The following is a 288358-nucleotide window of genomic DNA, read 5'->3' as shown; positions in this document are numbered from 1 at the left end:
CGTGGGGCTCAGAACCTTTACTCCAGTAGGTGGACTTTTGTGGTATAAGTGTTCTCCAGTCTGTGAGTCACCCACCCAACAGTTACGGGATTTGATTTTATTGTGATTGCCCCTCCTACCATCTCAGTGTGGCTTCTTCTTTGTCTTTGGTTGTGGGGTATCCTTTTTGGTGAGTTCCAGTGTCTTCCTGTCGATGATTGTTCAGCAGTTAGTTGTGATTCTGGTGTTCTCGCAAGAGGGAATGAGAGCACGTCCTTCTACTCTGCCATCTTGAACCAATCCCACAACAGAATATTAAGAGTGGCCATTTTTGATGGATACACTCAGAGGTGACTTTTTTTCTTCTATTTTTCCAAAATTTCTATAATGAGTTGTTACTTTATATAAAGAAATTGAATAACCATAGCCTTACTTTTGTGTTATATGTGCTTTTCCACCTTACAGTTGGTTCTGTTCTTAGACACAGAGCTTTCTGGTGAAAGGGAATGTCATGATTATATTAGTCTCTTTTTCCTCTATCAATCTTAGAAAGGAAATTAGGATCACAGGTAATTTGCCTTCCTAGCATTATTGGAGTTACTCTTTTGAGCTAAGCCATTGTGCTAATAAGCCGTGTTGTGGGTTTACCTTTCTGTTATTTCCTGTCTGAGGACAAGAGAACCATATTAACTTATGAGTTTTTGCTTGTTTGTTTGTTTGTTTTTGCCCAGTACTTCCTGATACTCCAGACCTTTCTCCCTGCTTTTAGCAGTAGCTAGGGCATTCTATGCTGACTGCCTCAGAGAAAGGACAATATAGCAGAACATAGGCATCAATTCTTTTTTTAACATCTTTATTGGAGTATAATTGCTTTACAATGGTGTGTTAGTTTCTGCTAATGTGAATCAGCTATACATATACATATATTCCCATATCCCCTCCCCCTTGTGTCTCCCTCCCACCCTCCCTATCCCACCCCTTTAGGTGGTCACAAAGCACGGAGCTGATCTCCCTGTGCTATGTGGCTGCTTCCCACTAGCTATCTATTTTACATTTGGTAGTGTATATGTCAATGCTACTGTCTCACTTCGTCCCAGCTTACCCTTCCCCCTCCCCGTGTCCTCAAGTCCATTCTCTACGTCTGCATCTTTATTCCTGTCCTGCCCTTAGGTTCTTCAGAACCTTTTTTTTTTTTTTAGATTCCATATATATGTGTTAGCATATGGTATTTGTTTTTCTCTTTCTGACTTACTACATTCTGTAAGACTTTATGTCCATCCACCTCACTACAAATAACTCAATTTCATTTCCTTTTATGACTGAGTAATATTCCATTGTATATATGTGCTACATCTTCTTTATCCATTCATCTGTTGATGGACACTTAGGTCGCTTCCATGTCCTATTGTAAATAGTGCTGCAATGAACATTGTGGTACATGACTCTTTTTGAATTATGGTTTTCTCAGGGTATGTGCCCAGTAGTGGGATTGCTGAATCATATGATAGTTCTATTTTTAGTTTAAGGAACCTCCATACTGTTCTCTGTAGTTGCTGTATCAATTTACATTCCCTTTTCTCCACACCCTCTCCAGCATTTATTGTTTGTAGACTTTCTGATGATGACACAGGCATCAATTCTTAGCTTATGACTTTTGAATGATAAGATCAGATCAGAGGAGATAAGGAAGAGCAAAGTTTCACCACTTCTCCCCCAGTAGTTCCACAGTCTGTGAAGGAGGGACGGTGAAGTTTAAGAGAACTGGGAGAGCTTAGATGTTAACACAGGGGTTTCCTAGATAAGGTTGCTCTGTACCCCCAAATCTCAGGGAGGTTTGAGGGATCTGAGAGCATAGGAAACCCATGTTTCACTTCTTGGGTAGAAACAGGGCAAGCAGCAGGAAACGAGAGTTCTCTAAGCCTTATGTGGTATGGAAAAAGTGAGAATATTTCCCAGGAGCACAAAAGTCATGATGACATGAAAAGAAAGGTGACCAGATGTGATTTTAGTCTTCAAGTTCACTCTTTATTATGCCAACTGCAAGCTGCTGGAAGTTTTAGTTTTAGAATTTCCATTTAGTTCTTTTTTATAGTTTCCACTTCTTTACCAAGATTCTCTACCTGCCCACTCACAATTTCCTGTAGTGTTGTGAACAAACTTTGTAGTTGGTTTCTATTGACTGCTTTTTCTGTTTGTTTTTGACCCTTTGGTTGACTTTTTGCTACCACTTTCACCGCCTGGTGATGATAGTGTCAGAACTGAGTTAAGCAACAACGCTAACACATACCAAGAGTCTGTTGTCCAAGCAAATCACTTCAAGTGGGGCAGGGCACCATCTCATTAGAAAGGGTGCCTAATGTGTGATGATTTCTGATCTTCAAATAAGGACAGTTACAGAAGCCTTGTGAAAACTGTAAGGATAGCATCTCCAGTCTTCTTGATCAGTCTCAAGAAACCAACAAGACTTTCCCGCTCATTAAGGAGTAGAACTGGAAGAGAACTGAAAACATTAGCATTTAACCCCCTGCCTTCTACCAAGTAGAAAAGAGTCCTCCAATGATTAATTTTTTTCCAAGTAAAAAGCAGCTTCCTTGCATTTCCTGATATAAAGATAATACATACTTGTAGAAAAATCCACCAAGACAGAAAGACATAAAGAATAAAGTACTACCAGAGAAATTACCATTAATATTTTGCTGAACATCCTTCCAGATGCTGCTCTGTGCAAATACTTATGCATATAATTTTATTTATGAATGGAATAATATACATACTTTTAACTCAAGTGGTAGAGATCATTATCAGTAAATACAGATACACATCTTCCTTTTTAATGACTGTATACTGTGTTATATAGGTGTACCAAAATTTATTAAACCAGTCCTCAATGGTAGGACATTTAGTTCTAGATTCTTGCAATGATGAACATTATTTCTGCTTTCTCTGTGTATGTGTAACATCTTTGTGTACTTGTCAGATTATGTCTCCTTGAGGCAGTATATTTCTATAACACTATTTCTGGGCTGAAGCATATTCAACCGACTTGACTCCTGGACCTACGGGGCAGTGTGGTGACTTTGTAGTATGTCAACTCAGCTAAGCAGGATTTATCTTCCAGAATCTTGCATGGTTTCAGTGTTGCATGAGCTCTGGAAGGCAACAGTGAGGCAGTGGCCATGGTTTTCACGCTCTGAAGGACTGTGCAGGGCTCCAGGTGTGGTGGTAACTCTAGCACATTGTAGCTGATCTGCTGGCTCCCCTTGCTGGCATGAGGCAGCACCCAGCTCCTGCCAGATCTTCAGCTCCTCCAGGTCCTAAGCCAAGTGCATGTGCAGATCCATGAAGGGTGCCAGCTTCTCCTGCAGTATATCTGCATCATCAAAGTTGGAAGTAATGAGAGACACACGCAGGTGCAGTCTGTCTTTGAAGATTACGGTTGTTCGTGAATTCCAGTTTGTCCCCACAAGTTTTAAGTCTGTTCTTGCTCTCATCATGTCCAGCTTTCTATCCTGACTGCCTCTGGCTGATCTATGGTGATTTCAGGTTCAACACTAGAACCAGAGACAGCAAACAGCCTTGCATAGACTCCCCCACCTTCTCCCTCCAACATGTAAGGTCCAAAGCAGCCCTGTCCAATAGAACTTCTGTGATGAGGTGGTTCTGTTTCTCTGGTTGAATCCTGCTGACCAGTGGGGAACAGAATGTAGACAGAAAGCCAGCATGCTTGGAATGGCAGGCCGGAGGAACGAGTCCTGGAGGTACACCAGCCTGCCACCACTGACATTCTTACATGAGGAAAATAAACCCCCTGTGAGCTTGCGCTGTTGGGAATCCCATCCCCAACCTAATTCCCAAGCCAGAATCATCAAAGGGAGCTAAAATAGTCGTAGACTGCAAGCAGGCTGCAGGAAGGGGTGCTCTTCAGCAGGCAATCCCTTCTGAAGGCAATCCTCTCAGAGGATGACTTCCCACACCCCCTTTCCAGTTCCCTTTGCAGATCCTTCCCCAAGTGAGTATGACCTTCCTTACAAAATATAAGTACCCATGTTGTCTGTCAAACTGGGTTTTTTGTTTTAAACATCAGCCCATTTTCATGACTCTGCATATGTGACAATGGGTAGTAAGAAACCATTTTTGTCAGCTCCAGTCTCTGAAACTGGCCACTTACCAATTCAACTTTACCAGGAACGGTTCTTTCCAGATGGGTCCTGAACGGTTAACTGAACATGAAAAACATGTATGGCTGAACATTTTCTTTGGCGGCTGAGCTAGAGTAGAGAACAATGTGCAGTGGTTTCAAGCTGTGCCCACAAACACAATTCTACACAATCACAAGGAACATTTCTTTTTTTTTTTTAATGGTTTTTTAAACAAGTGGTTATCCGTTATGGTGTTGACATAAGAAAAGGCGAAATGCTGGGAACCGAATCAAAACGACAGTGCAACAGGCAGCTTGGTGTGAGCGTGTTTTGGTTCCTTGAATGCACAGGCTTGCTTTTCACTTCCTCCTAACTCTGGACCCGCCTTCTTGGTGTGTTTTCCTGAAAATGCTTTTAAAAAGAAAAGAAAAAGAACATATCGGTCTTACTGCAAGCCGTCTTTGGTGTCTGTTGTTCCCTTCTTTTTCACGTCTCACGGAACTGGGTCCTCCTAACTTCTCTACTGTTTAGTGAGTCGCTTAGCTCTCCCTGGCGTTGCCCGCCTTCTGTAAATCCTGCGCAGACCCCGCCAGTGCCCCGCACTCCCTCCCAGCCCTCTACCAGGGCTAAACTCTTCCCAGCGGTGGTCAGGCAGCCTGCGGACATCCAGCAAGCCGAGCAGCGGAGAACGAGGACCGCTGCTCCCACCGTCCACCCTCTCGCCTCGCCCAGCGCGCACTCCGCCCCCGCGCTCCGGAGAGACTTGCAGTGTGACGCGCCCACCTCCCGGCGGCTCGCGGGCTCTCGCTCTGGGACAGCCGCCACCCCCGGGAGACGTGGAAGCGGCGGCGGCGGCGGCGGCGGCTCCCTGGGCGCGAGCCGGCCCAGGAGAGTGGAGCGCCGCATGGATGCGGCAGCAGAGCGGCTTCTCCGCGAGCCTTGGGAGACCCGGGCAGAGCCCGCCCTCTATGCGCACTGGGGGCCGGCAGGGGGCTCTGGATTTCGGTCCCTCCCCTTTCCCTGGGTGTCTCGGAGCACTCCGGCTCTCAGACCCTCCTCCAGCCAGGTGCAGGCCGGCGGGAGAGGAGGACGCATCTCTTCTTCCGGCGCCCCACCATGGGCAATACCTCCAATGACTCCTGGCCAGAGAACTGCGATACTCGACAGTGGCTCCCCTCCGGCGAAAGCCCAGCCATCAGCTCCGTGATGTTCTCGGCCGGGGTGCTGGGGAACCTCATCGCGCTGGCGCTGCTGGTGCGCCGCTGGCTGGGGGACTCGGGGCGCAGCGCCGGCCGCGGGAACTCCATCTCGCTGTTCCACGTGCTGGTGACAGAGTTGGTGTTCACCGATCTGCTCGGGACCTGCCTCATCAGCCCTGTGGTGCTGGCTTCGTATGCGCGGAACCAGACCCTGGTGGCCCTGGAGCCCCAGAGGCGCGTGTGCACCTACTTTGCCTTCTCCATGACCTTCTTCAGCCTGGCCACCATGCTCATGCTCTTCGCCATGGCCCTGGAGCGCTACCTAGCCATCGGACACCCCTACTTCTACCAGCGCTGGGTCACATGCCGTGGTGGCCTGGCTGTGCTGCCCGCCATCTACACAGTCTCCCTGCTCTTTTGCTCCCTGCCGCTGCTGGACCACCGGCAGTACGCCCAGTACTGCCCTGGGACGTGGTGCTTCATCGGGCATGAGCAGACCACGTACCTGAGGCTTTACGCCACCTTGCTGCTACTGCTCATCATCGCAGTGCTCGCCTGCAACTTCAGTGTCATCCTCAACCTCATCCACATGCATCGCCGGGGCAGGAGAAGCCGCTCCGGACCCTCCTTGGGCAGCAGCCGGGGCGGCCCTGGCAGCCACAGGAAAGGGGAAAGGGTATCCATGGCGGAGGAGACGGACCATCTCATTCTCCTGGCTATCATGACCATCACCTTCGCCGTCTGCTCCTTGCCTTTCACGGTGAGTCGCTCCCTTCATTTCCACAGAGGAACCGGGCAGCCTTCTCACACTCTCCCCTCTTACTCCCACCCTTTCCACCACCACACACATTTTCAACTTGTAAAATTATGGCCTCATTTGTAAAGGGTCTATAGCCTTCCCCTCTCACTTCTCACCTTTGCCCCACTTCCTACTTCCCTAACCCCAGCAAACGGGCATCTCTATGCTACTGCTTCTCATTTACCAACACAGTCCCCCTGAAAGGGAGTCCTGGCTCTCCACTAAGCCAGCGCAGACTGACACCCTAGAGCCCGAAGCCACTGTACAAGGCCAGTCTGGCTTAGTTCCTGATGAAGAAGCAGCCCCTTCCACCTTTGGGTAGTTGTCAGTTACAACCTGACTTGCCTGACCTGTAGTTCGCCTCCCAGTGCCCCTCATCCACTGGTGCTAGTCCTCCAGGCTCTGCCTTCTGTTTCTCCCAGAGCAAAATGTAATACTCAACCCATAGCCTTCCATTGAGAATGGTCCCAGGTGAGAAGGGTCCATGTTGCCAGAAGTCCAGAGCATTCATTGTCTTAAAAGTTCAACAAAACCTAGCTTACAGATTTCCCAAACTACATATTGGGAGTATAACTCTTTGTTGCCATGAAAATTCATATGTTCATAATGATAATTAGAGGAAAGGCTGCTTGCTTGGAGGAACCCCTTGCCTAGGTTCTGGGCTGGGTGCTGCCCTGGTTGGGGGCAACATCAGTGGTTAGTTCCATGATGCTGTGAGTTTGAGCCTCCTAAGGTGTAATGTGGGTAGCAGAGCCTGGGATGTATCCGAGCATGTGCTGGCCTCTTACAGAGAAATGAGAGCTCAGTTTTAGCAGCTCCGCTTCCTAATCTTCAGAAGCACAAGACTGACCCTACGGGGAATAAACAGTTGGCAGTGACTGTCACCGGACACAGTCTTGGAGAAAAGAAAAAGATAAATGATGCTGCCATTGGTCAGTGTGACCTGTAGAAGTCACTTTATCCTACTTCCCGCCTCCCTCACTGCTTTAGATTATCTTCATAAACTCATCCATAGGGGTGGGAGAGGACACAGGATCCTAAAAGCCTAGATATGACCCTCCCACATACACAAATTAACTCCCTTTCTTACCTATGTTCTCTCCTGCCTGGTCCCCACTGTCTTCACACTTCTGCCCCATCTTCTGTCAGGGTAGAAGCTGCTCTGAATCAATAAGTTACACTTTGAGAATGAGATGGAGTACGTAAAAGATGCCCTTTTATAAAATGAAGTAGGATGTGGGAGGCTGCATCTCCCATTCACCCTGAGCTGGGGAGTTTGCAACAGAAATGCTGTGAGGTAGAAACCAACATGGCTTCCACAAGTTTGTTTTGTTTTACTGGTAGAACTGGTAGAACTACGTTAGGAGCTAAATTAACTTTTTGGCGTTGGGACTAGGATGCAGAACATACATGTATCTGTGAGAGAAAGCATTTCAAGTTCCACTAAACAACTTAGAATTTAACATGAGAGACATAAACCATTTCTGAATTGGGGGGGTACCTGTTTTGGACTGGTGGGAATCAGGATGTCAGTCCTTAGAGTTTTATCTATCATTTGTGAGTGTGTACGTATAAAAATACCTTCCACTCTCAGCTACTTAAAATAGCTTGGGAACAGGCTCAGAGGTGACCACACACTTGTGAAAAGGATTGTTATTCCCTTTGAGGAGGAGAGCAGGAGGAAAAGGTCTCCCCCTTGATCATGACTGACCCGCAGCATAAACTGTATTTTTTTAAATAAAGGCAGTTGATTTTCGATAGGTTCCCCAGTTTTCAAGTAAATTTGCCTTTTGCCATGAGAATTCCATCATTGCCATATGTTGATTTTCAGATACACACACGCAAACACACACACTCGTTTCCTTTACTATTAAGCCAGGGGCAACTCCGGAGTTGCCAAATGGAAGAACTAGAAGTCTGGTTAGAAAGGGTGGGGACGTAGGAAGTTTGCTTTGAAGCTGAGTTTTTATCTGAGTGCCTGTTTATGGCTTTGGGGGGCCAGATGTAGATTATGAGGAGGCTTAGCTCCTTCAAGCCACTCCTTGGCATTGACAGCATCAGCAAATAGTATCTAGGGTCTCTTCTGCGTGTATGCATGGCAAAGAGTCCCAGACAAAGAGTGGGAAAAATGCCTAGTGTTAATGTAATCTAGAAAGTGGGCTACGCTGACTTCTTGCCTTGGGGCTAACATGACACATTTTCCAGATGAACTACAGATAACCCAGTAGGTGCAAAACAGATATTTGAACTGTACCCTAAATGGGAAGTGCCAAGTCATCTCTCAATAGGGAAATTTACTTTGACCATTGACTAATTTTATTTTATCACTAGATTATTGATACTTGTCAGTATCTTTCATTTACACGGCACTTTAAGCATTATGAAATGCTACACTATCCAGAATTTAGTTACTTCTTGGAAGGCTTATCTGACAATTCAAATCTCAAAGCTACTGAATGGTGCATTACATTCTGCTATTTCAGAATGCTTGGCATGTGTCCCTGGGGGGTGCTTTTCCCCCATGTCCTTTTATTCTACTTGGCCCACACTAAAATTGTGGTCAGAAATGGCCTACACCAATCTCCCGCCCAAGGCAGGAATCATTTCCACATATCCTAACCCGGGCTCTGATAGAAAAGGCAAGGGCTTCTGGTTGCCTTCAGAAATTCTCCTGTTCTTCTATAATAGCACACGCAGCCCAATAGAAATACAGCATGAACCACAAATGCAAGCCACATAAAGAATTTCAAATTTTCTTGTAGCCACATGACAAAAAGTAAAAAGAAACAATTGAAATTAATTATTAGTAGATTTTATTTAACTCAGTATATCTAAAATATTATCGAGGCAAAATGTATCAATGTAAAATAATTATTAATGAACTATTCCAACTAATTTTCTTCCTGTGTCCCAGAAAATACTAGTAATCTACCCTGTCTCTGCCTCCTTCTAACTCGGGATAACAGAACTGCTTTCTGTGGCCCTCAAAGTGGGCCATGCCACCGGCCCAGCAAGGAGAGCTCACAGCTGTGTACCCAGTGGGACAACAGCCTAATCACTCCAGGAATGAGAAGAGGGGAGTGGGGAATTGAGGAAACCTGCTAAGGAATGTCAGCCATTGTCCCAAGGTGTGGGCAGGTTACAATTACTGCTTCCTCCAAGAATGCCAGCATAGGACTTTCAAAGTTTGGGAATTGAAACTCAAAATATTAAATGCCCAGCACGCTGTAATGAAGTCAAGTTCAACTTCAAATGTCATTATTATCAACATCAAAATGGCTAACATTTTTTTTTAAACATCTTTATTGGAGTATAATTGCTTTACAATGGTGTGTTAGTTTCTGCTTTATAACAAAATGAATCAGCTATACATATACATATATCCCCATATCTCCTCCCTCTTGCGTCTCCCTCCCACCCTCACTATCCCACCCCTCTAGGTGGTCACAAAGCACCGAGCTGATCTCCCTGTGCTATGCGGCTGCTTCCCACTAGCTATCTATTTTACATTTGGTAGTGTATATATATGTCCATGCCACTGTCTCACTTTGTCCCAGCTTACCCTTCCCCCTCCCCGTGTCCTGAAGTCCGTTCTCCATGTTTGCGTCTTTATTCCTGTCCCACTAGCTATCTATTTTACATTTTGTAGCGTGTATATATATGTCCATGCCACTCTCTCACTTTGTCCCAGCTTACCCTTCCCCCTCCCCGTGTCCTGAAGTCCGTTCTCCATGTTTGCGTCTTTATTCCTGTCCTGAATGGCTAACATTTTTGAGTGCTAATTTTTTACATACTTCAATCCATTATCTTCACAACAATCTGTCAAATAGGTAGCATTTTTACTCCCATTTTAGAAATGAGGCAAATAACTTACCCTGGGTCCCGCAGCTAGTGAGTGAGTGCTGGAGCCAGGATTCAAAGCCAGGCAGCTTAAGCGCAGAGCCTGTGCTTTTAATCACAATACTGTCGGAAAGTACTCATTTCAGGGGTAACATATGAGAAGATTAATCCAAGATTTATAAGAGAATTGTGAAGATGTTATAAATATCTTGCCCACTTTGTCTCTTAATTTCAACTTTTAGCTTTAAAAATACAATGGCAAAGACCTTTTTCTCCTTATCAGATCGAGGAGCCTGAGCTGGGGCCAAGGGTACAGTTTCTTTTTTCTTCTGCACTGACCTATGCATTAAAAGGCTGAGTCTGAGATTTTAGGAGATCGGCTAGTGTAACTGCGGGTCTAAATTAAGAAATAATCAGATTACCCCTCACATAAAATTTTCTGTTGGTACACATAAGATATAACTGATTTTTTTTAAAAAGCATTATTTTGGCGATCCAATATAAAGTCATGCGTAGGACCAACAACATATTCCAAACTGTTTATGCACTAAAGGAATATTGCGTAAATTAATACATTCCTCATGTTAATCAGATATTGTCATCATTTCACAGTGATAAATAGAAACTTTCCTCCTGAAATGAAACAGGACACAGGAAATATATCAGACCTCCATTCTTGACTCAGATACTGTTTGTCTTTTAATTTCCAACCCATATCTAGCCATTTTCTCACTACTTTACTAATAATTGTGAATAACTTCTGGTCATTTTAAACTGTTTTCCCCATGTCATTAGGATAAAGTGCTTATGCATTTTATTCAGTTCTAAAATTTCAAGAGTGAACCATTGACTCATTCTAAAACGTCTTCATCTTTAGAAATTCTTTAGGGCTATAATTTCTAGGTTACTCTGATTAGTGGAAATCTGATCTTTGAAATACAGAGCAAACTCAAGTAAAGAGTACTGGAGTTTCCCATTCATTCCTGGTACTCTTTATGTAAAATGTAACATGAATGGGGGTTGTAAAACTGATTTGAGATTTGTCAATTACATACATACACAGTATCACAATTCTAGTAGGGATGAAAGAGAAATTCAGAAATCTCTATGCATAACCAAAACAAACTTTGTCTGGTGATATTTTGAGTTAATATCCATGTACTACTGGAAGGCCCTTTATTATTCATACATCATCAATGATGTGTTTGGGGATTGTTGAAAGAGTTTTAACACACCTTACCTTTTAAGAGAAAGTTCTTCCATATGAGTGTCTTCACTTGACACCTTTTCCTTTGCCATTTGATATTATGAAATTGTGGTTGTAAATAATGACATAATTACACTGATTTTTAAAAATTTAGACAGCAAGAACTATGGTCCTTTCCCTAAAGAGAAGTGGTGCGTTATGTCTACACCCTTGGTCAAGGTGAACATCTCTGCCTGCCATCTAGCTGTGGAAAGCGTGGAAGAAAGAAAAGACCCAAAGAAAACCAAGTAGCTACTTAGATATAGCCATGGTTTTAAAATCTATAAACAGGAGAAATAATACCCATAAATCTTTGTGGCACATTTGGAAAAAAGTCTCCTACAAACCCATAATCAGTCAGTGGTGAATTTCATGTGAGACTTTACGTCAGAGGCTTTTTATATAGATGGTGGGAGAGTGTGTAGTGGCTAAGAGGCAAGTCTGGGTCCTGCTACTATAATTGCATGGCTCCCCTACTTACCTGTGGTGTGATTTGGGACAGGACAACTAATTGTCTGAGCCTTGCTCTCCTCCTTACTAAAATGGGAGTAATAACACTTTACAGATTTGTATAAAGATTAAACACAACAAGACACAAATTGCTTAGCACCATGCCTGGCATACAGGTGTTCAGTAAATATTAGCTACTCTTTCCATAGGATTCCGTTTCCAAAGGAAAATCATTTGATATTAATGACCAGGAACTGAATTCTGGAAGCTCCGTGTCATTTGTTTGATTGGCCAGGCCTAAGTGGGTCTTTTGTTTTTAAGTGTGATAAATGAATCATTTTAAACTATTTCAATTTTGGGGTAAGGGTCTAAAGCAGTGGGTCTCAACTTTGCCTGCATATTAGGATCACCTGGGGGGCTTTAAAAGCCCTGACACCTGGGTTACAGCCCAGGCTAATTAAATCAGAGTCTCTGAGAGAGGGAGCAAGCTATCAGAGTAGTTTTCTTTCTTTCTTTAAAATTTTTTTTCCATCAGAATATTTTTAATTATCCACAGGGGATTTCAGTGCACAGCCAAATACATTTCTCATTTACTCTAAAATTCTGAACCCACTATGTAGTCACATTAAAGGTAGGAAAGTAGCTGAAAGAAACGGTGCCAGGTCAGTGCCAAGAAAAAGTTTTCCATGGAGGTGGCAAGGATTCTATGGAAGACAACAGAATACTAATTTTCCTCTGTGCCGCTTTCCAGGTATCACAACAAGCTTGTATTCTTAGCAAAGCCCTATAGAGAGAGTCTGTCCTAAGGAATTAAAACTCACTAGGCTGGTTTACATTAGTCCTTGGTATTTTTCTCATAGCAGATTTACTTGTAGTATGTGCAAAAGCATGTATAAATTCTACCAGCCTCTGAAGCTGAAGTCCAGAATATCACCGAAACATTATTAATTAATTGACTTCTATCCATTGTGTCAGCCTTTAATTAAAATCCAGGATCAGCTGGAGGGAGAGGGAATGAGGAGTTAGTGTTTAATGGGTACAGAGTTTCAGTTTAGGAAGTTGTAAAACGTTCTGGAGATGGATGGTGGTGATGGTTGCTGTTCCCCGTTCTTTTTATATGATGGTCAGTCAAGTGCAGCCACAAGAGGAGACAGGAGATGCTCCAGGAAACAGTTTATCAAACTCACAGGTCAAAAACAGGAAGCACTGCGTAACGTGCAGGGCCACATGAGGAAGTACCAGTGCAGGTCAGGAGGAAAAAGAAGCAGGAGCTGGGGAGAGCCTGTGCCACGGACTTTACTGGAGCTTCTGAGGGAAGGACAAGGCAGAGTAGGGGAAACAGTTTGGGACTGGCTATTTTGAAGCATTTCGACAGGCTCTAAGCTATACGAGTAGCCCCTAGTCGCCCCGTACCAGGCCTTGGAATGATGAAAGCTGCCTCCATGGGGTAAAGGGCCACACAGCGGAGCTCTGCATTGGTTAGTTTGCATATCAAGCGATTGCTTCTGGGTAAGCCCTTGGCTATCTCTAAGCATTGGCTAGCCCTGGAAGGGGCAGTCTCTCCCCAGCCAGAAAGTTTTTATGATGTCAAAACATCACAATATACAGAAAATAAAAATACAAACAGTACAGTTGCACAACAATGTGAATGTACTTAATGATACTTGAAAATGGTTAAAATGGTAAATTCTATTCTATGTATAATTTAAATTAAAAAGAAAAAACCCAGGGTCCACAAGATTGAAAATGGTGAACTCTAGGCAAAAGCCAAGAACGGAAGGAAAAAAAATGGAGAGGTAGGAGAAGACAAAACTTACATCAAGAACTTCAAGGTTCTCTGAAGTATGTCTCTTTTCCAAGCATAAAAGAGGAAATTATCTTCTACAACATATTGGCCAGCTCCTAAAATGCAAATTTTAAGCATTTCTAAAAATTACTCAGCATAGTGGATGAAAAGGAAAGGAAACAAATAGTACAGAATTGCTTCATCCTCTAAAACCATTTTTCACTTCTCATTGGTCTGTCACACTCTAAAGAGATCAGGAACTATGGTTTGGGTTACTTGCCACAGAAAACCTGACTCATCTTCATGTGTGACCCATGACACTAGAGGCTGAGCCCTCTCTACATGGCCCACTAGACAATCCAGTATTATATTCTTTGGCAAAATTAGATCTAAACTCAGCTACAGACTTTTTCTACAACAGAATGCTCAGTTTGTGTGTGTGTGTGTGTGTGTGTGTGTGTGTGTGTGTGTGTGTGTGGTGACTAATATATTTTAATCTATCGGGTTTATGTACACTGTTATCCTGAATTCCTAAACTTCAAAATCGCTCCTTAAATACACCATATAAGTACTATCAATTTCTCATTCAAAATAGTTTAGCTGACAAGAAAAGTATTGCTCCCTTGCATATCCCCACCTAACTTTCCTCTTCTCTGTATACTCAGGGACATCCACCATCAGTTCTTTCTTTCTTTTTTTTCTTTACTCATCTGCCAAGTCTTTTCTCCATTCCCTTAAGCCAAGATTCTCTGGCATAAACACCTATGGCTGCCAAACCTTCCTGATACTGTCCTAACATAAGCAACCCGAAGATGACTACTCTTCTCCCTCCCTGCAATTTGCTTTGTATATCCAGTTGCCAGATGCCTGCAGAGTAAGTAGTGGGGGGAAAAGGAAACAAACCATTCCTTCTTCTGGCAAGGGAGAGTGGAGGAAAGAAGGAATAGCTCTCTAACTCACCAGCTGCCTTTGGTAAGAAAGTCCCAGGAGCTCTATAAACAACTGGTTTCAAACGACTAGGTGTGATTTACATGTTTCTCTCTTTTCTGTAAGCCATGTGGAAATGTTTGATCTTTATCAAGCATGTACTGGTCCATTCTCTGCAATCTGACCAAAAAGTTGTGTTGTTCCCTAAATATCTAAGAAATCGGATGAGAGCTGGTATACTGCTTTGAGGACATTGGCCAATGCGTAAAGATGTGTCAGTGGCCAATGCGTAAAGATGTGTCAGTGGCCAATGCGTAAAGACGTGTCAGCTTTCCGGTGTTTAGGACTTTGTTCTGAAGACCTTTGGTCTAACATAGGCAACCTGGATGTAGCACACAGTGAGCACTGCTCTGGTGTCAAGGGACTTGGAATTTGTGTCCTGAGTCGGCCACTAACCAGCCCTGGGAACTTGGGCAAGACCCTCACCTTCTCTGCACCGTGGTGTCCTCACTGGTAAAATGGAGATGATAAAGACTAACGTTGGGGGGACACTTATTAAGTGAGCAGTTTTCAGTAGCTGACCCGGATGATTTCCTCTCATCCTGCCAACAACCCCAAGAATAGGTATTGTTATCGTTATCACCCATTTTAAAGATGCAGAAATGAAGGCACAAAGAGGTTAGTTTTCTTACTTATGGTCCCAAAGCTATCTGTGGAGCCAGGATTCAAACCCAGGCAGCCCAACAGCCAGAACACAGGCTCTGTTGTGTGCCCTCTCACTGAATTGTCGTAATGAAGCCAGATTCAGTTTTTGGAAGTAAATGCAACATGTTGTTATTAACTCACTTCCTCATCTGTCAGAGATAATACTTATGTTTCAGAGTGTCTGTAAGGCATAAACATGTGCGAGAGGAGTGAGATTTTGCTACCTCTCTCTCACCACTACGACCACACACAAAACACGTTTTGCTTTTCAGTCTTAAGAAATTGCATATGGTCTAAGCCTGTCCACTGCTACAATGTAAAACTAACATTCTTTTCCCCTTTTGCTTCTTACAGATTTTTGCATATATGAATGAAACCTCTTCCCGGAAAGAAAAGTGGGACCTCCAAGCTCTTAGATTTTTATCAATTAATTCAATAATTGACCCTTGGGTCTTTGCCATCCTGAGGCCTCCTGTTCTGAGACTAATGCGTTCAGTCCTCTGTTGTCGGGTTTCATTAAGAACACAAGATGCAACACAAACTTCCTGTTCTGCACAGTCAAATGCCCATAAATAGGTTGACCTTTGAGGATGGTAGTTAAGAAGTGCTTAGTGAGCCAGCATCTGGAAGATCATTTTGAAATGGTTCCTTGGAGAAATGGAGAAAAGTTAGTTTATAAATACAATGAAGCTACCCTAATAAAACAGAGCAAACAAACATTTCAACAGTGGTTTGGGCTACAGACGTGCTGATAAGGCACTTCGTGGAAGGTATCAGAAGGCTCTATAAAACCTACCGTCAAAGAGCACGTTCCATGGCCTTTAGAGGAACAACCAATTGCACTTAAGATCCAGTGCCTTTCGATTTAAGCTTTCCTGTTGAATGAGAAACCATGTAGTTTTGTAATTTGTTTAAAACCCTAAATAGTTACTGTGTTTTCTATTTTAATCTTCTAGGCTAGTACCATTGTAAACATAAAGTGTACAGTCAGACCAGATAAAACTTCTCACGTATTCTCTAGGGAGTGGATATGTGCAAGCAACCAAGCCCGGTGTCTTGTGATCGTCCTTTCTTTGGACAATGAATCTGAAAACCATAGGTACTTTGTACTGTATGTTTGTGTATGTGGGAGTGCTCTCTTTTTACAACAGTATAACTCAGTATTACTGAGTAGGCTCTGCTCGTTAATGTCAGCTTTTTCACCATCCACAAGAAGCTGTGTGTCAGTGTCAGGTTATTTATTTTATAACGTCTGCCGTGCTAATAGTGACCAAAAAGGCTGGGAATTTTCTTCTCAACAATAAATAGTAGACTATTAAGAGAGGTAATTCTGATTAATACTCTTCATTCTATTTCCAGGGAATCGTATACGTGGCTATGTCTGAAGCCAAATATTAGGATCAAAAACGGAAAAAATCTGGTCAGTTCTTCAGAAACACTGGAACTCTTTTAATGCTGATGTTGAGGACATAACTAACATCTACTTTATAGGATGGTTGTATTGTAGCAAAATTCATCTGGGAAATATGGCTTGACTCATACTTAATAGGAAATCATGTAACAGTGAGTCATATCTTAATATATTTCTAAATCTAAACGTTTGGCATTATGTAAACTCGGCATAAGATATTTCAGTGAATTTGCCCTGTTTAATCATATCTTATTTACAGTGTAAACTCATCTGAAATGTTACAAAAATAAACTATAAAACAAAAAATTGAAAATGGGATAGTATGTGATGAATTCCCCCCAAACAACAATTTATAATTAGTGTAGATATAATAATTTTTAAAATGAGATAAAAGTGGAAAATTTTCATTTAATTTGGCAGGTTTTTAAAGTGTGGTTGTATTACAGATTAGAGTTTGAAATATTCAATACAGTACTTGGTATTAGAGGATTTTTTTTCCCTTATAGCATGATCTTTGAAATAGTGGACACCTTATTTTTTTGCAGTGAGTGTTATTACAGCATAGTTGTAATAAAAAACCAAAAAAGAATGTTAGTCTCATTGAGTTGCTTACGCAAAACTATTTCCTATAAGTAGTTATCAGACTAGATGATCACTTAGGAGTGATTCCAGACCTATCTAGAAATCAGTGTATTTTGACACAATCTATGTCAAATCATCCCTTATTTTAAAAAGAATAAATGAATGGTTTGCTTTCCTACTAATTTAAACAAACCAGGCAAAGTTTAACTTAGCTAAAATCTGGACATTTAAATAAATCTTCCCTGTCCACCAAGTATTCTAGAGTTAAGAAATTGTTCTAAATAGGATTAACTAGCCTCATGGGTAATTCCTAAACATAAAATTCTAAAGTTACTTTGAATCTGGAAGATTAATTTCCTTTATCAGATGACTTTTTTCCCCTCCAAATGAAAATGTTAAATACAATCATTCACCGTACCTCACCACCCCCCAAAATTCTCGAATAATGCCTGAGAACTTAAAAACACAAACTTGGACATAATATCACTACTGGGAACAAAATTTTCACTCTGTGAAAATGAGTTTAAGTCATTAAGAACTGATAGATTTCCAGCACTTTGATTCCTAGTATACTCCTGTTCCTTGCACTGTGTTAAATGACTAAATCCTGCTATTTCATCTGCACTGATATTTACATAGAAGGAATTGAAAGTTAAAGTCCTATGTAATAGTAAACTGCTTACTATTAATGGAAATTTCAAGGTAATAGAAAAAATTACTGATATTGGATATGTAAATATTTTTTAAAATATTTTTAAAAATCACGTCACATCAGACGTACCTGTTTAAGTTTACTGACTCATTTTCAAGTAAAATAAAAAACACAGAATTTAGCCTGGTATATCAGAGAACTGAATTGTGATGAAAAAAGACCTAGATTTTATTCTTTGCCCCTAACAGTGAGTGGAATGAAAAGGGAGAAAGAAACTATAGTGGATGTTCAACTCAGAATGCCAGCCCTAACTTTAGGTGTCCAGAAATGGGATGGGCCAAAGCAGTCTATCCTAAGCCGAATTTCCTGGGTGGTTCACTGTGGCCCCAGGTCATCTTTCCCAAGAGAAAACTGGGAAACTCTGGTACTAAACTGTGGCCTTGAATCTCTAAAGATCCTGATAGGGCCTGAGTTTGCTTAGAAACTATAGAAAGCCTCCCAAAGACTTGAATCTCAAAGTGGTCTGGACCCATGACGACCCAGAGCCAGAGCAAGGCTCTAGAAACAGCACCAACCCAAAACTGCCATGCTGGCGGAGGCTGTGAGCCCTGGGCAGGTGGAGGGAGAATCCGATCCACAACACTATGTTCTCGGTGTAATTCAGTTCAACTGTTGGTGCCCCCGCTGCTGGCTCCCATCAGTGCACTTTGAAAGACAGACTGCCCTCTTGCTATCGTAATGTCAGCTCTGCTTTGAACCAAGAAGAAACCAACATGTTCAAGTTTAGAATTCGATGCCTTTGAAAGGCAGGGGAAGACAATTAGCTCACACTTAAGATGAGGGGTTTTTTTTTACTTCACTTAGCCAAATCTAGTGGTTTAAGCCAAAAGTAATGGTTTTCTGAATTTGGGGAAAGCCCCTGTTTGAGTCCTTCACAGAGAAACAGTCTTCCCTGCAAATTTAATGTGTGTGGACTTGGCAATACCTACTCATGATGACCATCTTCTGCCTTTATGAAACACAACTCCATTGGAATTTCTCTCTGATTGCACGTTTAAAACATACCTATAATCATTATACTAACAGCATTATCATTGATTTTTTTTTAATTTACAAAGCATTTGATCACCTGCAATACACACTATGGAAATAAATGTCATTTTAGCAATTCACAGAAGCTATAGTCTAATTTATACATGGGAACAAGTCCATGTATTGGGCATTAATTTTATTTCAGAAAGTTACTTTATTTTCTGGTAGGTTTTATGATTTTTATTGTAAGTAAATTTTCTTGAATTATATTTTTGTATTTCCTATAAAATGTATGTACAATTAAAGGTCAGTTTGGGTGGTTTAATTCTGTGATCTGTGTGTTTCATTTTTTAAAATATGCCAAGTCAAACAGATCAGTAATGATTCCAGCAGAAAGAGCTGGCACATTGAAAAGGGTAATTGAGGACTGTTGACTGAAAGGAATATTTACAGAGGGAAGAGCAGGGTTAAGGGAATCAACAAGGGATGGTGGAGGAGCCCTTGGAAGCTGCTGTCACTCCCAGGCCTGAAGGAACAAGGGAGGAGCCCTGAAAGCTGTGTCCCACCCAACAGAAGCTGTGGCCTTAAGTAGGGAAGCATAGCTGCTGCCGAACCACAGGGAGGGAGGGAAGGGACTACCTTCCTGGAAGATCTTCCTGCTCTTCTGCCTGTTCCTCCCATTGGCCAAACCCAACTATAATCCAGAGAGTAAGGGGAACCTGGGTAATGCAGTCCATGAAGACCGCAGTACAGGTGGAGAGTAGACTTAGAGGAGCAGATGAAGGATATCCAGCATAAGGAGATTAAAAATATGTTCTCCTTTTTAAAATTACACCAACAGCTCTGTGGTGACCTAAATGGGAAGGAAATCCAAAAAAAAAAAAAGGGGATATATGTATAGCTGATTCACTTTGCTGTAGAGCAGAAACTAACACAACATTGTAAAGCAACTATACTCCAATAAAAATTTTTTTAAATAAAATAAAATTACACCAACACAAAAACTGAAAACACAGAATGGGCAGCCTTTCTTTCTGCCTTCTACTCCAAATAGATATCCTCTAGCAAGCTTGGGAAATAAGCATCAGCCCCACGTGTATGGAAAGGGGTAAAATACTGTAGATTCCCTTATCAAAATATTTATCCTAGACCCTGTTCCCTTGACGCTCAGTATTTACATTTATCCCACCCTGGAGGCAGTTTATATGATTGGAGGAGAGAAAGGAGATCGGACTGAAGCATCTTTCTGCTTTCCCTGCCCACAGCAGTACAGAGTAATAGCTCTTCCTAAGCAGAAGAAAGGGTGATAGTCACGTATACTGGTCTAGCAATCAACCGAAACTTACTTTTAAGAAGGACCACAGGAGTGAGAAAAATCTAGAAAAATATCCTTTAGTGCTGAGGGTAGGCCATATCCCCAAACTTAATATAAGCTGGGATGCATCTACACAGCTATTGTAGAGAAAGAGTATATATAGCAATTCAGCAATGCTGCATAGTTTAAAATGCTGGTAAAAATATCAAGAAAAAGCAGATTTTAACAAAATGGGAAAAGATTGGACAAAGCAAGTCTCCTAAGGCCATCTGTCCATGTTGCCCTTACTGCTACCACAGGATTTGTCTTTACTCCCTCTTTAGTCTCCTCCCTTTATCCCTTTCTGGAGCATACTTTTCCTTGCAGACTAACCCCTTTTCCCCTTCTACCAGGTCCTATCGTCTTTGATGCACACACTCAAACTTTCCCCTTTCAGCAAACTCTAGATTTATCCAGGGGACATTAAAGATGTGTGACACTGCCGGTTGTGTTCTCAGACAAGTTATTTAAACTCTCTGACTTTCAGTTTCCTCATCTATAAAGATAATAAAATTATCCACCCATGTAATTATTGTAATTATTTTGAGGATTAAATGAGTAAGTACATACAGGACATTCAGCACAGTGCCAGGACGCGGTAAATGCAAATAAGGTTAGGGATTAGTACTTTCTCAGATGCCTGGTTCAATGGCCCCTCTGACCTCTTCACACACGTCTGACTCAGATTGCTCATTCTTAGTGCCGCTCGTGGAGCTGGGGTCGTGGCATCTATTAACTCTGGGCAACTCTCAAGAATGAAGACAATAATAAGTATGCGGGATGAGTTCGTATTTCAGAGAATGCAATGAAAATTGGCACAATGGGACAATGTAGAGGACCCAGAGTCCTAGGTAGGATGTAGAGTTCTAGGTGTAGAGCACCCCAGACTTCTCTAGGCAAAACTTTCCTGCTTTCTTCAACTGTCCCTTATGTGACACCCTACCATTTTGGTGCCCTCTTCCAGATCTTATCCAAGTTACCAATGTCCGTCTTAATATGTTGGGCCAGAACTAAACATCAAGAAATAATTCTAAACCAGTCTTTCCAGGACTTAGTGTTGATGTGTCAGTTGCTGGCTTGATCTGGACATTATCTTTCCATTAATGTAACCTGAGATTACAAAGCTCTGTGAGCAACTGGGTTATACCTTTATATCGTTCAAAAAATGGAAGAAGCACCAGCTTTCTACTTTACAGAGAGGAAAAGTGGGCATGCAGAAGGGAAGTGAGTTGCTCACTAAGGACATCCTCATAAGATACCGTTATGATTATGGCTGTGGCGATGACCTAGCTGCCTGAGACCACACAGTCATTTGGTTTCTCATTAGTCATTAGCCTGTGAGTTCTTGGGTTGAATCTGTAGACTAGTGATGGGGAACTTCAAACTTACCAGTCAAGCCTGGTCTGTTGTGTTAACAACTTGGACCTTGAGATGATGTGGAACTAGGTGCCAGTGCTGGACCCCAAAGAATAATTTTTTCCTTGAAAACGGAACTCACTACTTTTAGTTATCAAATGATATTTTTGCTAGAATTAACGGACCAATGCCCACCTCAGCCCTAAGAGTGTGCCTGATCTGTCATGATAAATGAAACATTCAAACATTCAACAGCTGCACAATTAAACCTTTGAAGACATAGCTGAGATTATCTTTCAGCTCTTAAAAAACTCAACATGTACACATTGTTAAGAGCTCAGAGGAACAAGACAAAAGCCATACACCTTTAAAAACTCAACATTAACTTTTTATGCTTTTAAAAGTAAATGTCCTCAAGTTATTTGTAAAATGAAAGACACGATAACCAAAACACGCCAGGCTGAGTACTGTGGTGTACTACTCTTTGACCTGTAAAAATGAATCTTTCTGGTGTGAGTAGGTGTTCCGATAAAAGCAGAGCAAGCTTAACTATAAACTAGAGATCCTCATTCTCTTTACTACCTATTATGGTGACTAGCGAGTCAGACGCCCACTTCTGAGACGAAACACTAGCTCAGATGTTCACATTTTCTTGTGAAACGCCAGTTTGGAAAACTAAGGAAGGTGGGGAGAGTCAGATTCCTGTCTACCTTCTACGAATTTCTTCTGTGTTCTCAATTAAGTTATGGTGAACCACAGTGGCTGCAAAGAAATACTAAGCGAGGAAGCACAATTATCCTGTGTTATCAGTATTAAAACCTTTTAAAAATAATGTCTTGCCTTTAGTTTATCTTACTCGAGCATGTTAAAATGCTATTTAAATACTATTTAAAATGTTTCATAATAGGAATTTTGGATTAAGAGACAAAACACATGGGGAAAAGAACCCGATCACATTTTTTAAAATATAAATTTATTTATTTATTTATTTTTGCTTGCGTTGGGTCTTCGTTGCTGTGCACGGGCTTTCTCTAGTTGCAGCAAGTGGGGGCTACTCTTCATTGCGGTGCACGGGCTTCTCATTGCGGTGGCTTCTCTTGTTGCAGAGCACGGGCTCTAGGCACGCGGGCTCAGTAGTTGTGGCTCGCGGGCTTAGTGGCTCTGCAGCATGTGGGATCTTCCCGGACCAGGGATCGAACCTGTGTGCCCTGCATTGGCAGGCGGATTCTTTTGTTGTTGTTGTTGATGTTGTTTGTTTGTTTGTTTTTTGCGGTACGCGGGCCTCTCACTGTTGTGGCGTCTCCCGTTGCGGAGCACAGGCTCTGGACGCGCAGGCTCGGCGGCCATGGCTCACGGGCCCAGCCACTCCGCGGCATGTGGGAATCTTCCCGGACCAGGGCACGAACCCGCGTCCCCTGCATCGGCAGGCGGACTCTCAACCACTGCGCCACCAGGGAAGCCTGGCAGGCGGATTCTTAACCACTGTGCCACCAGGGAAGTCCTTGATCACTGTTTTTTAAACCAACACCCCGAAAAGTTGATTAAGAATGGTGAAACTGGGATTGGAATACAGACATCTGATGGATGAGATCTTCCCTCTGCACGATGTGTCCCTACTCCTGAGGTCCCTCCCCCACCTCTCTGCCCTGCTCCTAACTCCAGCCACCCAGCCCACGTACTGTGCCTGGTGCACACCAGCAGGCTCCCGTTTCAGGATCATTGCCCTGGCTGTTGTCTCTGCCTGGAATAAATGCTCTTCCCCCAGTCAGCCACAGCCCACTTCACTTCCTCACCTCCCTCAAAATGTTACTCTAGTGACGCCTTCTCAGTGAGGCCTTCACTGACCCCCTTCCTAAAATTCCCCCCCCCCCCCACCTTACACACCCCCTCCCCTTTCCCACACTCTATCACGTTCCAACGTGAGTGACCTTAAACATACCTCAAAGTTGACATATTTATAACATTCATGGTCTGTGTCCTTGCACTAGAATCTGAGGTCCAGGAGGGAGAGATTGTTGTCTGTTTTGTTTTGACGTCTAATGTTATAGTATCTTACAGCGGCGGCCAGATGTCCCATACACTTGCAATTGTATCTTACAGATTCCAGGGTCTTCTTCTATTTTAAAAATTTACTCAGTATATTATTCTTCGGATATTTTGAAAATGATTCAATGCTATGTACTGTTTTATGTATATTCATTTAATCTTCAAAATGATGCAGTAAGGTAGATATTGTCCCCATTTTTTCAGATGACAAAACAGATGTCAAAGTTAAGCAACTAATTCAAAATCATACAGCTTTAAAAGGAAAGTAAAAAAAAATATATTAAACCATTTTCTGATCTCAAGCCCAGGGATCATTCTACGGATCCCACAGAAATGGAGATCTGTAATGGACCTCTGTTTCTGACTATATTCCACTGGAATGAAAACTCCATGGGCCATGGACCTTGTCATTTTTATCACCACCATATTTGCAGTACCTAGGATACTGTCTGGTATGTTATAGGTATATATATATATATGTAAACATATATATACATGTAAACACACACATATTTGTTGAAAGAACTAAAGAGTGAATGAAAGGCTAATGTCGAGGACACAATCTCTATTCATCTCTGAAAGACTCAAAATAGTTCAACTTCCTTCTCCTCTTTTTCTTCCCCTCCTCTCTGAACAACTCAATCCCAAGCCCATTAGGTGGGGTAGAGGAAGGTTGGCTTCTGCAGCTGGGGGATGTGTGAGCCTAAGCAGGGTCGTGGAGCCCATGCACGGCGGCTGGTGTGGCGTGTCAGAGCCCAGGCAGGGGGAGGATGCATCCACAAGGGGGTGGGGCGGTGTGGGATGCGGAGCCCTAGTGGACTGGGGAGAGCGTCCCCACAGAAAGGCAGCCTGGCATGGGGTATCAGATCCCCAAGGGGGTGAGGAGATTATCCACACAGGGAGAGTGAGGCAGTGTGGGGTATCAGATCCCCAAGGGGGTGAGGAAGCTATCTGCTGATGCACAGGGGTGAACTGGTACAGGAGGACAGACCTGAGTGGGAGGTGAGGGCATCCTTGTAAAGGGATGGCCCCAGGACGGGCTTAGGAGCTGAGCAGAATGAGAAGGGCATGCACCTGTAGGGGCAGCCTGGTGTGAGCTGTCAGAGTCCAAGCAGAGTGAGGATGGTGTCCACATGGGGCAGCTGGGAGCTCAGATTGGGGAGTGAGAGCTTGAGCCCAAGATAGAGGTGTAGGGAGGGGTGATGGCAGGGATGAGAGACTGGCTACTAACAGAGGGATTTATCAAACAAGCAAATACATTAAGGATAATGGAAACCAGGCTTGTCACTGTTGGAGAAATATAAACAGAAAAGTTAGAATGAACTCTGTAGTGCTGGATTGGAATTGGGGGTATTGGTATTAACTCATATTTTTCAATCTATAAAGATAAATATAGAACTAAATACATATGTAAATGTGCTTGTGTTTTCTCTGTCTCGTCCACTGAGAGAAACTGGGATTCCTTGCGCTATAGCAATGAGCACACCTAGCACAAGGATCTTGATTTCTAAATGCCACTTTCCTCTAGAAGGAACCAGGGCTCCTTGGAGAAATGTCTGATTCCAGACCTGGGGCAGAGAAAGTGTGAGATGACCCAGGGACATCTTATTGTACGAGAAAAAAGGAAGCGCTCAAGGAGTGAGGGGCCATAAGAGGTTCCAAAGGAACCTGTGGTTCCAAAGGAAAGAGGTTCCAAAGGAACCTGTGGTTCCAAAGGAAAGAGAATGTCTTTGGAGACACACACCGAAGTATTCAGCAGGTGAAGATGCATCACCTCTGAAACCTAATCTCAAATAATTTAAGGGAAAAAAGTTATGTGTACTGTACTTCCAATGTTTCCGTGAGCTTATAATTGTTTCAACATTTAAAAAATTAAAAAATAAAACAGCAGGCACACTGTGCAAGAGGAAGAAAACAAAAAAATGTCATATTTGTTGTACATAGGGAGGCATTAACAAGGGTAAACTAAAATCAGAATTTAATTTCTATCACTCTGATTCATTTTTCCTCATAGATTCTGTTTTTCTGCTGTGAGTAATTATCAGTGAAATGAAAACAAGAACTAATACTAATGATACTGAATGTTAATGATAGCTGTCTTACTGGCTGGTGAACGCTGTGGTCCATAAAGCTGCTCTTTGTAAGAGTTTTTATCTTGACCTTTCCAACCTGTTCACCAGCAAGTCAGGCTAAGCACTAGTATAATGCTAATGGTTTGGCTTAAAGAATTTATATACCTATCATCATGTTCCCATTAGAAAAAAAAGAAACTACACACATTTGCAGTTATGAACAGTTATTTAAATTTACATGAGTTATTTTGGAGGGAAATACGATTATTTCAGCATCGACTTAATGACAATTTTAGATATTTAAAAAAGTGATTAAAAGAAAACATGGTTTATCCACCAGAGGTCCAATCCCATATTGTGATTATTTGAACTGTGGGCTTTCCCAGCATCCTCAGAATCACTAGTTTATCCTTATCTATAGGGTAGCCCTCCTTCATCCTTCTTGTTTCTCGATTCAACCTGCACAAGTGCAACAAGGTTTGAAATCTCACAAATGGAGACTAATTATTCTTAAAGATGAATTTCCACAAGACCTTTTCCTCATGGGAAATCTGTCTTCTCACTTTTCCTGTCAATCATAAATCTCTGCTCAAAAGCATAAAAGGATTCTGTTTACTCTAGGGACTACGTCACAGGATACCCAGGTGAGGGAGGAGGTTGTCAGGAAATTAGTCAGTAGTGCTGCCTTGTTCTGTTTAGCACTCATATCCTTCCCTGCCCGCCCTCCACGCTGCCACCAGCGCATTGCCCTTGGAGACTGAATTGCATAATGGTTGGTATAAAGTCTGGACTTTGAAGTTAGACCACATTTCAAACCCTGCCTTTGCCCCTTAATGTGTAACCTTGACCAAGTTACTAAGAGACTTTCTAAGCCTCTTTTCTCACCTCTATCATGAGGTACTTGCCCATCTCACAGAATTTCTGAAAGAATCAAAGGATATGTCACATAAAATACTTAAAGCAATGGCTAACACATGGTACATGCTTTAAAAAATGCTGGTGGTTTTTATCATGAGTGATGTTTTAAATGATCATGTTATTAAGATCCCATATTTATCGTGTATTGAGTTCCAACCCCCTGCTGTTCAAAGATTTCTTATCATAAGAGGTGCGCGCGCGCGCGCGCACACACACACACACACACACACACACACACACACACACACACATGCAGACCGCCAGCACCACCAACCCTACCACCAGTGCCAGCACACCAACTTCATCCTATCTGTGGCCACCTAATGACTTTGACAGATGTTACCAACAAGACTGAGGATGACTGGGGACCCTGACAGAGGTGATGTAGCTGGTTGGAACTACATCTGTGTTCACAGCAAAGAATCACCAAAGAAGTAGTGACTTGAGCACCTGTCCCACCCAGACATTTGGAGGCGTTCATGCACTTCTTTCCCCAGACTGTCTCATTTCATTCAAATGTCACGTCCACAGCCAAGTCTTTTTTGAATTATATAAAATAACCCTATAAAATATTCCCATCACTCTTTTCCCCCTCCCTGCAGTCTATTCGTTTTTCTTTACCACCCTTTTCACCCTTCTAGTACCTAGCATTAGTGTGTGTGTGTGTGTGTGCGCACTTATTGTCTTTCTCTCCAAGTAGAAAAAAATCTCCATGATGGCAGGATCTTCATCCTTTTTGTTTACCATTAAAACAATATCTCATGTAGCAGGGGGTTCAATAAATATTAAGTTAATGAATGAATCTAATTGTCAGCTAGCAGTTTAGGCACAAAGGACCCTAATTTTTAATTGAGGCCAAAGATCTTTGGAAAAATAAAATATTCCCATGTTTGCTAGAGAGAGATTTACGAGGAAAAGAAGACAACTTTAGCACAATTCATGCAAAAAGACAAAACAAAGCCAAAGAGCCCTCAAAGTAGCCTTAACTACGTAGCTCTTAATACACATTTGTAAAAGCATATCTTTCCGTATTATTTCTTTTCTGTTTATTTTCATGATTGGGGTTTCTCTTCTCATGAAAGATGTTTCCAGGAATAGAACCCCACTCTATAACATTGCACCTATAGGACCTAGGAGTCCAACCTGTGACTATGGTCCAGAACCAGTTCGTTCCTAAGTCGCCAGTTTCCTAACATCATTGGCCCCTATCATTCTGAGGGTGAGAACCAAGCTCCTTAGCAGATGAGCACGGATGGCTGGGTCCGCTCGCTCCCTGCTCTTACCTCATGCACCCCCTGGCTCCTGTCTCAGTGCTGAGGTGCTTCTGGTTTCACTTCTCCATGCCTGGTCTCACCTTGTCCCTGAGTCTGCAGTGCCTCTATCTCCCTGTCCTGGTACACACCTGTTTTTTTTTTTTTTTTTTTTTTGCGGTACACGGGCCTCTCACTGTTGTGGCCTCTCCCGTTGCGGAGCACAGGCTCCAGACGCGCAGGCTCAGCGGCCATGGCTCACGGGCCCAGCCGCTCCGCGGCATGTGGGATCTTCCCAGACTGGGGCACGAACCCGTGTCCCCTGCATCAGCAGGCAGACTCTCAACCACTGCGCCACCAGGGAAGTCCTAAAATGTTTTCTTTTTCATTACTAAAAGGAATTCATCCCATTCCATGTCAACTATAGCTTGTGAGATCCTAATTATGGTAATACACGTCTCACTAATACTTGTGGAATTGTATCATGACCCAAATCCAAATCTGCAAAAGAAAATGAATACAGATAGAAAACATATACCTCAGACTAGTTGTTTGTTCCCCTGAAAATAATCTTACAAACAGTACCCAACTTTTAAGAAAAAAAACAAAAACCACTTAACCCCAATTCAGTCAGATGAATCTTTGTGAACCAGTTGTATCATCTTTTAACTCAGCAATAACTTTAAATAAGGAACCCACAGAATTATATATTCCAGGAAAATTTTCAGAGTGTAAGTTATATCTCACAAATAATGGCGTTAACTATTATTTTACATGAAGTTTTCTCAGGGAAAAACATAAAATAAAACTGATATCTGATAGGCATTTGTGTTTCTTATGCCAAAGAACAATACCCCAGGAGTTAAAACTAGAAACTATGGTTTGAATTTCTTATGAATTCAAGATAAGACCTCAAAATAGTGACATAAATAATGAACTAGGTCAGATACCATATACAAAAAAGTTTTTAGTAGGCTTCCACTTTAAATCTTTATCCAAAAGTTTTGTTTGTTACTCAGACTATTTATTTGGAGAGAAGAATTCTTTTTTTTTTATGTTGTTTTTTTTTTAAACATCTTTATTGGGGTATAATTGCTTTACAATGGTGTGTTAGTTTCTGCTTTATAACAAAGTGAATCAGTTATACATATACATATGTTCCCATATCTCTTCCCTCTTGCGTCTCCCTCCCTCCCACCCTCCCTATCCCACCCCTCCAGGCGGTCACAAAGCACCAAGCCGATATCCCTGTGCCATGTGGCTGCTTCCCACTAGCTATCTACCTTACGTTTGGTAGTGTATATATGTCCATGCCTCTCTCTCGCTCTGTCACAGCTCACCCTTCCCCCTCCCCATATCCTCAAGTCCGTTCTCCAGTAGGTCTGTGTCTTTATTCCTGTCTTACCCCTAGGTTCTTCATGACATTTTTTTTCCTTAAATTCCATATATATGTGTTAGCATACGGTATTTGTCTTTCTCTTTCTGACTTACTTCACTCTGTGTGACAGACTCTAGGTCTATCCACCTCATTACAAATAGCTCAATTTCATTTCTTTTTATGGCTGAGTAATATTCCATTGTATATATGTGCCACATCTTCTTTTTCCATTCATCTGATGATGGGCACTTAGGTTGTTTCCATCTCTGGGCTATTGTAAATAGAGCTGCAATGAATATTTTGGTACATGACTCTTTTTGAATTTTGGTTTTCTCAGGGTATATGCCCAGTAGTGGGATTGCTGGGTCATATGGTAGTCCTATTTGTAGTTTTATAAGGAACCTCCATACTGTTCTCCATAGTGGCTGAACCAATTCACATTCCCACCAGCAGTGCAAGAGTGTTCCCTTTTCTCCACACCCTCTCCAGCATTTATTGTTTCTAGATTTTTTTTTAACATCTTTATTGGGGTATAATTGCTTTACAATGGTGTGTTAGTTTCTGCTTTATAACAAAATGAATCAGTTATACATATACATATGTTCCCATATCTCTTCCCTCTTGTGTCTCCCTCCCTCCCACCCTCCCTATCCCACCCCTCCAGGCGGTCACAAAGCACCAAGCCGATATCCCTGTGCCATGTGGCTGCCTCCCACTAGCTATCTACCTTACATTTGGTAGTGTATATATGTCCATGCCTCTCTCTCGCCCTGTCACAGCTCACCCTTCCCCCTCCCCATATCCTCAAGTCCATTCTCCAGTAGGTCTGTGTCTTTATTCCTGTCTTACCCCTAGGTTCTTCATGACATTTTTTTTTCTTAAATTCCATATATATGTGTTAGCATACGGTATTTGTCTTTCTCTTTCTGACTTACTTCACTCTGTATGACAGACTTGGAGAGAAGAATTCTTAACCAAGAATTAGGACTAACATAGACATTTAACTTTGACTGAAACAGTAACAGAAAAGAGAAATTAGGAAAGACACACATAAGAAAAGAGCCTCTGCTTTCTTCATGAAGAGATCATTATGACTGTATATCTTGTTTCCAAACATCAGTAAATAAAAAATGTTCACTGAGAGGATTCTTCTCCGGAAATGCAGGTGTTGATTAAAAGGATTCTTCTTTAGACTTTTATTTGGAAAGTCCTGTGAAAATCAAAGATACTCATGGGAATACTGTTTTTATTTTTTTGTATCCATTGTACTTCCAAAAGGATTTGATGGCTCTAGAAAATATAATGGATAACATCCAATGTTGGAACACAAGAAATATTTTTCAGAAGAACCCTTGAAAGACTTTTATTAAAAATTTTAAAATTTGGCCCAGTGAAGGCATTCTGTATACTGTCAAGAAGATGTAATATACGTAAGATACTTTCTGATTATCTAGCAAGACAACATTGTGGTGACTTTTTATTCTCAGTGTAGTTAAGCTTTAACCGTTTCCCACAGTTCCCTTCTCTGCATGGCTCTGGGGTCAGGCTGGTCACAAGAGAACTTTTTGCCAGATTTGGAAGGCAGAAGTGAAGCAGCAGCCACGTTTAAGCTTAGAATGTTGCTGTTAGGTCAGGTACAATTGCAGTTCATGCAATTGCTGTGGGTTTGCCAGTTCACTTTGTTGGCATGGGAAAGGAGTGGTTGGGCCCCTAGTTTCCCACCTCCTCCCAGATCTCCTTGGGACAGCAGCTGGGCCCACAGTGCCTCCAACAAGGGGCTGGATTTCCTTATTCAGCTTGTTCAAATCCTGGGCCAAGCTCACATGCTGCTCTGGAGGGCACAGGTCTTCTGCAGGTCACTCACATCATTGAGGAGATGTGGGAGTCCCATAAAAGGTATCCTAGATATCTAGTCTAGATCTCCTCAACTGATGAAAGAGATCCTAGAAAAAGATAATACTCAGGCTTCCCTGGTGGCACAGTGGTTGGGAGTCCGCCTGCCGATGCAGGGGACACGGGTTTGTGCCCCGGTCTGGGAAGATCCCACATGCCGTGGAGCGGCTGGGCCCGTGATCCATGGCCGCTGAGCCTGCGCGTCCGGAGTCTGTGCTCCACAACGGGAGAGGCCACAACAGTAAGAGGCCCGTGTACCGCAAAAAAAAAAGATAATACTCTTATTAAGATTTATCTAGCTTCTAGCTCCCTTTGGGAATATTTTTAACTTGATACCATAATCAAGGTTTGTAAGGGTGAGTCTACCAACTTTCCCAAGGAGGCTGTCTCTTGGGCCAAGGAAAACTAGTACAAAGATGGAGGCTCATTCTAGAGAGATCTTTGTAGAACTGACAGTGTAAAGAGGTATCTTATCTCCATGGTTTGGACAGGCTATCCCCAGAACAGTACAGGTTGTTTCATTATTCAAAATAGAGGAAAACATATATAACTACACAGTCAGTTGACCAGAATAAGAAGGAAATACTGTCACTGCCTTACTCTATTATTGGCTTGGAAGCCTAAGCAATGGAGTTAGACAAGAAACAGAAACAACAAGTGTGAGAACTAAAGAGGAAGACACATTGTTTGTAAATAATGAGTGTCTATATGGAAAATCCAAGAGGCACCTTAGACAGATTATTAGAATAATTTTTTTAAAGTTCAGCAAGTTTTCTGGGAAGAATAGATTAATTTGGAAAAACCTATAGTGTTCGTATACACAAACAATGACAAATGAGAAAATAGAGTTTTAAAAAATTAAATATATAACATTAAATGTAAATTATATATCATTTTTAAAAATGAACAACAAAAACTACAAAGTACCTCAGAATAAATCTATCAAAAGATGTGAAAGACTTGTATGGAGATAATTATAATACTTAAGTGAAAGATATAAAAGACTGACTAAATGTAAAGTTATATTATGGTCATGAGTGGGAAGACTCAATAATGTACAGGTATCAATTCTCACCAAATTTATCTATAAATTTCATGCAATTCCAATCAATACTTTTTGTGGTATTTGTGGGTGTGTGAAAACCATAGTGAGATACCACTCACACGCACTAGAATGGCAATCAAAATAATTTTTTTAATGGAAAATAACAAGTGTTTGTGAAGATGTGGAGAAATTAGATCCCTCATACATTGCTGGTGGGAATGTAAAATGGTGCAGCTATTGTGGAAGACATTTTGGGAGTCCCACAAAAAGCTAAACATAGAATTCCCATATGACCCAGCAATTCCATTCCTAGGAATATACCCCAAAACTTGAAAACAGAGACTCAAACAGATAATTGTATGTCAGTGTTCATAGCAGCACTATTCACAATAGCTGAACCATGGAAACAGTCCAGATGCTCATTATCTGATGAATGAATAAGCATAATGCGGTATATCCGTACAAATCAATGTTATTCAGCCATGGAAAGGAATGAAGTACTGATACCTGCTACAACATGGATGAACCTCATGCTAAGCGAGATGTGCCAGTCACAACAGGCCACATATTGTATAATTCCATTCACGTGAAATATCCAGAGTGGGCAAAGTAGGTCAGAAAGACAGAAAGCAGATTAGTGGTTGCCAGGGCCTGGATTGGGGCAGAACAGGGAGTCACTGCTTAATGGGTGTGGGGTCCCTTTTAGAGTCATAAAAATATACTGGAACTAGATAACAATGATGATTTCTCATCATTGTAAATGTACTAAATGTCACTAGTGGTAACTTTTATGCTGTGTGTCTTTTATCACAATAAAAAACACAAATGATAGATTGTATACATTAAAATGTAATAATCCTATACATTTAAAGACTCCATAAATAATGTGAAAAGAGAAACCACAAACCCTAAAAGACCTTTGCCACTCATGCAGCCCAAAAGGATAATCTATCAAGAATATTAAAAAGAACTTGTGTAGATCTACAAGGAAATACAAATAATACAATGGGAAAAAGAGCAAGGACATGGTCAGGCAATGTATAGAAGAGAGAACCTAAATGGCAAAAAAAAATATATGAAAAATATTTGGCCCCATCAGTAATTAGGAAAATGCAAATGAAAACACATTTTGCACCCTATCGGACAAGTAATACTTTAAAAGACTGATAATACCTGGTATTAGTGATGATGTAAGGAAATGGCATCTCTAACGCATGGTCAATAATGCACATTGGAGTAACTCTGGAGGCTAATTTGGCAATAGCCGATAAAGGTAAAAGTCTGTATATGGTATGTACCAACTAGCAATTCCACTTCTAGAAATATACCATAGAGAACATTGTTTGGGAACAAGGAGATGTGTACATATATGCTCACAGGAGCATTCTTTATTATTGTCAAAAGGAGGCGGGGAGGAAAGAGCTTTAAATAAGTGGACAAATAAACTGTGGACTACCCCTACATCAATTAGAATGAATGAATAAACTAGATCTAAATGCTTACCTATGGGTAGGTCTCAAAAACAAAGTTGAGTGAAAAAAGACAAATTTCAAACTGATTTTTAGGATAAACTGATACTTGTGTTAAATTTTTAAACATACAAAGTGAACCAAATGTTGCTATCAGTGCAGACATCTGTAGTGAAGGTACAAAATCTTAGAAGGAAAGAACACCCAGTAACTTTCTTATGGTGTTTCTCTCTGGGGATGGAAGGGAGGAAATAGGATGGCACAAAAGGGATATTGTCTCTAATTCTAATGTCTTACAAAATCTGCAGCAAATAAAACACATTGTTAATAAGTGTTAATTCTGAATAGGGGGCACCAACATCTTTATTACTTTCTGTGCTTTCTGTGAGTCTGAAATTGTTCAGAATAAAATAACCAATAGTCTATTAATATGGAGAAATAACGTAAGAAGCAACTCTGCAAAGACTAAGTACGTAAACGTATAAATTTTGTCACAGTGAGAAAATCAACTAAATAAGTGTGTGTATGTGTGTGTGTGTGTGTGTGTGTGTGTGTGAGAGAGAGAGAGAGAGAGAGATGATCCAAGCAAAGCAAGCAGCCAGGTTGTTTTTTTGCAGGAGAGGCCGCATAATGACAACTTTAATGATACTCCCTAGTCAGAGGTCAGAGATCCCTGGACAGTGCCACGCCCAGACACTTGTCCATTTGCCCAGGACAATGTGTGCTGCTATTGACTCAGGGCAATTCCTGTTTCTCTCCCAGAGAAGGCAGCCAAACGACAAATCCAGAACAAAATCCATCACCCATTCCTGGTTCTCCCACTATTTTTCATAGACCCAAGTTTCATTTATTTGCTCATTGACTTGAATCTGATATGGGACATAATGTCATTGGTTTGATCAGACATAGTTTTTTAGATTACCTTAGCTATCATAATTACAACTGGGAAAAAAAGTGATTTCCAGCTCATTTACTTTTGAGGCTATGTCCTGACACCAGCTCATGTTTTCTGAAGAATAACGAATGGAAAATGTTACCACCACTTATTTAACAGATTTGCTATTGGTTTTCTGGGCTTTATTTTCTGAGTCGCCATTCAAACAGTCTTTCAGAAACGGCAGCTTCTTGGCAGAGAGGCTAAGAGGCTCAGCGGTCCCACAATTGAGATCTCTGTCTTGCCGTGCTGCATCCAGATTGCTGCCTGCTCAGCCCGTAGGAATGCTTGATTTACATGCTACTTTTTGGAACTAATAAACACTCCTCCCTAATGCTGGGCTAACTGGCAGAAGCCCTGACTTAGCGTTCTTGAGCTTTTTGAACCTTACCACAGGAGGTAAGACAGGGAATTCTGTTCCTAAGAATCACTGCAACTTTATAAATATTGTGTGTCAGTAAATGTGACATTAAAATGGGATTTCTATTTGGTTGCACTGGTGGCTGTTATTTGGTTTTGGTTTTTCGGGTTTTGTTAACATCTTCGTTGGAGTATAATTGCTTTACAATGGTGTGTTAGTTTCTGCTGTATAACAAAGTGAATCAGCTATACGTATACATACATCCCCATATCTCCTCCCTCTTGGGTCTCCCCCCCACCCTCCCTATCCCACCCCTCTAAGTGGTCACAAAGCACCGAGCTGATCTCCCTATGCTACGCGGCTGCTTCCCACTAGCTATCTATTTTACGTTTGGTAGTGTATATATGTCCATGCCACTCTCTCACTTCGTCCCAGCTTACCCTTCCCCCTCCCCGTGTCCTCAAGTCCATTCTCTACGTCTGTGGGTGACTGTTATTTGCACAGCAGCCTTTCTGAAATAAGGAGGGTGTCCTTACGCATTAAGCAGAGTACAAGATAAAATTCGTAATCTTTTTCCTTCATCTCATCATCCAGATTTTTCTAGAACACAACCTTCCCTTTGAGAATGTAAACTTCTTGGCAGCAGGGACTTGGAGCTACTTATTTAGCACGAGACCTGGCACCTAGTTGGTATCTGTAGAGAATAGTGCAGACATCAGATGACCCCATGGATCATGGTTTGCCTTACCTAACCCAAACACAGGAAGCATGTCCTACCCTCTGCCCTTAGAAGACTGAATAAGAAAACAACAAAAAAGAACTAAAAATACTAGGATTCAAATCATCCTCAATCAAGAGAACATATGAAGAATCATAAGCACAACTATTGTGATTATGGGAAAAAAACATCTAACCCTAAAATCTCTAATGATAAATAGCTCATGAATAATTCATCTATGTCTAAAGGACAGTTCTTTATATTGAAGGACAAGGACAAGATATTCATTTTTATGCGTATACATACACATACTTACAGAACAGGAAATACTTTCATTCATAACCCTAAAGCTTCTAATTCTTAGAGTGGATGGACCTCGGTACCTAAGGGAGACTTTCTTTGCTAATCAGTGTGATGGCTTGAGTGTGTAAATTTGGGTATAAGCAAGGTGGCAGAGTTGAACAGTTCTGTCTAATTGCAGAGAGAGAAATTTGCAATCTGAAGGAGGTCAGCGCACAGCAGAAATACTTTTGAAAAAGAGCCTGAGACACTGGGTATGCTACATAAAAGAAAGATCAGAGAGAGAAAACTCTTGTGAAGATGTGGCCAAAGACCAGGAAGGGCCTTTGGGAGACAATTGTCTCATTGGTGTTTAAGCTGTTTGCTATGGGATTTATGACATGAAATGCCTCCCCCATCTCCTGAACGAAGTCTTCAGTTTACATTGCTCCTTAGTGCTTTCCTGTGTGACTGAATTCTATTCAAGGATCTAAGAGATGTGCTGAGTTCTGTTTCTGGATTTACATGGAGCAAAAGAAAGACAGGACATACAGACAAAGGAAGGAAAGAATGACAGTTCAGCTGACTCCCTGTTAGTCCCTCTCGGGTGTCTCTTAAACATCTCAGACTTAACATGGTCAAAGCGGAACCCTATTCTTCCACTCCAGCCCTGTTCCTTCCTCAGGCTTCCCCATGTTATTAAATTGCACAGCATCCACTGTGCTGCTCAGGCCAAAATCTTCTTTCATTCCTCATTTTTTCTCACTCCCTACCTGTAATCCATCAGCAAGTACTTCCAGGTCCACCCCACTAATATACCCCAAATCCATCCACTCTGGCACCGTTGGCCCCATCTCCTATCTCTCTCAGGAACTACTTCTAACTGGTCCCCTTACTTCTGCTTTTGTCAACCACACTCACCCTGCACTGGCTCATGGTCTCTTCACAGAACATCCACAGTGACCCTTAGTACTAAAAATCAGATCACATTCCTCCCATATTTAAAGCTCTCCAATATTTATCCATCCCACTGAGAATACAGTTCTCCTTCACCATGGCCTACAGAGCACTCCGTGCTCTGACGCTGCCCCTCGGGCCACATCTTACTCCTCTTCCATTTCGGTTCCATCTCAGCAGTACTAGCATTACTTTTATTTCTCAAATACCTTTGCCACAAGAGCATTCCCTTTTCCTAGCGTGTTCTTCCTCTAGATCCTTGCTTGGCTAGCTCCTTTTTCTTATAAGATCTCATCTCAAGTGTCACTTCCTCAAGAAATGGTTCCCCGTTCTAATGCAGCTGTTCTTCTGCTAGAAAATCCGATCATATGACGCTGCTTTCACAAAACATACAAAGAGGCTCTTGGGAGTGTGAGAGTAAGGCCTCAGCCTCCTTCCCTTGTAAGCCCTCGGAGCATGCATGACTTCTGCAGGTATAACAATTGGTTATTTTCAAATGTATTCTTACTAGGATGGAATGAGACCTGCCATACATACTATAGATCTCTCCCTCACCAAAAAGTGAGCTTCACGTTGGTAGAGTTGCCAGGTAAAATACAGGACATTGGGCTTCCCTGGTGGTGCAGTGGTTGAGAGTCTGCCTGCCGATGCAGGGGACGCGGGTTCGTGCCCCGGTGCGGGAAGACCCCACATGCCGCGGAGCGGCTGGGTCCGTGAGCCATGGCTGCTGAGCCTGCGCATCCGGAGCCTGTGCTCCGCAGCGGGAGAGGCCACAACAGTGAGAGGCCCGTGTACAGCAAAAAAAAAAAAAATACAGGACATTGATTAATTTGAACTTCCAATAAACAATAAATAATTTTTTACCGGAAGTTCAAACTTAAGAGTCCTATATTTTTATTTGCTACCATCTACATGCTGGGCACCGAACAGTGGCCTGAGGTCAGGAGGAGGCTTTGCAACAGACAGAGCTGGGATCAAATCTTCACTCTTGGATATAGTATGGAAGCAACCTTGAGAAAGTTACTTAACTCATTGAGCTTCAATTTCCTCATCTATAAACAAACCGGCCTCACAGAGTGTTCATGAGGCTCTAATGAGGTAGGCTTTGTGAGAGCACTTAGCAGAGTGCCAGGGGGCTGGATAAATAGGAAACCTGCAAAACACATTAATCTGCCTTCCTACTCTTCTGGTACTTCAGGTCTGATCTCTGGCTGAGATGCTGAAAGCCAATTTTTGTCTAAGATAATTAGAATCAGCCTTGAGGGCAATTGAATGAAGGAAATATCAATTATCTGTTGCCACAGTAATGCTGTGTCACAACGTGAAACCTCAGTGGCATTCAACAGTAACATCTATTCTTGCTCATGAGTCTAGGGGTTGGCTCAGCAATTATGCTAATCTGAGCTGGGCTAGTGGGGGCGCTTAGGTATCTGTGGTCAGCACTTAGGTGGGGTGGGGACTGGCTGGTTAGGATGGCCTCCGCTGGGATGACTTGGCTCTGTGCCGCGTGGCCTCTCATCTTCCAGTAGGCTGGCCTGGGCCTGCTCTTAGGACAAGGGTAAGGCTCCAAGAGAAGAAGCAGAAATATACAAGTACTTCTACAAGACCATTGCATTGCTTGCTATTGTCCCATCGGCCAAAGCAAGACATGTGGCCAAGGTCAGATCTGGTTAGAAGGACACTACCAAAAGGTATAGAGAGAGGCATGAAACCATTAGTGGCATCAATCTGCAATACCCCCAACACGTGGAATTTGTAAAATAAAATTTCAGATTTAGGAAGTCAGTAAATGAAGGCGTTAACAATGTAGTAGGTACCTGATTGAGGTGTCTGCTCTGCTTCTCTTCTCCGGGAGCTGCCCAGCCCACCCGTGGGGGTGGTTTCTTGGCAGCCTTGCTTATTCTGTGTGACCCTACACCCTGGTTTTGGCTGACCATCCAGAGTGGGAGCCTCTGACCCCAGCCAACCGGATCACATTCTCTTTCTAGAATTTGGAAATGGAACCAAGAGGGTTGAGTCAGAATCTGTGTGCAACACGTAAGCTTGGGTGCTCTGGGGAGGCCGTGTTTTGCCACATGAACTGAGGAGCAGGAAAACACAGCCATTCTCTCAGCCAGTAGACAATGAATTAAATGAAGTAAAAGCTGTATTAATGTCCTGTTGATGCTGTAACAAATTACCACAAACTTAGTGGCTTAAAGAAGCAAATTTCTTAGTTTACAATTCTGGAGATCAGAAGTCTGAAATGGGTTGGCAGGGCTGCCGTCCTTCTGGAGGCTCTGGGAGAAATTCCATTTCCTTGCCTTTTCCGTGTGCTTCTAGAGGTTACCTGCATTCCTTGACTTATGGTTGCATCACTATAACCTATGCTTCCATTGTCACGTCTTCTTCTCTGACACCCGGCCTCCCTCTTTTAAAGACCCTTGTGATTAAACTGTGTCCACCTGGATAATCCAGAACAATCTCCCCATCTCAAGATCTTTAACTTAATCATATCACCAAAGTCCCTTTTGCCATGTAAAATAGCATTTTCACGGGTTCCAGGAATTAGGACATCTCTGGGGGTCATTACTCTGCGTACTATAAATGCTCATGGAGGAACAGAGATGGAAGGAAAAGAAAAGGTTCCAATAGCCTTCTGCTTCTGGACCAAGTCAAGGCGTTCCGGTATTCCTGCCTCCTGTTTCATGACACACTCTTACATCCTTTTAAGGAGACTTTTGGGTGATAGCACCCTGGAGGCTCTGTTGAGAAGAATCCTGAAAGCTTATTGAAATACATGATCAATTAACAATGTCTGACACCGGTATCAAACCAGAGAGTTATATTTGTTTATTTGATACACACACACACACACACACACACACACACACACACACACTCACACACTCATCATCCTTGTTCTGTATTAGAAATTATAGAGTTGGCATGGCTGAGTGTAAAGAATATTTTTTCTTATCAAACTGGGGCTTAAACTATGAAAATTTAAATCCTTGTTAGTGGTATCAGAACCTGAATTAAGGGATATCACCTTCATGACTGCCTGTAACATATACCACGTAACTTGGGGGGTGTGGGTAGGCTGCGTGTTACCAAGTACCAGATACCTAGCACTTAGAAGACCAAAAAAAAAAAAAACAGCGTGGTGTTTTTTCTACCCAATACCTTTCCCTTTGAACAAAGTAACTTTTCAGGGACTGATCACAAGCCCGCATCAAACGTCCATCACATTCTCTTTCCTCTTCCTAAGCCGCGTGGCCACAGCCAGGAGGCCATCTGCATCACCATGCAAAACACTTTTCCTTGTCAGAGCACTTTCTCATAGGAGAAGGGCATTGGTTTCAGGAACTCCAAGTTTTATTTCTGTCCGTTTTGTTTAGTACCATGTGCCAGGAGCTCACTTATGCCTGGATCCTTGGCCTGGCTTTTATAGGAAATTCTCCCCTGAGTGACACTTAATAACTTCACTAATCACTCATTCCAGTGTTCTCAGTGACTTCCCAGAGCTGAAATTACACTGTCACATCCACACCACACAGGAAGAAAGATAAGATGATCCTGTCGTGCTCCAGAATTTATGAGGTGGGCCGGGGGGGTTCGGGGGGGAGGGCGGGTATTGCTCTATTTTTTTAAGTGGCCTCAAGAATTGAAACTGTCTCTCAGAATCAGCGAGAACACTCAGAAGAAGAGGAAACAGACCAAATACCTTTACAAAAGAGACTCCTTTCTGTTAACTCCCGCTGTAATGTTCTCTTTTCCTGAAGAATTCTTTCCTCTCTGAAGGTTCAAGGAGGCAGATGTGATTTAATCCCCCACTGGAGTTCTTAAACCCTGCAGAATGAGTGTTTACAAAGCAGGATATTTTACTAGATGTTGTAAAAGAGATGTCTGTGTGTCTGTTTTGCCAAGAAATTAAAATCCAGTCTTTGCTGAGGAGCATAAATATCCTTGGCAGAATCTAAGGGCTCAGTAGCAAAGATGAAAGTAATTGTTCCCTTCAGCCAATTGCTCACACTTACTGCAAAACATCTGTCTTCCCCCGTGGTGTGTTTTCTCCCCTCATGCAGTCGGCTCTGGGAATTATCATCCTCTGGCTCTTGGAAGGCCCGGGAGGGAGACATTGATGTGTGATGCTCTGAGCCACGGAATTACATCTCTCTGCAGTTCCAGGAGCACAGAGGTCCAATGAGTGACCTGAGACATTTCATCTCTCAGCAATCTGATATGTTCTCCTCTGGTAATGAGCAGTTTTAAAGAAAGACATTTATATTTTAACTATGTCATTCCTTTTACTGCTTTAAAATCTGATTTGATTTTCTTCAGCTCTCTGGGCTTCATATAAATGTCGGTAAGCTGAATAGATTGTCAACACTTGGACTGATGATCAGTTATCAGGAGATTTCTCAGCTTTACATTCAATGAAACAACTCAGGCACTGTTTATGTGAACACTGGTGCTTTTAAGATTTTTTCCTTACCCCCTTTACATGTCCTTAAAGACTATCACAACCACAATGGCTTGATTCCGAGCAAAACCTCTTTGTTCTTCCTTTTCCTGTGACATACGCTCAAAACCAAACAGTTATCAGAAAACTAGAATTTACATACATCCAAATTTAAAATCAGTTCTTTTTAAACTAGTTAGAATATGTTCCGTGATTTAAAGGTCAAAAAATATCTAGCATTTCAGCAAAAACTTGAATCATCACCAGTAACTAAAATTAGAGAATATTACTTGGCAGTTAATTCAGTTTATATACTTGACAATACTGCAGCTGTATTTCTTTTTAAAATAGCCTCTTAAGCTTTTAAAAGTCACTCAATTGCTGATTTGTTTAGAACCACAGTTGTTTGTGTACTTATCTCACTTTTCTTCTGAATGTGGGTTCCGAGGGTGAGACACCTCAAAGCATTGCATGGGGAAACCAAACACCATTTCTGTCCTTCAGAAGCTTAGGCAATTGCAAGGGATGGGACCCCCAGCCCAAAGAGCTGTCCTCATCCTCTAATGGCCAGACTCTTTTCTTTCTTCTTCACTTACTGCTACCCTTGCTAAAAACGTCAACATTTCTTTTTATTCATTATTCAGTTTTTGTCAAAAGCTTCTACTAAAAGAGCAATCACCCCAGATCCTTTTTGAAAAGGAGTAACGTAATATAAATCACTCCTTTAAATCATAGTAATATACAGTAGGTTATTACTTAGAATGCTTAGGGCTGGGAGGTGGAGTAGAAAGAGGAAAGAAGGAAGTCTCTCCCAAGAGAATGATTAAAATAGGCTATTTGGCTCCGTTGTGACACTGTAGTTCACACTTTAAATAAATATTGCAGATTTTAGGTTATAAATTGGGTTTTTTAAAAAAATAATTAATTTTATTTTTGGCTGTGTTCGGTCTTCGTTGCTGTGCACAGGTTTTCTCTAGTTGCGGCGAGCGGGGACTACTCTTCGTTGCGGTGCGCAGGCTTCTCATTGAGGTGACTTCTCTTGTTGCGGAGCACGGGCTCTAGGTGCGCGGGCTCAGTAGTTGTGGCTCGTGGGCTCTAGAGCACAGGCTCAGTAGTTGTGGCACACGGGCTTAGTGGCTCCACTGCATGTGGGATCTTCCCGGACCAGGGATGGAGCCCGTGTCCCCTGCAACCGCAGGCAGATTCTTAACCGCTATGCCACCAGGGAAGTCCCTAAATTAGTTTTAAAAGTCAAACATCCTGGGGAAACATTTTTAGTACATTAGTAATATTATTACTGATATCTTTTCCTCGCAAAACTACCAATAAAATGATATGAAGTGTCATGGTTCTGCCCATTTTTTTGTCTGACAAGTAGTTATACAAACACAAGATTTCTTTTAATAAACCAAGCAAGTCTAGTTTATTCCAGGAGAAAGAAAAAGTGAAATAGAAACAAGTTGAAATCTATGACTAAGATTTTTCAGATGAAAAACCACCAAAGAGTAACTACCTTCTTTCTTTAGCAAACTTAATACACCAAAACTTGGATTTATACAAATGATACCTAGAAAATATTTCTTCTTTGATAACACGAAGTAAAATTCTTTAAGCATCCTATTTTTCTAGTTCTATTAAGCAATTTATAAATATAACTTTAGTATTAAATGTGTTGTTAATGGGAAACAGCCTCATTTATAAGTAAAACACAAATCTTCCAAGATTTTAGCAGAAGATAAAAGTCCGCAGGAAGTCATATAGGTTTTCTCCATGTTAATTCCCACTGAAGCTCTGGCTCAAGAAGAGACACACACACACCCACCCTCATTCTTTAGTTCCCCTTGACCCAGTCGAAATCGATTTAGTATTGTCTTTTATACTTATAAACACATATACTCATACTGCTTTTGATTTTGCTGTTGTGGCGAGAACATAAGAAATAATTATGGAAAATCCAAACTCAAGAAATAGGCACATTTTTAAAGCATGTATTTGTGATCCTAAAATAACCTCCCTCTGGCCCTAAAGGACTGGTAGAACTTCGCAGACACTTTGCCCAGCTTGTTTCTCCTCTAGTTCCCCACGTTTCTCAAGTTTGCCAAAAAGTCCTGGGAATTATACCCATAAGAACCAATCTAAAATGACTTATCTTAGACAACGATTTTGACATTTTTCTTGCCTTAAATTTTCTTCACCCCCAGATTCTCCACTTAAGCCTAGTTTCCCATATGAGGGACACAAATGATTTACAGGGACATGATGATTAGAATAATGAATTGACTACCACTTTCTAGCCCAGGTTACTGGCTCTCTCCACTTTTGTAGACAGCACACCAAATATAAACCCAGCTGTGTTATTCCCCAACTGGACAACAGCCATTGCTTACACACAAGAGTGTGGCTTGCTCCACACACTGGCATCGGAAGGCATGGAATTCAGGGACTCAGGTTGCCCCGGTCTCCATAAAACCATCCTCCATGGAGGACAAAGCCCCTCCAAACTGCAGGAACAAACCACATGGAATACTTGAACTAAAGGAGCCATAGGACTAACCATTTGAGCAGCAAAGGGGGTGGGTTGGGGAGGGTTATCAGGAAATAAATCTTCGGATGAATAGCCCATCGAGAACTGGGATTTGACTACGTGTTGTTTATGACTCAATGTGGAATGTTACCAAATTCCATTCATGGAATTTTATTCATATCTGAAACATAAACTAGGGAAAAGAATTCAACAGCAACAATGAAATGGCAACAAACTCTCAGTAATTAGAATAGGTTCTGTATTTCCACTTTCTGTAGAACAACTACAGTTCAAGAGTAATAGTTTCTTATAAACTGATTAACTCAGTATCCCAGTGAGCAGAGCAGAAACCAAAAATTGGTGAGTTTCCATTTTTTTCAGATGGTTTCCCTTTTCTTTTCATTGCTGTCACGCAATAGTTCATTGCTCTTCCTAAGGAAAAATGTGTTTTGCCAGTAAAGATGTCTTAAGGAGGCTGGTCTTTTTACAGATCGGTGTCCTGATCTTCCCAGACTTGCCGCAAACAAAATTCCTCTCACAGGAACTTCCCCCATAAGCATCCCAACCCACTGCCCTTAAATTCTGATGGGCAACTCCATCCTAGATATTCACATTATCTGACCTCCAGAATTATCTTCCATAAAGTATATATGGATAAAAAACAAGATTTTCAGTGTACAAATGTGACATTTCTGAATGACTTTTTCTTCTTCAATGGCTTGTGATATTAACATCTTAAATGATCTTCCATGAGAAAACTTTCTACCCAGTTAGTTATCCAAGTGTCTCTTACCAGGAGCGGAATAGAAAAGAGCCTGAAGTGGGTAAGATTTTTGTCATCTCAGCATGAACCTTCAGTACATTAAAACTAAATTACGATGATTCCATAACTTCTCTTGGCCCTAAGAATCATTCTACTCAGTGATGAAAAGAGAGAGAGAGAAGCACGCTCTGAACAAAAGTTGGCACAAGAGGAACAGGCATGAATATTTGGGCTCTACATGGGCTTTTATTTCTCAGGAGCCCACATTCTTGTTGGGCCCGTTTCTTAGATTGCAAGATTCCTTAGGAAAAGCAGCTCTATCGTAAGCCAGATACTAATTAATGGCAAAGAATTATATTCTTGCAATAATCATCCAGGGAATTCTTTGGGGTTTATTTGTTTATTTTTGTTTTCTTTTCTTTTTGAAAGGTGTTAAATATGCCAGGAAGTACTGTGCTTTGATGCTCATGATACAGTCCTTTTATTTTCACCAGGGGCGTTTTTGCATGCATAGGACAGAGTCCCTCACCAGGTGACAAAAGCAGCTTGGCTGTGTATTGTAGAAGTGAAGTACCTCTTCAGCCATTTTTCACAAAGTATGCTGCTTCTGGACCTTTCCTCAGGACAAGCCTCTACTCTTTATTAGGCCAATAAAAACTGACAGCCCTGGAGTCTTTTCCCCCTCAAACGTGTGACTTTGAGTGTGTCCACAGGCCAAGAAGAAAATGTGAAATACTGACACCCAGACCCACCAGTCTGTTCCTGCCTTTAGCACGGGCGTGCTCAGGCACAGATGGGCTTGATGAAGCAGACTTCTGCCAGGAGACCTGTTTCACCACTTGTATTTATTTGGAGCACCTGGACCTTGACTTCCATAATTGAGGCTTCCGAGAACTGTTATTCTAACAAAACACCTGATGTCTATGGCGTACTCATAACATGCCAGGCATTTAAGTAGACTTGGCTCCTTTCATCTTCACCACATTCCTAAGGGGTAGGTTCCTTATCTTACGGATGAGGAAGCAGAAGCTCAGAGAAGTTCGGAAAGTTGCTCAAGGTCATCCAGCTGAGCAATTAGTAGAGACGGGCTTAAAATGTAAGCAGTTTGAGTCCAGAGCCTGTACCACCTTTTGGGAAGTAGTTTACCTCTTGAAATGAAAGAATGTAAAGAACATTTAAATAACTAAACAAACAAATAATAACAACAACAATGCCTTTACAAGTTCCTTTACTCAGAGCTGTTTATGAAAATCATAGAAGAATTAGTTGAGAATGACTGGGGTTAGTTTAAAATATCCCATAAACTGTATAAAAATGTACAATGAGGTTCTTACATAAACTTACAATTTCTCCTCTCTAAGGAGTTAATGAAAACCCTTCATCAGGTGGGGTTAGGAGAATCACCTTTCTTCTTGTCCAGTCGAAATGCTTCCCTCACTGTTCACTCTCCCAGAGTCTGCTTATCGCACAGTGTCCTTGCCCCAAGGCGATTTGGAATTGCTCAAAGTTGACCTTAAGCACCAAACCATTATTAATAGATTACTGAGAAGGTTTGCACAGTGCCTGCTGTAGACCTTTTTCTTTTTTTTAACTCAGTGAATGGTTTCTCTCTATCATTCTCATCCCCTCCCCTCTCCATTCGCACAATCCTGTAACATTTTCTTTATACCTGTTCCAAGAGCTCTACATCTTACATCTGTTTCTGTACTGTGTTCTACCCTCTGCGGCAATATAAGAATTATTTTATTTTGCTTCTTGGGGCGTGAAGTGTGGTTTCCTGACAGAGATCTCCAGCTGACACTGTTGGTGGGTGCCCTAACCTACCCTCTCAGCCTTCACCTCACTGATGACTGAGAACACCTGTGATTCTCCCCTTGGACAGGGAGCAAACTTGCAGGCTGAGCCAGAAGTGTCAGAATTGGTGACCCTGAGAGCAGTACTCAATCCACTGGTAGATGGGAAATTGGAAGATAAAAACTTCCTCACTCCTGGTTAGTAAAGCTCTGAGGCAAATTCTACCTCATCTCCCAGGGTTCCCCAGGTGCCATGAAAATCCATGTAATACTTTCAAACATACCCCTAGGCAGAGCAGTCCGGGTGACTTCTGTTCAGTCATTTCACATGTAGGCTCAGTGGGAACTAGAGAAGCTGGCCGAGGTGAGCTGGTGCCAATGTGATTAAAGCACCAGATTATAAAGATTATAATCGTGGATTCTATACAGTATCGGCAAGCATGTGAGAAAACAGGCATTCTCATGTAACCTTTGTTGGAGTGAGAAATGATATAATTCTCGGAAGGCAATCTGGCAAAACTCTGAATGTGTGCATACACTGTGGCTCAGAAATTCCCCTTTTAGGAATTGATTCTGCGAAGATACTTACCCATGCATGTCTAGAAACTTTCATCGTAGCATATTTATAGTAGCAAAAACAATGTCCCTCAAAAGGACACAGAAAAGTTGTGGTGCATTCATATAAGGGAATACTTCATAGTCTTAAAGAAATGAGATGAATCTGTGTATATTGGGGTAGAACATCTCCAAGATATACAGTTAATAAAATGAAAAGGCAAATTACAAAATATTGTCCCTTTCTGTTTTAAAAAATTATATACAAGTAAGCCAGATCATATCGAAAGACATATTATTTTCTGGATAGGAAGACTAAATGTGAAAAAGATACCAGTTTTAGGTTATTTAATAAATGGAATGCCATCCCGATAAAAAAAAATAACATCGGATTTCTTTTCCGGAGCTAGATAAATGAATTCTGAACTTTATGCTAAAAAATAAATAAATAAACCAGCAAGGAGAGCCAGAAGAGCAAGAGCCTGAAAAGGATGAGCAATATGGGGGGTGCGAAACACAACCCCTATCAAATATTAAAACATATTATAAAAGCCTCTATAATTCAACTGTATGGTACTGGTGCATGAAAAGACAGACCAATGGAACAATAGAAAGTACAAAAATAGAGCCCAATTGATATGGAAATGTAATAGATGATATAGATGGCATTTCAAATCAGGGGAGAAAAGATGGACTTTAAAATATTCTTTTTAATGAAAAACTTTTTGACTTAGAAATTTTAGAATGAATAGCCATGTAAACAAAGGTAAAATTGGATCCATATTTCATACCATATACCAGCATACATTCTAAATGGATCAAGGGTCTAAAAGTACAAAAATAACCCATATTAGTATTAAAGGAAAACATGAGTGAATTCATTTAAAACTTCAGAGTAAGGAAAATCTTCCTATCTAGGACTCAATATCCAGACACAATAGGATAAAAAAAGCCTTCACATGGCAAAAAGCTTCATAAGCTAAAGCAAAAGACAAAGGACAAATTGGGGAAAGTGTTTGTGATGTTTATCATGGAGCTAATCTCTGTAATATATAGACCTATAGTCTATATTATAGACTGAGAAAAAAAGACTGGCAACCTGGGTGGAGGAATGAGGATACAGACCTCCAGTTATAAGATGATCCATGTACAGCATGATGACTATAGTTAACAATACTATAGTATGTTCTTGGAAGTTGCTAAGCAAGTAGATCTTAAATGTTTTCACAACAACAACAAAACAGTAATTATGTGAGGTGATGGAGGTGTTAACTAATCTTATTATACTAGTCATTTTGCAATATATATGTGTGTCAGATCATCACCTTGTACATCTTAAACTTACACAATGTTATATGTCAATTATATCTCAGTAAAACTGAGGGGAAAATGATTGACAATCTGATAGAAAATTTGGAAGAGCCATGAATGATAATTTCTAGAAAAATAAAAATATATGACCTTTAAACATAGGAAAAAATTTCAACCTCACTTACACTAAGAAAAATTAAAATACAACGAGATAAAAAAATAAAGCAATTATACTCCAATAAAGATGTAAAAACTATTTTTTAATAAATAAATAAAAAGAGGAGATATGGGGATATATGTATATATATAGCTGATTCACTTTGTTATAAAGCAGAAACTAACACACCATTGTAAAGCAATTATATTCCAATAAAGATGTTAAAAATAATACAATGAGATATTATTTCTCTACCAACAGATTGACAAAAATCCAAACTCCTACAATTTCCTCTGTTGTGGAGGAACTGGAACTCTTATACATTGTTGGTGGGAATGCATAATTGTGCAACCCCTGAAGAGGGGCATTTAGCAATAACTAGAAAAATGATGTGTATTTACCCTGGACCCGGTCATCCCACTTTTAGAAATGTATCCCAAAGGAAAAAATTATATATACACAATTTATTTATTGCAACATTATTTATAATAGCAGAAGATTGGAACCAACTCAAATGTCCATCAATGGGATACCGGTTTAAAAAAAAACAAAATGCCTCCACACAGTTGAATCTATGCAGCTATAAAAAATAATTAAGGCAGTACTTGATTTATTGATACAGAATGACGTTCAGAACGTATTATTAAGTTATTATTTTAAAAAACAAAGTGAAGAATAGTGTGTTAATATCCTATATTTTAGGTAACAAAGGGGAATACATACATACATATATATGTCCTTATATTTTCACAGCATAAACACTAAAAGTTTAAATCAAAAATTAATAAAAATTGTTACACATAGAAGAGGTAGGAAACAGAATGGAAGGATCAGGGATGGAGGCAATATTTCTCTTAAGATACCTTGTTATAGTTTGCCCAGGAGACGTGTACTTCTTTTAACTCATTCAAACAATAAAATTAAGTCAAAATGAAAAGAGAAATCTCTATAGACTGAAAGCAAATTGGAATAAATGAAACTAATTGTATGTCATATTGGTAACATAACTTCACAGAGAAAGGCAAAACTTCAAGTAACTTCAGAACACAGTTGTTTGACCACATATAATTGATGGGATATAGTCAGTAACTGCAAATAAGTTTCAGCATCATTTATTAGTTTTGTTAGTAACAGTAATATTCATATTGTTATTACTGTTATTTTGAAACTTTTATATATGGCAGGATAAAATAAATAAGCAATAATGTTATAGGGAAACAACATTTTTAGGTTAAAAATAGATACTAGAATAAAATCAAACAATTTAAGTAAGAATTCCGTAATCATATTTTTACTGGAAATATCAGTATGACCTCATAATTTTTAAAGTATATTTTCTGCCTCTGACCACTGAAAAATCCAGTAACAATGATCATTTGCAATACCTAGAGTTAGATCTCTAAATACCATCCCCACTCCCAGAAAAAAAACCCACAAACAAACACAAAAAACCCACAAAACAAACAAAGAGGATTCTTGGAGGAATGACTAAGTTTTGCAGAGAAAAAAAGACAGAGAGAGGAAGGAAGGAAGGAAGGAAGGGAATGTATAACATGACCCTGAGCATTCTGTGGTGCCAGAAATTAATGAAGTGTTTTAAAGATGAACACAGTCAATTCTAAAGAATGAGGGAGCCAGCTTGAATGTGTTCTCCACAGTCAACTTGCGAATCAAAAAGAATCAAGACTAACTGACTGAAATCATACTAAATATTTAAAAATCCAGGAATTTGTAAAATACTCAAAAAAGCCCTCAAAAAATAATCTGTGTCCATTGAAATTAGCTTGTACATGAACTCTCTTTCTACAATGGTAATGAAAGGGGAAGAATTGGCACATTTATGGTGCCTTTCCTACACAAGTTCTATTTCTAAATATCCACATAGCTGTAATAGATGCCAGAAAGTACCCCGTTACTGAATGTTTAGAGCTGCTAAGTGTATAAAGGAATGATAAAATCCAAAAACATCTATTCTATGATCCAAAAACATCTATTCTATGATCCCTTCATTACTTCCCTAATGAAGTAATTGATTCAGGCTATGGTCATCAACAAATGCTAAAACTCTAGAAGAAAGGTCAATGGGAACTAGATATTTGCAGGGTGCCAAGCATTGATTACTTATTTGTTACAAGGAGGAAAGAAAAACTTTATATTGGAGAGACTAGGCTGTTACCTTCACCACACAGATAAATCTTGTCAACACTAAGAGTGGGACAATTAGCTATGGTGACACTCCTCAGCTGCTGCAATCTGAAGGATGTGGCATCACCTATGAAATAGTCTTGTCAAAAAGTCAATCCTGGGCTTCCCTTGTGGTGCAGTTGTTGAGAGTCCGCCTACCGATGCAGGGGACACGGGTTCGTGCCCCAGTCCGGGAAGATCCCACATGCCGTGGAACGGCTGGGCCTGTGAGCCATGGCCGCCGAGCCTGCACGTCCGGAGCCTGTGCTCCGCAATGGGAGAGGCCACAACAGTGAGAGGCCTGTGTACCGCAAAAAAAAAAAAGTCCTGTAAAAAAGAATGAAATAATGCCATTTGCAGCGACATGGATGGACGTAGAGATTATCATACTAAGTAAGTCAGACAGAGAAAGACAAATATCATAAAATATCACTTATATGTAGAATCTAAAAAATGATATAAATTAACTATTTTACAAAACAGAAATAGTCTCACAGATACAGAAAACAAATTTATGCTTGCCAAAGGGCATAATGGGGTGATGAGGAGGGGGCGATAAATTAGAAGTTTGGGATTAACATATAAACACTACTATGTATAAAACAGATAAACAACAGGGACCTACTGTATAGCACAGGGAACTATATTCAATGTCTTGTAATGACTTATAATGGAAAGAATCTGAAAAAGAATATACATACATACATACATACATACATATGTATATATATAACTGAATCACCTTGCTGTACACCAGGAGCTAACACATTGTAAATTAACTATACTTCAATTTTTAAAAATGGTTAAAAAAAAGTCAATCCTGAATCTAAGCAACTGTAGAAAGAATTTTCTTACAATTGTAGAAAGGCAATCAGAAAAATTGAAAGCACACTGAATATTAGATGGAAGGATTGTTCTCAATTTTGTTATGTGCAATTAGGAAAATGAGCTTTTTGTGTGGAGCTGTATTTCGCATTTATACTGTACTGTAGTATTTAGGGATGAAGTGTCATGACATCTAGGATTTGCTTTAAATGCTTCAGCAAAGCAAAGTATAGATTAAAAAAAAGATGAAATACGGCAAAATGTTAATCACTATTTACACTCACAGAGAAGTATTTGCATAAAGAGTTCATTATAATCAGCTATTTTATGAATATATTTTCAAAATTTTTTGAAAACATTTAAAAGGGACAACTTGTAAAAACTAAAATTTTAGGACATTCCACTTTTATTCTTAAAATATACATATACAATTTTCTGTGTATAAACAAAGTTTGCTTTCACTCAGTCATTCATTAATCGTGGTGCTGCTCACCATGTTGGGAACATCGTCCAGGCCCTCATGGGAGCCTACATTAGAGATGAGGAAGCAAACATTAAACTAATTGTGAAATTAATTATTTAACTGCAGCTGTGATGAGACCTCAAAGGAGAAGTCCAGGCTGTGAGTAGAACATCTAATACCAGGAGATCTGGCCTTGGCTGGGGAAGTGATGGCCAGGTCAAATGCAAGAGAAATGTATTTTTCCCAAATGCAATAGAATCCTGGGAGCTCATGAAGAGAAACAGCTGAATTATTGGCAGCAAGAGAGGACTTGAAGGTTTGGGGCTGGAGCCAGCTTCAGGTGTGGAGAGTCAGTCAGGCGTGGACAGAATCTCTAGGGACACACACACACACACACACACACACACACACACACACACACACACACACACACACACACCCCTTGTCATGCGTTAATCTGGCAGGAAAACGGGGTCCTTATCAAGATGGGCCAAACAGAGGTGGTGAGGCAGGGAGAGAAGCTGGTTAGGGACCCCCTGCCAGAGTCAGCAGTGCTCCATTTGCTGATAGAGAGAGCTGAGGGCCAGCTGGGAAAAGCTGGGAACGACCAGGGCCGGGGAAATTAGGCAGGGCTCACCCAAGCACACATAAACTTGGATAAAAGATCAGACTTAAGTTTATTTACAAACAACAGTGCATTACTTGAATTCCCCAAATTAACACTCCTAGAAGAGTATTAACTAGAAGTCCTTCCAGATTGCAAACTTGTCTTGGAGCAATAATGAAATATCTTGCCTCTTCTGTCCAAAAGAAGAGATTGGATTGTCTCTTGGCTTTGGCTAGACAAATGTATCCTCCTTGGAAAAAGCCTTTCTGTTTCCTTATCCTTTAAAGGTGGAATAACAGTAGTGAATCTAAAAGAGCCTGTACCTATGGCTTAATCCTTTTTTTATTATGAAATATTTTAAGTGCATGTGAAGTGCAGCGTATTATTATACAATGATACCTTACCTACCACTCAGAATTTTAAAAATTTAACATACGATTAATATATTTGCTAGTTAAGAATAAAACATGACACATACAGTTGAAGTCCCTTTTATATCCTTCCCTGAAGCTATTCTCCTTCCCTCCTGGAAGCAACTACTTTCCTGAATTTACTATATATAAATGAAAAGTTAACTTCATATATATGAAAAGCATATGTATGTGAAATATATACAAATATATGTATATGAAAAGTATACATCCACAAATAACACACAGTATGGTTTTGTGCATCTTAAACAAATTTTACAATAAGTTATCCAAGTCTTATCACACTATAAAGTATCAGCCTGCAACATGTTTTTGTCACTTAATATTGTTTTTTCAAGATTCATAATATAGATCTAGTTTATTCAGTTTAACTATTGGTCATATTCCATCATGAGAATACTCTATAATTTGTTCATCCGTTTCACCTACTGGTGGGCATTTTAAAACTATAAACCGGGGCTTCTCTGGTGGCGCAGTGGTTGAGAGTCTGCCTGCCGATGCAGGGGACGCGGGTTCGTGCCCTGGTGCGGAAAGATGCCACATGCCGCGGAGCGGCTGGGCCCGTGAGCCATGGCCACTGAGCCTGCGCGTCCGGAGCCTGTGCTCCGCAACGGGAGAGGCCACAACAGTGAGAGGCCCGCGTACCGCAAAAAAAAAAAAAAAAAAACCTGTAAACTTTCAAATATTATAGATCATACTGCTGCAGTGAACTTCCTTGTGCATTACTTTAGGTGTACATGTGCAATTTTCTCTAAGATTTACACCAAGAAGTGGAATTTTTGTTTCTAGCTTTTAATCTAAATATGACTCTAACATCCTTAGGTGCAGAATCTATCCTCAAACTGCTTTGACCTTGGGGGTGACAGAGAGATTCAGCAAGACTAAGGATTGTTGATGGATTATATCATCTTGTGGAATGATTAATATACATTTATTTATAGGACATTAGGACATTGCTTCCTTGCTTGCTTTATTAATTATAATTTTGTTAATCAGTTAATGATTATATATATATAGTTACATATTATAATTTACCTACCATAAATAACTTCCACTTTTATTGGTATATACTCCCTTCAACCCAAGGTATTTAGTTAAACAAATCTTAGTTCCCCCGGGGAAATCTTAGGATAACATTTTCTCATCTTTCATAATCCAAGGACTGTTCTTCTATGAAACTGCAAATAAATTCACTAGTTTTCTTATTTTATATTAATAAGGACTGCTCAGTCCAAGTGTTGGATCTTTAGAAGATAACTGATGTTACCATACTGTGTTTATCTAACTTCCAGCTGTAAACCAAGAATCTTAATATTTTAGCTATCCTGTGATTTCTTCAAGGAAACCCGCTTAAATAACATCACTGATCTAGAACCCAGCAGAGATAACCTATATGACCTAAACTTCTGAATTACTAAACATGATTTTAATTATTAACATATTAAATATTAATATAAACTGTTAACATATTAAAGCATTTCATTCCAACTATTTATATGTGCAATCATACATTACCTAGAAAGATATGAGAGAAAAGAAAATAATCCAATGTTAAGAGCAAAGTAAATCAATGATAAGTGCAGATTATGAATCGATGAAGAGTTCTCTAATGACTATTCATAGCTAAATTTGTTTTGCTTTTTGTTGTTGTCTCATTTTCCATCCACGAAAGAGATAATGCTATGACTTTCATTCACATTTGCTCGGGGAAAATGTGAGAACTGATACATAGCTTTAGTTAAACTCATTAAATTGTTGGATTTACTGAGTTCATTTAACTCAGTTAAAATAAATCAGGTTATCTCAACATAGACCACCATTAGATGGTATTATCTGGCAAAACAATACATACGAGCTTAACTTCAGCCGAACGCAGTGGGAATAAGTATAATGTGTTTTCTATTCCTGTCTTCATAGATATCCTCTAAACTTTAGATGACCTGATGTCATTCCAGAATGGGCCAGAAGCCTTAGATTCTCCCCCATTCAAAGTTGTACTGCTGAAGCTGGATCAGAAGGAAGCAGCCCACAATCTGTGTATCAGCACCAGTAACTATTAAATCGAATAAGCAAGTTCTGAAGGTCATAGTGAGATGAGATGAGGAAAACTTATTCAGCCTTATGGATACTTTTATTTTCTATGAGATGATCTGTGCTCCTTGAACATTTCATAAACAGAAAGGTACAGTGCCATAAACAATCATATAAGCCTGGTATCACATTTCATTCCGAGAGAAACAAATGCTTACGTTTTCTGAGAAGAAAGCGTATGTTTCCAGGCATTCCCTAATGATGCTGTTTATGTGTGGTCAGTTTTGAGGGGCAAGATTGCATTTACGAGAAAATCTTGTTGCTAATTTACACTTAGACTGAATCCACCAGTTGAGAGCCTCTCACTTGGGCAAATGCAGAGAAAAAGAGCTTCCCTTCCTACCATCTCCATGTATAGGACAGCCTCAGAGACTGAAGTCCAGAACCAATAATAGCTAACGGTTTTTAGCATTTACTGTGTGCCAAGGACTGTTTTATGTGCTTTTAAAGTATTAAGTCATCGAATCGTCACATAACCACATGGGTTAGAAGCTATTATGATCCCCATTTTACAGGTGAGGAATTTGAGACACAGATAAAGTAACTTATCCAAGTTGCACAGCTCCGGAGCTAGTGCTCTCAAGCACTCGACCACACTGCATATTTTACACAGCTCCAGTAGAGCCAATCAGCTGCACACTTGCTGCGGTCCAAAGCCCTCAGGGAGACCGGATCTCTTCGGGAGCCATTCTAGGCTTTGGGACCCACTGCCCAGACCCAAAATCCAAAGGGAAAGATGAAAACAAAATAAAACAAAACTAAGAGTTAGACCTGCCATTCATTTTGAGGTGGCCGTCAGAAAGTCCTGGAGACTCTTCAAATCAAAGGCAGTTTGGAGCTTCCTGTTTTTTTCTCAAGATTGGAATTTCATAAACCCCATAAACAGTTCTTCAAATGCTAATAGTTGTACTACCAAAAAGTGAGGGGAGATCTCCTGGTCAAATAAATTTGGAAAAAAATAACATTCTACTGAAGATTCACAATGAATCATAATGAATATGAATATATATTGAAGGCTCATAGAAATCCTTCGATAAAGAAACTTGTTTAATTTTGTTTAAGCTAGTATTTCCCGAAGTTGTTTTCCTTAACATTTCCATGGAGCTTCATATGGGACCGGTGCTCTAAGAATGAGGTTGGCCAGCGGCCCCTTAAGCCTGGTGTAGGAAGATGTAGATAGATCCTCTCTGGTCTGCCATGCCTTGAAAACATTCCACAAGAACCCTTACAGCCTCTGCATCACCCCTCCTCCCAGCCTAGCCTTAGGAAAGCTTTCTCCTCTGAGAACTTTAGCAGGACCTGGGTTCTGAGGTTGGTGCTCTGTACCCCCAGGCCTAGGCTTAGCTTCCTAAGTCTCCTTGGTCTTTTCTCTCAACAGCTTGATGTGTGGCCCTGAGCAACTTGAGAATGAGACATTCAGATCTAATCCCAAAATCAGGGAGCCAAGACATTTTGTTTGGATTTTTGGAAGATATTTGGCAATTTTCCATAGAAGTGGTTCCTCAATAAGCAATGAATCATAAACATCCATTACGGACAGAAGCAACTGTGTATTAATAGACCAGACACACACTGTCCTTATAACCTTTTCTCCAAAGTGGAGCTAAATTGAATTAAGTTTGTTTCCACAGATTACTCAGCACTTTTTAAGGGTATGAGAAACCTGAAAATTACAAGGCAAGCCACAAATGAATTGCTGTTCAGTAAAGTCACACAACTAATAGAAAGTTAATTTACCCTGTGGCCAAACGTGGCATCTAGTTCTCAGCGTATCAAAGAACACCAAGCCAGGAAGTGACCACTTTACAGGTGTCTACTGCTCCACCCAACCAAGGGTCTCAGAACATTTAAAAAGTGTCAACGGATTAGGATTTTCATTTTACTGGAGCAGAACAATACATAGGCTAGTGAAGTTGTTTTATGACATCCCCATCATCGTCTCCTTTTTCAGTTGCTAGGGAAAGTGGGAATTAGGACTGTTTTTTTCTTAACCACTTAATTGAGGTATGATTGACATAGAAACCGCTACACGTACTTAATGTGTACAATGTGATGAGTTTGGAAATAAGTATACATCCATGAAACATCACCACAATCTATTCCATAAACATATCTATCGCCTCCAAAAGTTTTCTCCCACCTCCTTTATCATTATCGTTATTATTATTTTTTATTTGCATGTGTATGATAAGAATGCTTAACATAAGTTCTACCCTCTTAGCAAATTTTTAAGAATACAAGACAGTATTATTACCTTTAGGCACTACACTGTGTAGTAGATCTCTAGGACTTATTCATCTTGCATAACTGAAACTTAGTACCCTTTGACTAATACCTCCCCATTATCCTCTCCCCCAGCCCCTGGTAACCACCATGCCACTCTCAGCTCCTCTGGATTTGACTATTTTAGGTTCCTCATGTAAGTGGCATCATGTAATATTTGTCCTTCTGTGTCTGGCTTATTTCAGGTAGCATAATGTCCTCTAGGTCCATCCATAGTGTCACAAATGGCAGGATTTCCTTCTTTTTAAAGGCTGAATAATATTCCACTGTGTGTGTATACCACATTTTCTTTCTCTGTGCCTCTGTTGATAGACATTTAAGTTGATTCCACATCTTGGCTATTGTGAATAATGCTGCAATGAACATAGGAGTGCAGATATCTCTTCAAGATCCTGATTTTAATTCCTTTGGATATATACCCAAAAGTGGGGTTACTGGATCATATTATACTTGCTAAGGTGCTATCCATGAAAATCATGAAGATGGTTAATGTCATTCTGTGTTTAAGTTATAATTTTCATAAGAAATACGTGAAACTTCTCATTAGATTTTTACAACAACGACCTAAAACTATTATTATAACAAGTGAAATCGGCACAGTGGAAAGGGGGGAAGCTATGTGACATTGGCCAGATTTGTTTCTATGGCTTTAGTTTCCTCATATTAAAAGAGAGACTTGAAAGTCATTAAGCTTCTTTTAAACTCTGAAATTCTATGAATATACTATAACCTGTTATGAGAGTGGAAATGATCCATTATGTAGAATTACATAATTTATATTGAACTTTTCCTGTGGGTTTGCCTTAATTCCTCAAAGAAATGGCTGTAACTGACATTTCCTGTACCTCTTCATAGAGTGTCTGGTACCATGTCTGTTTTCTTCTATATTATGCCTCCATGCCTAGCACAGGCTCTGGTGTTCAATAAATACTTGTTGACCAGCTGACACAGAAGACAACTCTGCCTTTACTATGCCACTAAAACTTCTCACCCAGAGTCTACTAACCTCCTAGTGTCCAAGCCGAATGGCCTTCTCTTGATCCTTATTCTTCTTGACCTCTCTGTAACTTGGGACACTGCGAAATTGAATCTTCTGCCTTTCTCTTAGCCTTCTCAAGGAGTTGGATCACCAATCGCTCCTTTAAAGGAAAATAACCCTTTCTGAAGAAGTTGGCTTGACAGCCACTTGTTATAGCATCTGAACTCTCACCCTCCACTTTGACCCTCATGTGATCTCCTAATCCTGTGTACCTGGCTTGGAGTTCAGTCTTCTGAATTCTTTGGCCCAGAGCTGCCTGCACTACAGGCAAGGAAAGGTCCAGGTTCTTGGCTAGAAAATGAAGTAATAATAGCAAGGAATTGACTCAGGAATTCACCAACAACATGACTGGCCCAACATGATAGCAGAGTCAGTAGGGGAACTACAACCAGAACAAAGTCTGAAAATCAGAAAACTCTGAATGATATCAGGTACTTAGTCCCATAAAGCAAAAGTAGCAGGGATGCTTAGAAGCAGTGATGGCAAGGCAGCCGCCAGGGCCTGCTTGTTGGCCTAGTCCATCTGTAAGGCATATCAATCTCGTTGGGCTCTTCATAAACGCAAGGCATTGAATGTGTACACATAGAGTAGGAGAAAGGAAGGCAGCTTTTCATGTTTAGTGGATTCTTTAGATTTTATACTTCCTCGTGCTCAAGGAAAAGGACAAAGTTGGTCTCTTTCATTTTACAATAGCACTTATTAGGCACCAGGTGCTCTATATGCACTATTCCATTTAATTCTCCCAACGACCATATGAAGTAGGCAACATTCTTCCAATTTTTCAGGAAAGTGAGTCTTAGTAAGGTTTATTACGTGCTCAGACTCGCTGGAATTTGGATCCAAGTCCTCCATACCCTTAACTACCCTCTTACAGTGCCTCTCAGCGTTCAATAGATAAGTGCTAGACACTTTATTGGACCTATGGAGGGTAAAACCATGAATTAGACATAGTTCCTGTACTCAAGGAGTTTATGTTTTAATGGGATAAATAGGATCCAATCAAATAGGTATCATACAAAGCAGAATTGAGTGCCATAGGAAATTAAAACAACTACAGCAATTGGAGACAGAGTGAATAGTATGAGTACAGGTATCAGAGAAGAAGAGCACAAGATGGACACAGGAATGTTCACTAATGCAGGACTGCTAGGGAGGATGAAGCTTGAAAGGAGGTAGGAGAAGATGCAGTCAGAATGGAAGTTTGAGATGGATAATGAAGAACTTTAAATTTCCAGCCTAGATTTGATTGTATTCATTCCAGAGAACAATCGATGTTTTCAAGCAGGAGGGTGCTTTCGATAAAGAAGTCTAGAAGTGGTCTGCAGTGAGGATTGAAAGTGGATCAGCGTGAGTGAGAAAGAATATTAAGGAGGTTGGAAACTATGGAGGCCAAGAACTCCAGCCAAGAGGGAGAGAACTGAATTAGAGAGGGACAGAGGGACTAGGGAAAAGGGGACGAATGGGGGGAAGTGAGATTAACAAAAGTTGGTAAACAAATAAATGTGGGGAATAAGTGAGAAAAAAGTAAAAATGACTCTAAGATTTTCACCCTGGATGATTAGAAAAATGATGGTGTCAGCGTCAGAAATGATAATGGAGCTCAGAAAGGAACTGAGGAGGAAGAGTCCTTAAAGGGAAAGTGATGAATACAATACCAACATGGACATGTTCACAAGGAGTTCAAGGGCAAACACCAGGTAGGAATTGAAAGTGCAGGACAGATGATCAGAAGATCAGTCAGGGCTGGATAGAGAAATGGCTGTGTCCCACGCATGAAGAATTGAAGCCATGCCAGAACCATGGGAAAGGAATCTTTCATTCATTCAGTTAACTTTTATTGAGCCCTTATTCTATACCAAACACTGTCTGAGGTCTTAGGGACATAATGGTAACAGAAGTCTTGCCTTCATGGAATTTATTTTCTAGAATGTAAACCAAAGAGAAGAAGATCAAAGGTGGAGCCTTAGAGAACATTTACTCTTAGAAGATGGAAGAGGAAGAAAAACAAGGCAGGGAACAGACAGAATTCTATGTCTCAGATATTGAAAGAGGAGAAATTTCAAGAAAGAGTGGAAATATTGCAGAGAATTACTTTGTTATAATAATTCCATAAACATTCATTAAGTGCCTTGAACCTACTAAACATAGAACAGAAGACCAGAAAAGAGTCTACACTTGAGGAGCTTACATTCCAGTAAAAGCCTGCAAAGGCAAACAAATTAAAGATAATTATTCATTGTCATAAGTGTCATAAAGAAACAAACAGGATGAAGAAGTGAGGAGAAGCTGAAGAGGGAGAAGGCTTTATAGGCTGCCAGGTGAGACCTCTTAAAGAAGTGACATTTGAACTGAGACCTGAGAATGATTACCTATTACAGAGTCATGGAAAGAATGTTCTAGGTAGAAAGAACAACAAATGCAAAAGTGTGAAGTCGTCAGAGGAGCAGAAAGGAAGCCAGTGTGGCCGGAGCCTACTGAACAGGAAGAGGACTGGTATGAAATGAGGCTGGACAAACAACTGCCCGTGGGCAGCAGAGAGTTTGTTCTGTGACAGAGAAGATAAGGAAAGGGCCAGATATGGATTGAAAATAAATAGAATTTGTTGAGAGATTAGTTATGGGAGAGGAAGGAAAGGGGAAATCAAAGCTCTTCCGCTAGAGTAATCAGGTGGATCCTGGTGCCATTTCTTTTGATGTGAAAGACTGGGAGAAAAATACATTAGAGCAATAGAGAGCTCCATTTAGGATATATAAAATTCAAGATACCTGTGTGACTATTACTTGGATTGCCAAATAATGGGTTTGGGCAATAAGGAGGCTATTTTTTTCTAATTGGAGATGTGGTCCATGGTAGTTCTGAGGTAATACCCTTAAAAACACTTACCTTCTAGCTCCAGAAGAAAGTCTCTGTGAAGAGTCTAATTGGTGTGATTTGGGCTCAGCGCCCAAGTACAAATAGACTCCTATGACTGGATCTTACCTGTCACATTCCCATTCTTCTTGCTGGTGGGCAGTAGGGCCAGAGAAAGTATGCAGGGTCCGTTACCAGAAAGAAGGTGAAAGGGTTTGCCACACAGACAACAAACATAACCGCCAAAGGCAGAAGAGTTGGCTCTACTCCTGCCCATATGACAAATTTTTTTCTGGTGTCTTCTCTGCTAAAATATCACAACAATTTGTTTTATTAGAGACAAAAGTCACACTGCAAAATGGTAGCTGTACGTGAGCATCTTTGGCAAAGTAGGCTGACTTTGATGCTACAGCCAATTGGCCATCCCGAAGTGATTCCTACTAAGAGACAGAAAGGCTGAAAAATAAGTTGCCAGCTTGATCTAAGTGTTCATTCATTTCCTCATTAAACAAGTAATTAATAGTTAGTACTTAATATGTGCCAGGAGATGTGGGGTATATATAGATGTACAAGACAAAGCCTTTAATCCTGTGGAGGAGACTAGATATGAACATAAACAGTAATGCAGTAGAGAATGGGTTAAATGCCATTTGAAACCAAGTCCACTATAGGAACCTAGCCATCATAATTTAAGGAGGATGTGGTACTTATGTAGAGGAAAAGAAATATGAGAGAAGAGGTTTTGCCAAAGTGTGGAGATAAGAAGGACAAGGTGGGATAGGAGAATGGTCAAAATATCTGGTGAACTAGATGCTAAATTTGTATTACAAAGTAGTAAGATATAGGGGTTGAAAGGTAGGTTGGGGCAAGATGATAGAAGGCCTTGAATGCCAGGCTTGTAGGACTGGACTTGATAGGATCCCTCCCTGGGCTTGAGTGGAGGAGTTACAGGATCGAAGCAGGTTTGCTTGGTGGTGAGTTGGGGAATCATTAGAGGTGGGGTGACAGGGAAGACTCGAGAGGTCACCACACCCTCTGTGCATAAGTGATGGAGCTGAGCTTGGGAGAAGATGGTAGCACTAGAGGAAAAAAGATGGATGGAAGTATGAAGAAGTATTTGACTGGACTGGAGGATGGGAGGTAGGGAGAGTTTCAAACAGGCAGGAAAAGAGAAATTAGCTAAAAGTGACTGAGGTTTTGGGATTAATGAAAAGGAAAAAGGAAGTTTTGCTTCAGAAACAGGAAGGTCTGGGGGTTTGGGGAAGACATGGTTTGTTGATTTCAGACCTAATGTATTGAGTCTGAGGCACCAGGTGGACAGCCTGGAGTAGTTTTTCATCAGTGGGTTGGGCACGTGCAATTGGGACCAGGAAAGCCACTGGACTGGAGACAAATCTTCGGTTGCCATTGGCTGACAGGTGAGCGCTGAAGATGTGACAGCCAGGGCAGAAAGTGTTTGGGAAGGGCTGAGGTCAGAACCTTGGGTAACACAATTAGGAATCTGGTAGTGACAGGAGTCAGAGCAGAGTCTGGGGAGGTCAGAGAGTGAAAGAGAAAATATGCTTGTGACGGAAGCCAAAGAATGATCCACCAAGTCTTTTGTGATGATTAACCTGATTTCAGAGAAGCAGTTACCTTGCAGCAAATTGAAAACACATCTTTCATCCTTACTCAACCCCCAGGGGCAGATCCTTAGGCTGAGGACAGATTTGTATGCAAACAATGCTACCAGTTAAGTGAGATTTGTCACTCTAATTTGAACAGGCACTTGTCACATGAGTTAGACTAATAATCTCCTGGTTTCTCGGAGAGAGAAGGCCTTGACCCCATAGACAGCATCTGGACTGCTTTGAGGCTTCCTTCTCGACTATATTCAGGAGTGGAGCTGGAGTTGGAGGACAGGGAGCCAAGAAACTTGACATTCAAAGAGAGGAAGTTCACCCAGAGGCAGATTGGAGGGCTGGATTATTCAGGGAAGAGGAGGATTTGTAGTAGGGGAATTAGAAAACCACATGTAGAAGACATTTTTTTTCTCTGTTGTGTTTTATTAGAAGGGGAAGAATAGGAATGAAAATTAAAAGGGGAACTAATATATGAAAAAAGCGATGTTATCAGATATTTGGGTTAATAAACTCTATTCCCTCATTCAGAAACTTGAGTATTACATTATATTGCCCGCTTTTAAAAATAACAGTAAGTCACTTATTTCTAAAAAGAAAAAAAAAAAAATAATGCATTGTTGAAACTAAAAAGTGTGGAAACACACACACAAAAAAAGTGCAAAGAAAAAAATCAGATTACCTCTAACCCTAATCCAGAGAAACTCCTGTTAAATGTTGATGTATAAAATTCCATTTGGAATTGGACAATTAGGCTTTTTCCAATTTTTTTTTACTATTATAAACAATATTATGATGAATACCCTTATACATTCATTTTGAATACTTATTTTAATAATTTATTAACATAAATCCATTTAAGTAGAGTTTTTGGGTAAAAGCTTTTGATAAATACTGCCAAATTTCTCTTCAAATAACTACACAAATTTGCTCCTCCACCATCAATGTAACAGAATGTCTATTTTTCCCCACATTCTCATCAAATCTTTTATATTAATTTGGATTTAACTAAATACATAGCTGGGTTGAATTTTTTTCCCAAACATTATTGACCATTGGTATTTCTTTTTTTGGTTTGTTTCATTTTTTATTTTTTTGTTTCTTTTCTTTTTTTAAAATTTTTATTGGAGTAGACTTACAATGTTGTGTTAGTTTCAGGTGCACAGTAAAGTGAATTAGTTATACCTAAATATATAACTACATATAATATATATACATATATAACTACATATATACATATATGTATATATACATATATAACAACATATAATACATGTATATGTTATACATATATATACATATATATATCTATTCTTTCAGAGATTCTTTTCCCATATAGGTTATTACAGAATATAGAGTAGGGTTCCCTGTGCTATACAGTAGGTCCTTATTAGTTATCTATTTTATATATAGTAGTGGTATATGTTAATCCCAGTCTCCTAATTTGTCCCTTCCCCCCACATTTCCTCTTTGGTAACCATAAGTTTGATTTTGAGATCTGTAAGTCTGTTTCTGTTTTGTAAATAACTTCATTTGTCTTATTTTTATTAGATTCCACATGTAAGTGATATCATATGATATTTGTCTTTCTCTGTCTGACTTACTTCACTTAGTATGATAATCTCTAGGTCCATCTGTGCTGCCACAAATGGCGTTATTTCATTCTTTTTTATGGTTGAGTAATATTCCATTGTATATATGTACCACATCTTCTTTATCCATTCATCTGTCGATGGACATTTAAGTTGCTTCCATGTCTTGGCTATTGTAAATAGTGCTGCAATGAACACTGGGGTGCATGCATCTTTTTGAATTACGGTTTTCTCCAGATATATGCCCAGGAATGGGATTACCAGGTCATATGTTAGTTCTATATTTAGATTTTTAAGTAAACTCCATACTGTTCTCCATAATGGTTGTACCAATTTACATTCCCACCAACAGTGTAGGAGGGTTCCCTTTTCTCCACACCCTCTCCAGCATTTATTGCTTGTAGATTTTTTGATGATGGCCATTCTGATTGGTATGAGGTGATACTTCATTGTAGTCTTGATTTGCATTTCTCTAATAATTAGTGATATTGAGCATCTTTTCATGTGCTTTTTGGCCATCTGTAGGTATTTCTTCTTTTGTGAATTGCTTGTGTATGTCTTTTTCCCATTTTTCTTTTGAGATGTTCTTTTTCTTAATTTTTAAGAGTTTTTTATATAATAAAGATATCCATTCTTTATCTGTCACATACATTGCAATGTTTTATTCACTACTTTCTATCTTCTGGTGTTGGAATTAATTTCACAGTTTTCTAAATGCATAGGAACATTTAAAATTTTTAAATATATATAGTCACATATGTCAATATTTATGGTTCTTGCTATGCATGTTATACTGAGAAAAGTCTTCCCCACCACAAGGCTGAGAAATATTCACCTACATTTTCTTAATGTTCTTTAGTTGTATTATATGTATGTATATATATTTTATATGTAACATTTTGATCCATGTGGGTTTTATTTTTGTATTTTGTAATTTTGTATGTGAATAGTTAATCAGTCATCCTCGCACATTTGACAAACTTTGTTCTGGGGAACTTTGTTCAGAGAGATGCAATTGGTGCTGTGAAAAATGGTTCCTAAGATCAATAAAGTTTGGACCCAGTTGCATACTACAATATAATGCCTCCTTTAGGAATTAATAATAATAACCACTAGCAATTTAATAAGGAATCCTAATTAACCTCAACTCGGGGCTTTATAAATATATTTGAGCATGGAACACTCTCTTTGCCACTCAACTACTAAATTCAAACAAATATTTGTTGCATGTCTATTTTCAAACATATAGAATTATAGGGATTTAAAGGTGAACAAGATATAATCTTTATCCTCAAAAAGCATAAAACCAAACGGGAATTATAGTTTAATAGGGACTGTTTTAGAGGGCAGAATAGGATACTCCCTGTTAGAAGCAGACAAAACCTTTAGGGCTCGGCAACTGAACTTGTACGAGGGCAGGGGAACGCGAAAGGTCAGACGAGAGTCCCAGTGACTGGCAGATGGTGCCGTGTTGAACCTGGCCTTGCTCAACTTGGACTGACGGTGGCACACCTAACAGGGGGCAACGGAAGCTGTACAACTAAAGTTTAGGTGAGAAGAGCAGAGATACAGATTTGAAGACATCAGTATAGAGGAGATATATAAAGCTCTTAGGGTAGATTAATAGCATGAGAGAGAAGAGCAGAGAGCCACCGCATGAATCCTGGGGTACGGCTACATTTAGGGAGCAGCAAGGAGAGCTAGGAAAGCAAAAACGTGATGGCATCAGAGAGGAAGATGGAGAATCTTGAATAAATTTAGAAGTCCTTGGAATAGATTTGTTTTATAGTATCATTCTGAGATATTTTACTAAAAATTAATTGGTAATTTCCTGAATGAGAGGCTTGGGACAGAGGGTGAAGGGACGTGCTCAGGGGACCATAATAAATCAGCAGTCCACCACACATGAACTTCAACTGGAAATGCAGAAGTTGAGATAGGAAAGAAAATGGAAATTACATACAAGAACTACATCATTTAAAAATGCAAAGAGTTTAAAATACATGGCTATAATTTTAAAATCATCACAACTATATATTGGCCTTTCTGCTTTAGGAAAGGAGAAAACAGACTAGTGGCAGAAAGACTAGTGGCAAATAGAAAGGAGAAACAGACTAGATGCACTCCATGAACTGGGGCCATGAACTGGGCCCGTCTGAGTTTAAGGGGCAACTCTTCAGTTTTGAAGAGTGGTGAGTGTGCAGGAGAGTTTACCAGTAATGAGTAAAACCACGGGAACCTCTGAAAGTGTTGACAGGGTCACCAAATGTTAGGGTTTGTGAGAAACGTTTGGTAAACCATAGGCAAAGGAGTCCCAGATTCTGATGTGGGAATGGGATACTCATTTGGCTCACAAGTAAAAATCGCTGCAGCTTGAAATTGTTCTTCTCACGGCTTCCATAAGTGCATCTTCTCTTGTCTCCTTTCTCTTCGATTGCTGTTCTTTGACTCCTCTTTCTCTTTCCCTTTCCTTAAATTCCACATTCATGGACATGGTCCCCTAATTCCAAGTCTCACCTCCTCTATCTGTAGAATCAATTACTTAAACTCTTTTCAGAAGGTATTTTCATCTTAGCCTGTCTCTGTTCAGTGTCTCCTCTTTGTGCACAAACAAAACCAACCTCCTCATTCCTCTACTCTTAATGATCACCATCTGTAGAAGCATTTCCCAAGGGTGGGGGGGGGGCGCTCAGGCAGGGCCAGTGCTGAGAAATGACACTGGTACTGGCTGAGGCTATGGATTCAACCCAAGAAGTCTAACTCCTGACTTAGTATTTTAAAAGTCTGGGCAGGGAGAGAGGAACACAGTGTTCAGAAGAGGCAAATGTTTCGGGCAGCTCTAATGTTTCGGGCAGAGCTCTGGAGTTGGGTGTAAAGCAAAACGGATGGATACAGTAAGCAGGTGTGGCCAGGGAAGCCAGGACTTCCATCTGCTAGAAAGTGACCTGGTCACTTTGACCCGATCATTCTGCCAGACTAGTCCCCTCCTCCCTCCCTTACATGCCGTTCCTGCTTCCTGCTAGTCCTCTCCTGGAATGCCCTTTCTGTTGGGTTTCCCTCCGCACACCCTGTCTAGTCCAGGAAAACCCCCTCTGGTCTCCATTACATTCGCTTTCCGTGACCACCCATCACACTTACAGTATTTCACGACTCATGTAAATACATAACCACACTACTTTGTAGGGTTACTCAGCAGTTTCATGCTTATTCCTCCCTTTCAGCGAAGGCTCCTCAAAGTCAGGGACCAGGTACGGTGTTTTGTTAGTCCTCCTTCCCATCCTCCACCGTACCTTCATAACGCTGACCACATGAAAGGTATTCAGTGAATACTTGTTTACTCAAATTCCATAATTGTGGGAAACCTTCTTAGTGACCTTTGAATGAATAAGTTCTCAATCTTTAACTTTCTATTTGTATTTGTCACGCAATGGAGATCTATTGTTTTAAACTGTATCCAGAACTTCTGTTTACAAAGTACGGTTTCAGTTATGTCATGCAGACCAAAAAAAAAAAAAAAAAAAAAAAAATGTTGGCTTCCGGAAAACATTTTTTATAACATTATTATTGGCAACTCATGCTGACACGGAACTACTTCTTTACTGTGGCTGAACTTTGAACACAGATTCATGTTCTCCGAGTTCCTTTTGGAGTCAACTTTTCTCTCATGCGAACTTCCTAAGGTTTCCAGCTAAATCTCTCAGTATGAAGCAGAAATGGCCATGTGTACAGAAAAATGATCTAGGTAAAAGTCCAATATCTGTGTTCATTTTACTGCTTTTAGTTAAAATGTTCTGCAGGTGGCAAGTCCAGAATTTCCAAATGTCCGCCATACGCGTAAGCCCAAGCAAATCAAACAAGTTTCAGTTGTAACTGGGTAATACTATAGTCTACCTTCTGTCTTACTACTTGGGCTTGCAGTGGGACCAGTAGCAGACAAATATAATTTCTCATTTCCCAGGCCAGAGTCATTCCAGAACCCACCCAGAATTCTGTACATGCCAATGACTGCCCCATCTTTCCAATGTCTTTGAAAACCTCATCAAGGATCTTTCTTTTCTAAATGATGATAAATTCTCATATTCTAATCTAGTAAAGTTATTCAAGTTTCTTGTATTTAAATTTTGTCTTCCAATTAGATTTCAAACAGTAAGTAAATAAACCATATTTAACATTCCTTTGTACCTCCTACAACTGATTCCAGTACTTTGAAACCCATAACTTAAAAATTTTAACTGATTCATGATCAAGTCAACAAAAGCTTAAGTGGCTTTTTCCATCAGAGATTGCAGGTGTTTTTTGGTATTCTGTGTTTAGAGGATGTGACCATCCTTTATTTATAAATTTTACTCATAAATATTTATCCTATATTTAGTTACAGGGTCATTCTGACTAAAAAAATTGTTAATAGAAAGCTAGAATATATCAATACTTTCTAATGTATATGTTTAATTTTTCAAATATATTTTTTTTATTGAACTTTAACTTTTGTCCCAGGCCTAGTTCCATCTTAGACAGCTTTTCTCCTTAAACCACTGCAAGGCCAACTGGACACTATATACAGAGCATCCTTACTGATAACTTCTAGGGTTTACAAATAAGGTAGTACTTCTATCCCATGTCTGATAATTAAGTCCATAATGCTTAGCAACATAGACAATGATCTTGAAGACTGTTCACATAAAGAAGCTAGGACACCTACTGATCCCTACTGCCCAGATCTTCAGTGTACTCCAGGTTCCTTCATCTCCCCAGGGCACAGATAGCCAGTGGGATTCCATTCAATGTTGTGTACACCACCAAGCTGGCTTGGTCCTACATCCCACCTCCCTCCCTCCCTCTCTCTCTCTCTCTCTGTATCATTTCTCTCTCTCTTTTTTTTACTTCCTTCTTTTCTTCTCTTCTCTCCTCCCCTCCCCTCTGCTCTTCCCTCCCCTCCATACCTCTCCCTTTTCCTCCCCTTTCCTACCTCCTCTCTCTTTCTCTTCCTTCTTTATTTCATTCATCAAGCATCTATTAACATTTATGATATGTGGGGCCCTGTATTGGCCAGTAGACGCATTATGTTAGAGCTTATGGTCGAATAAAGAGGTGAATATTCATAGAATGATCACAAATTGTGATGAGCTCTATGAACTCTCCCCTTCTCTCCCCTCAAACACACACCTCCTTGGTCCCCGTCACCTGGTTTGAGGCTGGCCCCATCTGCCACACCCTCACCTGGACTTGGTCTCTGTAGGCTTCTCCATCTCTGTTTCTTCTTGCTGATAATTTTTTATTAAGCATCTCCTTAGTGGAACACATCAAAATGCTTGCTCATTAAAGAAAGTTTCCATTGTTGCCAATGTACTTACTATACTCTTCTAAGGCAGAAAAGTATATTTTATTCATATTTTTAATATGTAAGGAATGATTCAAATCAGTTTTATTTGATAAAGCTTAATATTGGCAAGGGTGTGGAAAAAATGGAAATTCTAATTCAATGTTACTGACACTGTAGAATTTGGGGGATTCGTCAGTAGTATCTACCAAAATTTTAAATGTCCATGCTTCTTGCCCCAGCAGATCCTCTTCCAGGACATACTTACACGAGTTGTACAGAGAATTATGTAGAAGAACGTTCACTGCTTCTGTTATAATAAAAACCTAAAACAACCAAAAGGCCCATCACTATGGGATTTGAGAACTAAACAATGGTTCAGTCAGGTACAGGGATACTTGCTACCAATAAAAACAATGAGATAAATCAGTGTGGACTGACATGCAAAGGTGAAAAAAACCAAGCTATAGAACAATATAATAGTGCAGGCCCATTTCTGAAGAAAATCATAAAGAGCAATTCTGAAAGAATATGTGAATAGTAGTCACCTCTGGATGGTTGGCAGATCTGGGAACTTCCTTTTCCTGATGGATCACCACTGTAATGTTCGAACTGTCACAGTGAGCGTGCCTTATTTTGTTAAATAATCATGGCTACATGATATTTTTATAGATTAACTTACAGTGGAGTTTTCCCCCTTATTCCCTCCCCTTTATTTGAGCAGTTTCTGTCCATTTCCTCAAGGAATATAACAAAAAATAAAAATAGCTTTTCCAGTCTTTCTGGCTGTTGTGTTCCAAAAGCACAAACCCTTAGGGGAAGGGAATTTGTATGTGCGTAAACAAAACGTCTTATTGAGCAGCAAGGGGAAGGCAGAGTCTCACAAACACAGGAAAAGTTGCCACCTAATGGAGGAGCGGAGGGAGAGGGTGGGAGAGCAGAAATAACCTGCACGCTGTTCTCAGTAGCTGGTGTGTAGGGCAGGAGACCGGGGTAAAAATGGTAAGATTCCAGAAAAGAAATGTCTGTGTCTAGGCCAGGAGTTACAACTCAGATGCCTACAGGGGCTAGATAAGTGACATCAGTGAGGGAAGCACAAATGGTTGTAAAAAACCAGTGAGGAGTGGTGGGCTATGGCATCTTGGATTGAAAAGTCTCACCTAGAAGGGCAGCTGTGACCCAGGGTCTGCTGACAGCTGCCCAGCATGAGTAGGGGCCCAGCGTTGCCTTCCGATTTTTCAAATCCAAAGTTACAAACTCTTAATTTGTAATTGGCTCAATTGCATAGGTCAAACTAACTGTATACCCGTCTTAGTCCTTCTATGCTGCTATAACAAAAATGCCATAGACTAGGGCAACAGACAGAAACAGAACAACAGAAATTTATGTCTCACAATTCTAGAAGCTGGGAAGTCTAAGATCTAGGCACCAGAAGATTCAGTGTCTGGTGAGGGCCTGCTTCCTTGTTCATAACCATCTTTTCACTGTGCCCTCACATGGTGGAATGGGTGAGGGAGCTCCCTGGGGTCTCTTTTATAGAAGCACTAATCCCACTCCCAAGGGCTCTACCCTCATGACCTAAGCACCCCCCAAATGTCCCACCTTGTGGGTTAGGATTTTGACATATGAATTGGGAGGGGGAAGGAGCATAAACAGTCAGTCCACTGCAGTATCTGTGTTTGGTTAAACTCAACCAACAGGCCACACGTGGGTGAAATGATGGAAGAAAAAGAAGCAGCCTCTCAAAATCCCTGTGCTCCAAGCATGGGCCAAGCAGCAGGGGCTGTGGACATCTCTCTCCACAGGTGCCAGATAGACCAGGGCCACGTGCTCCTTCCCACCTGCAGTGCCCCTTTTAAGCACTCAAACCATAGATATTGGATTCAAGAAGACGTGAGGAGACGGGAAACCCAAGGGGACCTGATGTTATCCTTTTTATCTGCCAGTACGGGTGAAGGGAGACAGAGTCAGAAGTGAAATTGAGAAAAAAAATGAAGAAGAAGAATTATTAATATTATAGATGATTTTTCCTAATCCTTGCAGGAAAAGCAGAGGTGCTCTGCCCAGCCCCCCAGGGACCCACTTTTCCAGAACCACAGCTGCGTGAGCTCCTCCCCTGCATGCCCAGCAGGCAGGGGTCTTTGCCTCACTGCTCCTGATCTCTCTTCCTTCCACCACCTCCACAGGTGTTTCCTTCCCTCCCCACAGCCAGGAGGAAGCCCCCCTGCCCCATCTTCCACCACGGTCACTAGGGCACATGTGAAAGTCAGGCCCGTGTAAGTAAGAGGCTGGGAGTAAGCGGCACTTTTGTTTCTGGGAGAAATATGAGTTTTTGGAATCCCCTGTTGGAACCTGGAACAAATAGAAACAACATAATCCGAAGGGATTTCTCTGCTGCTGGGAATATTATAGTTCAGGCCTACTAAGTCATGATGTGAAGACTGGCCAGGAAAACTAAATCAACACTTGACTAAAAAAAGACTACTGGGGAGAGGCATTTTAAACTCCACCTACCTACAATCAAACTCATGGTTCTCTTCACCACTTTTCTCTCTTACATCTCTACTTTCTCTCCCATCGAGTCTCACAGCTTCAGGTCACACCTCTACACAGGTGAGTCAAGTGCAACTTGTCTGAGCACCAGACACACACTGTCCATGGCCTTGGACACATCCCATCCTGGGATGTCCAGAAGGTCTCCCAGAGACCTATGGAAATGTTAGTAAGCAATTCCCTAGAATTGGGGAGGTGGAAGGGTGGATGAGGAAAGAGGGGACCAACATGAAAAATGCCCTCCCCTTGCTCCAGGAAAATAGGGGTGTGGATCCTAAGGCCAGGGCACTCAGCTTGGTTTCCAAAGCACCTGCTGAATTTCAACCCCTGGGGTGACATTCTTCCTCCCATCTTCCCTTTTTCTGTCACTGTTTTTTCAGTCACTAAGGCCTGACATCTCCCAATCAGCTTAGATGTCAATTCTTCCATCAAGTCTTTCTTTCTTTTTTTTTTTTTTGATGTACGTGGGCCTCTCACTGTTGTGGCCTCTCCCGTTGCGGAGCACAGGCTCCGGACGCGCAGGCTCAGCGGCCATGGCTCACGGGCCCAGCCACTCCGCGGTATGTGGGATCTTCCTGGACCGGGGCACGAACCCGTGTTCCCTGCATCGGCAGGCGGACTCTCAACCACTGCGCCACCAGGGAAGCCGGCACTTAGACTTTTAAAAATCAAAAGTCAGAAAGGGAAGTGTCCCGCCAGCCAGCCACTTCTGCATTCTGCCCCCTCTAAGGCAGGGTCAGAACCTGCCTCCCTACTTAAATGAAGGAAGATAAAGAATAAAATACAGGAAGAAAAACAACAACTTGTATCTCAGGAAATTTCTCAGCCATTTGTGTCTCATCCTTGTCCTCTACTCCTGGCACCCTTGTGGTGAATAATGCCCCCTACCCTGCCAAAGGTGTCCACATCTTCATCCCTGGACCTGTGAATATGCTACCTTACATCCTAAAAGGGCCTTTGCAGATGTGACTCAATGAAGGATCATGAGATGGGGAGATTATCCTGGATTATCTGGGGGAACCTGATGTGCTCAATCACAAGATACCGATTAAGACGGAGGCAGGAGGGTCAGAGTCAGATAGCGAAGACGTAAGGATGGAAGCAGAGGTCAGAGAAGAAAGGCATGACACTGCTGGCTTTGAATATGGAGGAAGGGGCAGTGATCCAGGGAATGCAGGCAGCCTCTAGAATCTGCAAAAGGCAAGAAAATGGGTCCTCCCTTAGACTCTCCAGAAAGGACACAGGCTTACCAACACCTTGATTTTAGCCCAGTGAAACCAGGTTTGAACTTCTGACTGCCAGAACTGTTAAGATGATCCAATTGTGTTGCTTTAAGCTTCTGAATGTGTTGTAGTCTGTTACAGCAGCAAGAGGTACCTGATAGACACCTGAGGACAGGGACTATATATGCATCCTGTGTAGGACCTTATGAAGTGTCTTGCACAGAGTACTTGAAAAATGTTTATACAAGTGAATTCTCTGCCTCTGATAAATAGAGGCCTAAGAAATTGAAAGATAGCCTACTGGACTTAAAATATGGTTTGGTCTACAGGAGTCTGGCAGGATCATGTTTTGGTTTAAAAATGTATTGTCCAGGTTTTTGCCCTTGTTCTTTTCTCCGTTCCCACCGCCTATACTGAGGGCTCTCTTTGCGCACTGCTCTGAGGGTGTGGGTGACACGGCTGGAAAGAGGAAGACCCTTTTCAGCACCTGGCTTTTGATCACCCGGGGAGACACCACTTAGCTACAAGACTGACACTGAAGGAAAAAGGAGTTTTTGAAATCTTACACACACACACACACACACACACACACACACACACACACATTCCTTTTAAATATTAAGAGCCACAACCTGTCCAAATTAGAGCATGGAATTTTTACCATGAACCATGGAGCAGAAAAAATGTAATTATGTAAGAGCAGTTTCCACCAAAAAGAGAGGCATTCCACGTCCAGGAAGGCAAGAGAGATTCCTAGACTCTGAGACTCCAGGCTCAGCTGCAGTAGGTCTCTGAGAAATGCCAGTGCCTTGCACTCTGCCTCTCTGGGCCCAGCCAGGAACAGGGTAGGGAGAACAGGGGGAACTACAGGTAAGTTTGGGAGATTCCCGGAGCAGAAAGGACAGTTGAGACAAAGCAGGTGCAGGTAACATGGCCCTGAGGGCAGCAGGCAAAGCTACAGACGTGGGCAACAGACGCCAGGTATGTTGATGGGACCAGACCAGGTGATGTCCTTCAGCTCGACAAGGGGCGACATGTGGTGCCTGTACCCTGCCCCAGTGCCAGATGTTACAGAAGCACCTTGCCCCATCCTCATCCTTCACGTGAGGGGGCACACTCAGACTCTTGCCTCAGCGTTTAATCCAAAGAGGCTGCTTGATCAAGTGACCCTGATTTGATAGTATTCACTCTTCCCATCTTTGGCAGAATTGAGCGCTGCAGAGCGAAGTCATTTGAGTCATGAAGAGACATGAACAATTATATCTCCTCACATCAAAAATTTGTACCCTGGTGAAAATTTATACTGACCAATAACTTTAAGCAGAGCTGAAGTGGAAACTTTTACTGGAGTGACACCCAACCTTTGTTATTTAAGATTTGTTTTTATCCACCAAAGTTTAAAGAAAATAATTCCATTTTATGGCTTAATACTTAAAGCATTTTTTCCTTTCTTAAGAAAAAAAGATTTTACAGTAGTTCTACTATGGTTTTCTCTAAGGCCAAGGTAAAATTAGATTTTACAGATCAATTCTACTTTTCATGTATACATTTTATCATAGGAGTCTTTCTCCCTTTTTCAAACGTAAGTGGATCATTAAAAGCCCCGACCTGGAAACATCCTTGATATAGAGGGAAGATAAGAATCTGGATCCACTCAGGGAAAGACACCCACAATCATTTTTTTATGGCGTATCAGCGTAACGTAGTGGAAAAGTCACAAGTCCAGGAGTCAGTCAACATGGTCTCTTGGCTCCCAGTATAGGAGTCTAGTTAGCCTCTGGGTGGGAGTTCCATCAACTCATTCGTACCCTGTTTCCTTTTCCCCTATTTGTCAAATGAGGAAGCTGGAAAAGATGATCTCCAAGGCAGTGCTTCTCACGCTTTAATGTATGGATTTTGTCAACGTGTGCAGATCTCGGGGCAGGCCTGACATTCTGCCTCTAACCAGCTCCCAGGTCAGGCTGATGGTGCCCAACCTCAAACCACACTTTGAGTATCAAGGCTACAAGGACAACCCAGATCTGAAGTTTTCTGTCTCATTAACTCATGTAAGCATTCAGAGTACTGCCATTTGTTCCCATTTTCTAAAATACATTTTGATCAGCTGGAAAAGGCCCATATTGTTCAACTTTTAAGTGAATTAGGGATGGGGATCACTGTGAAGGATTGCAGGTCACTAAAAACAAATACACAAACACACATCTTTTCTTCTCTAGCCCAGTATTTCTAGCCCCTATAGCTGCACATTAGTACCACCTGGGGTGCTTTCCAAAACTCCCAGTGCCTGCCCACCCCTACCCCCCAACCCCCTACTTACCAATGCACCAGAATACAATTTAATTGGTCTGGGGAGGGGCCCAGTGACCAGGTATTTCTCAAAAGCTCTGCTTCTCTTGTGATTCTACTGTGCAGCACAGAAGGAGAGCCACTGCAGGCCAGTTTCTCCAACTCTGAGGCACTCCAGGTATGGCCAAGTTGTTTTTATGCTCCCCGCAGCTGTTAGCCATTAACTCTGAGCGTTCTCATGGAAAGCTTGGTTAGATGATACAACTCACATAAACATTTCTCTTATGAACTTGTAATTCAATAAGAGTTCTCAGCAAGGGAGATGATGCAGAGAACCTAGTTTTCTTTGGTCCTATTTAGAAAAAAACAGACAATTATCAAATTATCGTGTATCCTGGGGCTCTAGGAAGTACACGGGCTTTAAAGGAGATTTTGTCCATTTTCTCCTTCGCAAGGCTCCACGTTAACCAGCCAAGTTGGCAGAAGCCGGCAGAGGCAGTAAAAGTTCCTGAAGGTTCAGATGTCAACAGAACAATCCCTCCCCAGAGAACAAGTGTTTCTGGAAGGTCACAGTGGTTAAAAAGCCAGACTGTCCCTTGGAATCCTGGCTCCATCATTTTCTAACTATAGGTCCCTGGGCAATTTTCTTAATACCTGAGTTTCCTTATGGATAAAAATGTGATGGTGATTAGGTTATGAAGATTAAAATAAGTTAATGTGTATGCAGGGCTTTTTTGTACAATGCATGTTATATAGTCATTATTATTACTATCACATAGCCCATGAGATTAGAAGTGAGATATTACTCTTTCCCCCCTTTAAAATTACATTATAGCATTGCCTCAGCAAGACTAGAGCACCTGTGTCTTTGTTTAGAGAACAACTGGAAAGAGGAGTGTGGTGACTGGCAGGGCTGGGAAAGTCAGTCTTAGAGCCAGAAAGGTAAATTGAGGCTGGGTGGTGGCAGACCTTATGGGCTAGGCCAGAGGATCTAGATTAATCTCGTCAGCAATAGAGAGCCATTCGAAATGTTTGAACCAGAGAAAGATGTGACCATCTTTCTGTATTAAAACAGACCAGTGCAGAGTTCAAATGGGGTATGCAAGTATCTCGCCTCTTCTTGAGCTGCTAGAGTTTTTCTGCCCTACTTCTACAAGTGGTGCTACCACAAGATTTGCATTTGCAATCTGTGGTTTTCCCGAAGCAGAGAAGGGCCTTCAATCCACTGACATTTCGGTGTCTGCCCCAAGAGGATGACCGTTGAATAAAACCTTGAAGCCCCAATGTACATTCTGACAACTCCCAGCCAGCTACAGCCCTGGAATAATTTTATTTTTCCCTTAAATCTTAAAGCAGGTAGTTGTATCATCTAAGGCACTTTGGAGATTTTCATTCCAGCCTTTGCCCTGCCCGCCCCCCCACCCTGTGCCCAGCAAAACCCAAAGTAAAAAGCAATGTAACTGGGAACAATGTCATGGACCCTCCTGGAGCAGCTGGGGCCCTCCAGATACTATGGGAAAATCACGTAATGGAGAGGAATTGCTAGTCTGCTCTCAAGTAGCTCAGGGGGTTAGGGTCAAGGAGTTTACAATGGAGACTTGGGGCTTGGCCAGATATAATGCAGAATGTGAAAATGCTTACAGGCTGAGAAGTTTGCCCAAATCATCTCCCATAGGTTAAAACCAGAGTTTGTAAAGTTAGGTAGCTTGACTCCAGCCTTCTATTTAAGAAAAAGACAAAACACTCTTAAATAAAATAAATATATTCCTTCCAACTCAGAAGTGGGAGGTATTTGGGAAGTGGAGCTGAAGTGATGTAACTTCTAAACCTAGTTCTTTCCTGATTTGGGTTATTTAACTCTTAAAATCTCTGTTCTCCCCCCAGATAAGTGGTAATATCAAATTCTCAATCACCTAGATGTGTAGAAGTTCAATAAATGCTTGTTGAGTGCCTACCATGTGCTAGCCCCTGTGTTTTTTGGTTTGTTTTTCTTAAGATTTTTTTTGATGTGGACCATTTTTAAATTCTTAATTAAATTTGTTTCAATATTGCTTCTGTTTCATGTTTTCGTTTTTTGGCCGTGAGGCATGTGGGACCTTAGCTCCCCGACCAGGGATCGAACCCGCACCCCCTGCACTGGAAAGCAAAGTCTTAACCACTGGACCACCAGGGAAGTCCCAAGCCCCTGTGTTTTATTCAATCAGTTCTCATCGTAACGCTATTGACCCGGAAATATCATTAACCCCATTTAGCAGATAAGAATCCTGAAGCATAGAGAGGTTAATTACTTGCCCAAAGCCACAGAGCTTGAAAGTGGCAGAGCCAAGATTCAAACTTGGAATCTAGAGTCGGTGTGGCTGCAATAAAATGCAGTCACCGCCCTGAACAAGCTGAGAGCCTAGTGGGGAAAAATTGAGTGCATGCAGACATGTTTACAACCCAGGTGTCTCTGCAGAAAATCAAGAAGACAAGAAGTTGAGGGAGAGAGAAGACCTGGTTGCCAGGGTCAGAGAGGCTTCTGAGAAGAGTGGGGTGGGAAATGGGGCTGAAAAAGTGAGGGCGTCTATTTTACCGGGCAGGGAGTGAAGACACTCTAGGCGGAGGAAAGGAGTGTGAACAAGAGCATGAGAGATCAGGCACATTTGGAGACTGGCCCTACTGTGCTTTAGTAAAGAAGCGTGGCAGAGGCTGGAGAGACAGACTCCACAGAAGCCGAGAGAGGTAGTGAGGGTCCTAATCAGCTAATAGTTGGAGCAAGAGAAAGTAGGAGACAGGACTGAGGAAGAATGTCGAGAATTTGCCTACCCTTTAAGACTGGGTTAATTCAGCGTTGTTTGGGGGATGTCTAGCCTGATATCTGACAATAAGACTTTAAAGACGTGTTTGTTGAATGAATAAAGGGGAGAAAGTGTCAAAAAGAACCAAAGATGGGAGAGGAAGTAGACTAGGTATAAATAATTCAATACATACCACGAAAGAACTTTGAGGCTTCGCACATGAGTAAATGGGGGGTCTGTGAACTTAAATGGAGAAGTCAAGGAAACAAACTGGTTTGGAGGAATGCCAGTCTACCCCACAATGTTCCAGCAAAGGTCAAGTCAAACGAGGTGAGTACAGTGCTTCTGTAGCTCTATCTGAAGTACACGTTGTCTGCATTCATTTATTCACTAAACATTCTTGAGCATTCTTTGTGCCATATAGTCACTCAACAAATATTTTATGAGCATCTATAACCTATATTATATAGATGAATATAACAGAATACTTGCCTGAGAAACTCACTATCTAGTGGTTGAGGTAGAAATGAAATAGAGTAATCATAGTAATAGCCAATGTGTATTGAATATTCACTGTATGCCCGGCAAATGTACTTTGTGTATTGACTCATCCTTTATATACCTCCGAACAGTCTTCTGAGGCCTATCTGTGGTAGGTAGAAAAATAGCAACCCCACAGGTGCCTATTTCCTAATCCCCCGAACCTGTGAATATGTTATACAATAAAGGAGAGTTAAGCAGGAGATAGAATTAAGGTTGCTAATCAACTGACAATGAGATGGGGAGAGTAGCCTGATTCCCCAGGTGAGCCCAGTGTAATCACAAGGGCCTTTCAATTAAGTTGAAGAGAGGCTGGGAGGCAAGTTGAAAGGAGGTGAGACAGTGGAAGGAATGCTGGCAGCCTCAAGAAGCTAGAAAAAGCAAAGAAGCAGATTTTCCCTTAGTACCTCCAGAAGGAACCAGGCCTGCTGACATACTGACAGTCCAGCGTAAAAGACCTATTTTGGACTTCGGATCTCCAGAAATGTAAGGTGATACATTTTTGTTTCTTTAAGCCACTAAGTTTATGGTACTTTGTTACAGTAGCAATAGAAAATTAATATGCTATTCTAAATTTCTTATTTAATAAAAATGTATGCATTTATTTTAGTGATGAGACAAGAGAGGCACAGAAGTATTGGGTTACTTGTCCAAATTTTGGTTACTTGTCCAAATTTTGACTACTTACCCTTGATCTTTCTTGGGAGTTTCCTGGTTTTTCTCCTACCCGTCTGGCCACTTTTTCCTCAGGCTCTTTGCAGGAGGAATTCCTTTACTCCTATCCAATCTCCAAATGGTAGTATTTGTCAGGAATTTCTCCTAAATGCTCTTTCTCTTTATTTTTGAATTCTTTTTCCTAGATGATCTCATTTAATCCCAGAGTTTTAAATACTTTCTATAACCTGATTCCTCCCTAAGTAATATTCCTAATTGAGACCCCCTCCTCTAAGCTTTACACTTGTAAGCTTGTCATCTCTCCATTCGACATCATTTGGGGGCGTAGGATAGCATACAAACATTTCAAACCCAACATGTTCAAAACAGAATCAATACCTCCCACAAAACCAGTTCCTCGCCCGCCACATTCAGTTACGTTTGGCTTAAGTCAAAAAGATGAGTCAAGGGGCTTCCCTGGTGGCGCAGTGGTTGAGAGTCCGGCTACCGATGCAGGGAATGCGGGTTCGTGCCCCGGTCCAGGAAAATCCCACATGCCGCACAGCGGCTGGGCCCGTGAGCCATGGCCGCTGAGCCTGAGCGTCCGGAGCCTGTGCTCCGCAACGGGAGAGGCCACAACAGTGAGAGACCCGCATACCGATGAGTCAAGCTTCATTTCTCTTTCTCTCAACCTCCATGTTCATCCCACCAGCAAGCCATCCACTTTTGTCTGCCTTCACTACTACCAACCTCATCCAAGCTACCATCATTTTTCACCCCAGCATCATAATCACTTCCCTTCAGCCTCTGCTTCTAACCTTATTCCTCCGTGGATCTATTTTCCTCACCACAATGAGAGTGTCCTTCTTAGGCAGTAAGTCAGATCTTGTCATGTCCTAGCTTAACACCCTTAAATGGCTTCCACTGGACTAGAATAAGATCCCAACTCCTTTGCAATGACTGGTGAAGCCCTGCCCAATCCAGCTGGTGCCCATCTCGCCTGCTACCACTGCCCCTCGATCATTCACCTTTTTCCATTCACAAGGGGATTCTCTCAGCTGCTCAACCCCTGAAGTTCTTTCCTGCCTCATGATCTTTACATCTGTGGCTTCCCGTTGGTGGGGTGCATGTGCATACACACGCATACACACACTCACGCACACGCACGCACACACACCACACACGCCTTTCGTCTTTTACTCGTTCTTCAATTTTCAGCTTAACTCCTTCCTACTCAGAAAGGCCAACACCTACCATGCTATCTAAAGCACTTTTACTCTGCCCCTCAATCCCTCTCCAACCTGATACTCTATCCCAGCCCCCATGTGTTTCCTTTTAGGACTTATTACAACTTGCAGTTCTTCGTCACTTTGGTTACTTCTTTGGGGTTTCTTTTTTTCCCCCCTCCAACTATATAAGAGGTTTTTCAGAGCAGAAGATGACTTTTGTCTTCCCAGAAGACAAACCCTCTACTTTGCTTTATGAGGCAGATAGCAACCCCAAACCACGGACAGGTTGGGACCTGCACGAGGGTTTCTTTATTTGGAGTGTTTCTTTATTTGGAGTGGGGGGTTTTCTAGAAAGTAAGTTGCATAAGGGCAGAAACTGTCTTTGGTTACCAGTGTAACTTCAGAGCACTATGCCTGACACATAGTAGGTGCTGAGTAAATATTTGTTGAATGTTGAATAAATACTGTACGTACACAGTAATGTTTAAAATGGTACTGATACTCCCCATATCATTATCCAAGGGCGCTACAACTACCTAAGTAGTGAATTTGAATTTAAATCCATAAAAAATCATAGCCAGTTGAATTTACATTTTATAATATCCTTTTTTATTCCATTGATTGTGCTTATCTATATATTAAATCAACTATGCATTTAAAAATTTCATGTTATGACAAACTTGATATTTTTTTGACCTCATGACTTTTTGTACCAGTTAGCTTCTTTTGACGTTTTTTCTTCACTTGTTGTAAAACCACATGGTGCAGATTCAGAGAAAGGAAATGTATATTTAGAACAGAACAGACCAGCACACAGCATCACATATTTTTCCCCAAAACTGGAGGTACTAAAGAGAAGTTTTTGGGCCATATGTGATTTATAGGAAATCCCCAATAAGAAATAAACATAGGATATAAATATATATAAAATATATATATAAATAAATATAAACATTTCTTCAGATTATGAATAGCAAATACTAATTCCTCTCAAATGGGTATTTGAAGATGAGCTAAAATGTAGTAGCAGGTAAATGAAACAATGTTGATATGTTTAACCTCAAATAAGGCTCTGTTGAAATCATTAGTCAGAAAGTAACCTACTCCTTTGCATAATATCTGCAGAATAAGAAACACCTTCATCCTTCTTCCACCCTTCATTAAGGCAGCATATATCCGATGCTCCCAAAGAGGACAGAGATGTGGGGTATGTAAGTCTGAGGGATTACCGTTCAATCAGTAAATTTTTATTTTGAGGCTACAGCATGCTAGGTGCTTTTGAAAATAGCATGATGAATGAATCACAATACCTGATTTTATATAGGTTACAGTCTGGTTGGAAAACCAGGCAAAATATGCAAAGAGGCTGCAACACATCAGGACCAGAGATTTTACAAGACAGTATAGTCAGCCGCAGGGCCCACCTGTACTACTGCCATTTTATTTGAGACTGGAGCATCCTCAGATTTTGGTTATCTGTGTGGGTCCTGGAGCCAACCGCCCACAGATAGGGAGGCATGACTGTACTAAATGACCACACATGTGCCCTCAAGAGACAGACACGGCGTCAAATTTTGACTCTGAGTCTTCACAGGCTGCGCAACTTCTGTCAAGCTACACAACCTTGGAAGGTCGGTCCCTCCTCTGTTAGAAGAGGATTTCAGAGACATACTCATGCCTCATAGGGTTATGAGGATAAAAACTGAGATCATCTGTGTGGAGCGTTTGGCACTGAGCATGGCACAAATTAAGCATTCGTGAAACATTAGCTATTGTTATGATTATTTTAGTCTTGAAAGTTATATGAGTAGTTGCTTATATAAAGGGAGATGGAGAAAAGCCTTTGTTGGAGAGTATTCTATGCAAACAGTGATATTTGTTGTAAAGCATTTATCATAAACTTACTTAACACCACTGGGACAAATCCCACTGTGATTTTTGCCGGAAGTTTGTGAATTTGAGGTGGCACCTTCTGGAGTCAGAAGGCCCTTTTCCTCTTCTAAGATGACTTTCTTATAATTAGATGCTGCCACAGGCAAGAGATAGAGGGATCTTGTTTATGATCACATGACCTAATATAAGAATGTAATTAATTATTCAACAAAAATGTATTTATTTTGAAGGATACAAAATAATATCACATATAGTCATAGTCCTGGTACTTTAAAAGAGCATATATATATCCATTATATATATAATTTATATATATATCCATTATATATATAATTTATATATATATATAATTTGGTTAGTCAAACAGTCAAAGAGCAGTATTTATTCTACGAGTGATGGGAAACCCCTGAAAGCCCCTGAAAGATAATTTTTCTTTTTCGTTTTTTTAAATTTTTCTTTTTTAAGTCAAATATATATTGAGGTGTAATTTATGTACAAGAAAATGTATCCTTCGTAGGTGTGCCATTCGATGAGTTTTAACGTGTTCTGAGCACACAACCACAACCGCAGCTGAGATACAGCACACTTCCATCTCTCTAAAACCTTTCCTTGTGCCCCTTTGTCGTTATCCCCTCCCTCACTCTCAGACCCTGTTAACCACTGATAGGATTTTTGATCATATAATCTTGCCTTTTCCGGAATGGCATATGAATGGAATCAGACAGTGTCTAGGCTTTTGTGTCTACCTTCTTTCACTTAGTATAATGCATCTGAGATTCTTCCCTGTCTTTACACGTCTCAGTGCATAGTTTATGTTTCATTCCTGAGAGTTACTCCACTGTGGATGTACCATGAGTTTTCTATCCAGACATTTAGATTGTTTCTAGCTTTTCGCCATTAGGGATAGAGCTATTATAAACATTCACCTGCAGCTCTTTGTGTAGACAGATGTTTCATTTCTCTTGAGGAAATATCTAGGAGTGGGATTGCTAGTTCTTATGGTAAGGATATGTTTAATTTTATAAGAAACTACCAAATTGTCTTCTAACATGTCTGTGCCATTTTGCATACGACCAGCAGTGTTTGAGAGTTCCAATTGCTGCATATCTTTGCCAGCCCTTGATATTGCGAAGTTTTGTTGTTTGTTTTAGTAGTTACATAGTGGCATTCATTGTGACTTGAGTTTGCATATCCCTAATGGTTAATGAGGTTGAGCATATTTTCAAGTGCTTATTTACCATCCATACCTCTTATATGAAAGAGAATCTGTTCAAATCTTCTGCCCATTTTGTTAATGGGTTGTTTGTCTTATTATTGGGTTATAATAGTTCCTCATTATCTAGATGTAAGATCTTTATCCAAGATGTATTTTGCAAATATATTCTTCCAGTCTGTGGCTTGTCTTTTCATTTTCTTAACAATGTCTTTTAAAAAGAGAAGGGTTTTAATTTTGGTGAAATCCAATTTATCAATCTTTATTTTATGGTTCATGCTTTTTACATCCTGAGAAATCTTTGTTCAACCCATGGTTACAAAGATTTTCTCCTATATTTTAAGTTTATTGTTTTAGATTTTATGTTTGGTCTCTGATCCATCACTGTAGGGTTTTGACCAGAGTTCTACAAAATTTCATTTCTATTTCTAAAAAATAACTGACTATAATACAGAGAACAGAGAGCAAAGCACCAAGAGCAGTAGTTCAGAGGCTTGTTGGAAGGAAATTGCAGTAATCCAAATGAGAAATTTCTTTTAAAAGCTGCTGGTGATAAAAGTGGTAAGAGGTAGTCTGAAGGAAGATATATTTTAAAATTAGCACCAAGAAAACTTGCTATGGAAAGAGGAAAAGAAGAATGATGGATTACTCCAAAGTTTTTGATCTGAGCAACTGAGTAAGGTTTTGCCATTTTCTAAGTTAAAAGACTGGAAGAGTGAAAATAAAGAGTTGCATTTTGGATAAAATTTATAAAATTTGAGATGTCTGTTGGACATCCAAGTGTCAATGAGGCTTTCATGGACGTCTGCTTTGTGCCTTCTTGCATTTCCTTCCCCTTCTTCTGGTAAGAGCCTGGCTGCCCTGTCTTCCTTTGGGGGCCAGCCCTCACACATGTCAGGCCATGACATTCCAGAGGGGTTGACTCCAGCCCTAGGACCGGGCATGTGACTCAGAGTATCACAACTCCTGGCCACATTGCTCTGTCTGAAGATGATGCAATTAGGACCCATCAAATGTCTGCTGGCACAGTTGAGAATCATTCTCTTTTCTGCTGGCTTGCTGAGAGCAAAGGATGACTGGTTAGTATACAGCTCACCACCACTAGCAGAAAGCCTTGATGAGAAATCAGAACTCAGAAGAAAGCAGAGGAGCACCAAGGTGAGAGTTCAAGTCTACATGTTAGAGTTTGGGCTCTTGGGTCCAACGACTCTTAAATCCTATCCTTCAAAATTTCATTTATGTTAACCATTTTTATTTGTGCCAGTTTGAGTTGGGGTTTCTGTCACTTGCAACTCATAAAGTCCCAAATAATAAATATCTCAAATTTTTCCACCGAAATAGCTCTAACGGCAAAGAAAAATAAATAGTGGTAAACTGATAGTTCAGAGAGGGCCAAAACTTGCATAAGATATCTTTAAAATCTCCCGTTTCATCTTTAAATTTAATGTGAATTTTACATTACTTTCCAAATTACTTTGGGTTTCATACCAATAAAAAAGAATGCCCTCCATCTTCAAACAAAAAGTGATATTTTATAAAAGTGCAACATTTTTTCCCTGTAACTCTGTTTACCCTATTTTGAAATTGGCTCATGACCCTAAGAGAGCTAGAACTCGTCACAGGAATTGCATGGAGGGGATTCAGATCGAGAGAATGTTCAGTTCAATGTAAAGGATGAATTTGGAGGACAAGAGCTGGATGTGAATCCTGGTTATATACTTGCCAGGTGACTTTAAGAAAGTTTCAGTTTCCACATCAAAAAACAGGCCTTCATATTTTCTCTCTCTCACACTCATAGGCTTTCATTGTCAACCCTGGCAAACCCTTCCTACTTCACCTGGCTACTGCAAGGACAAATCTAATGGTGAGAGAATGCTCATTCTCCTTGGAAGGAGATCCTTGGGAGTCGGCATACCCTAAGAACTCATCATCACTCTTAGAACTGGAAGTATGATTGGTTACAAATGACTCTACGTTCGAAAACATAATTTAAAACCATTTGCAAATTAATGGAATATCTTCAATATACTTTCTTGACTTTTACAAAACATTTGGCAAGGTTTCTTACGGTATTTTTATGAATAGAATAATGAAAGCTAACATTACTGCTTAAGTGGAGGTGCAGCTGATTGAATAATACATTGAAAATATCGATTACCGGTTCTGAAAAGAGTTCACTTAACTGCACACCACAAGGCAGTCTCTGTCCTTGCCCCTGTCAGGTGCAACGTTTTCTCTTAGTAATATGTGAGAACATTACATATAATTGATTAACAGAAACAACAGGTTCAAAATGATCCTGACAGGCCTAGAGTATTGTACAGAAACGTTTAAAATAATAATCAGTTTAAACAAATGTTAACTGTTCAGTTCATCCTTTAAGCAATTCTTGTTCAATAGGTCTGAGTATATAGTTAATTATAAGTACAAAATTATTTGGGGAAAAGTGGTTGCCTTTCAGTAACTTAGCTTTGGGTAGAAATAGGAGTATAATACCCAGAACTCAGGAAGTAAGAGATCCCACATCACTCAGCACTGAGGAGATAATATTTTGTGTTATACTCTGGAGAAAGATGTAGGAAAAAATTTTACTATGTCCTGGAAGAAGTGAGCAAATGTAGGGGAGCTGGAAAACACTGAGGTTGGAAGGGGTTCTGGGATGTGTACCCTGATGAGGGCCGAGACCGCAGGGAGGCGTGGTCTTTATTTCTTCCAGGCCGCCACAGAGCAGAGGCTGCAGGCTTCCTCCCTCTACTTGAGAGACTGTGGCCAGGAGGGAAAGGGGGCAGGTGAGGTAGGCTCTAGCTCAGGATGAGAAAGAACCAACAACCACAGAGCGGACTCTCCCACGGCAAACCCTCTGTCACAGGCTGGTCTTCAACGAAGACTTCACACTCTTCCCCAGGGACCCTGAAGAAGGGCGGCTGTGTTCATCTGGTCACGCTGGACTAGATGAACTCCGTGGTGTCTTCCAAACCTAAGTTTATGTAATTTATTTACAAATTATTAAGACAAGAAGGTAAATTAGAATGACACCAGCCCATTACAATGTCCCTATTTTTACAAACACAAGGCAAGGTAGGAGATGCCCCTGGGCGCCTTGTTGTCTCACTGTTTAACTTTGGTAGCAATTGTTTTGCTTCAGTCACTGTTGCAACCAGACTGGAATTTCTATCTGGTTTTACTTTGTTCGTGTAGTGGTGAAGGGCATGAGCTCTGAGACAGAGATTGAATTTTGGTTTTACCAGCGTAGATTTGAGGGGTGTTATTTCACCTTTAAGCCTCAGTTTCCAATCTGTAAACTGGGAATGATAATGGACCTGCTCACAGGGTAGTTGCGAGGATCTAATGAGATACTGCATGCAAAGAACTTGAGTGGTGCCCACAACATAGCAAACCCTCAGTAAATGCTACCTGTGATTATATGGTTGGCAGTAATAAACCATACCTTCCTTTGCAATGTATCTCTTGGATTTTACCTTCAACTTTACTCTGCCCTATTTTAGGGGCTGAGATTGTTTTGGAATTATGCTGCTGCTTTGGGAATAGTAGAATTTGAAAATGTGAAATGGGACTTCTTAAACAGATGATAAAGGGCAGCATCGTGCAGTGGTGAGCGCGGGAGCCTGGTTCCGGTCCTCCATTCGGACCAGCTCTGGGACTGGACAAACCACTTATGCTCAGCATCGGTAAAATGAGAGGGTTACATGGAATGCTCTTCATGCTCTTTCTGGGCTAAAATGGGCTAAAGTGTTTCATCCTCAAGTGGAGCCATGGGCGGAAAACAATAATAAATCATGAGGACAGACAGAAGGAATGGGAAAACCGAAAAGCCTAAACACTGACTATTTAAAGTAGTCTGTGAACCAAAGTACCCCTTTATGCTTCACTGTGCAAGTAATGGTCCTTGGATGCTATATGAAACAAGGCAATAACAATGTATTCTAACTGTAAATTACTAAAATTGCCCTAAATTTTAATAAGGGTGTACCTCATTCAACTGAGGGGATGTTAAACGTGACGCCTGCCAGACATTGCCACAAAAATCCCATGTCCCTCATTATAGGCCTCCATGCTATGGAAAGTGGTCACAGCCAAATGAGATAGAAAATGGCCTGCTATATATCCCCAGTGTGCTGTTTATTTGATTTGCACTAAAATTCTATAGATTACAGGATCAAGAACAGATGGAATTAAAAGAATCCTTTTACTGCCTGACAGCCACCTGAAGCTTTACTCTAAGCCAGGTCCACAGGCCCTGTGTATTAGATAGAGGCCTCAGAGGCTCTCTGGGTATTACCTAGAGGCCCCAGTAATCAAGTGCACACGTTTCACTTCCCCCTCCCTCCTCCTCCCTTCTACTCCCTTCCCCCAATTTATCTAGCACCTCCATTGTAAGTACACTGTGTATTCAAAGAATAAGATGCAATTCAGGTTTCAAGGAATTGACAGTGTTATAGAAGAAACAGACACATAAATTGACAATTTAGCATAAGGAAATAAGTGCCATGCAGAAAGGTGTTCAGAGGATGGAAGCCTTAGAGGAGGCTTGTCTAGCCCAGAGCAGTAGGAGAGGTGGGAGGCAACATAAATGATAAAGAAGATTGTTGAGGGATGGTGGGTACGGACTCATAAAAGCTTAATAGGAATTAGCCAGGTAAATAAATGGAGTAGGGAGGAGTGGGCATTCCAAGCAGAGGGAAGAACATGAAACGAGGCAGCAGGAAACAGCACAGTAACTACCAAATGCGCTATAAGCAGCTCCATGTTGCAGACTCACAAAGTGCAGGCCAGAATGTGGGAAGACAGGCAAAAGAGCTTGGCGTGGCCTGAAGTAAGAAGGTCCATTTGTGTGATGCTAAGTAGCCTAGACTAGTGGTTCTCAGTGTGGTCCATGAGCCAGCAGTATCAACATCACCTGGGAATTTACTGGACGTGTAAATTCTCAGGTCCTATTCTGAACCTACTGAACTAGGAACTCTGGAGGTGGGTCCAGCAATTAATGTTCCCACAGGTGATTCTGATGTACACTACATTTTGAAAAACACTCACCTAGACTTTAACCTATAGTAGTAACAGTACTTTTGAAGACTGTTAAGAAGAGTGAGATGCACAGATGCGGTTTTTAAATGTTTAAAAAAATATTATATTGACGTATAGTTGATTTACAATATTGTGTTAGTTTCAGGTGTACAGCAAAGTGATTCAGTTATACATATGTGTATATCTATTCTTTTTCAAATTCTTTTTCCATTTAGGTTATTATAGACTATTGAGTAAGAGTTCCCCGCGTTATACAGTAGGTCCCTGTTAGTTATCTATTTAAAATATAGTACTGTGTATATGTTAATCCCAAACTTCTAATTTATCCCTCACCCCCACCTTTCCCCTTTGGTAACCATGAATTTGTTCTCTAAGTCTTTGAGTCTGTTTCTGTTTCGTAAATAAGTTCATTTGTACCAATTTTTAGATTCCACATATAAGCAATATCATATGATATTCATCTTTCTCTGTCTGACTTACTTCACTTAGCACGATAATCTCTAGGTCCATCCATGTTGCTACAAATGGCATTATTTCATTCTTTTTTATGGCTGAGTAGTATTCTGTTGTATATATGTACCACATCTTCTTTATCCATTCATCTGTCGATAGACATTTAGGTTGCTTCCATGTCTTGCCTATTGTAAATAGTGCTGCAATGAACATTGGGGTGCATGCATCTTTTTGACTTATGGTTTTCTCCAGATATATGCCTAGAAGTGGGGTTGCTGGATCATATGGTAGCTCTATTTTTACTTTTTTAAGGAACCTCCATACTGTTTTCCATAGCGCCTGTACCAATTTACATTCCCACCAACAGTGTAGGAGGGTTCCCTTTTCTCCACACCCTCTCCAGCATTTATTGTTTGTAGACTTTTTGATGATGGCCATTCTGACTGGTGTGAGGTGATATCTCATTGTAGTTTTGATTTGCGTTTCTCTAATAATTAGCGATGTTGAACATATTATCATGTGCCTCTTGGCTATCTGTATGTCTTCTTTGCAGAAATGTCTATTTAGGTCTTCTGCCCAGTTTTGGATGGGGTTGTTTCTTTGATATTGAGCTGCATGAGCTGTTTGTATATTTTGGTGATTAATCCCTTGTCAGTCGCATCATTTACAAATATTTCCTCCCACTCTGTGGGTTGTCTTTTCTTTTTGTTTATGGTGTCCTTTGCTGTGCAAAAGCTTTTAAGTTTCATTAGGTCCCATTTGCTTATTTTTGTTTTTATTTCCATTACTCTAGGAGGTGGATCCTAAAAGATTGCTGTGATTTATGTCAAAGAGTGTTCTGCCTATGTTTTCCTCTAAGAGTTTTATGGTATACGGCCTTACATTTAGGTCTTTAAACCATTTTGAATTTATTTTTGTGTATGGTGTTAGGGAGTATTCTAATTCCATTCTTTTACATGGAGCTGTCCAGTTTTCCCATCACCACTTATTGAAGAGACTGTCTTTTCTCCATTGTTTATTTTGGCCTCCTTTGTCATAGATTAGGTGACCATAGGTGTGTGGTTTATCTCTGGGCTTTCTATCCTGTTCCATTGATCTGTATTTCTGTTTTTGTGCCAGAACCATATTATTTTGGTTACACAGATGCATTTTAAGTCTCTGCTCAGGTTCCTACTTGTCCTCAAAATCCCCATCCCCTTCAATAGCAAAACCAATATGATGACCTTCTAGCTCAGAGAAATCTTAAGACTTCATGGTTTGCTGGGCCATGCAACATTGGATAGCAGGGTCCCAGTTCATCAGATATTTCTGGAAGCCCACTTCTGTTCCAAGGTGCATCTTCTCCTATTATTCCTACCCAAACAATGCGACTAAATGGAGAGGATTCTGACACCGTTTCTAGCTGGTTCTAGCCGGAAGATCAAATTCCTTTAGGCCCACCACTGAGTTCTGCAACCACAATGCTGTCAACATGTCACCCCACAACTTCACAGGTTTTTATCCCCCTCACACCTGCCACCAATTCTGCAGAACTTGGTGAACATCAGTCCAGGTTTTCCTTCCTTCCCAAGTTCCTGCAGGCGGCAACCAAGAGAGAATCCACCACTCCCTGATCCTGTGGCCCCATCTTGATTTAAGCTTTTCACTGATCCTGTAAAAACCAAATTAGGAATATGATCTCAAATACACATTTCCTTGCCTTTCATGATTTTTTAGAGATTATTGCTCTAATGAAAGGCCACTCAAGAAGATGGACTTGCATTTGAGAAGCAAAGTCATGTATATCTTCTTAGATAGGTATAAAACTATAGAGCTGGATAGAATCAAGCGACTAGGAAAGATGGGTCCTGAAAAATCCTTATCATAGAGGTAATATCTTTACAGGCTACAAAAAATATATATTTGGCACATTTTGGGATAGTCCCCCAACATCAGTCAAAAATTACACTGAAAAATTTACTAAAAAATCTCATTCAGATACAAGATTTATGTAAACTTTGAGAAGTTGGTTCATCCTAACTGTAACCCTGTAATTTTCAAGTTTTATTTTTAGCAGTGGGATATTTTCTAAGCACTCTTTGTACCATCTTCCAATATATAAGATAAAAGTCAAACCATTCAGGTTGAAGCTCAGAAAGGGAAGAACAGAGAGCACCTCCTCTCAGCACTTTACCTGTCCCCTTCGCTAGTCTCTGAGACCCCTCCATGGGCCCACTGATTTAGAACCATTGATCTAATTTATTCCCAGTAGGTGCGAATAATCTCACTTCATTAATAAAGCTGATAGGGCTTCCCTGGTAGCGCAGTGGTTGAGAGTCTGCCTGCCGATGCAGGGGACACGGGTTCGTGCCCCGGTCCAGGAAGATCCCACATGCTGCGGAGCAGCTAGGCCCGTGAGCCATGGCCGCTGAGCCTGCGCGTCCGGAGCCTGTGCTCCGCAATGGGAGAGGCCACAACAGTGAGAGGCCCGCGTACCGCAAAAAAATAATAATAATAATAAGGCTGATAGTAGCTGTATTAACCAGAATTCTCCAGAGAAATAGAGCCAATAGGATGTTTATGTGTCTGTATCTTAATTCACCTAGTGTGTGTGTGTGTGTGTGTGTAATATACAATACATACAGAGAGAGAAAGAGAGGGAGTGAGATTTATTTTAAGGAATTGCCCCATGTGATTGCAGAGGGCTGGCAGTCTGAAACTTGCAGAGTAGGCCAGCAGGCTAGAAATTCCAGATTTTGCAGTCTGGAGTCTGAAGGAAGTCTGGAGGGAGGACATCTTCCTTCTTCCTCCAGGGACTTTAGTCTTTGCTTGTAAGGCCTTCAACTGATTGTATGAAGCCTACTCACGTGATGGAGGACAGTCTGCTTTACTCAATGTCTACTGATTTAAATGTTAATCACATCTAACAAATACCTTCACAGTAATATCTAGACTGGTGTTTGACCAAACCACTGGGTACCATAACCTAGCCAATTTGATAAATACATTAACCATCACAGTAGCTGAAACAGATTGTGCTGATTTTCCTAGATACTATAGTAGTAAGAAAGGTTCTAAAGAGCTGGGTAACCAGAGATGAAAAGCAAACATCTTGAAGTGCCAATGTGGTAAAAAAATGGTTCTTTGAAATGAATAATATAACCAGGGGTCTAGCAAGGACCGTATCGGGAAAGGCAGGGAAAAGCAGACCTAATTTTGAGGAATTTGGTATATCCCAAATACAAATTATAGAGTAGAAATTAGTCACCAAAACTCTGCCAAAAACTGAAAACTTTTCATTAAAGATCTATTGACATTTGAGGTTATTACACCAGCAGATTGGAGTTTCGTGCGTAACTGTGACCTATTTCTCAGCAACTGGTTCTTGTTACCAGGGATGTTAATGAAGGAAATGAAATTTTTGCCTTTTGAAAACTGAGATCATGCTTCTTCCCCAAAGGAATATTAGTTCTTCAATCTAAAAGAAAATAGTTCAGAAAGGAGTGGCTGGATGATAACCAATATAGGCTCTTCATGTGTTTACTCACTCAAGTTTTGGGATCAAAAAAAAGTGTGATCTCTTGCACTGTATATCTCAGGTCTCAAAATGCCGCCCCGCCCCCACCCCATTGCCAAGCTAGACTACATAAATTATTATGCTGGTACCACCCTCATCAATTTGGCCATAGCTGTTGGATCAGGACAGCCATTTTTATATCTACAGCTAGGAGGTAATATGGCACAAACGCTCTACCCCACAGACAAGATCGTGACTAAATGACAAGCCTAGTTCTCCCTTTGAGAAAGTATTGAGTCCTAAAAAGAAAGTCAGTTAAAAGCAGCTGGTAAGGGGAGCAAAGACTGAAACTCACACAGACAAGCCAGGGGATAGGAATACAGAGATGACCAAGGCACAGATATGATTTTACAACCTAGTAGAGGTGTCTGACAAGAAAAAGAGAAATATAATACAATATGAGAAACACTTCAATAGCAAGGCACATGGGACACTAAGGGAACATAGAGAAGTGGTACTTAGGTGACGAAGGATGGCTTTCTGGAGGAGACCATACCATTAGCTGAGGGGTAATAATGGCAGAGCACTGCGATAGGGCTCCTTGAACTATTGAGGGGGTGACATGATGGGTCCCTAAAGCTAGAACTGGACCTTGAGGAATAGAAATCTTCTAGTTCTTAAATTACACTGTGCTTGCCATATAGCCGAGATATGTGTCTGTGGCTGTCTTTACATGACTTCTGGTCCCATTGCTATTACTTGGTTCCCATGAGGCCCGAGACACCTCTTTTCCTTACTCTTTTTCCATGTGTATTTAAAGCAAGGCCCCCTTATTTGAGACAATCAAGAGTCAGTGTTACTTGTAACTTGAAAACCAAACATGCCACTTTTGGTTAACTACTTGTTGCATAAAGAAGCTTTACAAGTTGAGGCCAAAACAACATAAAAGCCAGAGGTTTGGCTCATGACAAATCATAGTGTCCTTAAAATTCAAATTTCTTAAATGCAAAAAAAGACATACTCCATTTTTTTTAAACAAGTATCTTTTTTTTAAATTAATTAATTTATTTTTGGCTGCATTGGGTCTTCATTGCTGTGCGTGGACTTTTCTCTAGTTGCAGCGAGCAGGGGCTACTCTTTGTTGCAGTGTGCCGGCTTCTCGATGCGGTGGCTTCTCTTGTTGAGGAGCATGGGCTCTAGGCATACAGGCTTCAGTAGTTGTGGCCCGTGGGCTCAGTAGTTGTGGCTCACAGGCTCAGTAGTTGTGGCACACGGGCTTAGTTGCTCCGCGACATGTGGGATCTTTCCAGACCAGGGCTCGAACCCGTGTCCCCTGCATTGGCAGGCGGATTCTTGACCACTGCACCACCAGGGAAGCCCATTTAATTTTTATTGTAAAGCCTGAAAGATTTTACTTATGCTACTGTGACTGATGTATAGTAGACAAACCAAGGGTAATTTATACTCTCCTCCTTTCCAATTAGGGATGGGAAACCATGAAGTCCAAGAATCAAAATGAATGGCTTAATTTCTATACCTCAAACCATCTTCAAGTGTTAATTAAAATTATCCACAGAACACTGACTCAAAATTAAAATTAAACACTTATATACACACACATGCACTTTATGAAAACCAGAATTAGATATATAATTTTCACACCTGCTTCTAATTGATATTTTATTTGACTCAACCTCTCCTTCTAGTTGGATTTCCTTAGTTGTCAGACTACAACAGGATATAAAAGCAACAAAACATAGACAACTACTGGAGAATGGAGAGAAATTTATTTCCATTTATAGATTAATTGGACCATTAATTACAGTAATTGTACCAATAGTAGTGTTAGTGACACTATTTATTGTGCAAAATTATTTGTGAATGGTATCTTACAAGAGATAAAATTGAGTTAAAAATTTGAGCCTTCTAAAAATAAGATAGAATGAATTTTTAATTTACCACACACAGTGTAACATACCTTGTACAAATTAGAGTTGTGCTAACTTGAAAAGGCTGAACTTAAAATATCAATAAAGTTTCATTTTCAGCACAAAATTAGAAATAATATAAATCTATTTTTTAATCTTGAAGAATTATAATTGTAAGTTGGAGGAGGGATGAATGAATTACCAACTGTTTATGTTACTGGCTTATGTCTTGGCCACTTTCACTAGTAAACATTGTTTGTCAGTCCTATGGGAGCAATGAGACATGAAATATGCAAGTTTTGAATTCTGCCAAGTCTTCAGGAACACATCACTCATAAAATGAAATTGTACTTCACTTTCTCTGTTCTGGACATATGCCTGTACCGTTCATGTCAATAAAGTTTCTTTAGTTTCTTGGCTGGCATCTCAGTCTTAAGAGGCAGAAGAGAAAGTCACGATGAATTTAGGTGTCAGGCTATTAAGTTGCAATGGTTAACTTTGTATGCCAATTTGACTGGGCTAAGGGATGCCCAGACAGCTGGTAAAACATTTTATTTGGATGTGTCTGTGAGAGTGTTTCCAGAAGAGATTAGCTGTTGAATTGGTGAACTGAGTAAAGCAAGTGGTCCTCCCCAGTGTGGGTGGACATCATCCAATTTGTTGAGGACCTGAATAGAACAAAAAAGAGGAGGAAGGACACACTCTCTGCTTGAGTGGAGACTTTCATCTTCTGCTGGCCTCAGACATTGGCATTCCTGGTTCTCAAGCTTTTGGACTCAGATTGGGACTTATACCATCAGCACCTCTATCCTCAGACCTTTGTACTTGGACAGCCGTCCTGATTCTCCAGCCTATAGACCACAGATCAAGGAACTTCTTGGCCTCCATAACTGCTTGAACCAATTTCTGTGACAAATCTACTCTTCAATAGATAGGTATTGGGCTAGCCAAAAAGTTCGTTCAGGTTTTTCCATAAGATGTTACAGAGAACTTTTTGGCCAACCCAGTAGATATATAGGTAGGTAGGTAGGTAGGTAGGTAGATAGATATATAGATAGATAGATAGATAGATAGATAGATCCTATTGGTTCTTTTTCTCTGGAGAACCCTGATACATAAGTGATGTTTAGAAAATCTGAAATATATAGCTCATTGCACACAGTCATCTTCTAAATTTTTAGTTCATTAGTTTTTTTTCCTTTTTCACGTTATGAAACCCTTTGACAGTTTAAAGAAAGCTATCAATCTAACCCTCAGAAAAAGGCCTATGTGCACATGTACACTCCATTTTGCCTACGTATATCATGGACCCCAAGTAAAGAACCCCTCTTTTGATATACAATATTTACAGAAAGGAGGTCCACAGAAGCAAATACATACACTCTACCACAGTCACCACTGCCGCAGTTCAGCAGTCAATTTGTAGCATACCATGTATTGAGTACATGCCTACGTAGGATGTGGTCTTGGGTTCAAATTACTTTTCAATACCTTTCCCTCAACACTCTGAAATATTCTGGGATTTCTCTTTGTATTCAAGATCAAAGAATTTTAGATCATTAAACCAAAGATGAAAGAAGATGCCTGATGTTACAAATACTTACAAATAATATTTTTGGTAACCATTAGAAAGCAGAAATGACGAGCAAAACAAATTAAAACACAGAAACAGCACAAACCACTCAGTGTGCTAAATTTCACACAATAAAAGTAAAATATAAGAGAGCTAATTAAGGGTATTTTTTTATCCTAAAATAGTTTCTTCAATCAGTTTATACCAGAAACACACACACACAGGCACATATATATACACATACACATATATAGGCATACATGGCCAAGCTCTAAAATTATATGAACATACCCAGAATTTATGAGTTTTCATTTAGAATGCAATTCTTAATGTTTTTTAAGTTACAAAATGGTTTCTTTAACTGAAGTTTTGTCTGTTCAACTGCCTATCATATGTATGTATGAAAGGGCATCTACCCACAGGATTAGCCATTCAGAAAATATAAACTGTGAGTTGAAATATGTCATCAAAGTAAAAAGAAGCCCTATTTTAAAAAGACACTTGAAAACCATAAAAATCATTATTTTCTCTAGTAGGTGAAAAGCTAAAGACCATTCTCAGGGAGAACAACAGCCACGGACAGAGCCTGAACTCTCAGATTTCCTGCTCTATTAATGGAGATGAAAAACCTCCATTTTATGAAGTCAAGATTAGAGCAAGTGTTAACAAAATAAAGTCAGCTACATATTTTTTAAAATTCTGATACTATTAAGGGAATAAGGGAATTACTAGAAATAACTCCAGAATTCTTTCCCACTGAACTTAAATTCTTTATACAGTGTCTGTCTGTTAATAGTTATGAGAAGGAAGAGAAAAACAAAGAAATTTCTATATGATAAGTATTGTTTCGTTTCTGACTTCCATTATGAAAAAATATATTTTTTTAAATTTTATGTTCTCAGTGTTAAATACTATATCTGAAATGTTTATAATAATTGCATTTGAGATGATTTCTAGAGGCTTGGGAAAGAACAATTATAGGTTTTTGCATTTACTTTTAGAAAGACAAATCATTTCCTGTGTTTCTATAAGAAAATGACCATTGTGAATTCTTGGGTTCCTGCTCATAATATACAAGATTACTTTCTCAGGAAAAACAACTTATGGTTAGAAAGTTTCTGAAGCAGAGAGCAGGGCTCAATCAGAAATTCCTTCCACGGACTGTGGAAAGTGATTCGGGATGTATCAGAACACTCACACTGAAGAAGTTTTAGGTGCTAATTGTGTCTTTAATGTTTTCCTGAAGCCCAAACTCAGATTTATGTAAGACATAAGAGGCACGAGAGGACTATCTTGAGTCTTAGCACTTGGAAAGGCCTTTGGAAAAGAAATGGAAAGGAGACATAGTTTCTGAGGAAACCTGGACAACATGAACTAATGACTGGGATAAATTTGTGACAAGTCTACAAAAAGGAGCTTTATTGGAGGGGAAAACAACAATCTATTGTAGAGACTATCAATGATTAAAAATATCAAAATAAACTCCTAGAAGTCCTTTATAGCCTTGAAAAAATACATTTTACAAAATGCTCTATAACATGTATCACAGATCCTGAGAGCTACAAACACTGAAAAGCATAAAGTGTTTGTAGTATACTACATAAGATGGCATTATCTAAAACAAAAATTCTCAACCAACAGGTCTTAAGTGGCAGCACAAGGAAATTTTCTGACTTTTATTCTCTACAAAATCCATTTTTTAATCCTGCCCAAGGCTGAAATTTTGTCTTGACTTCTGAATAATAAAAATTTGGAAAGTCCCAGTGTCAAATGTACAGGAAGAAATTTCATGATCATAGCTCTGTGGTTTTGTTTGATGACAAAAACATGGGAAGGCGATATTACATTCCATCAACATCACAGAATGGATTGTAGGTTGTATTTCCTAGGCCTTCTTTCAGTCTCCTAGAGTCTAATTTCCTTCTATTGTGGGTTCTTCTTTATGCTGCCATTTATTAGTAGAGTTTGATAGAAAACTTCAATTCACAGGTTTAAATTCCTTCTCCCACACATTCACCAAGCATATTAAGTTACATCCTTTACTTCCTTGAACCCTAGTTTCATCATTTGTAATACAAAACTGGAAATACCTACCAATCAGGTCTTCCCTCCTAGGGCTTGAGTATAACTCATCTTCTAAAACATGCAGTATCTTTTCCCCATATATATACCTAGGAAGTTACTTTGGTTCGATGGAAACTATTTTTTCAATTATTTGTTTTCAACTTTCCCACTTATCATGGATAGTTTTCCACTGTGGCTTCTGAAAATATACATGGAACAATCTATTTCCTGTGTCTCATTTTCCCACATTTCCTACTTTTTATGCATAGAAACAAATATCACATCCATACTAACAGCATGTACGACCTGTCTGTCCTCTTTCCCCATCATCCTGTAAAATGTTACCAATCTGAAAATTTCTGACCATCGACTGTCACTCCGTCTTCACTGTTGAAAATTCTTTTCTGAAGGAAAATTGCTCTAAGATGTATCTTTTTACCATCAATCCACACCCATCTACATCCATCACCTGTAATACCTGCATCTCACCTACTGCTTTTACCTGACTTGTGATCTATGGGGAAAACTGCTGACTTACAGTCAGCAACTCTAGTTTGAGTTCTGGTTCCATTCCTTAAGAGCTCTAGAAAAGTCCTCTTAAACAGGGGTTCCCAACTGCGTTCCCTATCGGCATCATCTGGGCAGCCTTTTACCTGTTAGAGCAGTCTTGGAGGTTGAGTGGGAGAGTAAACACATGAGTCTACTTTATGAAAAGCTCCTGTAGGTGATGCAAATGAGGACTTAAGTATGAGATCTACTTGCCAGAACCTCTGAATTATTTTCCTAGCTTATAAAATGCCAAGTCTATTTTATAGTGATATCATGAAGGTTAAACAAGGCAATATATGGGAAAGAGTGTTCTAAACTGGAAAACTGAATATAAAACAAGGTATTATGAGTCAATATTTCCTGTGGGGTTTAGAGTAGAATAAGTTCATTGTCAATCACTTCTGCAGCAACCGTCACACACAGAGGATTAGAAACAAGCATCAATACTGACAATCTGCTGAAATTCTCACAGTATAAAATCTCAGGGTAGGTCAGAACACCACCTTAAAAATGCATAAAGAGGTTTTAAAGCCAACAAACAAAATGCTTTTACTGCAATTGAAAATTTTAAAAAACATCTAAAAATAAAATTCACTCTGTCTGACTTGAATTACATTGACTTCATTGTGGGACTCTGCCTCTCAAAGTCCCGATCTTCTAGGAAACTAGAGAAATATTGGAACACTTGGAAGCCGAAATAAAGAAAATTGATGTGCAAATATTGGTCTCTGTTCTTCCCGTAGGTAAGTCGTTTCCTGGAACTGTAATTGAAATGCCAAGGGAGGTTTACTAACTCGGTCCCCATTTTTTGCATTTTATATTGCAGGGGAATAAACTACACTCTAATAGCCTGGAAAAAATACTGCAGGAAATGACTTCAGCCCTAGAGAGTTTCTAATTCATTATAATTTCCAGGATAAAACATTCACCTACAACTTTTAAGTCCCCAGAGGGTTTAATCTACTGAACCTAATGCAAGCAAACAGGCTGGCAGAAAGGGACTATTACTCTAAAATAATTGTAATTATCCATTTGGGAAGACCATGGACTTTGCACTCAATCCACAATACATGTTCAACTTTTCCCTTTCATCAAAATAGAAATATTTGAAGCTTACTTTTTCATTCTTGCAGGGAAAAAACACCTAATAAGCTTGTAACCTAAATTTATAACCTAAGATCCGGAGTTCAAGCTTATTAGTTCAACAACACTTTGCAGTGTCTGGCTCCTCTTTCCCTCTGGCTTCCTAGATTCCATTTCCCCAAATACCCTTCTCTCCATATGGAACTCCTTCTCTTGTTTCATGCACCAGTTGTATAATGAGCTGGTTTATGCAGAAATGACCTGATGCATGCAGAAACAATACCATGGGCGCCATGTCATCACCCATGCTCTTTCCTCTCCCTGGAAATTCCCATAGCAACTTCTACTTCTACTTCAGAATTCAGCTTAAGCATCCTGTTCCCTAGAAAGTTTTCTGGCCCTTAGCCTATTTAGCTGCCCTGGGATCCTCTGGGATTCCTTATCATCCTAGGTACCCCTCTGCCCTAGCACTCGTAAGACAATGGGCAGAAATGATTTCCACATCTCTCCCCCACGCTGGATGCTAAGGTCTTGAGGGTAAAGGACAGCGCCTGGTTTGTCTTTATATCCATGGTACTTGGCTCAGGGCCTGGCACTTAGTGGGCACCACAGATGTTTGGTGGTGGAATGAACGAATGATGTGATCTAAAGAGATGTTGCATGAAACCTCAGAATCAATTATACCACTTGCAAGTATTGCAATTACTACATATTTTCTAATTTTTTGTGTAGCCAGCTTTTTTCTTTAGGTGGGAGAAGGTGAACTCCACTTCTCTGGTAAGCAAGGAGGCAATCCAGGGAGTTCCTTGCGTGACATTCCTTGTTCTTGGGAGAGTCATTTGAATCCTTCTTACATGTTAAGCAAGTGAAAGCCAAGATCCTCTGGCTATAGAAATGGGCATATGAAGTCCAGTCCCCTTTGGTATGCAAAATTCAAGAAGCAGTGAACTTATTTGCCTAAGGCTCCCTGGACTTTGAGAGACCTTCCCAGTGGGCCAGAGTGTCCCTGAACAATGCTCAGGAGCAGGAGAAAACAGGGAAGTGTCCCCAAAATAAACCTTGAGGGTAGAAAGTTCTGATAATTTTTGGCAGGGCTGAGCTGATAGAGAAGAGCAGCAGGAATCCTGGGTCTCAAGAGATGGCAGATGTCAGAACTGCCTCAACCCAGCCTCAGGGGGCATTGGCGCCCCGGGCAAGAAGCTATGTATGAACAACGGGAGCTGGTCATTAAGAGATGTAACAATTGGGGGACCCAGGCCTTCCCTTGGCGTGGAGCTTCTCATTGAAGAGCTTGTGGGTCATCTTCACTTTGACTGGGGTGTGTCTTCAGACCAGCACCAATAAGAAGAACAAAGCAGAATAGTCATAACCCACCCCCTCATCTCCCACTTTCCCTCCTGTGCCAGAGGCTGTGGATTGGTTACACTAATTTCCATTGCTGTTTCCCACTATAGAGCTTGGGAAACCAAACACATGTCTTGCTTCCCAGCTCTTTTGCAGGTAGGAGTGGCTGTGTGGCCCAGCTCTGGCGCAAGCATGATACACAAGCAGAAGTCTCCCAGGCGACTTCTGATTAAGACTTTGTTTTCCATATAAAAGAGAAAGACGTATCTGGCACTGCCCTCCCTCCTCTTTTCCTGCCTGAATACATTGCTAGATGTTTGAGCCTCAGCAAGCATCTTGCAGTGAAGGGGAAACAAGCCATTACATTATGGATAGCAAAGCAAAAAACAGAACTTAGTACTACCATGGAGTCGTTATATCTACAGACTTCTTGTCACTTCGGTTAAATAAAACTTTACATGTTTAAGCTACTGTCAGATTATCATTATATGCAGTTAAAGCATTCTTAATTGATACAACATTCACACCCCCAGCTGTATTCATCAGACACTAGTAACCACAAGTGATACATAGACTCATGGGGGAGGTCACCCTTAGCAGGACATCTGGTGGCGTGCTACTCAGTACAGAATGGTGCTCTGAGGCATTGTACTCTGGGATGCCAGGAGGGTGTTCTTTTCAGCCAAAGGACACTGTAGGTATAAGTATGCTAATTTTTAAAGTTCAGATTGGAAGAGCAAACTCCAATACTAAAGCAACTACGGACCACATTTATGATCAAATGATTCTTCCAGACCTCTGTGTGGACACTAAATATAGATTTAACCAGAGAATGAAAGAAAACAATTTTTTAGTGTTGTATATGGAAAGAAAAAAGTAAATTGAATAAAACTCATGTTCTAACACAGGCATCTCAAACTCTAAAAATAAGAAGTGAAATATTTAGGTCAAATAAAAACCAAATGGTTAGTGGTGGTTACCACTTGGTTCTGTAATTAGAGTTGGAGGGAAGTGAGACAGCTATTGCATTTTTTTATATTTCTGTATTCTTTGTTTTGTTTGTTTTTTTTTTTTGCGGTACGCGGGCCTCTCACTGTTGTGGCCTCTCCCGTTGCGGAGCCCAGGCTCCGGACGCGCAGGCCCAGCGGCCATGGCTCACGGGCCGAGCCGCTCCACGGCATGTGGGATCTTCCCGGACCGGGGCACGAACCCGTGTCCCCTGCATCGGCAGGCGGACTCTCAACCACTGCGCCACCAGGGAAGCCCTATTTCTGTATTCTTTGAATTTTTGTTATAAGAATGTATTAATTTGCTAATGGGAAAAAATTTCTGATAAATAAACCCACCTCTAAGAAGGCATTTATCAGATGCTTACTATGCATTTTCCTGTTTAATCCTCAACACTATGTGATGGGCATTATGTTCACCAATAAAGAAATTAAGATGTAAAGATTTTAAGTAACTTGACAATATCACACAGCTAGTGATTGGAAGAATAAGGACTCGAAGATTCTTCAGTCCAAATCCAAAGCCCGTTCTCTAAGCACAGTGCAATACTGCCTCTCCCAGATGTTTCTGGATATGTAGGTATTCTTAATTCCCTTTACCAAGCCTGAGAGTTTCTTTGAATGACATGTTCATTAGACTCTTTTTAAGGAAACTGTCTTCCAATAGCTTCCTCCCCTCTCTCCTTCCCTCGAGTATAAGTATCAATATCTTTAGAAACAAGATATTCTTCTTTTAGTGTCTCGTTAGGGATTTACTTACCATTCACACTTGTCAAGACCATCTAAGGCGGGTGTATCCTTAGAGTCCCATCCTGGTAACTTTGGGGAAGAGATTTAAATGCATTAGTTACTCTCAGTACGAGACACCAGGCACTCAGAAGGAGTTTCATGGCACAAAGAACTGGGTAGCAGGTTATGTTGTTTCTCTAATGAGGAAATATGTTTAAATGTGAGGAAAGTTAATTCCTCAAAAATAGGCTTCATAACTATATAAAGTATCAACATAAGAAACAGAAAATTCAGACTGTACCTAATGTCAGAGGAAATGAATGCTTTATTTGAATAAAAGGCTGGCGTGAAATATCGCCTACTGTAAGTCAGAAGGTCTGTCTGGAATATTTCACAAGACTCCAGATTCTGCATCTTTTTTTTATAGCTCTTGAGGCCTATATAAGAACTTGACCCTGGGGTTATCCAAACTAAATCTTGGATAAGCTTCCATTAACGTATCTTAGTAAAAAAAGAATAAGGCATATTTTAAAAGACTATGAAATTACAACCATAAAGTGTTAGAATGTGAATCAACTCTAAGTGGGAGATGGGCTTGAATTCACTGCTTATTCAATGATCCAGTAATAGGTCATTTTAGTATTATTTTTACATATTGTATATATTTAATTTTCAATACAAAAAGAAATATTATGGACAGAAAAGCCTTTACACGGCATCATCCCACTAAATGAATGTGAAAGAGACTCAGGTTTAATTCCAAGTTTTGCCATTAATAAACTATATGACTCCCAGACTTTTATCTAAAGCTCAGATTTGCACACCCAGCTCCTTAACTCTACATATCTAGTTATCATTTGGTCGTTTTTCCCCCTAGATTAATTGTACTGTAGTCAGAGAGAATGTTCTGTATCATTTTAGCCCTTTAGCAATTATTGAGACTTGCTTTATAGCTCAGCACATGTCAGTTTTTATAAACGTTCCATGTGTGCTTGAAAAGAATGTATATTCTGCAGTCAGGTAAAGTTAGATTAAGTTTATTAGATGACAGTTTAAATCGTTGATAAATTTTCTTCTGCTGGCTCTATTAATTAATTAGATGCTCAAAAATCTCATATGATGGCAAATATGTGAACTTCTATTAGCTTTGTGTCATATAATTTGAAACTGTTATTAGGTGATTACAGATTTACAATTGTTATAACTTACTGGCAAATTGAACATTTTATCATTATGAAGTGACCCTTTATCTTCAGTAATGCTTTTTACCTTAATGTCTTTCCTATCTGATATTAAGGCTATCTTATCTGACCAACTTCCTCTTACCTAGAATTGAATGGTATATCTTTTTCTGTCCTTTTACCTTTAACTTTTCTGTATATTTAAGTTTAACGTGTATCTCTTATAAACTTTGTATCATTGACTTTTTGATCCTGCCTGACAATCTTTTAATCGGAATATTTGGTCCATTTGCATTTTGTTTACCAGCATTTCAGTTTAAATTGCTGTCTTACTTTGTGCTATTTATCCCACCTGTTCTATGTTTCATTTATTTTCCTTTCTTGCTTTCTTTTGATTATTTTTGATAGCTACATTTTTCCCCTCTCAGAGTGAGAAAGTTTTCTATCCTTTTAGTGGATACTCTAAAAATTACAAAATGCATACTTACTGTCTGTTATAAGCTAAAATTAATCGGTAACTTTATCCATTTCCCAGGGAATTTAGGATACATTAACTCAATTGACTCCTTTCCCTACTCATATATTGTTGGTTAATATGTTAATTCCATCAAGTTTGCTCTTTTAAGTTTCACATTTATGAGTGTTTTATACTCTCAGTGCTCATTTAGATTCACCCATGAATTTATCACTTTGCTCCTCATGCCTTTTTGCTTCTCTGCCCTCCCATCTGGGATCTCTTTCCTTCCACACGAAGTAAATATCCTGAATCTCCCTATTTTTCCTGATGGTCACTCTGTCTCTGCTATTCTGAAATGTCTTTAACTTACTCCTTTCTTTCAAAAAATATTTTCACTGGATATAAAATTCTGGGTTAGCAATTATTTTTCCTTCAGCCTTTTGAAAATATCATGCCAGTCTTTGGTTCAGTTGTTGTCTAACCGCCAATGCTGTGGAGATAATCTGTCTTTTCCTCTGACATCTTTTAAGATTTTCTTTGCCTCTGATGTTCTGTAGTTTCACTGTGTGTGGGTTTCTTTTTATTTAATCCACTTAGGGATTTATAAGCTTCTGAATTTGTGAATTGTTATCTTTCATCATCCTGGAAAATCCTCAGTAATTATCTTCTTATTTGGCATCTCTGCCCCCATTCTCTCTTTCCTCTCCTTCTGGAACTCCTATTAATCTTTAACAGATGTTAATCTTTCTCATTCCATCACCCTGGACTTTTAATCTCTTTTCTATATATTCCATCTTTTTGTCTCTCTGTGGTATACACTGAATAATTTTTATCATCTGTCTTCTAGTTACTACTCTTTTTTCAGCTGTCTTTTTTTTTTTTTTTTTTTTTTGCGGTACACAGGTCTCTCACTGTTGTGGCCTCTCCTGTTGCGGAGCACAGGCTCCGGACGCGCAGGCTCAGCAGCCATGGCTCACGGGCCTAGCCGCTCCGTGGCATGTGGGATCTTCCCGGACCGGGGCACGAACCCGTGTCCCCTGCATCGGCAGGCAGACTCTCAACCACTGCGCCACCAGGGAAGCCCGAATTTTTAACCATAGATATTGTATTTTTATTTCTAAACGTTCTATTTTGTTCTTCTTCAAATCAGTTCTGGTGACTTTTATAGTTGCCTGTTTTCTCCAGATATGTTCAAACTTGCCTTTTATTTTTCCAGTAACTCCTTTAACACGTTCATCATAGTTAAAGTCTCTGTCTCACAATTGCAATATCTGGGTCATCTCTGAGTTTAGTTCTGTCATTTGTTTCATCTCTTGTCAATGGATTTTTTCTCTTATTTTCTTTTTTAGGCCTTAGAATTTTTGACTGAATGCCACACATCTTGTGGAGGATAGTTGAGAGAGATAAATAATATTTACAAATGGCCATTAGTGTGGGGGACTGAGTTAATCAAGTCAGTCAAAACGGGTTTGGATTTTATCATTTTACCTTTGGTGTACTACAATCTGCATGTTCCTCCAGGGATGGGCTACACTCAGCTTGTACTTGAGTTAGACCTGGGTGCCAGAGGATCTGTTTTCCTGCTCCACCCTCAGCTTTGAGCAAGTCCTGCTTACCTGTGTCACCTGACAAACTTCTGCCTCCCAAAGTGGTAAACTGCTCTTCTCACACTGATAGCAGATCTCTGCTTGGTATTGGCACAGGATCCTGGGCCCAAGAGGTTTTCTACCTCTCCCCAGGGACCAAAGGCGTTTTTCTTTTTTTAATTGGGGTTTAGTTGTTTTACAATGTTGTGTTAGTTTCTACTGTACAGCGAAGTGGAGTTCCCTGTGCTATACAGCAGGTTATTAGTTATCTACATTATACATATATAGTTACCTACTTTATATGTATATATGTCAATCCCAGTCTCCCAGTTCATCCCACCCCCAACCCCGCTTTCCCCCCTTGGTGTCCTTGTTTCTGCCTTGCAAACCAGTGCATCTGTACCATTTTTCTAGGTTCCACATATATGTGTTAATATACAATATTTTTCTCTTTCTGACTTACTTCATTCTGTACGACAATCTCTAGGTCCATCCACATCTCTACAAATGACCCAATTTCGTTCCTTTTTATGGCTGACTAATATACCATTGTATATATGTATCACATCTTCTTTATCCATGTGTCTGTTGATGGACACTTAGCTTGCTTCCATGACCTGGCTATTGTAAATAGTGCTGCAATGAACACTGGGGTGCATGTGTCTTTTTGAATTATGGTTTTCTCTCAGTATATGCCCAGTAGTGAGATTGCTGGGTCATATGGTAATTCTATTTTTAGTTTTTTAAGGAACCTCCATACTGTTCTCCATAGTGGCTGTATCAATTTACATTCCCACCAACAGTGCATGAGGGTTCCCTTTTCTCCACACCCTCTCCAGCATTTATTGTTTGTAGATTTTCTGACAATGCCATTCTGACTGGTGTGAGGTGATACCTCACTGTAGTTTCGATTTGCATTTCTCTAATAATTAGTGATGCTGAGCATCTTTTCATGTGTTTGTTGGCTATCTGTATGTCTTCTTTGTTGAAATGTCTATTTAGCTCTTCCACCTATTTTTGGATTGGGTTATTTGTTTTTTTTGATATTCAGCTGCATGAGCTGTTTATATATTTTGGAGATTAAACCTTTGTCTGTTGATTTGCTTGCAAATATTTTCTCCCATTCTGAGGGTTGTCTTTTTGTCTTGTTTATGGTTTCATCTGCTGTGCAAAACGTTTTACATTTCATTAGGTCCCATTTGTTTATTTTTTATTTCTATTTCTCTAGGAGGTGGGTCAAAAAAGATCTTGCGGTGGTATATGTCAAAGAGTTCTGCCTACGTTTTCCTCTAAGAGTTTTATAGTGTCTGGTCTTACATTTATGTTTTTAATCCATTTTGGTTACTTTTATGTATGGTGTTAGGGATTGTAGCTGTCCAGTTTTCCCAGCACCACTTATTGAAGAGGGCTTCTTTTCTCCATTTTGTATCCTTGCCTACTTTGTCATAGATTAGTTGACCATAGGTGCGTGGGTTTATCTCTGGGCTTTCTATCCTGTTCCATTGATCTAAATTTCTGTTTTTGTGCCAGTACCATATTGTCTTGATGACTGTAGCTTGGTAGTATAGTCTGAAGTCAGGGAGCCTGATTCCTCCAGCTCCGTTTTTTTCCCCTCAAGATTGCTTTGGCTATTTGGGGTCTTTTGTGTCTACATACAGATTTTAAGATTTTTTTGTTCTAGTTCTGTGAAAAATGCCATTGGTAGTTTGATAGGGATTGCATTGAATCTGTAGATTGCTTTGGGTAGTATAGTCATTTTCATAATGTTGATTCTTCCAATCCAAGAACATGGTATATCTCTCCATCTGTTTGTATCATCTTTGATTTCTTTCATCAGTGTCTTATAGTATTCTGAGTAGAGGTCTTTTACCTCCTTAGGTAGGTTTATTCCTAGGCATTTTATTCTTTTTGTTGCAATGGAGAATGGGATTGTTTCCTTAAATTCTCTTTCTGATTTTTGTTGTTAGTGTATAGGAATGCAAGTGATTTCTGTGCATTAATTTTTTATCCTGCTACTTTACCAAATTCATTGATTAGCTCTAGTAGTTTTTTGGTGGCATCTTTACAATTCTCTATGTATAGTATCATGTCATTTGCGAACAGTGACAGTTTTACTTCTTCTTTTCCTATTTGTATTCCTTTTATTTCTTTTTCTTCTCTGATTGCCAAGGCTAGGGCTTTCAAAACTATGTTGAATAATAGTGGCAAGAGTGGACGTCCTTGTCTTGTTCCTGATCTTAGAGGGAATGCTTTCAATTTTTCACCATTGAGAATGATGTTTGCTGTAGGTTTTTCATACATGGCCTTTATTATGTTGAGGTAGGTTCCCTCTATGCTCACTTTCTGGACAGTTTTTATCATAAATGGGTGTTGAATATTGTCAGAAGCTTTTTCTATGTCTGTTGAGATTATCATGTGGTTTTTATCCTTCAATTTGTTAATATGGTGTGTCACATTGATTGATTTGCATATATTGAAGATTTCTTGAATCCCTGGGATAAATCCCACTTGATCATGGTGTATGATCCTTTTAATGTTTTGTTGGATTCTATTTGCTAGTATTTTGTTGAGTATTTTTGCATCTATATTCGTCAGTGATACAGGTCTGTAATTTTCTTTCTTGTAGTATCTTTGTCTGGTTTTGGTATCAGGGTGATGGTGGCCTCATAGAATGAGTTTGGGGGTATTCCTTCCTCTGCAAGTTTTTGGAAGAGTTTGAGAAGGATGGGTGTTAGCTCTTCTCTAAATGTTTGATATAATTCACCCGTGAAGCCATCTGGTCCTTGACTTTTGTTTGTTGGAAGATTTTTAATCAGTTTCCATTTCATTGCTTGTGATTGGTCTGTTCATATTTCCCATTTTTCCTGGTTCAGTCTTGGAAAGTTATACCTTTCTAAGAATTTGTCCATTTCTTCTAGGTTGTCTGTTTTATTGGTATATATTTGCTTGTAATAGTCTTTTATGATGCTCTGTATTTCTGTGGTTTCCATTGTAACCTCTCCTTTTTCATTTCTAATTTTATGATTTCAGTACTCTTCCTCCTGTTCTTGGTGAGTTTGGCTAAAGGTTTATCAATTTTGTTTATCTGCTCAAAGAAGCAATTTTTAGTTTTGTTGATCTTTGTTATTGTTTCCTTTGTTTCTATTTCATTTATTTCTGCTCAGATATTTATGATTTCTTTCCTTCTACTAACTTTGGGTTTTGTTTGTTCTTCTTTCTCTAGTTCCTTTAGGTGTAAGGTTAGATTGTTTATTTGAGATTTTTCTTGTTTCTTGAGGTAGGATTGTATTGCTATAAACTTCCCTCTTAGAACTGCTTTTGGTGCATCCCATAGGTTTGGGATAGTTTTGTTTTTGTTGTCATTTCTCTGTAGGTATATTTTGATTTCCTCTTTGATTTCTTCAGTGATCTCTTGTTTATTTAGTAGCGTATTGTTTAACCTCCGTGTGTTTGTGTTCTTTATGTTTTTTTCCCTGTAATTTATTTCTAATCTCATAGCGTTGTGGTCAGAAAAGATGCTTGATATGATTTCAATTTTCTTAAATTTACTGAGGCTTCATTTGTGACCCAAGATGTGATCTGTCCTGGAGAATGTTGCATGTGCACTTGAGAAGAAACTGTAATCTGCTGTTTTCGATTGGGATGTCCTGTAAATATAAATTAAATCTATCTGGTCTGTTGTGTTATTTAAAGCTTGTTTTTCCATATTAATTTTCTGTCTGGATGTTCTGTTCATTGGTGTATGTGAGGTGTTAATATCCCCCACTATTATTGTGTTGCTGTCGATTTCCTCTTTTATAGCTGTTAGCATTTGCCTTATGTATTGAAGTGCTCCTATGTTGGTTGCATATATAATTATAATTGTTGTATCTTCTTTTTGGATTGATCCCTTGATCATTATGTAGTGTCCTTCCTTGACTCTTGTAACATTCTTTTTTTTAACGTCTATTTTATCTGATATGAATATTGCTACTCCAGCTTTCTTTTGATTTCCATTTTCATGGAGTGTAATTTTCCATCCCCTCACTTTCAGTCTGTATGTGTCCCTAGGTCTGAAGTGGGTCTCTTGTAGACAGCGTATATATGGGTCTTGTTTTTGTATCCATTCAGCCAGTCTTTTGTTTGGAGCATTTAATCCATTCACATTTAAGGTAATAATCAATATGTATGTTCCTATTACTATTTTCTTAACTGTTTTGGGTTTGTTTTTGTAGGTCCTTTTCTTCTCTTGTGCTTCCCACTTAGAGAAGTTCCTTTAGCATTTGTCATAGAGCTGGTTTGGTGGTGCTGAATTCTCTTAGCTTTTGCTTGTCTGTAAAGGTTTTAATTTCTCCATCAAATGTGAATGAGATCCTTGCTGGGCAGAGTATTCTTTGTTGTAGGTTCTTCCCTTTCATCACTTTAAATATATAGTGCCACTCCCTTCTGGCTTGCAGAGTTTCTGCTAATAAATCAGCTGTTAACCTTATGGGGATTCCCTTGTATGCTATTTGTTATTTTTCCCTTGTTGCTTTTAATAATTTTTGCCTTTAATTTTTGTCAGTTAGATTACTGTGTATCTCGTCATGTTTCTCCTTGGGTTTATCCTGCCTGGGACTCTCTGGACTTCCTGGACTTGGGTGGCTATTTCCTTTCCCATGTTAGGGAAGTTTTCTACTATAATCTCTTCAAATATTTTCTCGGGTCCTTTCTCTCTCTCTCTCTTCTCCTTCTGGGTCCTCTATAATGTGAATATTGATGTGTTTAATGTTGCCCCAGAGGTCTCTTAGGCTATCCTAATTTCTTTTCTTTTTTCTTTATTCTGTTCTGCAGCAGTGATTTCCACCATTCTCTCTTCCAGGTCATTTATCCGTTCTTCTGCCAGAGTTATTCTGCTATTGATTCCTTCTGGTGTATTTTTCATTTCAGTTATTGTATTGTTCGTCTCTGTTTGTTTGTTCTTTAATTCTTCCAGGTCTTTGTAAAACATTTCTTGCATCTTCTTGATCCTTGCCTCCATTCTTTTTGTGAGGTCCTGGATCATCTTCACTATCATTATTCTGAATTCTTTTTCTGGAAGGTTGCCTATCTCCACTTCATCTAGTTGCTTTTATGGGGTTTTATCTTGTTCCTTCATCTTGGACATAGTCCTCTGCCTTTTCATTTTGGCTATCTTTCTGTGATTGTGGTTTTTGTTCTGCAAGCTGCAGATTGTAGCTCTTGCTTCCACTGTCTGCCCTTTGGTGGATTGGGCCAAAGGTTTTTTGCATTTACCTCTCCCTCAGAGGCAGTGTATCTTTGCCTGGGACCTGAAGGCAGGAAGGTATGCTCTCTCTCCAGCAGTGGTTAATGTTTTTTTTACTCATACAAGAGAAAGGTCTGAGGAAGTAGGCAGTGTTTCATGTCTGTTACCCAAGATTATTAGATCAACCACTATCTGCATGCCTGTGTCACTGAGGGATGTCTTCTCACCAGGCTCCTGTCCCAGTCGTTCTCATTAGCACCCAGTGGAGGCTGGTGGAAAGGAGCTCCCAGGTGAATGTAAACTACTGTCATGTCAAGGTTCCTACTTCCTCTAAGCTAATACTTTCGTCCATACTTGGCCCTTAAAGAATTCTTTAAAATTTTAGCTGATTTCTGTTGGGATACACTTCTTCATGGGTATCTCATGTTTGTGCATGATCGGTGAAGAGGCACTGACTGCCTTTGTCCTGTCTGGACTACCTTCTCACCCTGGGAAAACAGAGATAGCATTTCCCTCTGGAAGAGAAACATTTTTGATTACTGTCTACTATAATGAAGATGTCTCCCTCCAGAGCCAAGGGGAGGCATGCTTAATACCCATTATAAAATATTTAGGTTCCTTGAGCTCAGGGTACCTTCCTGAAATGCAACCCACTGCATGTATAGGTGTTACCTGGCCTCTACTCATTGCCCTATAGGATTGGGGATCAGGGAACCAGCACAGATACTGAAACTCAGATTGATACTGTTTGGGCAAGTAATAATGTCCCTTGTCTCTGACATAAGAAAATGTGGCAAGCTAACTTATAACTTGCAGATAGAGTGAAATCTTAGAACTTTCCACGTTTCTTCTTTACTGGCAGCCTCCTATTCTCTGCCAAAGGTGAAACAGTCCATGTATTCTGTCTCAGGGGCTTGTCACTCTGAAATTCAGTTCCTTTGGCTGCCTTCTCTTACGTGTAATAGAAAAGTTATGATTTTTTTTTTCTTCTTAGGATGGGAGGAACATTCTCTTGCAGCTTTCTATATCTTAAATGGAAGCACAACTCCCAAGGTATACCTATTTAATTACTTTCTATTACCAAAGATAGATACTTATTGATCTTTGAATTTAATGTTCTGCTTATACATGCTTAGTTTTTAAAAGAAGCATAAGCTTGGGTAATAAACTCTAGGAATTCTGAAAAATGGTTCATGGAATATTTCATCACAAGGGCTGGAAACAATGGACCAAGGATGTTTACGTTCCAGCATAGGTGAGTCAGGAGGGGGTAAAAGAATCTGACTCATGATGAATGAGATGTTATACAGAATGTACATATGCACAGGCCACCAACTCTTATAGAGAATCAGGGAGATATATAGGAAAATTACAACCACTTAGGGGTAGAGAGAGGGCTTTTGAAGGTCTTAAAAATGGACAGGAGGATGTGGTAGAAACACCTGAAAAGGAAACAAAGGCTAGGTAGAAGAACAGAAAGTGGAGTCTTGAGGATTCATAGATTTTCTATTTCTTTGTTGTTTTTTTCCCTCTCTACATTCACTCTCCCTTTTTCTAATAAACAGAATCTAGATTTCTCTTGTGAGGTTCACCTCTTCTGTATTGTGAAAGTCTGGTTAGGGCTGACATTTAAAGTGCCTAGTGTTCACCTAGCCAACATTCCCAGGACTCCGAGTCATGAAAGACAGAAAAACAGCTGGAACTGATCCATTACTGAACTGTTAGTTCCTGCTACATAGATCCCAAAACAGCTTTGGTTCCTAGCTTTTCAAAGCATAGCTTCACTCTGTGATTTACCCAATATTCTCATTTTGCTTAAGTTAACCAAAGTTGAATTTCTGTTGCTTGCAACCAAAGAACTTCAACTGATACAGGGAAAGTGGTCCAATAGAGGGCATGATAGAGGCCAAAAGAAGCTTTTAAAGGTAGCCTGAAATCCAGATACTTTATTTAAAATTATTGAAAGAACACATATTAATAACTGTCAAAATTGCTGGCTATGGTACGATGACTAATTGATTTCATGTTTTTACATGCTTGTAGTTAATGGTTAGGCTGACGATGTTTTATTACTAAGAACTATAGAGTTCACTCTCATATCTCCCAAGTAAGAAATAAAAACAACTGAGAACTGAAATAATACACATTACATGCTCTAAGAAAAACATCTAGGAAGGAGTGCTGGGAGGAGCAATAATCTATGTTACAATGAAATATACAGTTGACCCTTGAACAATATATAAGGGAATCATTATATAACATATAACAGTATATTATATATATATTATATATATATATCTTACTCTGCATCCTTTTTAGGGTTATTTCATTACTTTTTGAAAATATTATAAAAGTAAATTTACCATTTTGCCACGGACTAGTTTAACACAGGGTTATTCAACCTTGGCACTATTGATATTTGGGCAGGATAATTCTTTGTTGGGGGGCAGGGGAGCTGTCCAATGCATTGTAGGGTGTTTACTAGCATCCCTGGCCTCTAATAACCCCATTATATGCCAGTAACACCCCTATAATGCCAATCAAAAATGTCTCTTGAGAATGGACTTGAGGACCTGGGGAGGGGGAAGGGTAAGCTGGGACGAAGTGAGAGAGTGGCATAGACATATACACACTACCAAATGGAAAATAGATAGCTAGTGGGAAGCAGTTGCATAGCACAGGGAGATCAGCTCAGTGCTTTGTGTTACCTAGAGGGGTGGGATAGGGAGGGTGGGAGAGAGATGCAAGAGGGAGGAGATATGGGATATATGTATATGTACAGCTGATTCACTTTGTTATACAGCAGAAATGAATACACCATTGTACAGCAGTTATACTCCAATAAAGATGTTAAAATAAATAAACTAAATTAAAAAATGTCTCTTGACATTGCCAAATGTCCTCTGGGGGCGGAGGGGAGAGGGCAAAATTTTTCCCTGATTAAGAAACACTGTTTTTTAACATCATGACTACAATAAGACAAATATAACTGCCAGCTCTATGATTCCATTGTGGAATCAATTGTGATTAAACTAGAGTTACATTCATCTTTTAGTTTAAAATGTATTGTGGCTAGAACTAAGTAAATTATGCCAGTTATTGTTTAGAGCTGAGCTGTCTAATACCATAGTCACCAGCCACATGTGGCTAACAAGCACTTGAAATGTAGCTACTCTGAAGTGAGATGTGTAGCAATTGTAAAATATGCACTGGATTTTGAAGACTTGATATGAAAAAAAGAATGTAAAATAATTATCATTTTTATGTTAACTGAACAATTTTGGATATACTTACTGGGTGAAATATATTAAAATTAATTTTACCTGCTCAGTTCTACTTTTTTAATGGGGCTACAGAAAATTCTAAATTACATGAAATGGTGCATTATATTTCTATTGGACCTCACTGGTCTAGAAACTTGAAATGATTTAGTATTGTTTTTTAAAAATTATTTAATTATTAACAAACTTTATTTTTTAGAGCAAGTTTAGATTTCCAGCAAAACTGAGCAGAAAGTACAGAGAGTTCCCATATAATCCTTGCCTTCCACATGTCCAGTCTCTGACACTGAGTTTTTAATCATGAATTGGTGCTGAATTTTGTGAAATATTTTTTCCTGCATCTATTCACATGTTCATGATTTTTCTCTTTTAGATGGTTGATGTGATGTGTTACATTAATTGATTTTCAAATGTTGATGCATCCTTGCCTACAAAGGATAAATCCCACTTGGTCATGGTACATAATTTTTTTTGTATATTGTTGGATTCAATTTGTTGACTATTTTTGCATCTATGTTCATGGCCCATTGTTGATCTATAGTTTTCTTGTACTTTGACTGGTTTTGATATTAGAGTAATGCTGGCCTCATAGAATGAGTTTAGAAGTATTTTATTGGCTTCTATCTTTTGGAATAAATTGCAAAGAATTGGTATAATTTGTTCTTTAAATGTTGGATAAAATTCCCCACTGAACACATCTGGGCATGGTGCTTTCTGTTTTAAAAGGTTATTAATGATTGATTCAACTTCTTTAATAGCTGTAGGCCTATTCAGATGGTCTACTTCTTCTTGTGTGAGTTTTGGCAGATTGTCTTTAAAGGAATTGGTCCATTTCATCTAGGTAATCAAATTTGTGGACAGAGAGCTGTTCATAGTGTTCCTTTAATATACTATTATAATCCATAGGATCTGTAGTGATGTTTCCTCTTTCATTTTTGGTATTAGTAACTTGTATCTTTTTTTTAAACTTTATTGGAATATAATTGCTTTACAATGGTGTTAGTTTCTGCTTAATAACAAAGTGAATCAGCTATGCATATACATATATCCCCATATATGCATATGCTCCCATATCTCTTCCCTCTTGCATCTCCCTCCCTCCCACCCTCCCTATCCCACCCCTCTAGGTGGTCACAAAGCACCGAGCTGATTTCCCTGTGCTATGCAGCTGCTTCCCACTAGCTAGCGATTTTACGTTTGGTAGTGTATATATGTCCATGCCACTCTCTCACTTTGTCCCAGCTTACCCTTCCCTCTCCCCGTATCCTCAAGTCCATTCTCTAGTAGGTCTGTGTCTTTATTCCCATCTTCCCCTAGATTCTTCATGACCGTTTTGTTGTTGTTTTTTTTAGATTCCATATATATGTGTTAGCATACGATACTTGTTTTTCTCTTTCTGACTTACTTCACTCTGTATAACAGACTCTAGGTCCATCTACCTCACTACAAATAACTCAATTTCGTTTCTTTTTATGGCTGGGTGATATTCCATTGTATATATGTGTCACATCTTCTTTATCCATTCATCTGTCGATGGACACTTAGGCTGCTTCCATGTCCTGACTATTGTAAATAGAGCTGCAATGAACATTTTGGTACATGACTCTTTTTGAATTATGGTTTTCTCAGGGGATATGCCCAGTAGTGGGATTCCTGGGTTGTATGGTAGTTCTATTTTTAGTTTTTTAAGGAACCTCTATACTGTTCTCCATAGTGGCTGCATCAATTTACATTCCCACCAACAGTGCAAGAGTGTTCCCTTTTCTCCATATCCTCTCCAGCATTTACTGTTTCTAGATTTTTTGATGAGGGCCATTCTGACCGGTGTGAGATGATATCTCATTGTAGTTTTGATTTGCATTTCTCTAATGATTAATCATGTTGAGCATTCTTTCATGTGTTTCTTGGCAATCTGTATACCTTCTTTGGAGAAATGTCTATTTAGGTCTTATGCCCATTTTTGGATTGGGTCGTTTTTTTGATATTGAGCTGCTTGTAAATTTTGGAGATCAATCCTTTGTCAGTTGCTTCATTTGCAACTATTTTCTCCCATTCTGAGGGTTGTCTTTTCGTCTTGTTTATGGTTTCCTTTGCTGTGCAAAAGCTCTGACGTTTCATTAGGTCCCATCTGTTTATTTTTGTTTTTATTTCCATTTCTCTAGGAGGTGGGTCAAAAGGGATTGTGCTGTGATTTATGTCATAGAGTGTTCTGCCTATGTTTTCCTCTAAGAGTTTTATAGTGTCTGGCCTTACATTTAGGTCTTTAATCTACTTTGAGTTTATTTTTTGTGTATGGTGTTAGGGAGTGTTCTAATTTCATTCTTTTACATGTAGCTGTCCAGTTTTCCTAGCACCACTTATCGAAGAGGCTGTCTTTTCTCCATTGTATATTCTTGCCTTCTTTATCAAAAATAAGGTAACCATATGTGTGTGGGTTTATCTCTGGGCTTTCTATCAGTTCCATTAGTCTACATTTCTGTTTTTGTGCCAGTACGATACTGTCTTGATTAATGTAGCTTTGTAGAATAGTCTGCAGTCAGGGAACCTGATTCCTCCAGCTCCATTTTTCTTTTTAAGATTGCTTCGGTTATTCAGGGTCTTTTGTGTTTCCATACAAATTGTGAAAAATTTTTTTCTAGTTCTGTGAAAAATGCCATTGGTAGTTTGATAGGGATTGCATTGAATCTGTAGATTGCTTTGGGTAGTAGAGTCACTTTCACAATGTTGATTCTTCCAATCCAAGAACATGGTATATCTCTCCATCTATTTGTATCATCTTTAATTTCTTTCATCAGTGTCTTATAATTTTCTGCATACAGGTCTTTTGTCTCTATAGATAGGTTTATTCCTAGATATTTTATTCTTTTTGTTGCAGTGGTACCTGGGAGTGTTTTCTTAATTTCACTTTCAGATTTTTCATCATTAGTGTATAGGAATGCAAGAGATTTCTGTGCATTAACTTTGTATCCTGCTACTTTACCAAATTCGTTGATTAGCTCTAGTAGTTTTCTGGTAGCATCTTTAGGATTCTCTATGTACAGTATCATGTCATCTGCAAACAGTGACAGCTTTACTTCTTCTTTTCCGATTTGGATTCCTTTTATTTCTTTTTCTTGTCTGATTGCTGTGGCTAAAAGTTCCAAAACTATGTTGAATAATGGTGAGATAGTATTACTTTTTAGTGAAATAAATTCTTAAGTCTATCAAATAAGCCAAAAAGACTTCAGAAAGCTTTCCACAGCCCTATGAAATTAGCTGACTTTTGAGCATCATAATTCTTTATTATCATGCCTGAATTGTTTTTTGGCTTCTTCAAACCAATTACTTCTATTCCAATGCTTTTTTCTCAGTGTTCCAGTAGGTTCATTTCTGATTGCTGATTTATCTTCAGGCTGTTCTTTGTCATTTTCCTGCACATCAGTTTCTTTTATACACTCAGGAACTTTCCTAGTAGGATGCTGTGATGTTGCAGCATCCATCATACTTAGAAAATCATAAGCAGGCAGAGGAGGTTTCCATTTCTGAGCAGGTAAAATTTCTGGAAGAAAGACAGAATCAAGGTTTAAAGATGAACAGATATAAAATCTCATCACATGAATATACTAGAAAATGTTTTATTTTGCAAAATATATTTGTAGGAGTAAAGGTCTTATCAGTTTTCCTTATCTGAGCAAAGCTATATTTTATTATCATCATTATCTAAGAAGCTTGATACATTTGTCACTATTAGACATTTTTCATATATTACATTTACAAGCTATTCTATTTTAAATAAAGATAAGTATTAATAGGAAAAACACAAAAGGTCCATAATCTCACTGCCTGTTAACCCTTGTTGAGGTTTTAAAAAATAGCAATATGTGTAATGAGATTACACACAGCCAGGGACAAGTTAAAATGAAGAAGTCTCTTGCTTCCCTCACTATCCCTGTCTTTATCCCAAAGAACTATAACTATGAAACATTTCAGGAAAAAAATTTGGAACATACATAGAGATTTATTATTTAGACAAGTATTTCCTTACATTTTAAAGCATTTTCTGTTTTGGAAGATTTGATTAACATCCTTTGCACATACTTGATGAAAAAAAGTACATTTTATAAAAATAATTATAGGCAAGAAATCATTTAAAATTGCTATGGAATCAACTACTATAAACAGACAGTGATTGGAATCACGGCAGTGAATCTTAACATTATTTTAAAACATTGGTCATTAAAAAAAGAAAATGAATTTACGCTGACAACATATATATGAGATAAACTAGCTTTTCTCCATTTAGAAAACAGATTTCACACAATTTCAGAGTTTAGTTGGCTATTTGAAATACTATTTGAGAAATAAACTATATATAAGGAAATGTGTAAAGTAAACATTTAAAAAATAAATTCCAGTGAAAGAATCTATGCACTGGTACATGAAAAGAAAGTAATGCTCAAAAATAAAAACTTTAGCATCTCTCATAAATCAAATAAAAGCTTAGGACATTTTAAGAAACTTTAATTTCCTAGAGTAGATTAAAGCACAAACGAAAATCTGCATCAATATATATGTATATCTATACTCTACTTATTGATATATGATTTCTTCACTCAGACTCAATTATATGAAATCCATGGTACATCAGCAGGGTATTAAATTTAGGCTACCCTTGTAATTGATGTTTCAAATTACAGTGTTGTCAGGTTAGCAGACTCAAAAGTGACAAACAGATAAAATAGTTTCTTGAATATAATGACTAGGTAAGAAGTAAGAATAACTATACTTTGCAATATGCAGATAAAGCATCTTTAAGTCCAATTTAAAGCACAGCAAAGATTTAGCAGTATTTATTTTTTAAGGTAAACACTGCAGCCTAGTGGTCTGAGATGATGACAAAATGCCCGAAACTGGACATCCTAATTCTGCTAATTATTTCCTGAAGGAACTCTATAAAGATCTTAATGTTTTCAGTTACAAATAAAACTGTATTCTCATCACATATGGTCAATAAAGACATTATTATCAAATTAGTAATGATAATAATAATAATCGCCAACACTGATTGAGGCTTTACTATATATCAGGCATTATGTAGTTAATCCTTACAACCCTATGAGGAAAGTACAATTATTATCCCAGTTTATAGGTGAGAAAACCAAGGCCTAGAAAGGTCAGAGAACTTGACCAAAATTAAGTGTAAGTCTCAAGTAAGAATAGCCAGTGGTGACAATTTCACAGGAATTAAGATGTGCAGCAAGCAAGGTGAGGCAGGGACTGGTGGCACCACGTTACAGATTCAGGCTATTCTAAGAGTGGCTGCAACATCCCTTGTCTCAGATCTGTCTCCCAAGGTGTGGTGAGAGCAGGTCCTGGCAGCACAGAAGACAAGTCCCAATACAGAAAAGTCCTGCATGGACTTTTGCTTCTTTCCTATTCCCAGAGGCTGCAGGAATAACTTCAGATCAGGAGCAGTGATACAAAGAAGTAATGGAAACCAGAGGTATTAACATAATTGCAATGGAAGAAATACCAGTCTCTCAGGAAACTCAGAAGAATAATTCTGATTCTTTCCTCTAGTAATGGTTTGAGTTGAGGAATCAAAGCCCCCAAGGATGCTCCTTGTAGGAAAGGATCTTTACATGAAGAATAATAACACTTTAGGTTTTACACTTGAAAACGTATGACTTCGCATACTTAATTTTGATTTTTAAAATAACTGTGACGTAGTCAGAGTAGGAACTATTAGTCTCCTTTTATAGTTGTAAAGGAGGGAACAAAGAAAAAACTTGCCTAAAACCACAGTTAGTAATCAAGGAGGCTGGGTCAGAAGCTCAGGTTTCTGTGTCTTTGAACATCACACGACCTTTTTTAAAGCAATTCAGTTGGAGAGGTACTCTGGCCCGACTTACATATAATCCTATCTGACTTAGAGTCCCCGAGGCCTCTGTGTCACAGCAACTGCAAAATGACAACACTCAACTGCTTCTATAAAATAGCAATGCAGATAGAGAAGGGAACATAGACTATCTGAAGAGCTCAAGAGCTACAACCGAAAGGACCCCTATGTTGTGTGGCTAGAATGAAGAAGCCAACATTGAGTGATAACAACCATAGAAAGGCTTCTTTCAGATTATGGAAGACAAAATAGTCAATTTAATTACTTTTTTACATATCCTAGGAAAATGTTAAAACTAATAAATTATCTCAGAAAATTAAGACTTAAAAATATATACATCTAAAAGGACCCAGAAAAGCCAAAATAATCCTGCAGATGAAGAACAGAGTTGGAGGATGTAAATTTCCCAATTTAAAACCTGTTACAAAGATGCTGTATTCAAGAGAGTGGGGCAACTGCCATATGCTATCTGTGTACATAATAGAAAAACATGTACATGAATGTTCATAGCAGCATTATTCATAATAGCAAAAAGTGGAGACAATGCAAATGTCCATCAACTGCTGAATGGAGAAACAAAATGGGGTATATCCATCCAATAGAATATTATTCATCCATAGAAAGGAATGAACTACTGATTCATGCTATAACATGGATGGTCCTTGAAAGCCTACGCTAAGGGAAAGAAGCCAGACCCAAAAGGCCTCATGTTGTATGATTCCATTTATACGAAATGTCCAGATTAGGCAAATCCATAAAGATGGAAGGTACATGAGTGGTTGTCAGGGAATGAAGGGAGGGGAGAATGGGGAGTGAGTGCTAATGGGTATAGGGTTTCTTTTTGCAGTGATGAAAATGCTTTAAAACTCAGTAGTGGTGATGGTCGCACAGCCACGTGAATATACCAAAAAACCCATCAAATTGTATACTTTAAAAGGGTGCATTTTACGGTATGTGAATTACATTTCAATATACAAATACCTTTTATAGACTATTTAGACACAATAATTTAGTTAAAACTGCCTAACTTAACAGAAATGAAGTAGATAGACCTCCTGGGAAGAACAGGTATGCTGCAATGATTGGCACTTAAAACAAATAAATTCAAGAATCTGATTAAATATACATAAATATACATAATGACAGACTCACACAATGCATGCTGGCTGAGAGACAGTGTAACACTGAATTGGAGTTTATATACCAGAACTGTGTGTATATAAATATATAAAACTGTGTGTGTGTGTGTGTGTGTGTGTGTATATATATATATATATATATATTCACAGTGTGTATACATATATATTCACACACACACCCTTATTTCAGAACTCGGTCATGAACAGTGTCAAAATGTTATTATAATATAGTTCATTTGGTTTTCAATAACAAAATCCTCAGAAGTACCTTAGGAAACTTTTCATTACATCAAATTTCACACTATTTCCTCAACAGACTAATGATCTAGATGATTACATGTTAACTAATTTAAATTATATCAACAGGCCTGTTGTTGTCACAATTGTATATAAACTAACATACACATCTATACCACAGGTATAAATCCAGATAGGTTTTAGAAAAATAGGGAGTATGGCATGTCGTAAGCCAGCATTATAAATTCTGGGTCAAGATCTATTTTCTTGTGGTTCAAAATTCTGGCTCTGGAGTACAACAGAGCCATGTTGAAATCCAAGCTTCCTCATTTACTGGTTAATTACGACTTTGAACTAGTTACTTAACTCTTCTACAGGTAATGATAGTTCCTATGACTCTTGTGAGAATAAATGAGATAATGCATGTGAATCACGTAGCTTTGAGCCAGACACCTACTGAGCATTCAATAAATGTTAGCTATTATTATTAAATTTCATATGACACTTATTTTCTGTGGGTAGTAATGCCTACCATATAGGAGACTGTCCCATGGACAATGCTATCAGCGTATTAATATTTAGAATACTTACAAACATTACAATTCAACTCATTCTAGCATCCATGAGCGATAATTCAAGTTTAAAAAAATCCATGAAACAAAATATAAAATTGTGCACATTAAAACAGGAAACTTACTGATATGACTTTCTAGTCCTGCTTCTAATTTTTTCAGCCACAATAAAAGGTTCTGTTCAGTGATAGCCTGGTCTGAAGGAAATGCAAATACTTGGCCGCCTGAATGCAGATTTACCACAGCAAGAAGAGGAAGGGGAGGTAGGGTATCAAAATATGCCTGCAAGATTCCTCTCCCCACGGGAGTATTCTTCCTATAAAAGGGAGCAACTGAACACGTTAATTAATATTTCTTTCTATAATAAAATAACAAGAACAACAGTTTGTAAAACATATAAACCTTTAAATATAGTATCATGCGAGGAAGTTTATTTTATGAAAATATGTCCTAAAAATCAAGAGGTCTGTAACTATGTTATTAGTAACCAGAGGCATAAAAAGTTTCTTTTAACATAGGGTACTTACTGTATTTCTCTTAGCAGAAAAAAGGCAACCAATGAGTTTTAATGAAAAACATAGTCCAAAGGCTTGTCAATTTTGTCTCAATACAATCAATACGTTCCTTCCAAAGTTTAGTCAAGTATCTGATCACATGTCAGCTCAAAAATTAAATGGCTACAAAACTATAAAATAACAAGATACTAATAATAAATACCCCTTTTCCAAATAAAATTGTCTCTTTCCTCAGGATTAATTTCAAATTAAAAAGATTTTTTAAAGTATTCATACAAGGAAACCACAAGTTTAAGACACCTATTTTTCCTAATACAGCACATTCCCCATAATGGAAAGGACTATTTCACTCTGAGATAGCTACAAGGATAATTACCTGGGAAAATTTTGTTTCAAGTAGTAGGCTGTACTGTTAGTGAACTCTTCACAACAAAAGTGTACACTGCCCCATTTTTGTAATTTTTCCAATGAGTTAAAAATGAAATGTCTTTCATCTGATGACTTTGAACAATGGATAGTGTATCTAAATATGTGAACTGTGTTCAGAGACATTAAATGTAATAACACAAGCCACACATCTAGAAAATATACCAGGAAATATTGTTGGTAAATGCACTGATAATTTTCTGTAAAGTTTTAGGCTGCATTTTTAAAATACAGAAATACAGAAAAAGGAATTAAAGAAAAATGCCAAAATAACACAAAGTTTATTTTTCTGTATTTGCCAAATTTCCCTCAATGAACATCCATTACTTTTAAAATCAGAAAAATTATTATCTTTAAAAATTTACTGTATGACACCAAAAACAAAGGCAACAAAAGCAAAAATAAACAAGTGGGACTACATCAAACTAAAAAACTTCTGCACAGCAAAGGAAACCAACAAAATGAAAAGGCAACATTCAGAAGGGGAGAAAATATTTGCAAATCATATATCTGATAGGGGATTAATATCCAAAATAACTAAAGAACTCACACAACTCAATCACAAAACAACAATTCAATTAAATAATGGACATAACTGAATGAACATTTTTGCAAAGAAAACATACAAATGACCAAAAGGTACATAAAAAGATGCTTAACATCACTAATCATCAGGGAAATGCAAATAAAAACCACAATGAGATATCACCTTACACCTGTCAGAATGGCTATCAACAAAAGACCACAAATAACAAGCACTAGGGAGGATGTGGAAAAACTGGAACCCTTGTGCACTGTTGGTGGGAATGTAAATTGGTACAGCCAGTATGGAGAAGAGTATGGAGGTTCCTTAAGAAACTAAAAATAAAGCTACTATGTGATCCAGCAATCCCACTCCTGGGCATATTATATCTGGAGAAAAACATGGTTCAAAAAGATACATGCACTCCCAATGTTCACTGCAGCACAGTTTACAATAGCCAAGACACTGAAGCAACCTAAATGTCCATCAACAGAGGAGTGGATAAAGAAGATGAGGCACATATATACAATGGAATATTACTCAGCCATTAAAAAAATGAAATAATGCCATTTGCAGCAACTTGTATGGACCTGGAGATTATCAAAGTAAGGGAAGAAGTCAGAGAAAGACAAATATCATATCATATGATATCACTTCTATGCAGAATCTAAAAAAAATGATACAAATGAACTTATTTATAAAACAGAAACAGACTTAGAGAATGGAATATTATTCAGCCATGAGAAAGAATGAAATCCTGCTATTTGCTACAACATGGATGGAATTTGAGGGCATTATACTAAGTGAAATAAGCCAGAAGGAGAAAGACAAATACTACATAGTAGTATCACTTATATGTGGAAGCTTAAAAAAAAGTCAAATTCATAAAAACAGAGTAGACAAGTTGTCAGGGACTACAGGGTGGGGGAAATATGGAGAGATTGGTAAAAGAATACAGACCTTTCAGTTGCAAGATGAATAAGGTCTGAGGATTTAATGTATAACATGATGACTATAGTTGATAATACTGTACTGTATCACTGAAATTTGCTAAGCGAGTAGAACTTAAATGTTCTCACCACCCCCAAAAGTTTATATATATAAAACAAATATGTGAGGTGATGGATGTATTAAATAATTAGATGGAAGAATCTTTTCACAATGTATACATATATCAAATTATCACAATGTATATTTTAAATATCTTACAATTTTATTTGTCATTTATATCTCAATAAAGCTGGAAAAAAAATCACACAGCAAAAAAAAAAAAAAAGAATTTACTGTAAAACAGAATTCAGTCTAAAACAACGTCATCTTAGACAGTCTGAGGGAGTTTAGTTACTAAAATATCATGATAACATACACATTGGTCCCATAATATATAACTCCACAAGTAGAGTTTCATTCCCTAATGAAAATTTAATAATAATTATACTTTCTTTACCTTTTACGTATTAAAAAATAAAAAAATATATACTTACAGATTTAACCAGCAAGGGGTAAGTGAATCCAAGTGTTTCTCTTTCAGCAGCATCAACATTGCTTTTTTATGCTGAGGATTTATGCTGCCATCACTGAATAAAATGAGTAATGGTTTCTGAAGTCTTAAGTAAGTGGGAAGATTTTCCACAGTGATTTCTGGCTGTTTAAAACAAACCAAGAAAAATGGAGAATTATAGTGTATAAAGTAGAAAATAATGTTCAAATCACTCTTGCAATTTTAGTTTGTAAAATGTATTTCAAACATTTTCATTTAAGTGGAGATTTTGCTATACTGATTAATAACTATGAATCTCAAGAGTTTTTTAAATTTAAACCCAGTTTGTCTTAAGAATGAGTTATTTTCAAAATTAAACTAATAGAATTTGAAAACAAATTAAAGGAGCTCCCTGTTTTACAAGGATGTAGCACTTCTAATAATTTCTTATGTTAAAATCTGGATCAGACTAGCCAACATACACATGACAAATAAAATTCTTGTTATATCTTTATAAAATTTTTGAAAAAAAACATAAGCTGAGCTTTAAAGATATAATCTTTTAACATCTATGATTACTTAAAAATTAATAAAATCTTGCTTTGTTTCAAAATTATGAGTTTTTAGCATAATTAAAGTAATTCAATAATATGCTAAAACAAATTTTAAAAGTCTCTTATTTCTTTGGGGTTTAAAATAACAATGAAAAAATTTAGTAAGAAATAAGAAATCTTACCCTTTTATTCTTTTTATTAATTAAAAGAGAACAATGTTTTTTATATATTTGTAGAAGACAACTTTGTCTAGGCTGTTATTAATAAGAATTGAAAGAGTAACAAACAAAGTTAACATATTCAGGATTAAAAATAGCAGTGACACTATATATAAAATAGATAACTAATAAGGATGTACTGTATAGAACAGGGAATTCTACTCAATACTCTGTAATGGCCTATATGGGAAAAGAATCTAAAAAGTGGATATATGTATATGTATAACTGATTCACTTTGCTGTATACCCGAAACTAACACAACATTGTAAATTAACTATACTCCAATAAAAATTTAAAAAAGAAAATAGCAGTGACTTAGAATATTAAAGTCTTCTACCATTTTCCATTTTTAGTACCACATCTATTAATTCATCTTCTGGATGTACTTATGAGCTGGATTAAATCTTCCTATATCATAAAACTAATCCCCTGCTGACAGATAAGGAAACCAAAGACGAGAAACTGACTTGCTGAAGTCACACAGCTAAGTAGGAGGAAGAGTTGAATGAAACTAGCGCTCAGGCATCCTGTTCACCAGCTTCCCATTTCATTGGATCACACTAGAAATCCAAATGAACAATTTTTTTCATGGTGCCAACCACCTCCGATTCATTCCCAAACACCAAACTCTGGCACGTACTTTTCCGTACTTAGTTCTCAAAACCACTTTCCTCTGCCAACTCTCATTTTTCTTTAAATTCTTTCTCTTTCACACTAAAAATCCTCTTTTCACACCTTCCTCTTTCATGATTTAAATCTTAGATCCCTTCTTCTCCAAACTCCCCTGTGTTGTATTCTTGTATTAACTATCATCTTTTCTCTTCTACATGAGTTACGTCCCCTTCCTAAAATTGACAGATCTCATCAAGCCAGCAGAATGGATTTGACGAAGCTGGTGCAATGGAGCCATCACTGCTCAATTCAAAAATTTACTGAGAACTTCAAGATCTTATGCTGGGTACTGAATCAAAAAGAATTAAGGTGCTTACCCTGCCCTCAAAGAGTTCATAGTTAAGAGAAGGAAAGAAGTATACAAACTGCTGTGATCCAAGAAAAAAATTAATGTGTGACACTAAGGAAACCTATTGGTTCTAAATTAAAACTAAAAAACAAGTTAGGGGAGCTCATGGGTGATTTTAGGAAGTGGTATTTGATCTGGGCCTTGCATAAGGAATAAGACCTTGATAGATAGAGGTGTGCACTTAGAGCGGGGATTCCAGATATAGGGAGCATCATGAGGGTGCAGACAGATGTTAAGGCATGCAGAGTATCTGGGGAACAGTGAGAGTGAAGCATACCAGACTTAGGCAGGCAAGAGGCAAATGTGGCTGTCAAACCAGATGGGAAAATGACTCCACAGGCTTTCTAGCTCTCAGGAATACTGAGATTTTGTATCAAATGAGTGACACGGTTAGGCCTGTTTCAGATGACTAACTGGAATATGAATTTGTGGAAAGACAAGGTAGTGACAGGCACTGCTCTTTCCTAAGTCAGGAAAGAAAGAGTAAGAGTTGTGTGAGTTTAGAGGTTATGATTAGAAACAGAGTTAGGAATCATCAGCTGGTATGACAGTAGAAGTTATGGGTATAGATAAAGTCTCCAAAGAAAAACATAGCAAAAAAAGAAAAAAGCGTTGAAGATGTAATTCTAGAGTGGCCAGAGGGTTGAAAGTGTACCTAGAGAGGATTGAATTGCAAAAGCCAAAGGAGGAGAGAATTTTAAGAAGGAAAAGCACAATCAAGAGTTTTGATTGCTATTCAGAGGTTAAGGAGAAACAGAAAAGGTCATCAGATATGGTCCCTGGAAGGTGACCTTTGGCTATTTGAGTACGTAAGAGACTATAATTGTGTGGGTTCTGATATTCTTAACTTATTCATAATAAGAACATTAAAAGGAACTCCATGTATCTGAGAAAAGTGCTAAACATATTACCTAACAAATAGTTCTAAGTGTGACAGCCTTGGATATATCATTGCTTACTTATGATATTTACATAGCAAATTATCATGTATTTCACATTTGGGCACTATTTACCTGGACTAATTTGTCATCAGGTTCATTAAAATAAAAGTTCGATGTTATGTAAAAAATGTTAACCATCCGGCCATCCACTCCTCTTTCCTATCCAGAGGAAGGATCCAAAGTCCTTCTGGTAACTAGGTGTAGGCCAGGAGACAGATTACTGCTAGCTGGCTACTGTACACAGTCACTGATGCTCTAGACTTAAAGCTCCAACACAAAGCAGCACTGAGAAATTTAATAACCACTTGAAGGTTTTAGAATTTATGAAAAGATCGTAACTAAAAGCAAAATAAATATTATTACAGCTGTTCATTATTTAGTTGAACACTGCAAACCAAAACGTTGTAAATTTGCCTTAACTATAAACATTGATAATTGTTAAGCTTGCCCACAGTTTCTCAGCCTTAAAGAATATAATCTTAAAGAAAACAATTAGATACCTATTTTTATCTAGCAGTTAGGCAAAGATTAAAGAGTAAAATGATACAAATCTTCTGTTGGGCGAGACAGGAATAAATGTCAGAAGCCTTCAAAATGTGCCTACCCTTTGGACTAGCAATTCAAATTCTATGAATTTACCGTAAGTACATAGTCATAGCAACACCCAAAGATTATCTATAAGGATGGTCCCAGAATAAAACAAAACAAAACAAAGGCATCTTAAAATTAGATAATCAGAAAATTAGATAAATTGTGGTTTATTAGTACAACAGAATATTATGCCAATATTTAAAAACTAATATGCAAATATTTATTTCTTGGTGGAAATATCCCTTAATATAAAAAGATAAACACATATATACACATGGAATTTTTTTTTAAGTTCGGGAAAATATATCCCCAAATTTAAACTTGGTGAAAGAAGTTATGGTTTATTCTGATTTTCTTCTTTATACTTTCCTGTATTATCTCGGAAAAAAAAGCTAAAGTCTTACAATAATTCCAAAAATATTACACTATGTATATGCTAAAGAAAGTCATTTAATAATGTCATTAAAGACAAAAATGTTACTTTATAAATAATTTAGAAAACCACATCCTGAAAATATTAATGATTTGACTGATTATAAACTGTAACTTTAATTGGGGGAGGGGAGGCAATAGAACTGAGGTCACAAAAAACTTAAAGAATACATTCATTTCTTTGAGCCTAAAATGTAGTATCATTTAGGTCAGCATGACACAAAACAGTAACAGGAGGATATTCGTTCAGTATTTACAGTTGATAATAGTGCCCCTATGGCACTTTAGAAAGGTACAAAAGCATAAATTTATAATATTCTAGCTACAGTTAATATTAATGCAAAACAACCAAAATCAAGAGATGCAGGTTACATCTGCTGGGCCCCTGAATCCATTATTACACAAAGCATCGGAAAAGGACTTTCGTAAGACAGTATTTTGCTCTAAAATGGTATAATACCAGCTAACATTTGTTGAGTGTTTACCAGGGGCCAAACACTGTACACAGAGCACTGAACACCCATCTCGTTTAGTCCTTACAATAACGCTCTGCAGCAGGGGCTACTATCACCTACATTTTACACATGTGGAAACTGAGGCACAGGGATGCTTACATACAGCCAATAGGGAGACAAGCAAGGATCTGAAGCCCAGAAGTCTCCTCTCTGGAATCTATGTGCTTTATGCCAAGTTTCAGCCTAGATTGAGTACTTCAACTGGCCATCAGCCACAAGCAGCTCAGCAATAAAAATAATCCAAAGACATGTAAACTTTTGGCAGTGGACTAAAGAAGCTGTATGCATAACAGGTGAATAATAAAACAGAGCAACCCAATGAATCTTGACATCACAACACATCATGCCCTGTGCCAACAAAAGCTGGAAACTCATGTATTAAAACACACTGTCTTTAACTGGTCTAGATTTTCGTATTTCAAATAACATCCTTATTATAAAATATACTCACAAATATTTCCAGTGATGCATTTGTTATTATTTGAACTATTTCTTGAGCATGGACATTAGCTAATGAAATGCTCTCGATTTTGCCTTCTTTGTGTCTGGCAAGCAGCAGGGCTGGAAGAGTTACAGCATATTTATTTGACCTATGGAGAAATGTAGTATTAAAATTTCCAGCCAAAATATAGCAAATCATCAAAAATATGAACAGTTAGGCCAAGAAGTCACAATGGAGGCAGCAAATGGGAAGCCCTACTAAGGAAAAAAGAACTCGATTTCCAGACAAACTTATCTTCTATGTGAGGCTATCTGAGCAAGTTCAAGAACCTTGATAATCTAGATTAGAAGAAAGCAACAGATAGTAATCTAGCCAGATTTGTATTTCTAGACAACTTATTCATCAAGAAAATGTCCAAATAGGATTAGGAACACACTGAATGGTTCTCCACTTTTTGGGCTGCTCACCAAACTGCTGAGCCAAGGAGACAGGCATTTATGAGAATAGGCCTGTTATTTGCCAGGCACTACACCAGGTGCTTCTAGTTAAGTCCTTAACCATCAGAACATCCCTATAACCCTCTGTTTACTGACGATGAAAGAGCGGTAAACAGCAGAGACAGAATTCACACTGAGGTATTCCAGATACAGAGTCTGTGCTCTCTCCACTGAAACAGAGCCCAAATCTGCTCCCTCCTACCACTACTTTTGCTAACTAAACTTAAAAGAAAATCACTAAATAGGAAAAAAATGTCTTGTGTGAAATTACCAGTGATGTAGTCACATTTATATCATGTAAAAGCTTAATTCATGCTAAAACAAAAGTATAGACGTTATAATATTATAAACATTAGTAGAAAGCCCAGTTTTCAGATTACCTGTTGGTAATATAACCAGTTGGTTATAAACGAAACATACTCTGAAAACTACTGGTCTAGAAGAGAGTGGGTGACTGTCCATGTGTCAGGTGAACAGGTCTCATATTCCCTAAAGATGTGGAGTTTGTATTCACTTTTAAAAAATCACTGATTTCATGGAGCTCGATCATCAAAAGCATGTGTCACCAGTATTCAGGATGAAAGATTTAAGCTCAGAAATGACAATGAGGAATAATATAGTCAGAAGGTAATAAACACAAACTGGGGCTTATTAACTCCACGTGCAGCTGAAGAGGAGTCATAAGTGTAGAACGTGCTATGTATTCATAATTTCCAAATTTTCAGTTCAGTCCTTCATTCCGCAGCAACTGAAATACTTGATAGTTCACAGGAGCCCGGAATTCTACAAATAAAGCAACTTAAGTGGCTAAAAGAAGCACTGCTTAAGTGTACGTCTGCAATAACAAAATTAAGTAGAACTATCCGTTCGTCACCTAAAACTCTGCGAGAAATATAGAAAAACTGATTTTTATGTAGACCTTGGTGGCAAATCAAAACCCAGACACTCAAGAAATAAAATTCCTCATAAAACTATGACAACTGAAAAGAATTTACCGCAGGTAATAGAATCCAAAGAGGAAAACTTTTATAGGAAGATGAAGTAGTATGAATCCAATGTTGCCTCATGAGGGCATCTAGCCTAAAGAAGAATTTTGAATATCTAAAAATTCTAAATAGCCAGGTAGTACTTCCTAGATCTTCCCAGAAGGAAATTAAAAATTTAGTTATGTTGCTGCCCTATTTTCCTTCATCAACTTTGTAAAGACAAACAATAAATTATTTTGCAAACTTCTTCCTCCCTAAAATTAGAAGACCAACAGACTTACAGTGTCAAAACATCTTCTTCAGAATAAATTCCTGTGATAACACATCCTTTTAGGTAGTTTCCTGCTTCAGTGAACTCTTCTTTTGCTATAAATACACAAACAAGTTAAAAATCTGAAACCTTTCAAGTTATGTATGCTATTCAACTGACGAACATGTTTACAGATGATAGTGCTTAATTATTAATTAATTATAAAGATGTTTAAGTGCAGACCTTACATACCTTATTGGTTCTAAAATATATCTGTGTTCTTTTTATAACATTTGATAACTACAGAAATGTACATTGATATAATACAACTATGGTTCTGTAAATAAATGTACTCCAAATGTACAGATGACCCTTGAACAACATGAGTTTGACCTGCATGGGTCCACTTTATACATGAATTTTTTCAATAAATATAGTACCTGTGTTTTCATTTAACAGACCTTTAAACTAAGTGTGGGGAAAAGTATGTGTTCAACTGTGTTCAAGAGATCACAATACGTGGAATCAAAAGAAGTAGAGTTTGAGTCCTAATTCTATCCAAACTGAGCTTCCTGCCCTTGGGTGGGTCATTTATCAATTCCTTTATTTCTGAGGCAGAGACAGCAGTCTGGGGATTTTCAACTGTGCAGGGGGTCAGCACCCCTAACCCCCTCGTTTTCAAGGGTCAACTGTAATTTATAAGATCTACAGGATTCTAATCATACAGATTAAGTAAATAAATATTGGTTGCTTTTTAATCTACTCCTAAGGCAAGGTAAATGGAGACAGCTGTCCTATATGTAGCCTGGAAAGAAAAGCAGGTATGTGAAATGATACACGCATTATAACCAGAAAATCTAAAAGCGCTCATAAGCATAGAAAAAATAGAAGACCGGAAATTCTAGTCCTCTAACAGTGTCTCTGTTAGGGTTCTATAATTATGAGGGATTTGTATCTTCTTCTCTTATTTCCTGTATTTTCTGTAATGTGTTTTTGTTACTTTTAAACTTTGATTAATTTGTGTATCAGTCTTTTCCCAGTTGTTATGATATACATTTTCAAAATAAGAACTATTATCTCTGTAGGTTTCTGAATACATTTTCATAAATAATAGCATATTCTGGACCTTATAACCAAGAAGCAAGTCTGAATTAAACAGTTGTAGACTAATGAGAAAAGAGCAAAGGTAGACTGATATAAATGATGTATTCTTGACAACTGAAGGCCAGATGATAGCTCAGCTCGCTGCACAAAAGGTTCATAACAGTTGAAATAGAAAAACTATGATGGAAGAATTGAATCATAAAGCACCTAGAGGTCTGGGTATGCTGAACCCAAAAGAGCTGTACCTTAGTAGTCAGCACTATATTCGTGATGTGAGCATCAACACTGTTAACCTTGGGTAACCACAAGATTGTTTTCTTTAAAAACGATGCATACTTTCCACAAGACTGAGAAACACTGTAGGAAAGCCAGCTTACTAAAGTGGCAAAATCCACCAGCAGGCAGCACTGAGAGCTCATTTATAATCATAAATTTAATGAGAAACGAGTAACCCATGAAAATATTTTCTTTAGCCTGTGCTATACCAAAGTAGAAAAGATTCATAAGAAAACTAGGCAACTAGAAAGAACTGAGTGCTGTACTTTCATTTCTAAGAGAAATTTCTCTAAATTCTGATCAATAATTGATGATTGTTATCTAAAGCAATGACATAATGGAATCTGCTTTAGCTTCTTTTTTGATAAGAAAATTACACTAATATTCCCATATAATTTCCTCATGAAGAAGACCCTAAACTCATGAATATGTTTCTTGCAAGCCTCTGCATGAAACCACTTGTACATAAATCCTAAGTTCCTTGGGGAATGGTAGCATTTAAGACTGTAGACCTCAGTTACATATCCATTCCCACTAAATCAAAGTGTAAATTCTCCTCTGAATATTTGAAACCAGGCACATTCTCCTCCTTGGTGAAAACTGCATATATGTCAGAATATATGGCAACCCAAATATAAGGAAATAATCAGTTATCTAAATAAAAAGTTTTTTTAACCACTATAAATATACTTGAGGTGTAATATTAATGGTGACTTACAATATTTAGTTGTTTTAACTTTAAACATATTTTAATTGCATAAAATAAATACATTAGGAGCTTCAAGATGGCGCAAGAGTAAGATGCAGAGATCACCTTCCTCCCCACAAATACATCAGAAATACATCTACATATGGAACAACCCCTACAGAACACCCACTGAACGCTGACAGAAGACCTCAGACGTCCCAAAAGTCAAGAAACTCCCCACATACCTGGGTAGGGCAAAAGAAAAAAGAATAAACAGAGACAAAAGGATAGGGACGGGACGTGCACCAGTGGGAGGGAGCTGTGAAGGAGGAAAGGTATCCACACGCTAGAAGCCCCTTCGCGGGCGGAGACTGTGGGTGGCGGAGGTGGGGAGCTTCGGGGCCGCGGAGGAGAGCACAGCAACAGGGGTGCGGAGGGCAAAGCGGAGAGATTCCTGCACAGAGGATCGGTGCCTACCGGCACTCACCAGCCCGAGAGATTCGTCTGCTCACCTGCTGGGGTGGGCAGGGGCTGGGAGCTGAGGCTCGGGCGGGCTACAGAGCTTAGATCCCAGGGAGAGGACTGGGGTTGGCTGCATGAACACAGCCTGAAGGGGGCTAGTGCACCACAGCTAGCTGGGAGGGAGTCCAGGAAAAGGTCTGGACCTGCCGAAGAGGCAAAAGACCTTTTCTTGCCTCTTTGTTTCATGGTGCGCGAGGTGAGATTAAGAGTGCCACCTAAATGAGCTCCAGAGATGGGTGTGAGCCGCAGCTATCAGTGTGGACCACAGAGACGGGCGGGAGATGCTAAGGCTGCTGCTGCCGCCAACAAGAAGCCTGTGTGCGAGCACAGGTCACTCTCCACACTTCCCCTCCTGGGAGCCTGTGCAGCCCGCCACTGCCACGGTCCCGTGATCCAGGGACAACTTCCCCGGGAGAACGCACGGCGCGCCTCAGGCTGCTGCAACGTCACGCTGGCCTCTGCCGCCGCAGGCTCGCCTCACATCCGCGCCCCTCCCTCCCCCTGGCCTGAGTGAGCTAGAGCCCCTGAATCAGCTGCTCCTTTAACTCCGTCCTGTCTGAGCGAAGAACAGACGCCCTCAGGCGACCTAGACGCAGAGGCGGGGGCCAAATCCAAAGCTGAACCACAGGAGCTGTGCGAACAAAGAAAGAAAGGGAAATCTCTCCCAGCAACCTCAGGAGCAGAGGATTTAATCTCCACAATCACCTTGATGTACCCTGCATCTGTGGAATACCTGAATAGAAACGAATCATCCCAAATTGAGGAGGTGGACTTTGGGAGCAACGACATATATATATTTTTCCCTTTTTCTTTTTCGTGAGGATGACAGCGTCTTGGTGCTCCGACCGGACGTCAGGCCTGTGCCACTGAGGAGGGGAAGCCGAGTTGAGGACACTGGTCCACCAGAGACCTCCCAGCTCCACGTAATATCAAACAGCGAAAATCTCCCAGAGATCTCCATCTCAATGCCAAGACCCAGCTCCATTCAACGACCAGCAAGCTCCAGTGCTGGACACCCTATGCCAAACAACTAGCAAGACAGGAACACAACCACATCCATTAGCAGACAGGCTGCCTAAAATCATAATAAGGTCACAGACACCCCAAAACACACCACCAGACGCGGACCTGCCCACCAGAAAGACAAGACCCAGCATCATCCACCAGAACACAGGCACTAGTCCCCTCCACCAGGAAGCCTACACAACCCACTGAACCAACCTTAGCCACTGGGGACAGACACCAAAATCAACGGGAACTATGAACCTGCAGCCTACAAAAAGGAGACCCCAAACACAGTAAGATAAGCAAAATGAGAAGACAGAAAAACACACAGCAGATGAAGGAGCAAGATAAAAAGCCACCAGACGTAACAAATGAAGAGGAAATAGGCAGTCTACCTGAAAAAGAATTCAGAATAATGATAGTAAAGATGATCCAAAATCCTGGAAATAGAATGGAGAAAATACAAGAAACGTTTAACAAGGACCTAGAAGAACTAAAGAGCAAACAAACAATGATGAACAACACAATAAATGAAATTAAAAATTCTCAAGAAGGAATCAACAGCAGAATATCTGAGGCAGAAGAATGGATAAGTGACCTCGAAGATAAAATAGTGTAAATAATTACTGCAGAGCACAATAAAGAATGAGAAGAGTTGAGGACAGTCTCAGAGACCTCTGGGACAATATTAAGTGCACCAACATTCGAATTATAGGGGTGCCAGAAGAAGCAGAAGAGAAAAAGAAAGGGACTGAGAAAATATTTGAAGACATTATACTTGAAAACTTCCCTAATATGGGAAAGGAAATAGTTAATCAATCCAGGAAGTGCAGAGAGTCCCATACAAGATAAATCCAAGGAGAAACACGCCAAGACACATATCAATCAAATTATCAATAACTAAATACAAAGAAAAAATATTAAAATCAGCAAGGGAAAAACAACAACTAACATACGAGGGAATTCCCATAAGGTTAACAGCTGATCCTTCAGCAGAAACTCTGCAAGCCAGAAGGGAATGGCAGGACATATTCAAAGTGATGAAAGGGAAAAACCTACAACCAAGATTACTCTACCCAGCAGGGATCTCATTCACTTTCGACAGAGAAATTCAAACCTTTACAGACTAGCAAAAGCTAAGAGAATTCAGCACCACCAAACCAGCTTTACAACAAATGCTAAAGGAACTTCTTTAGGCAGGAAACACAAGAGAAGGAAAACACCTACAAAAACAAACCCAAAACAATGAAGAAAATGGTAACAGGAACATACATATCGATAATTACCTTAAATGTAAATGGATTAAATGCTCCAACCAAAAGACATAGACGGGCTGAATGTATACAAAAAAAAGACCCATATATATGTTGTCTCCAAAAGACCCACTTCAGACCTAGGGACACATACAGACTGAAAGTGAGGTGATGGAAAAAGACATTCCATGCAAATGGATACCAAAGGAAAGCTGGAGTAGCAATTCTCATATCAGACAAAATAGACTTTAAAATAAAGACTATTACAAGAGACAAAGAAGGACATTACATAATGGTCAATCCAAGAAGAAGATATAACAATTGTAAATATTTATGCACCCAACATAGGGGCACCTCAATACATAAGGCAAATGCTAACAGCCATAAAAGGGGAAAGCGACAATAACACAATCATACTAGGGGACTTTAACAGCCCACTTTCACCAATGGACAGATCATCCAAAATGAAAATAAATAAGGAAACACAAGCTTTAAATGATACATTAAACAAGATGGACTTAATTGATATTTATAGAACACTCCATCCAAAAACAACAGAATACACTTTCTTCTCAAGGGCTCATGGAACATTCTGCAGGATAGATCATATCTTGGGTCACAAATCAAGCCTTGGTAAATTTAAGAAAACTGAAATTATATCAAGTATCTTTTCCGATCACAACGCTATGAAACTAGATATCAATTAGAGGAAAAAATCTGTAAAAAATACAAACACATGGAGGCTGAACAATGCACTACTAAATAACCTAGAGATCACTGAAGAAATCAAAGAGGTAATCAAAAAAATACCTAGAAACAAATGACAATGAAAACACGATGACCCAAAACCTATGGAATGCAGCAAAAGCAGTTATAAGCGGGAAGTTTATAGCTATACAAGCCTACCTCAAGCAACAAGAAAAATCTGAAATAAACAATCTAACCTTACACCTAAAGAAACTAGAGAAAGAACAACAAACAAAACCCAAAGTTAGCAGAAGGAAAGAAATCATAAAGATCAGAGCAGAAATAAATGAAATAAAAACAAAGAAAACAATGGTAATGATCAATAAAACTAAAAGCTGGTTCGTTGAGAAGATAAACAAAATTGATAAACCATTAGCCAGACTCATCAAGAAAAAGAGGGAGAGGACTCAAAGCAATACAATTAGAAATGAAAAAGGAGAAGTAACAACTGACACTGCAGAAATACAAAGAATCATGAGAGATTACTACAAGCAACTATATGCCAATAAAATGGACAAACTGAAAGAAATGGACAAATTCTTAGAAAGCACAACCTTCCGAGAATGAACCAGTAAGAAATAGAAAATATAAACAGAACAATCACAATCACTGAAATTGAAACTGTGATTAAAAATCTTCCAACAAACAAAAGCCCAGGACCAGATGGCTTCACACGTGAATTCTATCAAACATTTATAGAAAAGTTAACACCTATCCTTCTCAAACTCTTCCAAAATATAGCAGAGGGAGGAACACTCCCAAACTCATTCTACGAGGCCACCATCACCCTGATCCCAAAACTAAACAAGGATGTCACAACGAAAGAAAACTACAGGTCAATATCACTGATGAACACAGATGAAAAAATCCTCAACAAAATACTAGCAAACAGAATCCAACAGCACATTAAGATGATCATACACCATGATCAAGTGGGGTTTATCCCAGGAATGAAAGGATTCTTCAATATACGCAAATCAATGTGATACACCATATTAACAGATTGAAGAATAAAAACCATATGATCATCTCAATAGATGCAGAAAAAGCTTTCAACAAAATTCAACACACATTTATGATAAAAATCCTCCAGAAAGTAGGCATAGAGGGAACTTACCTCAACATAATAAAGGCCATATATGACAAACCCACAGCCAACATTGTCTTCAATGGTGAAAAACTGAAAACATTTCCAGTAAGATCAGGAACAAGACAAGGTTGCCCACTGTCACCACTATTATTCAACATTGTTTTGGAAGTTTTAGCTACAGCAATCAGAGAAGAAAAAGAAATAAAAGAAATCCAAATCAGAAAAGAACAAGTAAAGCTGTCACTGTTTGCAGATGACATGATACTACACATAAAGAATCCTGAAGACGCTACCAGAAAACGACTAGAGCTAATCAACAAACTTGGTAATGTAGCAGGATACAAAATTAATGCACAGAAGTCTCTGGCATTCCTATACACTAATCATGAAAAATCTGAAAGTGAAATTAAGGAAACACTCCCATTTACCACTGCAACAGAAAGAATAAAATACCTAAGAATAAACCTACCTTAGGAGACAAAAGACCTGTAGGCAGAAAACTATAAGACACTGATGAAAGACATTAAAGATGATACAAACAGGTGGAGAGATATAGCATGTTCTTGGATTGGAAGAACGAACATTGTGAAAATGACTATACTATACAAAGCAATCTACAGATTCAATGCAATCCCTATCAAACTACCACTGGCATTTTTCACAGAACAAGAATAAAAAATTTCACAATTTGTATGGAAACACAAAAGCCAAATAGCCCAAATAGCCAAAGCGATATTGAGAAAGAAAACGGAGCTGTAGGAATCAGGCTCCCTGATCAGACTATACTACAAAGCTACAGTAATCAAGGCAGTATGGTACTGGCACAAAAACAGAAATATAGATTAATGGAACTGATAGAAAGCCCAGAGATAAACCCACAGACATATGGTTACCTTATTTTTGATAAAGAAGGCAAGAATATACAATGGAGAAAAGACAGCCTCTTCAATAAATGGTGCTGGGAAAGCTGGACAGCTACAAGTAAAAGAATGAAATTAGAACATTCCCTAACACCATACACAAAAATAAACTCAAAATGGATTAAAGACCTAAATGTAAGGACAGACACTGTAAAACTCTTAGAGGAAAACATAGGCAGAACACTCTGTGACATAAATCACAGCAAGATCTTTTTTGACCCACCTCCTAGAGAAATGGAAATAAAAACAAAAATAAACAAATGGGACCTAATGAAAATTAAAAGCTTTTGCACAGCAAAGGAAACCATAAACAAGATGAAAAGAAAACCCTCAGAATGGGAGAAAACATTTGCAAATGAAGCAACTGACAGAGGATTCATCTCCAAAATTTACAAGCAGCTCATGCAGCTCAATATTAAAAAAAACAAACAACCCAATCCAAAAATGGGCAGAAGACCTAAATAGACATTTCTCCAAAGAAAATATACAGATTGCCAACAAACATATGAAAGAATGCTCAACATCATTAATCATTAGAGAATGCAAATCAAAACTACAATGAGATATCATCTCACACCAGTCAGAATGGCCATCATCAAAAAATCTAGAAACAATAAGTGCTGGAGAGGGTGTGGAGAAAAGGGAACCCTCTTGCACTGTTGGTGGGAATGTAAATTGATACAGCCTCTATGGAGAACAGTATGAGGGTTCCTTAAAAAACTAAAAATAGAACTACCATTCGACCCAGCAATCCCACATCTGGTTTTATACCCTGAGAAAACCATAAATCAAAAAGAGTCATGTACCACAATTTTCATTGCAGCTCTATTTACAATAGCCAGGACATGGGAGCAACCTAAGTGTCCATCAACAGATGGCACATACATACAATGGAATATTACTCAGCCATAAAAAGAAACGAAATTGAGTTATTTGTAGTGAGGTGGATGGACCTAGAGTCTCTCATGCAGAGTGAAGTAAGTCAGAAAGAGAAAAACAAATACCATATGCTAACACATATATATGGAATCTAAAAAAAAAAAAAAAAGTGGTCACGAAGAACCTAGGGGCAAGATGGGAATAAAGATGCAGACCTACTAGAGAATGGACTTGAGGACATGGGGAGGGGGAAGGGTAAGCTAGGACCAAGTGAGCGAGGGGCATGGACATATATACACTACCAAATATACAACAGATAGCTGGTGGGAAGCAGCCGCATAGCACAGGGAGATCAGCTCGGTGCTTTGTGACCACCCAGAGGGGTGGGATAGGAAGGGTCGGAGGGAGGGAGACACAAAAGGGAAGAGACATGGGGATATATGTATATGTACAGCTGATTCACTTTGTTATACAGCAGAAACTAACACACCATTGTAAAGCAATTATACTCCAATAAAGATGTTGAAAATAAATAAATATATTAATTTAGCAATACTGCTTTTTTCTACTGTCACATTTTATTACACAGTTATATTTATACACATACACATACATCTATATTTTAGCTCTGTCAGCACAAGAGTTGAGAGGCAAGAACACCGCCATTACTAAAATATTCCTAACCCCTAGATCTTGGTTTCTAAATTCAGTGTCCCATTAAAAGGAAACTGGACTCCTTGGAGAACTGGCTGATTCTAGGAATGGGGCTGGGAACATCTTGTGACAAAAGGACGTTTTCAGAAAATAATGGAGACATGTCAAAAGGTCATAGGTACCCAGGACGGAAAAAAAAAAAAAAAAAGGACATGATAGAGTGAAAGGCTCCCACTGACCAAATCTATCTAGGGTAACCTGAGCAATCTAATGATAGTAACTGATTATAATCCACTGAATAAAATAACAACTCAGCCATCCATACTGATAAACAAACAAATGAGTAGTATGCCAACTAATAAAGGTAGAAGGAATAATGGAGTTAGAAATTTCCCACTTGGCAACTATCATAGTAATACCTGTTGCAGGCAGTGAATTTTAAAACTGCTGTGCAAAAGTAAAATGAGGAACAGGACATTTACAGAGTTTTAAACTATATCCCTACAAGATATTTATTAATTAAAAAGCAAAAAGTAGTAACTTTCTAGTAGAGGGGCCTGAAAGATAACACCAGTGGATAAAAGAGACATTTCACCCCTCATGGAACTCACATTAGTCTTCAAACCATTAGAATCTATATGAACAACAAATTAATATCTGATATAAAATAAGTGATCAGCAAATGTTAATAGTTAGCATTTATGAATAAAATCCAAATGTACACAAAAATGTTAATGGATTATAAGAGCCTTTTACTGTTATATGTTTTCTCATTCTATATGTTGAAAATTATGTTGAAAATAATGTTTTATATGAAAATTGAAAATAATGATTTTCAAAATAGTGTTGAAAATCCAGCAACTATCATATGAATGTCTGCAAAAACCAAAAACAAAAAGGAAGAGGAACTAGTACCTGACTTAAAAGGCTTAGAAACAATCAATCCAGTAAAATAATTAAAAAGCATCATATCCAGATTACATCATTCTGGCACACCAGACCACCTTTATATACTTTAACATTATGCTTTTGAGAGATAACTACATGTAAATTTTATCACCATTTGTACAGATCAAGTACAAATCAAGTACACTGTTCCTTATGTTGGTCTCTAAATAAAATATACACGTATATATACATACGTGAAAAATTCCTCTAAGCATGTACAATCAGAGAAATAGTTTCTCTATGGGTGACTCAGCACCCTAACTTCTAGTTTGCCATTTATTGTATAATGATTATAAATTGGCAAAATTTTTATCTTTCTGTTTCTATTTGCTACCAGATTGCTCAGGGTTAAATTTTAGGATCAACTGCAGTGTTTCTAGGTATTCTACATAATTATCCCCTACTTTTATTGCTTAACTCTTATCCTTGTTTTAATGATTTTATTGTATTTGTGCTTTTTATTTTCTGAAGACTAATTCTTTTTGGAAGGAGGCCCAGTGTAAATAATAAACAAGAACTTCAGGACACCAGGCACTTGAGGTAGGTAGAAAACAAAGTCAACTGTGGGTGCAAAAACATGAGAAAGGGAAAGACGGAGTAAAACAGAGTCATTTACTTCATGATTTTTCATAGAGAGAATACAAATTTAAAAGTTATGCCCTCTGGATTTTGCCTTCTAAGATGGTAAGCCACATTGCACACATTAACATTCCTTTTATTTCTTTCTAGTGAGTTCTTTTGGCTTTTATTTTTAAAAATTCTGAAGACAAAGTAGAAGGGGAAAATTACTAGAGAGCAATTTGTAGAAAGCAAAATTTAATAAGTACCTAATAGTATCTACTAAATAAAATTATAATGCTAGACTTTGAGGATCTTCTTCCCATACAAATATCCTTAAGATATTTCATTCAGAATTTGAAATTCATCTTAAATAAAAGAAAAATAAGAAGGAGGGAAGTTTGCTACATAAATGGAAAGAGTTAGCATGAGATTGCCAACTAAAAATTGTTACTTGCCATCTGCCTCTGCAAGGATGAGGTCACTAGTCACTGCAGTCACCAACCTTCAATACACCCTGAAGGGAGTTCAGGGTGAGATCAGTAATGAAGCACTCTGTGCTCTGGGAAAAACTGGCAGAACAGGCCTTCAGATAGCCAGCTATTTTCAGGAGATTTTATGGGCCCAGTTTCTTGCATCTTCTCATATCTAGAAAAGCAGCACTAAAAGCATTAACAGAGACATCTGCTCCTCGTGACTAGCAACAACCTTCTTGTGACTAGCAGCAATCTTCTGCCAAAATATGTGCTTGACTGCATGTATCCCCTTCACCACAGTTACGTATATACTGACTACCCCCTACCTCTTTGGAGCAGTTCCTCAGAGCTATCTGAGATGCTGTCTCCCAGGTGATAGTCCTCATTTTGCCTCAAATAAAGCCTAACTCACAACTCTCATGTTATGCACTTTTTTTCAGTCGACATGATGAGGAAAACACTAAGGGTTTTGCTACCCAGGTTTTGGAGAGGCCATCCATCTCCAAAGCCAAGATAATAACATTCTAAGTAATACCACTGGTCAGAAAAAATGCCCTGTGTACTCTTTCTTTAAAACTTACTGAAAGACACAGTACTATGAAGGACAGAAAAAAAAGAAAGAAAGAAAGAATAGGAGTTTAAGAATAGAGAAATTGTAATATTAAAATAACACTATAGCCAATGATACTATGTAAAAAAAAAAAGTAAAACTAATTGCTGTAAGTGCTGTATCAAAGCTGAAAGCAAAAACATTAATTTGAAATTAAATATAAGATGAATTCATTTCCTTAGTTCAGTCTCCAAAGGCAATGGAAATGAAAGCAAAGATAAACAAATGGGACCTAATCAAACTCACAAGCTTCTATACATCAAAGGAAACCATAAACAAAACAAAAAATACAACCTACAGACTGGGAGAAAATATTTGCAAATGATGTGACCAACAAGGGCTTAATTTCAAAAATATACAAACAGCGCACACAACTCAATAACAAAAAAAGCAAAAAACCCAATCAAAAAATGGGCAGAAGACCTAAATAGACACTTCTCCAAAGAAGACATACAGATGGCCAATAGGGACATGAAAAGATGCTCATCATCGCTAATTATTAGAGAAATGCAAATCAAAACTACAGTGAGGTACCACCTCACACCAGTCAGAATGGCCATCATTAAAAAGTCTAAAAATAATAAATGTTGGAGAGGGTGTTGAGAAAAGGGAACCCTCTTAGCCTGTTGGTGGGAATGTAAATTGGTGCAGCCATTATGGAAAACAGTATGGAGGTTGCTCAAGAAACTAAAAATAGAGTTGCAATAGGATCCAGCAATCCTATTCCTGGGCATATACCCAGACATAACTATAATTCGAAAAGATACAAGCACCCCTATGTTCATAGCAGCACTATTCACAATAGCCAAGACATGGAAACAACCTAAATGTCCTATGAAGGATGAATGGAGGAAGAAGGAGTGAGATAGATAGATACACACACACACACACACACACACACACAATGGAATACTACTCAGCCATAAAAAAGAATGAAAAAATGCATTTGTAGCAACATGGATGGACCTAGAGATTATCATACTAAACAAAGTCAGTCAGAAGGCGAAAGACAAATGCCATATGATATCACTTATATGTGGAATCTAAAATACAACAAAAATGAACATATCTACAAAATAGAAACAGACTCACAGACATGGAGAACAGACTTGTGGTTGCCAAGTGGGGGAAGAGTGTGTGGGAGGGAAGGATTGGGAGTTTGGGATTAACAGGAACAAACTATTATATATAGGATGGATAAACAATAAGGTCCTAGTGTATCGCACAGGGAACTATATTCAATATCCTGTGATAAACCATAATGGAAAAGAATATGAAAAAGAATATATATGTATTACTGAGTCACTTTGCTGTACAGCTAAAATTAACACAACATTGTAAATCAACTATACTTCAATAAAATAATTTTTAACATCTTTATTGGAATATAATTGCTTTACAATGTTGTATTGGTCTCTGCTGTATAACAAAGTGAATCAGCTATATGCATATGTATATCCCCATATTGCTTCACTCTTGAATCTCCCTCCCACCCTCCTTATCCCACCCTTCTAGGTGGTCACAAATCACTGAGCTGATCTCCCTGTGCAATGCAGCTGCTTCCCACTAGCTATCTATTTTACATTGGTAGTGTATGTAGTCAATGCTACTCTCTTAACTTTGTCCCAGTTTACACTTCCCCCTCCCCGTGTCCTCAAGACCATTCTCTACAGCTCTGTTCTTATTCCTGTCCTGCCCCTAGGTTCATCAGAACCATTTTTTTTCTTAGATTCCATATATATGTGTTAGCATACAGTATTTGCTTCTCTCTTTCTGACTTACGTCATTCTGTATGACAGACTCTGGGACCATCCACCTCACTACAAATAACTCAATTTCATTTCTTTTTATGGCTGAGTAATATTCCATTGTATATATGTGTCCCATCTTCTTTATCCATTCATCTGTCAATAGACACTTAGGTTGCTTCCACGTACTGGCTATTGTAAATAGTGCTGCAATGAACACTGTGGTACATTACTCTATTTGAATTATGGTTTTCTTGGTATACGCCAAGTAGTGGGATTGCTGGGTCATATGGTAGTTCTATTTTTAGTTTTTTAAGGAACCTCCATACGGTTCTCCATAGTGGCTGAATCAATTTATATTCCCACCAACACTTCAAGAGGGTTCCCTTTTCTCCACACCCTCTCCAGCATTTATTGTTTGTAGATTTTTTTGATGATGTCCACTCTGAGTGGTGTGACGTGATACCTCATTGTAGTTTTGATTTGCATTTCTCTAATGATTAATGATGTTGAGCATCTTTTCACCTGTTCATTGTCAATCTGTATATCTTCTTTGGAGAAATGTCTATTTAGGTCCACTGCCCATTTTTGGATTGGGTTGTTTTTTTGAAATTGAGCTGCATGAGTTGCATGTATATTTTGGAGATTAATCCTGTGTCAGTTGCTTCATTTGCAAATATTTTCTCCCAATATAAGGGCTGTCTTTTCATCTTTTTTGTTTCCTTTGCTGTGCAGAAGCTTTTAAGTTTCATTAGGTGCCATATGTTTATGTTTGTTTTTATTTTCATTTCTCTAGGAGGTGGGTCAAAAAGGATCTTGCTGTGATTTATGTCATAGAGTGTTCTGCCTATGTTTTCCTCTAAGAGTTTTACAGTGTCTGGCCTTACATTTAGGTTTTTAATCCATTTTGAGTTTATTTTTGTGTATGGTGTTAGGGAGTGTTCTAATGTCATTTTTTACAGGTAGCTGTCCAGTTTTCCCAGCACTACTTATTGAAGAGGCTGTCTTTTCTCCATTGTACACTCTTGCCTCCTTTATGAAAGGTAAGATGACCATATGTGCATTGGTTTATCTCAGGGCTTTCTATCCTGTTCCATTGATCTACATTTCTGTTTTTGTGCCAGTACCATACTGTCTTGATTACTGTAGCTTTGTAGTATAGTTTGAAGTCAGGGAGACTGATTCCTCCAGCTCCGTTTTTATTTCTCAAGATTGTTTTGGGAGAGACCTTCAAGATGGCAGAGGAGTAAGACATGGAGATCACCTTCCTCCCCACAAATACATCACAAATACATCTACATGTGGAACAACTCCTACAGAACATATACTGAATGCTGGTAGAAGACCTCAGACTTCCCAAAAGGCAAGAAACTCCCCATGTACCTGGGCAGGGCAAAAGAAAAAAGAAAACACAGAGACAAAAAAATAGGGACAGGACCTGCACCTCTGGGAGGGAGCTGTGAAGGAGGAAAAGTTTCCACACATTAGGAAGCCCCTTCACAGGCAGAGATGAGTGGTGGGCTGGGGGGAAGCTTCAGGGCCATGGAGGAGAGCACAGCAATATGGGTGCAGAGGGCAAAGCGGAGAGACTTCCACACAGAGGATCGGGCCTACCAGCACTCACCAGCCTGAAAGGCTTGTCTGCTCATCAGCCAAGGTGGGTGGGGGCTAGGAGCAGAGGCTCAGACTTCAGAGTTCAGATCCCAGTAGGAGGACTGGGGTTGGCTTCGTGAACACAGCCTGAAGGGGGCTAGTGCACCACAGCTAGCCCGAAGGGAGTCTGGGGAAAAGTCTAAGAGGCAAGAGACCACTGTTCCAACAGAGACCCCCTGGCTCCACGTAATATCAAATGGCAAAAGGTCTCCCAGAGATCTCCATCTCAATGCTAACACCCAGCTCCACTCAACGACCAGCAAGCTGTAGTGCTGGACACCCTATGCCAAACAACTAGCAAGACAGGAACACAATCCCACCCATTAGCAGACAGGCTGCCTAAAATCATAATAAAGTCACAGACACCCCAAAACACACCACTGGACGTGGTCTTGCGCACCAGAAAGACAAGATCCAGCCTCATCCACCAAAACACATGCACTAGTCCCCTCCACCAGGAAGCCTACACAACCCTCTGAACCAACCTTAGTCACTAGGGGTAGACACCAAAAACAACGGGATCTACAAATCTGCAGCCTGCGAAAAGGAGACCCCAAACACAGTAAGTTAAACAAAATGAGAAGACAGAGAAACACACAGCAGATGAAGGAGCAAGGTAAAAACCCACCAGGGCAAACAAATGAAGAGGAAACAGGCAGTCTACCTGAAAAAGAATGCAGAATAATGATAGTAAAGGTGATCCAAAGTCTTGGAAATAGAATGGAAAAAATACAAGAAACATTTAACAAGGACCTAGAAGAACTAAAGAGAAAACAATGAAGAACAACACAATAAATGAAATTAAAAATTCTCTAGAAGGAACCAACAGCAGAATAACTGAGGCAGAAGAACAAATAAGTGACCTCAAAGATAAAATAGTGGAAATAATTACTGCAGAGCACGATAAAGAATGAAAAGAATGGAGGACAGTCTCAGAGACCTCTGGGACAATTTTAAATGCACCAATATTCGAATTATAGGGGTGCCAGAAGAAGAAGAGAAAAAGAAAGGGACTGAGAAAATATTTGAAGACATTATACTTGAAATCTTCCATAATATGGGAAAGGAAATAGTTAGTCAAGCCCAGGAAGTGCAGAGAGTCCCATACAAGATAAATTCAAGGAGAAACACACCAAGACACATATCAATCAAATCATCAAAAACTAAATACAAAGAAAAAATATTAAAATCAGCAAGGGAAAAACAACAACTAACATACAAGGGAATCCCCATAAGGTTAATAGCTGACCCTTCAGTAGAAACTCTGCAAGCCAGAAGGGAATGGCAGGACAAATTCAAAGTGATGAAAGGGAAAAACTTACAACCACGATTACTCTACCCAGAAAGGATCTCATTCAGATTCGACAGAGAAATTAAAAACTTTACAGACGAGCAAAAGCTAAGAGAATTCAGCACCACCAAACCAGCTTTACAACAAATGCTAAAGGAACTTCTTTAGGCAGGAAACACAAGAGAAGGAAAACACCTACAATAACAAACCCAAAACAATGAAGAAAACGGGAATAGTAACATACATATCAATAATTACCTTAAGTTTAAATGGATTGAATGCTCCAACCAAAAGACATAGACGGGCTGAATGTATACAAAAACAAGACCCGTATATATGCTGTCTACAAGAGACCCACTTCAGACCTAGGGATACCTACAGACTGAAAGTGAGGGGATGGAAAAAGATATTCCATGCAAATGGATACCAAAGGAAAGCTGGAGTAGCAATTCTCATATCAGACAAAATAGACTTTAAAATAAAGACTATTACAAGAAACAAAGAAGGACAGTACATAACGATCAAGGGATCAATCCAAGAAGAAGATATAACAATTGTAAATATTTATGCACCCAACATAGGAGCACCTCAATACATAAGGCAAATGCTAACAGCCATAAAAGGGGAAAGCGACATTAACACAATCATAGTAGGGGACTTTAGCAGCCCACTTTCACCAATGGACATATCATCCAAAATGAAAATAAATAAGGAAACACAAGCTTTAAGTGATACATTAAACAAGATGGACTTAATTGATATTTATAGGACATTCCATCCAAAAACAACAGAATACACTTTCTTCTCAAGGGCTCATGGAACATTCTCCAGGATAGATCATATCTTGCATCGCAAATCAAGCCTTGGTAAATTTAAGAAAACTGAAATCATATCAGGTATCTTTTCCAACCACAACGCTATGAGACTAGATATCAATTACAGGAAAAAATCTGTAAAATATACAAACACATGGAGGCTAAACAATACACTAAATAACCAAGAGATTACTGAAGAAATCAAAGAGGAAATAAAAAAATACCTAGAAACAAATGCCAGTGAAAAAACGATGACCCAAAACCTATGGGATGCAGCAAAATCAGTTCTATAAGAGGGAAGTATAAAGCAATACAGTCGTACCTCAATAAACAACTCAAATAAACAACCTAAACATATACCTAAAGCAATCAGAGAAAGAAGAACAAAAAAACCTCAAAGTTAGCAGAAGGAAAGGAATAATAAAGATCAGATCAGAAATAAACAAATAAATGAAGGAAACAATAGCAAAGATCAATAAAAGTAAAAGCTAGTTCTTTAAGAAGATAAACAAAATTGATAACCATTAGCCAGACGCATGAAGAAAAAAAGGGAGAAGACTCAAATCAATAGAATTAGAAGTGAAAATAGAGAAGTAACAACTGACACTGCAGAAATACAAAGGATCATGAGAGATTACTACATGTCAATAATCATGAGAGATTACTATATGTCAATAAAATGGACAATCTGGAAGAAATGGACACATTCTTAGAAAAAGCACAACCTTCCAAGACTAAACCAGTAAGAAATAGAAAATATAAACAGACCAATCACAAGCACTGAAACTGAGATTGTGATTAAAAATTTTCCAACAAACAAAAGCCCAGGACCAGATGGCTTCACAGGCGAATTCTATCAAACATTTAGAGAACAGCTACACCTATCCTTCTCAAACTCTTCCAAAATATAGCAGAGGGAGGAACACTCCCAAACTCATTCTATGAGGCCACCATCACCACCAAATCAGAAAAAGACGTCAAAAAGAAAGAAAACTACAGGCCAATACCACTGATGAACATAGATGAAAAAATCTTCAACAAAGTACTAGCAAACAGAATCCAACAGCACATTAAAAGGATCATACAACATGATCAAGTGCGGTTAATCCCAGGAATGCAAGGATTCTTCAATATACGCATATCAATTAATGTGATACACCATATGAACAAATTGAAGAATAAAAACCATATGATCATCTCAATAGATGCAGAAAAAGCTTTCGAGAAAATTCAACACCTATTTATGATAAAAACCCTCCAGAAAGTAGGCATAGAGGGAACTTACCTCAACATAATAAAGGCCATATATGACAAACCCACAGCCAACATCGTTCTCAATGGTGAAAAACTGAAACCATTTCCTCTAAGATCAGGAACAAGACAAGGTTGTCCACTCTCACCACTATTATTCAACATTGTTTTGGAAGTTTTAGCCACAGCAATCAGAGAAGAAAAAGAAATAAAAGGAATCCAAATCGGAAAAGAAGTAAAGCTGTCACTGTTTGCAGATGACATGATACTATACATAGAGAATCCTAAAATCTACACAAAGACTCATAAATAAAAATATTCTTTACGTATAGCAAAAAGAAAAAAGGGAAACAAAAATATTATTTGTTGGCAAATAGTTAAATAAATTATGGTATATTCATCCAATCAAATATTATACAGCTATGATTTTTTGAAGAATATTAATCACATGAAAAAAGGCACCCACTTAATGTTAAATAAAAACAGCAGATACTAACCTAAATACATAGTACTAGCCCAATTACACTAAAATGTACATAGATATGCAATATATCAGTACACAGAAAAACAGTGAAGGAATTACATTAAAGTTCAACAACTCTAAATACAGATTTTTATTTTTTTCTTCCAATCACTCTGTATTTTTAAAATTCTCTAATTGAATTCTCTATAATTTAGAAAGATATTAATTCTTTCAAAAAAAAACCTAGTAAATGAGTCTTTAGCTCTATATTACATAATTTAAATGTTCAATTCCACTTACCTGTTGTCATAGTTGGACTAAACAGCCCCAGTACTGACACGCTAGAATAGGAGATCAGGTCTTTATGTAATTTCCCACTTAAATATTCTTCTGCTTCTTGGACAGACGTAATATTCACTGGGCATGAAATCCTGTTGCTGGATGAATATTTAACTATATTCAAAATTCATTTTTAAAGATACCTTTCAGCTTGTAAAAAAATAGTAAAATGTACTGAACGTAGCATATTCCACAGGACAAGCATCTGACAAAGTAAAGACAATTAAATACTATCCTAAACAAAAAATCAGCCTCATTAAACAAAACTTCTATCTCCCTAAAGGTGATGGAATGTAGTAGATAGGCTCTGCTCATTAGTGTTTCCCCTGTGATCTCAATTCATACCTTCTTAACCTATCCAAAGTGTGTCAAAAAAGTATGGGAATTAAAAGTTTTATAGACCTAACATTTTAAAAATCTTAGGGTGAAGCTGAATACTTACAGCTTGATAAATTTTAGGAGATCTTCAGTTCCTAGCATACCAGCGTAAGATACTGGGTTCTCGCCTTCCCTGTACATCTTTACAACAGGAAATTCAGTAACATTTTGCTTGGCACATACATGAGACCAATCTGCACAGTTTACTCTAGTAAGCAGCATAGTAGAGGTGCCTAAATAAAAGGAAAATGCACATTTTACAAATGTTAATGTAGAAAACTCATTTGTTGAGAATTGTCAATATTTTTTATATCCCATTCTTTTATTTAATGCTTATTGGAGTATAATGGCTTCACACTACAGTGTCAGTTTCTGTTGCACAACAAAGCCAATCAGCCATATGCATACACATGTCCCCATATCTCCTCCCTCGCACCCCTCTAGGTCATCGGAAAGCACCGAGCTGATCTCCCTGTGCTATGTTGCTGCTTCCCACCAGCCAACTATTTTATATCCGGTAGTGTATATATGTCGATGTTACTCTCACTTTGCCCCAGCTTCGCCCTCCCACTCCATGTCCACAAGTCCATTTTCTATGTCTACCTCTTTATTCCTGCCCTGCAACTAGGTTCATCAGTACCATTTTGGGGTAGGGGGAGAGGGGGATTCCATATATATGTGTTAGCATAGGGTATTTGTTTTTCTCCTTCTTACTTCACTCTGTATGACAGACTCTAGGTCCATCCACCTCACTACAAATAACTCAATTTTGTTCCTTTTTATGGCCAAGTAATATTCCATTGTATATATGTGTCCCATCTTCTTTATCCATTCATCTGTCGATGGACGCTTAGGTTGCTTCCATGGCCTGGCTATTGTAAATAGAGCTGCAATGAACACTGTGGTACATGACTCTTTTTGAATTATGGTTTTCTCAGGGTATATGCCCAGTAGTGGGATTGCTGGGTCGTATGGTAGTTCCATGTTTAGTTTTTTAAGGAACCTCCATACTGTTTTCCATAGTGGTTGTATTAATTTACATTCCCACCAACAATGCAGAAGGGTTCCCTTTTCACCATGCCCTTTCCAGCATTTATTGTTTCTAGATTTTTTGATAATAACCATTCTGACCAGCATGAGGTGATACCTCTTTGTAGTTCTGATTTGCATTTCACTACTAATTAGTGATGTTGAGCATCTTTTCATGTGCCTCTTGGCCATCTGTATGCCTTCCTTGGTGAAATGTCAATTTAGGTCTTCTGCCCATTTTTTAACTGGATTTTTTTTTTGATATTGAGCTCCATGAGCTGTTTGTATATTTTGGAGATGATCCTTTGTCTGTTGTTTCATTTGCAAATATTTTCTCCCATTCTGAAGGTGGTCTTTTTTGTCTTGTTTATGGTTTCCTTGGCTATGCAAAAGCTTTTAAATTTAATTAAGTCCTATTTGTTTATTTTTTTTTTTATTTCTGTTACTCTAGGAGGTGGGAGAAAAAAGATCTTATGTCAAAGAGTGTTTTTCCTCTAAGAGTTTTATAGTGTCTGGTCTTACATTTGAGTCTTTAATCCATTTGGAGTTTATTTTTGTGTATGGTGTTAAGTAGTGTTCTAATTTCATTCTTTCACGTGTAGCTGTCCAGTTTTCCCAGCACTTATTGAAGAGTTTGTCTTTTCTCCATTGTATGTTCTTGCCTCCTTTGTCGTAAATTAAGTGCCCGTATGTGCCTGGGTTTATCTCTGGGCATTCTATCCTGTATCATTGATCTATATTTCTGTTTTTGTGCCAGCACCATACTGTCTTCATTACTGTAGCTTTGTGGTATAGTCTGAAGTCAGGGAGCCTGATTCCTCCAACTCCATTTTTGTTTCTCAAGATTGCTTTGGCTATTCGGGATCTTTTGTGTTTCCATATGAATTGCAACATTTTTTGTTCTAATTCTGTGAAGGATCCCATTGGTAGTTTGATAGGGATTGCATTGAATTTGTAGATCGCTTTGAGGAGTATAGTCATTTTCACAATATTGAATCTTCTAATCTAAGAACATGGTATATTTCTCCATCTGTTTATGTCATCTTTGATTTCTTTCAGCATTGTTTTATACTTTCTGAGTACAAGTCTTTTGCCTCCTTAGGCAGGTCTACTCCTAGGTATTTTATTCTTTTTGTTGCAGTGGTAAATGGGAGTGTTTCCTTAATTTCTCTGATTTTTCGTTGTTGGTGTATAGGAATGCCAGAGATTCCTGTGCATTAATTTTGTATCCTGCAACCTTACCAAGTTCATTGATTAGTTCTAGTAGTTTTCTGGTGGCATCTTTAGGATCTTCTATGAATAGTATCATGTCATTGGCAAACAGTGACAGTTTTACTTCTTCTTCTCCAATTTGTATTCCTTTTATTTCTTTTTCTTCTCTGATTGCTGTGGCAAGGACTTCCAAAACTATGTTGAATAATAGTGGCAAGAGTGGACATCCTTGTCTTCTTCCTGATCTTAGTGGAAATGCTTTCAGTTTTTTACCATTGAGTATGATGCTTGCTGTGGGTTTGTCATATATGGCCTTTATTATGTTGAGATAGGTTCCCTCTATGCCCATTTTCTGGAGAGTTTTATCATAAATCGATGTTGAATTTTGTCAAAAGCTTCTCCTGCATCTATTGAGATAATCATATGGTTTTTATTCCTGAATTTGTTAACGTGGTGTATCACACTGATTGATTTGCATATATTGAAGAATCCTTGCATCCCTGGGATAAATCCCACTTGATCATGGTGTACGATCCTTTTAATGTGCTGTTGGATTCTGTTTGCTAGTATTTTGTTCAGGATTTTTGCATCTATGTTCATCAGTGATATTGGTCTGTAATTTTCCTTTTTTTGTGATATCTTTTTCTGGCTTTGGTATCAGAGTGATGTGCTTTGTAGAATGAATTTGGGAGTGCTTCTTCCTCTGCAAATTTTTGGAAGAGTTTGAAAAGGATCAGTGTTAGCTCTTCTCTAAATGTTTGATAGAATTCGCCTGTGAAGCCATCTGGTCCTGGACTTCTGTTGGAAGATTTTTAATTCTGGTTTCAATTTCATTACTTGTGATAGGTCTGTTTATACTTTTAATTCTTCCTTGTTCCATCTTGGAAAGTTCTGTCCATTTGTCCAAGAATGTGTCCATTTCTTTGTCGTTGTCCATTTTATTGGCGTATAGTTGTTTTTAGTAGTTTCTTATAATCCTTTGTATTTCTGAAATGTCAGTTGTGATTTTTCCTTTTACATTTCTAATTTTATTGATTTGAGTCCTCTTCCTTTTTTTCTTGATGCGTCTGGCTAAGGGTTTATCAATTTTGTTATCTTTTCAAAGAACAACCTTTTAGTTTTATTGATCTTTGCTATTGTTGTCTTTGTTTCTATTTCATTTGTTTCTGCTCTGATCTTTATGATTTCTTTCCTTCTACTGACTTTGGGTTTTCTTTGTTCTTCTTTCTCTAGTTGTTTTAAGTGTAGGGTTAGATTGTTTATTTGACAATTTTCTTGTGTCTTGAGGTGAGACTGTATTGCTATAAACTTCCCTCTTAGAACTGCTTTTACTGCATCTCATAGGTTTGGGGTCATTGTGATTTCATCAACATTTGTTTCTATGTATTTTTTTTTATTTCTTCTTTGATTTCTTCAGTGATTTCTTGGTTATTTAGTAGTGCACTGTTTAGCCTCCATGTATTTGTGTTTTTTACAGGTTTTTTTCCTGTAATTGATTTCCAATCTCATAGTGTTGTGGTCAGAAAAGCTGCATAATACAATTTCAATTTTCTTAAATTTTCCAAGGCTTGATTTGTGACCCAAGATGTGATCTATCCTGGAGAACGTTCCATGTGCACTTGAGAAGAAAGTGTATTCTGACACTTTTGGGTGAAATGTTCTATAAGTATCAATTAGATCTATCTGGTCTATTGTGTCATTTAAAGTTTGTGTTTCATTATTTATTTTCTGTCTGGATGATCTATCCATTGGTGTAAGTAGGGTGTTAAAATCCCCTACTATTATTGTGTTACTGTCAATTTCTCCTTTCATGGTTGTTAGCATTTTCCTTATGTATTGAGGTGCTCCTATGTTGGGTACATAAATATTTATAATTGTTATATCTTCTTCTTGGATTGATCCTTTGATCATTATGTAGTGTCCCTCCTTATCTCTTATAACAGTCTTCATTTTAAAGTCTACTATATCTGAGTATTGCTACTCCAGCTTTCTTTTGATTTCCATTTGCATGGAATATCTTTTTCCATCCCTTCACTTTCAGTCTGTATGTGTCTCTAGGTCTGAAGTGGGTCTCCTGTAGACAGCATACATATGGGTCTTGTTTTTGTATCCATTCAACCAGTCTGTGTCGTTTGGTTGGGGCAGTTAATCCATTTACATTCAAGGCTACTATCGAAATGTATGTTCCTATTACCATTTTCTTAATTGTTTCGGGTTTGTTTTCGTGGGTCTTTTTCTTCTCTTGTGTTTCCCACTTAGAGAAGTTTCTTTAGCATTTATTGTAAAGCTGGCTTGGTGGTACTGAATTCTCTTAGCTTTTGCTTATCTGAAAAGCTTTTGACTTCTCCATCAAATCTGAATGAGATCCTTGCTAGGTAGAGTAATCTTGGTTGTAGGTTTTTCTCTTTCATCACTTTAAGTATATCCTGCCATTCCCTTCTGGCCTGCAGAGTTTCCGCTGAAAAAATCAGCTGATAACCTTATGGGGATTCCTTTGTATGTTATTTTTTGTTTTTCCCTTGATGCTACTTTTTTCTTTGAATTTAATTTTTGTTGGTTTAATATATGTATTGGTGTGTTTTTCCTAGAGTTTATCCTGTATGGGACTCTCTGTGCTTCCTGGACTTGATTGACTATTTCCTTTCCCATGTTAGGGAAGTTTTCAACTATAATCTCTTCAAATATTTTCTCAGACCCTTTCTTTTTCTCTTCTTCTGGGACCCCAGTAATTCGAATGTTGGTGCATCTCGTGTTGTCCCAGAGGTCTCTGAGATTGTCTTCAATTCTTTTCATTTTCTTTTTTCTGTTCCTCAGCAGTTATTTCCACCATGTTGTCTTCCAGCTCACTTATTCATTCTTCTGTCTCCGTTATTCTGTTATTGATTCCTTCTAGTGTATTTTTCATTTCCGTTATTGTGTTGTTCATCTCTGTTGTTTGTTCTTTACTTCTTCTAGATCTTTGTTGAACATCTCCTGTATTTTCTCAATCCATGCCTCCATTCTATTTCCGAGATTCTGGATCATCTTTATTATCATTACTATAAATTGGTGCTGAGATGGGGACCTCCTTGAGACCTCACTCTGATGAATATTCCCTGGGATCTGAGGTTCTCTGTTAGTCCAGTGGTTTTGACTTGGAGTTCCCACTGCAGGAGCTTCGGCCAGACCCCGGGCTTGTGAACCAGGATCCTGCAAGCTGCCAGTTCATTTTGGGGTTCCTCCCATCTCCTTGGGGATCAGAGTCCCCCATCAGCAGCCAGCAGGCGCCCTAGTTGTGGGAAGATGCTATCTCTGCATCTTCCCACCTCACCATCTTGACCCCGCCTCTATATCCCATTCTTATTACAACTTCTCAGCAGCATGAAACACTCCAGCTGAAACACTCTCTTCCCTTGATTTTCTGCACCACCTTCCTCTATTGGCTCCCATCCCCACCCCTGACTCTCTAGCTGCTCCTTTTTGGTCCCTCTTGCAGGCTCTTCTGCCAGTGGAGTCAGGAGTTCCCCCAAGGCTCAGTTTAAGCTGCTTTCTCTTCTTCTTCTACCCTCTCTTCTAGACAATCTCAATAATCATCGACAACCTAATGAATCCTAAATTTATAGCTTTGGCCCAGGCTCATCCTTTAAAGTTCCAGACCAATGTATTCTTACTGCCTTCTCTAGTTCCCTTTGAACAGAAACATCCTCAAACTCAAGATGTCTAAAACAAATATGGCTTCTTTCCTCTGAATAGTGGTGAATGTTGCCATCTTTGTATAACTTGGAAAACAAAGTATCATCTCTTGCGCTTCCTCATTCCTAAACTCCACAGGTCTAATCACATCAATCAGCATGCCCTTCAATTTTACCACCTGAATTTTAAATACCTCTTATATCTGTCCCTCTCTCTTCACTGCCACCATTTATCATTTCTCCTAATTTATCTCCCTGAATTCGATATGTCTCTACACTGAAGCTAGAGATATCTTTTCAAAACTCAAATCTACTTTGCTACCAGCCCACACCCACCAGTTTCTGCAGTCAGGTCTTTTCACCCCTTCCGATCTCTGCACATGTGACCACTTCAAGGAAGCCTCCTCTGACACCCTGATCTGCATCAGATTCCTATGCTCTTAGAGGACCAAGCTCTTTTCCCTATCTCATCATGTAATTATGTACTCATCTGTGTTGTTATACAATTAGAGCTCCCTGAGAGTAGGGACTGTGTCTGTTTTCCTTGTCACTGGTTTTCCAGCACCTAGAGTGGTCCTTGAACATGAAACACCTTAAATATGTGTGTGAATAAACTAACACATGGAATTCATTTAGGGCTTCACATACCCATCCTGTCTAAATATTATAATTTCTTATTTATTTAAAATATAATTTCTTCTCAGCCCAAGAAAACACACCATAGTGGAATCCCAAAGAGAAATTTCTACTTGTTCTATACTAATACAGTTGACCCTTGAATAACACAGGTTTCAACTGTGCAGGTCCACTTATATGTGGATTTTTTTCAATAGTAAATATTACAGTACTACACATTCCAAGATTGGATGAATCCATGGATATGGAACCTCAGATATGGCGCAACCATGTATACAGAGGGCCAAATCTGTTATTCTTGGATTTTCTACTGCACGGAGGGTCAACATCCCTAATCCTTGTGTTGTTTAAGTCAACTGTATATGCAAGGCCCTCCAAAATGTGTAACTAATTAGGTGAAGAGATACCAAAAAACAAATGACAAAGCACCACACAACTCAGCTAATGAAAGGAAAGAATAAATTCTAATAAAAGGTAACTTTAATATAATATTAGATCAAAGAAGGAATCTTTGTGTATCAATATAGGTTATATCCTACTTTAAGATGTTATCTACCCATATGACTAAACTTGTGAAATGCAATATTTTAATATTTTATTGCCGAAAGTTTTAATACTGAAAATTCTTTCTTACATTTTAAATGATCCTAGATTATATCTCATAGATGCAATACCTTACTACCTTAGATTTAGTGTTAGCAATCTGTTTGATAATATAGGCAGGGTCTAGTCTGTCTTATTCACCACTATAAACCTGCTGCCTAGTACAATGTCTGTTACATATTACGTGCCCAATAAAAATTTGTGAAATGTGCCCTGATATTTCTTCGTGAACAAATTTTCAATGTTTACACTAAAGTATATTAATACCTGAATATTATATGTGCATATAAACAAAAATAAATCCTTATTCCTTGTAAAGTTGGATCTACTCTATAAAGTTCTCTTATCCTTTATTTTAATCATTTAGTCAATAAATATCTAGTGGTGCTTGTACTGGTGCTTGTTCAGACAATATCATATTATGTACTGCCACCCAAGGATGGAACATGGTGTTATTACAAATGTAGTTCTTTCCCTTCAATAAGCATCCTCAATGGGTCTACTGCTAAAAATGTTATTATTCCTTTGTCGAAGTTGAAAACTTTGATGTTATCTTTAAAACTGGAAAAAGAATATTGATACATATCATTAAAAGTTATAAGGCTACTTATACTGAAGTTATCACATTTTAATTTTCTTTCCTGTAAAATGGTTTCAATACTTAATCATGTTTCAAATGGAAATAATCTAATATTCTAAGATGACTGTAGTATTACATTCCACATACTTTATCAATGCAGCAATTCCAAATAGGGGTCTTAATTTAAAAGAAAAACAAAGCAAAACAGACTCTCTTAGCTACAGATACTATGTAATTATAAAAACTTGACATTTGCTGCCACCTTGTGACTGACTATAAAATATTCTCCATCCTCTTGTACTAAGAGATAAAAAGTGGCTTTTTCCCAAATCAACATGAGAGATTACAGGACTAAAAGACCAAAGTATTACAATATTTTCCCAATTTACAAAATTACAGTATAGGCTTCACCATAGACACAAAACACTATTGTTACATATAGTATGCATTTCTATATTAAGCCTCATGAACTTCCAAAACAATCCATTTATCTGATATCTAATTACTAACAGGATTGTTATTCATAAAGAACATACTAATCAAAAAAGGAACCAAGCCCTTGGGTTGGTTATCTGCTTTTTTATTCTACAAACACATACAACCAAGAGTCCTTGCATTGAGGGGTCACATCTTTATTTGGTCATTAACTGAGAAGAATGTAAGAGAATCTTTTTCCATTTTCATTTGGTATCTAACCAAATGGGCTGGGGAGGGGGGGAATAATTCTATTATTCAGGGACATTATCCAATTACTATTTCATTGTGGTTTATATTTTCTCCCTTTTTCTTTCTTCTAATTATTTACCAATAAGGCTGGAAAACCTAAGAGAAGAAACTTAAATCTGTCTATAAATTGCCACCATAAAGGAGAATCTAAAAGAGAATGACAAGATTGCTTTAAAAAAAAAAAAGTTAAGGGGCTTCCCTGGTGGTGCAGTGGTTGAGAGTCCGCCTGCCAATGCAGGGGACATGGGTTCGTGCCCCGTTTCGGGAGGATCCCACATGCCACGGAGCAGCTGGACCCGAGAGCCATGGCCGCTGAGCCTGCGCGTCTGGAGTCTGTGCTCCACAACGGGAGAGGCCACAACAGTGAGAGGCCCGTGTACCGCAAAAAAAAAAAAAAAAAAAAAAGTTAGGGATCACAGTATCTATAGACTTAATCATCTCTTCACTTGGGGAATGAAATAATCAAAAGTTGGATCAAATGTGGTTGGGAAATGAATGGAAGAGAAATGGTTCAAAAATGATTTTTTATACCTCTGATGTTTTTATTACTGTAGAACATGTTGCATTTAGATTGACTTTCTGGAATCAATTTCTTGAGTTCACAAAAGTCCCCAATATATAAGTTGTATATCAGTATACATTTTCCACTAAATAAAACAAAATTTATGAAACTCTACTACATTTGCTTAATCATTTACTCAACAATTATTAAACACCAGATATTCTGTAATGTAATGCAATGCACCAAGTCCAGTGAGCCGAGTATAAGACACACTCTCCACCCATAAGGAACTTACTAAAAAATGAAAGAGCCTGTAAGCTAGTGCCTCAAAACTAAATGGTGGATGCATTCCTGGAGTAGCCAAGAAAAAGCCTATTTAGCCATAATAGCTTTTATTAACAAGAAAAACAGAGTAGAGGAAATCATATTAAAGATACAAAGCATGATATATTCTGTCTTATTCAAGTGATTACAAAACATTATACTTACCTAGGCCAACACTATCTGTCTCTTAATAATGCTAAGAGGCCTCCCTACTCCTCCTTTTTTCTTTGCTGGGATGGTGGCATAGACATTTTGAGTTCATTCCTTGGATTCTTATTTGTCTACCACTGAATCAGGTTTCATAGAATAGTTAAAATAAAAAGATCCTGGCCATTAAAAAATATCCTAACTGTATAGCTTCAAGAACACTGGTATCAAAAAAAAAAAAAAGAACACTGGTATCTTAGTTCCTTCATTAGGATGTGGTCTTATCTATCAAAATTTTATTTAATAGTATTTAGTATATATAGTATTTAGTATATATTTAATAATATTTAACAGTAACTGCCACAGAGTAGGTACTCAATAAATGTTTGCTGAATGACTGAATTCAGCGAAAAAGATTACTGGATTAACTATGTAGCTACATGACAGTTTTATGAAGACAATCAAAGTGAATGCTTCTGAGAGTTCTGAAACTCATGGTTCATTAACTTATTAACCTTGGAGACACAAACATAATAACCTGAAATTTTACATGGGTTTCTACATCTTTAGCATGACACAGTTATACAAATAGCTATGGCTCAAAATCAGGAAAATAAGCATGCATACCACAGTATACCTTTCAACTTAATTGCCACATCGATGTAGGACTGCAGAAATGCCATGGATACTGCCTGCCCTACATTAAAATAAAAAATTAAACAGATATTACAATGTACATATCTCTAAAGCAGTGGTCCCCAACCTTTTTGGCACCAGGGACTGGTTTCGTGGAAGACAATTTTTCCACGGACTGGAGGGTAAGGGGATGGTTTCGGGATGATTCAAGCACATTACATTTATCGTGCATTTTATTTCCCTTATTATTACATTGTAATATATAATGAAATAATTATACGACTCACCACAATGCTGACAGGAGGCAGAGCTCAGGCAGTAATGCGAGCAATGGGGAGCGGCTATAAATACAGATGAAGTTTCGCTGGCTTGCCTGCTGCTCACCTCCTGCTGTGTGGCCCGGTTCCTAACAGGCCACAGACCAGTACGCGTCCATGGCCTGGGGGTTGGGGACCCCTGCTCTAAAGCATCCATACTTATATATAACAAACATATAGATTTATGGGGTTTCCCCAAATTGTTATTTATTAGTAAGAAATATCCTAGTATGCAGTAGTCAATATTGTTCAAACAGTTAAGAGGGTTTCTACGTTCATACTGCAAGGAGTATACTTGAACAGCTATTGTTTGAGGATAAAAGCAATATAGTGCCTATAAATCTATAATAACTGTTAATCAGTCGTTAGCTTGAAGAACAATAATTTTTCTAAATTAGTAAGCTTAACATCTAGTTTAATCATGAACCTTCAATTTGTAAGTCAGATATATATAATCAGTTTTACAACCCCAGAATCAGCTAGAAGTAAATATTTCAAAGTGTGGAACACATGAAAATTATGTCACTTTAAAATGTGCAATAACAGAATGCAAAAATAAAGTCTGCCTACTTTAAATGCCCTAATATGCAATACAGTAGTCACCTCTAAAGGCTCATACTCACAGCCAGCATAGAAAAGCACTATGCTGTCAGAAGCTGTTACTGTCGCATTAAATGTCTCTTCTGTTAGTTCCACTGTGAGTTCCAAAGGTAACTGTCTCTTCCTGTCTCTGTAAACAGTTTCTGCCACTTCATCATCTTGAATATCTAAAATGTTTGAAGAGGAATTAATATAAATATAAATGTATAATTTTAAAAATTTAAGCTCTTCTCCCAGGCAAGCATGTGAAAATTTGGTATTTTATAAAAACTTCTGAATTCATACAATCTTAATATTTAAAATGCATGATATTTAGAAAACTTTCCAGTTGTCTGGCTTCCTATCTTAAATGACTCTCAGATGCTTCCTGACCCAGAAATTGTCAAGTTTTAGTCAATTCCAAAAGGCGTTAAACTTGTCAAGAAATAATATAAATATTGCTCTTTTATTTCTAATCAACATATTAATTTATAAGCCAAAAAAGTCCTACCATACATATTTGACAGTGTTTCTTTAGCTTCTACTACATGCCAAGCACTGTGACAGACACTAAGGAAAGTGGTAAACAAAACAGACATAGTCCCTGACCACTTAGAGCCTCTATCTATGGAAAACTCAGTCAATAAACTGATCACTAAATAAATATATAACTATAAATGTGATCAGTTTAAGAGGAAAGGTAAAATACACAGTGAGAGATTTTAACAGAGAGATTTAGATTGGGAGATCCAAAGTCCACCAGATAGAGAATCAATAAAAGGATGTTTTAGGCAAAGGGAAAACACATGCAAAACTCTGAGAAATAAGAGCTAAGCATATTCTAGGTACTGAGGGAAGGCAAATTTGACTAAAACAAGATGGCCTGAAGAAATAACATCAGAAAACTCTAGGCTAGACAGTAGCTGGATTATAAGAGGCCATATAAGCCAAGAATTTTGAATTTTATTCTAAGTGTATTGAGTTAAGGGTGGATTCTGAATATGTAAAAAACTTTCACTAACCACAATATATAGAAATATTGAATCATTATGGTGTTCAACTAACATGTTACATGTCAATTAAATCTTAAAAAAAAAAAACTTTTCATTAAGATAGACAGATAGACCCATCCACCCACCCATTCATCCATCCATCAAAGTATGTGGTAAAAAAATAAAAAACACATTATGAATTCACAAATATCCTACTGGAATTTATATAGATTGTATGATAACACTGGAGGGACATCTAACTTGATAAGAGAGACAAGCTTCCTAGAAGAGTTGACACAAGATGAACATTAAAAGAAAAATAAAACTTAGGCAGGCAGTAGAGGCATATGGAGTAAAAGGGACAGCATGTACAAAGCAACAGTGGCATGAAAAATCATGATGAAGTTGAAATCTGAACACTGACTCTCTGATATTAAGAATTATTGTTAACTTTGTAGATGTAGTAATAGCATTAATTATGTTAATTTTAAAAGGAGAATCCTTACATTTCTGAAATACACAGGGAAATATTTATGGATGAATTTGTATGTTTGGAATTTGCTGCAAAATAATAAAGGGAGGGCAGTGATTGGAATAGGATTAGCCATAAACTGATGGTGGCTGGGCGAGGCCAGGTAATGGGTACCTGGAGATTTGTTCTATTATGCTATCTGCTTTATGGTAAGTTTATAATTCTCTGTAACAAGATATTAAAAAGAAAGGAAGGGAGGAAGTGAGAAAGGCAATGCATTCAGAAAACTAAATTATTATTTTCCATATGATTGCTAATACTATAAAATAAAATACTAGGTCTGGATTTCAGTACCCTACTGGCAATTTTTAGCTGTGTAACTCTAGTCAATTATATAACTCTGTGTCTCAATATTCAAACCTGTGAAACATAAGAGTTCGACTATTAATTTTAAGGTACTTTTAAATACCACATTCTATGGCACTAAAAGTTATGCCCTCAATACCAAAATTAATAAAGGCCAATTTTCTCATTTACTGTATTTTTTTCTTATTATTCATGTATTTTCATTTTCCTGCCAGTCCATTCTTATTTCCCAATCCATCCTTTCTTCTCTTATCTTGTCCAAACACCTCCTTCTTGCTTCCCCATTCTCTTAATAAGCCACCCTCATTTATAAATTTATAAATTTATAATTTATAAATTTATTTATTCCTCAGCTCAAACTTTCACCAATTCATATATATATATATATATATATATATACACACTCACTCTCTTTAGCCACACGTTTGTTTTTCTTTTTCATACTCTCCTTTTGGAGACTTCAGTCCATTTAATTCTGATTCATCTTGTGCCCATTTCCTTTGAAGGGCATTTTTCTTTATATTCTGCTCTTACATCGTAACAAACTCTTTCCAAACCCTCATCCATGTCTCATATAAATGGGAATGAAATGAAAATGAGAAGGAAACTGTGTATATGGGCACGACATCAAACTGTATTATGGGTCAGTATGGATTACAAACATAGGAAGTTAAGACCAAAAAAAAAAAACCCCAAAAAACAAAACAAAGCAAAAAATTCCACTACAAAGCAAAAAAAGAAAGCTGTTTAAGAAACATGAGAACTGGGCTGAGGAGAGAAGATAGGGGAGAGTTAGAAAAAAAGAGAAGGCAGCACCAGAGGGCAAACTAAAGCCAGAGAATCAGGAAGTAAAACAGGGGACATGGCAACAATGAAATTTTGAAACAGGCAACTACCACTGAGGACAGGAATCTTATTAAATTGACAGATAATTCCTCTGACTCTGAAGAATATATGAACCATGATAGGAATAAAGCAGGGAGCAAGAGAGCAGAACACAGATCTGCCTATACAATGACGATGCTACGGAGAAGAACTCTGGCTTAAATCACGAGCAATTCTAACCTCTGTATATCAGAAAAAAACTAGAACAGTGCTCAAACCAAGAAGCTGGTCACCAGTAACAGTTAAAGCTCAGAGCCCTTATTAAATGTATAATATAGATGTTGATCCTAATAATAAAGGGACCTCATGAAAACAATATGTAAATTACTTCCATCTTGGGACTCATGATAATAGGACTATATAAAAAGTATTTACGGGACTTCCCTGGTGGCGCAGTGTTTAAGAATCCACCTGCCAGTGCAGGGGACACGGGTTCGAGCCCTGGTCCGGGAAGATCCCACGTGCCGCAGAGCAACTAAGCCCGTGTGCCACAACTACTGAGCCTGCGAGCCACAACTACTGAGCCTGCACACCTAGAACCCATGGTCCACAACAAAAGAAGCCACCACAATGAGAAACCCGCGCACTGCAACGAAGAGCAGCTCCCGCTCGCTGCAACTAGAGAAAGCCCACGCACAGCAACAAAGACCCAACACAGCCAAAAATAAATTAATTAATTATTTAAAAAGTGTTTACTAAATGGGACTCATGATAATAGTACTATATAAAAATTCAAGTATTTGCTAAATGGGATACAAGAATGCACAAGACATAATCCCTGCCTTAGAAATTTTATAGACCAATAGAGAGAAAAGTAAATAAGCAATTTCAGAATAGGACTGATGTTATAAAAGAAGTACTAGGAATGATAATGATCGTAAGTAAGATTTCAAGTCAGAATGCTCCACATGCCATTTGTGTGACATTGGGCAGATCACTTAACTGAGCTAAAACACAGATTTTTTCCTCTACAAAACGAAGGTGACCTCAGCTAACTCAGAGGACAGCTATCAAAGTAAATAATGAGTGGGAAATAGCCTTGAAAACTATAGAATACTTCAAAAATGTAAGCAATAAAAAGAAAAACAGAAATAACATATTAAAAAGAATTATTAAAATGTTATCAAAATTTACTCCCTATACTGCTAACAATTGGATTCATTTACAACTACAAATACAACTATATTTATCAGAATTTCATATCCTAATAGGAATAATAAAAATAAAATATCATACTGTGGCTCCTGGGTCCTTTTTAAACATGGAGTAGACCAGTAGGGCTGAAAGAACTGATGTGGAGGATAAAGACACACTTGTGGAAAGCTAGAAGCCTGACATGTAATAATGAAGGGTATCGCACTAAACAAAATAGAGCATCCTTATATCTTTACACCTCATCAAGTTGCTAAAATGAAATTCAAAATTAATTTCTTCAGGCCTCTTCACATTCTTGAATGTGACAGTTAATTCACTGAAATTTCACTGACCTTAAGGATGTTGGGCATAAATGGGAGGGGAGCATGATCATCAAAAAAACATATTACCCATATCTGGACCTTCAATGTCATTGTCTTCATCTTCGTGCATTTCCTCAATGTGCATACTACTTTCCACACGGGATACGATTAAATCAATATTATTTAACACCAAAAATTCCACTGGCACTCCCTAGAAATACATTAATTTTAAAAGATATGACTAAAATATAACAAAGCATTTTAATACAAAAATGTTTTACTTGTTTGATACTAAAATGAAATGAAACTAAACCTCTGAACCTCAATTTTAATATTTTTTTTAAAAAAGGTAAATTAACTCCATGATCACTATTAAAAGCATCCAAAGTATACGTTATAGAAAGATAGTGTGTGCTACTGAAAAAGAGGGCAAAAAAGAACTGCAAGTCTCGCTTGCTTCTTGTCACAATCACATTACACTGACATCTGAAGCATTTTACATATAACAGTAACTCCTACCTCAATACAACTGAGGTATAAAAATATATACAATTTTATTGCAAACAGAGACAAAATTATTTTGTATTCTACAGAAATATTCAGAATAATACTTCATCTAAAAAAATTCCACTAAAAAGTTTAATTGCCTGTTTAGCCATAAACATAAAAATACTATCTGCCCCTAGGTATTTTAAGAATACCAAATTCTATTCCATTGAAATTATTCCATTAAAATTTCTTTCACTAAGCCTCAACCAAAACATTTTTAAAACATGAAATTTTAGGCCACTGGATTATTTTAGTAAATTATCCCTGCTGCAACCTCATGATAAAACTTGAAGGGATGAGGAGTTGCTTCTTATGGATGAGCAAAGAAAGTGGTTTCTTGAGATGGAATCCACTGCTGGTGAAGATGCTGTGAAGACTGTTGAAACGACAACAAAGGATTGAGAATATTACAAAAACTAAGTTGATAAAGCAGCAGCAGGGTCTGAGAGGATTGATTCCAATTGTGAAAGACGTTCTACTCTGGGTAAAATTCTACCAACAGCATTGCTCTGTAGCATACTACAGAGAAATCTTTCAGGAAAGGAAGAGTCGATCAACGGGGCAAACTTCACTGTCGTCTGATCTTAAGAAACCGCCGCAGCCACTGCCCTGGTCGGTCAGCAGCCACGTCAACATCAAGGCGGGACTCTCCACAAGCAAAAAGATTACAACTCACTGAAGGCTCAGATGATGGTTAGCATTTTTTTAGCAATAAGGAATTTTTAAATTAAGGCATATACATTGTTTTTTTAGACATAATGCTATGGCACACTTACTAGACTACAGTATAGTATATATATAACTTTTATATGCACTGGGACAACAGCATGAACTTTAATTCTTCTACAAAACCTATTTCCCGATGACAAATTAAGTAATTTCTTACTTAGGGGTCTTTACCTAATAGTAAAAAAAATAGCTTCAGAAAGTATTCTTTCCATTACCTGGTCAAAAAGCAAAGCATACTAGCCCCACAGTGTACACATTTGAACAATACTACAGTTCTCAAAGTATTTTCCTATTGGGTCTCATAAAACTTCTTGTAAGTTAGAAGGGGAGGTTTTACGACTATTTCACAAATGAAAAATCTGAGCTTGAAGAAGTTAATTCAGTTATCTGGACCCAGAACTAGCAGGAACAGAATCCAAGTCTTCTGACTCTTTAGCCCAGTATTCCTATCATAGACTTATGCAAGGGAATTTAAGTTTAAACTGTCTGGCAGTTCATAAACATATCAATAATTTTTTAGCATATGTATGTAATATTTACAAGATGTTCAGAATTAAAGAGTTCTTAATTAAGAACAATTTAAGGAAAAAGGGACATTGACAGAAATTTACAGAGGAAATACAAATGACCTAACTAGTCAAAGTTATCAAAGACATGCAAATTAATACTGAAACTTTTTTTGTGTATAGAAATGATTTTTTTTTTTAAGATTACTGTTCAGTACTGGCAAAGATGTATGAGAAACAAGAAATTCCAAACCCTGCTGGTAAAAGTATAACCCTTCTGGAGGGAAATTTGACAATGCATTTTAAAAGTCTTAAAAATTCCCATTTCCTTTAATAAAACTTACTTCCAGAAATTTAGCAAAAGGAAAGAATCAGAGATGTCCAAAACAGTGTACAAAGGCAGGCATCACAGCACAATAGCAAGTAATGAAATATAACTGTACATGAAAAGCAGGATATATAGCATGATCCTAAATTTCTTTACAATATATATATAGGCAGAAGATTCACACCGCTTGGCCACAGGCCGCCTCCAGTGCCGCGGGATGTAGCGCGGGGTCCGCGGCCCCGAGCAGAGCCCACCGCCCGCCTGTCTTCCATCACAGGGAACTCTTTGCTCCCTGGGCCCTAGAGACCCCACCCTTTCCCCAAGCTGAAGCCACAGGGCATTGAGGTACCAGCCAGATGTCTTCTCACAAAGGACCTGTGGTGGCCCAGGGCAGTGGGGCTCCTGCCGGGAACAGGGAGGCTGACACAGCAGAGCTGGCTGAGCTGGGCCCCCTGCTAGAGGAGCTAGGCAAGCAGGGCATCGCCAGCCCAAGCAAAGCTGAAGAAGAGCAGGCATGCCCAGTGCCTCAGGAAGAGGAGGAGGAGGGGTGGGTGCTGACACTTCCCCTGCAAGCCCACCATGCCACGGAGAAGATGGAGGAGTTTGTGCATAAGGTCTGGGAGGGGCACTGGAGGGTCATCCGCACAACGTGCTCCCCAACTGGCTGAAGGACAATGACTACCTGCTGCACGGCCACAGGCCGCCCATGCCCTCCTTCCGGGCCTGCTTCAAGAGCATCTTCCGCATCCACATGGAGACGGGCAACTTCTGGACCCACCTGCTTGGTTTTGTGACGTTTCACTTTCTGGGAATCCTGACCATGCTGAGACCAAACACGTACTTCATGACCCCTCTTCAGGAGAAGGTGGTGCTCGGGATGTTCTTCCTGGGCGCGGGGCTCTGCCTCAGCTTCTTCTGGCTCTTTCACACTGTCTATTATCACTCAGAGAAGGTCTCTCAGACCTTTTCCCAACTGGATTATTCAGGGATTGCCCTGCTGATTACGGGGGAGCTTTGTCCCCTGGCTCTGTTACTCCTTCTGCTCCCCACAGCCACGGCTCATCTACCTCTCCAGCGTGGGCACCTCTGCCATCATTGTGCTGCAGTGGCACCGGTTTGCCACTCCTAAGCACCAGCAGACAAGAGCAGGGGTGTTCCTGGGGCTTGGCTTGAGCGGCATCGTGCCCACCATGCACTTTACAATCGTGGAGGGCTTCGTCAAGGCCACCACGGTGGGCCAGATGGGCTGGTTCTTCCTCATGGCTGTGATGTACATCACCAGAGCTGGCCTTTATGCCGCACGGATTCCCGAGCACTTCTTCCCTGGAAAATCCGACATGTGGTTCTAGTCTCATCAGATCTTCCACGTCCTGGTGGTAGCAGCCACCTTCGTCCACTGCTACGGGGTCTCCAACTTTCAGGAGTTCCGATATGGCCTGGAAGGGGGCTGTACTGACAACTCCCTCCTCTGAGCCGCCCTGCAAGGGCGCAGGAGGAACTTTCCAAGTGCTTTTAAAATAACTTCTTTGCTAAAGTGAGAGCAAGGGTCTGAGTTGTCTGTTTCTAGAAGAAACCTCTTAGAGAATTCAGTACCAACCAATCTTCAGCCCACTTCACACTCCTGGGCAATAAACTCTCCTTTCCCTCGCTGAGAGCAGTGGGGATGGGCAGACGTGGCCGCCTCACCACTGAGCCGCGCCCTCCTCAGTAAGGCAACTACTGTCCCCTCACAGAGATGGGGCTTTGAAACTCATGTTGAGATTTTACGCCCCCTCCAGCCATTCTGGGGAAAAATGATGGACTGGGACTCTTCAGAAGTTCTGTTTCCAGAAGAAACTGTCCCTCCCTCACCCACGTTTTGACTTTGTAACCTGGCTTATAACAGGCCATCCGTTTTTGTAGCACACTTTTGAAAAACAATGATAACCTCATCCATCTTTTGAGGGCCTGGACCTGCTCACACAGCAGGAAGAACAAAGCCACCAACTTTTACACAGCCCGGCTAATCATGGAAGTGTGTCCAGGCTTCAGATAACTTGAGTTTTAATTTTTTTCTTGGCAGAGTAATGTAAAATTAAAGTGGGGAAAGATATTTAATATTTAATACTAAGCTTTAAAAAGAAACCTGCTATCATTGCTATGTATCTTGATGCAAAGACTATGATGATAATAAAAGAGTACAGGAGACACTTGGCATTCAAAAAAAATTAATAAAGAATACATATATATTTAAATAAACACACACACACACGGAGAGACAGAGTAACAGATGAAAAAAACACACCAAAATGTTAACAGCAATTATCTTTGAATAGCGGCAATTCACAGAATTTTCCTATAATAAGTGTATGTTACTTTAGGACCGCATGTATTAAATAAGCAGACACTGTAGACCAATATATAAAATGACTAACCTCTTCTGCTCTTTTGAAGACCACATTAGCATTCTGAGGAAAGTCCACTTCCAAAGAGTCCCTTTTTCAAAATGGAAATAAATGTTTTATGTCGTTAATCTCAAGAATAATAGTCATCCAGGATGTCAATCTAAAATAGAGCTGTAAGTTCTTATACTAAAAAATGTTTATGAAGAAAGATTACAATTTAGTGAGTCTGAGAAATTTTACACATAAACACAGATCAGATTTTCTACCCTCTGTCTTAATCTACAGCTTCATTTAGCAAAGTTTAAAGGTCTAAATATTAATCAAGCTGATAATTACTTTAGCTCAGCAACTGGTTTTAACTATATTAGAGTCCGTTAGAGATCTGATTTTATTTATAAGTGAACAGACTGCCATATAAGAAAAATATTAGTGTTCTGCTAAATACAGTATAGTGACTACTTTATATTTAAAATACCTTAACAGGAGCAGAACTCCTGCTTTTCCCAGAAGACGCCAAGCAACCCATTCTGCAGTTGTTCTATCAGCTTCATATGTAGCTTGTTGACTAACAATAAAAACCAGTGGTAATCCTAGTTGAAGATGAACAGTTGAAACTTGTTGAGGATCTTCAGCAACTTCAGTCTTCATTTAGAAAAAGAACAAAACGTCTTTACTATGTGATAATAATGTTCCAACATTTGGATTTAAACCCTGCTAATTCTTATCAATAAAGACGAGTGAAAAAACAAGTCTGTGAAATAAATCCATTAACATTAACAGAAATGGTCTCATGATTTTCTAAGTTTAATGCTCCCAGTGTACCTGTATAGTTTAAGCATTATGAAACTAACAAATTTTACAAGGAGTTAAACAGAAATTTACAACCATAAAGGATAAGGATATTATAAAGAAACAAACAAGAAAACCAATAAAAAAACTGTGGTGCTGATAAATAAAGAGATAGATATTTGAAACAAAACAGAACAGATAACTAAGGAACAAATATTTACACATAAGAATTTAACATATAATGACATATTACAGAACAATGAGGAACATCTGAGTTGACATCAGCTTGAATATACACATCTAATTTCACCCCCTCCAGAAATCCCAGCACAACTACAGCAGTAGGATTTTTCAAAAGAGATAAACATACATATGTGAAGAAAGGAAAAGAGAAAAGGCAGCAAAATTTTGGAAGCTGGAGAACAAAACCCTAAAGCCATGAGAGAGGAAAAGCTAAGAGACAATTCCACTTTAACTGCAGAATCCTAAAATTGCTCAGGAACTGTCACTGCCTGGTGTCTCTGGAACTGGGAGAGAAATATTGGAAGGGGAATGGCAGAAAGGCTCCAAAATAAGGAGGAACAGGTAAAACTTTTGAGGAAGCATTAGATCCCTAGATTCCCCTCCCCAACTCCATGAACTTAGGTCCCTCCCTCACACCAGAAGAAATCTGGCCGGACTGCAGGAATAGCTGAGAGTGGGAATACCATACCCAAAGCAGGGGGATTGAGTACCCAAATGCTGAGACTCCTTTTAGCCCTTTCCCACTCAGTTTCCAGTATGCTAGCAGCCAGACTTCTGTACACCAGCAGAAAACTGGAAGTTCCTTTTCTGGGGACCTTGAGTAACCACAAGAAAAAGTCTAAAGCTACTGACATTGAGGTTCACCAGAAAGCAGCCCAGATCCAATCACCCTATGGAGCTCAGAGCTAACAAGTGCGATCTACAGCCTCAGAATTTCCAATCAGCTTTTTTAGTTTCAGATTCTAAATCATGAACAAGGAGTAACAAGCATCTAAGGAAAGCCTCTAACATGAAAGACAGAGACCAGAACAAACAAAAACAAGTAACGTGGAGGAAACAGACTATTCAGAAGAAGGTTCAGAAAACCACCACTGATAAGCTCAAAAGGATGGGAAGATAGACTATCCATAAAGAAATGAAAAATACAGTTGAATAAATCTGCCAGAAAGTATAGCAAAAGACAGATGGATAATAGAAAAGATAAAATTGAGGGACTAGTTCAAGGGGTCCAACATTCCAATAGGAGTCCCAGAAAGAGAGAAGGGAGAAAACAGAAGGGAAGAAATCATCACTGAAATACACACAAGTTTCCCACAACTGAAGAACCATGAGCTGCCAGATTGAAAGAGCCCACTGAGTAACCAGCAGAGTGGATAATAGCAGATACACGGGAAGATGCATTCTTGTAAAATTTCTAATTATTGAGGGTTTTTTTAATCATAAAAGTTTTCACAGAGAAATCTATATTTACCTATGGTAAGCAGAATTCTAAGATGGTCCCCAAGATTCCTGGTGTACATTTTGTATAATCCTAATTCCTTGAGTGTGGGTGATACTTATAGCAGAGTCATTCCCTGGATTAGGTCACACCATGTAAGACTGTCATAGCACAAAGGAGTGAGATTTGTCTGCTGGCTTTGAGGGAGAAAACTGCAATTTTCTGAGGGGGCCACGTGGTCAGGATCTGAGAACAGCCTGTAGGAGGTAAGAGCAACACCGGCCAACAGCCAGCGAGAAGGTGGGAACCTCAGTGCTACAACAACACATAGCTCAATTATGCCAAAACCTGAATGGGTATAACAGCCTGAAGGAGTAGAAAAGCCTGGTTTTTTGTGTATTTGGAGAACTATAAGAAATTTAGTATTAAAAAAGTAAAAAGGGGGAACAGACAGTAAGACTGGAGATCTGGCAAGGGGTCAAATCATTAAAAACTGTATATATCCTCCTAAGAAGGTAGGGCTTTATTCTGTAAATAATTGGAAGCCAGTTAGGAACTGCAAAAATTATTGTAACAAGATCATATATGTGTATTTAAAATATATCACTATGTTCAAAAAAAAAAGAAAAAAGGGACTTCCCTGGTGGTCCAGTGGTTAAGACTCTGGGGAACTAAGATCCCACATGCCATGTGGCCAAAAAAAACCAAAGAACGGAAACAAAAAAACATATACTAAAAACCAATGAATCCTACAATTTAAATGGGTGAATTGATATGTGAACTATAGCTCAATAAAGATATTTTATAAATAAATAAATAAAATAAAACATATCACTCTGCAAGCAACAGAGAGCATAAACTTATAGAGAGTGAAGTACAGGAATACAACATAGACCAGATCAGTTGTTATTGCTAAAATAGTACACGAGAGAGAGGGAGAACCTGGATTAAAGCGCTGGCTGTTAGGATGAAGAATTCAAAAGATATTTAAGATCTAAAATTAGATGCAGAGAGATGTAGGAGCTGAGAATGGTTTTCCAGGTTTCTGCCATGAATGACTGGACAATAAATTAACCAAGATAATGGAGCGAGAACAGATGGTAAAGGATAACACGTTAATGCCGGACATGTAGAGCTTAGGAGAAAGACATCTAGTTAGTAGTTAAATATATGGGACAGGAACTCTGAAGAAACATCGGACCTGAAAATTCAAATCTGAGAATCAGTGTAGTTAATGCCGTAGAAACAGATGAGGGTGTGTTCCAAGCATCTATCACTGTGTATGTAGCAAAGCACGCCAACACCTGATGGCTTAAAGTAACAAGAATCATTTATTTTGTCCATATGTCTGCAAGCTCATCTCTGGTTCACATTGCATTAGTGGGGCATTTCGACTGGAGGGTGAAGGTTCCACTTTAAAGATGGCTCATTCACTGGCTAGCAAGCTGTTGCTGACTATTATGAGCTCAGCCAGAACCGTGGGCTGCGGACCTCAATTCCTCTTCACATGACTTCTCCTCAAGCTTAATTTCACAGAAAAGTAGCTGGGTTTTAAGAATGAGCAATCAAAGAGAGCAAGGCAGAAGCACATGGCATTCTATGACACATAGCCTCAGAAGCCACATATCATCATTTCAGCCTCATTCTACTGGTCAAGGCAGTCACAAAGGTGCAATCATGTTCAATGAGAGAAGACAAAGACCCTACTGCTGGACAGGCACATTGATTATGTCACATGATAAGGAGAGTTTATGAGATGGGAGAGTTGTTATTGCCATCTTTGGAAAATTTAATCAAAGTCTGATAGGATGAGGCTTTGGGGGGCTTGGAGAGAGAAGTGAGTATATTTTGCAAGTGGGACAGATATGAATTGTTGTAGTCAATGGTCTACTCTCTGGCTACAGTTTCCACCCCTATCCCATGCGAATAACGCTTCTCTCCAAGATTTCCAAGCCTCATCCCATCAGACTTTGAGACCAATGCAAACTCGAAGATCTCATCATCTACATTCAGGTCTAGTGTGGTCTCTTGGATATAGCTCCTTGAGAACTGTTCCTCTCAATTTGAAGAAATGAATGAATTATTTTTCCCCATTCTCAATAGACAATGATGGAACAGGCAAAAGATAACCACTATACACATTACTGTTTGAAAGGGGAGAAAGCAGAAGCATAAAATGGTCATTAGTGTGTAGGGATTCTGAAGCCCATTCAGGCATATGGGCCAGTTCCTTGATTAGGGCTCAGTCCTACTCCCTAAGGGTTTGTTCTCTGAGGCTCTGGGTTACATATTTGGGCTCTTGACCTGCCCTGCAACTCATCCTTTCTTGCTTACAAAAAAAGGGAGCCTGTGTTTGCAGCTGAGCAGATTTCTCAGTCATTTCCTGTCCATAGAATATGGGGAGTCTAAAGACTTCTTTTCATTTTGTGCTGTTTCTGTCCCTTTCCATACAAGCTGGTATACTTCTTCTAAAACCCCATGGTTCCTTAATTATAAAGTTATAATCCATTCCATTAGACAAAAGACAAAATTACAAATGTCCTTGATAGATAGAAAAAGTAATAGAGTAGTACCAAGAAGATTGCTAATAGTACCATAAAAATTACTAATAATTTTACATATCTATAAAAATATGTATATTTTTAAAATTATAAATTAGTATAAAATATACAAAGTGACAGAAGCACTCTTGCACCAGGGGTGAGATTACAACTTAGAAATTTTCAAAAAACAATATAAGAAAATGAAGGACTATAAGAGACTGCTATGAATGATTATACACCAACAAATTAGATAAACTAGAAGAAACTGATAAACTCCTAGACATACACACCTACCAAGACTAAATCAAGGACTTCCCTGGTGGTGCAGTGGTTAAGACTCCATGCTCCCACTGCAGGGGGCACAGGTTTGACCCCTGGTTGGGGAACTAAGATCCCATATGCCACAGAGCATGGCCAAAAAAAAGACTGAATAAAGAAGAAATAGAAACTCTGAACATATAACTAGTAAGGAGAGACTGAATCAGCAATCAAAAATCTCCTAACATAGTAAAGTGCAGGCAGAGATGACTTCACTGTAGAATTCTATCACACATTTCAAAAGAATTAATGCCAATCCTTCTCAAACTCTTCCAAAAAAATAAAGAGGAGGGAACACTTCCAAACTTATTGTATGAGGCCAACATTTTTCTCATACCAAAACCAGACAAAGATACTATAAGAAAAGAAAACTACAGACCAATATGCCTGATGAAAACTCATGCAAATATCCTCAATAAAATACTAATAAAATGAATTCAACAAAACTTTAAAAGGATTAAACACCATGACCAAGAGGGACTGATTCCTGGGATGCAGGGATGGTTCAACATATGAAAATCAGCATTGGCTCAAGATGGTGGAGTAGAAGGATGTGCTCTCACTCCCTCTTGCAAGAACACCAGAATCACAACTAACTGCTGAACAATCATTGACAGGAAGACACTGGAACTCACCAAAAAGGATACCCCACACCCAAAGACAAAGGAGAAGCCACAATGAGATGGCTGGAGGGGCGCAAACACAATAAGATCAAATCCCATAACTGCTGCGTGGATGACTCACAAACACTTATACCACAGAACACTTATACCACAGAAGGCCACCCACTGGAGTGAAGGTTCTGAGCCCCACGTCAGGCTTCCCAATCTGGGGGTTCAGCAATGAAAGGAGGAATTCCTAGAGAATCAGACTTTGAAGGCTAACGGGATTTGATTGCAGGACTTTGACAGGACTGGGGGAAACAGAGACTCTACTCTTGGTGGGCACACACAAACTAGTGTGTGCATCAGGACCCAGGGAAAGGAGCAGTGACCCCACAGGAGACTGAATAAGATCTACCTGCTAGTGTTGGAGGGTCTCTTGCAGAGGTGGGGGTGGCTGTGTCTCACCATGAGGACAAGGACACTGGCAGCAGAAGTTCTGGGAATTACTCCTTGGTGTGAGAACTCCCAGAGTCCGCCATTAGCCCCCGCAAAGAGCTCGGGGAGGCTCCAGAGTTGGGTCGCCTCAGGCCAAACAACCAACAAGGAGGGAACCCAGCCCCACCCATCAGCAGACAAGCGGATTAAGTTTTACTAAGCTCTGCCCACCAAAGCAACAGCCAGCTCTACTCACCACCAGTCCCTCCCATCAGGAAACTTGCACAAGCCTCTTAGATAGCCTCATCCACCAGAGGGCAGACAGCAGAAGCAAGAAGAACTACAATCCTGCAGCCTGTGGAACAAAAACCACATTCACAGAAAGATAGACAAGATGAAAAGGCAGAGGGCTATGTACCAGACGAAGGAACAAGATAAAACCCCAGGAAAACAACTAAATGAAGTGGATATAGTCAACCTTCCAGAAAAAGAATTCAGAATGATAGTGAAGATGATCCAGGACCTCAGAAAAAGAGGGAGACAAAGATCGAGAAGATGCAAGAAATGTTTAAAAAAGACCTAGAAGAATTAAAGAGCAAACAAACAGAGATGAACAACACAATAACTGAAATGAAAAATACACTAGAAGCAATCAATAGCAGAATAAATGAGGCAGAAGAAAGGATAAGTGACCTGGAAGACAAAATGGTGGAATTCACTGCTGCCGAACAGAATAAAAAGAAAGAATGAAAAGAAATGAAGACAGCCTAAGAGACTTCTGGGAAAACATTAAGTGCAACAACATTCACATTACAGAGGTCCCAGAAGGGGAAGAGAGAGAGAAAGGACCCGAGAAAATATTTGAAGGGATTATATTCAAAAACTTCCCTAACATGGGAAAGGAAATAATCACCCAAGTCCAGGAAGTGCAGAGAGTCCCATACCGGATAAACCCAAGGAGAAACACAACACGACACATAGGAATCAAATTGGCAAAAATTAAAGACAAAGAAAAATTATAGAAAGCAACAAGGGAAAAATGACAAATACAATACAAGGGAACTCCCATAAGGTTAACAACTGATTTCTCAGCAGAAACCCTACAAGCCAGAAGGGAGTGGAACGATATACTTAAAGTGATGAAAGGGAAGAACCTAGAGCCAAGATTACTCTACCTGGCAAGGATCTCATTCAGATTCGATGGAGAAATCAAAAGCTTTACAGACAAGCAAAAGCTAAGAGAATTCAGCACCACCAAACCAGCTCTACAACAAATGCTAAAGGAACTCCTCTAAGTGGGAAACACAAGAGAAGAAAAGGACCTACAAAAACAAACCCAAAACAATTAAGGAAATGGTCATAGGAACATACATATCAATAATTACTTTAAACGTGAAGGGATTAAATGCTCCAACCGAAAGACACAGGATTGCTGAATGGACACAAAAACAAGACCCATATTTATGCTGTCTACAACAGACCCACCTCAGACCTAGGGACAAACTCAGACTGAAAGTGAGGTGATGGAAAAAGATATTCCATGCAAATGGTAATCAAAAGAAAGCTGGAGTAGCAATACTCATATCAGATAAAATAGACTTTAAAATAAAGAATGTTACAAGAGACAAAGAAGAACACTACATAATGATCAAGGGATCAATCCAAGAAGAAGATATAACAATTGTAAATATATATGCACCCAACATAGGAGCACCTCAATGCATAAGGCAACTGCTAACAGCTATAAAAGAGGAAATCGACAGTAACACAATAATAGTGGGGGACTTTAACACCTGACTTACACCAATGGACAGATCATGCAAACAGAAAATTAATAAGGAAACACAAGCTTTAAATGACACAATAGACCAGATAGATTTAATTGATATATATAGGAAATTCCATCCAAAAACAGCAGATTACACTTTATTCTCGAGTGTGCATGGAACATTCACCAGGACAGATCACATCTTGGGTCACAAATCAAGCCTCAGTAAATTTAAGAAAATTGAAATCATATCAAGCATCTTTTCTGACCACAACACTATGAGATTAGAAATCAATTACAGGGAAGAAAACGTAAAAAACACAAACACATGGAGGCTAAACAATACGTTACTAAATATTCAACAGATCACTGAAGAAATCAAAGAGGAAATCAAAAAATACCTACAGAAAAATGATAATGAAAACACGACAATCCAAAACCTATGGGATGCAGCAAAAGCAGTTCTAAGGGAAGTTTATAGCTATACAAACCTACCTCAAGAAACAAGAAAAATCTCACATAAACAATCTATCCTTATACCTAAAGGAGCTAGAGGAAGAAGAACAAACAAAACCCAAAGTTAGCAGAAGGAAGGAAATCGTAAAAATCAGAGCAGAAATAAATGAAATAGAAACAAAGAAAACAATAGCAAAGATCAATAAAACTAAAAGCTGGTTCTTTGAGAAGATAAACAACATTGATAAACCATTAGCCAGACTCATCAAGAAAAAGAGGGAGAGGACTCAAATCAATAAAATTGGAAATGAAAAAAGAGAAGTTACAACAGACACTGCAGAAATACAAAGCATCCTAAGAGACTACTACAAGCAACTATATGCCAACAAAATGGACAACCTGGAAGAAATGGACTAATTCTTAGAAAGGTATAACCTTCCAAGATTGAACAAGGAAGAAATAGAAAATATGAACAGACCAATCACAAGCACTGAATTTGAAACTGTGATTAAAAATCTTCCAACAAACAAAAGCCCAGGACCAGATGGTTTCACAGGTGAATTCTATCAAACATTTAGAGAAGAGCTAACACCCATCCTTCTCAAACTCTTCCAAAAAACTGCAGAGGAAGGAACACTCCCAAACTCATTCTACGAGGCCACCATCACCCTGATATGAAAACCAAAGATACTACCAAAAATGAAAATTACAGACCAATATCACTGATGACTATAGATGCAAAAATCCTCAATGAAATACTAGCAAACAGAATCCAACAACACATTAAAAGGATCATACACCATGATCAAGTGGGATTTACCCCAGGGATGCAAACATTCTTCAATATATGCAAACCAATCAATGTGATACACCATATTAACAAATTGAAGAATAAAAACCATATGATCATCTCAATAGATGCAGAAAAAGCCTTTGACAAAATTCAACACCCATTTATCATAAAAATTCTCCAGAAAGTGGGCATAGAGGGAACCGACCTCAACATAATGAAGGCCATATATGACAAACCCACAGCAAACATAATTCTCAATGGTTAAAAACTGAAAGCATTTCCTCTAAGATCAGGAACAAGACAAGGATGTCCACTCTTGCCACTATTATTCAACATAGTTTTGGAAGTCCTAGCCACAGCAATCAGAGAAGAAAAAGAAATAAAAGGAATATAAATTGTAAAAGAAGAAGTAAAACTGTCAGCGTTTGCAGATGACATGATACTATACATAGAGAATTGTATACATAGAGATTCCTAAAGATGCCACCAGAAAACTACTAGAGCTAATCAATGAATTTGGTAGAGTTGCAGGATACAAAATTAATGCACAGAAATCTCTGGCATTCCTATACACTAATGAAAAATCTGAAAGAGAAATTAAGGAAACACTCCCATTTACTATTGCAACAAAAAGAATAAAATACCTAGGAATAAACCTATCTAGGGAGACAAAAGACCTGTATGTAGAAAACTATAAGACACTGTTGAAAGAAATTAAAGATGATACCAACAGATGGAGAGATATACCATATTCTTGGATTGGAAGAATCAGTATTGTGAAAATGACTATACTACCCAAAGCAATCTACAGATTCAATGCAATCCCTATCAAATTACCAATGGCCTTTTTTTTTTTTTTACAGAACTAGAACAAACAATCTTAAAATTTGTATGGAGACACAAAAGACCCCGAATAGCCAAAGCAGTTTTGAGGGAAAAAAATGGAGCTGGAGGAATCAGACTCCCTGACTTCAGACTATACTACAAAGCTACAGTATTAAACGTAATATGGAAGTGACACAAAAACAGAAATCTAGATCAATGGAACAGGATAGAAAGCCCAAAGATAAACCCATGCTCCTACGGTCAACTAATCTATGACAAAGGAGGCAAGGATATACAATGGAGAAAAGACAGCCTCTTCAATAAGTGGTGCTGGGAAAACTGGACAGCTACATGAAAAAGAATGAAATTAGAACACTCCATAACACCATACACAAAAATAAACTCAAAATAGATTAGAGATGTAAATGTAAGACTGGACACTATAAAACTTTTAGAGGAAAACATAGGAGGAACATTCTTTGACATAAATCACAGCAAGATCTTCTTTGATCCACCTCCTAGAGTAATGGAAATAAAAACAAAAATAAACAAATGGGACCTAATGAAATTTAAAAGCTTTTGCAAAGCAAAGGAAACTACAAACAAGATGAAAAGACAACCCTCAAAACGGGAAAAAATATTTGCAAGCGAATCAGTGGACAAAGGATTAATCTCCAAAATATATAAACAGCTCATGCAGCTCAATGTTAAAAAAAAAAAAAAAACCAATCCAAAAATGGGCAGAAGACCTAAATAGATGTTTCTCCAAAGAGGACATACAGATGGCCAAGAAGCACATGAAAAGCTACTCAACGTCACTAATTATTAGAGAAATGCAAATCAAAACTACAATGAGGTATCACCTCACACCAGTTAGAATGCGCATCATCAGAATATCTACAGACGACAAATGCTGGGGGGGGTGTGGTGAAAAGGGAACCCTCTTGCACTGTTGGTGGGAATGTAAATTGATACAGACACTATGGAGAACAGTATGGAGGTTCCTTTAAAAACTACAAATAGAATTACCATATGACCCAGCAATCCCACTACTGGGCATATACCCAGAGAAAACCATAATTCAAAAAGACACATGCACCCCAATGTTCATTGCAGCATTATTTACAATAGCCAGGTCATGAAAGCAACCTAAATGTCCACTGATAGACAAATGGATAAAGAAGATGTGGTACATATATAGAATGGAATATTACTCAGCCATAAAAAGGAATGAAATTGGGTCATTTGTAGAGACGTGGATGGACCTACAGACTGTCGTACAGAGTGAAGTAAGTCAGAAAGAGAAAAACAAATATCGTATGTTAACACATATATGTGGAACCTAGAAAAATGGTACAGATGCACTGGTTTGCAAGGCAGAAATACAGACACGGATGTAGAGAACAAACTTATGGACACCAACAGGGGAAAACGGCGGGGGGCGGGGTTGGTGGTGGTAGTGGTGTGATGAATTGAGAGATTGGGATTGACATGTATACACCGATGTGTATAAAATGGATGACTAATAAGTACATGCTGTATAAAAAAATAAATTAAAGAAAATTCAAAAAAAAAAGAAACCTCTTAAAGAAATTGAAAATAGAGGAAAAAACTAAATTTTAGTTTTGACTGCTATTCAAATGTAAACATTTTCCATCAATAGCTAATTTTCTATGTGGGTGTATGTAGCATCTTTGCCCTATTTTGATATTATATTTTTACCACAGTAAAATAATTATGTACACATGTAATAAAACATGAAAATCAATAAATGTAACACACCTCATTAACAATAACAATGGTCAAAAATCACATAATCATCTCAATTGATGCAGAAAAAGCATTTGACATAATTCAACACTCTTTCATGATAAAAACATTAAAAAACTAGGAAGAGAACATCAACATAATAAATGTGATATATGAAAAAGCATACAGCTAACATACTCAATGGTGAAAAACTGAATGTTTTTCCTCTAAGATCAGGAACAAGGCAAGGATGTTCACTCTTGCCACTTCTATTCAACATAGTACTGGAAGTCCTACCCAGAGCAACTAGGCAAGAAAAAGAAATAAGCATTTGAATTGGAAAGGTAGAAATAAAATTATCTCTCTTCACAGATGACATGGTCTTATATGTAGAAAACCCTAAAGATTCCACAAATATACTATTAGAACCAATGAATAAATTCAGCAAAGTTGCAGGATACAAAATCAACCCTCAAAAATCAGTTGTAGGGCTTCCCTGGTGGCGCAGTGGTTGAGAGTCCGCCTGTTGATGCAGGGGACACGGGTTCGTGCCCTGATCTGGGAAGATCCCACATGCCGCGGAGCGGCTGGGCCCGTGAGCCATGGCCACGGAGCCTGCGCGTCCGGAGCCTGTGCTCTGCAACGGGAGAGGCCACAGCAGTGAGAGGCCCACGTACCGCAAAAAAAAAAAAAAAAAAAAAAAAATCAGTTGTGTTTCTTACACTAACAATGAACAATATGAAAAGAAAACTAAGAAAATAATCCCATTTATAAGAGCATCAAAAAGAATTAAATACTTAGGAATAAGCTTAACCAAGGAAGTGAAAGACATACATTGAAAACTACGAAACATTGCTGAAAGAAAGAAAAGAAGACAAAAATAAATGGAAGGACATCCCATTCATGTTCATGTTCTTGGATTGGATATAACATTATTAAAATACTACCCATACTACCCAGTCATCTAGAGATTCAATTCAATCCCTCTCAAAATCCCAATGGCATTTTTTGCAGAAATAGAAAAGCCATCCTAAAATACATATGGAATCTCAAGGGACCTTAAATAACCAAAACAATCTTGAGAAAGAAGAACAAAGCTGGGGCCTCACACTTCCTGATTTCAAAACATATTACAAAGCTACAGTAACCAAAACAGTGTAGTACTGGCATAAAGACAGAAATATAGACTAATGGAACAAAATAGAGAGCCCAGAAATAAACCCTTGCATATATGGTCAACTGATCTTTGACAAGGGCACTAACGCTATATAATGGGGAAAGGATAGTCTCTTCAACAGATGGTGTTGGGAAAACTAGATATCCACATGCAAAAGAATCAAGAGGAAGCCTCATCTTACACCACATACAAAAATTAACTCAAAATGAATTAGAGATCTAAATGTAGAAAATGAAAGTATAAAACTCCTGGAAGAAAACATAGAGGGAAATCTTCATAACATTGGAATGGAAATGATTTCCTGAAAATGACACCACAAGCACAGGCAACAAAAGCAAAACCAAACAAATGGAACTACATCAAACTTAAAAATGTCTGCACAGCCAAGGGAACAATAAACAGAGTGGAAAAGTAACCTATGAAATGGGAGAAAATATTGCAAATCATGTATCAGACAAGGGGTTGATATCCAGAATATTTAAAGAACTCCTACAACTTAACAACAATAATAAAAATAACCAATTAAAAAACAGGCAAAGGATTTACACAGATATTTCTCCAAAGAAGATATACAAATGGCCAAAAAGCATATAAAAAGATGCTCCATATCACTAATCATCAATGAAACACAAATCAAAACAACAATGAAATATCACCTCTCAATCATTAGGATGGCTAATATTAAAAAAAATAACAAAAACAACAGAAAACAACAAGTATGAGCAAGGATGCAGAGAAAAATGGAACTCTTGCACACTGCTGGCAGCAATGTAACATGGTGTAGCTACTATGGAAAACAGGACAGAGATTCCTCAAAAAATCAAAAATAGAACTACCATATGATCCAGCAATCCTATTTCTGGGTATATATCCAAAAGAAAACAGGATCTCCAAGAGATATTTGCCCACCCATGTTCATTGTAGCATTATTCACAATAGTCAAGATGTATAAGCAACTTAGAACATCCATCAATGGATGAATGGATCAGTAAAATGTGATATTGATACATATACATCTGTACACACACACACACACACACACACACACACACACACACAATGGAATATTATTTGGTCTTAAAAAAGAAGGAAATCCTAACAAATGCTACAACATGGATGAACCTTGAGGACATCATGCTAAGTGAAATGAGCTAATTATAAAAAGACATACTGTGGGCTTCCCTGGTGGCGCAGTGGTTGAGGGTCCGCCTGCCAATGCAGGGGACACGGGTTCGTGCCCCGGTCCGGGAAGATCCCACATGCCACGGAGTGGCCGGGCCCGTGAGCCATGGCCGCTGGGCCTGCATGTCTGGAGCCTGTGCTCCGCAACGGGAGAGGCCACAACAGTGAGAGGCCCACGTACCGCAAAAAAAAAAAAAAAAAAGACATACTGCATGATTCTATTTATAAGAGGTCTCTAAAGTAACCAAACTCACAGAAGCAGAAAGTAGAATGGTGGTTGCCAGGGCTGAGGAGAGAATAGGGGAGTTGTTTCTGAATGGATACAGAGTTTCAGTCATTCAAGATGGAAAAGTTATAGAGATCTGTTGTACAACAACGTGCATATAGTGAACAATACTGTACTGTATATTTGTAAAAATTGTGAAGAGGGTAAATTGCATTTTTTGCCACAATGAAAAAAAAAGATATGAGACAATAATGTCAGGAGCCAACACCTTGCTATATAATATTGTACACTGCCATGTGAGCCTGCAAGAAATAATAGAAGCTAACTGAATAAACCATAATAGCATCCTTCTAATTACCTATATAAGAATAGGCTTAAATTAAGTCAAGTGTTTTGGATCTGTCTGTGACAGAGCTCTCTCAGATGCACAAACAAAGAATAAATAAAAATTTATAGGAAAATGATTATATAATAATTTATCTATTTTAAAATATTTTATCAGGTATTTGCACTTGAAGATTCTTCCTAGTATTCAGATACAAATTTTCTATCAGAATAAACTGATCATAGAGAAGATCATCAGCATTCCAAAATGTCCTTGGTATTAGCCAACAACACAATAATTGTACCATTTTCCCATCTGTTTTCATTGCTGGGAATCTTAAGAAGGCATCTAGGGTAACTCCATGCCTGCCAGAATCTCACTTAATTGACTTAAGATTGAAATCACTTAAAATTCCTATGCTTAAGATTTATTCTCAGCTTGTCAAGACTTAAAATGACATGCCCCTATCATGATTATAAGACGCAGTTGTGCTTTTATATCTACAATAATTAAACACATTTGTATCTACTTAAAATAGACACAAATATACACACACAACTACACACACAAAAACTCCAACCTGCATCTATTTTCCCATGCTTAGAAGTAAAATAATGCATATAATTGCAGTGATCATGCATCCAGAGTTTACCAGAAGTCTGAATCCCAGTTTCCATTTTTTATTAATGTTTATAGATAATGTCTACTGGTGAATAGATAAAATCCTGAGAATTCTTAATATCTTAACATTGGAAGAAAAGGAAATGAGGAGAGAAATGGTGAAGAACTGTACAAGGAACTGACCTGGGCTTTGTGGTGAAATGGAAGATCAAACCAAATTCAGAGGACTATCTCCCCATGGAAATAAGATAAATGTCCCCTCTCATCCCCCAGGGAAAGGAAAGGAAAAAAGATTTACATACTGCTTTTTTTTTTTAGTTGTTTGAAGCCAAAATCTAACCAAATAAAAACTGACCAAAATAAAGAACTCAGGAATGAAGCCAGTAAAATTGGGACTGGTGAGCTCTGAATCTATTTAAATGTGGAAGAAAGGCTTTTTTTTTAAGTGGGAATTATGGTTATAGAACACAATATAAATATTATAACCTTTACAATGTAAAATAACACAAAACTAAAATCTGGAGGATAAGAGGAGCTGAGATGGAAATAAATGTAAGAAGTTAGTATTCTCATCTTTCACAGCAAGGAGTAAATCAATATTAGCTAAAATACAAATATGTAGTTTTTTAAATAATGATTTTCATTTCTTAATGTTTTTCATAATCACTTCAACACTTAAGACAATATTTCCTAAAAAGCCCTCTGATGAAGAAACAATTTCTCAAAAGTTCCATAATTCCTCTAGTTTCACATCAGTTTCTTTCTCTTCTATTAAATTCAAATAAGATAAAATATAATGTTTCTTACTATAAAGTAACTCATGTAATATATGTCCATTAATCCATTCATCCCTCTATCTGTATGTATCTATATGGATGCAGAGATGACTGGTGTGCATCTAACAGTTCATTTCTGAATGATGGGAACTGGTGGCTTTTAAAATTTTTATTCTTTATACTTTGCTGCACTGTTTGGATTATTTATGGCACATATGCACAATTTTTATTTAAAAAGGACATAGTGAGTGAGAAGGCCTACTGAAGGTTTTACATATGCTCAGGACAACCCTTCGAACTTTCAGAGAGAAAAGTCTGCTGATCACCTACTGAGTCTAAAATTCTTCCAGGCTGACAGTAAGGAAAGTGGGGCACTGGAAATGTTATAGTTCCAATATTTAGGAACTTTTAAAACAGGGATCAAAACATTCACAAAAGAGGTCTTTTCTTAACCCATGATGTAATTAATCTTCATGATCTTAGAATGGTCACAGTTCTTTATAACTACCACTGAATATTTCCACAGTTCATTACAACTACCATTATAATTACAGTGCTATATTGGATTTCAAAACAACAACACTTCAAGGCATTTTCAAAACAACAACACTTCAAGGCATTAAAATATCATTTTATGAATACATAGTCTATCTTCTATTCTACCTTTAATAAGGTACTACTCCTAAATCTGCCTAAATGAAATAAATATGTCCAAGGGGAATAGATATAGCTCATCTAAGTAAAATGCATATCTGTGAATCAAAACAATAAATCTTATATATGAATTATCTAATATACTTAAATAAGACACATACCAGCAGAGGTGCTTCCATTGTTTTAATAAAACGATGAATGTTCAGTGTAGTCAATGACTGTTCCATTAGTGTTCTCCTACATTGCTGGGTCAAGTCCAAGACTGGTTTACAATGAAAAAAATAGAGATGTGCATATTCTATATCTTCAGTGCTGTAAATTAAAAATTAGGGACAGACCCACTTGAAGTTCAACGTGTGATCCTTCTACCATGCAGAAAGATATAACAAATCTCTTTGTCCATGCTTTTGAATTACTGTTTTGGTAAAATCCTAAAACAGTATAACAAAATAAAATGGACCTAAGCAAAAAAGAGGATATAAGAAATTTCTGAGTTGTATAAACATTTCTTTTTCCTGAATTCTTTCATATGGTAGCTTCTAAATTAGAGACGGGTCTACACAATCTTTTTTTTTAGATAAAAGACTGTCACCTTGAGGACAATGAGATTATCTTAAAGTATAGTAGCTTTTCTATAGCTGTGCTAAATAAATAAAGCTTTGTAACACGAATTTTCTAGGTTTAATTTAAACCCAAATCTGTTTTGAATAAACTTCAGCCAAAACATACCTTAAGATAGAAACCATGTGACACTTTGTGGGAGTTAGTGAGTTTGTATCTGAAATATTACAAAACTCAGCAAATATGGCTTATAATTTGAGTTCTGGCATTCCCTTCAATATGAGAACTCAAAGATAAACTTATAGTGAGTAAGTAAGGTTTGCCAAAATTAAAATAGCATTTTATAAATCTCCATATGGCATTAGTAGAGTTTGGTAAAATACTGCAAATTTTTATTTTTACAATATTATTTTAATTCTTGATACATGCTTCAACTGAGCTCCAAGATTCACTGATTTCAAATTTAATTGCAAAGTAATTTCTAATAGATTCAGTGATTAAAGAAATGATCATTCAAAGATTACTTAATGCCTACACTGTTAGGCCCTATGCTAAATATAAGAGAATAAGATGAATAAGATGATTCAAATCCTTGAGGGGCTTAGGCTAAAGGACATATATTTAGTAAAAAAATGAAAATGTGATTCATAAGTGCTAGAATATACAAAGTGCTATGAGAAACAAAGAAATATTTAATTCTGCCTTAAGTCAGGAAAGAGAAGGAAGGGAAGGGAAGGGAAGGGAGATCATCATAGAGACTGAAAACAGTAAGAGAGAATGACTTCTCCAAGAAGATAAGACTAATGGGTATTTCAGACAAAAGGAACTATATAGCCAAGACCCAAACAAAGTATATAACTTTTTGCGAAGAATAGTAAATAGTCACATATTGCTGAAAGGAAAGTGTTGAGAGCAAGAGGACCCAGCTGAGGTGGACTACCTATCATAACCTCTGAAATAATAAAATAATGTTGGAAAGTTATTTAATCAGGGATCATTTGGTTGTAGGTAACAGACACCAAAAAGGTGGGAGTGAGGGGGATTTACTGGTAGTTTAGAAGAGCATCTCACAGAATACAAGGAAAATTCAAGTAACTGGATCACAGGATAAATGTATATAGATCTGAACAGCAAGAGTTCAGGGACATTTGGCCATCAACACTTTTTACCTCCCCACTCTCTCTGCTTTACTTCTACATGAGCAAAACATTCCTGCGGGCAAGAGAGCCAAAATGCTGTATAGTCCAGCTTCTCCATGCCCAATTCCAAGTTCCTAGAAAAAGGTATCTTATCTGCTCAGGTAAGTCCATGGATTGCATGACTCTAGGTCAGATGGCCACCTCCAACTTAACTGACTGTGATATGTATGAGGTAGGGGTAACACCCTTCTTAGCCTATACACAGATTCTTTAAGAAGGGAAGATGGGGAGGTAGCAGAAAGTACTGGTGTCTCTACAGCACGCTACCTCTTGTTCTACCTATCACATATACCCTTCTTTTTTTATTTTTTTTTACCATTTAAAAAAAATTATTGGAGTATTTTTTACAATGTTGTATTTACAATGTTGTATTTACAATGTTGTATTAGTTTCAGGTGTATAGCAAAGTGAATCAGATATATACATATATATATATCCACTCTTTTTTAGATTCTTTTCCCATATAGGCCATTACAGAGCATATATACCCTTCTTAACCGACATTTCAAACATACTCAGGCCCAACATGATATAACAATTAATATACTAGATTATTCAATGTTATAGCCCCAGCAACTAGAATAGTGCCTAGAACATAGAAGGCGTTCAATAAATATTTGTTGAATGAAAGAATGAACAAAGGAAAGAAAAAAATAAAAAGAACAAATGAAAGAAAAGATACGTTCACCTCTTCCCCATTAGGAGACAACTCGAAGTCATCACTAACTACTTCACTCAGAAGTGATGTCCCAGGACTACATTATTCTGAATCCACAGTCCTTCCCTATCACATCAGGTCCAGATATGACTCCTCACCATTTTGTAGCCATGAATAAATGAGAATGAAAACTTCTCCAATATGTCATGTACTCAAAAGTTTATGAAAAACAGAATAACTGTACATTTTTAAATTCTCATTTTTAAAATGGGGGAAAGCATAAATCCTTCAAGAACATCAATATATAGTCTGTCTTGCTGAACAGTATTTGTAAAACAAATGAGAGGACTTATACCTTGCCAATAAATAACCAAACCTCTATGTTTTAAGCATGTCACCGTTACTTGCAATTATTCATTAACAGAAAAATAAAGAAGCTAGTAATGCAAGAGAAAATACAAACAACCCTCAGAGAAAGTGTGGGGCTAGCACAGAATCATAATGGGACTGAGAATCTCAAGGTTCCCCCATTCCAAGATGGGAAATTGGTAGTCTACATTGGGAGGAGCAAAGTAGCTGGCTACACTACTGCTCACTGTAAGTATCTTGAGATTCAGTGACTACTTACCGTAAAGTTTTAGGGTACCGTCAGCATGATTCTCAAATTGTTAAAAACATTAATTCTTACACAAATAGCAAACATGCATCAAAGTTTTATTTAACTCACTGCGGGAACCAGCAGAATGGCAGTTCAATAAGAAGATAGAAAAAGGAATGCTGGTTAATGTCGTACAGAGCAATAAAAACATAACTTTTCTTTGCAAGCACTTCACTCTCTGCCTATCCACTCCCCGCCCAAAAAAAAAAAAAAATTGTTTCACTTTATCAGTTTTCTGTGTACTAACCTCCATGTTTACAAAGTTGTAAAATGTCTGGGATTTAATTAATTGTGTATGGTATATCAAATAGTCACTATTCTCTGAGAGGTGAGCAGGAGGGCTCGTTAAAAACTCTTGCATGGGGCTTCTCTGGTGGCGCAGTGGTTTAGAGTCCGCCTGCCAATGCAGGGGACACGGGTTTGTGCCCCGGTCCGGGAAGATCCCACATGCCGCGGAGCGGCTGGGCCCGTGAGCCATGGCCGCTGAGCCTGCGCGTCCGGAGCCTGTGCTCCGCAATGGGAGAGGCCACAGCAGTGAGAGGCCCGCGTACCGCAAAAAACAAACAAACAAACAAAAAAACTTGCATGGTTTAAAAAGGTCACACAATCACCATTTTGCCCTGCTTTGGATTCATTTTCCTGAAGAGCATTTTGAAGCCAAACTTAGAAGTCTTCAAATGCACTGGTTATTCCTTGTGTCCCCATGTACTAAACAGAAGAAAAACTTTAACCCTAGGTTGCCCAGCCAAAAGCAGTCCAAAGAAGGTCTCTACCTAAAATTGTAAGCTAGAAACTAGACAAGAAAATTAAACATGTAAAACATTCTGTTCAAAACTGTACTCAAATATATTTAAGATTTTTCTGGTATAGTAACTTATGGAACTCTCAGGAAGAATCTCTGGAGCTTAGTTATGAAAGCTGTTATTTTATCACCTATCTGATCACTGTGGCAGATCTATTCGTAAAATACATGTGGCCACTCAAGGGATCACAACTTGTGGCTTATGCATACTGCCTTCGTTCACCTTAGTTTAACATCCCTTCTGTATATTTAAGTTCATTTTAGTACAGCAGATAATAGTAATGAAGAGGATTTCAGGTTTCATTTATATATTCACATCTGGTTATGATTCCCCTCAGATAAGTCCACATTGTGGGAGTATAATGGAAATGCTGAATAAGTAATGTGGAATAAGTGAACTTAAAATTGTTAACTTATGCTTCTTATACATACCCAATACTTTCCAAAAGGGCAATTTCTGTGGTTAAGACAAATTGGTACGTGGTCCCATACACAAAAGCAGCTTCCATGACTGCTCTGTGCTCTGAAGAAGAGAGAAAGAAGTTGGGAGAGAGGAGGAGTTATTCTATTCAGAATACTTTCGTACACCCTTTTATGCTCTATTATGTTTAAATAAAAAGCCTTTGTAGGGATCCCAGTTGGGAAAATACAGGCAGTTAAAGAAGTTATAAAAAGTCTGTTCTAGTTAAGGTAAGAGAAGAACTAACAGGGAATAGAAAATGAGCTATACTTGAGAATATATGACAAATCTGTGATAGTTTCTTCCCAGTAGTAGGGAAGAGAATATGAGTTCATCATACAACTTTCATGTTATATTTTATATACAAATATTGTACACTATTTCTGGCTTAGTTTTTTTTAATCAAACTTATTCTTATATATAGTTTAAAGAGACAATTCTACAACGCGTATTAAGAAAATGAACAGTTCCTCTACCCTCAGCCACCATTTCCAACTCCCAAGGGACAGCTACTTTCAACTCTTTTACTCTTCCTTTTGGCATTTACCTCCAAGTCTCTAAATGACCTTCTTATACTCTTATTTCCTGACTTTTTTTTCTTTTAGTGTTAGTATTTTCTATCAACTTCCCACTATGGAAGATGATAAATTAGCTCTCCTTTCCAAAACCCCACTCCACAAATATACACAATTCTATGCCCTCAACGTACTCAATATAGTCCTAATTTTTATTAGATCAATAGTCAGGATTTACACTGTTGGGACTCAGTAAATACTATTTCCTTTTGAAATTTTTTTCACTACAGTTATAGGTATCTTTTAAAATTTTTGTTTAGATTTCTTGCTAATTTATTCCTAAATTCTTCCACAGTTGTCTAACACTCTGAATACTTCAAATACATCAGTTATATTATCAATTCCCTCTTGTTGCAGACATTTTTACAGAGCCTTCTGATCTGCTCCAATGTGGACTCTGCTGCTCGACCCGCTGCACAACTTTCATCCTGGGGACTCACTTCATTGTCACCCTGGGGATGCTCCAATTGTCACTCTTACGTTGGGTCCTTGGCCTGTTACCCACATCTTCCTGACTAATTTGTTCCCTTGCTCCCATTCTCTAGCTCCTTCCTGGGAGAGGATATATGGAATACACAAATTTTGCAACCTTACACCTCTCAAAGCGTCTTTATTCTACTTTCATAACTAACTATAGTTGTTGGCATGTAGCATTCTAGCATTTCCGTTGAGAATTTTGAAAGCATAGCTCCACTGTCTTCAGTTCCCAGGACTGCAGTTGAGAAGTCCAAAGCCATTCTGATTCTTTTTCTTTTTTTAATTTACTTATTTTTAATTTATTTATTTATTTTTGGCTGCATTGGGTCTTCAATGCTGTGCATGGGCTTTCTCTAGTTGCAGTGAGCAGGGGCTACTCTTCCTTGTGGTGCGCAGGCTTCTCATTGCAGTGGCTTCTCTTGTTGCGGAGCATGGGCTCTAGGCACGTCGGGCTTCAGTAGTTGTGGCACATGGGCTCTGCAGTTGTGGCTCGCGGGCTCTAGAGCGCAGACTCAGTAGTTGCGGCACACAGGCTTAGTTCCTCCGTGGCATGTGGGATCTTCCCGGACCAGGGCTTGAACCCGTGTCCCCTGCATCGGCAGGCGGATTCTTAACCACTGCGCCACCAGGGAAGTCCCGCCTTCTGATTCTTGATCCTTTAACTGCAATATTTTTTCCTTTCTTAAAGATTTTAGAATAGCGTTTGTTGCCAGTATTCTGAAAATTCAATATGAGATGCTCTGGTGTGGCTCTGCATTTAAACACTCTGCTGCGATTCAGTGGGCCCTTGCAATTTGGAAGCTCAAAATCCCTCAGTTCTGGGAAATTTTCTTAAAGTATTTCTTTGACGATTCCTTCCTTTTCATATCTTATTTTCCCTTTTCTCCTCACTGCCATTTCTAGGTAGTTATCTTCCCCTCTCCGACCTAATCTTCTACCACTTGAGTCACATATCATCAGATTATTCCACTCACCACTCTGCCTTGTTGGAGTCATCTTCAACCCGAGCCAGGGTTAATCGCCCTCATTCCATGAAAAATTCTGCTTCTGTCACACTGTCACACTCTCCAGTACTACTAACATAACCTTGGTGATTTTACTATCCCCATAGATGATCCTTGCAAAATCCTAGCCTTTCAGTCCTTGGTTTTCTCTGGAGACTCCAGTGATCTCTCTTCAGCCCTGCCTTACCCACTCACTGCCATGGTCCCACTCCAAGCTTTGTAATCACCAATCACTGCAAATCCCTCCAAAATGTCCAGCACTCCTCCCAACACACACACACACACACACACACACACACACACACACACACACACACACACCCTTCCATCTCCAGGTCACTCTGTCTAGTACATAACTTTAACCTTCCCGGACCTACAATCCTACCATTTTCACTGTCCTTTATCCACCTTGGGTCCTCTCTTCCCTCCTAAACCAGCTTAAATTCCATGGTCAGTCTTTATAATCACTCCCCCGCCTGTCTAGCTAAAACACAGTCCAAATTAAATCAAATAATCTGCCTATTCTGTACTTACATCCATGAAAGTGAATATGGCTGGGAAAAAAAAAAATAACGAAAGAAAACAAGAACCTGCTAGCATCACCATGTCAATGGTTTCACTTTAGATTACTGGCATCAACTATTACTGCTGCCTAGCAACCATTCTTTATTTTCAGGCCTTCTAAAACAACTATTTCATCTCTTCTTTCCTCAAACTATCTGATCACTTTATTTCTATTTCATTGAGAAAATGAACCAATTAAGAAAAACCCAAAAAAGCTCCCAGCACCATATCTATCTGCCCCCTTAACTAAATTGATGTCCATATTCTCTGTCTTCCCTCCTAATACCATAGGCGAATTTTCTGTGCTCCTAGTAAAGAACCAGCCCTCCCCCTGTTCACTAGATTCCATCTCCTCTAGTCTATTCAAAGATGTTGCTCCAGTAATTCTACCCTCTTTTTCCTCCACGATGCATTTTCCTTTTGCTACAAGAACTTTTTTGTCAACATACAAATATGCTTCTTAAAAAATTCTTGAGGACTTCCCTGGTGGTGCAGTGGTTAAGAATCTGCCTGCCAATGCAGGGGACATGGGTTTGAGCCCTGGTCCAGGAAGATCCCACATGCTGCGAAGCAACTAAGCCCGTGCACCACAACTACTGAGCCTGTGCTCTAGAGCCAGTAAGCCACAACTACTGAGCCCACGAGCCACAACTATTGAAGCCCACAGCCTAGAGCCCATGTGCCGCAACTACTGAGCCCACGTGCTGCAACTACTGAAGCCTGTGCACCTAGAGCCCATGCTCCAAAAGAGAAGCCACCGCCATGAGAAACCCACACACCGCAAGGAAGAGTAGTCCCCGCTCGCTGCAACTAGAGAAAGCCCGTGCGCAGCAACAAAGACCCAATGCAGCCAAAAATAAATTAAAGAAAAATTTTTTAAAAAATTCTTCACTTGACCCCACATACTCTTCCAGCCACTGCCCCATATTCTCCTTCCCTTAAAAGGAAAACTTCTCAGATTAGTCTCTATAGTCACAGTCTCCAGTTGCTTTCTACCTATTCTCTTACACCCCTGTCAGGCATTTACCCCTACCACTCTACAAAAATTGTGTGCATCAAGGGCATGGATAACTTCCATACTGCTAAGCATAATGGTCAACTGGTAGTTCTTATCCTAATTAACCTTTCAGTTTCCTTTGATACAATTGCTTCTATCTCGTCAATAAAATCCTATCATCACTTTGCTTACACACAGGCCATTCTTTCTGCCTCCTTTACTAACCTGTGGAAGATGAAGTATCTAATGAGTTCAGTCTTCTTCTCTTTTCCATCCAGCCTCACTCCCTTCACGGTCTTCTCTGGCCTCACAACTTTACGTCACAAATTTATATCCCTAGTCTGTATCCCCACTATCAGATGCAGACTAGTAAAATCCCACTGCCTTGTTGATATCTGTACTTGGCTGTCTAATGGGTACTCCACAAGTATAATGTTCAAAAGTGGATTCTAGAGCTTCCTCTCCAAACTGTCTATTTCCACTCTTCCCCACCTTAGTTATCAGCAATTTCATCTTTCACATAGCTCAGGCCAAAATCCCAGAGCCACCCTGGTCTCTGCTATTCTTCTCTCATTCTACAACCAATATGTCAGAAAACTCAGTTAGTCTTACATCCAAACTACTGCTAAAATTCAAATGTATTGCCCCCACCACTGCTAACACCCTGGTCCAAGCCACCTACCACCATCTCTTGCCTGCATGATTGCAGTAACTTCCTGATTTTCTCCCTTATTCTACTATTGCTCCTTCTAGTCTATTCCAAACCCAGAAGTCAGACCGACCCTGTTAAAATATAAATCAGGGATTTCTGGCTCCCTGTATAGCTCATCCCTCTCGTTAATTACAATTAAAAACCATGGACAAAATACAATAACCTGAGGGGCCTTGAAAAGTAAACAATAAACAGGCTGATTCTGGAGCATTATTTTACAAGTACATTAAGTTCAATGGCATACTGTGTAGCCATCAAGCTTTATGTGTATAAAAATTGAAATTTCCAACAAATGATTTTATTTCATAGAGTACATATAATTTTTTAAATGTCTTTAACAACGTTTTATATTAACATGTTCAAGTTGTAACCATTAACAAGTAAAAATCCTGAAAGCATAACTATAATGTGTTCATGAAACATTTAAAAACTTCTTTATGACAAAATTACCTATGAATGCGCAAGGTGATGCTGTCAAAATTAGATTTTTTAAAAATCAAGAAAAATATGTCATAAACAGCAAATACCAAGGTAAAGAAGGAAGCCAAGACAGTCAACAACATTTATCAAATACTATAAACTACTATATCAGGTACCACGAGGACTGTAAGGAAATAAAAAACAGTAATAGCTGACACAGAGCACCAGGAAACTTTTTAAGTTATTCAAATTCACTTGGTCCTCACAATACCACTAAGAGGTAGGCACAATTATTTTCACCACCTTAGTGACCAGGAAACAGGCTAAATAAGTAAGTTGTCCAAGGTCATACTGTAAGTAGTTGGTGGAACATGGAGTCTAACCTAGGCGTCTGGCTCCAGAGTTCTCATTCCAGCACTATACTATGCTGCCTGTTTGAAGAAAGAAAATATAATAGTAAAAGACACTTTAAATTTATTTTAAAATATTAAGATTGTGGTCAAAATACACTATGTTAAGTCCTTCAACATAAACACACGTGTACAGAGGCATGACGAAGATTAATGTAAAAGTTGATAAGTACCTGGTGTTCCAATGGCTCTGACATATGAGAATGCAATGTTTGCTTTTCCTTTCAGAGCATTTTCTGTGTTCTGAAGGTCCCCCAGAGTGGTAATATATTTTACTTCATTAAAAAGAAGAGCACTGAAATAAATAAAGATGTAGTTGGTAGAAAAATCTGACATGTACTTAGTTATTTAATACATATTTTGAGTAGGTTAAAGAACCTAATCAAAAAAGAAATTTAATCTTTTGAACAAACTCTCAATAGTAAGAACCTAAGCATTTCAAGTCTGAATTAAAATCACCCTCTAAATCATTAGTCTGTCACTAAGAACATTAACCAGGGACACTTGTGAGAAACAGTGTGCGTATCCTCCGTCACAACCACCTCAATACATTTAAACTGTATTTACTAGCATCCTATTCTGGACAAATAATCCCTTACAAATCTCTCAGCCATGGATACATTTCAGCCCTTCACACATCTATACTGAAATCATCTTTCCATGGCCTATAGGGCCCTGAATGGTAAGCCTTGTCTACTTCTCCAACATCATTTTGTACTACTATTCCTCATGTCTACCCTACTTTAGGCAACACCCCAGGGCATTTGCACACACCATTCTCTTTGTTGAAAGCTGTTCCCTTCTCATATATCTGGTCTCAGCTTAAACATCATTGACTTAAGAGAAGCCTCCCTTGTCGGTCCTGTATAAGTAGGTCTGTGGCATTTTCCTCTTGAATTTCACACTATTTAATCCTTTGTAGGATCAAATTTATAATTATTCACATATATTTTTTTACTTGTTTATCCCTGCCTCTCTCATTAAACTGTTGCCTTCTTGTGACAGGGACCTTGCATATTTTATCACTATAGCCATAACAGAATAGAACCTGGTACACTGTAAGTATTCAATAAGTATTTGTTGAACGAATGACAGAAAACATAGGGCAGGAATTATTTACTGCCATTCTTCATTTGAAGAAACAGAAGATCAAGTCAAAACACTTACTCAAAAACACATATACTGAACTAAGGAGCCAGAAACAGAACATAGAACAGGTCTTCTCACTCCTAATTTAGTGATCTTTCCACTTGACCACAGTTCTTCCAAATCATCTTTTTTTTAATATAATCTCTATTTATTTATGTTTATTTATTTGGCTGCGCCGGGTCTTAGTTGCGGCACACGGGATCTTCGTTGTGGCATGCGAGATCTAGTTCCCTGACCAGGGATCAAACTCAGGTCCCCTGCACTGGGAGCATGGAGTCTTAACCACTGACCATCAGAAAAGTCCCCCAAATCATCTTTTTAATGTATAGATCAGAATAACTCATCATATTTCTTCATCCAAAAGAATTTAAAAATTTTTTACTTCTATATAAATTCTCTATCACTAACAACTAATTTCACTTAATCTCCACATGCATATCTGTGTGTGTGTGTGTGTGTGCATGTGTGTGCGTATTTTTGTTAAGCTAAACTTTAAGAATTTTTGAAAGCTGTTCCAACTCCACATACTTAGGTAAGCAAAAGTTCACTCCAATAAATTAGTCAGTCATAGTTTCCTCTTACGGAAAACATAGCTCTTTCCACTAATATAGCAATTCTCAGACTTTTTGGTCTCAGGATCCCTTTATACCCTTAAAAATTATTGAGCTCTTCAAAGGGCTTTTGTTTATGTAGGTTACATTTATCAATAGTTGCCAAAATAGAAATTAAAATAGCAATTAAAAATATTTATTAATCCCTTAAAAAATAAAAATAAACACCATTGCATATTAACATAACACTTTTTTATTAAAAATAACTAAATTTCCAAAAGGAAAGAAAAATCTAATGAAAAGAGTGGCCTTGTTTTACATGTTTGCAAGTCTCTTTAATATTGGACTAAATAGAAGACAGGTGGATTCTCTTATCTGCTTCTTCGTTCACTCTGTTGTGACATCACACACACAACACAAAATGTAGCCTCTAGAAACCGCACTCATAAAAGAAGGAAAGTGAAAAAGGCAAACGTCTTAGTATTATTATAAAAATATTGTCACTTTGGGAGCACCCTGAAATGGCTGCCCTAAATTACACTGCTTAAATATTTACCTATATATTACAGATTTCAACTTTTTAAAAGAAATGTAAAACTTGAATTTCTATACGTCCCAGGGCTCTTGTTTTGTTTTTAAAAGAAATATTTACTGGGCAGTACTCACTATTTGCTAGATATTTTCACATGTTTTCATTTAAATCCTCAACGATATTCTTGGAAAATTCTTTATTACACACACACACACCACACACACACACAGATATGTATGAGGAAAGAACCTCAGGGATTAAGTAACCTGCTCCAGGTCATACCAGTAGTCACTGATAGAGCTGAGATTCTAATCCAGGTCTTCTGACACTTTGCCCGTAACTTTCTAAACTATGTTATTACTGACCACTCATACATGGTAAACCAGGTAAAAAGGGAGGCAACTAATGAATAGCTACAGAGTCTCAGTGGCGATCTGGGCTACTGGCTACTTATACGTTTTGGCTAGCAAGACCAGAATTACCCTTGAGTTACTTCAAAACTGCTGGAAGACACCATCTAGTGAAGTAATTGGACTGCCGTGTAAATTCTCGGCTTGGGAATGACATCCATCCATTTACCTTTACTTCTCTAGCAGCTCTAATCCATTTGCTTCAAAAATCTAACCTAGGAGTAGAAATATCCCTAACCTTTTTTCTCAATAAAGACCAGCAAATATAAATTGATAAAAGCCAATGTTTGGGGGGACACTTCCCACATGTCAGGCATAGTACTAAGTACTATATAAGTAGTGGCAGTTTATCAGTTTTGGGATTGCCTGACTCTTCTGCTTTGGGAATTCCCAGTTTTCTAAGTCTTCATGGTGGGCAGAGCCCAAGTCCCCACATACAAGCTACTAATACTGTAAATTGCTTTTCCAGGCTCCCTGCTGCTAGGCTATATGACCCAGAATCACTTATCTGACATCCCAGACTGGGAGCTAGTGATGTAAAGAATCAGGAGCAGTGCAGAATTATTTCCAGAAGCAGCAGCAGCAGCAACAGTCAGCTTTGAAGGCAGGAATGACAATAGTGCTAATGACAGCTGTAGTGCTAGCAATGCAAGTTGTGGCATCCAATGCCTAGAAGTAATGCAGCAGTCCCCCGCAGACTAGCTCCGTGTCATGATTATGAGCCAAATAATTCAGAGCCAGATAAACCTGAGTCCAGTTCTCCAACCCTTCTAGTGAGCCTGAGCTTTCCTACATCTGCTCTAAATCCTTTTCTGCTTAAGCCAGTCAGACCCAGATTCTGGGGCTTATAACTGAGAACACCCAACAATACACTCAGTTGTGCTTAATTTTCATGGCAACGATGTGAGATCACTACTATCATTAACTCCATTTTACAGATAAGGTCATGGGCCTTAAAGAGGTTACCTTGCCTAATGCCCAAAGCTCATTAAAGAGTCATTATCCAAGAGGTAATAATACCAAAACTAATGACATTCATAATCTCACGATCTCCATGATTGTTCCCAATGGCTTCCTAACTTTAATATATTTTTTAATGTTAACTTCCAGAATATGGGGACATCTAGGGATCTCTAGGATCCATTCCATGAGCCTGTGCTCCTCCACTCCAGTTCCAAAGTGGAGAAATGGGTTAAAGGAAAAGTCTGTCTTGCGATTTTCTTGCTCTATAGATGGGGTAAAACAGCCTGAGGCTGCTCTGACCTGGGAGCTCTTCCTGCCCCAGAAAGGCCTTCCTTTTCCTTGGCATACTCTTCCACAGACCCTCCTAACACAATCATTAGGTAGATAAGATATATGGCCAAGAACTGAATGGGTGTCAGAAAAAAAAAAAAAAAAGAACTCAGGAGTCCACCTGACCCTGCTTTTAGAGCAGCAGGTTGCTCAGCCTTTATTCAGAAAAAAAGACCACTTTTATATCATATTTCTGCCATTATTCAAATTCTAAACAACCCAATAAAAAAAAAGTTACCTTCTATTTTGCCTTACTAAAACTCCTGGGGGGAAAAAAAAGCAAAAAGGGAGGAGGAGACAGAGGGAGAGATGAAGGAGAGAGACAGACAAATTACTTTTACCTAAATTAATTACAGTTGACCCTCAGTATCCATGGGTTCCACATTTGCAGGTTCAGCCAACTGCAGGTGGAAAATATTTGGAAAAAAAAATTCCAGAAAAGTCTAAAAAACAAAACTTGAATTTCTCATATACTGACAACTATTTACACAGCATTTACATTGTATTAGGTATTATAAGTAATCTAGAGATGATTTAAAGTATACGGGAGCTACTAGAGCTAATCAATGAATTTGGTAAAGTAGCAGGATACAAAGTTAATACACAGAAATCTCTGGCATTCCTATACACTAATGATGAAGAATCTGAAAGAGAAATTAAGGAAACACTCCCATTTACCACTGCAACAAAAAGAATAAAATACCTAGGAATAAACCTACGTAAGGAGACAAAAGACCTATATGCAGAAAACTATAAGACACTGTTGAAAGAAATTAAAGATGATACAAATAGATGGAGAGATATACCATGTTCTTGGATTGGAAGAATCAATATTGTGAAAATGACTATACTACCCAAAGCAATCTACAGATTCACTGCAATCCCTATCAAACTACCAATGGCATTTTTCACAGAACTACAACAAAAAATTTCACAATTTGTATGGAAACACAAAAGACCACGAATAGCCAAAGCAATCCTGAGAAAAAAAAACAGAGCTGGAGGAATCAGACTCCCTGACTTCAGACTATACTACAAAGCTACAGTAATCAAGACAATATGGTACTGGCACAAAATCAGAAAGATAGATCAACGGAACAAGATAGAAAGCCCAGAGATAAACCCACGCACATATGGTCACCTTATTTTTGATAAAGGAGGCAAGAATATACAATGGAGAAAAGACAGCCTCTTCAATAAGTGATGCTGGGAAAACTGGACAGCTACTTGTAAAAGAACGAAATTAGAACATTCCCTAACACCACACACAAAAATAAACTCAAAATGGATTAAAGACCTAAGTGTAAGGCCAGATGCTATCAAACTCTTAGAGGAAAACATAGGCAGAACACTCTATGACATAAATCACAGCATGATCCTTTTTGACCCACCTCCTAGAGAAACGGAAGTAAAAACAAAAATAAACAAATGAGACCTAATGAAACTTAAAAGCTTTTGCACAGAAAAGGAAACCATAAACAAGACGAAAAGACAACCCTCAGAATGGGAGAAAATATTTGCAAATGAAGCAACTGATAAAGGATTAATCTCCAAAATTTACAAGCAGCTCATGCAACTCAGTATCAGAAAAACAAACAACCCAATCCAGAAATGGGCAGAAGACCTAAATAGACATTTCTCCAAAGAAGATATACAGATTGCCAACAAACACATGAAAGAATGCTCATCATCACTAATCATTAGAGAAATGCAAATCAAAACTACAATGAGGTATCACCTCACACCAGTCAGAATGGCTATCATCAAACAATCTAAAAACAATAAATGCTGGAGAGAGTGTGGAGAAAAGAGAACCCTCTTGCACTGTTGGTGGGAATGTAAATTGATACAGCCACTATGGAGAACAGTACGGAGATTCCTTAAAAAACTACAAATAGAACTACCATACGACCCAGCAATCCCACTACTGGGCATATACCCTGAGAAAACCATAATTCAAAAAGAGTCATGTACCACAATGTTCATTGCAGCTCTATTTACAATAGCCAGGCCATGGAAGCAACCTAAGTGTCCACTGACAGATGAATGGATAAAGAAGATGTGGCACATATATACAATGGAATATTACTCAATCATAAAAAGAAACGAAATTGAGTTATTTGTAGTGAGGTGGATGGACCTAGAGTCTGTCATACAGAGTGAAGTAAGTCAGAAAGAGAAAAACAAATACCGTATGCTAACACATATATATGGAATCTAAAAAAAATTTAAAAAGGTTCTGAAGAAACTAGGGGCAGGAGAGGAATAAAGACGCAGACATAGAGAATGGACTTGAGGACACGGGGAGGGGGAAGGGTAAGCTGGGATGAAGTCAGAAAGTGGCATGTACATATATACACTACCAAATGTAAAACAGATAGCTAGTGGGGAGCAGGTGCATAGCACAGGGAGATCAGCTCAGTGCTTTGTGACCACCTAGAGGGGTGGGATAGGGAGGGTGGAAGGGAGACACAAGAGGGAGGAGATATGGGGATATATGTATATATGTATATATGATTCACTTTGTTATAAAGCAGAAACTAACACACGACTGTAAAGCAATTATACTCCAGTAAAGATGTTAAAAATAAGTATACAGTGGGCTTCCCTGGTGGCGCAGTGGTTGGGAGTCTGCCTGCTGATGCAGGGGACACGGGTTTGTGCCCCGGTCCAGGAAGATCCCACATGCCGCGGAGCGGCTGGGCCCGTGAGCCATGGCCACTGAGCCTGCGCGTCCAGAGCCTGTGCTCCGCAACGGGAGAGGCTACAACAGTGAGAGGCCCGCGTACCACAAAAAAAAATGAAAAATAAGTATACGGGAGGATGTGCATAGGTTATACGCTAATACTACACCATTTTATATGAGGGATTGAGCATCTGGGGATTCTGGTATCCACGGAGGGTGAGGAAGGCGCAGGGGTGGGAGGTGCTGAAACCAATCCCCCTTGGATACTGAGGGATGACTGTATAGTATTCTAGGTAGATCCATGTATAAAATGAAATATCCCAAAATGTTTCATTAGGCATCTTCTAAATTAATACAGTTAAAAAAACAAACAGAAGCCATCTCTGAAATTTGAATTGAGAGTACAAGTAATAACAAAGTTCAAAAACATCAGTCTAAGTCTTTTTGTCATACGCTGTATATTTTCCTACTAGCTTACCACTTATAAAATTCTTAACACCAGAAACAATCTTATGGGCTTATAACATAAGAAGATTTCTGCTCCTCCAATTTTTAACAACCAAAAAGTGAAGCTTCCCAATTCATTCATCCATCAATCCAATATTTTTCAACACCTAATACATGTCACACACGATGTTATGCACTGGTAGAAGGACTTTGTGTAAGAAGGCACAGTCTGGGGATATAACCATTACTACCAATTAACATAGAGCTGTGAGGAATTCAAATCCAAGGCAAGTAATTTTTTATTACAATTTCCCAGTATGTTACTATCAAACAGGAACCCACCTGATAATATTGTGTAGGAACAAATCTGATAGAGATAAAGGAAGGAGCAATAGCTCAAAACCTATTAGGAAGGGACCAGCTTGAGCACAGCTCAGGAGTTTTAAAGGAAGACACCTCCAAGAGGAGCTTTCCCCAGAAGTTCTATCCAAGCTCAAAACCCAGGCTCTGCAATAATGTGTTAAAAATAAACTACTAGCAGAAATTATGATAGTTGAAAATAATTACCATAATATTTGTAGTTCATATTATAGTCAGTAGTACATTAACTTAAAAGGAAAGAAATCTTCCACTTGACAAAATAATATCACAGAATATCAATTAGCACACCTTAATAAAGAGTTATTGAGATTTCATTGTTTCTTACAGTACTGCACAGTCTTTCCTTTTTGTATCAATATCATTTGATGATTTCCATGAGTCAACAATGACTAGGGGGGAAACGGCCTTTCTTTGCAACTGCTGCCTCATGGCAAACATTCCCAGCAACTGTCACAGCACGGACTTGCATGAACTCACTTCTATTAGTACTGTGTGTGCAACAGAACGGCAGGTAGATATTTGAATTTGGATTGCTTTTTTTCTTAATTGCAAAATGAGATTTCCTGCATTTATATAGAAAAAAGCGACTAACATTTGTAGAGCGCTCGGTAAAACACAAAGCATATTTTCAGATGTATTACGTTATTTGATCTTCAAAAAAATCTAATGACAGTGCAATTTTTAACATTTAAGAGATGAGGAAAACCAGCAATCAGAAAAGATAAACTGCTATGATCACACAACGGATAAATCCTCCATAAACCCTGACTTCTTCGTATATCATTCCAAAGCACATTTGAGATTATAGTGCCTCAATCTTCTACACCTCCATCTGACTTGCCTCAGACTGGTTACATATGGTATTCTCAATCAACAAATAAAGATTGTTACTTTACTTTCTTTTTCTAAATATTACCCTTCTTAACCCAATCTAGAAGCTGGGAAGTGAAATTTTCCTCACAGTTACCAAACCACACAATTCCATCGGTTTTTTGTTGGGTTTTCTTTTTGTTTTTTTTGCGGTACGCGGGCCTCTCACTGTTGTGGCCTCTCCCGTTGCGGAGCACAGGCTCCGGACGCGCAGGCTCAGTGGCCATGGCTCACGGGCCCAGCCGTTCCGCGGCACGTGGGATCCTCCCGGACCGGGGCACGAACCCGTGTCCCCTGCATCGGCAGACGGACTCTCAACCACTGCGCCACCAGGGAAGCCCCATCGGTTTTGACTATGTATATTTTAGAAAACAGAGCTGAGAATTTGTAGACTATAAATCTGTAATCTTACCTTTATTTTAAATTTTATTTATTTTGCAAATTTTAACTCTTTTGTAGGACTCCTAACACAAGAAGTATACAAAAAGTTAAAGAGTGAAAAGTCCACCTCCAACTCCTTCCCCCCATCCCAGCTTCCGCATTCCCTTCCCGTAAACCAATAATCACGTTCTTGTGAAGCTTTGAAATATTTATACCAAATACATATATGCCATAAATAAATATTTATATATGTCTCCGTTAGAAAACTATCCCTCCTAGATTTCTCAGTGTTCCTATACAGTCCATGTCTCCTGAAGATGAAAATTGGCAGTACACAAAGATGGAAAACATCTCTTCATGTTCTAATCTTGTTTCCTTTTCTCTGGAGCCACCTGGTCCCATTCAAAGGTAATAAAACCTTCCTTATCTTCCCTGGAGCTAAATGCTTATATTTAGGGGTAGAGAACTTTTTCTCCTGCCCCAAGCAATTTGTTTAAATTCCAGAGAAAAAGATAAGCACTCTATCTTCAGAAGGAAAAAGCAGATTTGCCAGCTCCTATGTAAACTCAGAGATTCATAATTTAAGTTCTCCTTCTCCAAACCTTGCTGTAAGTACAGATTTAAGCGTATGGCTCTCACCTTGTAGCTCTGTGGAGAACTGGGTACGGCAAATCCAGTACTACCATGTTACTGTGATTGCTGTTACCGCTGTGTCTGATTTCTGATTCAGAGGCTTGGTGTTTCCGCAAGTATTATGCAAGGAGGGTAACATCGAAGACCCTTCAGAGTTTTAGACTTAACACTCCCTTTCTTACACACACAGAACAATGCTATGCTCTAAACACTTGGTTTATTTCATTAATATATCCTGAAAAATCAATGTGTTAAAAATGTTAGTAGACCATTTACTCAGAATATTTTTAATCAATGATGTTTTAGGAATATTTTAAATGTCCTCCAAAAATACACTACTTAATTGGCCATGATGGTTCAAAAATATACAATTCCGTAAATATTTAGTATAGGGTTACCCTAAGTTTACACTTGTTATTCTAGTCTTAGATTTTACTAACTTAATTCTTCCCCAATTGCAATTTTTCTATATTCTGAGACTAAGAAATTGTCTAAAACCTTGATCTTTTCTGTTTACAAAGAAGCAAAGTTCAAGTGTAACTGTGGATCACTGATCACATAAAAATTTATCAGTGTGTATGTATTAGAAGATAATGGAAGGAAAATCCCATTTACAATAGAAACAAAAGATATAAAATACCCAGTAATAAATTTCAGTGTCCAAGCATATATGAAGAAAGCATTAAAACACTACTAGAGAACACAAAAGAAAACTTGAATAAATGGAAAGACATCTGGTTCTGGGATGGGAAGATTCATTCTAAAGATGTCAAGTGTCCCTAAAATAACTTATAAATTTAATGCCAGTAGGATTTAGTCAGGGAGAGGAAGAAACCAGACAAGCTAATTTTAAATGTCACATGTAAACAGAACAAAAATGCAATTCTAGAAACAGAAACATGAAGGGGCCTGGACCTTTCAGATATTACAATACATTATAAAGCCTCAGTAATTAAAGCAACAGTACTAGTAAAAAAAAAAAAAATAGATTAATGAAACAGAAAGTCCAAAGTAGACCCCAATATATATGAGCGTTTAGTATAAAAAAATCACACCTTGAAAACTGAGATTAATTTCAGTTGTGTTGGGACAATTATTTAGCCACCTGACTAATATACTGCTCATACTATTTACCTAGTTAAATTCCATACAAAGCAAAGATTTAAATGTTAAATTGAACAGTTAAAACATTGAGAAGAAATACACCTACATAAATAGAGTCTGATCTTTGACAAAAGAGCAAAAGCAGTTTAATGGAGAAAGGCTCCTCTTTTCAAAAAAGGGGCTGAAACAACTGGACATTCACATGCAAATAAGTGAATCGAGACACTGACTTTACACCTTTCATAAAAATTAACTCAAAATGGATCATAGACCTAAATGTAAAACACAGAAGAAAATCTTGGTGACCTTGGATTTGGCAATGAATTTTTAGACACAACACCAAAAGCATGATCCATGAAAGAAAAAAAATTGTAAAGTTGGATTTTATTATTATTAAAAACTTCTGCTCTGCAAAAGACACCATTAAGAGAATGAAGAAACAAGCCACAGACTGGGAGAAAATATTTGCAAAACATATAGCTGATAAAGGACTTGTATCCAAAATATATAGAAGAACTCTTAAACTCAACAATGAGAAAAAAAAAAAACATTTAAAATATGGGCAAAAGATCTGACGGATACCCCACCAAAGAAAATATACAAACAGCAAATAAGCATACTAAAAGATGCTCAATATCCTTTGTCCTTAGGAAGCTGTAAATTAAAACAATGAGATACCACTACACACCTATTAGAATAGCTACAGTTAAAAAAAAAAATTAACAATAACAAATGTTGGCAAGAATGTAGAGCAACAGGAACTCATTCAATGTAGGTGGTAATGCAAAATGATACAGCCACTTTGGAAGACAGTTTAGCAGTTTCTTACAAAGCTAAACATAGTCTTACCATATGATCCAGAAATCACACCCCTAAGTATTTGCCCATATGAGTTGAAAAACTACATCAATACAAAAAAACCTACGCATGAACTTTATAGTAACTTTAATCATGATTGTCAAAACTTGGAAGCAACCAAGATGTCCTTCAACAGGTGAATAGATAAACAGTGATACATCCATACAATGGAATATTATTCAGCAATAAAAAGAAATGAGCTATCAAACCATGAAAAGACATGGAGGAACCTTAAAAACATATTGCTAATTAGAAGCAGCAGCCAATCTGAAAAGGCTACATGCTATATGATTCTGAAAACGAGCCCCCACTAAAACCAAGTCCCCCTGCCAAGGTGATGATTAAGCTCTCTCTCCAAAACTTTATTCCCTTTCTTGTCCCCTCTGACTTCAATCCTGTGCTAACTGAACAGTAATCAACCAGAGTCAGATGACTAAAACTGCTATTGTCGACAACATTTAGTGCATTAATGTACTAAAATTGCTGTGGTTCATAACTTATTGTTAATGTACAGACACAAGTTGCTTCTCCAGGGCAGGATGAGCTAACAGACCCCCCCCTAGGGTCATGGACCACCAGACCAGATGCTAATAAACCATAGGTATCCTGACTCCTGAAACTACAATCAGGAAATGTCACAGAAATGTCACTAGACAATGATTAATCCCAGCTCCTTTGTTCTTTCCCTTTAAAAACCCCCTAACTCAAAGACCAAGCTGGAGTGGATCTGAGTCACCCACTCCCTTGCTTGGCGCCCTGCAGTAAACCCTTACTTTGCTGCCCTTACTTTGCTGCAAACACCTGCTGTCAGAGTTTGGCTTTCTGTGAAACTGACACACGAGCTCTTTTTCTGGGTTACAATTCCAACTATATGACACTCAAAAAAGGCAAAACTATAGAGACAGTGAAAAGATCAGTGGTTGGGGAGTGGAAGGGAAGGATGAATAGGTGGAGCACAGGGTATTTTCAGGGCAGTGAAACGATTCTGTTTGCTACTATAATGGTGGATACATGTCATCATACATTTGTCAAAACTCATAGAACTGTACATCACAGAGTGAACCCTAACATAAACTATGCACTTCGGTTAATAATAATGTGTCAGTATTGATTCATCAATTGTAACAAATGTACCACACCAATGCAAAATGTTAACAGAGGAAACAGTACAGAGGAGAAAGGAGGAATTCTCTGGACTATCTGTTCAATTTTCTGTAATCCTAAAACTGCTCTATAAAACAGTCTTAATTTCTTTAAGTGAAGTCCTTTGTAACAAGAGCATAAGGGAGACCTTGGTACAACTTAAAATCCAGAAGTCAAAAGAAAAAAGATAAATTTGACCTGATGATATTTAAAAGAACAAAAAAGGGAAATTCAAAAGATAAATGACAAACAGGAAAATGTACAATTTGTGTCTCCTTTATATAAAGAGAGCACCTAGAAATTAATAAGAATAAAAGTTCAAAACATGATAGAGGACTTCCCTCGTGACTCAGTGGCTAAGAATCCGCCTGCCAATGCAGGGGACATGGGTTTGAGCCTTGGTCCAGGAAGATCCCACGTGCTGCGGAGCAACTAAGCCCGTGCGCCACAACTACTGAGCCTGTGCTCTAGAGCCTGTGAGCCACAACTACTGAAGCCCAAGTGCCACAACTACTGAAGCCCACATGCCTAGAGTCCGTGCTCTGCAACAAGAGAAGCCACCGCAGTGAGAAGCCCCCGCTCCCCACAACTAGAGAAAGCCTGCACACAGCAACGAAGACCCAACATAGCCATAAATAAATAAAAGAAATAACCAGCTCTAGGACAAAATCACCCTTTAAAAAAAAATGATAGAAAAGTGGGCAAAAGATATCAAGCAACAGTTCAGTTCCATTTCTAGGAATAGTATACAACTGAAAAGAGTACAAGGGAGGAACTGCTTGCCAGGAACTGGGTATTTCAAACTGATGCTTTTAGACAAAGAAGTAGGGTGACGGCTTGAGAGGCATTTTTTTCCTCGTGGCAATTTGCAAGGTACAGCTATGATATGGCATACTATTTAGCACAGTTCTTCAAGATTCTAAATATCGTTACTGAAAATTTTTGTAAAATACTGTATTCCACAAGTCAGTTTTCTTACATTTGAAACAAAAATGAGGGCATTGCCTCTTTGGAATTCTACCTCCTTGACATTTGTGTTTTCCTGCTCAGTTTCTTCTTCCTTTATATGTTGGTGTTATCCTAGGATGCTCCCTAGATGACCTACATGTTGACAACACTCCCCAGGGGTGCAAATTCCTACAGCTGCCTACTCAAGACTCAGGTAAGATGGGCATCCAACTTGTTAAAGTAGACTCATTTTCTCCTGTAAATTTGCTCTTCATCCTTGCCTACTTCAGATGGTGATCAGATCAGATGTGGGGTAGAGTGAGATGGGAAGGAAGGAAAAGAAGAGATCAGGGATTAATCAAATTAATCGTTACCAAGCCCGGTTCATTTTACCTCCTAAGAATTAAAAAGAAAACCCCCTCTTTGCTATCTTTACTTCCCTAGATTGCACAATAGCCACACAATGGTGTCTACATGTGCTTGGACCCCACAGATTTGTCTCTCACCCACCAGAAAGAGCCCTCAAGTGCTACTCTGATCACATCGCTTATCTGCCTACAACCCTGCAGTTGAGCAATCAGGTGTTGAAGTGGTCACTTAGGACAGAGAACCAAACTAAAAGTAACAACCAAGCCTTTATTCACTTACTGCGACAGTGCAAGCAAGAGGCAAAAGGAGAGGCACAGCCTCCACGATGTTCCGTTCCCATCCCCCGCCACTGAACAGCTCCAGGCCGGGGCCAGTGGGCGTGGGAATCATCTCATTCCAAGAAGGCTCCTGCCTCTTTATGGACCCGTGGAATGGTGGGGGGACTGAGCAGGTGAAGGGCGAGGAGAAGAAAAGTACAGAGTTAAAGCAGAGAAAGTGTTTAGCCAAAGACCTGTGATAAGGAGGTCTTGGCAAAGCACCTGGAAGGTGCCTCAGGCCACGTCCCTGATAATGAGGCCCCAAATGGAGACACCTGGGACTAAAGGCCAGTCTGGTCAGAAGGATGGGAGAGGGAGGGGTCCGAGGGATTGGGAAGGGGAGGGGTCTGAGTCCTGGACCTCAATTTTCTCTAGAAAACTGCAATGCTCTGGCTGTGCACCAGTCTGGTGTGGGAGAGCACCTTTCCCCTATGAGGCCTGCTGGGCAAAGCTTGTAATTGCCCGTGGTTGGGTCTGAAAGATCACACAAGGATTCTGGCCCAGAGCTGGCCTCCTCACCCTTCAGGGGCTACCCCAAAGCCTAAACTTCTTCACGTGGTAAACAAAGATCCCTTCCTCTGACCCCATGCCAACTTCTCTGCTCTCACCTCCTGCTTCACATTTCAGACTCCAGTAAAAACTACCCTCTCCAAACTGTCCTAACCTCCCTGCCTGGGCTCACAGTTTCCCCTGCTTCTTCCACCTTCCATTTCTTCACCGGGCAAACCCCCGCTTATCCTTTAAGACTCATTCCAGGTGCCACCTCCTTCAGGAAGGCTTCTTAACAAACATCCACCCTCATTCTAGACACAAGGAACTATTCACTACCCTGTGGACATATGCAGACGTACTTCTACTATTTCACTTCCTACATATTTTCTGTTTACATATCTGTCTCTGCAACAAAACATTAAATTCTTAGAGAACAGAGCCACATCTTACGCTGTCTTGCATCTCCAGTGCCTTACAAGTGTCTGGCACATAGCAGGAACGTGGGGAATACTCTATTTGTGGAATTAGTGTTCTATAAATCAGCATTAGTACAGCACAAGGAATAGGACACCATGGCAGGATTGAATGACACAAGCCCCACAGGATACCCAGTTCAGGTAACAGCGTCCTCTCCACATCTAAGGCCCAGTTGTTTCGAAACCACCTTGTCATCAGGCTGCCCAGCATGGACCTGCCGCTCCAGGATTTGCTGTCAGACTTGTCAAAGACAACCTTAGTCTCCCCTCCCTCATCCCTTAAAGAATCTTCTTTCTCTGATTCTTCACCCTTGTTTCTGGGTCAAAGACATTCATTGGGTATCCACTGTAAAAAGCATAAACGAGTAAGCTTCCTGAGAACAAATATATCTATGACTTGGACTTTTTGCTAAGCTTTTCATGACCCTCACTCTCAAGATAGCCACCCCTTCTCTATCCCAGGAAAGGGCTTCCAAGGCAGCCCAACAGGTCTTTGGAATTCCTTCTTCAAAAGGCCATCTTTCATGCCTTACAACTGGCTGCTCAGTCCACAGGCCTCAGGGTCCATGGTTGGCCGGGATTTCTAAAGACTGTTATTAATATATTATTAGTACTGGAACATGTGATAACCACAACTTGTCACCTATCAAGTTTAGAGTTTCCTGTAACTTAACTTTCACACCATTTTTGCGAGAATCAGGTAGAAGAAGAGGAGGAAGATGGGAGCCACACAGAAAACAGAGATAGTCAAGGTCAGCAAAGGTCTCAGCAAACGTTAATTTGGAAAAGTCCCTGTAAACTCGTGTCCTGAAAAAGTCATAGCTTCTAGCTCTGTTACCAAAGATACTACTACTTCATTTGAGGAGAGACTGCAGGAGTGGACCCCAGGTAGGGCTGAATCCCAGGCCTAAAGATTCCATGCCAGGCAAGTTAAATTAGATTCACTCTCTCTCAATAAACATTCAGCACGTGCTGGGAACACCTGAAATGTTTCTGCACGTACTGAGCAGGAACGGAGCTACAGACTCCGGAAAAAAAAAAAAAAAAAAATCAGGCTGGGGTGAAAAGGAGGCTAGATACTTCAAAAACCCTAGTGAGAATAGCAAAGATGAGCTTCTGTCCTGGTAACATCCTCACTCCACAGACAGAATCAAAGGCAAGAGCGATTGTATGAGCCAGGTGGCCGTGCTGTGCCACCTCCTACTTTTATACAGAATATCTCCATGTTTCTGTATCCTCTGCCATTCAAGACATTTTAGAGCCTCTGTGTGGGAAGACAGACCAGCAATATGTGTGAAACTGATGCTTACAAGTATAATGCTAAGACCCTAAAATATTGTAATGGACTGTGGTTGTCTAAAATGAAATCAACAGATAAATAACAAGTGAGTAAGTAAATGGGTATCCCCTGTACTTACAAGAGAACATGAGCAACGATGGCATCCACATCGAACAAGGTATCGGTTGGGAATTCTCTGAGTAATATGTGACCCCTGCAAAAAGTTTTAAAAAGCATTACAGAAATATTTCCTTAGCATTCAATTCACTTGTCTCTCTAACACACCAGGCTGGAAGCTCTGGCAGTTCTTGGAGCCTGTGTCTTATCCACTAGCCGATATACCTACCAGAGTGCTGGCCATGATACACACTCAAATATTTACTGAACACACAGGCACAGATACACTGACTTTGAAAAGCTTAGGCCCTGGACCTGGCAAAAAGACTGGGAAGCAACAGGAGTCCCAACCAGGCTTCCTCCCAGCACACACACATTCCCCAGATGGGCTGGGAAGGAGACAAGCAGGAGACAGAAAGAAGAGTCCTCAGCAGTAGGTCCCTGAGGAGACAGGATCTCTCCCCACTTCCTAGGCCAAATCCCAAGAGTGTGAGGAAAGGATTTTGAGAAAACTCAGATTAGCAGACCCAAGTAACGGAGGAATCCATAACCTGGACATCTGCAGATCCCTCAAAAATAAAGTACATTTATTTCCCACCCGAATATGGACCTGACATACCTACTTAGAACACTAAATCTGCTAAGTGCTTACTTACCAGGCCTTTGCCGTCAGAGCTTACATAAGATTCTCATTTAATATCCAAAACAATCCTGTGAGGTAGGTATTAATCTCCTCAATTTACAGATTAGGAAGCAAAGTGGAGGTAACAAATCTATTAGTTAGACTTCTTGCTAAGCTTCATATGACCCCTACTACATACACCTTTATTCTGGCCTAGTGATATTTTGTATACTTGAATATTCTAGAAGTGTAGCTTTATGTTTGTCCATCTGAGCCAAAAAAACTAAAAATAGTTTACCTGAATAAATATGCTTTCATCACATTCTTTTCGCTTCCACAGTACCTCGATGTTTCTTCTGTGACGCAATTAACCTTTAAAAGATTATATTTAACGTTTAGAGTACATATCAAAAGGTCAAGTTTCTTGGTTAGGGAAACAGAAAGGAAAATTAGACATTACAGTTTGTCTCCAGATCAAATTTCTTTTTTACTTTTCTTTCTGATTTGTATGCTATAATTGCTCACTTATTCAAGTGCTTGAGGTAACCCAGAGAAAGGAACTGTTCCTACACCTAAGAGTTATATTTAATTATACCTAAGATTTAATTCAATCTGATGAACGAAGTAGAAGGTAATGAGGTAGGAAAGGAAGGAAACAATTAAGGCAGGACAAGAAAATCATGAGCAAAAGCCAGGAAGCACAGAACTGGTGCTAAGTTGGGACCACGAAAGCATCTCAGTAGCTGGAGCACAGGTATAGCAGATATTGCTGGCTCCTAACCCCAAATCCATCCTACCCTTTTGCGTCACTAACAGAATTTCATTAAAAGCAAGTGCCCCATTAAAAGACTTTTCCAGACTCCCCCAACAGCTAAGGCTGGCTAAATGATGTTAGGAGAAGTCACTGGTTTGGGATGCCCAGAAGGATCTTAAAAGGGGGTTGAGTGGTAAGATACTCTTGCTCTTCCCACTTCTTCCTGACAAAAAAAACCTGACAAGATAGTAGGCACCAGCAGTCATCATGGACCATAAGGCATCTTTAAAGAAGAAACCTTTGCTAAGGATGGTGCAACAGAAAGAATGAACCTGAGTCCCTGATGATGTTAGAGAAGCCACAACAGCCCTTGATAGCTTACAATCAGGACTCTATGTGAAAAACATAAGGCCAATCCTGGCAGCAACATGGAGATACAATGGAAGACATGAGAGCACAAAGGCAAGGAAGCCGGTTAATGGTGTATCCCATTCGTACAGGTCAGGGATGACTGGGACCTGTAGTAAAGCAGAAAAGGACAGAAGAGATTCAAGCGACTTTCCACAAATACAGTAAGTAAAACTAGGGAGAAGACTGAGCGTGTAATATGCAACATGGGATAGATGGGGGAAGGCAAGAGATAAAGAGGATGAAGAGGTTTTTAGATGGGGCAAGTGGGTAGCCACCGACATAACTTACCAAAACTAAGTCTGGAAGAAGAACAGTTAGTATTTTGTTTTGGATTTTGTTAAGTTAGGGTTTTTTTAGATGAGGCTTTTTTGTTTTTGCTGTTCAAGTTAATTTTAACAGAGTTTGAGAAAGCAGAGTGACAAGTGGGAAAGCTACATTTGTTTTATAGAAAAAAGCTACTAAAAGAGAACCGATACGCAAAAAAGATATGAGGAATAGAGAATTCGAATTAAAAGACTACGGTCATAACCAAAAGCAGTGAATTTTAGTGTATGTAGTTTTTTTTTTTTAATTTTTAGAAGTCAGAGCATAGGGGATGGTTGGTATTATGACGACAGATTTATCCATTCATCCGCTCAACACACATTTGAACACCTACCATATGTTAGTCACTGTTCTCATCACTAGGAGTACAGTTAAGTTCCAAATTAAAATGTTTATCTTTAGAACTTACATTCTAAAAGTAGAGACGGACCATTAAAAAAAAACTAATTAGTATGCAATGTTAAGGGCTATAAAGAAAAAAGCACTATTAAAGGGATAGTACATGACCGAACATTTTAGATAAGTCATCAAAGAAGACTTCTCTGAGGAGGTGACATTTGCACAAAGAACCGAAGTAATGGAGTGATGCATACAAATATACAAATATGTGGAAGAGATGAGTTCTAAGCAGAGGAGAAAATACCTGCAAAGGCCTTACGGAAATACACACCTAGAAGGTCCAAGTAAGAGAAAGATGACTAGCATGTGTCAGGAACAAGCTGAGCAAGGTGGAAGAACAGAAAATGAGATTAGAGGAATTAAATGTCCAAAGAGGAGTTTCCATGTTAGTATAACTGTAATGGGAAGCCTTTCTGAGAGAGCAGCAATGTGATCTGACTTACATGTGGAGAAGGGTTCAGTGAGACAAGAGTGAAAGGAGAAAGGCCAAATAGGAGGCTTGTGGTTTCCCAGAGGAGAAGTGAGGACAGTTTAGACAAGGGCAGGGGGGTAAAAGTGAAGGTACAGGAAGTGGTCAGATGTGAAAAGTTTTGATAGCAGAACTTGAAGGACTTAATGATGGATTGGTTATGACAGAAAGGATGACAAAGGTTTTTTGTTTTAAAATCTACATTGATACAGTAATATAGTCATACCAGCTTTCTTTTTGGTTATTATTTGCAGATATATATATTTTTTCCTTCATTTGCTTTAAGGATTTCTAAAGCCTTTATTTTAAGATGCATTTCTAAATAGCTTACAATTAGGTTTGGTTATTGTTCCCAGCCTGAGAATATTTTTCTTAACTGGAACACTTAGTCCATTTATATTTTAGTGTTTTCTTCACCTATGTCAGTCTCCTGAAATCTTAACTTTTGAAGACAATCTCAAAATGCTACTTTTTGTGAAGTCTTTCCCAATACCATAATATGACCTTCCACCTTGATGATCATGTAAGATTTCTTTCTTTTAAACCTCTACAGCATTTTATTTGTATCTCTTATTATAATGACCAAGTTCTGCTAGTTATTAAAATGGTCTATGGGAATTCCCTGGCGGTCCCGTGGTTGGGACTCCTCATTTTCACTGCCAAGGGCCCAGGTTCAACCCCTAGTTGGGGAACTAAGATTCTTACAACCTGTGCAGCGCGGCCAAAAAAGAAAAAAGTCTGTGAATGTGTTTTATCGCCCCATTTTGGATATATACTCTCCAAAGAAAGAGACTGGGGTCTTAGCCATTTTGCTATCCAATAAAAGACTAAATATAGCAAGCTCGTTTCAATCTCATAAACAGTACTGAGTATCTACTATGCACCAGGGACTGAGCTAGGTACTCAATATAGGTCTATCTCTTTCACCCAGTCTCCTTTCCACATAGCTTAAGAGTCCTCAACTGTAAAAGCTTTACAAACTGTTAGTTCATAAAGGTAACCCCTGGGCATGAACCTTAATATTCTACTCTAGTTACTAGACACACAGTTACTAGTTACTAGTTTATTAGTTACTAGATAACAGCATGACTATCCTTTTAGAGTATCATACCAACCTAGCATTTTGTTTCTAAATTTCAATTTTGATTTTTATTCAAAGCTCCTTAAAGATGAGTGCCATTATCATTCCAGAGTATAAACAGTGGTTCAAAGTTAACTGAGACCTCTATACAAAACAGAATTGACATTAAAAAAGAGGTTTTTGAGGTATATAAACATGATATAATAAGAAATATATATTTGGTCTTTGCCCCTTGTTCCTAACACAGAGCTCCTAAAACCCTGTAATTTCCTGCATGATAGAGTGCCAGGAGTATCTTTTCTTCTAATATTTGGTCTTTAACCTGAAATATAAGAGCTTCTGAAACCCTTGGAATCTCTGGGAGTGATAAGAGTGTCTGTTTGCATGCTAATGAGATGACTGGTGGCTGGGGGCCCCTAGACAGCTTCAAGATGGGGGCTGGTTACCAGCAAGACAAGGGAAAGATCAGAGGGTGGGAACTTTCAGCCCCACCTCCCCACCTTAGGGCTGGAGATGGAGTTAATCAGCAATGGCCAATGATTTGACCAATCATGCCTACATAACAACCTCCATAAAAACCCTAAACTACAGGGTGTGGAGAGCTTCCAGTGAACACATCCAAGTACAGGAGGATGACGCACCCCAGACCACACGGGGATAGAAGCTCCTGCACTTGAGACTCTTCCAGATGTTGCCCCGCACATCTCTTCCATTTGGCTGTTCCTGACATATCCTTTACAAGAAGTCAGTAATAGTAAGTAAAGTCTTTCCCTGAGTTCTGTGAGACATTATGGACAATTATGGAACCTGAGGAGGGGGTTGTGAGAACCGCCATTTGGAGCCAAGTCCTACAGAAGTCCTAGGGAGCCTGGGGACCCACTCACTCCTTGTGACTGACATCTGAAGTGAGGGGCATCTCATAGGACTGGGCCCTTAACCTGTGGGGTCTGTGCTAATTCTGGGTTGTTAGTGTTAGAACTGCTTCATATGAAAAACACACATCTGGTGTCAGAAGTGTTCTGTGGTGAGAGTGAACAGTTTCCCTTTAAAAGTCACAGTTAACTTTTCTATGCTTCCTGCCCTGGGAACTCTAGCTTCAGGGACAGGAACTCTAGCCCCAAGAGGGACAGTAGCCATCTCTCAAAGGAGGAAGGCTAATGAACTAAGAAAGAATAAATGTACACAGAAAGTCAGGGAGACACTAATCTGAAAGTCAGAAAGACATTACTTTCACTAATCTGAAAGAATTTAATAATCACTGGGTTACTAATCATTCCGTTTTCTGAGGTACAAATTCTATGTTTAAACTAAATGAAAGGCTCCTGTAGCTATCTAAACCATGATGCATGTGGAAATTTTCCATAATACTCCATGGCAAGTTCAAACACTTTTTGAGAAAAAAATTAAGTATGTAATTTCAAATTAGGTTGTTTTGCACAGGCTCTGGACGCACAGGCTCAGCGGCCATGTCTCACGGGCCCAGCCGCTCGGTGGCATGTGGGATCTTCCCCGACCAGGGCACGAACCCATGTCCCCTGCGTTGGCAAGCGGACTCTCAACCACTGAGCCGCCAGGGAAGTCCCAAATTAGGTTGTTTTAACTTTTTTCTAAAAATAAATATGAGAACCCACAACATAAGCAATTATAAAGACTTAGAAGAATAGGAAAGAAAAAAAAAACACTTGAATTACTTCAATTTTGGTACCTCAGTTTGTGTTAATAGAAAAATTTTAATAGCTAAATTATGGACATCTATTATATTTGTCAGGCAAAAAAAAAAAAAACTTAAATAAAAGATTGAAAAAATAAATGACACCATAGCCCCAATAGAATGGTTTACAAAATAAAGTTCTAAGTTCCAGAATTTGAAGTAGCTTTTTTTCCCCTGTATTTATAATTTATACAATAATCTGGAATTAACTATACTTCTGTTTATTCTTATGAAAAAAAAGGTAGAAAAAATATTTTTCCAGTTTGGAAAAAGATGTGAAACAATGTAGTATTTTTAGATACTCAGTCTTAGGTCACACAGTTGTAAAATGTTTGTCACTAGTAATTTATTAACATAAATATCTTTCTACCTTTGTGACTGAAATTCCATAGTCCTGGAGAGGTTTATCAGCCTCATTCAGTTCTTCAAGAAATACAGAGGTACTTGGAGAATCTAAAATAAGAAATGTTTTATGAATGTTTTATGACTTGCCCCTTAGGAAAGATGAATTTTTAAAATTAAAGCCCAAAGCTGCAAACTGAAAAAGAAATATATTAGTTTGCCCAACTAGTATGCAACAACAAATAATCAAGTAACTAAATGAACCTAGTTACATATTCTTGTACCCTTATTTCCTATTGCCTCATTACTCTTATTTCTAATATTTTTATCATGACATATTTTCACTTTGTAAGTGACCTTAAAAGCTTTCTAAACATAAACTGGATAAATGTTTAATTTAAATGGCACATTTGGCGTTACTTTTCCAAGTTTAATACTATATACACAACACACAGGTACAAAATTTTCAAAATGATTTTAAAATACCATTTTCAAATCACAATTATAATAAGGGAGCCAACAAAAGTATGAATTCACTTCATTTACTAATTCCAAGAATAGTATTTTTTAAGGCACAAAACAACTTAAATGGAACCATGATAATGATAAGTTATGTTCAATAGTTATATTAATCAATTCAGTATAATTCATGGTACAGCTAAAGCAGAGTATTAAACTAAGGCATTACTAATACTATATTTAAAGTTTGAAAACACTTTTAAAATATTTACATGCTAAAAATATCCAAAAGTTTACTTTCAGAAATGATGATGAAATTCAGATATTATTAACAGCTAATTCTTATCTAGTATTTACTATGGACTAAGCACATGAGTAAAGTCACTTAATCCTCACAATAAATTTATAAAGCACACACTATTTCCTCATTATGGATGACAAAAAAGACACGTGGAGAGGCTAAGTGACTCAACCAAGGTCACACAGCAGGTCAAGTGGCAAAGTCAGGATTGAAACCCAGGCAGGCATATTACAGTAGCAGCGTTAAAGCACATATTATTAATCCTGATAATAAATTCTTCCTAGCATATTGATTAAACAGCAATAGAAACATCACAAAAATCATATTAGAGTATAAAAAATACTTACCAGCTTGACAAAAATAAGCTAAGGTAGCTTTTCCTGGTTGCAATGTACTGAAGAATTTCTGAGGACTCAGCTCTGGTAGAGAGTCTACTGCTGACATATAAAAAATGCACATCATGACAAAAGAGATGCCAACTCTAAGTACACTGAAACTGGAAGACATCATCAGCTGTGGCTGCATATGGGCAGGAGAGTCAATTTTGTTCACCGCTGTGTTCTGTTGCCCAGGACAATACCTGGCAAGAGTAGGCGTTCAACAGAGTTTTTCTGAATGAATTCATTAAATAAATGAATGAAGTAAAATCTGCAAAAAGAATAATATAAGGCATTACTTCCATGTTTGATTTTACTAATACTTTACTATTTCCTTCTAGTAAAAACATTAGAGGGGATGATATATAATGACATTGATTTAATAATACTATGAATTTTTGATACTTGCAAAAGATATCAAAGATATCTGGAAAATGCAATACTAAGTATGTTAAGATTAATAGATATTTATGGTGTATGCTAAGCTGTCATTTTTAAGGATTCTAAAATTAATTTTCAAACATTATCCAATCCATTTATTTTAAACTGGGTATTTTATCTCTCTCTACCTAGAGTAGATGTACAATTAATACTCAAATAGCAATTAAAACCACTAACGTGGGAATTGAGAGCCAAAATATATGTCTACTACGTTTACATTCTTTTTACTTTAAATCCTCTAGAAGATATCTATTAAAACTATTTAAGAACATTCCTTCTTAATATACATTTAGTAATTCCTAAGACTTAGATTTAAACAGTTTAGAAATTCAAATATCTTTTTCAACTCATATTTTAATTCAATTCTATTTTCTGAACTCAGATTTGCTCTAGATATTATCATCTCATCTTCTTTCATGCTGTACTTACTCCCATGCTGTCCTCTGTATCTGCTGTCAATTATCTTTGTCTTATACTTTTGCTACTTTCAAATTTCTTTTGAACAATTTCTTCTTTCAGGAAGCTTTTCTACTGATGATATATATTATCTACATTTAAAAGAAGATAGTTTAGGAAAATTAATTTTTATATTAAACATCGCACTTCTAGAGGTAAAGATATACCCACAGGTATAGGTGAGAATTTTGTTTTAATTTTAATTTCAAATAGAACCCTTATCTTTTTTTTTTTTTTTTGCTGTACGCGAGCCTCTCACTGTTGTGGCCTCTCCCCATTGTGGAGCACAGGCTCCGGACGCACAGGCTCAGCAGCCATGGCTCACGGGCCCAGCCGCTCCGCGGCATGTGGGATCTTCCCGGACCGGGGCACAAACCCGTGTCCCCTGCATCGGCAGGCGGACTCTCAACCACTGCGCCACCAGGGAAGCCCGAACCCTTATCTTTTAAACAAAGATCACTATGTCAAAACAGGAGACAGGAGAATATAGCAAGAATTACTCATAAGGATAGGAGTGGAACTTTTCAGTAAAGAAATGATTAAAGAATAAAAAATTTAGGAAAAAATCATACTAAATTAGACACCTACCATTTCAATGGTCATGAAAGACCATTAACTCTTCAATTTAGCATTTCAGGGGTAATGAGAAAAAATTTACTCTTCAATTTATTGTACAATAGAATTGATAAACTGAAACTCCATAGACTCTGGTCTTTCGATACTATCAAGAAGCGTATAATAACTCTCCGTAAGGAACAGGTATTCCTAAAACAGGAGCTAATTACTTATTGATTACTTCCTAATAATTCTTTTCACTAGAACTAGTTTATATCAAGCAGTGAACAAATTTGCCATCAACTTTTAATAATGAGCCAAGAGTTCAAAAACTCAAGGAGAATGAGGAGTGAGGACTGAGAGAGGTATATAAAAAGTAATTTTAATAATATAATTAAGAGGTATCCTTGACATTAAAATATTATACATTAAATCTATTTTAAACCAGCATATTTTAAAGCCACTTTATATTAATGAAAATGGTATAAAATGAGTCATCCAATATTTTCCTTATATTCTGAGGGAGAGATGCATGCATCCTGAGGCCGAAAGAATATAACATGTTACTGTATGAAATAACTCCAACCTAATTAAAAGGATAAACATTTAAGTAAAAGCACAAATGAGAAATCCAAGTATAAATATCTTTTTTCCTGGCCCTGTGGTTACAATTCAGTCATTTAAACACTAAATTGGATACTAAAGTTAACAAACTCTTTTCACGTAGAATGTATTTGCTAGAACCAAAGGTCTAACCACACACATTCAATGCTTGAATACTTCCCCACACCCACCTCATTGGACAGATTAGATTATCCATATGAACGTACTATGCATTTCGCCAATTAGAGATGTGGGTGATTATTCAGAGATAGGTACTCAGTAGTAACTTTTGCAGTTTTCTCCATCTTTTGGTAAGTTTGATTATTTAAAAAATTACTTAAAGCAGAGAATACTGTGTGGGTCAGCTAGAAACACAGCTTATATGGTCATAAGATACACACTGAATAATGATTTAACCAGATCCGTAACAACCAGAGTTGAGTGGAGTTGAAAGTAAGGGAGCATACAGTCAGGGTGGGAAAAGGGATGAAAGAGAGCTAAATCTTCATTTTTCACGAGACCAAAAGCCAAGTTTATTGGAAATGGAACGATCAACACCAAAAGAAACTGCGAGGGTTCAAAGTAATTGCCTCTGAGGAACAAGAAATTGGAGGGGGTAAGATACCAAGGGGAATTTTGAAGCCTTCTAGAACTGACTCTTTTAAACAGTGTACCTTTTCACTTTGACTTAAAAAGAAAAAATATTACTTGTATGTAATCAAATCTTCCATAGCTACTACTCATATTAATCCAATCTACCCCTGTGGTGTCACTAAAAAGTGTTCATTTCACATGCATGGTAATTGAAATGCTTTTGCCCAGAGACATGGTCTCCTCATAAAAATAACTTTAAACAAAGAGAAGGCAAGTGTGGATGGGAAATAGTGAGGAAAGAGAACATCTAGCAAGAACAGAGTTAAAAACAAAGCTACAGAGGGTACTTGGTGACTTTTTTCTCTGGTAGTTAGAAAATGGGATAGAGAACAACACTTAATGCTTCAAAATTTAAGTGTCACCACAAAGTGCTGAGTTCCTTGGGAGGAATGTGGCCTTGTTACCTTGGTGTGATGGTTCATCAGTATGGGGTAAACAGTTCCAGTTCTCCTGTCAGCTATACCTAGGATCACACTTAGCTTTCTGCACTTCCCACCACTACTGAAGTTTGAGGCCACCACGTGACTTACCCTGGCCAATAAAATGGGAGCCAAAGTGGCCTGTCTCAGGCAACAGTTTAACAGCTACTGTGTCATATGCCTGCCTTTCTTTTCTTCTGTCATAGTCACTGAAAACACTCAGATGGTGGCTGTTTGTCAGCATGGCTCCCAGATGAAGCACAGCCCAGAGAACCCCCAGCTGGTATGCAATGAGCATATGATATAGGAAGAAATAAACTTCGTTGTCTTAAGCCACTGAGATTGGGGAGTTTTTATTATAGCATAATCTAGTTTATCTTCACTGGTGTACAAACTAGAAGTGAGGTGCTGCCTTAACAAGAACCCCACATACTCGCTCAGGCGCCACGCAGCAGGAAAGCTGTTCTGGGAGTACTCAAGGAAACTCTCCTCAAAGAAACATAGAGACAAGACCTCAACAAATGATCCATGTTAAGGAATAACAAAACATTTGATGAAACTGTCGCTACAGTAAGTTGGAGGTGACAAGTACCTAACGAATTTATGAGCACATGCTAGGTTCACGTGGCTAAAGAACTTATCTATGGCCCTAAGAGAAGAGGCTGGAAGACAGAAATGAGTACTGTGTGATAGTTGCTGTTGATTGTGTTTAACGAGGTATTAAAAGAAAGGTACTCAAAGAAGCACCACCATCCAAAAGACTAAGCTGTTCAAAACTTAAAACAACCCTTAAGTCCCCATGCTTGTAGGGTCCGGAAACAAGCTGACAAAACTGCTCAGCCATGGAAAGAAGCCACATTCTCCAAAGCCAACTTCAGGTGGGGCCAAAGATAATAAAAATGAAAGGATCTCTTGCAGGGCATAAAGCCAAGGACCATAGAGAACTATGCTCCAGGGCATGTGCTAGAATATGAACTGTATGTCACTGGTCCACAATAATGAGATAAACACAGAAAATGCATATAAATGTTTAGAAGCTTTTATAGCAATTTCACACAGTAATATTGTGTCTGTTGCATCTAATTATTTTTAAATTGGGCTAGTCATTCGATGTGTTTTTTCATTTCATTTTTCTTATAATTTAGAGCTCTAGCAATATCTGCCCAGCAAGATTCCAAAATTGCTACAGTCCAGAGTCTGGTATATGTCTTCCATTCTTCTCCTCTCCAAATGGGAACACTTACTATAGTTTATAGTTATCTGTCCCTACACTATGTATTCAACAGGGTGACGGAGACAGATAATTTATAAAGATAGAGACTACAAGAGATTATGGCTACTGGGTACTACTCAGAGATCCCAGACTTTGAGCTTGACAGTGACTGGATGGGATTTAGGGGTTATCTCCACTGAGAAGAGCCAAGGATGAAGTACATGTAGGAAGGAGAATATCTATTGACAAAAAGGGTAGACTGTCCAAATGTTTCTAGTTCTCTGCACATGTTAAAATCCTACTCCCCACTTCCTTGAGTTAGGTATGGCCATGACTTGATTTGGCCAATGAAATGTGCAAAGTGAATATGTAACTTCTGGAAGATTTTAAGAGTTAACATATATGTATCATGAAGCATGACACACTTTGTTCTCTGCTATGATGATTGAAAACACTCAAACCAAGGTCTTCTCTGTTGAACCAAGTCTCAGAAAGAGGACAACATGGGGCAAGGTTCCCAGCCAACTCCGTGTTAACATAAAATAAACTTTACTTTAAATCTCTGAAGATTTAGGGTTGTTATTACAGTATAACCCAACCTAGCCCTGTTTGTTTTAGTAACAGCTAAGAGGAGAGTGACTTGAACATAAATACATATCCTAGATTTTTAAAGCAGTATATTTCAAAGAATTCACAAGAAATTGACCCAATTTCACTTTAGAAAGATTCTAAAAGGGAAGATGACTCTTTAAAATACAACTGTTACCACAACCAGTGCCAATACAAAAAGAAAATGAAAGTCATAGGCAAATGTTTGCCTATCCTACACACAGACACCTCACAACTAAGTGCAGACTCTTAACCTTTGGGGCTGGAAGGAGCCCTCAGTTCCTCAGTATAACGCTCCTGGTGGAACTAATCAGAGTCAGTAGGCAAGATGTAACTTTTGCCTGATCCCTAAACTCTAAATAAGTATGCATGCACAGGTCATTTAAAAGTTGGAAAAAATATGTGACATTTAACTAAGGACAAATACAGGAGGATGACAAGCACTGTAAGAATGGATGAGTAAGGCTACAGTACAAAAAGGGCTAAAGCTTGCAAATAAAAAGTTAAAGGCAACAAAAGTTTGTTTTGCTCAGCACCGGAATTCTGAGAAAGCCCCCAAGGGCAATGATGAGGAAGTACTTCAAGAGAAAAACACTGATCATCTTGCTAGTGAGAGGAGGGGGCAAAGATTTGCCTTTCTGCGTAGGTGGAGCAACTGGTGGCCCTCTTCAGCTACAGCAATCACACTTTGGGATTGGGTCCTACATATAATAACACTTGGCAAATGGTTCTGCTTTTAAATGTTTGAAAGAACATTGTGCTAGAGTAATCTGCTCTCTCAAAACAACAATATTCAACCATTGTGTATTTGGACATATTTCCAATTTTAGGTTACCCAGGAGCAAGCTTTTCTAGAAGACCCTTGGATAGTTTCCCCTTTAAAGGCCTAAATTTCCCTTATGATTAAACATAAAACTAATGGTTTCCCCTCTCAAGAAAGAGAGGAAATTAACAACTGTAAATATTAAACAAATTACACCAAGATCTACAGGCATCATTCTCTGGGAAATGCCACATTTCATATTCTGCAACAAATGGGGCATATAATGCTTACAAAGTTCCTGTAGGAACATTCTGTCAAAAATTAGCTTGCTCACAGTTTAATGCCGCTTTTAGAGAACAGAACCTGCTCACTGAACCTGACTCAAATAAAACGTTGATTAGATCTCATCACAGTTTACCACTTAAGACCCAAAGGAGGCAATAAAAGGAGTCAACATCTATCCACTTAAGAGTTCCCTCAAGGAAGTGGGGCAAAATCTTCTACCTGCACCCCCTATATATATGCCCCCAAAAAAGGAAGAGAAAAAAAGCGGATATTCTGATTTGCTATGACACTGGAATAAAAAGTCTCACAAACAAAGATGTAAAACTAGTGTGGGTGCTATCCAAATGTCGTTTACTCTCACTTTGAGTAGAGAATACAGGAAAAAAAAGAAAAACCCCTTCATGGTGAAAATCTATTCATGACCTGATTCATTGATTATAGAAGATACAAAAATAGGCCATGCCAGAGAATAAGAGGCTTTCCTGATTTTGACAAGTGCCTAAAAGCACATAACTCTGAGTTCATGCTTAATTTATGGGCTTAAGCACAGAACTGCAATCAGTTACCTCACTGGGGCCCGGAGCACTCTGTCCCCTTTCAAATAGAACTGTGTACTGCCCTAACCACATTCCCTATGAATCCATGAGGCCAATGTCTTCAATTCCAATAAAGCTGAGATCCTTCTTTAGAGCGCTGATGTTGGATTAGGACTGTTAACTTCTTACAACAAGTTGTACTCTAGTGTAGGCTGCACAGCACAACCTGCTCAGCTGAATGTTTCATCAGAGGGATCTCCACATAACAGTGCCAGGCCTAAACATCTATCACAGTTTGTCAGCACACCTACAAAGAATCCAAAACACACCAGTATCTGGTGCCTGGGGAAACTACTGTCCCACAGTCTGGAGCACAAGAGATTTTTACCTTCCCTGTGGATCACTTAGCTAGGAAAGAAAGTAGCAACACTCTTCTTAGAATGGTGAGTTAGGAGAGGCTGAGTCTTAGCTGCACCAATAAATGTAGCACTGTCTTTCGGAGGGACACTTATTTAGCGATATGCCACCCATCCTAAGGGGAACACAAATTATTCCCTCACCATTTTGCACTAATTTGCTCATTTTATTACCAAACATCCCCCCCAAAAAAAGTCAACAAATATTATCTCAGTCCAATATACGTGGGAAAATCTATTTATTCCTCATTTATTTACAGCAGAAACATAATATAGCATGTGTTTTGTATATCTCTGAGCCCTAGAAATAGCGCCACCATCCACCACACAGGGGACTAAGGCTTGAAGGAATACATGTGGAATTTAAGAAGCACAGACTATTCTACCTTTTCCTCTCTAGACATTCAAAGACTTAAAATTCTGCCGTTTTGCCTAAACTTATGCCCACAGCATCTTTCCAAATTCTAAGTTTCAAAGACCCACCTTCCCCCCACGCTGAGACGGCTTCCATATCCATCCCATTCTAATTCCACTCTTCTTTCTGGGACATATCCCGAGGGAGGGAGGTTCTTTTACTTAGAGCTTCCGTTCAGCCTTCGCCTCATTCCTTGCCCTCTCCCCACAGAAGGGCTCCCGTTTTACTACCTGCTCACGCTAGGGAAAAAAAAGAAAGCAAAACGTCCCTTAAAAGGATCCAGGTGAGGCCCCTTCTAAGCCAAACTCCAGAGCTGGGCAGTGCTGTCCTTGCTGGGGGAGAGCCGCCAGGTCTGAATCCCCGCAGGCATCCCTGCCGTCAGAAACCACAGTCCTCGCCTGCAGGACCCGCGCTGCCACCTACCTATCGAGACCTGAGGACAAGACCTGCGGGCTGGGACCCGGACGGCTGACCGACAGTTCCCGCCACAAGAAGGATGAAAGGCAGAAGGCGGGCCCATGCCTCGCTTGCCGGGCATCCACGAACCGCTCCCCCTACCTGCGGGTTTGCAGCGCTCCCAACCCTCCGCGCCAGCAGCCTCCACCGCTCGCTGGAGTCAGCCTGCTGGGCAAAAAACAACCACGAGGCTCCTCCCGGTCCTCGTGGGTCTTACGTGCAGCCTTTCCAGCCAATGGGAAGCGCAGGGGGCGGAGCGACAGCCGCCCCGCTGACAGGCGACAACCGAGCCCGCCCGCAGGCGCGAGCTGGCCGTGCAGTTGCTGGACCAATCGGCAGCATGGGTGGGGAGTGAAGGGGAGGAGCAAGAGGGGAAAGCGGGCACCCAATCAGAGCTTGGCCTCCTGGAGCGACAGGTCCAGCGGCCTGTGGCCTTCCGAGCGCGGCGCGAGGGGGCGAGCCCGCTTGGGCCAATCGGCGGGAGCCCACGGTGCGGAGCGAGCACCTCAAATGCTCGGGTTTCTCAGCTGATTGTCTCCAGCCGAGAGTTGTTTTTTGCAGCTACCGAGCCGAGCCGCAGCAGGAGGAGCCGAGACCCCCCGGGGGGGGCGGGGAGAGGAGGCGGGGTCCCAGGAGCCGCGGCTGCTCTCCGCGGGGCTCCGGGTCCTGTCACGGCGCTTCCTGGGGTTGGAGGTTGGGGTGGGTGGGGGGTCAGGGAGACATCCTTCTCCCCCTCGACAGCGGCTCCGAGTCCGGCCCCTTGCTTCCCGCGCTCTTTCGCCCGCCCCCTAGCCCCCTCATGAGGGCGTCCGTGCCGGGTCCGGCGGCCGGCCGCGAGCCCTCCACGCCCGGCGGGGGCGGCGGAGGCGCCGCGGTGCCGGGCTCCGTGCAGTTGGCGCTGAGCATCCTGCACGCCCTGCTCTACGCCGCGCTCTTCGCCTTTGCCTACCTGCAGCTGTGGCGGCTGCTCCTGTACCGTGAGCGGCGGCTGAGTTACCAGAGCCTCTGCCTCTTCCTCTGTCTCCTGTGGGCAGCGCTCAGGACCACCCTCTTCTCCGCCGCCTTCTCGCTCAGCGGCTCCCTGCCCCTGCTCCGGCCGCCCGCTCACCTGCACTTCTTCCCCCACTGGCTGCTCTACTGCTTCCCCTCTTGTCTCCAGTTCTCCACGCTCTGTCTCCTCAACCTCTACCTAGCGGAGGTAAGGCGGGAGGACCAGCACGCGGGGCCGGGCGGGAGAGCGGGGCCGCCGAGTTCAACTCGGGCTGAGGACCGGTGACGGGGGGGGGGGGGTGCGAACCGCGAGAGGCGGACCCGAGAGCAGCCCGGGGGAAACCGAGGCACGCATGGTGTGTGCGCCAGGGTTCTCGTCCTAAACTTAAGCAGTCGATCGGCTCGGCGACTGAGGGGCTTGCGGGGTGTGAGCGACAGTGTGTGTTCCGACAACTTGAAACAGCAGGACCAGCCTTTGTTCAGCGTCCTGGCCCTCTAAGGGAAGGTGTCGGTGCCACCGACAAAGTGGCATCGCAAAAAGTAGCAGCCCCAGTAGCTCTGCTGAAGCTGGACTGTGTTGAGAGAGGTTGGATGCTGAGGTAGCAGCAGCTCTGCTGAAGCTGGACTGCTGCCAGCCATTACGTCACCAGGCAGAGCTGTTCCTCTGCTATTGTTGCTGCGTTTCTTTTATTAGAAGCTTTATTCTCTCCTGCATCTCCTTTCCCCGGGCTCGATAAGCCTCACACAGATTCCGTTCGATAGTTCTCCGGCGGGGTTAATAAGCCATAAGCAATGTCGAGGATCAGTATAAAGACCTCCGTAAAGCCCCGAGTGTGTTTGCCCCAGTTGCTTCATGTTTTGTTTTGGCTATTTATCCTACCTCTTATAGACTAGTCTTTTTTTTTTTTTTTTGAGCTAATTAAGAGAGAAAATACTAGCTTAACCTGCGCCTATTGCAGAAACAAACCACCAAACTGTTTTTTCAATAACTTGCTTAATAGCTGGAACCTAATCACACCCCCTTTCTCTTTTATGAGGAATTGCTGGTTGGTTTGCATTGTTCTGCAGCACTTAGGTATTTAACCCATTTCAAACAGGTTTGGGAGTGTAAGGTTGTCAATCATGTGTGCCAGCTAGTGGTATTTAAGCCACAGTATTTTGAGAATTGCCAAAAAAAAAAAAAAAAAACAATTCCCCCGCCCTCCCCGCAAAAAAAAAAATCTTGAGGAGGAGAGGAAACAAGGTGACATCATATGCTTAATACTGACTAATATAGAACAATATTGGTCTATGCAGCTAATCCTCTCAAAGGCTTTTGGAGGTGATGAGAATTAACATAGTTCTGAGCAAAAGTAAAAAAACATTTGAGGCAGATTAAGTGTTTATATTCCCTGCGTAAACCAACTCTTTTCTCCCATAATAGCTAGGAAGTAGAATGCATAATTTTAAAAGCACAGTCATAACTTCAGCTTTTTACCACACTAAAAACAACAGTTCAGAATAGGCAACAAAACTAATTTAGCTTTAATTCCCCATCATTTGGAAGTGCAAGCAATACAATGACAAAAACCCAAACATTAAGAAGCCGTAAGTAAAAAGCATGGGTAATCATAAATCAAATAAACATGCCAATCATGTCACTTATTTGAAGATGTTCTGATCTTCTAGTTGTTGTTTAAACTGTTATAACACTTCAGTCCTTCATAGTTAAGCTGATACATTGTATTCTTCCTGACACCATTTCTGATACACTACCAGCAACATCTCATCATTAAAGCTTTGCTCTAGCTTCAGATATAGTTAATTTACCTCAGAGTGACTAGCAGTCCTTAGGCCATGAGTATCAGATAATTTGTTTTTCCCCTATGCATTTTTGACTAACAAAGTCATATTAATGACTCATCGTAAAATAATTGGTGGGCATTTCATAAAGTAGCTAAATACTCTTTTTACTTTTTTCTTGAAATATAACATATAACATAAAGTACATAAAGCTTAAGTATACAGCTAGGTGAAATTTTACATACACTCGTGTTACCACCACTAGATTAAAATATACAGCATTTTCAGTGCCCCAGAAGGTCCGCTTGTGCCCTTTACCAGTCATACCTGTCACCCTGAGGTAAACACAATGTGAGTAAACATTATCACAATAGAAAAAAAGCATCTGTATTTAAGCTCAAAATTCTAAAAGTATACTTCTACGGCATAAACTACACAATATCTAGATTGGGTTTTCAGTCTTTTGATTGCTGTTATTCCAAGCTAGTGACAGAGAATTTAAACGTCTAAAAGTCTTCCTGTTAAATGGATCTCTTGTTAGTTTCATGTACTTTTTAAAAAGCAATAAGATTCTATTACCCTAGAAAACATAATTTGGAAAGAAGCTGAACTAAAGTTTTTTTCATTTTGTAGTGTCTCCTAGAAAGAGTGTAGGTTGTTTGTCTATCCGTTTTTTTAGTAAAATTAACAATTTTAAGACACATAACTATAACTTGAACAAATTTTCAACCTGTTTAAAAAGAGATATTTTAACCAGAAATCATTTCCATATTCACTAAAAAAATCCAAAGGAATCTGTATTTAAAATAGTATTTGAATTCAAATTTTTATATCAATTTCAAGTAACTGGAAGCACACTTCTTATTGATCGTTCTGAATGAATAAAGCTTTCCCAATGAGTTCTTTGTTTTTTCTTTTTTAAAATAAATTTATTTTATTTATTTATTTTTGGCTGCGTTGGGTCTTCGTTGCTGTGCCCAGGCTTTCTCTAGTTGCAGAGAGTGGGGGCTACTGTTCATTGCACTGCGCGGGCTTCTCATTGCGGTGGCTTCTCTTGTTGTGGAGCACGGGCTCTAGGTGCGCGGGCTTCAGTAGTTGTGACACGCAGGCTCAGTAGTTGTGGCTTGCAGGCTCTAGAGCACAGGCTCAGTAGTTGTGGCGCAGGGGCTTAGTTGCTCCGCAGCATGTGGGATCTTCCCAGACCAGGGCTCGAACCCACGTCCCCTGCATTGGCAGGCGGATTCTTAACCACTGCGCCACCAGAGAATCCCCCCAGTGAGTTCTTTGTATTATAGCAAAGCGATAGGGAAAGTCTACATGGTGACAAAAACAAAACTTAACTAAAATTTGACCTTTTTTTTAACAAAAGGTCCTTATATCTGTTTTAAATAGTTGTGCTTCTTGATTACCAAATCACTCTGTCTTTACTGTCATATTAAATGCCAATTTCATTTTACTTTTGACCTCTTTAAAGTATTTGTTGTGTCCATTTCTCACTAATTAAAAACATCCTAACTTTAAGGACTTAGTTACAAAGAACCATAGAGCAGTGTAAAAATAAAGTTAGTAAAACAACCATTACTACTTTGAATACATTTTGCTAGTTCTTCTAAAAATAAGTTTTCGAAAAGTTAAGACTGGGCTTCCCTGGTGGTGCAGTTGTTAAGAATCCCCCTGCCAATGCAGGGGACACAGGTTCGAGCCCTGGTCCGGGAAGATCCCACATGCTGCGGAGCAACTAAGCCCGTGCTCCACAACTACTGAGCCTGCACTGTAGAGCCAGCAAGCCACAACTACTGAGCCCACGTGCCTAGAGCCCATGCTTCACAACAAAAGAAGCCACCGCAGTGAGAAGCCCGCGCACTGCAAAGAAGAGCAGCCCCCCCTTGCCACAACTAGAGAAAGCCCGCGCACAGTAACGAAGACCCAATGCAGCCAAAAATAAATAAAATAAAAAATAAATTTATATTAAAAAGTTAAGGGCTTCCCTGGTGGCGCAGTGGTTGGGGGTCCGCCTGCCGATGCAGGGGGCGCGGGTTCATGTCCTGGTCCAGGGGAATCCCACGTGCCACGGAGCGGCTGGGCCTGTGCTCCGTGGCAGGAGAGGCCACAGCAGTGAAAGGCCTGCTTACTGCAAAAAAAAAAAAAAAAAAAAGTTAAGACTGCCTAAACCACTCTTTCTTTTGTTGACTACACTTGAATGGAATTCAAATGAGGGGGAGTAGCCCTTTCTGAAATAATTAGATTTACCATACTTAACCTCCTGGAAGCAGATAGTTGGAAAAAAAGAAAAACCTGTACACTAAGTTAAAAGCACCTATTGAACTTTTTCCAGCATGATTAATAGAACCTGTACTTTACCAGAGAACGGTTCACAGTCCTGTATGTTTAACAGAGAAGGTTTCAGTCTTTAAAACAAATTATGTGATAAAACATGGTACCTACCATTGGAACAAGTAAAAGGACTAAAAATGAGTGTTGATAGTATACTATCTTTGGAGTATTGTTGATGCATGCCAAAATCAATGAGTTCATCTCCATGACCCATAGTGACATTTTTTTCTTGCAATTTTGTAAAATGGGTGCCAGTTGCTTAATCGGGATAAAGTGCAGTGACTAAATCACAGTGCCAAAACAGCTAGGAAAATTAAATTCAGAATCTTAACTCTTATATTCATGGATGCTATCATTGTCCCTGACATTGGATATATTCTTCCAAATATTGATGGAATGTCAAACAACATGGAGTGCAACTTAACAGGTACTTTGGTTTTGTTACCATGTTCTGTGATTTCTCACAAAAGTATTTCTACCACCTAAAATAGAAATTCCTTAAGGATAAGAAGTTATTTTATCATACTTTAATCTCATAGAACAATGGTGAATATATTTTTGAATGACAATCTTGAAAAGGCCAGAATCTTGAAAATATTTAGCTATCTAAAATTTGAGAGTTAATTTTGATGAATATGTGAGGTAAATTATTTGTGTACTTTCTGGGATCTTTATATTTTCTGCCTAAAAGATTGCTTATGATATGAATGCTAAGATTCTCTTAGATTTTCTTGGTTTAGTTAGTTACTTCTGATTACTACAGGTAAAATCTTACTAATGAAGCCACTTTAATATATTAGAGTTTTGCTTAGCAAAACTATTCTTATATCATGGCAAATGGCCCATGATGATTAGGGCTTTGCTAATTTGATTTCAACAAATTCTATTAAACAGAAAAGTCTGCAGAACAAGCAAGTCTCACATCATGAGTCAGTTACTATTTACTGGAAATCGTGGTTTTGTCAATGTTGGGTTTTTATCCATAACTGTGATTATGAACTGTTTTTATCCAAATCTTCTAAACTGTTCTATCCATTAACTTGATTGTTTTTCCTGAGATCATCTGTGAAGCAAGAGTTTGCGATACAGTTCCATGGCAAAGACCTGATTACAATGCCTTACATTCTATGTGATTTAATATTTTCAAAGCACTTCATAACAGTTGTCTTCATAATCCCTATGAAATAGGTAGATATAAACAAGGTGTGATTTGTCCAAGGTTTTATGGCTAATATAATATGTATCAGAAATGAGACTACTGCATAGCCCACAGGCTATAAAGTCTTGTCAAGTGATCGCTCCCTGCGAACTTTTCTGAATACCATTAACACTGTTTATTATTTAGTGCTCACTATTTAACTTGCTTTCCCATTTTCCACCATTTCAAACCTTTTCCACTCTCCAGCAAACTTTTTTCCTCCTTCATACTCAGCACATGACCCTCGCCTCCTAGTTTATAGAAATAGAAACCAGGGCCATCTGGCTGAACAGAGATTCCGAGAAATGCCTTAAAATGCTACAGAGAGCATTTAATCCCTTTCAATGAATGATTGAGCTGGTAAGTGAGGAAGTTCCTCAGAGACAAGAAACCACAAAAAAAGAAGTGAATATGAAATTATAAAGTACCACACAAATATTTGTCTTGGGTTTTGGGGTAGTTGCTAGCTGCTTCCTGCTAACCTAAAGCCTGGATTTCAATGTGCTGGGGTTCTGAAGAGGTGACATAGGAGGCAATACCTGGTGGCGAGGTCTAAACAAAGAACTCATCTGCTCCAACTTAATGCCAGGACTCTCGGAACACACATCTTCAGTGGATGAATTATGGGATAAATAAGCAGATCCTTAGAGGTTGGTGGTGGGATTTATGCTTGTCTCTGCCTTGGCTCTGGGTGAAGGAGGTACAAATTGAGGAAAGAAATGTCTTCTCTGAAAATGCGTAACAAGCTTATTCTCACACAAGTTTGAAGCCTGAAATCACACTTCTGTGATGTTAGAGGGGGGAAAATCCTGGGTTGGTGGTAACCTCAAGGACCTGGAAGGAGCAAATGCAAATAATCTGTTGAGGAGTGTACTATACTCCCAGAATCCTGACAAATAAAATTTGAAAGAACATGAGCTCAAAATGAAAAATCACTCTAGGGACTCTTCCCTGCAAAGATTAAATATGTCAGAATTATCAGATAGATTGTATAAAATTTTCACTTATCTGATTTAAGTAAGTAAACACTGGTGATATATGATAAATAATCAAAATTGACTAGGCATATTTGGAGAAAAGTCATTTTTTAAATGAAAAATACAATTAAAATTAGAAACTGAAATGAACTGAACAGATTAAATAGCTAAAAAGAAATCATTAAGCTCAAAGATCTGAGGGAGAAAATCACCCAGAATATAGCCCAGAGAAATAAAAGATGGAAATAAGAGATTAAGAGAGAATGAAGATATAATGAGCAGGTCCAGTGTATATCTAATTAGAATTTCAGAGAAATTACTTAAAAGAATAATGACTTAGAGTTTTCCCAAATTTATGAAAGATGCCAAATTTCAAATTCAGAGAGCCCAAAAAACCCAAGACAGGTTAAAAGAAAATGAACAGAGTAAAACCTCAAAATACCAAAGACAAAATGTTTTTAAAACAATTAGAGATAATATTACCAACAAAGGAATGAAAGTTAGTTTTTGTTGGCATTTCATTAACAACTAATGAATCCAGAAGATGGTGAAACATCTTGAAAATGCTGAGAGAAAATAACCAGCAAAATTCTACCCACAATAAAACTATCAATGATAAGGGTGAAATAAAAGCTAAGTTGGGAGTGACATCAGCAAGATGGTGATGGACCCTCCATCCCCCTGAAAACATACTGATCAGCAACAAGTCATAAATTCCCTTTGTGAGAGATCCAGAAACGAATTGAAAGGCTCCTGCACTGCAGGTGGACACAAAACGAGAATCACCAAAACCAGTAGGGAGATTTGGGACAGACTCTCGTCAGAGTCCCTGACCCCAGCACAGTGCCATAAAATTGGGAAGAGACCTCCTAGGTCTCAGTTTCTCCCAGAGGAGGGAAGGGGTTAGTTCACATGTCCAGCACCCCAGCTTTTCTTGGGGAGCTCCCCAGAGATCAGGCTTCTGTCTTGCCAGTCTTAGAACCCTGACAGGTTCAGTACAGTTTAGACACCTGGAGGAGAATGGAGACAGCAATTTGAACTGGCAGACAACATAGTTCCCCTGCTTCCTCAGCACAGAACGAGCAAACCAGAACTACAGCTTCCTGCTACTCCCTGAGGAGGGAAAGAGTTGGTAGAGGCCCCCAAAGGCTCTGGACAAGTTGATTGGTGACAGTGTTCTACTGTCCAAGGCCAGTCCATGAAGATTGGGAGAGGTACCTGTTTTGTCTAATGCACAGACAGTAATGCAGAGAGTTGAGAAAAATGAAGAATCAGGCAGAGATGTTTCAAACAAAGCAAGATAAATCTCCAGAAACCCTAATGAAACAGAGGTATATAATTTACCTGACAGAGAATTCAAAATAACTGTCATTAAGATGCTAACTACAGGCAAGAGAACAAAGCATGAGAAATTTCAACAGAGATAGAAAATGTTAAGGGAATTCCCTGGCGGTCCAGTGGTTAGGACTTCGCTCTTCCACTGCAGGGGGCATGGGTTCAAACGCTGGTAGGGAAACTAAGATCCCACAAGCCACACAGCACAGCCAAAAAAAAAAAAAGTACAAAACAGAAATCATGGAGCTGAAGAACATGAAAACTGAAGTGAAAAATTCACTTGAGCAGTTCATCAATAGACTAGATATCAGACAGGAGAAAGGATCAGTGAACTTTAAGACAAGTCATTGGAAATAATTTAGTCAGAAAAGAAAAAGGAATGAAAAAGAATGAACAAAACTAAAGGGACTTATGGTACACCATCAAACAGATGCATATACACATTGAATCCCAGACAGAGAAGAAAGTACCAGAAAGCTTATTCGATGATGATGATAATGATGACTGAAAAATTCCCAAAACTAGAGTAGAAAATGGACATCCAGATCCAAGAAGTCAAAAGAATACAAAGAAATCCACACCAAGACACATTATAATCAAATTATCAGAAGTCAAAGGCCTTTGAATTTTGAAAGCAGAGAAGGAAGAGACTTGTCACAGGGGAACCCCTACAAGACTATAAGAAATTTTTCAGCAGAAATTTTGCAGGCCAGAAAAAGAGCAGGATAATCTTATTAAAGTGCTAAGAGAAAACAACAACAACAACAAAACTCCAAGTAAGAATAACATACTCTGCAAAACTAGCCTTCAAAAAATAGAGAGATCATGACCTTCCCAGATAAACAAAAGCTGAAGGTCACCACTAGACCTGTCTTGTAAGAAATGCTAAAGAGAGTTCTTCAGGTTGAAACAAAATGATGCTAAAAAGTAACACAGTAGCATAGGTATGAAACTCATTGATAAAGATGAATATATAGACAAATACAGAATATTGTATTACTATAATGGTGGTGGGTAAATCACTTTTAATTCTAGTATAAAAGTTAAGAATAAATATTAAACTAACTATAAAGATACACAATATAAACAGATGTAAGTTATGACAACAATAAAATGTTGGAGGGTGGGTGGAAGAAGTTTAAGTGTAGAGTTTTTGTATGCAGTTGAATTTATCAGCTTTAAATAGACTGTTGCATAAGATATTTTTTGTAAGCCTTAAGGTAACCACACACACGGACATACACCACACACACACTATAGAAGTTACACAAAATTAAAATGGAAAATAATCAAAGTATATCAATATGAAAAAAAATTAACAAAACAGGAAGACAGCAAGAGAGGAAATAACAAACCAAAGAACTACAAAGCTAATAGAAAAACATCAACAAAATAGCAATATAAATAGTTTCTTTCCAGTAAGTACTTTAAATGTAAATTGATTAAACTCCCCAATCAAAGGACATAAGAGTTGCTGAATGGACTAAAAATATAAAAGACCAAACTGTATGCTGTCTACAAGAAACTCACTTTCGATTTAAAGGTACACGTAGACTGAAAATAAAAGGATGGAAAAAGATACTATGCAAATAGTAACCAAAAGAATGCAGGGGTTGCTTTAGTTAGACAAAATAGACTTTAAGTCAAAAACTGTCATAAGAGGCAAAGAAGGACATTATATTATTATATTATGAAAGGGTCAATCCTCCAGGTAGATATAACAATTATAAATATGCATCCAATATCAGAGTACCTAAACATATAAAACAAATATTGACAGAACGGAAGGGAGAAATAAGACAGTAACACCATAACAGTAAGAGACTTCAATGCCCCACTTTCAATAACGGATAGAACATCCAGACAGAAGATCAATAAAGAAACCAAGCACTTGAGCAACATTATGGACCAAATGGCACTGACAGACATATGTAGAACATTTCACACAACAGCAGCAAAATACACATTCTTCTCAAGCACACATAGATCTTGCTCCAGGGTAGATTGCATGTTAGGTCACAAAATAAGTCTTAGCGCATTTAATAAGATTAAGATCATACAAAGTATCTTTTCCGACTACAGTGAAATGAAACTAAAACTCAATAGCAGAAGTAAAACTGGAAAATTTACAACTATGTGAAAATTAACACACTGTTGAACAACCATTGGGTCAAAGAAATCAAAAAGGAAATTAGAAAATATGTCTTGACAAAAGAAAACACAACATTCCCCAAATTATGGGTTGCAGCAAAAGCAGTACTAAGAGAGATTTCCATAAGCACCTACATTTGAAAAGAAGAAAGATCTCAGATGAACAGCCTAACTTTACACCTCAAGGAGCTGAAAAATAGAACAAACTAAGCCCAGAATTAGCAGAAGGAAGGAGATAACAAAGATCAGAGCAGAAATAAACAAAATAGAGAATTAAAAAACAATTTTAAAAATTGATGAAACTAAGTTTTTTGAAAAGCTAAATAAAATTGACAAACTCTTAGCTAGACAATTAAGAAAAAAAGACAAAATAAGTAAAAGCAGAAATGAAAGAAGAGACATTACAACTGATGCCACAGAAATAAAAAGGGTCATAAGAGACTACTATAAGTAGTTATATACCAACAAGCTGAATAACTGAGAAGAAATCGATAAATTCCCATAAACATACAACCTACCAAGACTGAATCATGAAGAAACAGAAAGTATGAACAGACCTATAACTAGTATGGAGATTGAATCAATAATCAAAAAGCTCCCAGTAAAGAAACGTCCAGACCCAGATGGCTTCACTGGAGAATTCTACCAAATATTTAAAGAGTTAATATCAGTTATTCTCAAACATTTCCAAAAAAATTGAAGAGGAGAGAAGACTTCCTAACTAGTTCAATGAGGCCAGCATCACCTTGATACTAAAGCCAAAGATACCACCTGAAAAGAAAACTACAGGCCAGTATTCCTGATGAATATAGATGCAAAAGTCCTCAACAAAATACTATCAAACTGAATCCAACAGCACATTAAAAGTGTTATACACCATGACCAAGTGGGAATTACCTCTGAGATATATGGATGGTTCAAGAAAATCAATTAATGTAATATACCACATTAACAGAACAAAAGATAAGTCACATCTTTACAATAGATGCAGAAAAGGCATTTGACAAAATTTAACACCCTTTCATGATAAAAACTCAACAAAGAATAGAAAAAAAATACTTCAATGTAACAAAAAAAAGCTACAACTAACATCATTTTTTTTAATGTCTTGAGATATTTTCTAATTTCCCTTCTGCTTTCTTCCTTGACCCAATGGTTCTTCAAGAATGTGTTGTTTAATTTTCTAGTTTTACTTCTGCTCTTAGAAAATATAAAGAATATAAAAAATATGCAAGGAAATAACAAAAAATGCCAGTCATTGAGTATAATTTCTTTTTATTTCATGGAACACTTTTAGAAATTGACAACATACTAGAGCATGAAAGCAACACTTAACAAATTAGAGGCAGTGAGACACAGTGACTGAGAGTACATCTCAACCACTTACTGGCTCTGCCTATGTCCCATTTCCAAAAATGGATAATAATAATACATACTCCATAGGGTTATTGTGAGGACTAACTGATACAAAAATCAGAAAAAATAATTATAAAAATAACTTCAGGGAACTATATTCAATATCCTGTCATAAACCATAATGGAAGAGAATATGAAAAAGAATATATGTATAACTGAATCACTTTGCTATACAGCAGAAATTAACACAACATTGTAAATCAACTACAATAAGTTTTTTAAAAAAATAATTGCAAATATCTCTCATGAACATAGATTCAAAAATCCTTGACAAATCAAATCCAAATATATAGATAAAGGATAACATATCATGACAAAATATGTTTTATCCCAAGAATACAACATTGGTTTAACATTCAAAAATCAATGTAATAAACCATATTTGCAGTGTAGGGGAGAAAATCATACCATCTCAATAGATACAGGAAAAGAATTTGACAAAATTCAACAACCATTCATGATTTTTTTAAAAAATCAACTTTTAGCAAACTAAGAACAGAAATTCCTCAATCTACTAAAGAGCATCTACAAAAATACCTGTAGCCAACATAATAATGATGAAAGACTGAAAGATTACTCCCTATGCAAGAGGCAGGTACTTCACTTCTTGTCCTAGCCATTGTGCTGGAGGTTCAGCCATTGCAACAAGGTAAGGAAAAAAAGACAAACATTAGAAAGAAAGAAGTAAAATTGTCTTTATTTGTAGGTGACATGATTGAGGAAAAAATTTTAATGAACCTACAAAAATCAACTAGAGCTAATAAGTGAATTTAAGAAGTTTGCAGGATAAAACTATTTCATATACTAGCAGAAAACAATTGAAAAAAGAAATATAAAAACAATTCCATTTACGATAGTGCCCCACCCCAAATTAAAATATTTATGAATAAATAATATATGTGCAAGATCTTTACAATGAAAACTACAAAACTACTGAGAGAAATTAAAGAAGGCCTAAGTAAATGGCAAAAAATACCCTGGAAGAACCATTATTTTTAAGATATCACTTCTCCCCTAAATTGATATATATATTCAATGCAATCCCAATTAAAATATTAGCAGGATTTTTTGCTAGCAGTTGCCAAGATTATTTTTAAATGTATGTAGAAATACAGAGCATTTAGAATAGCGGAAACAATTTTGAAAAAGAAAACCAAAGTTGGATGATCACACTACCTGATTTCAAGACTTCCTGTAAAGCTATAGTAATTGAGACATTGTAATACTAGGGAAAAGATAGACATATAGATCAATGGAGAAGAAATGAGAATGCAGAATTAGACCCACACATATATAGTCAATAGACTTTTTACAAAGGTGCTCAGGTAATTGAGTGAGGAAACGAACATTTTTTTCAATAAATGGTTCTGAAATAATTGGGTATCCATATGGGGAACAATGAATACTGATTCTTACGTCACACCATACTTAGAAATCTACTTGCTATGGATCATAGACCTAAATGTAAAAGCTAAAACTCGTAGAAGAAAATCTTCATTACTTTGTAGGAGCCAAACATTTCTTAGGAAACAAAAAGCATGAACCCAAATTGACAAGACTTTATCAAAATAAAAGCTTGTTTTTTGCAAAACGGATAATGATTTGCAGCACATGTATCTGGCAAAGTACTTGTATCCAGAATAAATGAAGAACTCTTACAACTCAACAGTAAGAAAATCCAATAAATATGGGCAAAATATTTTAACAGACACTTCACAAAAGAAGATGTATGCGTGGCCAAGAAGCACATGAAAAGATGCTCATGATCGTTAGTCATCAGGAAAATGAAAATTACAACAATGAGATACCATTAAATATAGACTAGAAAGACTAAAATTAAGATGATTATACCAACTATTGCCAAAGATGTGTATTAATAAGAAAATATACCCTGATGATAGGAATATAGTTTTACAACCACTTTGGAAAGCAGTTGGACAGTTTTTGAAAAGTGAAACGCCATAAAACAGCTGTTGAAGTCCTAGAGGCCCAAGAGAAACAAAAGCATATGCCCATACAAAAACTTGAATGTGAATGTTCGTAGTAGCTTTATTCACAATGGCCCAAAACTGAAATTAACCCAAATATCCATAAAAAGCAAAGGGATAAACAAAATATGGTATATCCATACAAAGGAGTATACTTTGCAGTAAGAAAGGAACGTGCTAGTGATAAAAACAACAACATGGATGTATCTAAAAAATCAGTATGTAGAATGAAAGAAGCCAGACAAAAATGAGCTCACACTATGGCATTACATTTATAGTAAATTTTAGAAACTGCAGACTAACCTATAGTCACAAAAAGTGGATTACCTATTGCTTGGGGCCTGGGGCAGGATGAAATTTAGTGCGTGTGGAAAGATTCTGTATTTGATTGCAATGGTGGTTTCACAGGTTGCAAAAGTATGACAAGACTCATCAAGTTGTGCACCCACATACATATATTATACCTCAATGAAATTGATTCCCCCTGCAAAAACAAAAACAGTGCAGAGGTTTGAAATATAATCTGAGAATAAGACCTAAAGTGAGGAAGAATGTAAAAAGTGTAGCCCCGTCACTTAGCAGCTCTGTGTAACTTCATAAAGTTATGTGGGTAAATGACATAACCTCTCTATGCCTATTTCCTCATTTATAAAAATGAGAATAATAATAGTACTTACCTCATAGAATCATTGTGAGGAGTAAAGTATATAATTCATATAAAATCTTTAGAGTGGTACCTGCCAAATGGTGATGATTGTTAGCTATTAATATTAAATTTCAAAAAATTAGGATTTCTTAGACTATGTTCTCTCACCCCCAAATAACTCTTTGAATTCAGTAACAGAAATAAAGTGTGAAAGTTTATTTAGAAAAATTTTAAACACTTATGAACACATGGGTAAAGGATGTAATCACAATGAAATTTAGAAAATACTTAGAATATGATAATAAAAATACTATATATCAGAACTTTATATGAAGCAGGTAAACTGGCACACAGAAGTAAATCTGGAACTTCAAATGTTTACATTAGAAAAGAAGAGCCTGAAATTTAGCAAGTTAAGTAAGCATCCAATTTTATGTTAAAAAAAAAAGATAAACCCAAAGGAAATAAGCAGAAGGAAATTAATGTAGAGATTAATAAAATAGAAAACATAATAATGAAGAGGCTTAACAAAACCAAGAGCTACCTCATACTTTTTTTTCATGGTCAAATTTCTTCAGGGGTGACCATGTACGTACTCACCATCTTCTCACTTCCCCAGCCACTCTAATCTGCTTTGCCCCATCACTCTACCAAAAGAGCTGTTGCCTAAGGCTCACAGTGACCTTCCTATCAACAAGTTCATTAGGCACTTTTCAGTCCTCACCCAGGTTCATCTCTCAGCAGCAATTGACTCCATAATTTTCTCTATAACACTTCCACTGGCTAGCACACTGTCCTGGATTTTTTTTTTTTTTTAAACTACCTTGCTTGCTTCTCTTCACGCTCATCTGCCTCTGCCTTGCCCTCAGAGGTTGAAGATTCTCAAGACCTAAGCCTAGGTCCCTTGCTCTTGCCAAGTGATTACATCCACATTCTTGGTATCATACCACTTAAAAGCAGATGACTCACGTACACATATCTATGATCCTAACACAGACTCTGAGCTCTCGCTTTCTATATTGTACACCTATTTGACATCTCTTCAAGGATATCTGAAGCCCTCAGATTCAGCACATCCATATCCAGCATATTCAACTGAGCTCAGGATCTTTCCTCCTCTCTCCCCACGCTACCCCTATTTTCCCCAAAACCTCACCTTCCTCTTTTCTTCCCCATTTCAGTGACTGGCACTGCTATCCATGTATTTACGTAGTTCAGAAACCTATGAGTCATTGCTGCTGCGTTCTCTCTCATACCTCACTTTCACCCCATTACCAAATCCTGTCTGTTACCTCCTAACATCTCTTAAGTCCATTCACTTCTTCCCATCCACAATGCCTGGTGCATACTACCATCTATCTATTGCCTAGTCTATGGCAGTTAGCGTCCTAATTGCTGTGTCTATATCCTCTGGGTCTTACTCAAAAAGAGCTTCCTTTAAAACAGGGGTCCCAAACTCAAAGGCCTAGAGGGCCCTGGATATTACCCTCTGAGAGATAATAGGGAATGGTAGTGACTATGGTGTATTAGAGAGCATATATCTAAAGAGGGCACTACATTAATTCAGTTTCAGCTGTGAGATGACATTGACAAATCATCTGATTTTTCAAGAGAAAGAAATTTGGATTTTTTAAGAGGAAATCTACTTTTTAAATAATGGAATTGAAGTATTGTTTAAAAAAAAAACCATAGGCTAACACTGGTTAAGCCAAACAAAACATTTTGTGAATCAGATCCAACCCATAGGCTACTAATCTGTATTTCCTTCTCCTCCCCCTTTTGTTTTTTCTGTATTATCTTCCTTAGAGGAATAAAACAAATCAACGCCATATTTTCTTTATAATGTCCGTATAACAAAGCTAAATTACATTTAATACCCATTAAAATGAACTCTGAGTAATTTACACCTTAATTTATGGGAAGTTTATGTTGTTCTAAGTTTGACCAAATATAAAGAAAGTACTATACATCCCCTTGTGATATACCATCAATGTCTGCCTCGCTCTACTATACTATATACATTGCTTTAGGTCAGCCATTATTGTACATTTGTTTTGAAGGAAATTTTGCATGCTCTTCAGCACCTAATATGTGTGATCAATACTTAATGACTTGGATGGTTGAGCAAATTCATGGTAAAGTAAAGGAGTTTAAAAGAAATGTTTCCTCCACACAAATAAAATCAGAATCTCTAACTTAGCGAAGTAGAACTTTGCATCTAACTTGTTTTAACTAAAGACAAACTTCTATAAATTAAGTGTCCTTGTTATCTTTTTATTTTAACTTTGTTGAGGGGTCTGTTTAAGTAGTTTAATTTCATCAATAGTCCTGAACTAGAATTCTGAGAATATGAGTTCTGGTCCAAATCCTATTCTACTTGGCTAATTGATATTTGTCAAATCACTACTTTTCTGGGCCAGTTGTTTAATTTGTAAAGTGGTTAGTCTCAGTGATATCTAAGACACCTGTAGTTCTCATAGTCTGACACTGATAAAGCTTCTAGAATTTGAGGGTTTCTTTAAAAAATCTCTTCTTACTTTATGACCTAGTTCTGAAATCTAATACAGTGTCTGTGAATGCTACCTCTGAGATATGAATGCCAATTTTTAAATTACACATATCATGTAAAAACCAAAGTTTAGTTTGTTTAGGACATAAATATTTAAATATTTAGAATCATCTGCTTTCTGAAATAAGGTGTAGCTGTATATTTCAAATATGTTCTAACTTTTAACAAAAATTCAATTACAGCTGCCATTTTTCATTAGCATGTTGATCACATGCTACAATTTTTTTCAGCTTTAATATCTCAGTATAAAAATGCTTAAGTAATATTTTCTTCAACTTTTGTGCTCTTTCCTCAGCTATTGTGTAGGACTTTGTCCAGTTGCTGATGAAGCCACCTAGGCTGGTTTGAGGTGATACTGTGTACTCTAGGGAACTTTTCTGTCATACCGTGGAATTAGCAGGTTTTAAGCTAATGTGAATGATCATCATCACTGATTATGTTCAAACTGTTATTGTTCTTAAGAAATCTAGATGGAAAGAAAGCAAGCAGTGTTCCTTCTGCCTTTTTCTCCCTTGGGATATTCTATTACTTCTTCTGATACATTCTGCCCTTTTTTTCCCCACCATTATCTGTCAGAACAATATTCTCCAATGACTCTGGCTCTCTGTCTTTATCTTTACAAAAAGCAATTCTGCTATCTTCCTAGTTTGAAAAGCATGAAAGGTTTTATGAAAATCAGTAATATACAATGGGGGATTTTGTGTTGGAAAAACTTTTTAAAGGATAGCACAGTTTCAGCCCAAATACAATTTAGATTAATTTCCTAACAATTCTAAATCCATAATGTATGAGACTCTTAGTTCAGAAATAAATCCTTTATATTCCTTAATATATGTTAAATTTTCTTCAGAGCTGTGCATAGTAAACTAATGAGCAATCCATAGTAATGTGTTATATTTCAGGGTGATTTTCAATAATGAAAACTCACAAATTTTCCTCCTTATAAAATTAATACTTCATTCCTGAAAAAATAGTTATTTATGCTTTTTAAAAAATGTACTTCTAAGGGCTTCCCTGGTGGAGCAGTGGTTGAGAGTCCGCCTGCTGATGCAGGGGATACGGGTTTGTGCCCCGGTCGGGGAGGATCCCACGTGCCGCGGAGCGGCTAGGCCTGTGAGCCATGGCCACTGAGCCTGCACTTCCAGAGCCTGTGCTCCGCAACGGGAGAGGCCACAACAGTGAGGGGCCCACATACCGCAAAAAAAGAAAAAAAAAAAAAAAAATATATATATATATATATATACACTTCTAGTTAAGTAAAGGGTATGGTAAAAGTACTTGATAGTCTGAAAAATAACACAAAATGAAGGTGTTAAACTGCTTCTAGATCATTATATTTTACTAAACTGATCATTTGGTTTCTGAATATATTTTTCTTGGGCATGTTAATTCTTCAGATCTTGAGCAGCTAACAAATAGTTGCAGTGACATATATATGACACTACTATTAATAAAGCAGTATTTGTCACCCTAAAAATGAAGGAATTAACTTGAACTATGTACCATCAAAGATCTAAATGTACAAATGTATCAAAGAAAACCAGGATCCCTATGAGCCTTGAATTAGGAGTCAGGACACCTGGGTTTTAATCCTTTCAATTTCCTGTGTATTCCTAGACAATCCACTTAATCTCTAAAGTGCAGCTTTATTTATAAAATTAAGTTATTGAATTAAATCTCTAAGGTTTCTCTTAGTCCAGGAGAAGCTGGGACAAGTTTCCAGTTGTCCTATCCCAGCAGAGTGTTACGGACAGTGCTTATTCTCCTAGCAACAATATGTGACAACACCTATGAAGTATTGCCAACCAGGAGAGCTTACCTAAGACATGCTGTCCAGGTTTTTTATTGGGGATCAGCCAGATAGGCATGGAGCATCTCCCTGGCAGACTTTAATTACTCAGTCTCCAACCTCTTCAAAGGTCAAAATGATACCAAATGGCCTGGGTCACATTAATCACATGTTAGCATAAATTATTATGGTGGTCACATGGCCACCATAAATCACATTGTTAGCATAAATTATTTGGTATGACCCAAGGCCCCAGGTAAACAAAGATATTCTTATCAGGCAAGATATTCCAAGGATTCAGAAATATCTTCCAAGAGCTAGGCAAGAGCCAGATCTTTCTGTGGAATGTGCAGGGTTTAGACAACTCAGGCCTGCTGAGTTAATCCTTTGCTGCATACTTTTCAGTGAAGTAATCCTCTAGAGCCTTCTTGAGGAAGGGTGCTTGGTGAGCAATTTCTGGAGGCTTTTCATGTCAAATATTTTTTGCTCTACTGTCATATTTAATTGATAGTTTATAGAATTCTAGGTTGGAGATAATTTTCCCTGAGGATTTTTAAGGTGTTGCTCCACTTCTGGTGTTGTTATTGAAGCTTGAAAGCCATTCTGATTCTTGATCATTTCTATGTGAATTGTTTTTTTCTTTACTGAAAACTACTAGATTTTTCTTTGACCCTAGTGTTCTGAAATGATGTCTCTTCACATGGATCTGTTTTCTATCCATTTTGCTGGGCATTGAACATGCCCTTTTAATTTAGTCACATGTATCCTTTAGTTTGGGGAAACATTCTTGAATTTTTCATTGATTTTCTCCCCTCCTTTGTTTCTGTTCTCTCCTTCTGGAACTCCTAACATTTGGATGTTGGACATCCAAACAGATCTTTTTCTTACCTCTTCTCTCCTATTTTTCATCTGTCTTTTGTCTCTACTTTTTTTAGGGAGATTCCCCCAACTTCTAGCCCCTCTCTTGACATTTTAATTTCTACTAGCTTGTTTAATTTCTATAAGCTCTTTTTTTTCCTCTGAATTTTTTTTTATTAACAGCATCTTGTTTTTGTTTCATGAACGCAATATTTTATCTCTCTGATTCTATTAATAATAACATTGTTTAGTTTTTTCTTTATAATTTTCTTTTTTCTATTAGTTTGTTGTGATCTCTATCTTTCATTGAAAACTTTTGAGCTATCTGGTTATCCTTGGCTGTCTGTTCATAATTAAGAGTGGAAGCTCTAAGCATGTGGGTGAGGCATGTACACACTAGGTGATCTGGCTGGACGATTTGTTAGGGAACCTATGATGATGGTATACTTAGGTCTTTCCTCTTGGGCCACTCAGATTTCTCTGGGGGAAAAGTATTCTAATCCTTCAGAGAATAAAGGTGTAGTTTACAACACTTTGAGAACCTAGTCAGGGAAGAGGGTTTGGGCATGGGGGAATCCCTTTACTTGGTGTTCATTACTAAGCTCCCTGTTTTTTGGAATGGTGCCAAACTATCAACTGTGCCTGCCATCTAACTCTTACTCCAGGCCAGAATAGCCTCTTCAGAGAATAAACACCCAGATATCTGGCAGAATGAATAAGTGGCATTTCAGGGCATGGGCTAGGGAAAGAGATTTAGGGATCTAACTGCTCTTAAACAGCTTTTATCTACCCCTGTTTTAGCCACTTCCACCTCTCAGTTCCAGTGGTACTTGGTTCTCTTGGTTCCTGAACCTTTTGAAGGTTCTGAAATATTTATCAGGTTGGTTCTCAGTCCTCCTCACTACTGGCTTGGGATTCATCACATTTTGTTGATGATCCCTAAGACCACAGTCAGCCTCAGTGACTTGCTAGAAGGACTTAGAGTTGTTATACTCATGGTTACAGTTTGTTACAGTTCACGGATAGGGTAAAATCAGCAAAGGGAAACGACACATGGAGTAAGGTCCAGAGGAAACCAGGAATAAGCTTCCAAGAGTCCTCTCCCAGTAGGGCCACATTTCTTCCATAATGAGTTGTGACAACATGTGAAATGTTACTTACCAAGGAAGCTCATTAGAAATTCAGTGCCAAAGTTTTTTATTGGGGCTTAGTCATGTAAGCACTCTTTGCCCAACACCAAAATTCCAGACTTCCATAAGGAAAGCAGGTGTTGTGTATAAACCATATTGTTTGCACAAAAAGCTTAGGCACAATGAAATACTTTATCATTTAGGGAATGGTGAGAATCTTCCCAAAAATCCAAGTTCCCAAATGCCAGCCAAGTACCAGCCTTACAAGCAGGCTTTTCTAAGGATAGCAGTCTCAGGCATACTATATTAACTCTTTTCTGCACACATACCCATCTGCTTTCTAGCTTCCAACACTTTGTTATTGTATCCTTTCCCATTCTACTCACATTTATGGGTTTATATCTTTTAAGAAAATCCCTTTGCTATTGTTTTAGTGGAGTTTCAGGTGAGAACAATTAGACATTTATCTTCAGTATTAACCTGGAATTTTATTAAATTGTAAATCAAAACACCCCACTTTAATTGTATAAAATCATTTTTAAGCAACTTGAGAGAAAACAGACTAAGCAAAGAGAAGAAACTTTAAATTTAAAAAAAGATGTTAGTATCCTAAGAGAGTGACAGAAAGAGATTGTATCCTCTGTATCCTAGAAAGAAGAGGCTGCTGTAAAGAAAAAATATTTAGAAGATTTTTAAAAAGGAGTTTTTAAAAAATGAAATATAGGATAGGCATTGAAAGAGAACATCTGAGAAAAGTCTGGCTACTCACCTTATAGCTAAGGCATATAAAAGCTTTTTTTTTTTTTTTTTTTTTTTGCGGTATGCGGGCCTCTCACTGTTGTGGCCTCTCCCGTTGCGGAGCAACAGGCTCCGGACGCGCAGGCTCAGCGGCCATGGCTCACGGGCGCAGCTGCTCCGCAGCCTGTGGGATCTTCCCAGACCGGGGCACGAACCCGCGTCCCCTGCATCGGCAGGCGGACTCTCAACCACTGCGCCACCAGGGAAGCCCAAAAGCTTCATTTTTTTAGTATGCAGCACTAGCAAGGGCAGGCTTGGGAATGGTGCACTACTCTCCATAGGAACTTAAATTGAGATGGAATCTAAGGAAACTGCTTCTGTGAAAGAAATCTACATAGTTGGAAATATATGCCTATCTATTCAGAATGGGGAAGAGACTTTGTTCACCCCAATTTATTTTTGCATCAATTCCAAAGTTTATATAGATATGTTCTCCAATAAAGTTTCTATTTCAAATCAACAAACATGGGAAAATTGACTTGACAAAACGAAATTGTAGGGGCTTCCCTGGTGGCGCAGTGGTTGGGAGTCTGCCTGCCAATGCAGGGGATGCGGGTTCATGCCCCGGTCGGGGGGGATCCCACATGCCGTAGAGCAGCTGGGCCCGTGAGCCATGGCCACTGAGCCTGCACGTCCGGAGCCTGTGCTCTGCAATGGGAGAGGCCACAATAGTGAGAGGCCCGCGTACCACAAAAAAAAAAAAATTAAAAAAAAAATTGTATAGAAAAGCACCCATTCTATAGGTATTTCAGTATCTACTATCTCCAAGCAGCATGGTTCTGAATGCCATGAGAGACAGTAAATGATACATAGCTCCATGGTGACTCTTCCTCAAATCTTGGGATACCTGTATTAACTAAACTTATGTTAGATAACATTCACAAATAAAATATATTTATCATACTCTCATCTTTCTTCCCTTTACTTGAAGAACTAAATAGGGAGACAAAAATGAGAGTCTGAATTACAAAATAACAAAATCATTTCAGATCACTCATAAATAGGTTAAATATTTTAAAATGTTTGCTAGTGATGAGTGTTTTAAATCTTCATTAATTCAAAAATTATAAACTGATATTTTCTAAATTAGGGACTACTAGTTTGTACGTAGGGAAAAAAGTAGGTTATATGATGAAAAACATTTGTTATCCATCAACCCATATAATTGTTCATAATTTTAGAATAAAGAATAATATCCTTCTAAAATAGCCCATTTAAATTCTAAAATTTGTGTGGAAATGCAAAAGACCCCAAATAGCCAAAGTAATCTTGAGAAAGAAGAACAGAGCTGGAGATATGCTCCTGACTTCAGACTATACTACAAAGTTAAGTCATCAAAACAGTCTATCCTGGCACAAAAACAGACTTATAGATGAATGGAACAGAATAAAGAGCCCAGAAGTAAACCCATGCACTTATAGTCAATTAATCTAGGACAAAAGAGTTGAGAATATACAATGGGGAAAAGACAAGTCTCTTCAATAAGTGGTGTGGGAAAAATGAACAGCTACATGTAAAAGAATGAAATTAGAACATATTCTCACACCATATACACAAATAAACTCAAAATGGATTAAAGACCAGAAGCCATAAAACTCCTAGAAGAAAACATAGGCAGAACACTCTTTAACCTGAATCATAGCAATATTTTTTGGATCTAAGGCAAAGAAAGCAAACACAAAAATAAACAAATGGGACCCAATCAAACATAAAAGCTTTTGTATAGCAAAGGAAACCATCAACAAAACAAAAAGACAATCTACTGAATGGGAGAAAATATTTGCAGATATGACCAATAAGGGATTAATATCCAAAACATAGAAACAGCTCATTCAACTCAACATCAATAAAAACAAACAACCTGATTAAAATATGGGCAGAAGACCTAATCAAATTTTTCCATAGGAAACATATAGATGGCCAACAGACACTAATCATCAGAGAAATGCAAATCAAAACCACATTGAAATATTACCTCACACCTGTCAGAATGGCTATCATCAAAAAGACCACAAATAAATGTTGGTGAGGATGTGGAGAAAAGGGAACCCTCATACACTGTTGGTGGGAGTGTAAATTGGTGCAGCCACTATGGAAAACAGTATGGAGTTTCCTCAAAAACTAAAGATAAAGCTACCATATGATCAAGCAATTCCACTCTTGGGTTTATATCTGAAAAAAGTGAAAACACTAATTCAAAAAGATACATGCACCCCAATGTTCATAGCAGCATCATTTACAATAGTCAAAATATGGAAACAACCTAAGTGTCCATCAACAGATAAATGGATAAAGAAGATGTGGTATACACATACAGTGGAGTACTACTCAGCCATAAAAATAGGATGAAATTTTACCATTTGCAACAACATGGATGTACTTGGAGGGTATTATGCTCAGTAAAATAAGTCAGACAGAGAAAGACAAATACCATATGTTATCGTTTGTATGTGGAATCTAAAAAATAAACGAATGAATATAACAAAACAGAAACAGACTCACAGATATAGAGAACAAACTAGTGGTTACCAGGGAGAGAGGGAAGAGGGGGTATTAAGATAGGGGTATTAAGAAGTACAGACTACTATGTACACAGTACATAAATTGCAAGGATATATTATACAACACAGGGAATATGGCCAATATTTTATAATAACTTTGGAGTATAATTTGTGAAAAATTTTTGAATCACTATGTTGTACACCTGAAACTAATATAATCAAATATACTTCAATTTTTTTAAGTGTTTAATTAAAAAGTAAAATAAAATGACCCATTTATTCAGTTTTTCTGATACTAAGAAAGACCTGGAAAGATATGGCCCCTCTGACATAAATTGGCATCAGCAAATCATTTACATGTATGCTATTTACCATTCTAAACTTCTGGAAATCTACATAAAGTACATGTTTACTGTGCTTCATGAACTATCATTCACTGTCTTAACATCTTAACAAATGATAATTGCTTGACATTTTTTATATGAATTTTGTTTACCTAGCATCATGTCCTGTTAGCTATATTCTACAAAATACTTGGAATCTACTAATATCAGGTCATCATTTTTAATCTTATTGTAATCTCAATGTGATTGAAGCACCTGGTTGTGTTTATATGATGCATTGTAACATTCTGCAAATCTGGGACCACTGCTGACCTTTAATTCTTTCTTTGTTCAGCTCAACTCCCTCTCACACTCATTATTTATCCCATCCCATGACCTTTTAGATTACACTTTCTACCCTGTCCCCATTCTCTTCTTCATTTGAACCTTTTAAATGCCTTCACTGAACTCTAGCTTTTTCCAGACAACACTTCGTAAACACCCCATCTCAATTTGTGGGAAGAACAGTCAGCCTGTTTTATGTTTCCCAGTACACCTTCTGATGTTATACCATCATCATCTGTCTTAAACCCATGCCATCTGATTAGGTCATCACTGGCTATAATAATAACTTCCACTTTCCTGGGTGAATCATCACTTTCTTTCTTCTGGCCCTGTCTCTTGAACATCTATAGATGTCCTTCAAAGCCCATATTGATAATGCATCCAATGTCTCTCAATTCAGTGGCTTCTCAGAGCTCTAAAACCCTCCATTTCTATTTGAGCTACTCAGCAGCATGACCACACCTTGGATCAACTCTTGAAAATGAAGCAATTCTTTCCAACCCGTTTCTTCTCTTTCCCCTTATACATATGGAATTCATCCCTTTATATGTTTTTTACCCTCATCCTAACCTTTACTCACTTTACCCCTTTTGTTTCCCCACTCCGTTAGCTTCTTTTTGATGTCATTTTGCATTTAGAACCTATGGTCAGTCTAGTATTCCTCATCCCTTGACTTTGCTGTGCCGATGTGGTTCACTCACCCACTTTTTCTTTCTCTACAACAGTTCCACGTGTCTAAATAGTTCTAAATTTTTGCTTGAAAAATGCAATGTAGTTATTTGAACTTTTTATAATGGTATCTTTTTTTCTGTTAGAGTGTTTCAATTTTCAAATTAGGAACCCTTACTGACCACATATACTGTCAACTGCCTGACTTTAACTGGACCTCTCTGCTTCTCAATATAATCTATTATAGCCCTTCTATTCATGTGTTCCAAATATTTTCCATATTCCAAGGGCTTAAATCTAACATCTCTTCTCAGGATATGACCTTGCCTCCTACTTTACTAGAAAAGAATAGAATCCATCTGCCAAATTCTCTCATCCATCTTCTCTACATCAAAATGTTGTGTCTGTGCTACATCCCCACTTCTTATTCTAGCAAAGAGAGGTTTGTAGATTATTTTAAATTTTCTGTGCAGACCTCCAAATTTTTCTTCAACTGTCTTTTCTACCCTCTTGACTCAATAGTATGTGTTTTCCTTTTCAAGGCTGACCTGCCTCACCTAGAGCCTTCTTTAGCAATTGAACTCTCCTTTCCTCACTCCCACTCTCCTCCATTTACCATTTCACCCCCTCTAGTTCATTTTTGATCAGCAGATTATTAAATCAGAAACTGTGAAAATCTGAGATTTTACCCTACTTGAAAGCTGACAGGTTAGCCTGCCACAGTTTTATAATACATATACCAACAGAAAACAGAAGACCCATGGGTCAGAGAAAAAGACCATTTATTACTCATGGCAAAAAAACAAAAAGCAACCAAAGCAATATTTTGAATCAAGCGCCCAAGCCCAATTCCTGTAAGGCAACACAATGAGAGCCAGATGTTACCTGTGTATGCAGCAAGGTGTGTTACGGGAGAGAAACCCCAAAATGAGGAAGACAGACAGACCTTATCTTTACTCTGGAATGTAAGCAAATCTTCACCAAGGAGAGAGAGGAAGACTTTACTCCCCTGGAATATCTCCAGGGAGGGAAATGTTCTCTATATAATACCAATCAGGAGACAGATCTTCCCTCTGACCCTAAGGTAGACACTATCTCTAATTTTCAAGGATGTTTGCTGTGCAAACCCCTTGCATAGTAGAAAACCTGGCATGTAGAAACCTGCAATATTCCAATACATGATTTCCAATACAAATTTTCCTTTTCTTATCTCCTATCTTCAAATATATCTCATATAATCTGTGCTCACTGCCTTTGTCATCTTAATTCCTTGCATTTTTTCCTGTCATTCCGCTGAAAACTATTCTCTTCAAGATACCTCAATCAAATGGTTGTTTCTTAATTATTCTTGACTTTTTGCCGAATTTAACAATGGCTGAACTTTCTTCCTTTCACCTCTAAAGTACTCCACTGCTGTGACTAGTCTGATTCTTAAGCCTGTGTCCTTTGGTCATCTTTCTTTTCTTCACTTTTTGGGCTTTTTCATTTTGACTAATAAATGTGAACATATCACAGGTTGATTTCTCATTCTACATTTGCTCCCTCAAATATATTCTACTTTGAGTTGCAGCTGTCACCTCTGTAGGTGATTGTGATTTACTTCTTATATTCCAAAACTCATCTGCCATCTCTATTTCTGCCTATATCTAATAAATTTTAAAACTAAGAATCAATTCTATGACCTGACTTTTTAAAATTGTTGTCAGTGAGACTTTCATTCTATCAGTTCTTTAGATTCAAAACCTGGGAATGAGATTGCATGGACTCACTCAAATGCAACAGTCTTTTAACTGGAATTCTTTATGCCATTCTAATCCATTGTCTACACTGTCACCTAAGAAATCACTTGAGCATAAAATCATATTACAGAGTTTGTGGGAGTTAAGGTCTAATCCTTTGACATTTTTATACAGGGTCTCCGTGATTGGACGACTGCTTCCCCCTTCAGTTTCTGCTTGTGCTGTATTTCCCATACTCACCCACACCACAACAACATGCCAAAGTACTTGCTTTGACCTAAATTCACTGCTCATTTATTCAAACATTTTCTGAACCTACTGTGAACCAGGTATCATGCTGGGCACTGGGGCTATACATATGAGTAAGTTACGTCTCTCTTAAGAGGGGAATAAAAATGTAAACAAATGCCATAAAGTATGATTTGTAATGCAGGGATACAGAGTGGTTTCCCTCTTCCTAAGGCACTTAAGGTGACAACATAAAAAATGACAAAGAGTAAGGTATTGAAGGATGAGTTGGAATTTGCTCTATGACCATGAAATCATATTTCAGGTAAAGTAAAAGCGTGTACAGAGGCACAGAGATGTGAAATTAAACCCCTTATTTGAAAGTTGTAAATAATTCAGAATGAGCAGACCATAAGATTGAAGATGGGGATAAAAGGATACAATGATGGGAAGGTGGAACTAAGTGATAAAAGACCTTTTCTGTATCAAAGGAGTATGGGCTTTTTCCTGGAGTAGTATGATCAGATTTACTTTTTTAAAAGAAGGTGTTCCATCATAGTAATAATTTATTCAGGCAAGAATGATTGATAGATGCTAAAACTAGTGTATGGAAGTTTGACAAATAAAAGATATTTACTAGTCTCTGAATACCTCTCCACATGATACTCATTACAGTGGGAAAAACAGTAACTTAACCATGGAGAAACCTGGTAGATACCATCTTAACCAATGATCAAAGTTAACCTCACAGTAATGGGACAAATCAACATCATGAACCTCATGATATAATGCACTGAGAAGAATGCAGCACCATCATTTCTGTGGTATTCCTACCAAAACGCAAATTCTGAATCTAATCATGAGGAAATATCTGATAAACCCAGTGAGAAGCATTCTACAAAATCACTGGTCTGAACTCTTTAAAACTGAATATCATGAAAGACAAAGGGGGAAAATGACAATTAAGGAATTAAGTATACATGAAATCTATGTGTAATGTATAATCTTGGATTTTTCCCTCCCATAAATGGCATTTTGGGGACCAAATGGCAAAATCTGAATAAGGTCTGCAGATTAGATAATAGTATTTTATCAGTATCAATTTTATGATTTTTTTAATCATACTGGTTATATAAGAGAATTTATTTTTTAAGGAAGTATACATTGAAATATTTAGAGGTAAAGGGGCATCACATATGCAACTTACTCTCAAATGATTTTTTAAATCATATATAGAACATGTTCACGTATAGGACATGTTTATAGCAGCATTATTCACAGTATCCAAAAGGTAGAAGCTGCTCAGGTGAACATCAGTGGATGAATGTTTAAACAAAATTTGATATATACATAAAATGGAATATTATTCAGCCTTAAAAGGAAGGAAATTCTGACACATCTACATGTGTGATGTCATGGATGAACCTTGAAGACATTATGCTGAGTGAAGAAAGCCAGTCACAAAAGGACAAATATTGTATAATTTCCCTTATATGAGGTACCTAGAGTAGCCAAATTCATAGAGACAGAAATTAGAATGGTGGTTGTCAGAGGCTGGAGGGGAGAGGAATAAGGAGTTATTGTTAGATGGATACAGAGTTTCAATTTGGGAGGATGAAAAAGTTTTGGAGATGGGTGGTGGTGATGGTTGCACAACAATGTGAATGTACTCAGTGCAGTGAAACTGTACACTTAAAAACTGGTTAAATTGTAGTTTTATGTCATATATATTTTAGTACAACTTTTAGGTAAAAATAAAACATGTAGAGAGGTGAGAATAAAGGAAAAATAGCAAAATGAATAGTTATCTTCTAAAGATACAGATGGAGTTAAGAATGGAAGCAGAGAGACCAATTAAAAGGCTATATAGTAGTAAAGACAAAGAAAACAGATGTATCTGAGGATGATTTAAGTGGTACAATTTGAGATTAAGAGGGTAGTATTTTAAAATCATCTATCACATCTAGCTTGTTAACCAAAATACAATAGATATGAGTAGACGCACAGGCTGCTATCTCTGCCTGAGCCTTTACCTGTCTAACACTCATTTATCCTTCATAACTTGACTCAAATGTGACTTCTCTAAGTCCTGCCTACCTGACCCTTTACACAGTCTCTCCTCTTTCCCCTTACCTCTCACCATTTCCTGCATTGAATTAGTCTATCCCCCTTCTTAGCTGTTGTGGTAGCATCTTTTGCATTGATGACATAATGTTTCAAAATAGTTGGTTTATCTCTTTCTTTCATATACTGAGCTCCTTGAGGGCAGAACCAGTTACTGTATGTATGAATCCATGGTACCCTTCATAGTGTGTGCTCAGTAACTGTTTGAATGGAATCAGTAAGTTACTGAGTACTTACACTGTTTTCCTTTATAATGTTCTGTACTTGCCTCTTTCTTTCCAGGCCCCCCCACCCCCCGCTCAAAGTTCATACTCTATTTCAGTAGTCTTGTAATTAGTCTTTCTACTTCTAGTCTGAAGTTTCTCTGCAGTTGCCTTACGTTGATGCCAGATTAATGAAATTCTGTGATTTGGAGTGCTTACATAAAAACCCTCCATATCTTCCCATTATCTAAATAATAAAGTCCATATTCACCAGTTAGGAATTGAGACCTTCCACAGTATGTTTTCAGAAGTTACCATGTTTATTTCAAATTCTACTTAACCTACCTGATTAACTTTATTCATCAAATATTTGAGAACCTGCCTTTTGCAAGGCTTTATGAAGAAAGTAAGTTCCCTAAATATGATCTCATCTTTGTGTTCATTTTTTGTTCCCTTCTTTCTTTTTACTATTTTATCTTAGGGGTAAATAATATTGGGAGAACACTCACCCATATTCATATTTAAAAGTAAGTCGTTCCATTTTAAGACAAAACATGAGTGATATAATGAAGTTTAGAATAGGTGGCAAGCCATCCTCCCCATTGTCTGGCTTATTTGCAAAACAGAAACAGACTCACAGACTTAGAGAAAGAACTTATGGTTACCAAGGGGAAGGGTAGCAGGGAGTGATAGTTAGGGAGTTTGGGATTGACATGTACACACTGCTATATTTAAAGTGGATAACCAACAAGGACCTACTGTATAGCACAGGGAACTCTGATTGATATTCTGTAATTATCTAAATGGGAAAAGAATTTGAAAAAGAATAGATACATGTAAATGTATAACTGAATCACTTTGCTGTACACCTGAAACTAACACAACATTGTTAATCAACTATACTCCAATGTAAAAAATAAGTTCAATAAATGTTTAAACTGACTTAATTCTGTTTAAAAATGTAGAAATTTAAGATTATACCATAGAAAGTTATTAATTTATTGTATTAAACCTTTGGAAATCTGCCTATGTTTTCTCCAGCGTAGTTCAACTGTTAACTTTTGAGTTTTACTTGCTATCTATTATTATTTGTTGTATCACTTTGAAACACAAAATCAAAACAAATTTAAGAATACTATATTACATGTGTTTTCAAAACTTTCTTTCTGTATTCTCTTTATAGGTTATATGTAAAGTCAGATGTGCAACTGAACTTGACAAACACAAGTAAGTTTCATGAGTAGCAAGATCTATATTTTTTTTCACAGTACAGTTCCCAAGGTAGAAGGGCTTTGTAGTTGAGGATGCCTTAGCAGTTTTATAGAAGATCAAGTAGTTAGATTAGTTCATAGGAAGTGAATTGAGTAATCTGGTCATTCCCTTTCAGCAGTATTGCTGCCAAACACCTTTTTTTGCTGCTCTGTCACTGGCCTACTTCAGATGTCAGATGTTTTAGGACTGTTTCATAGGGTCCACAAATACTCAAGATAGATTATGCTGTTTAGAGTAAGAATATATAGTACAGTTCCATGAAATAAGTAATATTTCAGTACTGATTCACCTCAGAAATGAGATTGCTAAACCTGGGAATCAGAAGCCTTGGGTTTCAGACCAATTCTCCCACAAACTTGCCAGCTATGCAACTCATCTAACCTCTTGGTACTTTGTTTCCTAAACTACTATAATCCCCTGGATGCATGGATAATTTCAAGGTCCATTTTGGGTTTCAAAGTATATAATTATTATTTTTATTGTTTAATCTGAGAGAATATTAAGATCTAAACTTCTCAAACTAAAATCTTTGTACTTTGCATGTATACTTAATAAAGATTGCTTGTTACAGATTACACATTACCTTCAATTTTTCCTTGTGTAAATTACTCCCAAAGGCAAACAACATTTTATGATTCCCACTATTGAAAGTGACCAAAATGGAAGATATTAGAATGGCAAATAAATTTCTAGATCATGTTAATTTGGGGTATAAATGTATTTGAACTAGGATTACTTTCATACAGGAAGCTGTTCCAGCTACTTGATACAGACAGCCACACCTTACCTGAAGAGTTTAAAAATTAGAAGTGGTCCAATTTTTTTTAGGGGGAAGTGGTTAAGCATTTTACTTTGGGAGTAGTTCTGTACGCATAGTAAATATGCAACTTTATAAGAAGATGAGGTACTGATGAGTGTGTGAAACTCTACGTATATTGTCCCTGTGTTCCTCTTTAGTTTTGTTTGAAAGAAATGTTTGCTATAGATAATCAGATGTTCATAAAACTGAACATTGTTTAAAACACATTTCCCTTACCTCTTAAAGTTAATATTAGTGATCAATTTAAATTTATATACTGTATATTAATTTTCCAAGCAAATTATAAAAACCTTTTATAAAAACCTTTTCCATTCTAATTCTTAGAATGGAAAGGTCAATGAAAATGTGCTCAGCAGTTACGAAAATGAAAAATTCAGGATTACTTGAATTAATGTTAAAATAGTCCAATATTATTCTTCCTGGTAGAGACAACTGAATTCAAGTCCACATGAGATTATTTTTAAATTAGTGCTTTAGAATCTCATGCCATTTTTAAATGGCTTAGATACTAATTTCATAATGGCAAAAATATCCCAAGTAACTCTGAGTAGTTATTAAATTTGTATTAAATTACAAGCAGTTTAAGCTGAAGGAATTATTGTACTTAAAGTACACACTAATTCAGTATTAAGTTTAATTTCTCATTAGTTTTATAAACATCTAATAAACTCATTTTTTTCTTTCAGAATTCTGTTGCATTTGGGCTTTATATTGGCAAGTCTTCTCTTTTTAGTGGTGAACTTGACTTGTGCAATGCTAGTCCACGGAGATGTCCCAGAAAATCAGTTGAAATGGACTGTGTTTGTTCGAGCATTAATTAACGATAGCCTGTTTATTCTTTGTGCCATCTCTTTAGTTAGTTACATATGCAAAATTACAAAAATGTCATCAGCAAATGTCTACCTCGAATCAAAGGTAAGTATATTTCTTAAATTTATACTTGAAAATCTAACTTCAAATCTTCATCCTATGAACCATATTTTAATGGAAATTTTATAATTCTTCAGAAAGCATTCTGAGTGTCAGGTACATTTTTGAGCATGAAAGAATGATCACAAGAAATTAAAAGGTATTCAAAACTGAGCCCTTACTAAACAATGTTTTTTTTAAAGAAGAAGCTCATCATGAGCATATTGTATTTTCTATGACTTATATCCTCTACCCTGGAGGCTAATTAAATGATAGAAACCAGAATTTATACAGATGTATCACAAATAGTCTAATATACAAAGCCATACTAACAACTGAAGATTTCATCAGTAAGGGTGACAGTATTGCCATTAAACAAATTTACCGCATCATGTCTATTCGTATTTGGGTTAGCAACGTTAAGGTGTCATATTGGTAAAGGGGTGTTTATTTGTATAAAGGTTTAGAAAATGTTACTTCACCCCATAATATGAAGTCCCTATGACATTTGAAACAGCTAGTCGTGTAACTAAATTTATAAATGCCTTGCTTCTCCCTTTCTTTATACTTCGGGTCAGTAAACAAAAACCAGTGTTAACCTATTAACAGAAAACCATGAATGTTTCTACTGTTGTTGATTGACAATGTGGTTGAGTGATGAATCAGTGTCCCAGTGTATGTATGGCATTGGATGTGGGGCATAGATGTATGGATATTGGCTCATAGCCCATCGCAGGCTGAGTTCCTCATCTATGCTTCCAGAGTGGTGTTGGGCTCGTTGGGCTTATGCATACATACAAGCTTGCTTTAATGTGGCATCATTGCCTATTCACTGAAGATAAACAAGATAGTGTCTTAAACAGAACAGTCTTCTGAAATATTTTTAGATTTCTATATTGTTATTATCCTTAATATAGTCCTACTAAAGTTAATTAAATGCATGGTAATTAACTTGTCCTTTAAGTTTACGTGGAGATGTTACCTTTATTTTTTAAACATATATCAGTAGAAATATAAATATAGAAATAAAAATAGAAATAGAAGAGAGAGAGAGAGACAGATAGACAGACAGACTCACTTTCAACCCATTAATCTCACCCGGAAAATTATTTTATTCAACTTCTAAACTTTTACTTCCTAAAAGTTAAATATTTTAGCTAACTCTGGCTTCAGTTTCAGTGTTAAGAGTAATACACTCACTGTTGTTGTGGTGCATAACCTTTTGGTGTAGCAACAGCATCTTTTCCTAGTGTGATAACATCGCCATAGAATCCATACCTCTTGTTGTCTAGTGATAAAGCATACACAGATGTGGTTGAATTTAAAGAGCTTCTTTTCTGAATACCTAGCAACTTTCTAAGTTTGGTTTTACTCACTCTGATATAGAAAATTCTCTGAATAGAGTTAAGTTGCCAGTCTCAGGAGGGAAGTTCATCTGATAACTCCTCCAGAATTATTTCAAATACCTTTCCCTCGCTATCATATGAAAGATATTAAATTTAAAAGGTACATGCATTCAGAATTCTCTAGGAACACTACAGAGAAACATGTTCAAATACACACCTATAAAGGTAAATATAATATGAGATATTCGATTATTTTTATTCTATGTTCTGTAGTTCTTGGTCTTCCTAATTAGGGTATAAACTTCTTTATTCAAATAGTACGTCATCTTGCTTTCACATTCTCTTTGTAAAATCACTAGGCTCATTTTTGTGTTTTGACTTCTATAACAACATATAGTCATGGCCATTTCTTTTATTCCATCAACAAATGTCTGTTGAGCATTTATATCCTCCACTTTCAAACTGACCTTGTTTCTGGCTGTCTCTCAGAGAGTTTCCTTAAAGTTCAGACTTCAGTCTGTTTTTCTCTTTATTCTTCCTTCCTTCTTCTACATATTTGGTGACAATGAGATCCTCCATGATTTGTCTCAACCAGTCTTACCTACCTTATTTCTAAATGGCACACAGTATGCTTCCCTGTCTGTATATCCTTAGGCCGTTTCATCTTCCAGGAATGTTTTTCCCTCCCAGTGCTCTATTCCTGTTTGTCCTTATCTTACCCAACTTTAAAGGCATAACTCTAATGTTACCCCTTTTTATGACCTCAATTTGGTCCCTTCTCCTCCATCTCCAGAATAAAATTTAGAAATAACTCTCTATCTGAATTCTTTTAAATTTAATTTTATTCTTTTAGCAACTAGACCAGTGCTGTGATTTGGTTCTTTTTCAAAGTAGCAACTCTAACTTGCGTTTTAAATATTAGTTATTGTCAATTTGAATAGTTTATTTCTGCTCTTTCATTTTTTAATTTTTGTTCCTTTGTTCCATATCTATGTTCTTATATAGATGCTTAATTTATTATTTTGTAAACTAATAAAGGTATTAAGAGCAATATGTTTTCTCAAGTACTGCCTTGGCAACTTTCCATAATATCGCTATATTATAGCAACATTCTTATTTAACAAAAACAAAGAAAATTTTTCCGTTTGGATTCCAGCCATGTCTCAAATACTACATATTTACACATCAGTGCGAATTACACATTATCTCTACATATAGATAGATACTATCTTTACACTCCCTTTGGTGGAAAGTCTAAAATTCAGATATCTGTCCTCTTCAGGCCCCCTAACCTCCATAAGAAATTATCAGTTTTACCCTCTGCTTGATTGTCCATGCATACGAATGTGGCCTACTAAACAATGTAGAATTTCTGTACTCCAGGTTCTTGTTAGAAAAAATTTACTATCAACTGTTAAATTCAAAGGCTTAATTGCTGGAAAAATTACCTGAAGTATGTACAGTCTGTCCATTTCCCTGTCTATTCCATATCTTCTCCTCTGCCCAATCCAGTTCATTATAGAGTTGTATTCTGAGACTGCATTGTACCCTGGATAGAATTGTCTTTCCCAACATATACTGTGACATTATGCTTTGGCCTACGTCAAGAAATATGTATGAAATTCTTGTAAGAAACATTTATCTTAAAGTCTCTATTATGTTGTTAAGAATATTGTCCATACAATCAGTGTTCCCTAGAAAAGATCTTTTCCTCCAATTCAGTACTAGGTAAAACATTATTGATTAAATTCTTCTTTTCCCTGGCTACTATGTTGTTCAGAAACAAATATGTGACTCACCTTTATATCAATCGTAGATGACCTTATGATACTCATTTTTGTTTCTGGGTCTACCTCTAGTTTCATCTCACTTTCTTACCCCACCCCCGCACATTCCTATGTTTACTTTTTATTCTGTGTGTATCTCTGTAACTACTTCAAATTCTCTTTTGCAATGAGGGTGATATAAATGAAAAATGGGATTGGATATACTTTGGGATATGTTTATATCTCTTTTTCAGGTATATTGATTTTTTAATTAATATGAAAAGACCTTAGTGAGAGACAGTATATCATAGTGATTAAGAGCTGGAAACCTGGGATCAGATAGATAATGATCTAAATAAATACCATCTCTCCTGCTCATTGGCTGTATGACATTGCACAAGTAACAGTACATCTAAGCGTCACTCTCCTGATCTGTAAAATGGAAATAATGACAGTATTGATCTCAGAGGCTGTTTGAGGGTAAAAGTAGTACCTACCTTATAAAGATGTTATAAGAATTAAATTAAAATGCATATAAAGTATTTAGTATAATACCTCGCACTTGGGAATGCGCTAACTTACAAATGTTAGCCATTATTATCCTAATGTGTACTAAGGGATGGTAATGTAGCTTCAGGAAGTTCTTGAATACCTGAAATTTTTGGCAAATTGTATCTGGAGACAGATCCTATATATGTAATCAAATTCTCAAAAGGAACGGTGTAAAAGAATAAGGATTACCTGAAGAACAGGATCTCTCTTTTAAATAATTTATTGTAATTTTATTTGACTCTATTTATATCCCATCCCACACAGATTTTGTAAGGATTGAAGTCTCTGATAGATTACATTTCATTGTTTAACTCATTTTTCTTAGAAATTTTTGGAACATGTATTGTTAAAATTATGTAATGGCTTTTTTATTTGATTTTTTTTCTTTTCTTGATATTAGCTTTTAAGTTTTTGTCTGTTGCTTACATTTCAAGTATGTCTCATTAACTTTAAACAAAATATTTTAGAGTTTTTTTATATAAACTCTTTATAGTGTAAACAAATAGTTTATATTTATTGATATGATTGTTGGTATTGGTCCTTTTCTCCCATTAAGGTTTTTTATTGCTGTTTGCTTTGCCTTTATTTGTATGATTTCTGTGGTATATTTGAAATTATTTACTTTTATCAGAATTATAACTTTTAACATTAAAATGCATACAATAAAATTATTTTTATTCTAATATTCCTTTCCATTTTAGAAAAAAATAAGCATATTTATAAGAATATAGGAGACATATCATTTTTAATGGAAAAAATAACCGATTGGCACAAAAAGGTATAAACCGATGGTAGATGCTTAGTCCCTATAATGGCAAGTTGGAATTATCTACATGAAAGACCACTCAAAGGTGGGGTGGGAATAAAAGTTAAGCTTTCAGCCTTACATCTCTGGTCAAGGACACATACAATTTTATACCTGCATAAGAGTGTAAAAGGAATCATTATCTGACTCAAGGTCAGCTTATCTCCCTGCCCAGTTAGCCATTTACAAATAATGCATTTTCTCTCTCTCTCCCGAATGTCTAACAGTTTTAATTACTATGCAAACCTTTCTGTCCCATGTTCACTCAATCCTTGAGCCATATTAATGAATGTATTAGGATGGAGGCATCATTAGCATCTTGCAGAGACACAGTAACATTCAGCTAAACAACATTTCTGATCTTTCATGCAGACCAGCTGATCCTATAAGACTAAAGAAGGAGTGTATGGTAATTTAGGCCATAATTAAAGAAATAGGCTAAAATGCCATTAATGTCTCACTTCCACCACCCTGAAATATGACTTCACCAGAATTTGGTGAGGATGGTGGTAAAAAAAAAATAGAGGCCGCATCATCCTCTGTAATAGGAATTATTGCCACCTTCCCAATATTCTGTTATAATTTCTCTCCTGAGTCACTGGGATTTTCTTTATCTATCTTAAGCTGTGGTACGTCTTTAATTTACTGCTTTCATTCCTCCAGTTCTTATACTCCAAGTCTTATTTCCTATTCTGTTCTACTCTGCTGCTGAGCCAACCCTCCACACACTTATCCCATTTGAAAAATCCCTGCTTACAACCCTGGGCTTATATCTTTTACCTACTCCTAAGCTCAAGTAGCTTTCCCTTGTACTTCTAGACTCCTTTACTAGACCAGCCAGCATTTTCAGAATTTTTTATTTTTCCATGGTCATAAGGTCCATCCACTAAAAGCCATCTATTCTGTAATGGTAGGGTCATAGGAGCCAGAGATCTAATTTCATTGTGTCTTAGCACAGTGAAACTCTTTTTGAGACTGTTTTAGGCCATATAATTATCAAAATACATTTTAAAATTTACTAATTGAGACTACCTTATTTTCTTATTTTTCATTCTAATTTCAAAATGGAAGTAGCGTTTGTGAGATGAATTCAAAAACTATGTGCAGGGTTCTACTTCTGGTATTGGCTGAGTAGCTTCCATTGGACCCAACCTTCTACAGAAAGCAAAGATAAATTCTGGACAAAATATAAAAAGCACTGAAGGCACTGGAGAGCAACCCCTTAGAAGAAGGAACCGACACAGTGAGTTTCCTATTTTTTACAGCTTCTAGCCTGAGGGAAAGTCCCATCCATGGGGCAGCCAAAACTTGAAGAGAAACCTTCTATTTTACTTGCTTGAAGAATCATAGGACAAAATTCAAGAAACTATTCCAGATGGAAAGTGAGTGGGAAATCTCGGGAAGAAGATAGCCAGATAGAGGAAGCTCCAAATTCTGATTATGCACTCTGCCAAATTTTTATCCGATACCTGAACTAAGCATGTGCAGGACATACTCCAAGCAGCAGCACAGTTAAGGATAAAGAAATTGAACTGAGATTTCAGCTGCTATCCATTCATGGGAGATAGTTTGGGATTTGAGTCTAGCCAGGTTAATTATTTGCTAAAAATAAATTTTAAAAAAAATTTAAGGGAAAAAAAGAAAAAATACTTTTCAGAGGACTATAACAACATCCAGACTCTAAAACATGGCACTCACAATGTCCAAAACACAATCCAAGGTCTCTAGATATATGAAGAAACAGGAAAAATTTAACTCATACTCAAGAACAAAAATCAAAACTCAAAAAGCAATCATTGGTGGCAGTCCCCCACAGATGACCCAGATGTTGGATTTATCAGACAAAGATTTTATAATATGCTCAAGGATGTGAAGGAAAATATACTTGAATGAATGAATAAATAAGAAATCTCAGAGAAATAGAAACTATTTTTAAAAACTACCAGAAATTTTAGAATTAAAAAATACAATATTTAAATAGTCACTAGTTGTGCTTAGCAGCAGATTGGAGATGAAAGAAGAGTCAATGAACTTAAATCAACAGAAATTATCCAATCTGAAGAACAGAGGATATTGGGGGTAAAGATGATAATAAAATGAACAGAGCCTCAGGGCCAAATTATGTATAATTGGAATTCCCAAAGGAAAAGAGGGAGAAAATGAGATTGGAAAAAAATATTTGAGGAAATATGACCTAAATTTTCCAGTTTTGATGAAAGACATAAATTTATAGTTTCATGAAGCTCAACTAAGCCCAATCAGGATAAATATATAGACAATCTTACCTAAGTTCATTGTACTCAAAGTGCTTAAAACCAAAAAGAAAAAGAAAATTTTGAGAGCAAAGAAAAATGACATATACATAAGGGAACATTGATTCAAATGATCACTCACTTCTCATCAGATATAATGGAGCCAGAAAACTTGGTAACAATGTCTTTGAAATGCTGAAAGAAAAATGCTGTCAACTCTGAAATCTACATCAAGTGAAAATATTCATAAAGAATGATGAAGAAATAAAAAACATCTTCAGGTAAAAGAAAACTAAGAGGGTTCATTATCGACAGACCTATACTACAAGAAATGCTAAGAAAATTCTCAGACTGATGGGAAATAAAATCGGCTTGGATTTTAGCTCTTCAGGAAGGAATGAAGAACACAAGAAATAATAAATATGTGGGTAAATATAATTTCTTAATTTCTTTAAAATAAATGTGACTGTGCAAAGCAAAAATTATAACATGTGAGGCTTACATATGTAGATATAATACATAATTCTCTATATAGTATATATAACAACTATAGCACTGTAGCATCAAGGACAGGGCCTGTATGGTTGCAATTCTCACATTTTACATCAGTGGTATGATATTAACTATTGCTTAGACTATGAAAAGTTAAGGATATATATTATAATCCCTAGAGCAGTGATTCTCAAATTTTTTGGTCTCAAGCTCCCATTACACTCCTAAGAATTATTGAGGACCCCAAAGAGCTTTTGTTTATGTAGATTATATCTACCTATATATACATTTTAGAAAAAAAAATTGAGAAATTTTAAAAATATTCATTTATTGATTTAAAATGCCAATAATAAATCCATTATATGTTAACACGAATAACATTTTATGCTAAATAATTATATTTTCCAAAACAAAAATAAATAGCGAGAAGATTGACATTGTTATACATTTTGCAAATCTCTTTAATGTCTGACATAATAGAAGACAGCTGGATTTTCATGTCTGCTTCTGCATTCAATCTGTTGTGATATGTTGTTTAGGTTGAAGTATATGAAGAAAATCCATCCTCACAAATATATGTAGTTGGAAAATGGAGGAGAATTTTAATAGCCTTTTCAGATAATTGTGGATATTCTTCTCTAATACTACACCAAAACTCTGAAGTGGAGGTTTCTTAAAGGTTAGTTGCCGTGTGGAATCTAAAATGATATTAGTGAACTTTCTGTACTCTCCATTGGTCTATCTTGCACTTTGAATGAGTTTGTAACATCATGCATTGATCATTAGAAAAGAGTGGTCACAGATCTTCAAAATGTTGATACATTTCATTAGACAATAACCTAAATCACATTTGTTAATATCACCAGCAATCTCATTCGAAAAGTATTTAAGTTTTGGGAAGCTGCCAGTCTTACAGTGGATACAAACGCTTACAAGTTTTCAAAAATTCTGATTTTCACTTGAAAGTTCATATTTCATCATTGGCCATAAATACTGTCAGATGTTTTCTTTGACATGACAGGCTCATTTCATTTATTTTTCAAAAAATATATGCCCATTAACCAAGTCTGAATAACCATTGTTTGTCTGCCATAGTTGTCTGTTAAGTAGAAAATGGGATTTCATGAAAAAAGTGGTTAGTTCAGCTCACAAGTCAAGTAATCACATAAGTGCTTCTCCTCTCCTCAAGAATGCTTCAGGATGCGGCAGAATTTCTTTAAGTGTGTGTCTTATTTCATCACACAGAATATTAAATAGACACGTACTCTAGGGTCAATATTTAATAAATATTTTCACTGCTTCATCAATGATATTCTTTTTTTCTTTCTTTTCTTTTTTTTTTTTTGTCTGCATTGGGTCTTCATTGCTGCGCGTGGGCTTTCTCTAGTTGCAGAGAGCAGGGGCTACTCTTTGTTGCAGTGCACAGGCTTCTCATTGCAGTGGCTTCTCTTGCTGCGGTGCACAGGATCTAGGTGCACAGGCTTCAGTGGTTGCAGCACTCAGGCTCAGTAGTTGTGGCTCACGGGCTCTAGGGTGAGCGGGCTTCAGTAGTTGTGGCTCACAGGCCTAGTTGTTCCACAGCATGTGGGATCTTCCTGGAACAGGGATCAAACCCGTGTCCCCTGCATTGGCAGGTGGATTCTTAACTGCTGTACCACCAGGGAAGTCCCTTCATCAAGGAGATTCTTAAGTGAAGCTTTCTTTTTTAACTGGGAGTGCATAGTAGTGAAGAATACAATACAGTTTGGTGACACTGCATTGATTTGTGCTAAGACCGAAAGTTTTACCCACCATTGCTTTTGTACCATTAGTGAGATTATCAGTACAATTGGCCCAGGATAAACAATCAGAAGAATTTTCAACACTTTGAATATTTCAGTACTACTTGTGTTTCTTCTCAGGCATTGACATAAAAGAATGCCCTCTTGGATGATTAGTTGCTACTGAATGAATATAAACAAAATGCTGAATGAATTTTGAATATAAAAAAATTATGAATATAATTGATGAATATAAACAAAATTAGTCCTTCTATATCAGATTAATATATTTGTAAGGCAAAAATACAAGTCTATTGACAAGACATTAAATCACTATGTTTTCAGCTAAATCTTTGAATCAGTGAATTTCTATCTTGGAAAATGACAGTGCCATAATTTCTTTTATGGACTTTTCATCCAGCAGGCATTCAGCAGTATTAACTGTACAAGGCTTTACTAGTCTCTCAGCTACTATGAGTGCTTCGCCAGCCAATGCAATATAGTAATTTAGCCTGTAAAATGCCTGAGTGGCTTTTTAATTTCTAGTTTGGAAAGTAATAAAAACAATTTGTGGTGTTTAAAGTGCTCACCACACCTGCATTTAAAATTTCAATTCCTTGTGCTTGAAACTCTGAATGATTGGTCTCAAAATGATGCTGCAGCTTAACTTGGACATAATGTTCTGTCACAGCAGACACAATAAGGTAAATTATTAACGTTTATAAAACCTATTGAAAGTTAGTTTTCATTGCACTTCATTTGATAAAACAAAACAAGAAATCAGTTTCACCCAATTACTTTGATGTAGATTTCTTTCTTCATTGAACCAGAGAATTCTAACACTTTCATCTTTCTCAGCATCTTAGAGGTAAACAAAGAAGCTGTATGTAGAGAAAAATATTTTTTATTGTGACAAAATATACGTAACATAAAATTTACCATTTTAACCAGTTTTAAATGTACAGTTCAGTGGCAGTAAGTACATTCACACTGTTGTGCAACCATCACCACTATCCATCTCCAGAACATCTTCATCCCATACTGAAACTTCGTACGAATGAAACAGTAAGTCCCCAATCCTCAGCCAATAATCCATTCTTAAATATGAAAAAAATTTTCATCTTAGAGTAAAATTATTAATTTCTAAAATAGTTTAATATTAAATTAAAATTTTTTTAAGTGTTTGAAAAAAATTCTTAAATATTATAAAACAAATCTGTAAATTGTACGTATTCTTGTTGTGCTGCCATGTAGATACAAGGAAAATTTTAGGATTTCCAAATAACTACTTGTTTGGTAATAATGAGGTTTTATCAGATATAGCAGGTATAACCAAAGAAAACTAACAAGAACCCAGTAAAGGTACAGAGAACAAGCTGAGTTAATCTCTGAAAATGCATATATTTATACCCTATTCTATTATATCAGGAACCTAGAAAACACAAGAACACACATGTACACAGAGTGTTGAAACCATCATATATCATAGAGCCACTGGGAAACTCTTCTGTATATACAAAAGAGAATGAGAATATAATAGGCAAATAACATCTTATTGCTCTTTTTTTTAATCATTTTGATTTTGATCTTTAAGGTCCCTGGACCACACTTTAAGAACCGTTGCCCTAGAACAACCACTTAAGGCAAAAAGCAAAACAAAACAAAACAAAGAAATAGAAAAGTATAGTTAAAAGTTCAATGGATAAATTAAAATGGAGTTCTAAAAAATATTCAGTTAACCCACAAGAATGCAGAAAATGATGGATAGAGGAACAACAAATAAACAATGTCAACAACAAAGCACAAGAAGGGCAAACAGAAAGCAAATAGTAAAATGTAAGACCTAAATCTAAACATATCACTAATTATATTAAATCTTAATGGAGTAAACACTCCCGTTAAAATGTAGAGACTGTCAAAATGAATCTCTAAAAAAACAAGGCCCATCTATACTCTGGCTTCCGGAATGCACTTTAAATAAATATAAAGACAGATAATAAGTTAAAAATAATTAGATGGAAACTAATATACTATTCATTCAGTAAGTATTAGAAGGCACTTTAATATCAGATAAAAGAGACTTCAAAACAAAGGGTATTACCAGATATAAAAAGGTAAGCAAAGGATATTACCAAATATAAAGAGGTACATTTCATCAGAAAGACATAAAAATCATAAATGTGTACATGAAGCCAAATTGTAGGAATAAAGAGGGGAAAAAAGACTTACCAAATAGTAAGAAAAAAAGGGGGAAAAATCTCTACAATCATAGATGGAGATTTTAATGCCCCATACTCAGAAGTTGATAAAAGAAAAAATCAGTAGACATAGAAAATCTGAACAACACTATCAACACCTCTGAGCTAACTGACTCCCAATAACTGGAGAATATACATTCCTTTCAGTTGATCATGGAAGTGGTCATCAAAATAAACCATACAGTGGACCATAAGACAGGTATCAATCAAAGAATGAAAAGGACTGGAATCAAAGAATGTAGTCTGGCCACAATGCAATTAAGTATCAATAACAACATGATATCTTCTTAAAAATCCAAATATTTAGAAATTATGCAACATAATTACAAATAACCCATGGGAAAAAGAAGAAATCACAAGGGAAATTAGAAAATATTTCAAACTGAAGAATAGTGAAAAACAATATACCAATATTTGTGGGATGCAGCTAAAATAATGCTTGAAGAGGAAAATACAGCTTTAAATGCTATATTAGAAAAGGAGAAAGATATAAAATCAGTGACCTAAGGTTTCACCTTAGAAAAAGCTGGGGGAAACTATGAAAAAGTTTTTTGTTTTTTGTTTTTAAGTAAGTCCAAAGTAAGTAGAAGAACTGAAATAATAAAGGTAAAAATAGAGATCAGTGAAACAGAAAATAAACTATAGAGAAATTAAAGCCAAAAGTTAATTCTTCTAATAGGTCAACAAATTTGATGTACCAAAAAAGGCAGAGTGAAAATACAAATTGCCAATACCATGAATAAAAGAGGGACAATCACAATAGATCTTATAGACATTAAAAGAAAAATGAGGGAATATTATGAGCAAATCCTTGTGGATAAATTTGACAACTTAGATGAAATGGACAAATTAAAAAAAAATACAACATAACAAAATTAATTAAAGATAAAATACCAAATATAAATAGCCCCATATTTATTAAAGAAATTGAATTTGTTATCAGAAATTTCTCCCAAAACTCCAAACCTAGATGGTTTCACTGGTTAATTTTATCAAATATTTAAAGAAGAAATAGCACCAATAGTAAACAAACTCTTTTGAAAATAGAGGAGAAAGGAACACTTCCTAACATGTTTTATGAGAACAGCATTACTCTGATACCAAAACTTGACAAAGACATTATTAAACAAATAAAAATTAGGGGCTTCTCTGGTGGCGCAGTGGTTGGGAGTCCGCCTGCCGATGCAGGGACACAGGTTCGTGCCCCGGTCAGGGAAGATCCCACATGCCGCGGAGCGGCTGGGCCCGTGAGCCATGGCCACTGAGCCTGCGCGTCCGGAGACTGTGCTCGGCAGTGGGAGAGGCCACAGCAGTGAGAGGCCTGCGTACCGCAAAAAAAAAAAAAATTAAAAATAGATAAATAAATAAAAATTATACACTAGTACCTCTTATACTTAGAGATACAGAATCTAAGCAACATATAAAAAGGATAATACATCATGACTAAAAAGAGTTTATCCCAGGAATGCAACATTGGTTTAACATTTGAAAATCAGTCACTGTAATTCACTACATTGAGAGAACAAAGGAGAAAAACCAAATAATCATTTGAATAGATGTAGAAAAAACATTTGACAGAATTCAACACCGTGAATTTTAAATTCATGATTTAAAATAACATGATTAAAAATTTAATAACATGAATAAAATTCATGATTTAAAAATAACAACAATGAAATGTTCAGCCAATAGGGAATAGAAGGAATGTTCCTCAATCTGATAAAGGAGGTCTGTAAAAAACCTGCAATCAGTGTCATACTTAAAGTATTGAATGTTTTGCCCCTAAGGTTGGGAACAAAGCAAGGATGCCCACTCTCACCATTTCTATTCAATATTCTAATAAAACAAAAACAAAAAGGTATGAAATTGGAAATTAAGAAGTAAAACTGTCTCTAATTGCAGATAACATGATTGTTTATGTAAAGCATCCTAAGGAATCTACTAAACAGCTACTAGCAAATTCTCAGAAAATTACATTGTATTTTCATATATACCAGGAGCAATCAGTTAGAAAATGAAATTCAAAAAGCAATTCTATAACATTAATAGCATAAAAAAACAAAATACTTAGGAATAAATTTTGCAAAAAACAAGCAATACCTCTATACTAAAAACTATAAAATAATACTGAGAGAAATTAAAAAGACATAAATCAATGAAGACCATTGTTCATGGATTGGAAGATGCAGTATTTTTAAGATAGCAATTCTCCCCAAAATGATCTATAGATTCAATGCAATCCCAATCATAATACTACCTTGAGGTTTTAAAAAATAGAAATTGACAAGTTTATTCTAAAATTTATATGGAAATAAAAAGGACCCAAAATACTTAAAAAGTAGCACTTTCCAATAGAACTTTCTGCGATGATGAAAATATTCTATATCTGCACTATTCAGTATGTGACTACTGAGCACTCGAAAGAGGGCTAGTCCGAAAGAAACCGATCTTTTAATTTAATTTAGTTTAAATGTAAATATGTAAGTACTCACATGTGGCTAATGGCTATTATATTGAACAGTGCAGAAGGTAACTCTGAAAAAGAAGAGGACTTAGACTACATGACTTTGAAACTTAGTATAAAGCTACAGTAATTAAGACAGTGTGTTACTGGCATAAAACAGATCAATGAAACAGAATAGAGAGCCTGGAAACAATCCACACTTATATAGTCTTTGATTTTTGACAAAGAAGCTAAAGCAATTCAAAGGGAAAGGAAGTCTTTTTAGCTAGTAGTGCTGGAAGAACTGGTTATCCACATGAAATAAAATGAAACTTTAGTTCCATCTCATACACACACACACAAATTCAAAATGGATCGCAAACTTAAATATAACTGAAAAAATTCTAAAGCTTTTAAAACCAAACACAGGAGACTCTCTTTACAATTTGGGTATAGGCAAAGGTCTCTTAGGCAGGTCATTGAAAGTAATCACAAGAGAATAAATTCATAAACTAGACTTAATTAAAATTTAAAATTTCCCATCAAAAGACAAGACTAAGAAAATGCAAAGGCAAGCCACAGACTTCAAGAAAATATTTGCAATACATACATCTGATAAGGAACTCATTTCCAGCATACATAGAGACCACCTACAACTCAATAATTTTCAAAAAGACAACCCAATTTAAAAATGGTCAAAGATATGAACAGACTTTTCACGAAGAAGATATACAAATGGCCAATAAGCACAATATAATTAGTCACCCGGGGAAATGCAAATTAAAACCAAAATATCCACCAGCATGGCTAAAATGAAAAAGATTGACAACCCCAAATGTTGTCTAGGAATTGGAACAACTGGAACTCCCATACTCTGTTGGAAGTACATCCATTTTGGAAAAAGATCTGGCAGTTTCTTATACAGCTGAACTTATACCTACCGTATCACCCAGCAATTCCACTGTTAGATATTTACCTAAAAGAAGTGAAAGCAGCGTATGTCCAGAAAAAGATTTGAATATGTCCAGAAACAGTCCATCAACAGAAAAAATGGATAAACAAATTCTCACGTAAACAAACTCATGTAATTATACAGTGGAATTAGTGTGGCTAACTGTCCTGGTTTGCCTGGAACTGAGAAGTTTTGGGGGACGTGGGACTTTCAGTCTAAAACTAGGAAACTTTTTTTTTAATAGGAAACTTATGAGCAAACCAGGAATTGGTCACCCTAATAGTCCACCTCAGCAATACAAACACCTAACTACTGGTACATCCAACAACATGGATGAATCTCAAAACATTATGCTAAGTGAATGATACCTACACAAGGAGTTCATATCCTATGATTCCATTTATGTGAAGTTCTAGAGTAGGCAGAACTAAGTTGTGGTAAAAGACAAAAGCAGGAGAGTATTTGCGCTGGGGAGTTGGCTGATGGGGAAGGGATGTGAGGGAATGTTCGGGAGTGATGGTAATGTTCTCTATTTGTATACACATTTGTCAAAACTCAATGAATGGTAAGTTGAGGTTTCTGCATATCTGCATCTAAAAATACCTGTAAACAAATACTGAACTCTAGTCAATGATATGCATGCTGGAGTGAGGTCTAACTCTTCTTTACTTGTCAAGTGTGGAATTTCTAAAAATGTGGTATGTAGATGTCAGAGGTGGAGGAAGGGAGAATCATTCCTTGAGGATTGCTCCTGAGTGGAATTGTTTGTCATGACTTTTCAGTTTAGGAAGATTTTCTTTAACTTTTCGAGAGCACTTTCCAGGTGGCTGAATCCTTATCTTTTGTTTTATAATCCTGTATTTTGTGAGAAGGATCTTATTTTGTTTTCTAAATCGGTGGGCTTCTTTCTCTATGTATGTAATTTGACTGCAATTTTATTAATTGCTTTGATATTATTCTTTGCTTTTTTCTCATACTTTTGTAGTTTTTATAGTATTTACAAGTATAAGCAGAGTATCTCCATATTATAAGATGTATTTTTAGCAGTCACTTTATATCTCAAAGCAGTGACTGTAAATTTACTTATGGTTATGTTAAAGGACAGTAACGCTTACAGCATTCTAACTTTTCTTGCTACCTAACTTTTCTTTAATAATATAGTGCTTTTAAAATGGAAACTGGATTGCTTTTAGATCAGCTTTTTATTAACAACATTTTTGGGGGGATTCACAAAAATAAAAATGTACATTGTAGAAAATTTTAGCCTTGATTAAAAAATTTAATCTTGCTAGAATTTTATTTATTTTCACACATCCTTTTTGCTATGGTAGTAGGTCAGCTCAGAGAAGGTACTCTTTTGCTATTTCAACATCTTTCAAGATATATTTCATCTTTTAGTTTGCTTTCTTCTCATATACCTCTAAAATGTGTTGTTCTTGTAAGGAAATCAGCTATAATAATGGTTCTCAATCCTACCAAACCCAGTGACCCCTTCTAATAACATTTTAATAACCTATTTCTATCTGAAATTAATAGATTGTTTAACATAACTACACACACAACTTCAAATGTTCAGTGCAATTGCCCTAAATGTAATATAAAGAGGAAATAAAAGGAAAGTAATTAATAAATATTTCAGTATGTAAATTTGGGGCGATGTAGTAGTCAGATGCTTGTATCTATACATAGAAATTGTGACTGAGACAGCTATAAATGCACACTGTTACAGGTGTGTTGCTTTGGTGCTTTACATACCACAAGCAGTATTGTTGTCAGTTTCATGCCTTTCTGAAATAGTTGACCATTCTTGATAAAGTTCTGAACAAGAAACGAAGGACAAATTTCCCTCAATTTACAGTATTTGGGGAAATGGTGAAAGGCTTAGTAATAAAATATTTTGGATTTGAAAGTGCATTTGGGTGCCTGCATCATTTTGTCATCAACATAACAGCATCAACAGAGGAATAACATCAACTAACAGAATCTAATAGAACAAAGCAAATAGCACAGCAGTTGTATTTCTATTTTAATTTTTCATCTTACTGGAAATTAAGTGTGTCAAACGGACTAATGCTTTTATTTCCCATTCTTTTCTCATTATGACAAAACTACCTCTCTGATTAACATCAATTAAAGCTCAGATCTTTTGCCAAGTTGTTTATTCCTATACTACTTAAGGTAACCTTGGCAGAAAAAAATCATCCTCCAGCTGCCACTGGGCAAGTTGGCAAAGAACTTATTTGTATTAACAGGGTAGTTTAAACACAAGTGGTTCTAAAAATAGGAATTGTAAAGCAAGATAATCAAGAGTTTATTTCAACTGGTGCTCACTCAGTGTTTTCTAGGAGTGCATTGCAAGAGGTGACTATATTGTATATGGATGAATGGCCTGTCTTGACAAATGTGCGGGGTTTCATGATGATGAATTTTTTTTCTTTTAGGGTATGTCTCTGTGCCAGACTGTTGTCGTAGGCTCTGTAGTCATTCTTCTCTACTCTTCAAGAGCATGTTATAATTTGGTGGTGATCACCATATCTCAGGATACATTAGAAAGTCCATTTAATTATGGCTGGGATAATCTTTCAGATAAGGTAAGTACCTAGCATGTATTGCCAATCTAAGTGTATGATAATGAAGTTAGCCTGACTAGGAGAACGTTTTAAGTGTTTGACTTACAAACACTTTTACGGAATCTCTAGCTACTCTCAGTAATCATACTTAAAAGTTCTATGTTTAAAAATCCTCATTTATATGTGGCACTTGAAATCATTCTTCAGAGAGAACTTCTCTCAAAGTAGTATTTTCTTTTCTTTTTGTTAATAATACTAACAGTGCCTTAAATCTATTGGTCATAAACCTATTTTACTAGTTTTTAAAGGATAGTATTTAAATATCTCTAGATAAATTGGTTGCCTGTCATTAGCTAGTGAATATGGTTATATATTTAATTTGTTAGGATGAAATTAATTCTCTCTTACCCAAGAGCTACATATAACCTAAATATTTGGTTCAGTTTTAGATGTATGACTTACGAAAATCTGGCATTATCAGTCTTGATAATGGGAGAGCATTCGTAGTTCCTTGGATGTCCAGGTGTTTTCTGTAGTGATTCCTGGTGTCCTAGCTATGCATATTGACTTCCCAGTGTTCTCCATCCTTTACCTAGAAGTACATTTTGACATGGGTACATGTCATATCTTTATTTATATTAATTTAACTTTGTACTGAATTTAAGGCATTGTGGGATACTATTTTATCTGAATTTCAGTTACCTTTCTAAGAAGGAATTTTCACGTGTGGTTCCATGTAGCAGATTCCCTTCACTCCTTTTCCCATTTCTCTCTTCCCACATCTATTAAAATAGAAACAAATCCAACATGGAGTTTAAGCCCAAAAGCATGTTTTTAAGTAGCAACAGAGCTGAGCGACTTGCATGTTACATTTCTCTACAGGTATAACTCAGGGTAAGTGTAATTATTTTGCCTTTGGAGCAGCTGGAACCAGTAGTCCCTTTTATAATTCTCCTTAGACTATGGGGCCTAAACTGTCTACCCCATTACCCATGTATTTAAAATATTTTCATAAATTGATGTATTGAAAAAGTTAGTACCTCTTTATTCTACTTAATAGCAAAGCATTTTTATGACCTTTAAAGGGTAAATATCACTACATGAGAAACCATAAAATATAGAAAATTAATTTAGAGTTTTATGTGCTTGTAAGTTGATGTTTTAACTTACCCTACCTGAAGCAAGTTGATTGTGGAGGGTGATTTCTTACACATAAAACAGATTTTAAAATTGCTCTGCCATATTCTATTTACAGGCTCATGTAAAAGACATAAGTGGAGAAGAGTATATAGTATTTGGAATGGTCCTCTTTCTGTGGGAACATGTGCCAGCATGGTCGGTGGTACTGTTTTTCCGGGCACAGAGATTAAACCAGAACTTGGTATGATGTCATAATATTACCTAATGTTTGTTCTCCTTATTTTAAAAAATAATGGAACATTTCTATTGATTTTCTATTTTTGGCAAAGACTAAAAAGCATTATAGATCCAGGCCTCCTTTCCTAGTTGAAAAGTAAATCTTCTTATGCTATCTAATACTTTGTCCACAGGCACCTGCTGGCATGATAAATAGTCACAGTTACAGTTCCAGAGCATACTTCTTTGACAATCCAAGACGATATGATAGTGATGATGACTTGCCAAGACTGGGAAGTTCAAGAGAAGGAAGGTAGATGTACTGAATTAGTACTGACATAGATTCAAGAGAACAAATCTAAGCTTTAACCCAAATATGAAAAGGGTGATTTGCTGATATATGTCAATAAATAAGATCATTTAACATTGGAGCTTAGAACAGTAGATGTTAAACCCATGATGGGACCTGTACTATAAAGAATTATCATCTGATTCTAAGCCCATATATTACCTTTATTTGAGAAATGCCTTTGGGGGTAAAATGGTACCATTTCATTGCAGGATTCCTTGTTAGTTCAGAGCTGATGGGGGTTGGTGAGCAGGGAAGAAATACTATTATAGTGATTTTATATGTTTCCATATCTAGTCTGCTGTTCAAAATCCACAGAGAAACCCTAGATAAACTCTTGCAAAGCTTAGTGCCATAGAAAATCTTCATGTGCCCTACTTGTTCCAAAATCTTTGCAAGTCCATACCATTAGCTATGTGGCAGTGCAAAGAGAAAGCCTTAATGCACACCTTAATGCTTTGAGTTTGATGTAAAAGTTTGATGTAAAGCCTTAATGCTTTGAGTTTGATGTAGCATTTTCTATAATCCTTACTTCATCTGGACAAGTTACTTAACCTCAGTTTTTTTAGTCTGTTTTCATCTCTTAGATAGGGATTATAATAGAACCTATCTGATAGGATGGTTGTAAAGATTAAATGAGTGTGTGTGTGTGTGTGTAAACATACTGTACATATGTATGTATATTCACATATATATACACACACACAAACATGTCTTAGAATAGAACCTACTACATAATAAGCACTATATTGTTATTATTATTATCTGATAATCAAGTTCTACTAGTTTTGAGTGGTATTAATTCATTATTTTCTAATATGTGATATAGAATCAAGGATATTAGATAAAAGTCATTGCATTTTGTAGAGAACCATTATGTTATTTAGCAAAGAACGTATTTCAATATATTCGATACTAACTGTATTATAAAATTCACTGAAAACTAAAAATGCCAACATGACTTATTATATCCTGATCACAGTCCTTTGGCTTTTTTGCCCTTTTTTGTTGCAGTTTATCAAATTCACAAGGTTTGGGCTGGTATGGCACCATGACTGGGTGTGGCAGCAACAGTTACACAGTCTCTCCCCACCTGAATGGACCTATGACAGATACTGCTCCTTTGCTCTTTACTTGTAGTAATTTAGATATGAACAATCACCATAGCTTATATGTAACACCACAAAACTGATGGCATTACCAAGTCGTGATTCTTCAATCGTTTTCCGTGAATGTGTATATCCTGTGTGTTTAAATTACATCTACATAAACATTCCATTATCTGTTGCAACCGAAAACAAAGCCTCGAAATGTGGCCGTGTCCAGTGGGGGACACGGCTGTTCCTTTTGACCTCGTCCTGGTAAAGTGAAGTGCAGTGGAAAGTTTGGAGCGGGAGAAAAGAGGGATTAGATCTTAAGGCACTTGATGGCCTCCAAGCATCCTGACTTTGGAACGTCAAATGCATAGTTGCATATTTGCACTTTTATCTTTGTCCTGAAAGAGTACACTGCAGTCCCCAAAGTCATACCCAGTGTTCACATTGGGATATTATGTTGTACACCGAATTAGGAGGCAATTTCCCTACAAAAATCAAAGCCTGTATATTCAGCAGTGTACTCCATGTGGAATTCTTACCCAATAAAGTTTATAGTGTGAACAGTGCACAGAATGAAGGCATACAAATGTACCATTCTTTTAAAAGATCTACTAAAAAGTATGTAATCACTGAAGATAGTTCTTTTAAGCATGATTGTACAGTACCAACTGAAATTATTCAAATAATCATTTTAAACAAATGACAGTAGTAATCCTTTACAGTGAGGACCAGCAGTGTTCTTTGGAAAGCCACAGTCATTTCTTCAAGAGGAAAGTATACCAGTCAAAATTATGTGGCTACTTTGAGTAGATTTGGTCAAGTGATTATTTTGTATGATTAAGATATATGTAGTAGTTTAAGCATGATTCTTCAAGAAAGCAATAGTAATTTTTGCATAGGGAGATTTCGGTAGACACTTCTTGGGACTAAACAAGTTTACAGATGCATTTAAGAACTATTCACAAAATGTATAATTCTGAGTTAAAACATGAATACATTTTCAAAGGCATTCAATTTAGCTGAAACAAAATATAGGTAATCTTACTTATTCCTACTGAATCAGGATTATCCTCAGGTAAATTAAATCATGATACGTTATTGCAGTGAACTCAAGTGCAATACTTTGTAAGACATGTAATTCCTCCTTTAGTTTTCACATTTTTATATCTTGTATATGGGAAAAGCCAAATTAAATTTAATTCAAATTAATTCCAGCAGTAGACTAAATGAACAACTTATGTAAATGTACTAACTAGGTAAGTATAAAACCAGTGGTTCACAATATTGGAATACTTTTAGAATTACATTAAAACTGTCTTGGATGTCCTACCTTGGATCTAAAAAATAATACATGGTAGGCTAAGGTAATAGAGAATTTTAAAATGCACTTTCTACCAGTGTCTATATGGAAAGAAGTAGATGCTGAATACCTCAAGATGCCAAGGTAATGGGCACACTGGGAAGTTGTCACAACATGCTTAAAGATGACTAACTATATATACAATTGTTTGCTGATCTATTTCTTCAGAACTGGAACTAATACAACTATCCTTTTCTGTCTTTACTTTGATTGGAAAGTTATGTTTTATTTCTACTCTTACATAAAATACCTTTCAACTTTTTGATTAATTGATTCAGTAACTTCATAAAAGTATAACAATAAGTGAAACCCCAAGAAAAAAATGAAATTTATAATGCTTTTGATCTTTTGGAAGGCTGGTACACAGCCAAAGAAATTTCATCTTTTTATCATACAAAATGATTCTGAATTCAGTTAAAAGCATAAACTTATAAATGTTACTTTGGGTTTATTTATAATAAATTCTCTCAATGCAACCAAATTATTTAAAAATTTATAGTATAGAAGTTAACCTTGGTAGTAACAGAACAACATAACATGCACTTACCTGAGTATATTTTGATTGCGACTTCAGTTATTGGGTTTCTTTTCAGAATGCCAACTATTTATTTTCCTAATAATGTTAGATATCTAATTATGTAGAACTATCTGAGAAGATCTGTGTTGCCTTTGTTAGTCCTCGGGGTTCAAAGTGATAAAGTAAATTTTTTCTAGTAAAGCTTCCCTAGACTTCCCTAGATAATGCTCCTATTTGACCAGATAAGCAAAGGTAACTTTTTAAAAATATTTCAGATAAAATAACTTCATTCTTTCAGCTGCATTAGTTGATTCTTCCAAATCTGAGATTTGTAAATTTCTTACCCCTGACCAGGGTACCTGAATTCTTGCATTTGTCTCCTTATACACATCTCCCACAATATATCACCAAAGACAAAAAAGATAAACTTCTGGCCCAGTTTTTGCTTAAAAATTCCAAAGCACTAGGAGCACTTTAAGTCTGGTCTCGAAAGAAGGAGTTGTTTTAAAATCAAAGGGCTATCGATTCCCTGTTCATCCTGCACTGAAGCACATGATGACAATTTCAAACCTTCTTTTTGGTTCCTTAATTAGAACAGAGAATTTCATTGCTTAAGTGTGTAATTTTACAGTGGTTAGCAGTACTTGTTTTTATCGTTTCATTTGGGTGGTCATTAATTTTGAAATTCTTGCCACTCATTATAGCTGGTAGTAGTTTTATGAAAAATGTAATTTATAGCTAAAGTGGCTTTTTTATGCATAGCTGCCTTTTTTATTGTTTAATGGTGTTTCTCAGCTATATAATCAGTTTCAAACTGGTTGTAAAAGTATAGCTGTGGCCAATGAATGTATTTATTTGTTGTTTCACTAAATTGTAACAAAACACTACTGTTAAAAATAAAAGTGTTTGTGCTTTTATCTGGAGGTCTGGTTTTCTTAATCTCTCTTAACAGACTACACCGATTGAGTTTCTGTCACGTAAGGATAAGAAGCCTAGTGCTACCATAGAAAAGAGAAAAATACCTGGAGTTACAAATGACCGTTTGCTTTCAGTGAGCTTATAATTACAGATCTTCCTTGGCTTATCGTAAGTGAAAATGCATCTAATACACCTGGCCTACTGGACATCACAGCTTAACCTAGGCTACCTTAAACATGCTCAGAACACTTACATTAAACTACAGTTGGGCAAAACATCTAACACAAAGCCTATTTTATAAGAGTGTTGAATATCTTGTATAATTTATTGAATATGTACTGAAAGTAAAAAAACAAAATGGTCCTATGGGTCCAGAATGGTTGTGTGTGGTGTGTTTACCCTTCTGATCGCATGGCTGCCTGGGGGCTGCAGTGCTACCACTGCCCCAGGTCACCAGAGGGGATCATACTGCCTACTGCTAGCCTGGGAAAAACAAAATTCAAAAGTGGAAGTACAGTTTCTGTTGAACGTGTGTCGCTTTTGCACCATTGTAAAGTTGAAAAATCTTAAGTTGAGCTATCATTAAGTGTATAACTGTATGTACTTCACATCTAGAGGTGGTATACACTAATCAGTATTATACACGAATTTGATATGAAATGCCATAATTTAAAATACCAATACGCTATTAGATAGTACATGTTTATTCACACATTAAGCCGAGAAAAATTCTTGCATGAAATAACTTACAACACCTCTCACCTTCTCCTTAGATTCTTCTTTTTTTCACATATTTATTGTAGTATAATTGTTTCACGATGGTGTGTTAGTTTCTGCTTTATAACAAAGTGAATCAGTTATACATATACATATGTTCCCATATCTCTTCACTCTTGCGTCTCCCTCCCTCCCACCCTTCCTATCCCACCCCTCTAGGTGGTCATAAAGCACCGAGCTGATCTCCCTGTGCTATGCGGCTGCTTCCCACTAGCTAGCTATTTTACATTTGGTAGTATATATGAGTCCATGCCACTCTCTCACTTTGTCCCAGCTTACCCTTCCCACTTCCTGTGTCCTCAAGTCCATTCTCTATGTCTGTGTCTTTATTCCAGTCCTGCCTCTAGGTTTTTCATGACCAGTTTTTTTGTTTGTTTTTTTTTAGATTCCATATATATGTGTTAGCATACAGTATTTGTTTTTCTCTTTCGACCTATTTCACTCTGTATCACAGACTTTAGGTCCATCCACCTCACTACAAATAACTCAATTTCGTTTCTTTTTATGGCTGAGTAATATTCCATTATATATATGTGCCACATCTTCTTTATCCATTCATCTGTCATTGAACACTTGGTTGCTTCCATGTCCTGCTATTGTAAATAGAGCTGCAATGAACATTGTGGTACCTGACTCTTTTTGAATTATGGTTTTCTCAGGGGATATGCCCAGTAGTGGGATTGCTGGGTTGTATAGTAGTTCCCTTTTTAGTTTTTTAAGGAACCTCCATACTGTTCTCCACAGTGGCTGTATCAATTTACATTCCCACCAACAGTGCAAAAGGATTCCCTTTTCTCCACACCCTCTCCAACATTTATTGTTTGTAGATTTTTTTCATGATGGCCATTCTGATTGATGTGAGGTGATACCTCAGTGTAGTTTTGATTTGCATTTCTCTAATGATTAGTGATGTTGAGCATTCTTTCATGTGTTTTTTGACAATCTGTATATCTTCTTTGGAGAAATGTCTATTTAGGTCTTCTGCTCATTTTTGGATTGGGTTGTTTGTTGTTTTGATATTGAGTTGCATGAGCTGCTTGTAAATTTGGGGGGTTAATCCTTTGTCAGTTCCTTCATTTATACATATTTTCTCCCATTATGAGTGTTGTCTTTTCGTCTTGTTTATGGTTTCCTTTGCTGTGCAAAAGCTTTTACGTTTCATTAGGTCCCATTTGTTTATTTTTGTTTTTATTTCCATTTCTCTAGGAGGTGGATCAAAAAGGATCTTGCTGTGATTTATGTCATAGTGTGTTCTGCCTATGTTTTCCTCTAAGAGTTTGATAGTGTCTGGCCTTACATTTAGGTCTTTAATCCATTTTGAGTTTACTTTTGTGTATGGTGTTAGGGAGTGTTCTAATTTCATTCTTTTACATGGAGCTGTCCAGTTTTTCCAGCACCACTTATTGAAGAGGCTGTCTTTTCTCCATTGTATATTCTTGCCTCCTTTATCAAAGATAAGGTGATCATATGTGCATGGGTTTATGTCTGGGCTTTCTATCCTGTTCCGTTGATCTATCTTTCTGTTTTTGTTCCAGTACTATACTGTCTTGATTACTGTAGCTTTGTAGTAGAGTCTGAAGTCAGGGAGCCTGATTCCTCCAGCTCCATTTTTCTTTCTCAAGATTGCTTTGGCTATTCGGCGTCTTTTGTGTTTCCATACAAATTGTAAAATTTTTTGTTCTAGTTCTGTGAAAAATGCCAGTGGTAGTTTGATGGGGATTGCATTGAATCTGTAGATTGCTTTGGGTAGTAGAGTCATTTTCACAATATCTTCCAATCCAAGAACATGGTATATCTCTCCACCTGTTTGTATCATCTTTAACTTCTTTCACCAGTGTCTTATAGTTTTCTGCCTACAGGTCTTTTGTCTCCTTAGGTAGGTTTATTCCTAGGTATTTTATTCTTTTTGTTGCAATGGTAAATGGGAGTGTTTCCTTAATTTCTCTTTCAGATTTTTCATCATTAGTGTATAGGAATGCAAGAGATTTCTGTGCATTAGTTTTGTATCCTGCTACTTTACCAATTCGTTGATTAGCTCTAGTAGTTTTCTGGTAGCATCTTTAGGATTCTCTATGTACAGTATCATGTCATCTGCAAACAGTGACAACTTTACTTCTTCTTTTCCGATTTGTATTCCTTTTATTTCTTTTTCTTCTCTGATTGCTGTGTCTAAAACTTCCAAAACAATGTTGAATAATAGTGGTAAGAGTGGACAGCCTTGTCTTGTTCCTGATCTTACTGTAAATGGTTTCAGTTTTTCACCCTTGAGAAAGATGTTGGCTGTGGGTTTTTTCATATATATGGCCTTTATTATGTTGAGGTAAGTTCCCTCTATGCCTACTTTCTGGAGGGTTTTTATCATAAATGGGTGTTGAATTTTGTCAAAAGCTTTTTCTGCATCTATTGAGATGATCATATGGTTTTTCTCCTTCAATTTGTTAATGTGGTTTATCACATTGATTGATTTGCGTATATTGAA

General features: G+C 38.1%; 3 protein-coding genes, 1 long non-coding RNA gene and 1 pseudogene across 7 annotated transcripts; 3 read left to right on the top strand and 2 right to left on the bottom strand.

The window, feature by feature from the left end:
- Window positions 1-3235: 3235 nt before the first annotated feature.
- Window positions 3236-7367, bottom strand: LOC117311050 (uncharacterized). Its single transcript, XR_004525067.2, has 4 exons — window positions 7207-7367; window positions 4902-5441; window positions 4148-4529; window positions 3236-3349 (listed from the first exon to the last, which is right to left on the bottom strand). It is a non-coding gene; the product is annotated as an uncharacterized lncRNA (long non-coding RNA).
- PTGER2 (prostaglandin E receptor 2) lies at window positions 5235-19072 on the top strand. Of its 2 annotated transcripts, XR_002174074.3 has the most exons (3): window positions 5235-6077; window positions 15425-16169; window positions 16430-19072. XR_002174074.3 is itself a non-coding variant. In XM_004330997.4 (2 exons), exons 1-2 carry the CDS (start codon window positions 5235-5237, stop codon window positions 15644-15646), a joined length of 1065 nt encoding a protein of 354 aa, XP_004331045.2. In that variant the 3' UTR covers window positions 15647-19072. The 2 variants fall into 2 exon arrangements, 1 of the variants encoding a protein (XP_004331045.2); XM_004330997.4 differs by having other exon boundaries at window positions 15425-19072.
- A 94555-nt stretch (window positions 19073-113627) lies between these two features.
- On the bottom strand, window positions 113628-229432 carry TXNDC16 (thioredoxin domain containing 16). 3 transcript variants are annotated; one of them, XM_033851147.2, is made up of 21 exons: window positions 229318-229432; window positions 222265-222383; window positions 221365-221665; window positions 220286-220368; window positions 215065-215138; window positions 214167-214241; window positions 197882-198003; window positions 192522-192612; window positions 188373-188523; window positions 171983-172149; window positions 171538-171598; window positions 167099-167222; window positions 162884-163027; window positions 161945-162004; window positions 151942-152110; window positions 151461-151597; window positions 132241-132325; window positions 130486-130624; window positions 125766-125926; window positions 122943-123133; window positions 113628-118529 (listed from the first exon to the last, which is right to left on the bottom strand). In XM_033851147.2, exons 3-21 carry the CDS (start codon window positions 221540-221542, stop codon window positions 118261-118263), a joined length of 2481 nt encoding a protein of 826 aa, XP_033707038.1. In that variant the 5' UTR covers window positions 221543-221665; window positions 222265-222383; window positions 229318-229432; the 3' UTR covers window positions 113628-118260. The 3 variants fall into 3 exon arrangements, with proteins under 3 accessions (XP_033707038.1, XP_073656562.1, XP_073656563.1); XM_073800461.1 differs by lacking the exon at window positions 222265-222383 and having other exon boundaries at window positions 229318-229394; XM_073800462.1 differs by lacking the exons at window positions 151461-151597; window positions 151942-152110.
- LOC101334749 (adiponectin receptor protein 1 pseudogene) lies at window positions 169480-170648 on the top strand (annotated as a pseudogene).
- Window positions 229433-230014: 582 nt separating the features above from the next.
- GPR137C (G protein-coupled receptor 137C) lies at window positions 230015-285091 on the top strand. Its single transcript, XM_033852582.2, has 7 exons — window positions 230015-230413; window positions 260492-260535; window positions 262087-262315; window positions 279377-279526; window positions 280761-280886; window positions 281056-281174; window positions 282225-285091. The coding sequence occupies exons 1-7, from the start codon at window positions 230015-230017 to the stop codon at window positions 282400-282402; spliced, it is 1245 nt and encodes a 414-aa protein (XP_033708473.1). The 3' UTR covers window positions 282403-285091.
- Window positions 285092-288358: the final 3267 nt, after the last annotated feature.

This window comes from Tursiops truncatus, chromosome 2 (genome assembly GCF_011762595.2).
Source record: "Tursiops truncatus isolate mTurTru1 chromosome 2, mTurTru1.mat.Y, whole genome shotgun sequence".
Classification (NCBI taxonomy): domain Eukaryota; kingdom Metazoa; phylum Chordata; class Mammalia; order Artiodactyla; family Delphinidae; genus Tursiops; species Tursiops truncatus.
Note: the sequence above shows the minus strand (reverse complement) of the source record. Positions and strands in the feature narration are given on the sequence as shown.

Excerpts from the sequence above, each read along its gene's own strand:
- PTGER2 (XM_004330997.4), top strand. The coding sequence starts at position 5,235 with ATGGGCAATACCTCCAATGACTCCTGGCCAGAGAACTGCGATACTCGA. Across the intron at positions 6,078-15,424 it reads TCTGCTCCTTGCCTTTCACG|ATTTTTGCATATATGAATGA; the intron begins GTGAGTCGCTCC and ends TGCTTCTTACAG.
- TXNDC16 (XM_033851147.2), bottom strand. The coding sequence starts at position 221,542 with ATGCAGCCACAGCTGATGATGTCTTCCAGTTTCAGTGTACTTAGAGTT. Across the intron at positions 215,139-220,285 it reads ATGGAATTTCAGTCACAAAG|GTTAATTGCGTCACAGAAGA; the intron begins GTAGAAAGATAT and ends AATCTTTTAAAG. Across the intron at positions 123,134-125,765 it reads ACCCCTTGCTGGTTAAATCT|GAAGAATACTCCCGTGGGGA; the intron begins GTAAGTATATAT and ends TCCCTTTTATAG.
- GPR137C (XM_033852582.2), top strand. The coding sequence starts at position 230,015 with ATGAGGGCGTCCGTGCCGGGTCCGGCGGCCGGCCGCGAGCCCTCCACG. Across the intron at positions 262,316-279,376 it reads ATGTCTACCTCGAATCAAAG|GGTATGTCTCTGTGCCAGAC; the intron begins GTAAGTATATTT and ends TTTTTCTTTTAG. Across the intron at positions 280,887-281,055 it reads AGAGATTAAACCAGAACTTG|GCACCTGCTGGCATGATAAA; the intron begins GTATGATGTCAT and ends CTTTGTCCACAG.